The 219,396-nt window shown below is 40.7% G+C and overlaps 11 protein-coding genes, 4 long non-coding RNA genes and 1 other non-coding gene across 26 annotated transcripts; 7 read left to right on the top strand and 9 right to left on the bottom strand.

The window, feature by feature from the left end:
• Nucleotides 1-34,577: 34,577 nt before the first annotated feature.
• On the top strand, nt 34,578-34,650 carry trnah-aug (transfer RNA histidin (anticodon AUG)). Its single transcript has one exon. It is a non-coding gene; the product is annotated as a tRNA-His (tRNA).
• Nucleotides 34,651-57,258: 22,608 nt separating this feature from the next.
• arl8bb (ADP-ribosylation factor-like 8Bb) lies at nt 57,259-64,024 on the bottom strand. Its single transcript, XM_085273119.1, has 7 exons — nt 63,779-64,024; nt 61,430-61,510; nt 61,229-61,302; nt 61,003-61,096; nt 60,520-60,587; nt 59,806-59,876; nt 57,259-59,182 (listed from the first exon to the last, which is right to left on the bottom strand). Exons 1-7 carry the CDS (start codon nt 63,899-63,901, stop codon nt 59,133-59,135), a joined length of 561 nt encoding a protein of 186 aa, XP_085129245.1. The 5' UTR covers nt 63,902-64,024; the 3' UTR covers nt 57,259-59,132.
• A 1,558-nt stretch (nt 64,025-65,582) lies between these two features.
• Nucleotides 65,583-72,017, bottom strand: LOC146573756 (N-acylethanolamine-hydrolyzing acid amidase-like). Its single transcript, XM_085273118.1, has 11 exons — nt 71,791-72,017; nt 68,301-68,465; nt 68,095-68,218; nt 67,902-67,992; nt 67,740-67,825; nt 67,482-67,654; nt 67,326-67,388; nt 67,179-67,245; nt 67,058-67,086; nt 65,933-66,002; nt 65,583-65,825 (listed from the first exon to the last, which is right to left on the bottom strand). The coding sequence occupies exons 1-11, from the start codon at nt 71,967-71,969 to the stop codon at nt 65,805-65,807; spliced, it is 1,068 nt and encodes a 355-aa protein (XP_085129244.1). The 5' UTR covers nt 71,970-72,017; the 3' UTR covers nt 65,583-65,804.
• Nucleotides 72,018-74,257: 2,240 nt separating this feature from the next.
• LOC146573755 (uncharacterized) lies at nt 74,258-77,742 on the bottom strand. Its single transcript, XR_014892428.1, has 3 exons — nt 77,465-77,742; nt 76,054-76,169; nt 74,258-75,056 (listed from the first exon to the last, which is right to left on the bottom strand). It is a non-coding gene; the product is annotated as an uncharacterized LOC146573755 (long non-coding RNA).
• Nucleotides 77,743-77,891: 149 nt separating this feature from the next.
• LOC146573754 (uncharacterized) lies at nt 77,892-79,591 on the top strand. Its single transcript, XM_085273112.1, has one exon. It carries the CDS (start codon nt 77,920-77,922, stop codon nt 79,312-79,314), a length of 1,395 nt encoding a protein of 464 aa, XP_085129238.1. The 5' UTR covers nt 77,892-77,919; the 3' UTR covers nt 79,315-79,591.
• On the bottom strand, nt 79,592-83,343 carry LOC146573753 (uncharacterized). Its single transcript, XR_014892427.1, has 3 exons — nt 83,067-83,343; nt 81,657-81,772; nt 79,592-80,659 (listed from the first exon to the last, which is right to left on the bottom strand). It is a non-coding gene; the product is annotated as an uncharacterized LOC146573753 (long non-coding RNA).
• A 149-nt stretch (nt 83,344-83,492) lies between these two features.
• On the top strand, nt 83,493-85,198 carry LOC146573752 (uncharacterized). The gene has a single exon (XM_085273111.1). The coding sequence runs from the start codon at nt 83,522-83,524 to the stop codon at nt 84,914-84,916; it is 1,395 nt and encodes a 464-aa protein (XP_085129237.1). The 5' UTR covers nt 83,493-83,521; the 3' UTR covers nt 84,917-85,198.
• On the bottom strand, nt 85,199-88,951 carry LOC146573751 (uncharacterized). Its single transcript, XR_014892426.1, has 3 exons — nt 88,675-88,951; nt 87,264-87,379; nt 85,199-86,266 (listed from the first exon to the last, which is right to left on the bottom strand). It is a non-coding gene; the product is annotated as an uncharacterized LOC146573751 (long non-coding RNA).
• Nucleotides 88,952-89,100: 149 nt separating this feature from the next.
• Nucleotides 89,101-90,800, top strand: LOC146573750 (uncharacterized). The gene has a single exon (XM_085273113.1). It carries the CDS (start codon nt 89,130-89,132, stop codon nt 90,522-90,524), a length of 1,395 nt encoding a protein of 464 aa, XP_085129239.1. The 5' UTR covers nt 89,101-89,129; the 3' UTR covers nt 90,525-90,800.
• LOC146573749 (uncharacterized) lies at nt 90,801-94,548 on the bottom strand. The gene is made up of 3 exons (XR_014892429.1): nt 94,273-94,548; nt 92,867-92,982; nt 90,801-91,868 (listed from the first exon to the last, which is right to left on the bottom strand). It is a non-coding gene; the product is annotated as an uncharacterized LOC146573749 (long non-coding RNA).
• A 150-nt stretch (nt 94,549-94,698) lies between these two features.
• On the top strand, nt 94,699-96,412 carry LOC146573748 (uncharacterized). Its single transcript, XM_085273114.1, has one exon. The coding sequence runs from the start codon at nt 94,728-94,730 to the stop codon at nt 96,120-96,122; it is 1,395 nt and encodes a 464-aa protein (XP_085129240.1). The 5' UTR covers nt 94,699-94,727; the 3' UTR covers nt 96,123-96,412.
• A 3,892-nt stretch (nt 96,413-100,304) lies between these two features.
• Nucleotides 100,305-102,017, top strand: LOC146573747 (uncharacterized). Its single transcript, XM_085273115.1, has one exon. The coding sequence runs from the start codon at nt 100,334-100,336 to the stop codon at nt 101,726-101,728; it is 1,395 nt and encodes a 464-aa protein (XP_085129241.1). The 5' UTR covers nt 100,305-100,333; the 3' UTR covers nt 101,729-102,017.
• A 3,892-nt stretch (nt 102,018-105,909) lies between these two features.
• Nucleotides 105,910-107,625, top strand: LOC146573746 (uncharacterized). The gene has a single exon (XM_085273117.1). The coding sequence runs from the start codon at nt 105,939-105,941 to the stop codon at nt 107,331-107,333; it is 1,395 nt and encodes a 464-aa protein (XP_085129243.1). The 5' UTR covers nt 105,910-105,938; the 3' UTR covers nt 107,334-107,625.
• A 4,674-nt stretch (nt 107,626-112,299) lies between these two features.
• bhlhe40 (basic helix-loop-helix family, member e40) lies at nt 112,300-115,839 on the bottom strand. The gene is made up of 5 exons (XM_085273110.1): nt 115,433-115,839; nt 115,275-115,338; nt 115,080-115,187; nt 114,553-114,676; nt 112,300-114,388 (listed from the first exon to the last, which is right to left on the bottom strand). Exons 1-5 carry the CDS (start codon nt 115,507-115,509, stop codon nt 113,523-113,525), a joined length of 1,239 nt encoding a protein of 412 aa, XP_085129236.1. The 5' UTR covers nt 115,510-115,839; the 3' UTR covers nt 112,300-113,522.
• Nucleotides 115,558-198,267, bottom strand: itpr1b (inositol 1,4,5-trisphosphate receptor, type 1b). 11 transcript variants are annotated; one of them, XM_085273098.1, is made up of 64 exons: nt 198,083-198,267; nt 196,936-197,049; nt 190,791-190,861; nt 183,295-183,410; nt 183,084-183,170; nt 182,450-182,608; nt 180,179-180,277; nt 179,980-180,063; nt 179,578-179,724; nt 179,306-179,410; nt 179,044-179,088; nt 178,900-178,929; nt 178,251-178,405; nt 176,089-176,188; nt 175,851-176,011; nt 175,564-175,705; nt 175,318-175,476; nt 175,057-175,229; nt 173,962-174,081; nt 173,688-173,879; nt 173,353-173,604; nt 173,116-173,257; nt 172,869-173,022; nt 172,471-172,664; nt 172,253-172,391; nt 172,100-172,154; nt 171,824-171,989; nt 171,530-171,697; nt 171,382-171,444; nt 171,153-171,290; nt 170,897-171,022; nt 170,587-170,787; nt 170,242-170,493; nt 169,967-170,092; nt 169,688-169,816; nt 169,498-169,515; nt 168,979-169,005; nt 168,525-168,645; nt 168,255-168,439; nt 166,450-166,598; nt 165,687-165,798; nt 163,903-163,938; nt 158,129-158,164; nt 157,164-157,211; nt 156,275-156,404; nt 152,096-152,280; nt 146,102-146,285; nt 145,496-145,758; nt 144,195-144,395; nt 142,637-142,747; nt 142,181-142,276; nt 141,976-142,110; nt 141,502-141,609; nt 140,355-140,586; nt 136,865-136,987; nt 130,205-130,380; nt 129,756-129,920; nt 129,463-129,652; nt 129,064-129,156; nt 128,111-128,259; nt 126,955-127,120; nt 125,023-125,183; nt 120,595-120,756; nt 115,558-119,231 (listed from the first exon to the last, which is right to left on the bottom strand). In XM_085273098.1, the coding sequence occupies exons 2-64, from the start codon at nt 197,025-197,027 to the stop codon at nt 119,145-119,147; spliced, it is 8,391 nt and encodes a 2,796-aa protein (XP_085129224.1). In that variant the 5' UTR covers nt 197,028-197,049; nt 198,083-198,267; the 3' UTR covers nt 115,558-119,144. The 11 variants fall into 11 exon arrangements, with proteins under 11 accessions (XP_085129224.1, XP_085129228.1, XP_085129227.1 ...); XM_085273102.1 differs by having other exon boundaries at nt 140,394-140,586; XM_085273101.1 differs by lacking the exon at nt 158,129-158,164.
• Nucleotides 198,268-205,988: 7,721 nt separating this feature from the next.
• On the bottom strand, nt 205,989-212,396 carry setmar (SET domain and mariner transposase fusion gene). Its single transcript, XM_085273096.1, has 2 exons — nt 212,261-212,396; nt 205,989-209,026 (listed from the first exon to the last, which is right to left on the bottom strand). Exons 1-2 carry the CDS (start codon nt 212,351-212,353, stop codon nt 208,229-208,231), a joined length of 891 nt encoding a protein of 296 aa, XP_085129222.1. The 5' UTR covers nt 212,354-212,396; the 3' UTR covers nt 205,989-208,228.
• Between the last annotated feature and the right edge of the window lie 7,000 nt (nt 212,397-219,396).

The raw sequence follows: 219,396 nt of genomic DNA, 5'->3' as shown, positions 1-219,396 counted from the left end.
AAACTGAGGGAGAACACACAGACTAAATATAAACGTCGAGCAAAGGGAAAATAAAGCTCGGGTAAACTCGAAGCATCTAGAGCTTCAGTAACTAGAGCGTCAGTAAAGAACGCACAATACCAGACTAACCATGAAAAAATAAAGCTGAAACAGATGAAATTGAAACAGGAACCAAGAAAAATGTTGCGGAGCCAACAGTGGGATGCAGAAAAGGGAAATACATGAGTCGCAGGAAGGATAAGGAAGACACTTGGAGAATATATGTATAAAAGAAGGCTTATATATAAAAAAATAAAGATGAAAAAAAAGACCATGACATTTCTAGCTTATAGCAAGGTTAATGTGCAACTGAAGATTGGGTTTATAGGTGGAGGAGGTCTCATGAGGCTCCGATAACTATTTACCACCTGTTCCCCAGAGCCGCAGATCTTGGCATTTGATAGCAGCTCAATCAACATGGTACTGCTGGTATTTGGCAGCATTATCAAATGACAGATAATCACCTCATTGTCCTGCAACCATGTCTTGCCACCACTCAATGCCAGAGCTGGGCTGGAATCAGCCAACCGGCAGTGACCCTTAATGAAATACTGTATTCCAGCATCTCTGCTAATACAGACAGGTATCTCATTAGCTGTTGAGTTGTGTGGTATTTGGAGCAGGTGGGTAGCCTTGCTGCAGATGCTGAGTGACATCCCCTTTTATCTTGGCGTCATTGGGTCTCAGTCTCACACAGAGAGAGTTGCAGAAAAAGGGAGACAGAGAGTCACTCATATCTCAGCGACACCGGTGGCAGATGTCATCTTGGCGACCAACGGCTTTCTCCCCGTCAACATATAAAAGCCAGACATTTATGCATGTATGTCATTTTTGCTGAAACAGAGATATGCATGGTGTGTTTTTGGTTGGAAGAGATCAACTCTACACACACGTAAGAAAACATTGATGTAACTGATTTATGGATGTGCTAAAATGCTGCTTGTCAGGGTCATTGCCTCTGCACACATTCACTCACGGATAGACATGTTTTCCCACACACTGACCTCGTTGCTGGCTCACATGTTACATGCTACAGTGTTTTTGTCTACAATGTGTTTGTGAAGACAGCAGCAGCTCCATTATGACATACAGCAAGACAAGAGCATGGAGGAGTGACAAAGAGACCCACACAGTTACATTTTTTTATTTAGGAAAATAATGTATGGACATTTGTACTAGTCGGACAGCACGGTGCCACGGAGGTTAGCACTGTCCCTTCACAGCAAGAAAGGCCTGAGTTCAAATCCACCATCAGGCCGGGGTCTTTCTGTGTGGAGTTCGGATGTTCTCCTCGTGTTTGCGTGGGTACCTCGGCTTCCTCCCAAAGATGTCCAGTTAGTGGGGATAGGTTAATTGGAAGCTCTAAATTACCCATAGGTGTGAATGTGAATAGTTGTCTGTGTCTATGTGTTAGACTGATGACCTGTCCAGAGTGTCTCATGCCTCTTGCCCTAAGACAGCTGGGGTTGTAATATCAGTATTTGTTTTTATGAATCTCCTTAAATTAAGAAAAGTATGCTTTTTGAAATGTCTTTAAATGTGATATTGTAAATTTAACGTTCTGTGTTGCCCTTTAAAGCAGCTAGCAGGGCTGAGAGGAATGTTTTATGATATGTAAATGAGTGGAAAGAACCATTAAATACAGGGATGAATTTAATAAAAGACAATTCTTGAAATGCTGTCTGGAAAAGATTGTTCTGGTGGACAGCAAGTGTGATTTTGATCACCAACACAAAGAAAGGTGGGTAGTCTAAAAAACACACAGCTCACACACAGAGTCCTGTATTAAGGTTACTATGTTATAAAAAAAAAAAAAGGTAACCCTGGAATTTCTTAAGACAGTCTTCCCCTTTTTACAAAAGCCTTTTTCATGATTTTCAAGCTATAGTGTGTTATAAATATATTTCTCAATATAAAATCTGTGGTGTTAACAATAAGATTTGAGGGGTGGTGGGTCATAGCAGGTAATCTGAGGCCAGACCAGATACCTCTTTCTGACCTCTCTGGCCTTTCTCTTCAGGTTGCTCTGTAATTACTTTGACCTGCAAAGACTGCCTGGCTCTATCCTTCATACTTCAAAAGACAGCATCTCTCACACATTTACTCTGGAGATGAGTACAGCTGTTACAATATCATCTGGAGAGAACAAATTCCTAGTGTAGCTAGCTACATCAATACACGGGTGTGGATGAACACTGTCCTAAAGCAAGGATGTTGATTTAAATTACAACCATTGTGTTGTTTGTGTTATTGTTATGTTACAACTTTCTTCATGCGCATGTTCTTTAGTCCTACTGATGATTTGCTTTGGTCTTCATTATAACAATATAGTGAAATGAAACATTTCAGCCTGGGGTTTGTTTGAGTGTTATGTCAATAAATATAGAGCTTCTGTGTCTTTTCTCTGTATTTCAGACTCTCAAAGCATATTTTTGGCCCGTGGTGATTTTTGAAGTGAAAGCATTAACTTTAACGCATCCAACATGTCAATTAAATAGAAACCATAGTACATCCAGCTACAGAATAAACCAGTGAAGAGCAATCTATTGTTTCTCATCCAGGTCGTGCCGTTTCAATTTGCTTTTTCTGGCCATAATGTTAGTAGAGAGACCATCCTTGTCTTAAAGTACCAAAAAAGCATGTATTTATCTTATATTTATTATCTGCATAAACATGAGTATATATGAAAAATGATCTTGTTTAGACATGAAGAAACTCAAAAGGCAGATTGCTGAATGTGCTGAATTTGGTCAGAGCTTTTTCCTTCTTCACTTTCCCGTCTTCCTCAGCTGGTTGTTTATCTGCACAAGCTCAGTCCTTGTCTACTTTCACTTATGGCAGCCTATTATCACCAGGCTTAGTGTGAGCCTTGTCCAAAGGAGAAAGGATTATAAAATAATTTATTCAAAGGAGCAAGCTGATGTCATCTAAAATTACTTGTTATGGAGACTGTACGAACTAATGCTACTGTATTGACATCATTTATCCCCCCCATTCCTGGATGCAATTAAAATCCACACTTGTTCCACAAAGTTAGATGCGCAGGATACTGTGGTGACAGCTGTAAGCATTTTTCAGCAATGCGTCCCATGCACTGAAATAATGTGGACTATTAGCCTATCAAAGATGGTATCTTCCTGAAAGAAAACCGCTTTTCTTTGTTGTTGTAACTCTTCAGCTTAAATGCCAGGTGTCATTCTTCAGAAAAGCATTGTGGTGACCTTCCTTGTAATTTGTAGTGACCTTACTTTGAACTCAGCTTGAAAACATCATCAAATACAGATGTGCAGGTCAACAAAAACTACTAGGCAAAGTGTAAAGCGAGTTATAGTGTGTTGAAGAGATATGACATAATGGGATAGGAGAGGGACCAGTGTGGCTGGGTTGATAGGATCTCGGTTTATAATTCACCAGTGGACAATATCGCTATGACCTCTGACTAAATAAATAAATAAGAAAGAATAAGGCCATGGTTCCTGTCAACTTAAAGGTCAGTTGACTCAAGAGAATTTGAAACAGGTAAAGGGAGGTGTCTTGTTTTTAGCTTGTGACAACATTTCCCCAGTGCTTTGGATGACACACAGTGAAGTCTGTGTTCCTTCATCACAATGAGGGATGAAACAGTTTATTTTGCTTAAGTCACACATAAAATGTTCCTGTTGAAGGAACAGTACTATAAATATCCCCTAACAAATGCCTCGCTTTGTCCTGTTTGAGTTGTGTTTGCAGCTTTCTAAAGATAATTTAATTTTGCATTTTTAAGATTTACATCTTATTTATAAAAGCAGTGGCAGTGACAGTAAGGAGGGTCAGTTTGAATCAAAAGTTTGAGGTCACAGATAGAGTTATTAAAGTTTTATAAACTGTAATTAGTTTTTATTTTTAGTTCATTTTGATTATTTGCTTTTAATTCGTTTTCATTTCAATAAGTTTCCAGAGTGAGTTTGCTTGTTTCAATTTAGTTTTTATTAGTTTTACTCTTAATTTTAGTTTAGTTATTATTGGATGTAGGGCATATGCCAGAGTCAAGATTTAGGAAAATCAGTTTTACAATAAAAACACAAACTTTTCGAAAGCACTTGACTCACACTCTCGTTGATCAGCGGTCTCCAACCTTTTTTGCGCCACTGACCGGTTTCTGTCCGACAATATTTTCACGGATCCGCCTTTAAGGTGTCGCGGATTAATACAACAAAATAAAACCAAGTCCCCCCCCCCAAAAAAAATCATTCATAACACACGGGAAAGGACCCAGGGAAACCAAGTTAGCGATAAAAACGCTAAAAAAATTATGCTAAAAATGACAAAAACCCTGAAAACCATGAATTTCACACCCGAGCCTCAACTTTTGCGGCCCGGTACCAAATTACTAACGGACCGGCCCGGGGGTTGGGGACCGCTGTCGTAGATATCCAAAATCTCTATAAATCTATCAAAGCCTGTTACAGAAAGTTTTGATTTTTTTTTTTTTTGTTAGTTTTAGTTAATTATAATAACCTTGATCAAAGGTGCACAAGTAAAAGGAGTCAGAGCAGGATTTTACAGAGCAATCTGAAAATAGCAGCAGTGCAGAGGTGCACAAGAGGATGACCTTGAAGGGGTGGACAGCCAAACTGAAATCAGGTATGTTGCTTGATTTTCATTAATTGAGTCTTTTATGCCCACGTACCTATGGATCAAACAGTTTATGAGTTGTTGTTGACTGAATACTGGACAATTTTATTAACATGCTCAATATCTTGACTCACACTATACAGTGGAGCTCACACTGTATTGAACTGAACTTTAATTGAAAAAATCAGCTTCTGTATCTGATCGATAAAACCATATTTGTTTGTGAGTGCTCAGCATATTGTAATGCAAAGAAAAGCATAGGAATTTTGGGGAACAGCAGTTCCAGCAAGGCTAAAACCCAAACAACATAATTTAAACACCATACATAGATCAAAATTAGAACTAAAGTACTTGAAGTGAACCATTATTCTTTCTTGAAATAAAGGCTTTTAGCGAAGTAATCTGATGCCCATATCCACATATCTCAATTAACCCTTCTCTCTAAATCTTTACTGATAGAGGTGGATTTATTATCCCGCTTTCCCCCCAAGGAATTAGAAACAGATGTAGGGAAGCATAACTGTTGGCGAAACAGCACGGCTTGATTAAGGAAAAGGGATGAATGACAAATCTATAAATAGATACTTTGCATTCAGAGTCACTCACGAATGAAATAAAAGGTGGAGGATAGGCATCGCTGGGTGATTTGGAGTAGAGGTCCAACTATTCTACGCCAGCAGGGGCTTAATGGGGGATTTTTAAAGAAGTGAACTTTGAGAAAGGTGCCAGGTCACAATGAGGGAACGAGCAGAAAAACAGCCTTGACAGTGAAGGCCTGACCTAGCATTTAGATGAGTTAGCCTCCACGTCCTTTCATCAGGGTGCGAGCGTGAATTCCACACTGTGTGACTGGAAAGAAAGAAGAGCCAAAGCAGGTCTCGGTGTTTAATGTTGACAGAAAAGGTGACCACTTTTTTTTTTTAGTTCATCATATTACAGTGCAGCGGATATCTGCCTTTTTAGACACTGACCTTTGGCTGCAGCCTGTAGAGTTAAACTCAGTAGATGTAGAGCAGAGCGGAGCTGATTTTAGTGTAAGCTGGTGGCAGCTGAATGTGCCGTGACGACAGGCCTTGGTTCCTGTTCCTTCTAAAGACTTGTCAGACCCATGGGTCTGGGTCTGGCTAATGCATTCTCACCCACTCACACAAATGCACAAACAGAGAAAACACACATGTACACAAAGACCTTTTCACTCTCTCTGTGGAAATAAAATGATTCACCATACTCTTCAAATTAAAAAATCTCCATGTCTCCTATGCAACCTCAGAGATATTTACCAAAGAATTACATATATGGTGCTGTGCTAAATAATGCATATTTCAATCACAGATAAAGTAATGACATTCCCAGCGCAAACAGAAAATAAGGTGTCTGAGTTTGCTCACAAGTGTGTGAAGGTTATTCCCGGAACAGAACTGACTGAAAAGTGAGTAAATGCTCCTAGTTTGCCGAGATGAGTCTCTATGACTCAGGTGAAGTTGCAAAACTCCAAACTGGGAGTACAGGGTTTTAGCTATCACAACCGCCATCTCTCCAACAATCTTATCAGTCAGGCGTGCTCTGAAAGCAAAACAACTCAAGACTAAATCCAACTCACGCTACTATATTTATGATGCTTGGCATGCAAAGTTCAATTACCTCCACTGGAGCACATTCCTAATGATCTGGATGGATTCTTATTCTAAAAATATTGTAAGTTTTGTACTCTCTGATCATAGATAATTTTGCTATAATCTGAGGTGGGTGGTCTTTGCAGGTGTACAAATGTCCATCTGTTGTGAGTTAATTTGAGCTAATTTATCCAATTTAACATTATTAAATAATAGAACTCACGGGGATGAAAACCAATCCACATGCCCCAACCTGCAAAAACAACACAAATATGTTCAGTGATGCAGGTTTTTGAGTACCTGCATCCTCCAACATATCTTTAATGGTGACAAAGTGACAAACGCAGTGAAAAGAAGGTAGAAAATGGCTTAATAAATGCAGCTTAGGCTGCGGCATGCAGTTTTTTACAGTGTCATGAGGCTGATGATTTCAGTATCAAATTTTGCCAATGTGTTCTTCTTTTGCTCTTGATACCCAAAGGCTGCTCAGACAGAAATTGTGAACACTACTCAAATGGTAAGTGGACTACAAAAAGAAGCACAGGGCTTTTGTCTCGCTGCTTTCTTGCATGATGTAATTCGCAGGCAGGTAGAATCTAGACAAACAAAGCTGCGTGTGTGTTACTGGCTGGTCTTGTGTTACCACCGTTCACAATTCCAGCTACCTGTAGTGGCGACATCATTCCCTATTACCTTAGCCATGTCTACAGTTGTACACAGCCAAGCCATAGAAGAAAACTCAGTGGCTGGCAGGATGCTCTGTGCTCACATTGCTCAACTTACCAGTGTAAGACAGTCAAAACAATTCAAACATGCTAGGCATCATCACTGATTCAGTGTGGGTTTTTGTGCCTCACGAGATACACAATTAACTCTTGCGCACAACGCCACTCACTCATTCACTCACCCGTTTTCACTCTAGTACACAACTTTAAAATTAATCATTAATTATTATTAATTTCTTGCTCCACGGGGGACGAGACTTTTTTTTTGTATACTTCATACTTATTCAAGTGCAAATGAATACTGCCCTAGCGTACATTATAAACCATAGATGTCCAAAAATGGACATTATCCCAAGGTTTTTACCTTTCATCTGTATGGTGGGCTGCACCAGCAAAGAATCTAACTACTGTTATGCACTGTAAGTTGCCACTGCTTCATTGCACAGTAAACTGAAGACAGGCTTCTGCAAAAGCAGACTTTCCTGGCACTTGAGCATCACCAAATGTGAATGTTTGTACAACGTCTGCTTAAAGCAAATAAGCAACCTACTCCATGTCTGAGGTCTGCACGATATCAAAACACTGCGATTTGAGCTTGTGTGAGTAAATGAACAAAGCACAGCTCCATCTGAGCAGGCCTCCCGCGTGACCACTTGGTGTTTACACCCTTCATGCCCCGTTAATTACCTGCATGTCTCCAGAGTCGCCAGTTATATCCCTCGTGATAACTGGCATTAAACAACCATATTTCATAAATTGATCTTATCATTTAATCACCTTAATTGCCTGTATTGCTTTGAGGATTACCTGCCTTGTTCACAGCAAGCCTTAATCTCTGGACTTCAAAACAAAAAACAGACATATGTAAAACAATGCCTGACATAAAAGAGGGGAGGCTTCTCCCCCACTGTGGGTCGAGGCATCTTTACACAAGTCCTCCGCACGGAATACCAAGTGGCTGCTGGGAAAACCTTTGTTGTGCCATGATAGGGAATAGGGGTATTTGACTTAGATCTCCATGATTGCTTGTGGGCTGTGGCTACACACCATTTGCAGCAGCTCTCAATCGCTTTCTGCTGTGGAATGCATGGATCAGCATTGCTTTCAGCACAAGCGTTATTAATTTCCTAGCCGAGCATACAGTATACCACCAGTGTTGTTATATACTCTAAAATTAAACTTCGTTATACTGAAAATAGTGCTGTATCTTTACATCTCTTTTAGATCATCCTTAATTGTTATGTCAGACTGCCTGTGTATTCTTCAATGAGTTCCTAGGCTTATGTACTACGACTGATCCCAACTTTTTAGTCACACAAGGAACCAGTGCTCATCATTACTGTTAGAATGTCGAGGTGCCCACAGATAGATATGTCTCATATTCTTTTTGTTTAGACGGTTTTACACTTATCACTTGCACATGCAGCCCTGTTTGACTAAAGCACTCTTACACAGGTTTCAGGCCTCACATATCCACAGAGCTTCTCCGTTATCTGGCTCAGAAGCTAACTGTATGTCAGTCAGATGGGGTCATGTGACCGCAAGGGTTTTTGCCACATAGTACATCATCTTCACAGCACACTTTTTTGTTTTGTTTCAGTACATCTGCTTTTCATCAGACAGCTGTTCAAGCTTGATTTTTTCACAGAGTTTCACAGTATCAGGTCACCATTCAACATTTGCAAACGGTGCTTAACAGATTATCAGGTGAAAATAAAAGTCGTATGCGGATGATTGAAAAAGTGTGGTTCATGGCAAACTGCTGATGAAGTAGTGTTTTTGAACATGAAAAAAATAGGAAAATATCCATGCTGAACATTTCCAGTACAACATGTAATGGAAGCTGGGGATGTTACATGTCTGCTTCTTATTTCCTACTAATACTGTGCATATAGTATTTATAGCTTTAGTGCCATGCATCAATCATTGTAAGCTCAGAACATTTTATGACAGGAAAAACACTGAATGTTTGAAGCGCGCAGACTCATTTTTGTAGGGTCTTTACCATTCAACATAAAGCAACTTGAAGAAAGTGTTGTTGTGATTTGGCGCTATCTAATAAAACAGAATTGAATTTAATTGGATTTGAATCTATAGCAATTATCACACTCTATAAATACAGGGCTATCCCAGGCCACCCAGGTTTATTGAGTTGCATGTAAGTAACACCACGCAATTTACACAAATGTGCATGTTTTTATTTTTGTCTGTTTTCTTTTGAGAACTTTTGTCTTTGTAAAACATGAAGTAGTTTATTTCTGGGGGGTAGGATGGGTGGGGGGTGATAACAACTCCATGCATTATTGGGGTCGTTACTCAAAAAAATATGAATTACGCATTACTCATTACTGTAGCGGACGACCGACGCCTTCAGGTGGGTGCTATGTAGTGGGCCAAGGGGAGGGGCCACTAGCCGAAAGAATCATGGGACTGTTCGTGCTGAAGTTCATGTGTTAAGTTACAGTATTATAACAGCTATTCCAGTTATCTCATGTTGATTTCTCCTTGTTATTGTTAATTTATAAGAAAATTGTAGCTGTTTGTTCTGTATTGCTAGCAATGGTCACCACGAATGAGACTGCTGTACCACTGTTTGTATTTTGGAGTGTTATGCTAATAAAGCTGCATTCCTGTAGCCGAACAGTGTATGGAACACAGGAACTGAAGTCAGAATAGAGATCTCTGTCTCCTTCTTATGCTTAAGCTTGCCACATTACTTTTTTTAAAGTACTTAATTAGTCCCCAAAAATAGTAATTTGTTACACTACTCATTGGTTTTGCATTACATTGTAACACGACCTGAAATGCACATGATTACAAGTTAATAATATAAACATTAGGATCAAATTCCTGTACTAATGGCACACATGTTTAAATTTGAACACAAAGCTGACAACACAAAGTAAAGCTTAAAACCAGCCTGAAGATACTTCAAAGTGATTTAAATTCTAGTGTAGAAATATGTGTATGTACAAATGGAGGCTACAATGCTATGAACATTACTGTTCATCATTGCCTTTGTTACCTGTTGAAGATTCGACTCTGGCTTTTGGGTTTAGGTTGGGATATGCTCACTCTAGGTCATAGGTGTCAAACTCTGGCCCGCGGGCCAAATTTGGCCCGCAGCCTAATTACATTTGGCCCGCGAAGCCATACCAAATTACTATTAGAGCTAGCCTACTGGTATTATACAGCTAATATATACAGTATATTGTTTAGTATTAAGCTTTGCTTGTTCCATATTCAGTTTTTCAGCAAAACGTGTTTGAGTCCATTAGAAAAGATTCATTCTTATATCTGGAGGAAGATTTTTTTTTCAATAAATATTAATGTTAGCCCACGACTTTGTTCCAGTTTTGAAATTTGGCCCACTGTGTATTTGAGTTTGACACCCCTGCTCTAGGTTCTTTGCTAGCTTTGTGTTAGCATGAGTCAGTGTTTTGTTAGCAGTGCAGATGTTTCTTTCCTAGACGATGTTTGAACACCACTATCGTTCTCTTGTCCATTCATACAATAAAAGTAGTGCCTTTATTAGAAATCCTCAACAGTTGTTACAGTTATAGTAATACTTTGGAATGTGTTATACTTACATCATCTTTGAGTAACCAGTTCCCCAAAAGCTATTGTTCTAGCAACAGATACCCACATAACAGACAAGTCTGGCCCGGATCTGGTGTCAAGCCAGTACTCCTGGCTGACTTCTGGCATGGTAAGTGGTATGTCATCCAGATATAGGCCAGGCCTGGCATAGATGGCACCGTTTATGTGATGGCATGCCACAACTGGCCCGATTGTGGTTTGGTTTATGTGGCCCAGGCATAGAAAAAAGGTCTGGCCCAGATCCGGCATCAAGCTGGCAATTCAGACTGACTGGTGTCATGGTACAGTGTATGTCAACCAGATGTGGGCCAGGTTTGGCAATGATGGCACTCTTTATGTTCCTATTTTCCTATTTTAATTAGAAGACCCAAATGTTGTGTTGCAATACTGTGCAGGTTTGCCAGGTTTGTGTGTGTACACTTTATCCAAAACCTGGTGAGGGTTTACTCGTCTTTGCCAGTGGGAGGCTGTAGCTCCGGCGGTAGAGCAGGTCACCTACTGATCGGAAGGTTAGTGGTTTGATCCCTGGCTCCTCCAATCTGCATGTCAAGAGTGTGAATGTGTATGAATGTAGTTAGGAAGCACTTAGTTTAGAGAAAGTGTGTGATTGGGTAAATTTGGCATGTTGTATAGAGTAATCTGGGATAGTAGAAAAGCGCTATATAAGAATCAGTCCATTCACTGTCTGAACAGAGTTGCTTTTGCACTATCATGTTCCGGCACATATTGTTATTACATAGCTTGATGAAGGTACACATTAGGCTGACATCTGGGGCCAGAGCTAAAACTGTTCTGGGCCAGCACAAGGCCAGCAGTGTGTCTGCAACTGGCCCGTGGCTGCACACAACTTACACATGGCCCACATACAGCAAAGAATGACGGCCCTTTGGTGACCCAGATTAGGTTTGCCAGAGGTAGTCCACACATGGGCCAGCACAGGACCACCAGTATGTCTGCAACTGCCCTTGTGCAGTATATCAGTATCCTGGCACATGTAATGCATAGTTTCAATTCTCAAAGCAGATAGTAACTAATCTCTCAGGCCATTTTTGACTAAGACCAAAATAGTGACGTTTCTTTTCCAATAACAGCAGAGTGTAATACATCACATACTATCTAGACGTGATAGTCTTAAAACAATAGGTCAGCCCATCCAAGTTTCATTCTGATCATCCAATTTCATGTCACAAGTCTATTTAGGGGCACCAGCTGTAGCCACATCATTGGCCCTTACAACAGACAGCAGTGATAGCGTAGTACTGATAAATCCACCAGTGATAGCAAACAGTGAACCCTACACCCTTAATTGTTGTCTGGATGTGGAAAGCCAGGGAACATGTTTGACTGACCTTTCCCATCATTAATCACGCTGTCCAGCCATGACCATGCGTGTGTTCTCATTGCATGCTAATGAGATATGAGTAATCCAAACGGTCATTCCTGTCCAGTCCTTGCTGGTTAACACTACTGCTTTTGACTCAGTTATGTCGTCCTGGATAAATGTTGGCTATGTGCTTGTTTTTATTTTGGATATATATTAAAGAGGTCAGCTACGAACCTCTAAATAACTTCAAAATATTTATATTATTATGGTCAAAAGTACACAGTCTGGTATGTTTAACCTGGTCCAGAAGCCCATAGACCAGCAAGGTCTACCACCAGGTCCCATTTCTTTTGGAGTATTTTCAAACTACCATACTTGGAAACCAACAGATGAACCCTCCCTCCTTACAACGTTGCATCTGCCCTTGGGCCATCATTGACAGGATACCCACCATCCAGTGTAATATGAGAGGTTTCAACTTGGCCACGGGAGAAAAAGCTTGAGCGGTGGGCTATAAGAGGCTTCAGACGTCACCTAATGGGGGACTTCATGCAGGGAAAGACAGACAAGTGAGAGAGAAGACGCCACGAAGATCAGGGCGGCCCTTTCTGAAGACGGAGCAGCCGCTTGCCGGCAAGGAGATTGGGTTTCCCCACAACTTGTTGCCTGGTGCTAAATAAACCACTGGCATGTAGTTTGGAGACACCCTACACCATGGCTGAAAGGGTTCCTTACCAAGAGTTGTTCCCGGTACCCACTTTCTGACCATCCTTGTGCCCTTTTAACCCCTTGGTTCCCTTTTCTCTGTGAGACCTATCATTCTGTCTTGCCCAGTGCCGCTGACATGTTTGACCTGCCAACAATGACTTGCTAACTGCAATGTCATGGTCATTAACAAGGATGCAGATAAGTAATAGGGAAAATATGAAAGAATGAACTTTGCAGATTTGCTGAGAAAACACATCAGCCATTGCAATCCAGTACTCATAAGCAAAATTAAAGCAAATGTTCTGCCTGTTGCATATGAGGAAACTACTGACCCTCCTCCCTTTTATGTCACTCTGCTTCAGGACTCAAGGCCAGCTGAAGACAACACATTGAAAGGTGCCTTGGATTTTCCTTATTCTGAACACCAAAGATATTTTTCTCATTCTTTACCGAAACCATTTTACAGGGAAAAGGTCTGGCCAGTCCTACAGACCTCACTAACTGGCTTCCGTAGCACAAAGGGAATTTATCATTAAAGAAGCGATCAATATCTCTCACCCCCTCCAATAGCAAAGCCCGGTGTCGAGCTCCAAGAGGCGAATGTGGGGTGCCAGAGGAGCTAATTAGAGAGTGAACGTCGGCTATCTTGTTAGCCCACATCCAGCTGTGGGAATGGTGCTAATGAGACGAGCTGTACCAACATAGACAGGCTGTTATTGCAACATGGAAGATCACTGCACTTCCTAATCTCATATGCTTGTATAATCATTCAAATAATGCATAATTAATGCTTTTATTCCCTTCTGGAGATACACGTTGGGAAGCAGAGGAGTGGTTTTTTTTGCCGGCTACATGGACACAACACGCAAATCATGTCTAACACCATGTAGGCATGTCAGAAACACTCCAAACATTCATAAGGCATGCAGAAGAATCATCTCAGAAACATTCACGGAAGCCTATGTTTGCATATATAAATGCTCACAGTACACATTTACATGTGATAAAACCAGCGTCGCTGGCTTGTTTTATCTTGTCTTATCATTAACTTTGCAATGCGTTTATGCTGGCAACTAGCAGAAACACAGCAAGCGCTCAATTCAAAACTTCCACATGTTGAAAGGTACCTCTTTTGCTGATTAATCTAGTAATTACCAATTAGCTTTGGTAATGACTTGCATCCAGGCAGACTTCAGTGCAGCGTGCCTGTTTTATCTTCATTAGAAAGAAGGAGGCTGAGAGCAGTGAGGCACATTTTTACACCCCCCCTCTCCTGGGATATTACTTGGCAGCAGGTCAGGTTTCATATCATACTAAAAGTAAATCTTCTTTTTTTTCCCTTTTCTTGTATGTATTGCACATATTTCTTAAAAACTCTCCTGGGAGATATTAAATAAAGCGCTTTTTTTAAACTTTCCAAAGCCTTTTCCTTTCATTCATTAAAAAATCCTTGTAAGCATGACATTAGCTGTTCAAATCAGCCTAATCAGCTCAAAGATTTATATCATAAAGAGTTTATCACTACATCTCACCCCACTCAGCACTCAGCAGGGACCTCTGTAATGTGAAATCACTATAGGGGGCACTATGAAAGTACTTATCAGAAGCATAATGCTCTCTTCACTTAGTCTCCTCCGGCTCTGGGCTTCAGCTCAGAGCATGTTCTGCCAGTTCTGAAATCAGCCCTAATGGCTGCCTCCCATAGTTTGGGTTTAGACTTCCTCCGAGCCTTTTCTACAAAATTGGACTGTGCTGCATAACAACAGTGCGTTTTCAACACGACCTCTGAGACTGAAAACACCGGGCTAATTCAGAGGCCAGAATCTGCTGCTCTGTCAGCGTCGCCATCGACTGTGCACCTCCCTCAGTTTCATAGGCTCCTCACCAGGGTAAATATTTACTAATGTGCACTCAGTAACATCTGTTGTGGTTTGGGCTGAAGCAGCACAGCAGAGCAGTGGAGATGAAGCTCATCCTGAACTCATGGGAACGTACACAGTCTCAGGTTCCATCCGCTCATCGTGAGGCTTCAAATGCCACAAACAACTGGTCCCAGATGTATGTCATGATGAAACACAGATGAATTAAAAGCTCAGGGGATATCTTAGATTGTTTAGCCTAAGAAGTAGATAAGTGGCAGTTGGCAGGATTATTATAATGTAATATAGATCACCAGATGGGACTCGTGAAACATCTGTGGAAACAAGGCATAATCCATGTGTGAGTCAAATTTATGCAAATTTTAATTAATAAAATAATATTATTCAAAAAATAATTCCTTTTGTCAACAAATACTTCCAAATACAACAATTTGGATAAATTACAAAGAATTGCCATATTAAATATTTCCCAACTTTTATAGAAAGTATGTCAAGTACATCAAAATAAAAGCCCCACTGAACAATACCTACAGACATTTTAATATGTTTTTAAGGCAACAGGGTTGCTCGATTACCTGCTAAAAATTATGAGACTTTATAACAAAATATTCAAAAATATCAAATATTTATATTTTAATCTGATTCTATAAAAATAGAAAAAATGCTGGAGGTTCCTCTTTCTACTGCAATTACAAGACAGTTGTAACACAAGTAATGTCTATAGCAGGTGAAAAAAACATCTAAATCCTGAAACAAATGTCTTCCAACATCAGTCTTCAGCCTGTCTTGAACTGGCATATTTAGCAGATTCTTTCAATGACCACATACATACACTTCACAGACACAAACACACGCAAACAGTCCAGCATACCCCTCAACAGGTGCATGCACACATCTTGCTAAAGGCTTTTTCATGCTCTACCCTGGGAACCTAATTCTATATATGTACATTCATGAGAACAGGGAGGTCCATTCAAATGTTAAGCTTTGATGGAGTGGACACATGGGACATAAGAGACTGCTGGAAGAAGAGACACCTGCTAGGATACACGCTAAGCTGTGTCCTCTTAACTCACACCAGTAAAATGTCCTGTTTCCACATAAATCACTACATAAAATAATGTGCCATAACTGCATGTGTGGGTAAAGATGAGATTTACGGTGCGAATAACAAACTAAATGGTGACAAATTCCTTAACAATGTGGTTGCAGTTACTTCTATTGCAATGCTGGATTTAATTGTTATTGGATCCCAGTGTAAAACACCTTGTTTTGCTCTGTATTTCACAGATGCACAGAATCTCGCAGTAGAGTCGTTTCAGCTGTGTGGTGGCTGAAAATACCTACTTGTCACCTTAGTAAAATAATATGTATTAGCATGGCAGGCGGGAGGCGGGGCAAAGCCAACACATATTTTAATGCTTTCTTTGTTTTTTTATTTTATCATTAATTCTGCAGTGCAGTTCTTAAATCCTGGTCAACTTTGAAACTGAAATCATGTTTAAGCTAACATCTAAGTTAGCATATAAGCTAACCTTTTAGCTAATATACTTATATGATGAGTTAGTATATTATCTAAAAGCTCTTTGTCTGTAACTGAGAAACAGCCTCACAGCAGTTTCTTACTTCCTTTGGTCTGTAACCTCCCACTTCATTTATGTAACAAATATTAAAAGCTGAACCATGTGCAACTTTTAAAAATGAAACCCTAGATAATCCAGGGATTCACTTGTCTTGCTCTTATAATGAGCAAAAACAAAATAACATTCTTTGCTTATGATGTTTAATGACTCTTAAATTGAAAATGTGGACAACATAATAAAAGGCATGTCTGGGTTTTGGTCAAAGCTGATTCATTAACCAAAGACCAATGATTCAGTGGTGGACCAGAGCAAATACAACTAAAACTCTAAGATGTGGATTTGTCAAGCCCACTGACGCATTGCTCACATACATCCTGGCTGAATACATCCATTACAGGGCAGAGATGAGCAAGAAAAACTATGGCTTACCATCAAGACAACTAACATGCATATAAATCATCGTCTCTGTTTATGTTTTAATTAACACAAAGACCAGGAAAGTTTGAGTTTCGGGTTGTGAGCAATTTTGTATGGCTATATGGATGTTATAAAGGTCATGGTCTCTGAGGCACCCTCCTCCAACTCCTTTGGACAATACACTGTAAAAACTTCCACATAACCTAGGCGTCGTTCCCACGCTGATGTGAGCAGGGGCCCCTGGCACCAAGGACTTATAAAATGAAGCCCAGGTTGGACCCCTCCAGCAGCATGACAGACAGTGTACCAAAATGCTCTTACCACCCCCCAAACACACCAAACACAAATAAAGCCTGTGTAAGTGAGCTGTGTAGCCCCCACAGCTGCTGTGGCCATGTTTTTTTATGAGTCGTGCTATGACACTGTGCCCCGTGTGAGCCGTAATGAGCCCTCCTACCACTTCTTGCTTATTGGATCAGGTAAGGGTGGGAATGTTTTGCCTTTATTGGGTATTCTGCTTAGTGTCGAGTTACTCCACTGTTAAAGTGAACGATGTTAATTAGGTGTGGATAGTGCAGGCCGACTGCTGAACAAACCTAAAGTCAAATAAAAGACTGAAAATTGTTTTCAAGGTATACAACAGGATGATAGCTGGATTAGGAGGATTAATTATTGAAGAAAATCATAAAAATGTGGTCTCCACACTCATTCTTCTGGTATTGTATGTCACTTACAGATCTCAAGATTTAATACTATCATAACGTGTGGTTGTTGAGGGGGTTACTTACTCAAGTTGATATAACTAGAGTAGACCCATATACTATCGCTGACATGCTTATAGTAAACGGTAAACTTTAACCACATCCCTCCATACTGCATGACAGGCTTTAAAGAATGAAAAATGAGGCAGCACAATATAGAAACCAATGTGCTGGCTGACATCTATAATCTATAAAAGTCATTGTTAGCAGACACTAACGGGAATTGTATACATCTTTTGTGAGAAAGGAAGGAAAATGTTTGAACAAACTTGTTAGTCTGTGCACTGGAAGAGTTGAGGTAGGAAGCCGGAGCCTCTGTTCTCCCTTGGTTCCATTAAAATCACACAAGCACAGCAAATGCCCTCCAACTTGTGGTGTAACGTTACAGTGAAGCCCATGAAACAAACCTGGCTCCACATTAACCGATGTCATATGTTTGTCGGGCGATGGGCTATTCTGTCCTGAAACATCTTAAAACCTCTACATGACTCAAAGGAAGTGCGTGAAGCCTTATAGACTGATTTGATGAGGCACTGGGAGTTAGGTCATGTGAGTTTGAGAAGTTATTGTTTGTCTCTGTCAATATGAGGTGAGCCAACAGTAAATGTGTCCTACAGGGTGAAAGTTTAAACTTTTTTAGCTTTCACTGCATTCATATGAGTAAGGATCTCTAGACACGCTGTTAATCACTTTTATGAGGGTCAAGTAGCTGTGGCTGTGCAAAGGAGACACAGGAGGAAGTGGCTAATGACTCCATGTTTACTCATGGACACACACACACGCTCCATTCAGACCCTCTTTGCACCCCACTAACCCTGTGACATAGGACAGGAACAGTTTATAGTATATTAACCTGACTTGCTGTAGACCTTTTCAGACATGGCACAGTGGTACTGCTAGCCTCTTCAAGCTAGCAAAGTGATAGCATTCTTTCAGACACTGGTCACTTTTGTTTTAATGTTCATCACGGTTTCATTTAAACGCACAAGAGTGACAGAAAAACTCACACTATGCACAAAATTTTTAAATGGATTCTAGCAAAATCGAACCAGACCTCTGAATGTTTCATTGTCTCCTCTGTCACTAATACTGGGGTAAACATTCATGTGAAACTTAATACACACCATGATTCAAAGGCTTGTATAACCACCTTTAGCAGCACTAACTTAGCTTTTTGACTTCATCGAGTCTCTCACATTGTTGTGGAGGAACTCTGGCCCACTCTTCTTATGCTGCTTCAGTTCATCGAGGTTTGCTGGCTTTCATTTATGCCCAGGTCTTTGTCAAGGTCCCACCACAGCAGTGGGTCTGGACCATTGCAACGCCTTCTTCCCCCTTTCTGCTGCTTTTAGGATCATTATTCTGTTGCATGACTTTAGGCCAAACTTTATGCCTCATGTATGACTATGGACTATTTTGGTATACAGAGGAGTTCAAGGTCAGCTCAACAACTAAAAGATGCCCTGGTCCTGTGCTGCAAAACAAACCCAAATCATCACCCCTCCAAAACCGTGTTTGACAGTTGGTGTGAGGTGTTTGTGCTGATGTGCTGTGGTTGGTTATCTCCAAACGCAGCACTCTGCATTATGGCCAATCATCTCTGCTTTTGTCTCATCTTTCTAAAGGACATTGTTCAAGAAATCTTGGTTGTTTTGTTTTTGCCATGTTGCCATGTTCTTTTCTGAGATAAGTTTTTTTCACACATTGATGCTCTGTAGTGCTACAGCTCTATTTCAGTGTCTTCTTTACGGATCTACAACTTGTGAAAATGCCAACATCTACCTTGTGATGGGGTGAAAGGGTTTTAAAGTCATATAACGTGGTAGACCAACACACTGCCTCACTTCTGTTTTGCAGCAGGAAATTGTCAATTATTTGAGAGTGGTTTTGTGTGTGTTTCCCAATTGCTGTGGGCAATGGATGTGCTTGGGTTAGGTTAATCAAAGGCAGGTGTATTTGATTGCACTCATACTCAACACTGTGGCTTAAGACGTAGAGCAGGGCATATTCTAATCAGAAGGTTGATGGTCTAATCCCCGGCTGCTCCAGTCTGCACGTCATTGTAAAACTGAGTGAGATATAGGGCGCTGAGTTGACCTGAGTCATCAGGGTGTGAATGTATGAGAATATCAGATAGAAAGCACTTAGATGTAGAAAAAAAGGTGCTTGTACAGATGTGTGGGTTAATGAGACATGTCGTATAAAGCATTTTGAGTCCTATACAAGAACCAGTCTATTTACCATTTCAAACTGCAAACACTGATGCCACATTTTCCTGTTCCTCTGTGCAGGTATGTTGTATTGATTTAAGATGATTTAGGTTTTTAAAAATTTCATAGTAGACATTCATTCATGTTTCTGTAAAGGAGCATCATTAAGTTCCAGCTGACTACTTGGACATGTTTCTGTTTTTCTGTGCAGGCCACATACAGGGTGGTCCATCAGGGAGGACAGCAACTGAAGTTTTCAGGATACTGAAGAGTTTAGCCAACCTGGGGCAAAAGCTTGCACTGACCTTAGACTTTGTGTTTTCTCACTTAAGTTTATGCATCAAATACTATACCTGGGACTATTTTGATTAGTGAGATTTGTATAATAAATTATATTTCAAAAATGTAAAATAACATATAATATATATATATATATATATATATATATACATATATATATATATATATATATATATATATATATATATATATATATATATATATATTTTTTTTTTTTTTTTTTTTTTTTTTTTTTTTAATAACTATCACTAGACATCATCTTTGACAGCTGAGGCTGTTGGTCAGACCTAAAATCTGTATGTTAAACTTAGAAAAAGGATGATGTCAAAGATCAAATGAAAACTGATTTTCATTCAATTTCAATTTGCTAATACAGTAAAAGCTCCCTGGACCAGTTATTATTTTTGTAAGCCTTCTCTCTGATATCAGGGACTTCCAGTTTCTAGGACCACAAATTCAGAGTGGCAAATATGGTGCCACTGTCATGGTAAACTGAGTTGTGCTTTTGGCTAGACTGGACACGTGCAGTTTTAATGTCATGGTGCGTGCACATGTGGCACAGAAAGGTGCTTTTTATATATGAGTCGGAAATGCAACCAACCCAAATGCCTGATGGTTTGAAAAGGCGGCTATGGGGTTTGTTTTGTGTCACATAGCTGTTATTTTTTTCATCTGTCAAATCAAGAGAGGAAACGCTCATTTTGACAGACATCAGGCTCATTCCTCCCATTGAAATCACTGGGAGGCACCACAGTATGCATTTTAAATCAGCAGCATTTAAAACAGGGCAAGCTGTTGGCAGGTTCTATGAGGTCACTATGAGTGACAATGTAAAGGGTAAGAGGTCAGCAGGGACTGGGTACCTTTGGCTCTTTCATTTCCTCTGGAGTGAAGTGCCAGTCCCCTCCTGCCTCCTCGTCTCAGGCCGAGAGACCCCTGAAGAGACCCAGAGAGAGGTCAAGCCACAGCACTGACACAGAAACTTTCAGACAAATTCTGCACATACCAGACTCTGTGCAACCACAAATAGGGCCAGTGCACTTGGTCCTCTTTATCCCGTCGTGTCACAGGACCCATCAGTAAGAAAGCAACACTGTATATAATGTGTGGTCAGGCGTTGTTATTCTTTCCTGGCTTAATCTACAAGATGACAATGTGTGTACCAGTGCATATAGATAATGCCAGGAAGTGCTCTGAAGCACGAAGACTTAAGGATTTTGTGCAACATAAATGTTCCATATCTGACACGAGGTCTTTATGCTGCACTCCCTCGCTTTGTCTCAGTAAGACTCAAGGATTTCCTTCCATGTTTTTCCCTAAACAGTATCAGTTCCAGATCAAGCGATCAGAATGTCCTGCCTGCGAGACCCAGACTAGTCCTCGGGACTGCTGAAATGAAAGATTTGTTGTGATTTTCATCATCCTTCCTCCAGATAATAACCTTCTTCTGGTGTCTGTGTTTTGCAAAGCGGGTAGAGGAGCAGAAGGACAAATAGATGAGTGAAGATGAATAAAGGTGGTTGTTCCTTGGGCACTGGTTCATACAGTGCATGCTTTGTATGTAATGAGAGGAGAGCAGTGGAGAGGGAGGAACACTGACAGACGTACAGGTGTGGCTGCTGTTGATGAGCGGTGCTGCAAAGTATGAAAAGACAGATAACGGTTCACTAACAGATGACAGGGAGAAGGAAAGGCATTCATACGGCTGATAGGAACTGTTCGTTGGGGTTGTTTTTATTATTTTGAGGCAAATTGTGAGATAAATATGTGTTTATAACTTATATGAAAACTGTTTCGTACATTTTCAAGAGAAAACTTGAAGCATACAGCATGTTTGCACCTTTTCCCACACAAAAACTAACATTTATAAAATAATCACAGTAAGAATGAGTCACTTAGACCTCGGACCAGGCATGCATAGTGATAAATTAGTGGTGCAAACCACAACCACATCTACCAGGTGATGTGAAGACACAATGTGGTTGACTCTACCTCATTTGTTGTTTTTCCTGCTGACAGGTCTGAGTGGTAGAGCTGCCACAACGCTGTTTACATGTTCATTTGTGGCTGATTGTGTGAGTGCAAGCAAGGGTAGTGAATCCACTGACATACATAAAACCCCACACAGATTTATGCATCTGGACCCTGATGTAAACATGTACATGGAGATCAGTTTTTTGATAACCTGCTAAATTTGTAAATTTGCTCACAAAGAAATAAACAGTCTCTCATTTTTATGATACTTTAATTTTAATAGAGACAGACAGAATATCAAACAAAAATCCACAAAAACACACATTACAAAAAACTTAAGTGAAATAAGTACTTGGTTTCCTTGAACTCAGCCACAATTCTGGCACGCGATTGTGGCTGTACCTTCTTAAGCATCTAAATGATTCAGAGAAGGCTTGGTTTGAAATGCTGTGGTCAAGTGAAATCAGAATCAAGTTCTTTGGTGGAAAGAACATCATCCCCTCAGGTGCAAACATTATGCTTTGGGGGTGTTTTTCTGATAACAGCTAAGGACCAATGGATGGGGCCATGTACTGTGAAGTCTTGGACAATAACCTCCTTCCCTCAGCCAGGACACTGAAGATGGGTCCTGAAAACATACAAAGGAATGGTTAAAGAAGAAGCACATTAAGGTCACTGAGTGGCTCAGTCAGTTTCCGGATCTCAATCCTGGAGAAAATCTGTGGAGGGAGCTGGAGCTTTGAGTTTCCACTTGAGAAAGTTTCTTTTATAGCAAAGTGATTCTTTAATATAGAGCAAAAACTCTACAAGTACAAAAAATCCCACTTTAAAGGATCAAGCGTGTACAAAGGGTAACGAATGCACATTTAATTATGAGTTTTCGTTTACAAAACATGTCAGCTCAGTGTTATGAATTTCCAGCCTGTGACACACATTAAACTTCTGCTTGCACCTATTTTCACTGGAAAACCTGTAAAATCTAAATGTTAATTGCCCGTCCAACTCCAAACAGAAGACAGTTGATGTTTCCAACTTGCTGCTCAAAATAATTGGAACATTTAGTAGGTTGAAGCAAAACAGAGCTGACCAAAGAGTGAAATATGAGACAAAAATTCAACAGACCTCCAGAAACAAGGGAGGGGGGGATTCATAATGCGGTTATTTCCAAGAGACTTCATCTATTTAATTCATTGTATTTAATTACAATTTTATTTTATTTAATGATTCAAATTATTTTGTTTTCCTTGTCAGTACAGAAATCCAAACTGAATGACTACAACTTTCAGTAAATGTTACAGGTCTGCATCCATCAATCCAGCATTTAGCCCTCAACAGGCAGGTATGTTAAGATCTTTGATCTGTTCCTTTGAAGGAGAACTTGTGACGATCGAAAAAGACGACTACTTCTTCTCACGTGGAAGTTCCAGCCAATTAAAACAGCTACAGCTGCAGGCAAACCTTTACAATCTCTCGTTGAGCGAGACCTTCAACCTGTCAAGACCTGCTTGGTTTTCAGTGGCCACAGTGTGTCCTCTACTGCCACATTCCCACAGCTCCACACAGAAAAGCCAGCATTGCGTGGCCAGAGTTTCAGCGGAGAAACAAAACCTCCCCTTGCCAGCTTCATATGAGAATGCTCTAACATCCTCATGTGATATTGATGAAAGGCTCCGCCCAGACGGGTTATAGATTTTCTCAGCCCGCTTTGAAGAACATCAGAATCTCTTGTTTTTGTTCAGAGATTTATCAAGAATAGAGATGAAAACCTGCTCTCTGGGGATTTTGGTCGAGATCAGAGATATGTGCACTCTTTTCTCTCAAACTGTGATGGAGCCACATGGTGAGGATGTCTCTAAGACTTGCTAGGGTTAGCAAAAACTCAAAAAATGATCAAACAGAACTGCAAACTCTTGAACTGAGAGAGCTGTCCAGTTGTCCAAACTAAAAAGTCTGAATTTGAGGAAGGAGTATTAGTTCTTTAATGCGTTCGTCCCAGAGATAACAGCTATGATTTCTGTGCCTGGAGCATCCTTCATCTAAGGCCTCAAGAAAAGCACTCTTTTTGCTTTTGACCACTCTGGTAAGATGTAACCTTAAGTATTTCCTGTCACCCTCAGTCCACAAACGCTCATGGTGGCAGGCTACAAGCTGAGGTTATATTGTCTTAGATGTTTCCCTCTGAAAATGAAGTTTTTGAGGGATTTTCAGCATAGCATTTCTAAACAAACTAGTTTTCTTTACAAAGCATAAATTATTATTTGCACACAGTAACAAAATAATTTCAGAAAAGAAACAACGAATTATCAGGGCACTTGATGAACTGGAGTGAGACATAACATCCAAAAATTCAAAGAGTGCCACACAGCACTGAACAAGCCTCTACACAGGAATGGACTATGAGGTTGCATGCTGAGAAAACTCCCCGTCTGCAGAAGAGACCCTTTTAGGCCAGACTAAAGTATCCTAAGGAAAACCTGGAGAAAGATATTGCATACTAGAAGTGTGTCCTTTGGCCAGATTAGACAAAATTAGAGCTCTTTGGTCACAGAAACCCTGCTTATGTTTAGAAGAGAGAGCCATACAACGAGCACGGTCCCCACTGTGAAACATGGTGGTGGGAGTATTATGCTGTGGTGATGGTTCAGTACATTTGCAACCAGGAACCTTGTCAAAGTTGAATTAATCATGAAGAAAGAAGGATGTGTGAAGACTTCTAAAGAAAACTTCAAGCAGTCAGCAGCAAAACTCCTTTTGTAGCCCAACATGACAACGGCCCAAAACATACATCATTCTTAGTGGAAAACTACCTCCAGAAGACCAGAGTGAACATTACTGGCTGGACTGCACAAAGCCCTGACTTGTATCCCTTTGAAAATCTGTGGGGTGAACTAAAGACAAGGTCCATGTCAGATAACCATCAAATCTGGAGGAGCTTGAAAGATTTGCCAAAGAAGAATGGGCTGGGATTGCTCAGGAGGTGTGTTGAAAACTATAACAAATCACTGCAGGCTGTTATCCAGTAAAAAAATGAAAAACAACTTACTATTAGCACCAGGCGAGTTAATAATTTTAAACCTGGTAGTTTTTGTTTTTCTGTGTAAAACAATGTTAGCATCCTTTTGAAAACCAGTGTTCTCTTTAAGCTCTGTTTAAAAGAACCTCAAAACTTTAAAAAAAAAAAATGAAATTTTGAATGGGTGGGACACGGGACTGTAATCATTTTGTCCTCATCTGTATAAAATCACCAGTTAATCAAATACAAACCACGTCAAAAGTTTGGCAACGTTTCTCCAAAGTGATGTTTGAGGTTTCACTGCATTTTTTTTACATTTCCAGAGGTTGTCCTGGACAACGTGTACAGTGTGTATTATAGTGATGAAATCTGTTCACTATGCCAGAGTGATATATAAAGCATGAAAGAAAGAAAAAGCCATATAAATGTACGTGGTTTATCTATGAGATAAGGATGTTGGTCAAACAAAAAACTAAAATAGGACTAGAGAATTGGGGGAAATTAAACTTCTGGACCCAGCTATCCCTTAACTGTTGATGTCCTCTTCAAACCCCCCAAGGGAGATGTTTACCTCTGTATGCTCTCCTAGTTTAACCACCTAGTGACTGACAGTGAGTGGGTAGTGTTACAGTGGTGTTTCACAGATATTTAAACTGCCCAAAAACAACTTTATGACAGATTTGGTTACTTAGTCTCTCAGTGAAGCTCTATAAAGCCTGGGGGGGGAGCTTTTACCAAAATATCAATTATAAGAGCTGCAGCTCCCCTTAAACCACTGTGTCTTGGCAGGAGGATCCTCCCTTGAGGGACACACATGAGGGATGTAAATGTGTGAGTGTTTTAACCACTGAGTCTCTCCTTAGTGCTTCTCTACAGAGAGTCATCCACGTGCCTGACTGCATCCATCCCAGGAGCCACATCTGGAAACCACATGTGTTCAGGACCTGGGTGGAACCAAGCCAGGACCCAAAACAGCTCTGGGGGAGGTTTTCTTTTTTTCTTTTTTTTTGCAAAGGCTGGATTGAAGGATTAACCTGGCTGTCTGTCAATCATTTTTAATTACCAAGACTGCCTAGTAAAGTGAGTTCCTTCCCCATATTTTTATATTTTTCCTCATCCAGATGAAGTCATTCTGGCTGAACAAAAATGTGGAAATTTAGCTGGTAGCAGGGGGTACAACACACTACCTCTGCCATGGCTTGACTGAGCTCTGCTTTGATAAATTACACTCTAATTGCAGCTACAGTATGCAGCCAGTTTCTGAGCAACAAATGCATTTTCCCAAATCCTAACATGCTTGTTCGCAAAGCACAAATGATAAATCACAAAGAAGTTTCCCAGTGTGCTTAGCAATTTGTATTTGCACGATGAGCAGAGAAAAACATAGATACTCTAGTGACAAACAACTTTTTCTTTCTGCATAAACCAGTGCTCCTGCATGTTTAAACAACACATCAAAAATTCTTTATATTCCCATTTATTCTCCGAAACTTGTAATATATTTACAAACTTGTGTTTGTGTTTTTTGTGTTTTTTTAGCCTCAAAAGCAGTCGTTGGTTTCTGTTTTATTTGATTACTCTGAGGAAATGAACTTGCAGAGGCCTGCTGCAAATTGCTCAAACCAGGTAAATTATTACAGTTAATCCATTTTGCGCCACGTTTGTTTGACTCGTGGTACATTTATGTGCCAAGAGAAGCCTTGGAATCAGAGAGAAAATGCAGGCCCAGCAGATACACCTAATAATGTATGTAATAAAAGAGCCCAGTGAGAGTGTTAAAATGGTTTGGGGCAAGTGTTATAATACTTTTATGCCTGAATTACAATAAATAAGCACGTGCAAGTACCAACAGCGATAATTCTGGTATTCCCTGCTCAAAAGATAATTTTAGTGTAGTCGTTTACTCCCATAAAGCAAGCACCCATTATCCAAATCTGTTGACTATTTATATATAAATGCACTTTACCATTCAGACTGCAATGTAGAAAGCAGTAGCCTCTATTACTGTTGTAGCACTTCACTGTATTTATTTTGGGTATTTTTTTAATCCAAAAAAACCCCACTGGCAATAAGCTGTGTGGTGAAAATATAGTTATTGTAAAAAGAAAGTAAATCTCTTTAAATTCTATGGTTTTATGTATAAGAACATAATGAAAATAATCCGATCCTTAAAATTAGGTGGTAAAAATAGGTGCATCCTGAGGTGAAGCACAACACATGGCATATTACACAGTGTCATTATTTGTTCACCAAGAATTCAGACAAAGTGCAGAAGCGGTGTGTGCAAAAACTAAGAACAGCCTTACTGCTTCCATAGAAATTACAAGGATAAGTAGCAGCCAGGTGCTGCTAATCAAATGCACTGATGATCAGAAAGTGTGAGCACCGCATATAAAAGCAGGGGTTATGGCAGTTTTTCTATTCTGGAGCACATGTGTTAGTAAAATAAAGTGAAAAAGATCATTTTTAAGTGCAAAACATTCACTGCAGTTGTCAATCAGCCCAGGAGTGGGTGTCCCAGGAAAATCACCCCATGGTCAGACCGAGTAATGCTCATAGAAACTGTAAAAAACCCAAGAGTTACATTGCAGACTCTAAAAGCTTCGGTTAGCAAGTTAAAAATTAAAGTTCATGACAGTACAAGTAGAAATAGACTGAAGTATGCCTTACTTGAAAGAGTTGCCAGGAGAAAAACATCTTCTCTTAAAAAAGAAAAAGACTTCCCTTTGAAAAGCAACATCTGAACGAACTGTAAGATCAGGACCAATGTCATTTGAACAGATGAGATCAAAGCGGCCATGCTTGACCATAACATATCAGCACCTGCACCTCACAGCGTCTGTCAAGCACGGTGGTGGAGGGATGATGATTTGGGCTTGTATTGCAGTCACAGTACCTGGGCGTCTTGCAGTGATTGAGTCGGATAGGAACTCCTCTGAATACCAAAGTATTCCAGAGCCAAACGTGAAGCCATCTGTCTGACACATAAAGCTTGGCTCAAACTGGTTCATGCAAAAGGCCAATGATCCCAAGAACAGTAGCAAATCTACAACACAATGGCTGAAATAGAAAAAGTAATGAGTAGCCACCTATATGTTAAAGAAAACACAACTAGAAATGTCCCCACTGCAGATAATATCATACATTAAAAAAAATACTCAGGTACTCTGGTAATCATTTATATTTTCATATTTGACTATATCAAAATCACACTGAGTGAATTTTGTGGAGAAGCTGATAAATCTATATCTACGTCACCTCACACGATAAAACACTTTATCACACACACACACACACACACACACCTTTGTTTCCTCACTCTAAGCTCTTCCCATAGTATTTCCCATTGTCCTCAAGGTACAGTCTATGAAATTGGAAATTCTCCATGATGGTGGAGGGAAACAACTTCTGGGCCATGGAAGGATGTGTGAAAGCACAACTTAGTCTAATGAATAGCACAAAGAGACTGTGTTTAAAATATCAGATGTAGTCACCGAGTCTAAAAAGTGAAGCCGGTGGCAAAATACCTTAAAGTGAAATACTACTGATTGTTTCTAGGTGCTCACCCAAAATATTTTCTGCCTCAAATAGTATCCCATTCAAAAAAGTCAGCATCATTTTCCACAAGTCATTAGGCCTGAAAGAGTTGCGTTTGTGTCCATTCAGCTGACAGCTTCCAGCTTTAGCATGTGCCCATAAAGCAAATGTTACAGTGATTATACCCAAGAGGATGGCTTCACTGTATGGCTTATCACTCAATCTACATGCTGGGCAATGTTTCCCTGTGCGCTATTTCTGTAATCTTTCAAGGCAAAAAATGTGGGTATTTTTGGTTGGCTGATGAAAGCTAATGTTGAAAAAACATTCTAGCTGACGTCGTGTCTGCCATGTTTGTCGCCCGTCGTCACATCATTTCCTCGTCAGGCTTCGAATCAGAGAATGTTTAGTGAACTTTTGGCTACGAATTAATTCAGTATAACTAAAACGTGATGATTTTTTTGGGCCTTTGTTGACAAAAGGACATTTTTTCCATGCCAGCTCTAACAAATTGCACATGATTATGATGCAGAATTTGCAAACAGAGCTTGAAAACACGTCCAAACTGTGATGACGTAACATCACTGTGATGCACGAGCTCTCCTGTTTCACAGCAACGCTTTCTCCTCATCGATCAGTATCGGGTCTCCTGATGCCTGTACACACAACTTGTGCGTGCTGACATATTTATAACAGTCATGGTAAAAAAAACAAACTTTTTAGAAGTTTGGGACTTTTAAGAGACACGGTGAAGTCTTCTCAAGGCTGATTGTGAGCTGTCACACAAGGCCGCACAAATCAAGACACTAAAATTTGCTCAGCACTTGTGAAACAGCATTTAAAGGTGTTTGTGTCATGTTGTCAGGTCACTTCCATCAGTCCATTTTCTTAACCACTTAATGGGGTCACTGAGGGGGCTGAAAGCCTATCCCGGGACAGAATCTGGCAGTGTTGCCAGTCCAGAGGTAGCACAAGGCTTTCATCAGGAAAATTACACATGTACGGTGCATTCAACAAATGTTAGAAAAACTTAAAAAAAAGATTTGTTGTTTTATTGACGGACACATCCTCTAAAGACCACAGACTGCAGGGAAATGCACACTCATGCATGTCACCAGCGGGTCCACCAATGTCAAGGACATATTTGCAGACATACAAGCCACATTACAACTCAGCTGAAAGGAAGTGGATGTACAGAGGGACCTGAAAAGCTTTTTGCAGCTAGATGTTGGGCCTTGTAGCAGCTGGAGACTTTCAATGTAGATTAGTGTCAGCAGGTAACAGAGTACGGAGCTCATAAACCTTCTGGGAATTAAATCTTGAAGCAGGATAATAATGAAACAACAGGAAATGTGGGATCAGAAGCATGCTACACAGGAAGCAAAGAAAAGCCGATGAGAGGTAAAACAGCGTGAAGATAGTTGTTAACGCTTTGGGGAATCTAGATCATATCTTTTCATGGCTATTTAGTGGCTGGAATTCAGATTAAAGCTCTGAGATTCAAAGGTTGGTAGCCAAAAGATAAACTGAATTGTGCATCTCAGAGAAAGAGCCGGTCACATCCCAGTGCTTTCCTAATTTTAAGCTGAAATGTGCAGAAAGCCATGGATCCTAACAAGCAGACGCATGAGAGGCAGGAGGCGTGAATCTCTCCTGTCAATCACTCCTAACCTATTAGTTAACCAGCAGGGGGCTAGAAGGAGTGGGGAGTATATCACTTTGTGTGTTGGTTTGAATTTCTGGAAATTAAAATTCCTTTCTTCCCAAATATTCCTCAACTGGCTTTGAAAATGAAAAAAAAAAAAGACTCTCCAAAAGGATCAAAAGCGTAAATCCAACCTGAAATCCTCCTTTCTCCATGTTAATAATGCATCATGTTCCATTGCATCTCATGTAAAGACGGATAAATTAGCACATGTCAGATGAATATCAAAAATGTGGTTTCCTTTCAGAGTAATAGGTGCAGCTGAAACAGCTTGTCAGCTTGAAAAGGTTAAGGTGATATTTGTTTTGCATCACAGAGTCTAAAAGTCTTCTTTAACTTACAGTGCCTGTTTTTTTCTTTGTTTTTTCTTTTGGGGGGGGGGGGGGTTGGTTTTTTTGACAACCCTAATTTGATTTTCAAAGAGAACAGAAGTGCTTTGGGCGTGCGTGCGAAGTGTGTGAAAGGAAAATAAATGCTGCCACTTGTGTATATGCATTTAAATATGTTCCGCTGCACATACACACGCACAGTATGTGCAAGATTGTGCATGCCTACATGCTGTGTGTACACACTGGGGGAACCCTTAAAATGACTTCAAGTTAGTCATGCCTGGCACTCGTTCCCCAGTATGAAGGAAACACAATCCATCTTCATCTCTAACTTTAAAGCTTAATAAAGGAAAATTGCAGTTCCCTTCAGGAAAAGCTCTAATGAAAACAGGTCCTGTTCTGCGCCTCACTCAGTTATGTAGTCCTGTTGGATACTGGACACAAACAAAGTGGCATATCATGCGCCAAATGTGACCACAGCTGCTGAACTGTTCTTTGTTATTGCTGTGTGACTCCAGTGGTGCATGGAGAGAAATGTCTTTTCCGTATGATTAACTATATTCTCTAAAACCCAAATGTCACCCAGCCGTATGTCTCAACCAAATTTTCTTTTCTTTTTTCCCTTTTTCTCTGTCTTTGCAAGTGTAAATGACTCTCAATGATCTCTCACATAAGTAAAGTAACAACAACTACCGGCTCAGCGCCCATGAAATTTAGCTGAGATGTTCACGGTTCCCAGACGCTGAACCTTATTGACGTGGTTATTGCTTTGTGTTGATGTCACACTGCACAATATGGTGAAAACAACCAGAGTCTTGAGAAGTCTTTGCGATGTGAAGCAGGAGAGCAAACGAGTATCCGGCAGTAACATAGACTGTATACAAAGGTGTACAAAGCCTGCAAAAGGAAGTTTAGTTGCATAAAAGAGAAAGTGATTTACTGATTCAATGAGTAACGACTCATTGAATCAGTTTCTAGTTTTCACTGGGACATTTCACTTGATGATTTATGAGCTGCTATTGTATGAATGTGCTGTGCCGGGTAAGTCAGATCCTCCTCTTGCTACGGTGATATCTAGTTTAAAAAGGTGGCAGTCACACTAGTGGGTGACATCATGTTCACTGAATCCATCTTTTATATATAGTCTGTTGGTACAACAACAGACTTGGTGTATCGGACAACGGCCCCTGTGGGCAGAGATGGGCAGTAAAGTAATCAGATTACAGTAACGCGTTACTTGTAATGCGTTACTGTAATCTGATTACTTTTTTCAAGTAACTAGTAAAATAAGGGATTACTATTGCAAAAACGGTAATTAGATTACGTTACTTTCCGTAGTAACGCTGCGTTACTGCGTTACTAAAACCGTGATTTTTTTTGCGAGAATGTCTCATGACAGTGACGTAAGCGAGTGCAACGTTCATGACAACAGCTGTGTGCAGATCAACAGTGGATCACATATCGATTGTGGGAGAGAGTATGAGTGTGCAGCGTTTAAAGCGTGGAAGTACTGACCTTATTTTGAGTTTGATTCCATAAAAAGTGGCAAAAACATTAGCGTCCATTGTGCGTGGGAAGAAAACTTCTTTTCACAGCGAAAAAAAAAACCCTAAACAAGCACCGAGTGCGCAACGAGGTAATGGGAAACTCACAGAGAAACTCGCGGATTCTTCCACTGACCGCGGCACACCTGCACCAGGGTAAACCTCCGCCTACCCCACTCCTGCTTTACAGGTGAAAATAGAGCAAAAGGACCGCTAGTCTTTGATTTTATTTATTTTCTGCTGTGTTTTACTTGCATCTATTTGAAAGACTGAGTGTAAACACAAAAAATATTTTATTTTATGTGCTGGAATGTGCAGAAAATAGGTTTAAATGTTAAACAAATTTATTCAAGACAGAGAATGGTGCATATAATTTTATTTTTGCTTCATGCATACAATTAAAAGATTAAAACTAATAAAACAAGTTTTATAGAGACTTTTCCATTTGATTACATTTTGTATGATGGATTATGCAGAAAAAGTAGAATTGGGCTGAAAGATCTATCGCTTTATCACCTCCTCAGGTTGTAAATCGTGTTTTAAAAAAGTAACTAAGTAACTGAGTAACTAAGTAATTAATTACTTTTGAAAATAAGTAATCAGTAAAGTAACGGGATTACTTTTTGGGGGAAGTAATCAGTAATTAGTTACTGATTACTTTTTTCAAGTAACTTGACCAACACTGCCTGTGGGACCCCCCAAAACTTCCAGAAAGAAGGACTGGCATGCCAGAAGGTTTTGAAACTTTCATTTTGATCCAAAACAAAATTAAACAGTATGACTCAAAGATGCTTAAAGGCAAATAACCTTTTACGGTCCTTTTTACTCATGCATATGTCCCTAATCAGACTTTCTTTTTTTTCTGGTTTTTATAAAACAAATCTAGCTGGTTTCACTGATTCTAATGCTCACTAAGTTGTTATTTGTAACTGGCTTTTGGCACTTCCTATGTAGAGAACAGCAAGCTATACTTGATTGTATGAGTCTTATTTCATCTAATCTGACACAGTTACAGAGTTTTATCTAAGAAGGGACTCACTCAAGCCCAGTGTTGAAGTTTAAATAGTTTGCTTCTTGACAACTATTGTATATATAGCTATGATGCTTCCTGAGCTTTTCTGTTGCTATGGTGTGGGTGTAGCTCAGATGGTAGAACAGGTCACCTACTAACTGGAAGCTTGGTGGTTTGATCCCAGTCTGCATGCTAAACATCCTTGCGCCAGATATTAACCCCATGTTGCTCTACGATGCATGTAGGAAAAAGGGGGGAAGAAGTCATTGGGTGAATGTACAATTTATGTAAAGCACTTTAAGTACTCAGAGTAGAAAGCGCTTAAGAATTAAGAATCGGTCCATGTAACAGCTACATGACAGATTGGCACAGAAATCCTTCTCACATGACTTTCCTATCATTCCATTATGAAGTTAACCTTTGTGTTCATTACAACTTTCATGTTTCTCTCAGGATGTATTTCAATAACTTTGGTAATCCAGACTTTAGCTCCATAACCAAGAACCAAATATTGGACAGAATTGCTGTTATATTTAGTTTAGTTTAGTTTTTTATATTTAGAGAAAGCAGTTCACCATGCAGACATGAACACACTGTTTTTAAAAATATTTTATTTCCATATTACCTTGTTTTTCCATCAAGCAGCTGTACATACTTGTTTTCCCCGTAAGCGCCCTGGATGTTTTTGCGTATGTACACAGATAGTTTTTCAAAAACATGCCGCTTTTTATCTCCATCCTCCCCTAAGTGGCGACACATTTAATGAGAAGTGGCAAAACACATAACGTTGTCTTGTAACGCAGTGATCCAGAATGATGGTACGAGACAGGGAGATAAAGCTTCAGCTAAACAGGGTGAATCCGTCCGACCGCTACAGAGGCCCGACTGATATCAGCTGACACGACACACAATAGCGTCTGCTTCGCGTCATTCAAACAGATGAAAGACTGGATTCTTCCTCTTCGTAATCAAGATGACACTGATTTAAAATACATAACTTTCCTGTCTGCAGGGGGAAAATGGATAAAGTGGGGACAGGCCTAATCAGCTTGAACTGTGATGAGATCATGTGAAAAAGATACACATCTTTTGTTTTGTCTTATCGTCATGCAAACATACATTTTGAATGAACACGACAGACAGAGGTAGATTGATGAGGTGCAGGATTCTATTTAGGTGAACAAAAAAAAGAGAAACTAAAACTAAAACGAGCCGCGCACGAGCCGCTCTTTGTTCCAGCCTGATAATGTATCCCAAATATAAGCGGTTACAGTGAAGGGATGAATGATGTAAAACAATAATTGTGGTCAGTGACATAATGTGCATGACATGTAGTCTTGCGGAGGGATATAGTAACAACACAGCTCAAACCACAATCTGATTACAAAGACACAGACTGATGTACTGAAGCAAAACTTCAAAAGCTCCTCATATGGAGCTCATGGAGTGGGTGGCCTTTTGAATAAGCCAAAAAAACAAAAACAAAACAAAACCAAAAAAAAAAAAAAGACGTCTCATACTGACATTGCAGAAACATGAACGAGGTGTCTGTTGACGTTTTGATGCACTGGCTGCGGCGATATTGGATGATATCATTTTATAACTACAGACAAAGTTCTTCTAAATGTCAGGATAGCCTGTGTTCAGGATGTAGATGCTAATTGAGCGATGCGTTGCTCCTCATCTCATGGGCCAGTGGTGCAATGGATAACACGTCTGACTATGGCTCAGAAGTTTCCAGGTTCGACTCCTGGCTGGCTCAAGTTGTTTCCCAAATGATTAATATCTCTTTGTGTACCACATGTGGCTTAACCCTTTACTGCTGTAATCCTACATCTAAACGCAGTGATACAGCTTTGAAGTTGCAGTGTTTGATGCCCTGCGAATGAGAATGGTCTGACTGGACCACAGAGTATCAACTTTAGGGCCCCACATGAAGAAAGTAACAAAGAAAAAGGTACTGCCAGCGTGTAATCCAACTCTCAAATCATAACAATGATCCTGGGCAAGATGACAGATGTACAGTGAGCTCTCACATGCCGGTAAGAAGGTAAAATTAGTGGCCCAAGGTCAGATCACCCACTTCCTTTCATCAGCAGCTCCAGCTTTTCAGCCATGGTTGCTGTTCTTACAATTATTGTCTCATGTTTCATAGAAAGTGCACTGATAAAAACTCTGTGCTTAAAATAAATGTGCATAGATTAATCTAAATATAAACTTTGTGTTTTTTCTTTTCTTTTTTTTGTAACTCAAAAATAAATAAAACGTAAGAGGTTGTGTTAGGGATTGGTATTGAGAAGATTTTCACGATTCCGATTCCATTTTCGATTCTGTTTAACGATTCGATTCTCTTATCGATTCTTTTTTTTTAAAAAGGGGAACACTAAGGTTGATTAGCTTAGAACTTTGTTTTATATCTTCTCTTTGAACAAGATAGAAATTTAGGAGTAACATGGCCTTACAAACCCAACAGTGAGATCTTAAGAGCTCCACAGCCTATGGCTCTTCAATGGGTGTCACAGGGTCCCCAGGAAAAAAAATTGTAAATGTAAAATAATAAAATAAATCTTCTTCTGTAGCAATAACAAAGTATAACATAAATTATTCTGTAGAAATTACACAAGAATATCCAGTAATGTCCCTGCCTACAATTAAACACATTCACTTACTGAAAATCGGGGGCATCTGCTGTAGCAAATGGGTTCAAGCCTTTGACCACAAACTTAGTCACTGCTCGTTGACATTCGTCTATCCTGGCCTGAAAGGAGACGCAGTGAGAACTGCCAGCATCTGAGCCAACCAGACTCTGTCTGTCTCATCATGGTCGCCTAAATGCACAGTAATGGCAGGTTTTGAAATAAGGCAGATCACGCTAACATAATATGTAGGGCTGCTCAATTAATCGAATTTTAATCACGATTACGATCTGGGCTTTCAACGATCATTAAAAATGACTGAGCCGATTATTAGCCCCTCCCTCATGCTTTACTCTCGCGCTGCTCCGTCTGGCAAATCCAGCGCACCTCTCTGCATTTCGAACACGCGTCACAACAATTAAGAGCAGCGGTCCCCAACCCCCGGGCCTTGGACCGGTACCGGTCCGTGAGTCGTTTGGTACCAGGCCACGAGAGTTGAGGCTCAGGTGTGAAATGTATGGTTTTCAGGGTAACACTTCCCACAGTGAAACAGACTCAGCGCGAACTGTCGCATGTCCGCCATTTCCTGCCCGAAACCGGAAGTGACGTCATTTTCGCGGAAAATGTAGTTTTTTACTTGTAGGCCTTTTTCCTGCAGTATATAAAAATTGGTGTATCTCCAAATTAAAACTATGAAAACACTCAAAATAAATTTCCTGTTGTTGTAAAATATTTTTTGCAACTTTTTGTATTTAAAGTTTTGAGGGATAAACCTCTTAAATTTCTCCAAGTAGAAATATATTTTTTAAAAAAACAAAAACGATTTTCAATTTTTTTGTAGTTTATTGCACTTTTTTGCAATTAATGCAGTTACTATGGACTTAATGCATACATATTATTAAAATATGGGCTATAACAGTTGTATAGCAACTTGAAATGCTCCCACAAATGGCACTACAGCATGTAAAAATATAATATAAGCTCTGGCGGACTTGGTTCTATAGTAGGTCTTAAAGGGTTAAATAAATATCGTCAAATAATCGAGATCTCAATTTCAGTGAAAATAATCGTGATTATCATTTTTGCCATAATTGAGCAGCCCTAATAACATGCACTGTTAGTTGATTATTTACCTACCTACCGCATTAACGGGAGAGGACGTGCAAACGTTACCGCTGCTGCTGGGTTGAGATTCACGAGTCCGGAGCGGAATTAAAAACACGACATTCATTTAAGGTCATCGTGTGTTTTGTGAGCAAATGCTTTTGCATATTCATAGTGTTTCCTCCCTTAAATGAAATATCTACTTTTCAAGTATTGCAAGTTGCCCTGCTGTCATCTGTTCTCGTAAAGTATAACCAAACTTTTGAGCGTTTGAGCCGCTTAGTTACCATGTTTCCTGCCAGGTAAATGACGCTCCGCAACGTGGTGACGTCATTCGGGGCGACTGGAATCGATAAGGGAATCGTTTGCAAAAATGGCAAACAATTCCAAGGAATTGAAACAGTGGGAACCGGTTCTCAACAAGAACCGGTTTTCGATACCCATCCCTAGGTTGTGTTACAGTAAGGCTCACTGCAGGTGACTCACAAAGTTATTTGTCAGTACATGCGTTCCTTTCTCTGTTTCACTACATAGCAAGTGGACTTTACACATGAGTCATAACTTGAGTTTCACTGTATATGTATGAGAACATCCAGTGTAATATCCAAAGGGACATCATTCTGTTCAGGGAATTTGTTAATATGATCATTTTTCAGCAAATTTCAATGTTATTGGAAATACTGCAGTTACCAGAGATAAAACAACTATTTCACTGGGTCTGAAAATCACTCCCAAGTGCTAAATGAGCTACTTATTTACAGACTGCTACATAACTTTCCCCAAAAAGTACGCATGGGGAATGTGTTCTGGGTCAAATCCAGTTGTTTTACATTTAAATTAGTTTGAAAGGTGAGAAATCACAAATTTATGAATGTTTTTTTTAAGGAATACATTTCATATTTTTTTGGTTGTGACCAAATAAAAGAACTGCATTACCAGACTACACTGGGAATTACTTTGAAATATAAAAGCCATATTTATCAGTTTTTTTATTGTCTGTTTTGTTTTGTTTTGTCCTGTTTTGCATGGTTAGCCTCCAGAAAGTAGCAACTCTCCTCCTACATGCTAGTGTGTCAGGGATTAACGCTGCCTCATAATAGCAAAAAGGTTCTGGGTTTTAATTTGCTGGTCATCTGCAGAGACATCTTTTCACCAACCCATTTTTCATTTTTAACTCTTTCTTTCTTTCTTTCTTTCTTTCTTTCTTTCTTTCTTTCTTTCTTTCTTTCTTTCTTTTACTAGGAAAGAGATCTTCTCCTTTCATACCCATTTACTTTTTGGTAGACAGGCAGGCAGAAGGTCGAGTCGGTCATCTACAAGTCAGATGGTTGGTGGTTATATCCCTGATTGCTCCACTCTGCATGCCAGCATACTTTTTGGCAACATACGGAGTCCCAAGTTGCTCTCTGATGTGTTCATCAGAGTGTGAATGTTAGAAAGTACTTAGGAGTAGACACAAAGCTGTAGTATGACTCTGCGAATGAGGCTTGATGTATAAAGTGCTCTGAATGTTAAAGTACAGTAGAGCAGCAATATCTAAGAACCAGTCCTTTTACTTCCCTTTATTCAAGGTAGTAGCTGCATAGAAAGACAGAGAATGTGGTGAGATGGGGCACTCAAGAGTCAAACTGGAGACTCAACTGCTAAGGTCAATTTAGCCCAGTGCACCCCGAGCACTCATCCAGCCGGTCTCACTGGTAATTAAAACTGACTGGATGAGATCTATGACTGCAACAGCTAACAGAAAATCCTCATCTTAACAATACTATAAAAAAAATTTCCCTTGCAATTACAAAACTGACTTTTTTGTATCAGTTTTGTAATGAACCTATTAGACAGACGTATGGATGGTGATTGTGATAAAAACTGGAGTTGGATAAATGAGGAAGAAATCCTTCAGGTCATAAGAAAAACTAATGAAATAGGAAAATGTCCAGAGGGAATCAACTTTAGATCTGGGTGGAGCAATGAGAAGAAGTATTACGTTTTTGTGGTACATGCAGTTCCATATTGATAATGAGTTCTGACTGCATAGTGTCTCAATAGTGTCCCGAATACTTGTGGAACAGCAGGACTTGTTCATTTGCATTTACATTTGCAGATTTCCTCTATGTGTATTTTTAATCCCTGTGTCAAATCTGAGTGAAAACATGAAAAGATCATTTTCTGTTTTTACCAGATTCTTTCACATTTTCTGCATTTTCATCCTTCTGTTCACTGAAAACAGACAAAAAGAAAAACTAAAAGACTGAAAGATGTGGTTGATTTCTTGCTATGGAAATACTTCTTACTTTTCTTAGTTGTAATGCTTTCTCCAACAAAAAAGAGATTATGCACCATAATCTAATTTTGGTTCATAATCAGATTTTACACATTATAATGAGATTGCGCATGTTTTTCCCAACTTTTTTCTCCCGCACAGCTGTTGTATTAGTCTATTTAAAGTGTTGTGCACTTTAATGTTAGCCATTACAATAAATAGAGAAGCCTCTGTGCTCCTCACACAGGATGTCTCATAACCAACCTGAATGGAACCCACACACACACAAGCACACACACACAGTTTAGCAGCTTACCTAACCTAACCTCAAATCAGCTCTTCACCTGAAAATTTGTCCTTAACTCACAACATGCGCTTACAGTACTAAATAGAATGTGTGAGCCAAGGCAAGTTCTGGTGTCCACGTTCTCGCTGTTCTGCCGGTTCTGACCTCTCCTGTCTCCGTCTGCCTCTAAACAATCTATTGCTCACCTCTTCACCCGAACACGCACTCACCTCCACCGTCTGACAAGCGTTGGGGCCCCAGATCATAACCTCTGTCTAATTTATGCTCAACTTTGTTGCGAGGCCACGCGCCCGTTCATGTTGTTTATGAGGAAGCAGCCGGCAGGGACCTCTACGCTTTGAGTTCCCGCATGGTGCGAGCTCAGTTCTCTAGAAGCAATAAAAGTAGTTTTAAATCTTTACCAGGAGGACAGAAAAGGACGCTGATCCATTAACGCTGAGATTCAGGATGGTCGCATGCTGCACACATGAGTCAAATTTGTTGATATGAATGAATAAGGAAGGATCTTAAAGACTCATTCAGGAGAAAGGTGAGGAGAACAGGTGTGTAAAAAGGCAAACAGGCACTGGGTAAAACTACTGGATACTGTTTCACGAGGAACTTATCATCTGTTCTGCGCCTCTCTGTTTTATGTCTAAATATGTCTCCTGGGCCCTTTTCTTTCTCTCCTTTTTTCTTTTTTCCCCTCCTCATCTTTTCAAGAGCAAAAATTGCCCGTGACAGCTGCTGGCAAACTTGGAAGATAATTTAGGTGGAAAAGAAAAACAAAAAAAAAAAGAGTCCTCTGTTTTGACATAATTACCTCTGTACAAAAAGAAACTCAGACCCCCTTTGAGCCGCTCTCGCTGCACTTTCTGCTCCAGTAAACAAGCTTTTTCTGAAAGTGTGGAAGGTTTTGACAACAAGTTTTAGAAAAGAAAACGAGAGCGTGAAAAGAAAATTGGAGTGACATCAGCTTTTCAGTGAGGGATGTCAAAGTGGAGGATGGAAACTTCAGGGAAGAGAAATAGATGTGGCTTGAAATAGGCATAAGTCAGGTCTTTCTTACACAGCGATGGGTTTACCGCCTATAAAAAAAAGAAAAGAGGTTAAATGAATTCATTTGAAATGCAACGATTTAAAAGACAACAAGCACAGAAACGTTCAAATCACAGCTGGATATTAGAGATTCCTTGGAAGCTTTCTACCTCTTGTAAGTGACACACAATCATTGCTGACCATTCTCGATTTAGCAGCGAGGGAAGTGCCACGCTATGTCCTTACGCACAAGTATAACGAGTGATGATATTTTCATAACCCGGTTATGGTGAGGTAATCAGCTATAAAGGAAGGCCTCCACCAACAGCTGCAGTGAGGATGACATTGGCTGCAGATCCTGGAATCTAAAAGGGACTGCACCCTTTTCCTTACACCTAGGGTTTTTTTTCTTTTTGCACAGAATCCACAATGGACTGACCGAATGGAAAAACTGTCATTCTGACCCAAGCCACTAGTCAGCATTGGGCTTTAAAAGTGTGGAGTTCTACATGCAAACTGAACAGCACCTCCTTTATTCTGAGTAGCTGCCCCAGATGTAGAAGTGCAGAAAGTTGCGGGTGTAAAAAGAAGGAACAAAGGCATGGTGGGTTTGAAAATGTGCCTTCATTTCCTCCCTTACAATACTTTCCAAAAGGCCCACAGAAAAGAGCACTGATGACAGAATGATTAAATATGTGCCTTCACTGAAAAAAAAGACGATGAATTAATTATTGCACTTGTAAGCGACTTTGAGCTGGAAAAGCGGTCATATAATTAGCCATTAATACTCTAAACTGACTCTGACAAACAGCTTAATGATGCCCTTACGAGACTGAGATAATAAATTGTGAAAAAAAACAGCTCAGGAAATCTCGCTTTGGTCTGCAGCCATCTAAATATACATTACTTATATGTAATCAGCCATCATGCATAAAATAAACACAGTGCAAGATCTTTATTTTGAAAGGTAAATGGAAACAGTGCCCAGAGGTTTTGTCTCCATCTGTGTGCCGTTTAGCTGAACACCTGAAACACGTGCGTGCGTGCGTGTGTGTGGTGAACGAGGAGGAGGGGAGCAAATGACAAGGCAATCGCAGCCTGTTTCTATTAAATGAGTGCTACACTGTCAGCCTCAGGAATCAAAAGTAATGTAGCAGAACTAGAAATACCATAGTCCTTATTTCATGAAATGTTTTTCATCAGTTGACATAAATGACCCACAATAACCTTGTAGTGGGCGATCGTGGCTCAAGAGTTGGGAGTTCGCCTTGTAAACGGAAGGTTACCGGTTCGAGCCCCGGCTTGGACAGTCTCGGTCGTTGTGTCCTTGGGCAAGACACTTCACCCGTTGCCTACTGGTGGTGGTCAGAGGGCCCGGTGGCGCCAGTGTCCGGCAGCCTCGCCTCTGTCAGTGCGCCCCAGGGTGGCTGTGGCTACAATGTAGCTTGCCATCGTGAGTGAATGGGTGGATGACTGGATATGTAAAGTGCTTTGGGGTCCTTAAGGACTGGTAAAGCGCTATATAAATACAGGCCATTTACCATTTGTAGTCTTGACTTCGCAGCCAACAGAGATAAGGCAACTTAACCTGTACATACGCACCTTGTTGGATCCTGCCCATCCCTGAACTGTCAGTTTTATTAGTTGTTATTTCTGAAGTGCTTTATAGATTTGTTTTGTTTTTTTGTGTCCTGTCTGGCACTGTAGCAATCAGAATTATTGTCTGAAGGCCAAGAAAAATGTCCAACAGATTTACTTTCCCAAGTGGGCTTTTTGCTATACTGGTCCACTTGATTGTCATAGTTTATTTGATCTTTATTAGTTATTTTCATTCTAAGTTGTGACAAGTTGACAGCTGTTTAAAATATTCTTGGCCATTTTGCTGAGTGCTCAGACTACCAGTGAAAAAGCTGGCTACGTGTCAATTTCAATAGTCATGCTAGAAATCTCTGATCATTTTAAAACAAGGTTTTAAAGTTATGAATAGCTAATTAGGCTTTAGATTACATTAAATGTTCCTGTGTGATGCCTTAAAAATACAAATAAAAATTATATTAAATATCCTACACATATACAGTACATTTGTGAATATAGAGTGGAAGTCAGCAGCTGGTACAACTGTGTGTTTGAGGGAAAATCAAGTACTGTAGTAGGAATTCACATTTAGGTTGTAGTGTGTAAAGGTTCACCACTAGGTGTTGGTAGACTGCAGAGTGCAGTCATCGTGATTTTGTTTTCTTACCTTTCCCAATTTATGTGCATGATCCTAGCTATAGTGGCCACAATGTAGGACAAACAACTCTGGCAACCATTCTTCTGTAGAGTAGGCTGTCAGTCCGCTATTAGCTTCAATTGACCAGCTATTTCATCTCGAGGAGGCTATAAAACTTTGTAAAATGAGTCCAATATGAGTTGAGGAGTCAGTGAATATCACTTCTGTCCAATTACAGTGATAATGAGGTGAGTTGTTGATGATATCCCCAACTTTTCTGTTGGTAAGCGCTGTTGTGTTTGTCGCTGTTAGCTGCTGTTAGCTGGCATTAGTGAAACTTTCTTTGAAGTGGATCTAGAATTGTTGGACTCAAACACTTAGCATATAAACTCTCACATGACGTGAGTCAAACTGTTTATCAGAGAGAACATGTGATCTTTAGGACACTCTAGCCTAGTATTAGCTAACAAAATGTTAGCTTACAACCAGCAGCTGTTTTTTAGCTGGCTTGTTGTTAGCTTTCCAGAGTCAGGACGGTTGCCTGTCTAATCTGCTGACAGTAATTGCAACAATATTGGAAATAAATAAGCATTTGTATGCACATTTTCAGGAACGAGATCCTTGACTTCAGTTTAGGGGATGATGCTTGAGGTAATGAGGAAGAGAGAGGAGAGAAAGCTGTGGTGGAGGACATGAAAGACATAATGAGGAAGAGATGATGTACAAATGTTAAATGGTCATATATATTTGGAAAAAGCTATTAATTGTTCTTTATAAGTAACATATATCTGTGGCCACTGTCTAGTTGCATAAATAAAACATGTTCAGGCTGAACAGCGATGCCCATCTCAGCCACTGTATTAAGGATGTTGGGGAAACTTGGTGACTTCTATTTTTAATGCAATAATATACGTTTACAAAAACTCATCGCTATATTGGAATACGTAATTACAAACTAATCAGTGTATAGTTATGACTACAAAATTGTGTTGTTTTTTTTAAGTAGCCTAAACAAATAATAGCATTGAACAGAAGAATCAGTTTGGATAATAGGATTTCAGCTATCGTAGATATTCTGTCAGAGGCCTTGCAAATTGCAGTGCAATACTACTTTGAGTGACAGTCCACAAACTGAGTTCCACAATGAGCCACAGTGGTGTGTTTGTTTTGCTTTGCCTCTCCTGTCAGTGTGTCTGTGGAAGCTGTGGTTGGAATGGGGTCCTTGGGGACAGTCGGGGCAGTCATCCCAGACCAGATGAGAACAGGTGGCTATTCTTGTAACCAGGCCTTTCATTAATACCAGTGCTCCAAGTGAGCATGGTGTTAACACTTTTACAGCTCCCCTGGGCAATGCAAGGCCCATGGCAGACTGGTATAAAAGCCTGTGGTGACAGGTCACCTTGGCAGAGGGTGGCACTGTCTACCTGGGCACTCTGCCAGGTCACATGGGTCAGTTCTGCGTACAGACATGTAACCTCAGCGACAGGGCATTGCTGGAGTGAAAGACAAAACAGCTGGTAAGCATCTAAGACTTTGAACTCAGAATGTCTTAGTGTCTTTGCTGCAGTACTGTTCACAGAAGGAAGTTTGGCTTCTTTTAAAAATGGGACCGTGAGTAGGCATAAATGCAGCTGAGTACAAGAAATGGGCTCAACCAATCAGCATTTATCTAAAACAAATACAAGTAATTCTTGAAGCATCTGTTGCCACAGCTGCTATGCTTTCAGCTGAAAAGTTTCTTCTTCAGGTCATTAAATCCCTGCGGCAGATATGTAGATAAATCAGCAGGACATGATACTTGAAGTAATCCTTCACCAGCACCATATGAATACATTCACAATTATTTCTTTGATGCAAACAATGCATAAATCATTGAAAATAATGGCAAAGTTTCATCTGAAAGGACCTGCATCTACTTCAAAGTCTGACCTCAGCACAGAGAGTGAGGTAAGGCCACTGAATCTTACTTGGCTTCTATATTTCAGCCAAACAAACTCATCAGTCTGTGATGATAGATGTATGTCCTTCATCCATGAGGCTTGCATTAAGAGAGACATCAAAGGTACTGCAGCCTTGTAAATGCTGCTGCCGGTACCATTAATCCAATAACCTTTTCGCTCATCGAGACTGTGTTGCTTTCACAAGATAAAGTCATCCTTGATTTATGCATCAGCTATAATCAAGAAAGGCTAGAATTTCACAAGCTGGACAAGCTAATGCGTAGAAAAGCCCAGTTAATGTTACATGTTACACATCCAGAAATGTGCTTGTCATGATGTATGTGGGCTGTGAGCTGCCATTGCAAGAAATATTCTCCTGGTTAACTTCAACAGGCTGGCTTAGATTAGTATGTTAAGTGGCTCATTTGTTCTTCTGACAAATGCAACACGAGCTTGATCAAAGAAAGATACTGAAGTCTGTAAAACGGCTACATAGTGGCAACAGGGACCGGACAGATTAACCTGATATATTAAAACACGTTAAAAAAAAAGTTATGGCATTGTGCTGACAGCATGCTTTTCTCTTGAAAGGCCTCAGCATCTATTGGATATTCATTGAGGCAATTTGCACAAGCATGATTAGTTTTTTTTTACACAGCTCACCAACTTTGTCCCAAACATTGCTCAGTGACCTGCAACTGTTGGAGCCTACAGTTGTAATTTGTGTTTATGGCCAAACAGAAAATGCTAACACCCTAAATTATAACAGTAATGGTAAAATAGCTCTCTGAGTTGACCCCTGTAAACATTTCCTGTTGAGTTGATGGCTCTTTCACTCATTTTTGATCATAAATGACCAAAAATAAGTGAGATAAATGAATAAAAGTGAATAAAAACGCAAGGGTATTTTCTAAATCTTGGTCAAACCATGTTTCAGATTGTGGTATTATCTGTGGTATGAAACTGTGCAGTCATTGGCTAAAGGATTATCAATCACAAGTCATTAGCCAGTGAGCGTGTGGTTTCACAGTCAGACGCGCCGCCACATTGCATCCAGATTTTTGGGACCGCAACAGTGGAAACGTTCACCTCAAGGCTCCAGGAAGGGACACCACAAATCAGTGAGTGTCATGGTAGTTACATGCATCGTTTATACCGTCTATGGGCTTAGTACAGGCAGATAAATACAGAGCTGATAACCTTTAGTCATATTAAAGTGAAGGTTTGAGCATTTAATTTGACAAGAACTGAAATTTCAATTTTGGAAGCGCACTTTTTGACTGAGCATTTAATTCTGATCTGAGATTTTCCCAGAGTTAATATGTTCCATACACACTGAAGCTGGAGTAGCAGAGCAGCTTATCGAGGAACTAGCCAGTATATCAAAACTATGAGCAACTTCAGCCCACCAAAGAGAGTTGCCATAAATCAGCAAAGGCATTGTTCTTTTATAAGCTCAACAAATGTGCATTGTTTCTGCATGAATTCCATCATCTAACACAATACTAAGTTTCACAGAACCATCACAGCAACAGTTTCAGGAAATAAACTGGCACAATACAGCTATTGAGGTTATATAAGCTGCAAGCTGATGGCCAAGCTGTCCACATATTTGTTACCTGCTCTGTATAATGTGGAATCTCGACCAGTGCGTTAAAAGTGAGAAAGGTACATGAAAAATGTGTCCAGCTTAAGCTCGTTCTTAAATACTATAGATGCTTTGCTTGAAATTTTTCCCACACAAATTTACAGAAGGTTGATCGTTTCTTCCCACAGGAGCATTCGCTCACTCTTCCTAAAAGATTGCAGACCCCTACTAGAGGAGGAGGACATAAATCTCACCCTTTAAGAGATTACACGCTATTAAAGGCATATGATCCAGATTGGATGGAAAGCAGAGCAATGGAGGGGGCTACAGGAAAGACTCCAGCTTGCCTGGAATGACTCTGGCTGACACACTGGCCCCATTCTCCACTCTCAAGGTTTATTACCATAGGGATGCTGGTGCTTTTGATTTCAGATGGTCAAAATCCAGTCTAGTGCTATACATCACATTTAAGTGAAGGATCACAGTGTATCTATAAATGCATGATAATGTAACAGCCCATTCACCCACGTAGTGAAATAGGACTCGACGTGAAAAGCCAAGTTTGTATCTGCGCTCTCAGGCGTCCCACAGAAGTTAGATATATGATACGCCATTATGCCAGATGATAAAGCAGCAACACACTGACAGATTAACACACCTGTAGCCATGGCTACGAATAGGATAAACACAGTTTGTGGGGGGGGGGAAGGTTTTGTTTTTGCCATTACTGTTCAGAAAGCCACTCTCAGTGAAACCGCAGTCATTTACACTCTCAGTCTCTTGGGGAAATTAGTGTGAATGCACTCAAACGGCCTCACATCTGGAGTCAAAATGCCGAGTGGTCCTAACGAGTCCCTGGTGTCTCAGTTTTGATGGTCACAATATGCATTACAGCAAAGTACTGATGAGCAGTGAGCTGAATGGCATGTGCCTTATTTACAGTTTATACAGTTTGTACAAGTAAAGTCTACGATGAGCAAAGTAACCAAAAGACCCTGCCATAGGTAGCCTCCAAGTGACAAACCATGCTGAAAAGAATTTAATGGTCATTTTTATATTTTATTTATGGATTTGCTCAAAGGACATCGGGTTTTGTCAACAGAAGTCAAAGGACAGATCTGAAGACGAAACTCTGTAACTGATCTTTTACCCTCTGGAATATCCTTGAGCCCATTTATCTGTTAGAGATGAGCGTACACACACGCACGCAAACACGGGCACGATTCCTCACATTCTTAATTGATGATGCTCATGGTGGCGGTATGAAACACGTGTAACTGCGTCTTTATTACCTTGGTAAAAAAAAATTAAAAAGAAAAATAAACACACGCAGTGTGTTTGTGGTTGCTAAACACACTCCGACGTGCTGCCAATCCCTCCCTTTCCGACAGCTGAACAAAAGCTGCTCTGTTTGAAACAAAACATCAGAATGTGCAAGAGGGCCCCAGACTTCGCCTGGCTTCCTGCCAAGCTCTCCAATGGCTCATCAAAGTGAGAATAAGGAAGGAACTCCGCTGTGGTTTCATAGCAAGCTCGAGCTTGGACTGAGCTTTTAAGAATATGTTTGAAAAATTGCCATCTTTTTTCTCTCTCTCTTCTTTTTTTTTTACACTCGGGCTTTGTAGTGTGAAGAGCAGAAAAAGAGGCATATCCACCATGGTACTGAAAGTGTTTGAAAGTCATATCTTTTGAGCACATAAGACAAGGAAGATGTAACAGGAACGGGCATCTTATGAAATTGCTCAGGAAACATCTTTTACTTACACTCAGTCTATCTGCTGTATATCTAAAATGTGAACATCTAAACCACTTGGCAATAGAGTGGCTCTTACAACAAGTAAGGGTGGGGCTGATGGATCAAGACAAGTTTTTTTGTTTTTTTTTAATGAATGAGTCCCTGGGTGGGTAGGATGCAGGCATCCAGTCAAGCATGAAGCCATACAGGCCAAGGTCCCTGGGTGGCACTGTGACAGACAGAAGGAGGGAATGGCTGGACGAGGTGCCTGGGAACCTTGCTCTAAGAGGATGACAGCTCTATAAGTCAGGCCTTGATAAAGCAGTCAGAAGTGACAATCTCTGGGTCACAGCCAACGCAGCGTCCGTCCTGCTCAGATAAAGTCAGACAGGCCATCCATCAGTCCGGAGACGCACAGCTCTCCCATGCTCTCCAGCCACAATGGAAACGACTCAGTGACCAACGGCTGCAGGAATGCACAGAGCCTCTCGAGAGCGAGAGGCAGCGCTAAGGACACAAAGATAGTTGTCAACCCTCTCCAGAGAAATCATGCATGGCGATTATTAGGAGTTTGTGACGTTTCGCATGTTGAGAGGCAGAGGTGACGTGTCTCTGAGTGAAAGGGTGGAGACGGTAGTTCACAATGACGTGGGACATGACACGTCTTTCGCTGAGAAGACCACCGTAGCTGCAGAAAACAGGCCAGCTCCAGAGAACCTTTATAGCTTAATGAGAATGCAATAAGCCAGAGAAAGCTACACATGCATTCCACACGCCAGGCCTGTAAACAAGGCACACAATGCAAGTGTCACAGGAAAATGAAAGCCCTCCTTTTTTACAACTATAGGCCACATTTCAGACATAAAAATAGGATATGCTTGGAGACTGAAAAAAAAATCCACAAAAACATTTCTTTTAAAGTGAGAAATAGCCAAGACTGTAAACTATTCAGTGCAAACATATAAACTGGAAAACCTGTTCTGCAGCTTGTCAGTATGGACAACCTCTCTCTGTGTCCATATCCTCTCAGGCTCATACTGTGGGCTCAAGCCAGGAACTTGTCTGTGTGGCTCCAAAGAAAATATAACCAATTTCACAAGAACAAATAATAATTTCCCTCTCATGTTTACTCAGAATTAGCCTCTTGCAGGTGCACATGATGGGAGGAGAACAGGAAGTCTGCAAACATGATTTAATTCTCTTTTCTATTGACATAAAAAGATAGTGCTTTTAATTGTTTCCAAGCATTAGATTTGTTTGCATGCTTAAAATAAGTTACCTCAGCATGTGTAGTGTCTGGACAATGTTAATGCTAAGTTGATGGAAGCTGGAAATGACCCGACTTAGGGCTGCTGGTGAAAAAAAATCTCATCACTCCATTTTTTCTTTTGTTTTTTTGTTTATTGTTTTATTTGTATTCTGTGCAACAGTTAGAATAGAAGATTTGTGCCGCTCGCTTATTAGCTAGCAAGCCAAGTGCAAAGCTACAGCTAGTGCCTGAAAGAGTGGAAACTGAAAGAGACAGCTAGCCTGCTGTCGACATGGCAACCTGAAATTTTACTGTATGTTCTCTAAGTGAAGGAAAAAAGTGTTTTATGACAAATAATAACGCATCAATTTCTGTTTATAACAGAGTTCATTATTATGTTTAAGTCAGAATTCATTGCACTCATTTTCTTAACAGCCTAAAATATGATGCATGCGAGAGACTAGACTACCATGTTAAATGTCAGTTTTTTACTTTTATATGATACCTAAAATTTCAAAACTTCTAGATTAACATGCAGAAAACAGATTTTACTTACTTGTTAAATTTCTCTGCTTTTGGGGTGGCTGCAGCTCAGGAAATAGAGCAGGTCATCTACTATCTGGAAGGTTAGTGGTTCGATTCCGGCTGCTCCAGTTTGTGTGGAATGTGTCCTCGGGCAAGATACTAACTGCACTTTGCTCTGTGTGTGTGTGTATGTTAGACAGAAAGCATTTATATAGGGAAAAAAGTGCTTTGTGTTCTCAGACAGACTATGTAAGAACCAGTCAGTTTAACTTGAAGGTGTCAAACGGTGTCTGATCTTTAAATTTTTGTAGTTTAGTAACCAAGCAAATACCTAAATACCACATACTTTAAAGTAGCTCATTTACAAATAATTAAACGTCTGATTTTAAAAAATAAATTTTTCCAACAGTTCAAACTCCTTTAAGAATAATATGAGGAGGTATAAATGGAGTGTAAGGTACAGGGCTTTTTTATTGCCTCTGAGTTCTCATCTGAACTGGCATTTAGTTTTGAGCTCCCAGGCATTGGATCCCTGGCCCGGGTTATTGTTTACCACCAACCAACCTTTATGAAGTGTCACCTTCAGAGGGCATTGTCCTCATTGTGGTCTGACACAATGAGACATTCTGCACCAGAAATAGTAACATGTTCTCATTTCGGAGGCGAATGCCAGCAGCAAGGAAACAACATTCCTGAAAAAACAATAGCGTTCCAGTCCTGCTTCATCATGCTTTTTTATTGAAGGACTCTGCTCTCAAAGACCTGCATATGCTGTGCTCCAGTGCTGTTCTGTATGCAACCTTTAATCAGGCTCCCAGAAATGCTTTTAACTTGGCAACGGAGTGAGTGTGAAGGACATGCTAACTATGTCAAAGAATGTAATTCTTTCTTCGGCTGTGATTGCCATGCCTCATCTCCTTTTCTGTGTAGCCAAACACTTTTCTTCATCAGATCATGTTCAAACACTTCTTTAATTACACCATAACACATAGAAGTGGTTGTATAGGCGAGCGAATTAATGACTGGAAAGTTTGCTTTGGAAAAATCTCAACAACAACACTGCTAAAGCAAAACTACCATTTGCAAACCAGTGCAAGCAAGTCAGCATAATTAAAACGGACAATCCATTAAAGTCACACACTTAGAATACAGTGTGGAAAACATGAACATGTTACAGGAAGGAAAAAAGGATGTCATAGCGAAACTCAGTATCTAGTATGCATTTGAGAGACGTTGCTGTCCCATAGCACGCTTTTCTCTGTTTCCCTCTGCAGGCTGCTTGTAGCTGAAAAGTGTGCATGTCCAGGTAGCTGGCTAAAAGTTGCCAAGTTGCTATTTTTTCCTATGTCTTCATGCGACTGAGGTAACTTGTGCTGCAGCTGTTTCTCATCAGCAAAACTTCAGCCTCTTCATAGTTTATAATGGAGCCCAAACCCAGGGGGACAAATGTTACTTGTACTGTATGAGCAAGAATAAATCATGGTGCTCGAGAGACAGTGCTGTAGATATTTCCCTAAGGTAATCTGAAAAAAATAGAATTCAAACAAATGTAGCCAAGAAGACTGAGTCAGAAGAAGAGCAACAGATCGCCATCTCACAAAACACTGGAGGCTTCTTCATAAATCACTTTTTATCTGGAGCTATGCTAACTCCATCATTGCTGCCGATGCAACTTGACACGCAGTAAGGATGAATATGCACACCGTGTCAGCTTGGAGGTGTAGGGTGTGCCCTGGCAGGGGATCAAACCAAGGTAAGGCTGTACTTACATCTGATTGGCCTCATGTTCTCTGCCAAGGCTACCTGCAGTGCTGATATCAAAGGCAGGCTACCTGGTCTAAATCCAGCTGTCGCTTGGTTTCCAATTCGTTTGAGAACATCTGTCCCTCTCACTGAACTGAGTCCAAAGTCTCATCAAGGCCTTATTTAGAGGAATAAAGGTGGCCTATGATATTTAACTCTTTCTGGCAGCCAGGCTTAGTGCTTGGAGCAATGGAAGTGAAACAACGCTCCATGTTTTTGAAAGGGGAAAAAAATCAGCACGGCTGACCCTTTGCTCATTTGCTACATTGTCTGCACCACATTATTTTGCCCCTATTGTTAATCTTTTTTTTCCCCCTCAACATTCCAGCCTACAGTGCACCATTTGTCCTGTCAGTGCTATCTATTCATGATCCATGGGGGTTTACAGCCATTGTCAACCTGAAGTTACGGTGACTGGAGGATAAAGGAGTCACACGGCCCCTGCAAAGTCCTCTAACACACTCATACCTGGTGCTAAGGCAAACAAAGAGGAGCGGATTCTTCAAGCCTTCAGCTATGAACGCTGGAAGCGCACAGTGAAGACTTCCTTTGTAGGGATTTGGACAACATTTATCAGAAAAGACACATTTTATGGCGACATGCTCTTTTATTCCACTCTTCACAATTGTGTTTGTCATGGTTTAAAGACCTCCCAGGGCATGTTAATGAATAAACCCGCCTAATTACGGTGAGATAGAGAACAGTGTTGTGTTTGCACTACTGGAAACTAATTGTATGCATTGTGTGGGTAGCAATTACCCAATATCTACCCTTGGTTTTCAACTAAAAAAAAGCCTTTTTTTTTTTCACCTCTCCTGTGTGCTATGTAACAGTTAGCATATTACCTCTTGCTTTCTACTATTGCTGTGCTGCTAGCTACTTAATTTAGCTTAGCTACAGACCGGAAGGAGATGAAAGGAGCCAGATTGGCCCAAACACAGCAAAATTAGATGTCAGCACCTCAAATTATTAGATGTTATAAATCTATATATGTAACACATGCCTAAAAAAACAGTAGTGAATTATGTGTGGGACTATGTCTTAGCCAGGTGCAATGACTTCCTGGAGTCCAGACAACCAATAAAGATTTTTGCGCTCGGAGGAAGATTTTGATGTATTGTTTTGCATTATTAATCACATGTTGAAGGTTGCACATGTGTGGAGCTCCTGAGAGAAGAGGTTCAGGCTTGTGCTCAGTCCCTGCATTACTATTCACCCCACATAGCAAATACACTCCCTTGTTCAAAGAATTACACTCCCTACACCAACTTTTCATTAAATATACATAAATCCAACATGGTTTAATAAAGTGGACTACAGTGAATCTGCCTTAAAACGCAGACTGATAAATACTCAATCTATATGTAAATATGAGGTACACAGGAAAAAAAAAATCAAAACGCAGTAAAAATGCATTAGCCGCCCTGTTTGATCAGAGTCCCAGGAGCTGAAGTTATGATTTTTAATGGAATCAGAGGAGGGGAGAGTGTCAGAGCCGAGGCAGGGAGGTGAGAGTATGAAAGCATTTACAGGGGAGCTGGCTATCTGAGAGGACACCGGATAACAGAATGGACCTGAAAGATTACTCTCACTGAGTGGAAATGGAATTATTGCATTTGAAGGTCTCAGCAGCTTTTTCGGACTCCTACAATCACGCAAAAAAAAGGTTTATGTCAAATCAAAAACAAGTTTCTCACTTGCAGCTCGAGTACACTCTTAACTACGTGACTAATGAAAATCTCTGTTTCAAGTATAAAGCATGTGTGTTGGTTGAAGCAGTTTTTGTCATATATTTTTACGTTTTACCTGATTAATTGGTTGAAAAAATAGTAATGAAAGAAAACTTGGTTGTTTCACAAAAATTACAAAAAAAAAGAGCCTTGAACAGATAAGTATTAATATAAAATAATATGCCTATTATTAACAATGCCTGCGTACAACCATGCTTGCAGTACCTCGCCCGACGCTAGTAATAGCTTGCTAACATGGTTATGGTGTAAAAGATTGGCATAGCTTCCAGAGCTCAAAAGTCAAGCTATTCTAGTTAATGGCCACCAGTAGGCAATAAGTGGGGTTGCAAAAAGACTTTAGGTCCTATAGAAGTCTATAGGAAATTGCCAGGACCTCCATAAACACTTTGCAGCTCGGTTCGTGTTTTCAGTTGCTAATTTCGGTTTATATTATATATAACAATGAGCTATTTTTAAAATTTTAGTCAGTCTAAGTTTGAGAAAAGAGGATTATCCAAGATATACTCACTGAATGCCAACTTGTAACTGACAAGTTGGCAGCTAATGAGCATATAGCTTCAGTCAGACCCACCCTCATCACCACATTTGATTTAAAAAACACCAAGAGGACACACTCACTCGCTTAAACAAGGTTTTCTCCACAGACTTCTATACAACCAGAATTCTTTTGCAACCAGAGGGATCGCCCCCTGCTGGCCATGAAATAGAATGCAGGTCCACACAGGGAAATGAACTAATAAATGAATCATAGTAGCTACATCTATCATTTAGTGTCATCTATGGCGTAAACGAGAAACCAGGCATGATGAATGAGTGGTGGTTCTGACTGTGAAACGTTCACTGGTTATTACTGTAAAGTTATTATTTATTGAGCACACACTGGGAAATCTCCCTTCTGATTCTAATAATAACCATAATTTCCTAAATGAATTTCATATTTCATAGTCAATATAACAAATTCAGTCAACAATATAAAATAGAGAATAAAGACAATAAATAAAAACAGGAAACATTAACTTAGCTTACAGAATGAGGGAGCGCAATGCCTTTTTTTCACAGACAATACGACCAAATTCTTTTGCATCCCAGGAGTCGCCCCCTTCTGGATATTAAAAAGAAAGCAAGGTGGGTCACTTCTACATACAATAAATTCTTTTGGTGTGAAAATTTAATTTTGTATTTAATTTAACCAAGTAATCAGTGGCTTCATAGTGTAGTACTTTACATATTTAACAAACAAGTGAGGGATCCCATACTCAGTCCCTGGAGGAGACTCAAATCCCCTGGAGGTTATATCAGGATGTAAAGATCTGCCAAATCAAATATATGGCTCTACCTGCTGTGGTGCCTGCTTGTGAATAAGTATCTCCTGAGAGGAGCTTTCATTTATCTAACAAAGTTTCATTAAAGAGAAAAAAAGTCTAATGAGATTGCTTAACCACAGCTAATTTGACTCAAACACTCACTCATGTATCCACACTAATAAACATTCATAAAAGGCTGGGGTAAAACAGCTAAGTGCAGGAATGCCGTTGTCTATGGAGCCCCATTAAGCTGGGTTACTACAGGGTGTGTGTGTGCACGTCACCATCTGTCTTTTACAGGGTGCCGAGCACTAAGGATGGTGATATGTACCATGCAGCTCTGTATGAATCATGTGACATTCCACACATAGTGATTAGTGCCAAATTACGGTCCGCACAGGGAACTGAATGAAGTGCTTGCAGATGCCTGTCAATGCTGAGCTCCAAACCTCTAATCCCAACACTATAGTTTTAACAACTTTGGAACACATTATTTATGTATCATAAAACAAGCTTTTCAGATCCCTGGACAAATTGCCCCACACTTAGCTCAGCTAAACACAGTGATACTCTGCCCTCGCTGCTGTCACATGAACAAAGCAGTCTGACAAAGACCTGGAAAAAAAATCTGAAATATGAAAGTCAGGAGTCCAGGAGTTGGTTGACTTACATACGTACTCAGCGTGTGGTGGTTTGAATTTGAGTTTTCTATCATTTTCATGCCATACATCTTTGTAACTGAGCTGAAGTTTAGATTTAATAGCTTGTTGTTTAAAACTCATATCAACACAGATGCTGTAAATCAGACACGAAACAACCGTGACCTCCTTGAACTACATGTTCTCAGCTCCAGGATTTAGTGAGATGCTCCATGGGTGCGCTGCAAATGCTGTATATTATAAACAGCATGACCTAAAAGTCTAAATGCTGGAAGTGAACTAAATATTATTACAGCCCTGTCTGGAAGACATAAAAACAGTTTATAATGACACCAAGGTAGAGGAAGAAGGAAGGAAGGAAGGAAGGAAATGGGAACGCTCTTGCTTTTATAGGGATAGTTCAGTCGTCACTAATGCTTCAGTGGAACCAGCTAAATAAACTCAGCGTGCTTATGACTGTACGTCAGGAGGAAGTTATCCTGTAACTGGGCAGATATTTAATATTTCCCCTTTTTAAAACGGATAAAAGTGCAACACTGTCTCCATGTTTGGAAAGGAAAGCGCAGGATTCCATACACATGCAGTGCTGAGCAGAGGTTTACTTGGCATCATATCAAAAACAAAAATTGAAGTATTATACAGCACCAGCGCTGAGTGAGAATGTCCAACGTATGAGTGACAGCAGCTTCAAAGTGAACCTGTTATTCACATTTATACATGGAGTATTTTATAGACAAGACGCTGAATGGATGTCAGATAGCTGTAGAGCAGCCCAGTTGCATTGTCATTAATTAGGAAAGTTTAAGCTCATTAAGCTCAGAGTTGTAGCTGTGAAGTAGAGAGAAAGCAAATCATATTTGCAGGAACACTGAGGAATTCTTCTCATTAGAGCTCCTGTAATTTGGCTGACGATCATTCACAGGGCAAGCTCACAAGTTTGTACACACAAGAAATGCCAACAATGCTGCAGTGGCGGGTGGTGTATTACAGCATGGGTGAACTAGTAACAGGATGCAGCTACGCTAAGAGTTTGCCACGCCTTTAGGTCGTCTGTGTGACCTTCCCTCTGTGGTTTGTAAGCACTGCACAATCCCAACAGCAACTGTAAACCGCAGACGCACATACCTAAAGACCCCATGTGGACACGCACACCCTGCGTTTCTCCGCCGGAAAACACCTGGATCTCTCCGCACCTTCTGACTGCAGTAAATGCCAGATGGTGTTCATTAAACGCTGCATTTAAGAAATGAGATTAATTAAGGTGTTCCAGCTTGAACGGCACAGGCCCGCGATCACCGTTCGCTTTATTGCCCCCTAGTTTGCAACGCCCTCCCGGCGTTTGCCTTAACGTTATGGGTGTTACATTTCTTTGCATAATAGTTAATTTGCTGCCAAGAAATACAGAGGTGCTAATCTTCTATTACACAATAGCGGTAAAACAATATATCCACAAACGTAGCACCAAGTTTTTCTTTTGTACATTAGGGGGATCGAGTTTTATTTTGTTTTTATATAGGAGCCTCTCTTCTGTGAAACCAGTTCCCAAATCTTCTCTACTTTTAAGATTACGCTTAAAACTTTGTTTTGATAAAACTTATATTTAGTGCATCATGGGAAGCCACCAGCCCAGAGTGTTTCTTCTAAACTCACTGTATGTTTATACACCACTCTAGATTTAATCATTAGTCATTATTAATGTCTTGCTCTCTTCCACAGGGTCTCCTCTCCTTCAGCCAGATGGCAGATGGTCACTCCTCCCTGAGCCTGGTTCTGCTGGAGGTTTCTTCCTATTAAAAGGGAGTTTTTCCTTCTCACCATCACCAAGTGCTTGCTCATTGGGGACAGCTGATTGTTGGGGTTTCCTCTCTATTACTGTAGGGTCTCTACCTTAATATATAAAGATCTTTGAGGTGACTGTTGTTGTGATTTAGTGCTATGTAAATAAAATCAAATTTAACTGAATGAAAGATGAAAAATATGGCATGATTATTGTGATCACATACACTTTGTCTCATTCTAAATGTCTGCCAATAATAAATATATATTTCCAGTGCTATGGACGACTCAAAGAAATAACCTTTGAGTTAAGAGTTTACTCCAGAGTCCCAGGGCAGAGGAAAGCCGCAGCACAATGCAGCAGAACAAACCCTCTGACAAACCTAGGAGTGTTTAAGAAACACTAAACCTCCAGCTTTGCAAAGTCCTCTGCTTCCATCTAGTGGCAAAACATTTATAGACAATCCACACACACGCACAAAATAAGTGATGCCACACTTGAAATCCTTAAAAATAAAAACAAATTTATTAGCAATCACAGGGAAAGAATGCATGACATCTACAGAGCATTTGTTGGAATAAAAACGCCAACTTCTTATTTACAAAGTCTGCAGTTGAATGTGAATAAGTTGAGCACATGCACATACAAATTGCAAATAGGCTAGATTATTACACAGTTAACAAAAGCTTTCCCCAAATTTCCCATACAGTCACCAGATTATACAGCCCCTCACCGCTGCTGTGGTCCCAACAATCGACATCTATGATTACGACGATTTCCAACAGACGCTGAAAAACAATGTGAGACGACGGAGCGTGATGGACTTGTCGACGGTATTGCAGTGAAATACACGAGCCGAGCAGGCCTACATACAAATATGGGAGCAGAAGGAATAGGTCACTTTAAACTGGGGGGAGGGGGGCATAGAAAACCAGAAGAAAAAGACATTTCATAGTGATGTACTGGCCAAGCAGGGGGTGGATTAATAGTATACAGTGCTCATACTTTTTGTTTTCTTTAACCGGGGGGTGGGGGGTCATTGTCTTTTCGCTGCAAGGACACTGCTCGTCAATCAATATGTTGTTTTCTGAGGACACAGTACTGTCCTTGGACTGCTAAGGCTTTCACAAGAGCAAGAAAAAAGAAAATCAGACATCAGGACTCGGATAAGAGTATCGCAAAGAATGGACGACATCAAGCATTCAACACTCTGAACTCATAGACTGCCCTCTGTTCTCAGTGTGCTCCATCATCACAGCTAACACTGCCTTCCACTTATCCAACTCAAACAAGAAGATTATGGACACACAGACTCGGGCACGCCCACGCTGCGCTCAGACTGAGAACGACCTGAGAACTGCAAGCAAAAGTTACGCTTCAAAAAGCTACATAAGAATTCACAGCCTGCAGGCTTCAAAGTACCCAGCAACCAAACATGTAACATTGTCTCACTCGCTCGTCACTCATTCATTACTTCATCCTCAGCGTTAGCCCGCCACTGCCTATTTCTCAGACGTCGTAATGCGTTTGTGTGATTACAAAACAGAATGAGATTGTCGAGAGGCGGCGTTAAGTGTAATCAAGGGATTTCTGCTGTGTCTGTACTGAGTGTTTGTTTATAATAGAGGCTTCAAAAAGTGCGTTGGGCAATAACTGTCTGATCGGGAACGCTCTCAGCTGAAGGCACTTAAAACTTTGCTCAGGATTGTTGCCCCAGACGCAGCCGCCACTTAAAGTCTTACCTTCTATTGATCGTTATGTTACGTGTAAACTTTGATTCAAGTCATTTATTAGAACAGTGCTTCCATACACCAGCAAATAAAAACGCAGGCTACATTGCTAAAGAGATTATCAGGAATTGAAGGCATTTAGCACAAGTGACCATCATCATCATCACCATTTGGCAAATAACTGTTTAAAAACTACAATCGCACAATGTCACGTAAACACCAAATGTTGACAGGCAACAGAGCACATGTTTGATTGTGGGATTAGAGGAGCTCCATCCTAATGTAGCTGGGGAACAGTATACTGCAACATTTAAAAGAAAAACTCCATGATGTACACAGACCCACATCATGTCTGTAATGATGAGCGATAAGGCATGATGGGTATGAACAATCCACCTGCTAGCACAGTAGTGAGACAACTTTTCAAGACTCCAGGTGGTTTTGGGGTGGTGGTAGTGCTGTACAGGGGGAGGCTACACATCTATGGTAGTGTAGTGGATGGTGCGCGTGGCGACAGTAGTGAGCGGAGAGAGCTGGAATACGTCACAGAGGCAGTGGAAGGGGTTGACTGTCAAGGACCCATGACCGTAAAGTGGGGCTGAGGCCAGAGCTGCGACCGGGAGGGAGAGGAGGGCGGGGCTTTACTTTCAGCTTCTCCGTGACTTTGAATGCTGGATGAGCCACTGCAGTGTGATATCTGCAGGTGGAGGAGGAACAGTCAACAGATCTTTAACACCCAAGCAAACACTATCTGTGAAGGATTAGGCAGTACACTTAAACTGATGAGGGCCACAATGGATTTCTTGGTCTGCTCACTTTATTAATTTCTTTGTATCATAAATGCTATTCCTTTATGCATGTGTTCATCCCTTCTACATCAGATTGTTTTGCTGTTTAAGCTGTCTTCTGCACAGCACTTTAATCAGCATGACAGACAAAAGGAAACCACAAGATATCAACCAAATCCACCCTGAAGGCTGAAAGAGGACCTAACTGACAACTATAAAGAGTAGTTCTGCATGCTATGCCTCTCTATCATCTAGAATAATACCTGGTTAGAATATGAGAACAAATCATAATCCATATCAACAGACTAAATACTTTATGTAACTGCCTACATCCCGTGTATACCGAGCTTCATTTCAGTTATGCTGCATTAAAGATAATGCCAAGATAACGTCATTTTCAACAGAATAGTCACAGCACTGCCAACAATGCCTGACATTAACCTGAGACTGAAAATGAAGGTTAAGTTGATTCAAGTTCTTTTAAACCCCTGAATGATCATTTCATGACTTCCACAAATCCTCAGATACTTACCTATGTTGTCTTTCTCTTTGCAGGACACAGAGTAGCAGCAGATCTCTCGGTCCTGAATGGCAGATAGATTCCTGTAATGAGGAAAGTGAGAAATGTGAAATTCAAATGGTAGTAGTCCATGGACACGTGACCACCGCATCAGTCACTAGCTTATCTTACAGATTGACATTCGCAAAAAATCCCATAGACTGTATAAACTGCAATGTTACCCATCAACTTCTCAAGTCCAGTTTTCAAGAATTGACCTGGTTTGGTTTCTTGAACCATGATGAGCAAGAGGTAGATCTGACTGAGAAACCAAGCACACTGTACGCATGTACAGTGTGAAGCCCCGCCCTAAAGCACACCCTACTTTATCATACAAATTAATAATTGTGACCGTAAATTACAAATTTTACATGAAAGTGGATTGAATTATTTTAATGAAACTAGTGAGGGGATCATAAACTCATAAGAAAATTGTTTACTCAGGTCACAGCAATTGAGGAGTATGGAAATGTTCTCATGGACCTCTGTACATGATATATTTTTGCAAACAAGGACCCCTGCTGGCTATCAGAAAGAATGCAGTGGCCTCAATTTTCAAACTTGTACTTCATGTTCATCTTAGAAAAAGTCTATGGGGTTATTAGGAATCATCAAACACTGGTCAAGTAGACACTTATTATGTAACAACACCACTAACAGAACATTTGGCAGGAGTTCATTTCTTACATTTTTTCAATAAGCTGCTTCTCATCAAGTGCATTGGGTAGGTCTCGTTTGTTACCAAGGACTAGCACCTGGAAAAGAAAGACAGGGCTGATCAATACCTAATGCAGCAATGTATCAGCATCTCTCTCTTCAGATGCCTCAACCATCACACAATCTTTACTGTTAAGGCAAAATAAACTGCCTGCGTGAAGTGCTGAGTCGAGGAAGCAGGAAATCTTATGGATTCATCAAATCGCACTCCGTCAACTCAATGAAAAAAAAATAAAAAATACATCCATAATTCAAGCTCTGTTTCATATTACCAACAAGTGTAACATCATCAAGCCTGAGTCACTACATCTAATGGCTTTCTGCAATTGCTAACTATGACTTTAATGACTGCTTGTGACTGTCACTGGATCCTGATCATCGAGTGCTTGCTGTAACACCACAAGCTTCTGGTGTTTTTAAAAAAAAAAAAAAAATTAACAAGAGGTCTCTTACTGGAATTCCTTGTAGCTGTGGTTTGTCTAAAAGGTTGTGCAGTTCATTTCTGGAAGCTTCTATCTTCTCTCGGTCTGCTGCGTCCACCATGTAACTAAGGATGGGGAGAGATAATCAAATTAGAGCTCACTGAAACAAGGCATTTCTGAATATTAATGTGCAATTTGCTACATTTTTCATGCAGCCACAAAGGGAACATGTTGTACCTTTTTGGCAACACACTTACACAATAGCATTGACTCCTCTACAGTAGCGCTCCCACATGCTTCTGAAGCGGGGCTGTCCACCTATGTCCCATATCTGACGCAAGAAAGCACAAAATTGAGTCAGAAACGACACACACACCATTTTATCTGTAAACATTGTAAATAGTCCCATTTACATTTTTACTTAGCAACCAGCTGCATACCCATTTTTGCTAGCTTACCTTTATTGTCACGTTGCCTTTAGTAACCTTCCGCATGTTGAAACCAACTGTGGGGATCATGTCTTCACTGAACTGTCCTGACTGCACGAGACAAATAGCAGACAAAGGACAATCTCATATTAGTCAAGACTGCATGCTTCCTTTTTGAAGTCAGCATGCTTTAATCTGATCTAAAAGCCACATGAAAAACACTGTGCACACTAGTCACTTCTGTGCACGATTAAATTAGGAAATAATTGAATTACAAGGGTTATTTTCTTCTAGCTGAATTTGAGCATTTGCCATTTTAACTACATGAATCATAAGATGGTGCCATCTATGTGTCAGCACAAAGTTCACATCACAAGTAATCGGACTGCTTCGTGTTTTGTTTCAGCTCAATCAATATGAAATACAATAATGGCGAAAGAATAAAGTCATGAGGTTTCAGCTGTAATTGGAGTGGGTTTGCATCACTGGAAAACGAAATTGGATGGAAATGGTCTAAAGGTTAAATAAAAAAAAAATAAAAAAATTGGACACATTTACATGAAGACAAACTTTACTGCAGCCAGTATCTGAACCCACAGACACAAGCACACTGCTTGCATCTTCCCTGGTGATTCTCCCAGGCCTTCACTGCAGCTAACAGCTTTGGGTTGCTACAAGGTCTTTCTCTCTTTACTCTGCTCTTTGGCCAGTCATCGAGATCAGGTGTGACTCAGCCAGGCATGGATATTGCACCTCTTTACATTTAATTATGAATAGAGGTCCAGTGAAACTGGTGGGATCTAAAAAACACAAAAATCCTCCTATAAGCTTCTACATTAACACTGCTGCTTCTGACAGCAGAGAAATCATCAATAAATGTCAGTGTGCCAGTTCCCCAGGCAACCATAACAGCACCATCAGGCTTTCCAAATGAGGGGTGGTATGCTTTGGCTCTCAAGGTCTCCCACTTTCTTCACACTTGCCTTTCAATGTACTTTGTTTCACAGCTTTACCCAATCTGTGTGTTTTTGAATGCTTAGCATGAGGTTGCATTCTGTACTGAGTCCCATGAGGTTCTGATCTCAAAGATTTGTTTCACCCACTGACAAAGAAAAAAAAACATTTATGTAGTCTACATCCTGAAGAGCATTCTTGTCCCGTGCAGCCACAAGATGTGATCACCTGACCTGGTGATTATGCCCAACAACCAACCTTTGACAGACTTTTGATTATCCTTTGTTTATGTATATTCACATCTTTAGCCTGGCCACTTTTAACTTAATATCCAAGAATCCAAATACTTTTGAAGACGTGGCACTTGGATGTACGTTATTATTTCAAACTAAACATGCAGGAACAGAGAACCAAAACAACAAAAATGTGTAAACTGCTCACATACCTCCTGTAATAACCACGCTTTCTGATACCAACCTTTGCACCGTGATCACACATTCCACAGGTTTAAAGCACCAAATACCTTAATTCTAAATGGGAAACTGTTTTGGTCAGTACAACACAGTCTTACATCGACTGAGGTCATGACTCAGCAGTGAGAACTTTGTACGTTTAGAAAGAAGCGAGGAAAATGTATAAGAGGTCAACAGATTTACATATGCAAAAAGGTCTAAACTGTCATGTATGCAATCAATGTGTGAGGGAAAATGGCTCGAGACCTTAAAATGACACAATCAAACGTGGAATCATCACTAACCTCACATCCGCCCACAGCTGTCACTGTGACTGTCAGACACAACAACAAAGTGAGGGGTTAACTTTTATAGCGTCCACGCTGCCTGCTGCATGACAACAAGCCATAAAAATACAACTCAAACAAAAGTGGGAGGACTGCTGTTGTTAGCTTAGAGGATGTCACTTTGAAAGATTAGGAAATATTTTGATGACAGACTATGCAAGTATTCGCAGCTGGCAGCCTGCAGCCATGATTACTCAAGTGTCGTCGTCCCCGGTACACCCTGCTAGCAACATGACGAGGCAGACTGTGTTCAAAACCAAATAACAGCCCGTGTTGTCGACATACCGCTTGTGTTGACACATTGGCAGCAACGAAAGCACTGACGGCTCCGTTCACATGACCGTTTCACACGTAAGCGCATATCATACCAACCAAGTTCGTCACCGCAGCTAGCAAAACAACGACAGGGAGTACCGCAGCTAATGCTGCAGCTACTGCGGTACACTTGTAGCTTTGCGACCCGGCTAAGCAGCCATGTCGCATTGTCTTTAGAAGTTACGGTGTAGAAATGCAGACAAGTTAAAGTTATACACAGCACGTACTGAAACCTCCTTCTGCGACCTATATAAGGTAACAGCCTGGGCCCGCACTGTGACTGTGCGACTTCGCAATCGTCAGCTGCTTACCGCTATCACATTGACGAATGTGGTTTTTCCGGAGTACTGAAGTCCCACTAAAGTAAGCTCCATCTCTTCTTTCCAAAAGAGGGACCTGAACCAGTCCAAGAGCCTGTTTATAAGGGCCAGCATCTCGTACGAAACTGTAGTCGCAAGTCTATGCGGCCGTCAGGATGGAAATTGGGAAGCGGCGTTCACAGGAAGCAGCTAGCTGCTTTGTCATATCATGTGATCCTGGCGACAGGAGAAGTGATTCTCTTCTTCTTCTGAGGGGTTTTAATGGCACCTTATGTGGTGCACTACTGCCATCTCCTGGAGAAACCCTGTCCAGGCTGTCAGGTCTGGTGCACAGTGATGCCCTTCCTGCTCCGGTATGATCTTTACTCCTGCTACTCTTTCCTTGTATCATGTCACAGTCAAAGTTCCTGTGACTAACATGCGCGTGCTCTGTTGTTTATGACACCTGACAGTAGTTACGAAAACATTACTTTCCCCAGTGTTCAGCCTTACTGATTATGACTGTATCATACAACAGAGGGCCCAGGGGGCAAAATCAGCCCAGCAAAGACTCAAATAACATCATCATGAAGGAGGACATAATTTTTTTTTAAATTTTAACTGTACTTTCACAGGGCTTACAGCTTTTCCTATCAATAAAGACCTCCCCGTGAGCATTCATACTAAACCAAAATAATTAATTTCTGTATTTTAAAATTTACTTCTTACATTTAAGCTCAAAGAACCACGCTGACAGATTTCTTTCATCTACTACAGAGGCACATCTTTATCGTGCAATAAAAAGTAAGACGTACTGCTGAAATTACACTTTTTATATTATAAAAAAAAAAGACGATATCCCATCAATTAAATGAGTAGTTAAACTTCTTTACACTGACAGAAAGGGGGGTTTCAAAGTGGGCTGTATGTGGCCGGTGACATAAAATGAGCTTGGCATCCCTCGTATCCTCTTTTCTCTCCTACCTCATCGTTGAATGCAGTTGTCTCACTATAATCTAGCAAGCCCAGTTCTGTTCCCAGCCTTTCCACAGTCTCCTCTCCGTCTGATTTTAATAAACAAATGTGTGTGCCTGTGATCGCACTCTTTCATCCTCCACTCATGCGTGTGTTTCCTCACACGTTTAAGCCTGCTGGGCTCACCTTTTTTAACTTAGAAATATGTGAATTTGCTTGTTGTGTGCCAGATGACTCACTATTGCGCTATTTGGAAATGCAGAAGTTATCATTTTTCGCGTGTCTTATCTCAGGATTTAGCAGATCTTGATCAACTCTCTGGAATAAAGGTTAGAGCATAGGCGTCTTTCCTCCAGCTGGCACCAGGGTTTTAGTATGTTTTGGGTCACCAAAACATGAAAGCTGACTCTGATTTTTCCACCCGCAACCTCTCGCTAGCGCGGTAAAGTTAATTTTAGTAACGAACATGAACATGTGCACTTCAAAGTGCGCCCTGCAGGTACATTTTACACATTATGCGGTGATAGATCAGCACAAAAAACAAGACTAGAAAAGCATTTCTCTTCACCTTCCATTCTTTGATCTGGTTATAATAGAGGACCAAACGTTCTGGACACCAATAAACTGATAGCTAAAACTGTACACCGCCACCTTCTGAATAGACACATTAGAAACACAAACTAATAGGGTTTGAGTGTGCGTGCATGGTTTTCATTTAAATAACAAACAACATGCAAACAACATGAGCGCACTGCATCGCATAATCTGTTGCACTTGGCAGTTAACGACGTGAAACCGGCAGGGCGTCCTTCTCGTCATGCTTATAAAGTAAGGACAATAATTAAAATAAAGCCACGTTTTATTGGAAGATAAGGTGCATAAAATGGCAAAAACAATCACAGCAAATGTTATTTTATTAAAGGCACTAGCACAGTGTCATTGAATATTTCAGGTGCATTCCCTTGTCATCTCATTGATCGCGCAGCCTCCAAGTAGTCGTGAAGATCGCCGCCTGCCGCAAGAAAAAGGAGTCTGCGTCCTTTACTGCTCCACCTCTGTCAGCTCAGTCTGTCTTGTTGCAGTCCTTGAAAAAGATTTGAAGAGACAATTGAGTAAATGTTATATATTTTTTTTCATTGAAATTATCACCGCCTCATTGAGCATAAATGTTTAAGGTGTAAACTGAATTACCTGCAGCCTAAGGAGTGTGATGTACTTCTCAGGGGCTGCTGCGCTCATCACTGTCGTGTAAATAGTAATTCTGGGAGGATATTAAGACAGACGACGGTCACTATTTAATGCGATTCATTGCGTGAGGTTTTATTTTTTAAAAAGCAGAAAAATAGACATCGAGATATTCATTCAGCTATTGTTTCTCTGTAATCTACTCGCTACACTATACCGTCAAAAGTATTCACTCTTCTGCTTTAACACACATATGAATTTGAGTGACATCCCATTCTTAATCCATAGGGTTTAATGTGATGTCAGTGAAGTCAGACATTGATGTTGGATGAGAAGGCCTGGCTCGCACTCTCCACTCTCATTCAACCCAAAGGTGTCCTATCAGATTTGGTCGGGACTCTGTGCAGGCCAGTTAAGATCTCCCACACAAAACTCGCTCATCCGTGTCTTCATGGACATTGTTTTGTGTGCTGGTGCACAGTCATGTTGTAACAGGAAGGAGCTATCCCCAAACTGTCCCCTCAAAGTTGGGCGTATGGAATCATCCAAAATCTCTTGGTATGTTGGAGCATGAAGAGTTCCTTTCACTGGAAGTAAAGAGTTGAGCCCAACTTCTAAACAACGATCCCACAATCCCAACAGTGCGTGGCCTATCACTTCATGGCTGAGCTGCCGTCGTTCCCAATCATTTACACACTGTTAATAATACCACTAACAGTTGACTGTGGAATTTTGAATTCTGAGGAAATTTCACGTCTGGACTTGTTGCACAGCTGGCATCCTATCACAGTACCACACTGGGATTCACTGAGCTCCTGAGAGGGAGCCATTCTTTCACAAATGTTTGTAGAAGCGGCCTCCATGTCTAGGTGTTTGATTTTATACACCTGTGGCCATGGACGTGATTGGAACACCTGAACTCAATCATTTGGATGGGTGATCGAATTCGTTTGGCAATACAGTGTATGTGCTACATGTCAACGAAGGGCCCACTGACATAACTGCTGAAACGGAAAAGGGGAAGTATGTGATGAACACACTAAGTGAACTATCCCATCTAAGCAACACCAGCATTTATAGAGTTGCTGGAGGAAAAATAAGGGCATCAAACAGGAATAACGTCCTTCTTACCCATTACACACTGGATTCAGGGACAAAACCTGGAGGAAGAGACAGAGTTATAAGCCCATACATCGTCTCCGATTACCAGAAGTGTGACTTCGTGAACCAAGGTTGAGGTTAATTGACTTACCTGATAGAGTGTATTCATATTGATGTGCGCCTGGCCAGTAGCATTTAGAGCTTTGTTAGCCGCTTCTCTAAGAAATGAGCACACAGCAGCGGTGTAATAACAGCAGCAGCAACACAGCAAGCCTGCTCATCATGAGACATGACTCACCTCCGATGATCTTTAGCAGGAGGAGGAAGCCAGTGGTCAAAGTTTGTCTCCACTCTGAACCATCTGAAAGCAATCCCCAAAACACACATTGAAATGCTTACTGAGCGATACAATCATTTTCCATCCTCCTCCTCAGATCTTTTTTTTTTCACCTACCCTCCCTTTGCAGTTTCCAGAGGCCAGATATCAGCAGGGCCCTCTCGATCTCTGGTGATCACGACCCCTTCCCCGGCTCGCACCCCGCCGACTATGTAATACACCCCAGTGATGATGGGGACTTTTGAAAGACGCATGACTGCATCCTGAAAGTCCTCTGCTTCCTCCAGTGTCTGTCAGGCCACACAAAGAATACTTTCACTTCCGCATATTGTCAACTTTTTCTTTTTTCTTTTTCCCTACACTAATTTTTCTCACCTCCCTCACCAGCCAACTAACGGGGGATCTCTTATACAGGAAAGCAGAGACGATGTTCTTCCACCAGTTATACCAGTGTTCAGTTCCTTAGGAAAAAAACAAGCTTGGAGACAAGAAGAAAAATGAAGATGCTACCTTTTCCACAGCCATGTGTGGTCTTACCTCGCTGGTCACCTGAGACAGTAAACTTGTTAGGGCTTTGTCCCGTCCATAGCCCGACATAGCCCGCAAACGAAGTTCCACGGTATACCTCCTGAAATGGTGTGTCAATAAAACACAAACTGGATTTAATGTCTGAAAAATTAAAGTTGCTACGTAATTACTTTAGCTGTGCACCTGCTAATGCATGATGTACCTTTCCATTCTTGAGGAAGACTGCGTTAAAAGTCAGATTTTTCAGAACAGGATGCGGGTAATCGAGGTTCCTGCCGTGGTACACGTGCCCCTTTGTGTCCTGAGCCACGATGCTTGTGCAGAATCTGGAAGTGGATGAAGTTGTTTAGTGTGCTCACTGTGGGGCTTCACTACAAATGTCTAGGTGGATTTAAAAATCACACATACGCAGATACTTCATAGGCAAAGTTGAGCAGGATGACATCGGACAGCGTTCCTCCCAAGTGTGAGGCCAGGCCACGGATCTCCCCCGCATATGGCTGAGGAACGTACTTTTCCAGGGCCATCACAATAGGTTTGACTGCATGATGCAACCATTTTGGAATCGTGGAACTGGAGCAAACAAAGCAACTTTAGCATGTTGGTCTGCAATCCCTGTCAGCAGAGATGTAGTGGAAGATAAACATGACAACACAGCAAAGGCAGAAATAAGATAAAGCAATGAGAGAGGAGGTTAAGTTTAATCTGTGCTGTGAGGGTTTCAGTGAGTTGTCCTTTGCAACTACTCAAACAATGGATGGGGAAAAAGCAACAAAAACACAATAAAAAAACACTGTACATAAAATAATCCTTTGTGAGGCTCAATGCTCTTTGTGTTTTGGTGTCTCAAAGCAACATAGTGCGAGTTTGATGGTGTCAATCTCTGAAGATACTCTGCTTTTCTGCTGTAGAGCTAGTTGTGTGTAGTGCCTGCAATGCTTCCCCTGGACTGACTGCCTTGGCGTTTTTCAGGCAGCCTGTGTTTAAGTGGCTAACAGTGGTTCCCTACATACATGCACTACAGTGCATTGCTTAGCTTAGGCACTGCTCGCATCAGTATCTTCCACTTTCTAATACACCGACTACATGTAGCTTAAAGTGGTGTGGCGTAAGGAAATCAAAAGCCATTATGATTACATTTTGTCCGTCCTCCCCTTCAAGTTATTTTTCTCATACGCCTGTGGAACGCAGGGCTGCTGCTATTTTTAGATCACAGGCAAATGAAGGAGACACGAGTCCGATAAAGTCAATAAAGTCAACGAATCAATAAAGTTTTCGATTTTCACTGGAAACCGTTATATGTTAGAGCTAAGTATTAAGAATCCAACCCCCCCCAAAAACAGGTAGTAAGCAGACTACAAAATTCAATTTTACAGTTTACTCTATTAAAGTCTGTATTATGTATGAAAATCACGATTAAGTTAAAATGCCCAAATGCTGGGGTACACTTGGGTACAGTGGTCCTAAGGGGTCAAACATACTGTAAATTAAAGAAACACCAGGCAACAGAAAAATGCTGCAAAAGCAAAAAAACACAGTGAAAGCTGAATAAAATGCAATAGAGGTTTATGGAGACAAAACAGAACACAACAAAAGTGAAATAAATACAACAGAAGAAAACAAACGCACAAAAAGTTACATTTTTTTGTGAACTTTTCTTTTTGTATTCATTTATTTTTGTGAGCTTTTGAGACATTTTTGTGTCTTATTCAACTTCCACTGTGTTTTGTTCTTCTACAGCCTTTTTCTATTTGCTGGTGTTTTCTTAAGCTGCAGTACATTTGATCTCTCAGGACCACTGTAGATAATAGCTGATAATAGAGTCCACAAAGGACACAACAAAATGTTTTCAAAACCAGAGGGCTGACCGGGGCTGATAAACACAAGCTGAAGGAGACACAGGCAAAAGTAACAACCACAACTGGACAAACGGGAAATAACACCGAAACATGGCTCGAGAGAAAGCCAAAGTCAAAGCAGAACAGGAAACAGCCCACAAAACGAGAGGGTTCACACTGAACATGTTAATATATCACTAACAGAAAGATCAGACAGAAGGAGGAACAAAAAAACGTGACAGAAACCAAAACTTAAATAAGACATAAAGCAAAACACACACCCAGGAAGATAGTAATGTCACCAGACCAGAGCCGTAAAATTCTAATCTTGTTACATTACCAAGAATCTGACTTAAACATTAACTAGACCTCTAAATGCAACAAGAAGCAAAATCCAAATGAACAGAATGATGATGAAAACAAAACATAAACCAAAAAACTCCTGACAACTATCAGAAGCTAAGAGCACTAAAGCAGCAGTGAAACCAAAAAGAATCAACACAAATCCAAGAACATTCAAAGGACCATGATACTAAAATTGAAAAGCAGTTTCTAGTTTAACTGGATTCTTGCTGCTCGAATTTCCAACTATCAGGAAAACAGAGGTGCTGCAGGCGCTGACAGTTGATGGGTGACAAGTATACTAGCAGATCTTTACTTGTAAGTGTGAACGTGTTTGTGAGAGCAATCACAACCTTGAAGACACCTCATGTAAAAGGGACTCCCACTTCCCCCCTTTGAATAAAACTGCCTTTCACAACATCCAGTCATAAATTTACAGGTGTGTGCTCGATAAAGTAATAAAACAGTAACAACTAGCTGCTCTGCCCTTTTACTCTGGTAACACTCTATAACATCAGTGTTACCGGCCACCCAGTCATTCATGTTAAACAGATCCCAGGTTTAATTAAAACATAATGTGGCAACTTTTAATACTGACATGCATTCTTAACATTTCACAGAATTGAAACGTTGGTAAAAACCGCGTGTAGAAACCCAGTTTTCCTTGTAAGCCTGGTTCTCCTGCCAATGAGGTTGATGTCAGTTAAAACAATAACTGCTTGGAGGCATAGGCAGTTATTGTTTTGACTGCCTACGCCTCCCGGTGTTGTGCCAAAAAGTGATTGTCTGCCAAAAACTGATTTCCAGTGTTTCTGTGTATTTTTTATGTGTAATATCTTTACGTATGTTCGTAAATAGACTTCGGTGAACAGGGGATACAAAGGGGTTACATAAAGAATTAAAACATTATCTGTTTTTTAAGTATCTTTACAACTTGTACTTACATTATAACCAATCCGGTCCTTTATCCCCACTTAAAATATTTTTACAGAACTATTGTAATATTTGCTGCCATTTCTGCTGTCCTGTTGGGCAACTTACTCTTACAAAATACATTTTTAATGTTAATGAGATTTTTTTTACTGCATAAATAAAGGTTATATAAAAGTCGCTGCCAAAAACTGATTGCGGCTTGTATCTTGCTACACGAATGTTGTTTGTGGCTCAAGATGACTTTATGTCATCCATAAGGGATGCATTTGACATATGTTTAACATATTATAGCCCAACAAGTTACTTATAGCACTTTAAATATGAGCAATCGCTTTTTGGCAAATACCGGAAATCAGTTTTTGGCAGACAATCACTTTTTGGCACAACACCGGCAACCACTTTTTGATTGCACAACCTAAATAAAAAAAATAGTACTGTCGCAAACAAAAGGTCAAGAAAAACTTCAGAAAATCTGCCAGGCGGACCTCATGAGAGCGACCCCTGCTTTCTTCCGGTAGCAATATTATGTGAAGATCGCTTTTAAATCGCATCGTTACACAAGATCAAGCAAACAATGATGTAGAATTACCGAGTACTTTAAACATGTTAATCGCTTTGAGCAACCTAACGCAATACGTCACCAACCACATTTAAAACCACGGATTTTGTAATCTGCGCTGAAACAGAGGCATGTTTGAAGTAACCCTTCAAACCCCCCGAAACCCACTTCGAAGATAAAGTTCGCAAGTGGCACTTTTTTGTTGCATACTTTCTGGCAAACTTACTCAATGACCTCTACAGCAGCTTTATTCACGTAGTCTATGTCGAAGACTTTCGCAAGAGGCATCCATCGCACTGCTGGATCTTCATCCAGACTGATGTTCACCGTGGGTGGAGCAAACTGTGCACGGCACGACACAGCGAGTCCGAGCAGCAGCAGCAGCAGCAGCGTTGTCCGCTCCATCTTTCGATCGTCTGCACCGGAGACAGCCGACTCCTCTGCCTCTGGCGGGCAACGATAACGACGACATTTCCGCTTCAAGCTTTTCACAACAAAAGAAAGAAACGGCGAACTTACTCATGCAAACTGAGCAGCGCTTCCGCAAAACGAAGGCGTTGAACTTGATCACAATATTGGAACATCAATGGACAACTAGCATACATTAAGTACTGCTCCTTCTCCTCCAACTACTTCTACTACTAATAATAATAATGTTCTCTCACCCGCAGTTACCATTCTTCCCAGCTAGAAACAGGAAGACAGTAAAAGTAAACCCAGTGGTGATTTGGTTGATTTTCAGTAAGCTGACCTCTGACCTTGACGTGGATGTCAGCAGGATTCAAACTCCATCTGTGGTATCATTTTGTGAATCCTAAGTGATCCCCTTCTGGAGTAATCACATTCACAAGATCTTCAGAAAATTTGACCTCTGCCCTGACCTTAATGTCAAGGTCACTGAGATTCCAGCTTGTCCCCGATTTTGAGTGGATAAACCAATTTAAACTCCTACATAGCCATTTCATTCAGCACTAAATGTCATCTATATATAGTCTCATAAGCAAAAACAGGAACAGAAACACTCCTTTTAGCTTTTTGTGTATTTCGAAACTCTGTTGTTGTTTTTTGGAGACCTGGAATTTAAATGTGCCTGTCACTAACACACTTTCATTCAGCTTCTGTTGTTTAAATGTGATATAGGCTGTAAATAATAATAAATTAAAAAAAACACTGCAGTCAAGACAAAAAGGCTTTTTTCATAGTAGATGTTTGAGGTAGTCTTTTTTATGTATTTGACCCTGTTCAGTGGTACACATACTAACTTAGAGGATACAAACAAAGTATATCAGTCTACTAATACCAACACTGGTACTGATAATATCAATATCTGGATCGACAGTGGTTATACACATCATACAAATGTTGTCAAACAACTCAAGGATATTATACAAAGATCATATTATTATTATAAGTTGAAACGGTTTATTATGCCACAGCAGTGTACTCATTGCCCTTGCATATCAGGACCTCTCCAACACTTGAGACTTTCAAAACATGTCAAAAGACTCACTTTTATTCTCTGGCTTTTAAATCAAGATGGCTCTGTTTCTATTGTTCATTCCATGATTCAATTTTCTCTTAATCTATATTCTATTTTATTTGGTATGTCTTCTGCTTTGACTATTTTACTGTACAGTACTTTGGTCAACAACTGTTGTTTTTAAAAGTACTATATAAATAAATAAACTTGAAACTACTATCAAACTATAGCAACCCTACATGGGTCAGTTGCCACTAATCAAAAAGTGGCAGAGATCTGGAAGAGAATATGTGATCTAAAATATGACTTTTGGGCTTCAGTCTTCTCTGTTTAAACACATCACTGCGTGATCTTCATATCACAGATGTGCCCAAAGCAGCAGGATATGTTGGCATGTTAGATAATCACTCACAAAAGGGGTTATGAGTCCACAGCTGGTGCAATCTTTCTGCCAATTATTGATCCAATACCAAGTAAATGCAGGATCAATATTGCCGATAACACTATTGAAACTGGTTGGTATCAATCGATTGATCCGCCCGCCTCTAGCAGACTGTGGTAAAGCCAGACTATATTGTACAGAAATGAATGTTGTCAAACAACTTAAGGATATTATATCAAGATTATATTATTCTTATAGGTTGGGATCAACCTCAGATCAATCCGCCCACCTTTATTAACTGATTTTCATTCATGTAAAATGACTGTAGGCTTGACTGGTTTTGGACATGTTTACGCTGTTCATGGAATTGTAAATTTTGATTTTAATGCCTGCTTAATGAGAGGAATGTGGATGCATGCAGGTCCAGGTTTTACTAGTCTACTGTTACCAGGCAAAAAATTTTTGGCCGCATGAAAAAAAAAATGCATTAGCCGCACGTCAGTATAAGTGTTCACGGTGTGGGAAAAAAAATATCGGCTTATGACCCGAAAACTACGGTACTTTTCAAAGCACTATGAAGACATTTACTTACATTGGCAGTGAGCAATGCCAAAATAACAAACCCCTAAACATCCCTAAACTTCCCTATAAAAAAAAAAAAAAACACCAACCAAAAGACTTACCTGACCTAAGTGAAAAACAGGAGAAAACCGAGTCAACAGAAATGGCTTCTCACCCCTACCAGGCTGCTGCAGTGGACAATATACACACAGTGAAAAGGGATCGAAAATGCTAATTTACAAAAAAAAATGCTCTAACGCCAGACAAACATAGGTTTTACATACTAATACCAATTTATTACGTTTTCATACAAAGTAAGAAAGTCCAGCATCCTGTTGAAGGTGGAGTTGCTTAGTCTGAGCAGGTCCAGCTTGCCGATCAGCTGCTGGGCAATGATGGTGTTGAATGCTAAGATGAAATCAGTGAACAGCATTCTTAGGTGGGTGTTGCGTTGATCCAGTTGTGATAGGGCTATGTGGAGTGCCAATGAGATCGAATCATCCATTGTCTTAAAACTCCGAGACTCCGGTTTTAGTAAATGTTTAACTTTATTGTGATTTCTATTTTTAGAATCAATAGCACACATTTTGATTTCGTTTTGCAAGCTGCTGATTTCACACAGATCCACTGCCCAAACGTGCCTTTGAGTTTTTCATCATTTAACAAGAATAGGCTCAGGCAATCATTGTGGAATTAGGCTTTGGGAAGGTCTGGGGACAGGTATGATGGTGGTGGTTTTAAAGCACTGTGGCACAACAGCTTGACTCAGGGAGATGTTAAAGATGCCCGCTAGGACATCAGTCAGCTGGTCAGCACGGGCTCCGAGCACGCGTCCAGGTATATTGTCTGGTCCAGCAGCTTTGTGTGGGTTGACTTTAGTGAGAGTCCTTCTCACACTGGCCGTGGACAGGGACAGCACTTGGTTGTCTGGCAAGCGGGTGGCCCTCTATAGTCCGTCTTGCGTCCCATTTAAGCAAGTGCGTGTTCACACTGCCCCTGGATGTCCTGGCCTCTGAGGTTAAGGTGTACGGCTCCTGGTTGTCAACTGACCAATTTATCATGGCAAAGTCTGTGGTGGACAAAAGACAAGAGGCTGATTATAAAAATGATCCATGCACGCCTTATGACCTACAGCATGTACAGTTAACACAGCTAAATGGCTGTGAAATTGTAAAATTACTTTTGAAATAAAGCTATTCAAAGTCAATTAACTGTGACTATAATAATAGCAATGTTAGCCAGCAAACAAAACGTTAGCACTAATTAAAATAAGCTGCTAGGTGATGTTACTGTTTCAAGTTCTCTCATTGTTTGACATGTAGGGCAGATATTTTGGTGACACTGAGATCAGCCAGACACTAAACAGCAGTGTAATATCAACGCTAGATTAGATGTTTTCTAATCCGATAAAATGACATTATTCCTGTTTATAGAAGATGTTTGTCGTCTGTTTGTTTGACTGACAGGAACAGGAAATAGTGGTTGGAAATTACTGTTGGTGTTACATGAGGGTAAAGAAGGGCTTTAAGCACCTGGGTAAAAACTGGACCCATGATGAAACACTACAACAAGTACAACATATTCTTCAGTTTTAATATGTGACCATACTGTGCAGACTGCTGATGAGTTACACGGTTACATTTCATTAATCATTGTTAAACTAAAGTGGTAAGCAGTTACTTTATCCTTTCACTTAAAATTTCCAGGAAAAACACTACCTTGGCTACTTTTGTGCTTACATTTGATCTATGCTGGGTCACTACTTTTGCACTATAATGCTGCTGCTGACACCTTGGTTCACACTGACAACTAGAAAAAAGCTGATAGGAAAAGAAGGATGGAAAATGCCTGGAATTTAGTTACACTTGCAAATACTGCTTCCTCCAAACTGCAAGCATCAATAAAATGTTACAGTATTGTTTTCTATATCTGTGCATATATCCTTATTGGTAGTTTTCTCGAAATAGAAGCTCTTCATTTAAAAAAAAAAACCTCTGATAACATTGCTGAAGCTAGCGCCCACCCCTACTGCGCATACTGCAAATATAAAACTGATATATACTTACATCATGGAGCAGTTGATGTCTGGTTTCCGACAAATACAGTAAAGAGGTGCGTTCTCCCCCTCCATACCAGTGTTCTCAGGCACTGCTACATGGTCAGTGTCAGACACTTCACTGTCCTACAACATACCACATAGGACCACATTAGAAATGACATGTATGTAGACATGCTAATTATACCTGGCTAAATGGATGCAGTAACAAAATGTTACTAACTACTCTAGTTATTAGTTTCCAGATGTGTGCAGTTGCTCCAGTCTTACTGACAGTATACTGTTTCAAACACCAGTGCCAACATTTTATTTTTTAAATCTTAGTATGATTCTGCACCAAGACTTGTGGCCTGTTGCTCGGTAACTTATTGTCTGACTACATTAACTACAGTTCATAAACATCATTCATTTTCTCCTACTTATTTTATTCAGGTTGTATTTCAGCTGTCATAGGGCAAAAGTACACCCTGGACAGGTCGCCAGTCTGTTGGAGGGTTATTAGAGAGACTCAGACAACCACTCACACCAACAGCCAACTAACCTAACCCCGCGCATGTCTTTGGAGTTCAACACCAGTCTGGCCGAATCACAGATAAGCAGGGTGTCTGTGCTGCAGAGCACAGCTGTGTCAGAGACTCTCGACATCAATGTAGCGTTAAGGATGCGGAGCGATGGGTGCACTAACACAATGTAAATATTAAAGTTCTCGCCATTGTCAATATGCTGTTGCGCTCTTGTTCGTATTATTGCAACCATATCTCGAGTCTAGCTTACCCTAAAAGTTTGGAGAGAATTGGTCTGTTAAGAAACGCAATCGATTGTTTGGGACTGCTCTAGCCATCACGTCGCATAAACAACTCTACTTCCGGTGGGAAAACTAATTAAGGGTAAAGTCGCACTAATAACACCTACCACTCACGTTCATAAGCATACACTATGATCACTTCCACGCAGTAACGTTGTAATAAATATAATCCCCGGTAAAGTCAATTAGCGAACACTACTGGCATGTAATGCCAATGGCGACCATTTCACAAACTGTAGAAAATGCTCAAAATGTTGTCGGCACCAAAAGTGAAGGGCTGACAGTTGTGTTTATATACGAACCGTAAGCGCTAATGTTGGTTAGCATCAGCTAAAGCGAGGAAGTTTGACACTTGCAGAGGCAGTGAACGCAGAGAGAGCTTAAAAACGCATTGTGTTTTTGTTTTTTTGTTTGTTTTTTTGCATTAAGACGTTGCACACAAAATTACAGATATAACGGTGACTTAGCTGCTCGTTGGATAAACCCATGGACCTTAGAAAAGATCAACACTACTCGGATGTAAGCACCCGTGTATAACACAATAGGCAAAATTACGCTTGCTAACCTTTCCACATCACAGGCTTCACATTAAATAAACATTTTTTCAAATACTCACCATGATCTGAGACCGTTTAAATATTTTGTTACTCTGAAAATATGGCAGTATGAAGCTAAACCTTTAGCTTGACGGCTAAAGCAATGCTAAGATTTACACGGAAACGATCAGCGGACATCGTTAAAGTACTATTGGTCTACATTCTTCTTCTATGGTAGCAGCCTGGGCAGAGTAACAGCCAACTTTAAACTGCGCCATCTGTTGGCACCAATTACAGTAGAAAACATGATTGCGACAACACGTTTTTTGGGGAAAATAACAGAGATTGAAACTTTACTGATAATTTGTCCAAGTTGAAAAATGCCCTCCTCCAAAAATATCACGTGACAACCTCATTGCCTTACAGAATTATGACGTCACACACGTAGAATCTTACCACCATTCTTTCCTTTGATCCAAAAACCTATAAATAGGGGTGAAGCGCAACGACTTTTAGTCCGTTTCTCGCAGCCTTGATGTGTGCAGCATTGAACCGTTCGCCAGAAAAGCCTTTTGAAATATTTGGATCCTTTGCAGTTGTAACTGTATCCCGACCCAACATGTCTCAAAAAAATCCAAAGGGACAAGAAGTTGACCCATACGCTCTTCCTTGGGATGAGCCACTAGACTCTTCCCTTTCCTCTCTTCCCTGGTGTGACCAAGTGGAACTAGAGGAAAAGCGTTTGGAAGAACTGGAGGATGAAGCGCTCAGAAACGCAGAGAAGATTAAGTTCTTGATGGAGGAAAATGAGCAAAAGAGCGCTCAACTAAAAAAGTTGTCATTCCAGCTTCAAGAAAAGGAAGCTATTATTGAGGGGAAACAACAGGATCTCCATGACATGGACAAAAAGAACCAGGAGCTCCAAGGAAAACTTGATGAAGCCCTGCAACAAAATGAAAAACTTGTCCAAGAGAAGAAACAAGACGGCATGAAGAAGAGAGGGCTGCACAGCAATCTCAGAGACATGGAGCTAATGTACAATGTTGAGAAAAAAAGGCTTGATCGCACAGAGCAAGCAAATGAGAAGCTCCTCCAAGAGAAAAGGCAACAGGAGTTAAAAGAAAAAGAAATGCTTTCCAAGCTTCAGAGCATCAAGCAACACAACGAAAGCTTGCAAGGAAAGCTTGATCAAGCTCTGCGGCAAAATAGAAAACTCCTCCAGGAGAAGATGAAAGACAGCACGAAGAAGAGAGGGCTGCACTCCAATCTCCGAGACATGGAGCTAATGTACAATGTTGACAAAAAAAGGCTTGATCGCACAGAGCAAGCAAATGAGAAGCTTCTCCAAGAGAAAAGGGAACAAGAAATCAAACAAAAAGAAATGGATTCCAATCTGCAGAGCATCAAGCAACAAAATGAAAGCTTGCAACGAAAGCTTGATGAAGCTCTGCGACAGAATAAAGAAATCCTTCAAGAGAAAGAGCAGCTGGACAGAAAGCAGGGAGACATGGAGTGCCAACTCCAGCTCATGGAGGGAAACAACAGGATGCTGCAGGTAAAGTTCGAAGAGACACTGCACAAATATCAAGACCTGCTTCAAGAGAGAGAACAGCTGGTCAGTAAGCAGAGAGAAGAAAAACTTCTTCTCCAGGAGTTTGAGAAACAGGAGGCAACATCTAAAGTGCTGAAAGAAAGGTTGGAAGAAAAACAAGCTGAAATAGAAGAAGTGGAGAAAAAATGCAACAAGCTGCAGAAGCAAAACACCGAAACAATCGAGGAGCTGAAAATCCTCATCCTCGAGAAAAAGGTGCTCGTGGAAGAGCAGCTGAAGAAAAAGAAAAAACGCTTCTGCTTCTTCTGGAGGAGGAACACTCCTTCTTTCAGTACTGCCAATGTCACCTCTTCCTCTCCCACCTCTGTTCCAGCTTAATCCCCCCCCCCTTAACTACTAACACCTCTCCCATCTCCCTCCCCTCTTTTCACAATCACCCCCCAACCAGTCCCGACAGTTGACTGCCCCCTCTAGAGCCTGGTTCTGTCATAGGTTTCTTCCTTTAAAGGGAGTTTTTCCTATCCACTGTCGCCTAGTGCTTGCTCAGAGGGGATTGTTGGGGTTTTCTCTCCTCTCTCCCTTTACTTTCCATCCCACCCACCCCCACCTTTTCTTTTTTCTTAATAATTGAACAATAAAAACAATTGGTCACTAATTAAATGTGTCAAATCAATGTCTTTATTCAAGAATACAAGAAATGGGTAATAGCTGCATGTGTGTTTGTGTGTGTGCATAATATGCATACTTTACGTGTTGGATCCAAATCCCACAAGGAATTAAATAAAACAAGAAGACAAACAAAAACAAATATTTCTCTCCCTTCCCAGGTCAGGAATCAGGATGAGGAAGAAATGAGGTCAGATCAGTGCAGGTTTTTGCACTACTGACATAAAGTTTCTGCTGATTAAAAAAAGTATGTCGATATTTCTGAAATACATTTGCAAACAAATAACTTTGACAACTTGTGTTTTTTCATAAAAGAAAAAAGAAAAATCAGAGAGCAGAGCTGGTAAAACAGCTTAGCTCCGCAGGTTACAGGAGATCAGATGCCAAATACTTTTCATGACAGTCTTCGTTATTGCATAAATCTCCCCTTTTATCATTGATCAGTAAATCACTGCATATACATTCATCTAACCGTTATAATTTCATGAGTAAAGACTCTCAGATGACTGAATGGCGGTTTTAGTAAATGTTGAACTTTATTGTGATTTCTATTTTTAGAATCAATAGCACACATTTTGATTTCGTTTTGCAAGCTGCTGATTTCACACAGATCCACTGCCCAAACGTGCCTTTGAGTTTTTCATCATTTAACAAGAATAGGCTCAGGCAATCATTGTGGAATTAGGCTTTGGGAAGGTCTGGGGACAGGTATGATGGTGGTGGTTTTAAAGCACTGTGGCACAACAGCTTGACTCAGGGAGATGTTAAAGATGCCCGCTAGGACATCAGTCAGCTGGTCAGCACGGGCTCCGAGCACGCGTCCAGGTATATTGTCTGGTCCAGCAGCTTTGTGTGGGTTGACTTTAGTGAGAGTCCTTCTCACACTGGCCGTGGACAGGGACAGCACTTGGTTGTCTGGCAAGCGGGTGGCCCTCTATAGTCCGTCTTGCGTCCCATTTAAGCAAGTGCGTGTTCACACTGCCCCTGGATGTCCTGGCCTCTGAGGTTAAGGTGTACGGCTCCTGGTTGTCAACTGACCAATTTATCATGGCAAAGTCTGTGGTGGACAAAAGACAAGAGGCTGATTATAAAAATGATCCATGCACGCCTTATGACCTACAGCATGTACAGTTAACACAGCTAAATGGCTGTGAAATTGTAAAATTACTTTTGAAATAAAGCTATTCAAAGTCAATTAACTGTGACTATAATAATAGCAATGTTAGCCAGCAAACAAAACGTTAGCACTAATTAAAATAAGCTGCTAGGTGATGTTACTGTTTCAAGTTCTCTCATTGTTTGACATGTAGGGCAGATATTTTGGTGACACTGAGATCAGCCAGACACTAAACAGCAGTGTAATATCAACGCTAGATTAGATGTTTTCTAATCCGATAAAATGACATTATTCCTGTTTATAGAAGATGTTTGTCGTCTGTTTGTTTGACTGACAGGAACAGGAAATAGTGGTTGGAAATTACTGTTGGTGTTACATGAGGGTAAAGAAGGGCTTTAAGCACCTGGGTAAAAACTGGACCCATGATGAAACACTACAACAAGTACAACATATTCTTCAGTTTTAATATGTGACCATACTGTGCAGACTGCTGATGAGTTACACGGTTACATTTCATTAATCATTGTTAAACTAAAGTGGTAAGCAGTTACTTTATCCTTTCACTTAAAATTTCCAGGAAAAACACTACCTTGGCTACTTTTGTGCTTACATTTGATCTATGCTGGGTCACTACTTTTGCACTATAATGCTGCTGCTGACACCTTGGTTCACACTGACAACTAGAAAAAAGCTGATAGGAAAAGAAGGATGGAAAATGCCTGGAATTTAGTTACACTTGCAAATACTGCTTCCTCCAAACTGCAAGCATCAATAAAATGTTACAGTATTGTTTTCTATATCTGTGCATATATCCTTATTGGTAGTTTTCTCGAAATAGAAGCTCTTCATTTAAAAAAAAAAACCTCTGATAACATTGCTGAAGCTAGCGCCCACCCCTACTGCACGTACTGCAAATATAAAACTGATATATACTTACATCATGGAGCAGTTGATGTCTGGTTTCCGACAAATACAGTAAAGAGGTGCGTTCTCCCCCTCCATACCAGTGTTCTCAGGCACTGCTACATGGTCAGTGTCAGACACTTCACTGTCCTACAACATACCACATAGGACCACATTAGAAATGACATGTATGTAGACATGCTAATTATACCTGGCTAAATGGATGCAGTAACAAAATGTTACTAACTACTCTAGTTATTAGTTTCCAGATGTGTGCAGTTGCTCCAGTCTTACTGACAGTATACTGTTTCAAACACCAGTGCCAACATTTTATTTTTTAAATCTTAGTATGATTCTGCACCAAGACTTGTGGCCTGTTGCTCGGTAACTTATTGTCTGACTACATTAACTACAGTTCATAAACATCATTCATTTTCTCCTACTTATTTTATTCAGGTTGTATTTCAGCTGTCATAGGGCAAAAGTACACCCTGGACAGGTCGCCAGTCTGTTGGAGGGTTATTAGAGAGACTCAGACAACCACTCACACCAACAGCAACTAACCTAACCCCGCGCATGTCTTTGGAGTTCAACACCAGTCTGGCCGAATCACAGATAAGCAGGGTGTCTGTGCTGCAGAGCACAGCTGTGTCAGAGACTCTCGACATCAATGTAGCGTTAAGGATGCGGAGCGATGGGTGCACTAACACAATGTAAATATTAAAGTTCTCGCCATTGTCAATATGCTGTTGCGCTCTTGTTCGTATTATTGCAACCATATCTCGAGTCTAGCTTACCCTAAAAGTTTGGAGAGAATTGGTCTGTTAAGAAACGCAATCGATTGTTTGGGACTGCTCTAGCCATCACGTCGCATAAACAACTCTACTTCCGGTGGGAAAACTAATTAAGGGTAAAGTCGCACTAATAACACCTACCACTCACGTTCATAAGCATACACTATGATCACTTCCACGCAGTAACGTTGTAATAAATATAATCCCCGGTAAAGTCAATTAGCGAACACTACTGGCATGTAATGCCAATGGCGACCATTTCACAAACTGTAGAAAATGCTCAAAATGTGGTCGGCACCAAAAGTGAAGGGCTGACAGTTGTGTTTATATACGAACCGTAAGCGCTAATGTTGGTTAGCATCAGCTAAAGCGAGGAAGTTTGACACTTGCAGAGGCAGTGAACGCAGAGAGAGCTTAAAAACGCATTGTGTTTTTGTTTTTTTGTTTGTTTTTTTGCATTAAGACGTTGCACACAAAATTACAGATATAACGGTGACTTAGCTGCTCGTTGGATAAACCCATGGACCTTAGAAAAGATCAACACTACTCGGATGTAAGCACCCGTGTATAACACAATAGGCAAAATTACGCTTGCTAACCTTTCCACATCACAGGCTTCACATTAAATAAACATTTTTTCAAATACTCACCATGATCTGAGACCGTTTAAATATTTTGTTACTCTGAAAATATGGCAGTATGAAGCTAAACCTTTAGCTTGACGGCTAAAGCAATGCTAAGATTTACACGGAAACGATCAGCGGACATCGTTAAAGTACTATTGGTCTACATTCTTCTTCTATGGTAGCAGCCTGGGCAGAGTAACAGCCAACTTTAAACTGCGCCATCTGTTGGCACCAATTACAGTAGAAAACATGATTGCGACAACACGTTTTTTGGGGAAAATAACAGAGATTGAAACTTTACTGATAATTTGTCCAAGTTGAAAAATGCCCTCCTCCAAAAATATCACGTGACAACCTCATTGCCTTACAGAATTATGACGTCACACACGTAGAATCTTACCACCATTCTTTCCTTTGATCCAAAAACCTATAAATAGGGGTGAAGCGCAACGACTTTTAGTCCGTTTCTCGCAGCCTTGATGTGTGCAGCATTGAACCGTTCGCCAGAAAAGCCTTTTGAAATATTTGGATCCTTTGCAGTTGTAACTGTATCCCGACCCAACATGTCTCAAAAAAATCCAAAGGGACAAGAAGTTGACCCATACGCTCTTCCTTGGGATGAGCCACTAGACTCTTCCCTTTCCTCTCTTCCCTGGTGTGACCAAGTGGAACTAGAGGAAAAGCGTTTGGAAGAACTGGAGGATGAAGCGCTCAGAAACGCAGAGAAGATTAAGTTCTTGATGGAGGAAAATGAGCAAAAGAGCGCTCAACTAAAAAAGTTGTCATTCCAGCTTCAAGAAAAGGAAGCTATTATTGAGGGGAAACAACAGGATCTCCATGACATGGACAAAAAGAACCAGGAGCTCCAAGGAAAACTTGATGAAGCCCTGCAACAAAATGAAAAACTTGTCCAAGAGAAGAAACAAGACGGCATGAAGAAGAGAGGGCTGCACAGCAATCTCAGAGACATGGAGCTAATGTACAATGTTGAGAAAAAAAGGCTTGATCGCACAGAGCAAGCAAATGAGAAGCTCCTCCAAGAGAAAAGGCAACAGGAGTTAAAAGAAAAAGAAATGCTTTCCAAGCTTCAGAGCATCAAGCAACACAACGAAAGCTTGCAAGGAAAGCTTGATCAAGCTCTGCGGCAAAATAGAAAACTCCTCCAGGAGAAGATGAAAGACAGCACGAAGAAGAGAGGGCTGCACTCCAATCTCCGAGACATGGAGCTAATGTACAATGTTGACAAAAAAAGGCTTGATCGCACAGAGCAAGCAAATGAGAAGCTTCTCCAAGAGAAAAGGGAACAAGAAATCAAACAAAAAGAAATGGATTCCAATCTGCAGAGCATCAAGCAACAAAATGAAAGCTTGCAACGAAAGCTTGATGAAGCTCTGCGACAGAATAAAGAAATCCTTCAAGAGAAAGAGCAGCTGGACAGAAAGCAGGGAGACATGGAGTGCCAACTCCAGCTCATGGAGGGAAACAACAGGATGCTGCAGGTAAAGTTCGAAGAGACACTGCACAAATATCAAGACCTGCTTCAAGAGAGAGAACAGCTGGTCAGTAAGCAGAGAGAAGAAAAACTTCTTCTCCAGGAGTTTGAGAAACAGGAGGCAACATCTAAAGTGCTGAAAGAAAGGTTGGAAGAAAAACAAGCTGAAATAGAAGAAGTGGAGAAAAAATGCAACAAGCTGCAGAAGCAAAACACCGAAACAATCGAGGAGCTGAAAATCCTCATCCTCGAGAAAAAGGTGCTCGTGGAAAAGCAGCTGAAGAAACAGAAAAAACGCTTCTGCTTCTTCTGGAGGAGGAACACTCCTTCTTTCAGTACTGCCAATGTCACCTCTTCCTCTCCCACCTCTGTTCCAGCTTAATCCCCCCCCCCCCCCCTTAACTACTAACACCTCTCCCATCTCCCTCCCCTCTTTTCACAATCACCCCCCAACCAGTCCCGACAGTTGACTGCCCCCTCTAGAGCCTGGTTCTGTCATAGGTTTCTTCCTTTAAAGGGAGTTTTTCCTATCCACTGTCGCCTAGTGCTTGCTCAGAGGGGATTGTTGGGGTTTTCTCTCCTCTCTCCCTTTACTTTCCATCCCACCCACCCCCACCTTTTCTTTTTTCTTAATAATTGAACAATAAAAACAATTGGTCACTAATTAAATGTGTCAAATCAATGTCTTTATTCAAGAATACAAGAAATGGGTAATAGCTGCATGTGTGTTTGTGTGTGTGCATAATATGCATACTTTACGTGTTGGATCCAAATCCCACAAGGAATTAAATAAAACAAGAAGACAAACAAAAACAAATATTTCTCTCCCTTCCCAGGTCAGGAATCAGGATGAGGAAGAAATGAGGTCAGATCAGTGCAGGTTTTTGCACTACTGACATAAAGTTTCTGCTGATTAAAAAAAGTATGTCGATATTTCTGAAATACATTTGCAAACAAATAACTTTGACAACTTGTGTTTTTTCATAAAAGAAAAAAGAAAAATCAGAGAGCAGAGCTGGTAAAACAGCTTAGCTCCGCAGGTTACAGGAGATCAGATGCCAAATACTTTTCATGACAGTCTTCGTTATTGCATAAATCTCCCCTTTTATCATTGATCAGTAAATCACTGCATATACATTCATCTAACCGTTATAATTTCATGAGTAAAGATTCTCAGATGACTGAATGGCGGTTTTAGTAAATGTTGAACTTTATTGTGATTTCTATTTTTAGAATCAATAGCACACATTTTGATTTCGTTTTGCAAGCTGCTGATTTCACACAGATCCACTGCCCAAACGTGCCTTTGAGTTTTTCATCATTTAACAAGAATAGGCTCAGGCAATCATTGTGGAATTAGGCTTTGGGAAGGTCTGGGGACAGGTATGATGGTGGTGGTTTTAAAGCACTGTGGCACAACAGCTTGACTCAGGGAGATGTTAAAGATGCCCGCTAGGACATCAGTCAGCTGGTCAGCACGGGCTCCGAGCACGCGTCCAGGTATATTGTCTGGTCCAGCAGCTTTGTGTGGGTTGACTTTAGTGAGAGTCCTTCTCACACTGGCCGTGGACAGGGACAGCACTTGGTTGTCTGGCAAGCGGGTGGCCCTCTATAGTCCGTCTTGCGTCCCATTTAAGCAAGTGCGTGTTCACACTGCCCCTGGATGTCCTGGCCTCTGAGGTTAAGGTGTACGGCTCCTGGTTGTCAACTGACCAATTTATCATGGCAAAGTCTGTGGTGGACAAAAGACAAGAGGCTGATTATAAAAATGATCCATGCACGCCTTATGACCTACAGCATGTACAGTTAACACAGCTAAATGGCTGTGAAATTGTAAAATTACTTTTGAAATAAAGCTATTCAAAGTCAATTAACTGTGACTATAATAATAGCAATGTTAGCCAGCAAACAAAACGTTAGCACTAATTAAAATAAGCTGCTAGGTGATGTTACTGTTTCAAGTTCTCTCATTGTTTGACATGTAGGGCAGATATTTTGGTGACACTGAGATCAGCCAGACACTAAACAGCAGTGTAATATCAACGCTAGATTAGATGTTTTCTAATCCGATAAAATGACATTATTCCTGTTTATAGAAGATGTTTGTCGTCTGTTTGTTTGACTGACAGGAACAGGAAATAGTGGTTGGAAATTACTGTTGGTGTTACATGAGGGTAAAGAAGGGCTTTAAGCACCTGGGTAAAAACTGGACCCATGATGAAACACTACAACAAGTACAACATATTCTTCAGTTTTAATATGTGACCATACTGTGCAGACTGCTGATGAGTTACACGGTTACATTTCATTAATCATTGTTAAACTAAAGTGGTAAGCAGTTACTTTATCCTTTCACTTAAAATTTCCAGGAAAAACACTACCTTGGCTACTTTTGTGCTTACATTTGATCTATGCTGGGTCACTACTTTTGCACTATAATGCTGCTGCTGACACCTTGGTTCACACTGACAACTAGAAAAAAGCTGATAGGAAAAGAAGGATGGAAAATGCCTGGAATTTAGTTACACTTGCAAATACTGCTGCCGCCAAACTGCAAGCATCAATAAAATGTTACAGTATTGTTTTCTATATCTGTGCATATATCCTTATTGGTAGTTTTCTCGAAATAGAAGCTCTTCATTTAAAAAAAAAAACCTCTGATAACATTGCTGAAGCTAGCGCCCACCCCTACTGCGCATACTGCAAATATAAAACTGATATATACTTACATCATGGAGCAGTTGATGTCTGGTTTCCGACAAATACAGTAAAGAGGTGCGTTCTCCCCCTCCATACCAGTGTTCTCAGGCACTGCTACATGGTCAGTGTCAGACACTTCACTGTCCTACAACATACCACATAGGACCACATTAGAAATGACATGTATGTAGACATGCTAATTATACCTGGCTAAATGGATGCAGTAACAAAATGTTACTAACTACTCTAGTTATTAGTTTCCAGATGTGTGCAGTTGCTCCAGTCTTACTGACAGTATACTGTTTCAAACACCAGTGCCAACATTTTATTTTTTAAATCTTAGTATGATTCTGCACCAAGACTTGTGGCCTGTTGCTCGGTAACTTATTGTCTGACTACATTAACTACAGTTCATAAACATCATTCATTTTCTCCTACTTATTTTATTCAGGTTGTATTTCAGCTGTCATAGGGCAAAAGTACACCCTGGACAGGTCGCCAGTCTGTTGGAGGGTTATTAGAGAGACTCAGACAACCACTCACACCAACAGCCAACTAACCTAACCCCGCGCATGTCTTTGGAGTTCAACACCAGTCTGGCCGAATCACAGATAAGCAGGGTGTCTGTGCTGCAGAGCACAGCTGTGTCAGAGACTCTCGACATCAATGTAGCGTTAAGGATGCGGAGCGATGGGTGCACTAACACAATGTAAATATTAAAGTTCTCGCCATTGTCAATATGCTGTTGCGCTCTTGTTCGTATTATTGCAACCATATCTCGAGTCTAGCTTACCCTAAAAGTTTGGAGAGAATTGGTCTGTTAAGAAACGCAATCGATTGTTTGGGACTGCTCTAGCCATCACGTCGCATAAACAACTCTACTTCCGGTGGGAAAACTAATTAAGGGTAAAGTCGCACTAATAACACCTACCACTCACGTTCATAAGCATACACTATGATCACTTCCACGCAGTAACGTTGTAATAAATATAATCCCCGGTAAAGTCAATTAGCGAACACTACTGGCATGTAATGCCAATGGCGACCATTTCACAAACTGTAGAAAATGCTCAAAATGTTGTCGGCACCAAAAGTGAAGGGCTGACAGTTGTGTTTATATACGAACCGTAAGCGCTAATGTTGGTTAGCATCAGCTAAAGCGAGGAAGTTTGACACTTGCAGAGGCAGTGAACGCAGAGAGAGCTTAAAAACGCATTGTGTTTTTGTTTTTTTGTTTGTTTTTTTGCATTAAGACGTTGCACACAAAATTACAGATATAACGGTGACTTAGCTGCTCGTTGGATAAACCCATGGACCTTAGAAAAGATCAACACTACTCGGATGTAAGCACCCGTGTATAACACAATAGGCAAAATTACGCTTGCTAACCTTTCCACATCACAGGCTTCACATTAAATAAACATTTTTTCAAATACTCACCATGATCTGAGACCGTTTAAATATTTTGTTACTCTGAAAATATGGCAGTATGAAGCTAAACCTTTAGCTTGACGGCTAAAGCAATGCTAAGATTTACACGGAAACGATCAGCGGACATCGTTAAAGTACTATTGGTCTACATTCTTCTTCTATGGTAGCAGCCTGGGCAGAGTAACAGCCAACTTTAAACTGCGCCATCTGTTGGCACCAATTACAGTAGAAAACATGATTGCGACAACACGTTTTTTGGGGAAAATAACAGAGATTGAAACTTTACTGATAATTTGTCCAAGTTGAAAAATGCCCTCCTCCAAAAATATCACGTGACAACCTCATTGCCTTACAGAATTATGACGTCACACACGTAGAATCTTACCACCATTCTTTCCTTTGATCCAAAAACCTATAAATAGGGGTGAAGCGCAACGACTTTTAGTCCGTTTCTCGCAGCCTTGATGTGTGCAGCATTGAACCGTTCGCCAGAAAAGCCTTTTGAAATATTTGGATCCTTTGCAGTTGTAACTGTATCCCGACCCAACATGTCTCAAAAAAATCCAAAGGGACAAGAAGTTGACCCATACGCTCTTCCTTGGGATGAGCCACTAGACTCTTCCCTTTCCTCTCTTCCCTGGTGTGACCAAGTGGAACTAGAGGAAAAGCGTTTGGAAGAACTGGAGGATGAAGCGCTCAGAAACGCAGAGAAGATTAAGTTCTTGATGGAGGAAAATGAGCAAAAGAGCGCTCAACTAAAAAAGTTGTCATTCCAGCTTCAAGAAAAGGAAGCTATTATTGAGGGGAAACAACAGGATCTCCATGACATGGACAAAAAGAACCAGGAGCTCCAAGGAAAACTTGATGAAGCCCTGCAACAAAATGAAAAACTTGTCCAAGAGAAGAAACAAGACGGCATGAAGAAGAGAGGGCTGCACAGCAATCTCAGAGACATGGAGCTAATGTACAATGTTGAGAAAAAAAGGCTTGATCGCACAGAGCAAGCAAATGAGAAGCTCCTCCAAGAGAAAAGGCAACAGGAGTTAAAAGAAAAAGAAATGCTTTCCAAGCTTCAGAGCATCAAGCAACACAACGAAAGCTTGCAAGGAAAGCTTGATCAAGCTCTGCGGCAAAATAGAAAACTCCTCCAGGAGAAGATGAAAGACAGCACGAAGAAGAGAGGGCTGCACTCCAATCTCCGAGACATGGAGCTAATGTACAATGTTGACAAAAAAAGGCTTGATCGCACAGAGCAAGCAAATGAGAAGCTTCTCCAAGAGAAAAGGGAACAAGAAATCAAACAAAAAGAAATGGATTCCAATCTGCAGAGCATCAAGCAACAAAATGAAAGCTTGCAACGAAAGCTTGATGAAGCTCTGCGACAGAATAAAGAAATCCTTCAAGAGAAAGAGCAGCTGGACAGAAAGCAGGGAGACATGGAGTGCCAACTCCAGCTCATGGAGAGAAACAACAGGATGCTGCAGGTAAAGTTTGAAGAGACACTGCACAAATATCAAGACCTGCTTCAAGAGAGAGAACAGCTGGTCAGTAAGCAGAGAGAAGAAAAACTTCTTCTCCAGGAGTTTGAGAAACAGGAGGCAACATCTAAAGTGCTGAAAGAAAGGTTGGAAGAAAAACAAGCTGAAATAGAAGAAGTGGAGAAAAAATGCAACAAGCTGCAGAAGCAAAACACCGAAACAATCGAGGAGCTGAAAATCCTCATCCTCGAGAAAAAGGTGCTCGTGGAAAAGCAGCTGAAGAAAAAGAAAAAACGCTTCTGCTTCTTCTGGAGGAGGAACACTCCTTCTTTCAGTACTGCCAATGTCACCTCTTCCTCTCCCACCTCTGTTCCAGCTTAATCCCCCCCCCTTAACTACTAACACCTCTCCCATCTCCCTCCCCTCTTTTCACAATCACCCCCCAACCAGTCCCGACAGTTGACTGCCCCCTCTAGAGCCTGGTTCTGTCATAGGTTTCTTCCTTTAAAGGGAGTTTTTCCTATCCACTGTCGCCTAGTGCTTGCTCAGAGGGGATTGTTGGGGTTTTCTCTCCTCTCTCCCTTTACTTTCCATCCCACCCACCCCCACCTTTTCTTTTTTCTTAATAATTGAACAATAAAAACAATTGGTCACTAATTAAATGTGTCAAATCAATGTCTTTATTCAAGAATACAAGAAATGGGTAATAGCTGCATGTGTGTTTGTGTGTGTGCATAATATGCATACTTTACGTGTTGGATCCAAATCCCACAAGGAATTAAATAAAACAAGAAGACAAACAAAAACAAATATTTCTCTCCCTTCCCAGGTCAGGAATCAGGATGAGGAAGAAATGAGGTCAGATCAGTGCAGGTTTTTGCACTACTGACATAAAGTTTCTGCTGATTAAAAAAAGTATGTCGATATTTCTGAAATACATTTGCAAACAAATAACTTTGACAACTTGTGTTTTTTCATAAAAGAAAAAAGAAAAATCAGAGAGCAGAGCTGGTAAAACAGCTTAGCTCCGCAGGTTACAGGAGATCAGATGCCAAATACTTTTCATGACAGTCTTCGTTATTGCATAAATCTCCCCTTTTATCATTGATCAGTAAATCACTGCATATACATTCATCTAACCGTTATAATTTCATGAGTAAAGATTCTCAGATGACTGAATGGCGGTTTTAGTAAATGTTGAACTTTATTGTGATTTCTATTTTTAGAATCAATAGCACACATTTTGATTTCGTTTTGCAAGCTGCTGATTTCACACAGATCCACTGCCCAAACGTGCCTTTGAGTTTTTCATCATTTAACAAGAATAGGCTCAGGCAATCATTGTGGAATTAGGCTTTGGGAAGGTCTGGGGACAGGTATGATGGTGGTGGTTTTAAAGCACTGTGGCACAACAGCTTGACTCAGGGAGATGTTAAAGATGCCCGCTAGGACATCAGTCAGCTGGTCAGCACGGGCTCCGAGCACGCGTCCAGGTATATTGTCTGGTCCAGCAGCTTTGTGTGGGTTGACTTTAGTGAGAGTCCTTCTCACACTGGCCGTGGACAGGGACAGCACTTGGTTGTCTGGCAAGCGGGTGGCCCTCTATAGTCCGTCTTGCGTCCCATTTAAGCAAGTGCGTGTTCACACTGCCCCTGGATGTCCTGGCCTCTGAGGTTAAGGTGTACGGCTCCTGGTTGTCAACTGACCAATTTATCATGGCAAAGTCTGTGGTGGACAAAAGACAAGAGGCTGATTATAAAAATGATCCATGCACGCCTTATGACCTACAGCATGTACAGTTAACACAGCTAAATGGCTGTGAAATTGTAAAATTACTTTTGAAATAAAGCTATTCAAAGTCAATTAACTGTGACTATAATAATAGCAATGTTAGCCAGCAAACAAAACGTTAGCACTAATTAAAATAAGCTGCTAGGTGATGTTACTGTTTCAAGTTCTCTCATTGTTTGACATGTAGGGCAGATATTTTGGTGACACTGAGATCAGCCAGACACTAAACAGCAGTGTAATATCAACGCTAGATTAGATGTTTTCTAATCCGATAAAATGACATTATTCCTGTTTATAGAAGATGTTTGTCGTCTGTTTGTTTGACTGACAGGAACAGGAAATAGTGGTTGGAAATTACTGTTGGTGTTACATGAGGGTAAAGAAGGGCTTTAAGCACCTGGGTAAAAACTGGACCCATGATGAAACACTACAACAAGTACAACATATTCTTCAGTTTTAATATGTGACCATACTGTGCAGACTGCTGATGAGTTACACGGTTACATTTCATTAATCATTGTTAAACTAAAGTGGTAAGCAGTTACTTTATCCTTTCACTTAAAATTTCCAGGAAAAACACTACCTTGGCTACTTTTGTGCTTACATTTGATCTATGCTGGGTCACTACTTTTGCACTATAATGCTGCTGCTGACACCTTGGTTCACACTGACAACTAGAAAAAAGCTGATAGGAAAAGAAGGATGGAAAATGCCTGGAATTTAGTTACACTTGCAAATACTGCTTCCTCCAAACTGCAAGCATCAATAAAATGTTACAGTATTGTTTTCTATATCTGTGCATATATCCTTATTGGTAGTTTTCTCGAAATAGAAGCTCTTCATTTTAAAAAAAAAAACCTCTGATAACATTGCTGAAGCTAGCGCCCACCCCTACTGCGCATACTGCAAATATAAAACTGATATATACTTACATCATGGAGCAGTTGATGTCTGGTTTCCGACAAATACAGTAAAGAGGTGCGTTCTCCCCCTCCATACCAGTGTTCTCAGGCACTGCTACATGGTCAGTGTCAGACACTTCACTGTCCTACAACATACCACATAGGACCACATTAGAAATGACATGTATGTAGACATGCTAATTATACCTGGCTAAATGGATGCAGTAACAAAATGTTACTAACTACTCTAGTTATTAGTTTCCAGATGTGTGCAGTTGCTCCAGTCTTACTGACAGTATACTGTTTCAAACACCAGTGCCAACATTTTATTTTTTAAATCTTAGTATGATTCTGCACCAAGACTTGTGGCCTGTTGCTCGGTAACTTATTGTCTGACTACATTAACTACAGTTCATAAACATCATTCATTTTCTCCTACTTATTTTATTCAGGTTGTATTTCAGCTGTCATAGGGCAAAAGTACACCCTGGACAGGTCGCCAGTCTGTTGGAGGGTTATTAGAGAGACTCAGACAACCACTCACACCAACAGCCAACTAACCTAACCCCGCGCATGTCTTTGGAGTTCAACACCAGTCTGGCCGAATCACAGATAAGCAGGGTGTCTGTGCTGCAGAGCACAGCTGTGTCAGAGACTCTCGACATCAATGTAGCGTTAAGGATGCGGAGCGATGGGTGCACTAACACAATGTAAATATTAAAGTTCTCGCCATTGTCAATATGCTGTTGCGCTCTTGTTCGTATTATTGCAACCATATCTCGAGTCTAGCTTACCCTAAAAGTTTGGAGAGAATTGGTCTGTTAAGAAACGCAATCGATTGTTTGGGACTGCTCTAGCCATCACGTCGCATAAACAACTCTACTTCCGGTGGGAAAACTAATTAAGGGTAAAGTCGCACTAATAACACCTACCACTCACGTTCATAAGCATACACTATGATCACTTCCACGCAGTAACGTTGTAATAAATATAATCCCCGGTAAAGTCAATTAGCGAACACTACTGGCATGTAATGCCAATGGCGACCATTTCACAAACTGTAGAAAATGCTCAAAATGTGGTCGGCACCAAAAGTGAAGGGCTGACAGTTGTGTTTATATACGAACCGTAAGCGCTAACGTTGGTTAGCATCAGCTAAAGCGAGGAAGTTTGACACTTGCAGAGGCAGTGAACGCAGAGAGAGCTTAAAAACGCATTGTGTTTTTGTTTTTGTTTTTTTTGCATTAAGACGTTGCACACAAAATTACAGATATAACGGTGACTTAGCTGCTCGTTGGATAAACCCATGGACCTTAGAAAAGATCAACACTACTCGGATGTAAGCACCCGTGTATAACACAATAGGCAAAATTACGCTTGCTAACCTTTCCACATCACAGGCTTCACATTAAATAAACATTTTTTCAAATACTCACCATGATCTGAGACCGTTTAAATATTTTGTTGCTCTGAAAATATGGCAGTATGAAGCTAAACCTTTAGCTTGACGGCTAAAGCAATGCTAAGATTTACACGGAAACGATCAGCGGACATCGTTAAAGTACTATTGGTCTACATTCTTCTTCTATGGTAGCAGCCTGGGCAGAGTAACAGCCAACTTTAAACTGCGCCATCTGTTGGCACCAATTACAGTAGAAAACATGATTGCGACAACACGTTTTTTGGGGAAAATAACAGAGATTGAAACTTTACTGATAATTTGTCCAAGTTGAAAAATGCCCTCCTCCAAAAATATCACGTGACAACCTCATTGCCTTACAGAATTATGACGTCACACACGTAGAATCTTACCACCATTCTTTCCTTTGATCCAAAAACCTATAAATAGGGGTGAAGCGCAACGACTTTTAGTCCGTTTCTCGCAGCCTTGATGTGTGCAGCATTGAACCGTTCGCCAGAAAAGCCTTTTGAAATATTTGGATCCTTTGCAGTTGTAACTGTATCCAGACCCAACATGTCTCAAAAAAATCCAAAGGGACAAGAAGTTGACCCATACGCTCTTCCTTGGGATGAGCCACTAGACTCTTCCCTTTCCTCTCTTCCCTGGTGTGACCAAGTGGAACTAGAGGAAAAGCGTTTGGAAGAACTGGAGGATGAAGCGCTCAGAAACGCAGAGAAGATTAAGTTCTTGATGGAGGAAAATGAGCAAAAGAGCGCTCAACTAAAAAAGTTGTCATTCCAGCTTCAAGAAAAGGAAGCTATTATTGAGGGGAAACAACAGGATCTCCATGACATGGACAAAAAGAACCAGGAGCTCCAAGGAAAACTTGATGAAGCCCTGCAACAAAATGAAAAACTTGTCCAAGAGAAGAAACAAGACGGCATGAAGAAGAGAGGGCTGCACAGCAATCTCAGAGACATGGAGCTAATGTACAATGTTGACAAAAAAAGGCTTGATCGCACAGAGCAAGCAAATGAGAAGCTCCTCCAAGAGAAAAGGCAACAGGAGTTAAAAGAAAAAGAAATGCTTTCCAAGCTTCAGAGCATCAAGCAACACAACGAAAGCTTGCAAGGAAAGCTTGATCAAGCTCTGCGGCAAAATAGAAAACTCCTCCAGGAGAAGATGAAAGACAGCACGAAGAAGAGAGGGCTGCACTCCAATCTCCGAGACATGGAGCTAATGTACAATGTTGACAAAAAAAGGCTTGATCGCACAGAGCAAGCAAATGAAAAGCTTCTCCAAGAGAAAAGGGAACAAGAAATCAAACAAAAAGAAATGGATTCCAATCTGCAGAGCATCAAGCAACAAAATGAAAGCTTGCAACGAAAGCTTGATGAAGCTCTGCGACAAAATAAAGAAATCCTGCAAGAGAAAGAGCAGCTGGACAGAAAGCAGGGAGACATGGAGTGCCAACTCCAGCTCATGGAGGGAAACAACAGGATGCTGCAGATAAAGTTCGAAGAGACACTGCACAAATATCAAGACCTGCTTCAAGAGAGAGAACAGCTGGTCAGTAAGCAGAGAGAAGAAAAACTTCTTCTCCAGGAGTTTGAGAAACAGGAGGCAACATCTAAAGTGCTGAAAGAAAGGTTGGAAGAAAAACAAGCTGAAATAGAAGAAGTGGAGAAAAAATGCAACAAGCTGCAGAAGCAAAACACCGAAACAATCGAGGAGCTGAAAATCCTCATCCTCGAGAAAAAGGTGCTCGTGGAAAAGCAGCTGAAGAAACAGAAAAAACGCTTCTGCTTCTTCTGGAGGAGGAACACTCCTTCTTTCAGTACTGCCAATGTCGCCTCTTCCTCTCCCACCTCTGTTCCAGCTTAATCCCCCCCCCCCCCCCCCCTTAACTACTAACACCTCTCCCATCTCCCTCCCCTCTTTTCACAGTCACCCCCCAACCAGTCCCGACAGTTGACTGCCCCCTCTAGAGCCTGGTTCTGTCATAGGTTTCTTCCTTTAAAGGGAGTTTTTCCTATCCACTGTCGCCTAGTGCTTGCTCAGAGGGGATTGTTGGGGTTTTCTCTCCTCTCTCCCTTTACTTTCCATCCCACCCACCCCCACCTTTTCTTTTTTCTTAATAATTGAACAATAAAAACAATTGGTCACTAATTAAATGTGTCAAATCAATGTCTTTATTCAAGAATACAAGAAATGGGTAATAGCTGCATGTGTGTTTGTGTGTGTGCATAATATGCATACTTTACGTGTTGGATCCAAATCCCACAAGGAATTAAATAAAACAAGAAGACAAACAAAAACAAATATTTCTCTCCCTTCCCAGGTCAGGAATCAGGATGAGGAAGAAATGAGGTCAGATCAGTGCAGGTTTTTGCACTACTGACATAAAGTTTCTGCTGATTAAAAAAAGTATGTCGATATTTCTGAAATACATTTGCAAACAAATAACTTTGACAACTTGTGTTTTTTCATAAAAGAAAAAAGAAAAATCAGAGAGCAGAGCTGGTAAAACAGCTTAGCTCCGCAGGTTACAGGAGATCAGATGCCAAATACTTTTCATGACAGTCTTCGTTATTGCATAAATCTCCCCTTTTATCATTGATCAGTAAATCACTGCATATACATTCATCTAACCGTTATAATTTCATGAGTAAAGATTCTCAGATGACTGAATGGCGGTTTTAGTAAATGTTGAACTTTATTGTGATTTCTATTTTTAGAATCAATAGCACACATTTTGATTTCGTTTTGCAAGCTGCTGATTTCACACAGATCCACTGCCCAAACGTGCCTTTGAGTTTTTCATCATTTAACAAGAATAGGCTCAGGCAATCATTGTGGAATTAGGCTTTGGGAAGGTCTGGGGACAGGTATGATGGTGGTGGTTTTAAAGCACTGTGGCACAACAGCTTGACTCAGGGAGATGTTAAAGATGCCCGCTAGGACATCAGTCAGCTGGTCAGCACGGGCTCCGAGCACGCGTCCAGGTATATTGTCTGGTCCAGCAGCTTTGTGTGGGTTGACTTTAGTGAGAGTCCTTCTCACACTGGCCGTGGACAGGGACAGCACTTGGTTGTCTGGCAAGCGGGTGGCCCTCTATAGTCCGTCTTGCGTCCCATTTAAGCAAGTGCGTGTTCACACTGCCCCTGGATGTCCTGGCCTCTGAGGTTAAGGTGTACGGCTCCTGGTTGTCAACTGACCAATTTATCATGGCAAAGTCTGTGGTGGACAAAAGACAAGAGGCTGATTATAAAAATGATCCATGCACGCCTTATGACCTACAGCATGTACAGTTAACACAGCTAAATGGCTGTGAAATTGTAAAATTACTTTTGAAATAAAGCTATTCAAAGTCAATTAACTGTGACTATAATAATAGCAATGTTAGCCAGCAAACAAAACGTTAGCACTAATTAAAATAAGCTGCTAGGTGATGTTACTGTTTCAAGTTCTCTCATTGTTTGACATGTAGGGCAGATATTTTGGTGACACTGAGATCAGCCAGACACTAAACAGCAGTGTAATATCAACGCTAGATTAGATGTTTTCTAATCCGATAAAATGACATTATTCCTGTTTATAGAAGATGTTTGTCGTCTGTTTGTTTGACTGACAGGAACAGGAAATAGTGGTTGGAAATTACTGTTGGTGTTACATGAGGGTAAAGAAGGGCTTTAAGCACCTGGGTAAAAACTGGACCCATGATGAAACACTACAACAAGTACAACATATTCTTCAGTTTTAATATGTGACCATACTGTGCAGACTGCTGATGAGTTACACGGTTACATTTCATTAATCATTGTTAAACTAAAGTGGTAAGCAGTTACTTTATCCTTTCACTTAAAATTTCCAGGAAAAACACTACCTTGGCTACTTTTGTGCTTACATTTGATCTATGCTGGGTCACTACTTTTGCACTATAATGCTGCTGCTGACACCTTGGTTCACACTGACAACTAGAAAAAAGCTGATAGGAAAAGAAGGATGGAAAATGCCTGGAATTTAGTTACACTTGCAAATACTGCTTCCTCCAAACTGCAAGCATCAATAAAATGTTACAGTATTGTTTTCTATATCTGTGCATATATCCTTATTGGTAGTTTTCTCGAAATAGAAGCTCTTCATTTAAAAAAAAAAACCTCTGATAACATTGCTGAAGCTAGCGCCCACCCCTACTGCGCATACTGCAAATATAAAACTGATATATACTTACATCATGGAGCAGTTGATGTCTGGTTTCCGACAAATACAGTAAAGAGGTGCGTTCTCCCCCTCCATACCAGTGTTCTCAGGCACTGCTACATGGTCAGTGTCAGACACTTCACTGTCCTACAACATACCACATAGGACCACATTAGAAATGACATGTATGTAGACATGCTAATTATACCTGGCTAAATGGATGCAGTAACAAAATGTTACTAACTACTCTAGTTATTAGTTTCCAGATGTGTGCAGTTGCTCCAGTCTTACTGACAGTATACTGTTTCAAACACCAGTGCCAACATTTTATTTTTTAAATCTTAGTATGATTCTGCACCAAGACTTGTGGCCTGTTGCTCGGTAACTTATTGTCTGACTACATTAACTACAGTTCATAAACATCATTCATTTTCTCCTACTTATTTTATTCAGGTTGTATTTCAGCTGTCATAGGGCAAAAGTACACCCTGGACAGGTCGCCAGTCTGTTGGAGGGTTATTAGAGAGACTCAGACAACCACTCACACCAACAGCCAACTAACCTAACCCCGCGCATGTCTTTGGAGTTCAACACCAGTCTGGCCGAATCACAGATAAGCAGGGTGTCTGTGCTGCAGAGCACAGCTGTGTCAGAGACTCTCGACATCAATGTAGCGTTAAGGATGCGGAGCGATGGGTGCACTAACACAATGTAAATATTAAAGTTCTCGCCATTGTCAATATGCTGTTGCGCTCTTGTTCGTATTATTGCAACCATATCTCGAGTCTAGCTTACCCTAAAAGTTTGGAGAGAATTGGTCTGTTAAGAAACGCAATCGATTGTTTGGGACTGCTCTAGCCATCACGTCGCATAAACAACTCTACTTCCGGTGGGAAAACTAATTAAGGGTAAAGTCGCACTAATAACACCTACCACTCACGTTCATAAGCATACACTATGATCACTTCCACGCAGTAACGTTGTAATAAATATAATCCCCGGTAAAGTCAATTAGCGAACACTACTGGCATGTAATGCCAATGGCGACCATTTCACAAACTGTAGAAAATGCTCAAAATGTGGTCGGCACCAAAAGTGAAGGGCTGACAGTTGTGTTTATATACGAACCGTAAGCGCTAATGTTGGTTAGCATCAGCTAAAGCGAGGAAGTTTGACACTTGCAGAGGCAGTGAACGCAGAGAGAGCTTAAAAACGCATTGTGTTTTTGTTTTTGTTTTTTTTGCATTAAGACGTTGCACACAAAATTACAGATATAACGGTGACTTAGCTGCTCGTTGGATAAACCCATGGACCTTAGAAAAGATCAACACTACTCGGATGTAAGCACCCGTGTATAACACAATAGGCAAAATTACGCTTGCTAACCTTTCCACATCACAGGCTTCACATTAAATAAACATTTTTTCAAATACTCACCATGATCTGAGACCGTTTAAATATTTTGTTGCTCTGAAAATATGGCAGTATGAAGCTAAACCTTTAGCTTGACGGCTAAAGCAATGCTAAGATTTACACGGAAACGATCAGCGGACATCGTTAAAGTACTATTGGTCTACATTCTTCTTCTATGGTAGCAGCCTGGGCAGAGTAACAGCCAACTTTAAACTGCGCCATCTGTTGGCACCAATTACAGTAGAAAACATGATTGCGACAACACGTTTTTTGGGGAAAATAACAGAGATTGAAACTTTACTGATAATTTGTCCAAGTTGAAAAATGCCCTCCTCCAAAAATATCACGTGACAACCTCATTGCCTTACAGAATTATGACGTCACACACGTAGAATCTTACCACCATTCTTTCCTTTGATCCAAAAACCTATAAATAGGGGTGAAGCGCAACGACTTTTAGTCCGTTTCTCGCAGCCTTGATGTGTGCAGCATTGAACCGTTCGCCAGAAAAGCCTTTTGAAATATTTGGATCCTTTGCAGTTGTAACTGTATCCAGACCCAACATGTCTCAAAAAAATCCAAAGGGACAAGAAGTTGACCCATACGCTCTTCCTTGGGATGAGCCACTAGACTCTTCCCTTTCCTCTCTTCCCTGGTGTGACCAAGTGGAACTAGAGGAAAAGCGTTTGGAAGAACTGGAGGATGAAGCGCTCAGAAACGCAGAGAAGATTAAGTTCTTGATGGAGGAAAATGAGCAAAAGAGCGCTCAACTAAAAAAGTTGTCATTCCAGCTTCAAGAAAAGGAAGCTATTATTGAGGGGAAACAACAGGATCTCCATGACATGGACAAAAAGAACCAGGAGCTCCAAGGAAAACTTGATGAAGCCCTGCAACAAAATGAAAAACTTGTCCAAGAGAAGAAACAAGACGGCATGAAGAAGAGAGGGCTGCACAGCAATCTCAGAGACATGGAGCTAATGTACAATGTTGAGAAAAAAAGGCTTGATCGCACAGAGCAAGCAAATGAGAAGCTCCTCCAAGAGAAAAGGCAACAGGAGTTAAAAGAAAAAGAAATGCTTTCCAAGCTTCAGAGCATCAAGCAACACAACGAAAGCTTGCAAGGAAAGCTTGATCAAGCTCTGCGGCAAAATAGAAAACTCCTCCAGGAGAAGATGAAAGACAGCACGAAGAAGAGAGGGCTGCACTCCAATCTCCGAGACATGGAGCTAATGTACAATGTTGACAAAAAAAGGCTTGATCGCACAGAGCAAGCAAATGAAAAGCTTCTCCAAGAGAAAAGGGAACAAGAAATCAAACAAAAAGAAATGGATTCCAATCTGCAGAGCATCAAGCAACAAAATGAAAGCTTGCAACGAAAGCTTGATGAAGCTCTGCGACAAAATAAAGAAATCCTGCAAGAGAAAGAGCAGCTGGACAGAAAGCAGGGAGACATGGAGTGCCAACTCCAGCTCATGGAGGGAAACAACAGGATGCTGCAGATAAAGTTCGAAGAGACACTGCACAAATATCAAGACCTGCTTCAAGAGAGAGAACAGCTGGTCAGTAAGCAGAGAGAAGAAAAACTTCTTCTCCAGGAGTTTGAGAAACAGGAGGCAACATCTAAAGTGCTGAAAGAAAGGTTGGAAGAAAAACAAGCCGTAATAGAAGAAGTGGAGAAAAAATGCAACAAGCTGCAGAAGCAAAACACCGAAACAATCGAGGAGCTGAAAATCCTCATCCTCGAGAAAAAGGTGCTCGTGGAAAAGCAGCTGAAGAAACAGAAAAAACGCTTCTGCTTCTTCTGGAGGAGGAACACTCCTTCTTTCAGTACTGCCAATGTCGCCTCTTCCTCTCCCACCTCTGTTCCAGCTTAATCCCCCCCCCCCCCCCCCTTAACTACTAACACCTCTCCCATCTCCCTCCCCTCTTTTCACAGTCACCCCCCAACCAGTCCCGACAGTTGACTGCCCCCTCTAGAGCCTGGTTCTGTCATAGGTTTCTTCCTTTAAAGGGAGTTTTTCCTATCCACTGTCGCCTAGTGCTTGCTCAGAGGGGATTGTTGGGGTTTTCTCTCCTCTCTCCCTTTACTTTCCATCCCACCCACCCCCACCTTTTCTTTTTTCTTAATAATTGAACAATAAAAACAATTGGTCACTAATTAAATGTGTCAAATCAATGTCTTTATTCAAGAATACAAGAAATGGGTAATAGCTGCATGTGTGTTTGTGTGTGTGCATAATATGCATACTTTACGTGTTGGATCCAAATCCCACAAGGAATTAAATAAAACAAGAAGACAAACAAAAACAAATATTTCTCTCCCTTCCCAGGTCAGGAATCAGGATGAGGAAGAAATGAGGTCAGATCAGTGCAGGTTTTTGCACTACTGACATAAAGTTTCTGCTGATTAAAAAAAGTATGTCGATATTTCTGAAATACATTTGCAAACAAATAACTTTGACAACTTGTGTTTTTTCATAAAAGAAAAAAGAAAAATCAGAGAGCAGAGCTGGTAAAACAGCTTAGCTCCGCAGGTTACAGGAGATCAGATGCCAAATACTTTTCATGACAGTCTTCGTTATTGCATAAATCTCCCCTTTTATCATTGATCAGTAAATCACTGCATATACATTCATCTAACCGTTATAATTTCATGAGTAAAGATTCTCAGATGACTGAATGGCGGTTTTAGTAAATGTTGAACTTTATTGTGATTTCTATTTTTAGAATCAATAGCACACATTTTGATTTCGTTTTGCAAGCTGCTGATTTCACATAGATCCACTGCCCAAACGTGCCTTTGAGTTTTTCATCATTTAACAAGAATAGGCTCAGGCAATCATTGTGGAATTAGGCTTTGGGAAGGTCTGGGGACAGGTATGATGGTGGTGGTTTTAAAGCACTGTGGCACAACAGCTTGACTCAGGGAGATGTTAAAGATGCCCGCTAGGACATCAGTCAGCTGGTCAGCACGGGCTCCGAGCACGCGTCCAGGTATATTGTCTGGTCCAGCAGCTTTGTGTGGGTTGACTTTAGTGAGAGTCCTTCTCACACTGGCCGTGGACAGGGACAGCACTTGGTTGTCTGGCAAGCGGGTGGCCCTCTATAGTCCGTCTTGCGTCCCATTTAAGCAAGTGCGTGTTCACACTGCCCCTGGATGTCCTGGCCTCTGAGGTTAAGGTGTACGGCTCCTGGTTGTCAACTGACCAATTTATCATGGCAAAGTCTGTGGTGGACAAAAGACAAGAGGCTGATTATAAAAATGATCCATGCACGCCTTATGACCTACAGCATGTACAGTTAACACAGCTAAATGGCTGTGAAATTGTAAAATTACTTTTGAAATAAAGCTATTCAAAGTCAATTAACTGTGACTATAATAATAGCAATGTTAGCCAGCAAACAAAACGTTAGCACTAATTAAAATAAGCTGCTAGGTGATGTTACTGTTTCAAGTTCTCTCATTGTTTGACATGTAGGGCAGATATTTTGGTGACACTGAGATCAGCCAGACACTAAACAGCAGTGTAATATCAACGCTAGATTAGATGTTTTCTAATCCGATAAAATGACATTATTCCTGTTTATAGAAGATGTTTGTCGTCTGTTTGTTTGACTGACAGGAACAGGAAATAGTGGTTGGAAATTACTGTTGGTGTTACATGAGGGTAAAGAAGGGCTTTAAGCACCTGGGTAAAAACTGGACCCATGATGAAACACTACAACAAGTACAACATATTCTTCAGTTTTAATATGTGACCATACTGTGCAGACTGCTGATGAGTTACACGGTTACATTTCATTAATCATTGTTAAACTAAAGTGGTAAGCAGTTACTTTATCCTTTCACTTAAAATTTCCAGGAAAAACACTACCTTGGCTACTTTTGTGCTTACATTTGATCTATGCTGGGTCACTACTTTTGCACTATAATGCTGCTGCTGACACCTTGGTTCACACTGACAACTAGAAAAAAGCTGATAGGAAAAGAAGGATGGAAAATGCCTGGAATTTAGTTACACTTGCAAATACTGCTTCCTCCAAACTGCAAGCATCAATAAAATGTTACAGTATTGTTTTCTATATCTGTGCATATATCCTTATTGGTAGTTTTCTCGAAATAGAAGCTCTTCATTTTAAAAAAAAAAACCTCTGATAACATTGCTGAAGCTAGCGCCCACCCCTACTGCGCATACTGCAAATATAAAACTGATATATACTTACATCATGGAGCAGTTGATGTCTGGTTTCCGACAAATACAGTAAAGAGGTGCGTTCTCCCCCTCCATACCAGTGTTCTCAGGCACTGCTACATGGTCAGTGTCAGACACTTCACTGTCCTACAACATACCACATAGGACCACATTAGAAATGACATGTATGTAGACATGCTAATTATACCTGGCTAAATGGATGCAGTAACAAAATGTTACTAACTACTCTAGTTATTAGTTTCCAGATGTGTGCAGTTGCTCCAGTCTTACTGACAGTATACTGTTTCAAACACCAGTGCCAACATTTTATTTTTTAAATCTTAGTATGATTCTGCACCAAGACTTGTGGCCTGTTGCTCGGTAACTTATTGTCTGACTACATTAACTACAGTTCATAAACATCATTCATTTTCTCCTACTTATTTTATTCAGGTTGTATTTCAGCTGTCATAGGGCAAAAGTACACCCTGGACAGGTCGCCAGTCTGTTGGAGGGTTATTAGAGAGACTCAGACAACCACTCACACCAACAGCAACTAACCTAACCCCGCGCATGTCTTTGGAGTTCAACACCAGTCTGGCCGAATCACAGATAAGCAGGGTGTCTGTGCTGCAGAGCACAGCTGTGTCAGAGACTCTCGACATCAATGTAGCGTTAAGGATGCGGAGCGATGGGTGCACTAACACAATGTAAATATTAAAGTTCTCGCCATTGTCAATATGCTGTTGCGCTCTTGTTCGTATTATTGCAACCATATCTCGAGTCTAGCTTACCCTATAAGTTTGGAGAGAATTGGTCTGTTAAGAAACGCAATCGATTGTTTGGGACTGCTCTAGCCATCACGTCGCATAAACAACTCTACTTCCGGTGGGAAAACTAATTAAGGGTAAAGTCGCACTAATAACACCTACCACTCACGTTCATAAGCATACACTATGATCACTTCCACGCAGTAACGTTGTAATAAATATAATCCCCGGTAAAGTCAATTAGCGAACACTACTGGCATGTAATGCCAATGGCGACCATTTCACAAACTGTAGAAAATGCTCAAAATGTGGTCGGCACCAAAAGTGAAGGGCTGACAGTTGTGTTTATATACGAACCGTAAGCGCTAATGTTGGTTAGCATCAGCTAAAGCGAGGAAGTTTGACACTTGCAGAGGCAGTGAACGCAGAGAGAGCTTAAAAACGCATTGTGTTTTTGTTTTTGTTTTTTTTGCATTAAGACGTTGCACACAAAATTACAGATATAACGGTGACTTAGCTGCTCGTTGGATAAACCCATGGACCTTAGAAAAGATCAACACTACTCGGATGTAAGCACCCGTGTATAACACAATAGGCAAAATTACGCTTGCTAACCTTTCCACATCACAGGCTTCACATTAAATAAACATTTTTTCAAATACTCACCATGATCTGAGACCGTTTAAATATTTTGTTGCTCTGAAAATATGGCAGTATGAAGCTAAACCTTTAGCTTGACGGCTAAAGCAATGCTAAGATTTACACGGAAACGATCAGCGGACATCGTTAAAGTACTATTGGTCTACATTCTTCTTCTATGGTAGCAGCCTGGGCAGAGTAACAGCCAACTTTAAACTGCGCCATCTGTTGGCACCAATTACAGTAGAAAACATGATTGCGACAACACGTTTTTTGGGGAAAATAACAGAGATTGAAACTTTACTGATAATTTGTCCAAGTTGAAAAATGCCCTCCTCCAAAAATATCACGTGACAACCTCATTGCCTTACAGAATTATGACGTCACACACGTAGAATCTTACCACCATTCTTTCCTTTGATCCAAAAACCTATAAATAGGGGTGAAGCGCAACGACTTTTAGTCCGTTTCTCGCAGCCTTGATGTGTGCAGCATTGAACCGTTCGCCAGAAAAGCCTTTTGAAATATTTGGATCCTTTGCAGTTGTAACTGTATCCAGACCCAACATGTCTCAAAAAAATCCAAAGGGACAAGAAGTTGACCCATACGCTCTTCCTTGGGATGAGCCACTAGACTCTTCCCTTTCCTCTCTTCCCTGGTGTGACCAAGTGGAACTAGAGGAAAAGCGTTTGGAAGAACTGGAGGATGAAGCGCTCAGAAACGCAGAGAAGATTAAGTTCTTGATGGAGGAAAATGAGCAAAAGAGCGCTCAACTAAAAAAGTTGTCATTCCAGCTTCAAGAAAAGGAAGCTATTATTGAGGGGAAACAACAGGATCTCCATGACATGGACAAAAAGAACCAGGAGCTCCAAGGAAAACTTGATGAAGCCCTGCAACAAAATGAAAAACTTGTCCAAGAGAAGAAACAAGACGGCATGAAGAAGAGAGGGCTGCACAGCAATCTCAGAGACATGGAGCTAATGTACAATGTTGACAAAAAAAGGCTTGATCGCACAGAGCAAGCAAATGAGAAGCTCCTCCAAGAGAAAAGGCAACAGGAGTTAAAAGAAAAAGAAATGCTTTCCAAGCTTCAGAGCATCAAGCAACACAACGAAAGCTTGCAAGGAAAGCTTGATCAAGCTCTGCGGCAAAATAGAAAACTCCTCCAGGAGAAGATGAAAGACAGCACGAAGAAGAGAGGGCTGCACTCCAATCTCCGAGACATGGAGCTAATGTACAATGTTGACAAAAAAAGGCTTGATCGCACAGAGCAAGCAAATGAAAAGCTTCTCCAAGAGAAAAGGGAACAAGAAATCAAACAAAAAGAAATGGATTCCAATCTGCAGAGCATCAAGCAACAAAATGAAAGCTTGCAAGGAAAGCTTGATGAAGCTCTGCGACAAAATAAAGAAATCCTGCAAGAGAAAGAGCAGCTGGACAGAAAGCAGGGAGACATGGAGTGCCAACTCCAGCTCATGGAGGGAAACAACAGGATGCTGCAGATAAAGTTCGAAGAGACACTGCACAAATATCAAGACCTGCTTCAAGAGAGAGAACAGCTGGTCAGTAAGCAGAGAGAAGAAAAACTTCTTCTCCAGGAGTTTGAGAAACAGGAGGCAACATCTAAAGTGCTGAAAGAAAGGTTGGAAGAAAAACAAGCTGAAATAGAAGAAGTGGAGAAAAAATGCAACAAGCTGCAGAAGCAAAACACCGAAACAATCGAGGAGCTGAAAATCCTCATCCTCGAGAAAAAGGTGCTCGTGGAAAAGCAGCTGAAGAAACAGAAAAAACGCTTCTGCTTCTTCTGGAGGAGGAACACTCCTTCTTTCAGTACTGCCAATGTCGCCTCTTCCTCTCCCACCTCTGTTCCAGCTTAATCCCCCCCCCCCCCCCCCCCCTTAACTACTAACACCTCTCCCATCTCCCTCCCCTCTTTTCACAGTCACCCCCCAACCAGTCCCGACAGTTGACTGCCCCCTCTAGAGCCTGGTTCTGTCATAGGTTTCTTCCTTTAAAGGGAGTTTTTCCTATCCACTGTCGCCTAGTGCTTGCTCAGAGGGGATTGTTGGGGTTTTCTCTCCTCTCTCCCTTTACTTTCCATCCCACCCACCCCCACCTTTTCTTTTTTCTTAATAATTGAACAATAAAAACAATTGGTCACTAATTAAATGTGTCAAATCAATGTCTTTATTCAAGAATACAAGAAATGGGTAATAGCTGCATGTGTGTTTGTGTGTGTGCATAATATGCATACTTTACGTGTTGGATCCAAATCCCACAAGGAATTAAATAAAACAAGAAGACAAACAAAAACAAATATTTCTCTCCCTTCCCAGGTCAGGAATCAGGATGAGGAAGAAATGAGGTCAGATCAGTGCAGGTTTTTGCACTACTGACATAAAGTTTCTGCTGATTAAAAAAAGTATGTCGATATTTCTGAAATACATTTGCAAACAAATAACTTTGACAACTTGTGTTTTTTCATAAAAGAAAAAAGAAAAATCAGAGAGCAGAGCTGGTAAAACAGCTTAGCTCCGCAGGTTACAGGAGATCAGATGCCAAATACTTTTCATGACAGTCTTCGTTAGGCGTTTTATTAGTTCAATATAGCAATCATTCTATGTTTGAGTAGTTTACAGAACCAGCAGTTAGCAGCTACAACTCTGCTGCTTCAATTCAAGCATGCAAGCATTCCTTTATACACAACATTTCAGTCAGGTTGAGGTCTGGGCTTCCATGCTGCAGATTTGCTTCTGTACCTGGGGTCATTATCCTGTTGCATGGCCTAATTTAGGAGAAGCTTTAGCTGTCGGACAAATGGCCTCATATTTGACTCTAGAAAACTTTGTCATGTAGAGGAGTTTGTCACCTGCAAGCTTACTATCTCTTGTGGCTGCAGAACAAGCTCTTTTTGAAAAAATCACCACCCTTGAACCAGCATAGTTGACAGTTGGTTTGAGGTGTTTGATTCTTGCTGAAGGTCCTGCTGTGCATTATGGCCAAACCTCCACTTTGGTCTCAGATGCAGCTCTTGGGTAAAGAGTATGTGTGGGGAGTTTGAGTGTGTGTACAGTGTCCATTTCGTTTTGTCTCTATGTTGGGCGAGTGTCGAGTATTTATATATGTGTGCATGAGGGTGGGAATGCATGTTTGTGTATGTGTGTGTCTGTGTCAGGTCGGGTCTTAGACAATCTGGGAACATCTCAGGTACCCTCAGACGTCGGTGCATTGGTGGTTCTTGCTGTCCAGGACTGGGCGCTCAGGTATGTACCGGTTCACTACCGGTACCTGCTTTGCAGGGTCTGGCGCCTGTGGCTCAGTTGGGTCCCCTCTGGGGGGTGGGGGGGTTCTCGGACCCCAGGCCTCAGTCTGCTCTGGCAGCTGGCGGAGCCCACGGACACGTCACTGCAGCTCCCTGTGGCTTCTGCACCGTCCCTGCTGCGTGACCCCACATCTCGGGCTCTCCTCAGCTCCTTCCGGGAGGGTGGCGCGGCTGCCCCGCCGATGGTCCTCCTTGGGCTCTCGCGCTCTGGGGGCTTCTGGATGTCTGGGGCCTGGATCTCCTGCATGCCTGCTTCATGCCCTGGGGGGCAGGGCTATGGCTCCCCACAACCTCTAGCAGAAATTCACATGGAGAAACCTTTTGAATACAAGCGCACTCATCTACACAGGTGTGCACACGGGTGATCACGGACACAAACTATATCTATCTTGGCTGCTATCGTGCGCTGTCGGTCTTGTGTGCTGCAAAATAACATTCACTATTTAGTATTTATTGTTACTTACACTTGTCTAGGTTATTGCTGTGGTCTTCATATTGTTTTGCTCTCTTTTTGCTTGTTTTCTTCTTTTTTTTCTCTTCTCTCACTGTCCCTCTTCCTCTCTGTTTTTCTTTCCCTCCCTTTCTTTCTCCCTTTCCCATCCCCCAGTCATGTCTGTCCAGTCTGTAGTAAATAAAATAACAACAACAACAACAACAATAATAATAACAACAACAACAATAATAATAATAATAATTCGCTTTGGTGGCCTCAGAATCTCATCTCTGATTTTTGCAGATGATGTGGTTCTGTTGGCTTCATCGGGTGAGGGCCTTCAGCTCGCACTGGAACGGTTCGCAGCCGAGTGTGAAGCAGCGGGAATGAGGATCAGCACCTCCAAATCTGAGGCCATGGTTCTCAGCCGGAAAAGGGTGGAGTGCCCACTCCGGGTCGGGGATGAGTTCCTGCCCCAAGTGGAGGAGTTCAAGTATCTCGGGGTCTTGTTCGCGAGTGATGGGAGAAGGGAGCCGGAGATCGACAGACGGATTGGGGCTGCACCGGTCCGTCGTGGTGAAGAGGGAGCTGAGTGTAAAAGCGAAGCTCTCAATTTACCGGTCGATCTACGTCCCTACCCTCACCTATGGCCACGAGCTGTGGGTAGTGACCGAAAGAACGAGATCGCGGATACAAGCGGCAGAAATGAGCTTCCTCCGAAGGGTGGCTGGCCTCTCCCTTAGAGATAGGGTGAGAAGTTCGGCCATCCGGGAGGGGCTCAGAGTAGAGCAGCTGCTGCTCCACATCGAAAGGAGCCAGCTGAGGTGGTTCGGGCATCTGACAAGGATGCCCCCTGGGCGCCTCCTGGGTGAGGTGTTCCAGGCATGTCCCACCGGGAGGAGGCCCCGGGGCAGACCCAGGACATGCTGGAGAGATTATATCTCTCGGCTGGCCTGGGAACGCCTTGGTATTCCCCCGGACAAGCTGGAGGAGGTGGCTGGGGAGAGGGAGGTCTGGGCCTCCTTGCTTAGGCTGCTGCCCCCGCGACCCGGCCCCGGACAAAGCGGATGAAGATGGATGGATGGATGGATGGATGGATGGATGGATAATAATAATAATAATAATAATAATAATAATAATAATAATAATAATAACAATAACAAAGGTCAATCAAGTTACCATAATGATCCACTTGGTAAAATTAATTCATTGGGCATCTTTCTTGGCCTTCAGACAATAATTCTGATTGCTAAAGTACCAAACGGGACAGGCAGAATAAAAGAGAAAAGAAAAGAAAAGAAAAGAAAAGAAAAGAAAAGAAAAGAAAAGAAAAGAAAAGAAAAGAAAAGAAAACATCATTTTAGGGGCAGCCTGCTCGTCCCTTGTGAGTACACAGCATCTGTGTTAGTCTTTCATTTCAGGCTTGTCCTCTTCACCCCAAGTCAGCATCCTGTCCCAGGATAGACACGGGCCACGTACCCGTCCTCTTTCTTTTAAAGTCCATCGCCATCTCTTTTTTTTTAAAGTTTTATTCACATTAAGAAGCACACGATTCCTTTCAGACAACCTCCTCTGCCCATCATTAATATGTTCAACCACTACAGAATTATCAGAGTACTTCTGTAAGTAGGATGACCTGGATTTGTACTGAAAGTCTGAGGTGTACAAGGTGAACGGAAATAGAGACAACACAGTCCCTTGTGGATCTTCTGTACAGCACACCAACAAAAATCAGACAGAGCTCCACATTCTTCCGCCTGTTTTGTCAGGTATTCATCCTATTTTAATTTAAGAATGCGCTGAGTAAATAAACCAATTAAAAACACACTGGCACAATTAAATGTTGTTTTTGATTATATCCAAGGCTTATTAGACTCTGGTCTGGTTCCACCAAATCATGAGAAAAATATCTGAAGTATAGTAACGGCTAAATCGGTCAGCTGTTGTCATTTTATTTGCTCGTTGTTTGGTGCTGGTGAACAGCTGTTAGCTACAGGTGGAAAAAATTGACCTCACCAATGAGTTGGGTAAAAGAAAAATATTTGAATTTCATTACTAATGGAAACCCATTTCACACCCCATGAAGTAATCTGAGAGACTTACTATTCATTGATTAGTGCAGTTTTCTGCAAATTCTGCAAACACACGCTGACCAAGGCAACAGTGAGAATGTATTTTATTTTGATGAGTGCTTTCAGCAAACTTCTATAAAATGTAATCGTTACTGAAACGTTCCCTGAAATATTTTGCTCTTATTAAAATTTATCACACGAAATGAAGCTCTAATTCCATAAGGTGGCGCTTGTGTCGCATGGTTGGATTAGTCAGGCGCATTTGCAACCTTAACAGTCTTTGTAGACTAAATTTAAAAAAAAAATCAACATACTGTTTACAAGAAAAGAAAAACTGTCATTTCCACGCGCCTCATGGAGACGTAGTCTGTGGTAAGCGGCTCATGATATCGGCCTTGTTATTTTCACTATTACTACAGCTACAGCTGCATTACCACGCAGGAAACAGCCCCCAAACGAGCGGCAGAAGGTCGGCGGAGACACGTATTCCATATTAAACACGAAAGTAAATCAAAGGCTTAAAAGTCCTTTCCCTCATAACCTCAAATACCATTTTCAGTGTGGTCTTCTAAAGCTGCCAGACACATCTTATCTCCAGACATAGGTATGGCCCACTTGAGAATTAAACCACAAAAGGTAAACTTCTCGTAATTCGGTGAACACGAAGTTCATGCCCACTTTATTCTTTTTTAGGAACAGTATCTCCAGGTTTCAGACTCACACTATGGATCGTCATACTAGTGGGTTATAATGGCAAGTTCTTCCTTTCCACTGTTACTCATCTGTAATAGCCGACGGTTAAATAAATATGAACGATTCCTTTGCACATTTCTGTAGATATCCTTCGAAATTGAAAATGTTCACAACCTTTACAGTAGTCTAAGACACGCTATTGATTTACAGAGACTGTGCTGCTTTATGGGTTATGTAAGTGTTATGTAAGTATGCCTTGTTATGAGAAACTGTCAGGGTGGCTGGCTACAACACGTTTAAGCCAACAGGCAGTCCAACACAAATTCCACAGGGAGGGGAAAAAGCTTTATTAATACTTTAATATATATCAATAATACTTTATATACAAAATATGTACATCCTTTGCATTACATTTCAAAATAAAAATCCCAAGTACCTCTTTCTATACAAAACTATTATATTTGTTTTACTTTACATTCACTCTCTTTGCCACAGACACATTTAAAGCAAATATGTTTGAATCACCTGCCACTGTTTGTGTCTGTGTTAAAACGAGTAAAGGCAACAGCGTGAGCTAAAAACAGGCCTGGACTCGACTGGAAAGCAGTGGGCAATATGCAAATCAGGCTGACGCCATATGTATACTGTACACGATGTCGCAACGTACAGCCAATCGCTCCCTCAGCCTTTCCCTACAAAATACACTCAGTGGGTCACGTATCAAAAATAGAGATGTACGAGTAGTATAAGCAAAAGAAATAATTACAAGACACTGCTTCACAGGAACTCCACCTAAAAAAATGCAGAAACAGTCATGAGCAACAAATGAAATCATAAAAGCGTGTATGGCCACATCATTCATTGACAGACATGAGTGACACACCTCGTACGGCGACAACGCCCTGAATTCTTTGAACTCTAAACTCTGCGTTCATTTAGCTTTGCCATAACTGAAGGAGTTAAAGGGGCAATATTTTTTTTTTGTTTTGTTTTTTGTGGTAGGTCTAAAACAATAGTTTGTTGCATTTACAGGAGCAACAAACACTGAAAGTAGATCATCCTTAAAAGTCATTCAAGCAGCATCTACGACGGAGCTTTTGTTCAATCTTTACATTCATTACAGACTGGCGTGTGTGTTTGTGTGCGCGCGCAAAGAAAATAGCTCCAAAATGTTTTTAAATGGGGTGTGTGTTTGTGTGTGGAAGGGTTAGTCTACACCTTACATTCTAGGTTAACCTTTGACATTCAACAATAAGTGCTGAGATGACAGGTATTGCAGAAAAACACTTGCGCGCTCCCTCGTGCACTCTAAACTGACCGTATTAAAACTCACAGTATTTCAGAGCCATGCAAAAGGTCTAACATGAGCCTTCTCGTGGCCATGCCAGAATCCCCACAGAAAGTCTCATTTCACTTCAGGAGCTCATGATAGATGGAGGTGGGACACAATGGGTCAAACTACAGCTGCTGTTTAATGGGATACCAGTGCTTTCGTGTTCGTTTATCCCATTCGACATTCAGAGGACACGATTTGTGACACATCTGCTCAGTCTTTGGTTTCCAGATTCAAGGGAGCGACCTGCTTTAAAGCTTTGTGAAACGTGGGGGAGTCCATGCGACTCTGGTGGTGTACTGGAGATCCTGCCCTCGGGGACATGGACATCATCAGAGACGAGGGAAGTGCCTCTGGGGGTAGGCCTGCTGCAGAACCGCTCATGCCTGGGTACATGACAGGCAAGCCCCCAGGGTACCAGCATTTCTCCAGCATGGGCAGATACGCTGCTGCTGCCGCTGCTGCGGGGGGGATGAGGTAGAAGGGAAGGCAAAACGGGTTCTGGTTAGGGGAGAAGCTCAGGTAACTACCAGGAACTCCTGTCGTGTGACTGGAGAGAATTTCATCTTCCGGGGAGTCCGATCTCAGCTTCTTGGCCCGAGGCTCATCATCCTCCTGCTTGATGGCACTGGCCATGCGCTCAGATCCCGAATGGTTGAGCTCCCCCTCCATCGAGTGGCTTTCTGACCACTGGGCTTTGGGGTCCCGCTTGTCATGTTCTCCCCCATAGCCACTGTCAGTGTCTGTGTCACTACCGCTCAGCTCCCCTGTCCCGTGGGGATAAGTCCTTTGAATGACTGGGACGCAGTTCTTAGCAGGGCCTTCAGAGGCCCTTTGTGGCTGTCCGGCGGATTTCTTCACTTTTTCAGAAGAGCCCACATCCTCATCCGGCCGAAGGCTGCTTTGATGCTGCAGGACTTCCGCTGCTACCTTTTGGATGTGAGTGATTACGTGCGAAGGAGTCAAGTCCCTGCTGCTTTCTTGGGTGGCCATATAGTGCAGAACCTCTTTGGCGCATAAGTGAAAGCCAGAGCGGAACATCTCCTCACTGCTCTCAGCGCTGTCAACTCCATGATCACCTAGGTGATTAAAAAAAAAAAAGTTTAAATCCTCTTTACAGCAAGTTTTACCTCAATAAAAAACACAACAGACCACACAGTGCCAGCCCCAGTGATGCCTCTGTACCATTTCCACTTCACAGCCTAAACAAATAAGAAAAATAAAAATGAAAACTCAAACTTACCAAGCTGCAGGTCCTTCTGTAGAGCGATAATTTTCTGCTGCTGCTGCTCCAGGAGAGAACTCAGGGCTTTCACATGCTTGAGAGTGAGTTCCAGCACCACAGCTTTCTCCAAATGACCCAGCGTCTAAAACAGGAAGACCTTCAATAAGCATGTTGATCTTTCTTATGTAACACATTCTGCAGCTGAACAGAGAACAAGTCTGGAACACCCGGGAAGTCATGCAGTCCATGTACACACGTACAAAAACTTCTAGTAACAAATTTTAAAATAACAGCAATTAAATGAATTTTTTTTTAAGTAAGATTGCAATTAAAATTTAAAAAATAAAACTTTTTAAAAATTATTATTATTCGGTTCTTCTCTTAATAAAAAATAAATATAGATATATGTATATAAATATATATATTTTTTAAGGCTTCAAAGCTGAACTGAAAATATGGCGCAAACAAACTGCTCAGCAGAACCATGTGGCGTCTCAGATTCTCTGGCTGTTAGCAAACCTGCCATATGCTGAAATAATACTCACTGTAAGCTTAAGATGTTCTGGCAATAAATCTTTCAGTTGGGCAATGCATTCGTTTATTCTGTCGCGTCTCTTCTTCTCGATAAGTCGGTGGGGCAACTTGTAGGTCTCCTGGAGAGGGTTGTGAAAGGTGGTCAGTGAAATTCTGCTCAGATTTAACTGTTTAAATATATTACACTTGTAAAAACTAGAACTTACCTTGCTCTCATTATCTCGCTTCATGCCCCTCCTGGGTTTATACACATAAATTGGAAAATCCACTCTTTGGAGAGAAGATTAAATTAGTTGATTTCACAGAGCTTCAGTATAAAGTGCAGAATGACATTTTTTTATGTAATAGAAATTGCTTCGTTTACCCTTGCATGTCAGCTATATCCAGAGAGGGGTGTTTTGGCATACAGGGAGGTGGTTGCGCGCTGGTAATCCTCTCCATGTCGATTAAATGTAAAACCTGAAGAAAATGCTTTTTTTTTTTAAAAAAAAAAAACTCCAAAATTTGTCCCAGCAGCCGCAATTCAAAATGAAAAAAAAAAAAACTTTCCAAGATAAAAGAAATAAATGAGAAAAAATTATTTCCTCTTATCCAGTGTGAGTGTGTTTTCCTGTTGTGAGCTGCAGTCGAGCGCAGCTGGAGTTTTGTCGCCCTTAGGTCCGGGACTCAGTAGTATGTCTAGGGAGGCTCCACGCCCGGCGCAATGTGTGAGAGCTGGGTGGATTTCTGACTACGTGTTAAATAAACCCTGTGACTGCAGGCACGTCTCTCAGCTACAGACACAGACTCCGCTCCGTCACATGAGCCTCACGTGTTGGACGGTGCTTTCAACTCCTCACCTCCCCGCTCGCTCCGCCCCCTCTCTCTGCTGCTGGAGCAAACCCATTTGTGTAGTACTCCTCCACCGGGGCCGAGTCCCGTGTACCACCACGCTTCGGATCTCGGGGGTTGAGTCGTGTTTGCAGAGCAGAGCGTGTTTATGGAGGCAGAAAGTAGAGCAACAGATTTCCCCTGGACAGTTAGGAAGTGTGGAGCCGTTTTCCCCATGTTAACTGGCATAGTAAGCTTCATAGTAAGCTGCACTATAGAAACACTAGCATAAAATACTATAGCCTCGACGCTGAAATACAACTTTTTTTATTTTTTATTATTGGGTATTAGCAAAAGGCCTACATTTTGAGATGAAACAAAAAGTGTGGTAAAATTAAGCGAAACTAGTTAACATGTAGAAATTATAACGCAGAAGAAGCTTTTATCATTAAGTTGCAACACTTGTTTACAAAAACTCTTCCAAGACTGCTCATTTTAGACGCTTTATTTTCTCACGCTAACATACTTACACTGGGCTCAATGCGGGCGAGACAAACAGTTGCGACACGATGAGTCACGCGATAATTATCTATGGGGTCTCAACGTTTCAGTGCGGCCAGCGGGCCACTCATTTTAGCTCTCCGCATTTTCAGAGCCTGCCAAGTGTCACGCGCTCAATGTGGCGTGGACACCCGTGTAATTTCATTCTGTACGGGTCTGGTGTGCGGCACGTGCACGTGCACCTGCGGCAGGATGACAGAGTCCCTGTGGTGGAGCGTTTTCTTTCTACATACCCGCACCGTGCTGGTACTTATTAGACCTGCTTGTACCCAGCGCGCTGTCACGTTGAGCTCCTCATGGCCGGGAGAGAGCCGAAGAGCGGATCCCTGTCGGTGACGTCAGTCCAGCAGACGACCGAGAATGCCCGACTGGTCGGTCGGTTCCACCCGCCGACGTCCCGAAGCAGACAGACTAAATATAGAAACAGCTTCAAAACAACGGAGAGGAGGGAACGGGAAGGGGTTGCAGATAAGATTTTGCACTTAATTCCGATAAGGGGGGGAGGGGGTGCCAACTACTGTTTTCAACTCATCTTTCCGTTTTCACTGTTCTGTGGAGATGCAACTGTCTGCATTTCTTATCATTTCACACAGTTAGGTGCCAAACTGTGTGGTTTTAAAATAATATTAACAGTATCTGATTACCCCGAACTGTGTGCATATAGCCTACTCCCATTAGTGTAGAAAATTTGCACTCGTTCTCCGTGCCCTAAAATATTAGTTGATATAAGTCAATATAAGTTGTTTAAGAATCATTGTAACCACGCTGCACCCTTAAAGTTTGCATTTACAGATGCAGAAAGTCTGCACCTACTACCACCTTCTTTATGCAAGAATCGGCATTATGAAGCATGAGCTTCTCTGACCACAGTTTATCTGCTGAAAAACACTCAAGCAAGAATGCTGATTTTGCACCGAGGGACTCGTTTAAGGGTTTTGGAGGGATAATTTTGTAGAAAATTGTTTACATTTTTCTGGAAATGACTGACAAATGAATGGCTCTTGTATGCAGACATTTCATTAAAAAATGAATTTAAAAAAAATCTAAATATCAGGACACCAACTGATTGAACCTGGACAGTTACACATTAAGTAGAGCTTGGTGAACATATACTTGGCTGTCAGAGAATCAGGAAAGTCCCTGATCAATGAGGATATATTCTACTCAGATGTTCCTCGTTTCCAGTCAGCATATACAGATTCTCTGAAAGCCAGAAGAATAATTCGGGACGTGGCCCAGTTTAATTTTTAAACCAAACTTTCCGTGTGAACCCATATAGAACATTTTGCTTATTGCCAGTGAGCGGCATTTGTATTTCAGTATCCATTTGTGTGATCAGATGAAGACAAATTCGTACATTTTTCTGCTTTATAAGTCTGCAGTTACTGAAATAAAGATACAAAGGCAGTATTAAAAGAAATGAGTCATGTGGTAATGTACGAATGTGTGCATTTGTAAACAAAAACACATTATAAATCCTGTAAAAGCACATCAATAACAAACACAGCAAAGGGAGTAAAGGATAATTACATCAATTTTAATAAATAATTCTACTCCAGTATACAAATTGATAGCGCCTAAATTTTTTTAAGTAATTATAATATTCATAAGTAACCGTTTTTTCCCCCCTCTTGTCATTTTTCTATACAAAAGCGAAGGTAAGCAACAAATTGTATATACACATAGGTAGTCCAAAAATGAGAGAAGTCTAACAGTAGCAACTAATGAGTTTTGGTGGAAATAAAAGTGACTCAGCACAAGCAGCAAACATGTCTCAGACTTAACTCGAGGACCAAAAACGGGCACAAATGGAAGAAGTCTGCTGCAAAAACTGGACAAATTTATTATTGTAAAAATGACACAACTCCTGAGCAAATATTAGCATGAGTGGCACTAAATGTCCTTTACGACCCAGTTAAATAAGAAAGCAAATATATCATAAAATTAGTTAGCGCTGAGATATGACACTGTTGGCTTTACACAGGTGAAAGTAAACTATCCGTATATATTGCTCTCAAACAATATGCTATCTATACTGAGTGCCGTTGCCCCTCAACAAGTACGCACATTTTCAAGAAATAAAAGAAGAAAGTAAAACTGAGAAGGCCAGCTTATTAAGTATTATCCCTATCTGTGTGTAAGTACAGGCAACCAACAGCTCTCTATTTTATCCAGAGACAAAACATCGGGCTGTGCTTTTAAATAAGACAAAAATGATGGAATTTCAACCCACACACCAATGAGGTTGCATATTTAAGTTAATATATTGCACAACATACAAAAATAAGACGTGTAATACTGCTCATTATTCTAGAAATATAAATAGAGAACAATAACATAAAAAAAAGAACAACAAATGGGACTATTCCCTCTTGTCCAGTCAGCTTTTTCCCCCCATTTCAAGTTCAACCAGTGAAGGCCTTGTGGTCAGAAATCCAAATGATTTCTACCTAGGAAACATTTGGCACCAGTTCTGACAGGCCTGAACAGAATGAGGTGGGTGAGTGTCACGTTCTAGAGTAACACATGCGTGGTGGGTAGAGCTACACATCGCCTTATGACTACCTATGTTACAGTGTTTCCCTACCGTTATAAGTTACACTCAGTGCAGTATACATTATGTGCAACCTCGGCGTGAGGAGTGCGCGCTCCACCTGGGCGCAAAGCCGACGCGGAGCTCCTTCAGGGCTGTGTGCCGGTCGACCTCACGCAGGCTGCTGAGGGTTGACGTTCATGTGCTGAGGGTGTCCCAAAAGGCCGATCCGCTGCTTCTGCTTCCTCTGCTCTGTCATCTGAGGGGAACAGAGAGGGCTCGTTTTGTTAAAAGAAGAAAAAAGAAAAAATTATTCCACCTTCTCTGCTCTGCAGTCTTAATCGATTCAGTCTTTCGTAGCACCTTATAGAAACTGACAAAATGCAGCAGCAAACTCTGCATGCAGCTCAACTGAAACACATTCTTCTGAAATCCTGCCAGCCTTGTCATCCACTTTGCTGTGTCTTCTGACGAAAGCAGCCGAATACAAACTACTAATCCTGAAACTCAGTCAAGAGAAATTTCAGAGATCAAGAGAAGCGCATGAGTCAAAACGCAGGTGCTAACCTTTATACGAGCAGGAACAAGAGAGGGTTTTCTGCTAAGAATTTACTTTAATTGACATAAAGTGGTGATTTGCACCTCGGCAGTGAAACACAACAATATTAAAAGTGAGAAGACAAAGTGGTCCTGTAATGAGTGTTCCAGCAGAAATAATTCTGCGCAGAGGGACGTGTTAGACAAAAATATCATTTAAAGTCAGACAGCAATAGCATGCTGTCCTTTTTGCGCTATAATTTGCTAATTATGGCAATCTTTTGAGTGACTCAACATGGAGAGCGCTCATGGCATAATTTTCACTCTCCGGTGAATAAACGTTGGTTTGTTCCTGAGAAAGTAAAGAGTTTAAATTCATCAAGCGAAGGAAAAGAAATCAAAGCAGGCTGTGCGAGCATTTGTGCGTTGCAGCGCGATGTGACAGATGTTCCTGTGCCCGTCATCGCTCTTGGAGGCACAATAATCATTTCCCCCACTGTCTGGGTCAAAATGTCTCTGAAACATTCACTTCCTCACAAATAGTTCTCATTTCGAGGGTAAAAGGCTTTTTACAATTCTGTTTACTAGAAACAGCAGATTGTGCAACAATCGTCTTGTTTTCCTGGATATGCAATACCAGCAGAACTGTATCCTTACACAACTTCTAGTGTGTCTGCTGAATGCAAAAAGTAAAATCTTTTACAGAATAACCAAACTGAACTGAAGTTTGGTTTAATAATGCACCGAAATAAGACAGATACAAAGAAAAAAGCTTAGCTAACGGGTCTATAATCCAGAGAAACAAAAATGTGCTTATAACTCAGTGATGAAAATAAAATCAGATTGAGAATCTCATGAGCGGTGCTGTGAACTATGACTCACCACCTTTTGCATTTAGAAAGCTTTGCATCTAAAGGGCAATGAGGAGCAAACAAACAAACAAAACTGAAAAAACGTCAGCTTTGCTCTTTACAAAAAGAAAAAGAAAAAAACCCCTCTAATGCTTCATGTTTTCTCCCCCTGACAAAGTGTCAGACATCAAAATCAGATTCTCGGTCTTTTGATCAACTTTAGCTCAAACCGACCTGTTCCTTGAGCTCGGTCAGCTGGCCTGAGAGGTTGGACACCAGTTTCATTGTGGACTCCAGTTTCTCCTGCAGATTTCTGATCTCATTTTGCTCCCCATCTGCGTCACTGCTGACCAAAGACATGGCCCGCATTCGTGGAAACCAGTCCAAGTTGTGCTCCTGGTAAACAGAAATTTGATTTGTTAGGAGAGGTATGAAGACACAATGAAATGTATTTATCACGTTCCCCGTGACTGCCTTCAGGGTGCTGGAACCTTTGCAATTTTCTAGGAAGTTTTTCACTTCTCATTCTAATTTTAACTCACCAGAACAAGCTTAAATGGCAAAAGGCCATATGAAATTTGTACTCCCCCCCCCCCATCTAATGCCCAGTTTTAGTGTCTGGCTTGTGTGCAGTGATTTAAAGCTGACTCTAAAAGTGGAATCAAACTAATTAGAATGGGACTTTCCATATTAGAATCACATGGGATACGCAGGCATTCTTGAAATCACTCACACGAGGCAGCTCACTTGTTTGATCGGTTTCTATCACGCCTAATCTTAAAGAACAGACGATCACACTGGCAGGCGTACAGAAATTTTCTCATATGACTCCACATTCTTTGCATCATATACACAGATAAACACCGAGATCTCGAATGTTCTCATCACTACTTCAAAATGCTCTCTGAGATATATATATATATATATAGGTATATATATAGATATATAGATAGATATATAGATAGATATATAGATAGATATATAGATAGATAGATATATAGATAGATATATAGATAGATAGCAATACTAATATATAAAAAAAATAAAATGTTAATAATGTTATTTAGATGAAGCAGCATACAGAAAGGCATGTCATGTTCCTTAAATCAGCACAACGATCTGCCCTAATGCTGCATGAATGAAATGCAAGTGTGCGGCACTGCAGGCACTGTCCAGAAATCGTGCAGTGCCAAAGAACTGGGCTGAAAAAGTCCCCGCGTTTCAGTGGTCGATTTGGAGACATCGACGCAAGTGAGGTGGCCGTGCATACCGCAAACCAGCCCTGGGTCAGACGGTAGCCCGAGGGGGAATCACACAACACTAAAATAATGAGCAGCAAACAGTCATTCTGAAAGGAGGAGAGGACGGCTGTGAGCAAGTTCCACTTCCTGAATGCAAAGAGACAGAGGCTGTGTTTACTAGTTTACCTGCCTCCTCCCACTCTAACACGCACTTCTATATCTGAGGACAGCTACTGCAATATTTGGTACGTGTAAGAAATTAAATTAAATAAAAAGATACAAATGTGCCATTTTGATTATTGGAACGCTCCAGTTTCTCTAAGAAAGATTGTCATCTCTCGCTGACTGTCACAGATATAATAATTTGAAAACACCTTCCTGTTCCCAGACTCGGCTCTGCTTAAAAAAAACAAAAGCAAAACAAAACAAAAAAATCACCTAAACACGACAGAGGTCATTTCCCCCATTTGGATGTAGCCCGCAGGTTGCAGCCACACGTGTGTTTGTTTGACGACTTTATCACTTAACGGCCTAGCCTTCTTTCCATCCCCAGTGTTTACATATGAAAGCACTTCCAGTAAACTGAGAAGTGCAGGCATGACTTAAGAGTCTACAACGTGCTGGTTCAATGGAAATGACGGAAGTACATTTTTCATTATTAAAACCGCACGGGCCATGACAGAGAAACAGGATGCTGTGTGGTTAAAATAGCAACACAAAACGTCACAGTCATGCCACAAGCCACCTGATGAGCTGACGACCCACTCACTTTACAAATATGCAAATAAAGGCCCCCCCTTCTCCCCCCTCCCAGAATTATCACAGTCTTGAACGTTTACGGCAGCGGATGATTGGAAATAGAGCAAATAGAGCATGGGTGTCATTTTTTTTTAAGCGTCGGACATAATTAGAAGTAGGACAATGGGTGCAAACTGAGCATCGTCTTTTTTTACTGTTTTCTTTTTAACACCTTAGATATGACATTTCACCCAGAGCCCTCCACCATTGACGTCAGTCCCAGTCATTGTCAGAGTAGTCTGACTTCTACACCCCCTTATGTCCCGCTGCTTCTTCCACGTTAGTGCAGCATCAAAAAAATCGAAACACAGTGGGAGAGAGGCAGCTCAGATTGAAACACAAGAGCCTGAAAATATACCATCTGCTAATCAAATCACTGGTAAATACAGTGGAATATGTCTGTAATAAAAGAAAAGAAAAAACAAGAGCTAACAACTGAAAAAGCTATAACAAAATAATTCATTAATAACTCCTATTACTGTTGGCAGAAATTATATTCATTATTATTATTATTATTATTATCGTCATGCAACTTTTGTGCATTCAAATAAAGTTTAACACAGCAAGTATCCAAAAATTGGAGAAAAATCAGAAACCAGCACAGTTGAAATTAGCTGTATGTTGTATAAAAAAATAGATGTATGTATGACTGTACGATAATTTATTGGCACTACTGCACTCTACATTATTATGGTTTAAAAAATATGAATATTATTGTGAAGTTTTATTTAATATAGATAACATTACATGTTTACTTACATTTTTTCATGCAGGATTTTTTTAATATCTAAAAAATAAGTTAAATAAGTTGTATGGTTTTCCGTCTGCCACCCAACCAAAAAATAAAACCAAAAAACTCCAATAAACCTCATCCCATTTTAAAAGCTGATAAAACGATATCCTTGCACACAACGTGACTCAATTTAACCTCTGTGAATGATTTACTGAATGCGTTTTATGACAGACGCTCTATGAATGATATACTCTTTGTAACGAGACACAAGGACACTTGCTGAGAGTTGATGTTAAGGATGACTGGGCACGCCAGCATCTTTCAAACAATGTGCAACTTCTTCTGTTTGGCTAAGACCCTTAACCCAGTCGGAATGAACCCTTGACAAACGTATTTTGGCTCAGTGGGAGTACACCGCTAATGAGCGAGAGGACAGGGAGTTAATCCCAAATCAGGTGGTTCCTCACAAGACTAAGGGTAGCAGATCAAGGCAAAAAGCAGGAAAGTGGGCTAAATGGCATCGAATGAGAAACTGGGTCAAAAACTGACAGCAGCACAAGTGCGTCAGGGGAGCAACCACTTCAGAAACAGGGGCTTTCCTGTGGCAGTTAAAATGCTTTCTAATTGCTCACAGACTACAGGTATGATGCAGCAATCAAAACAATCACTTTTCAGACCCTTTTATTTTTCTGAAAGGCACAATTCTACAGATATCCACTTGAATCACTTTCTCCGCTGGCTGTACATTTATCTGATTGGCATAAACACGAGCACTTGGCATTTGCTATCTTATAGTATTTTATGATAGCAAAGCCTTTGTTGGAACTAATAACAGTGATGACGTACTTTCTATACAACACATAGAAATATGCATTATGTCAGGATAGAAAAAAGTAAAATAAATAACCCAAGGTTTCAGTGTGTTTGCATGCCAAAGTGGCTGTCATGTGGTGATGTAAAGGGTGCATGCATGTGTGTTTAATGATTAAAACAATGCATGCCTCCTTCGGAGGATTAAAACCTTTTATGCCAATGGCAGACTGTGCCTGAATGTTAATTGTCCATTCATAAAATGGACTGATGTGATAATGCTTTGGAAGGATTCAAGGTCACAGAGGTAGGGATTACATAAAAGCAGAGCTGGTACACTAGAGCACACGAGGTGAAAAAAAATAAATATTACTGCCTGTCACAGTGCAGGAAGCGAAAAAGACTGCAGTAATCACTTCTGTCCGAACCCATATAAACCTTTACGCCTAGTCGAAGCGCCTACAGTGTTCTTCACGAGTGAAGGTTAACCTCAGTTAAGACCACAGCGGTAGCAGATACAGTGTTGCACCGTACGTTTTGCTAATGTAGGCTTTGAGGCACACCTGTAGCACTGAAGAAGATGAGCGAGAGCTCTATTTTGAGAGGAAGGCAGCTAGAAGAAAGTGAAAAACAAGTCGATTACAGAATTTCCGGAGTGTCTGTGAATTTGAAGGATATAAAAAAAAAGAAAAAAAGATTGACGATCAGGTAGATGTATCAGTCTGTAATATAAGTACCTAGTAGCTCAGTTCTTAATTAGTATCAACCCCAACAAAGCAGAAAGCAAATAGATGGAAATATACACTGTTGAAAAACAAATTTAAGTAAATTCATATTATTAGGAACTGGGACTCGCATACTACCTTACTGAAGTAGCTTTAGCAATAATTAAATTAACGTCTAAAGCAAAGAAAGAAAATATCCACAACGTACCTAATTAAAATAAAGGTCTTTCAACATCTTCTTTGGGGCTTTTTTTAACGCAACTGAAATCAAGACTCGGAAGACTTGCAGCTACACTAGTATTTACTCCAATAAGACCCTCATTAAACTAGTGCATGTCAGTGACAACATCCTTACCCGGATCATTTCAGCCACATAGCTCTCTGGGCCAGTGTACTCTGTTGAGTCCTTGACCTTCACCAGGACAATGAAGAACAAGTAGTGCCACATGTTGTGCTCAACTTTGATGTGCTCTTCAAAGGTGACCGTCTTGTTGTCAAACTTATCTCTTTCCAAACCTAAAAATAAATAAATAAATAAATAAATAAATAAATGACATAATTTCTTTCACACACACACACACACACACACACACACACACACACACACACACACACACACACACACACACACACACACACACACACACACACACACACACACACACACACACACACACACACACACACACACACACCAAATAATCTGTCCTCTTTACTTCTTAGGAAAAGTGAGGAAATAAATTTTCTTATGCAAGCCTGCATCATCATTTTTGTGACCTAAATAATGACAGATGATGATCTTTTTTTTTTTTTTAAAGACAGGAAATGGGGGTATGAGGGAATGGGCAGACAAAACAAGCGAGCACAATTTCAACTTACTACTGATTATTTAGTTGAAATTACCCTCCTGACATAAAAAAAGAAGAAAAGAAGAAAAAAAAGTGGCGGTGCAGTGACAGATGAGGCCAGTGTCTGAGTATGTGTACTGTCTAACATGGTCAAGACCCATATGGTAACAGGAAGAAACACTCCTCCTCCACATCAGCACCTGCCATGACTAACCATTCATTCTGGGAAGAGGAGGCGTTTGGTTGTTTACCCAGAAGAAAAAAAAGAAGAAAGAAAAAAAGCCCCCATTTGAAAACAGACCTGATGTGAAGTTGCATCATAGCAGGAGCATGCTCATATGAGAGCTGAGAACAGGGCACTCGTTTGATTTCCCTTAATTTCATCATCATCATCCATTTGCATCGTTCACACCCGCAAAATTACCGAGTCTGTAGCGAAACGTGTTGCGTATTGACTGTAGCTTCGACTCGAATGGAACTAAAAAAGCATTTCCGCTTTTTCTTTTAAACTTGAAGAATGGAGTGCTACTAGTACATAGAAATGAGGGTTAAAAAGACAGGAAAAGAAGTGTCAAAGGTCATGAGTCATATTCCCATAATGCTGACATATTACAGCGTTTGCCGAGTAGGCAGAATGGCTCTAAAAGTAAAACTAGAATTACCACCTAGCTGTTGTAGGCCTCCTCCAACTAAACAAGTTTCCCTTCCCACCTTTGTTTGAATGTGTTTGAATTCTCACCAACTTCATCGACTCATTCCATTAGATATCAGTGTTTGTCATGGCAAGCCTCACCTTTGACACTAATTTCTAATTATTTCATTCAAAAGAGGTCCTAGATGTCAAGAAATTCAGTCCAAGCCTTCCTGATATACTAAATTGGGGATGCACATACATAAATTTCCTTGCCTTCATCATTTCAGCACTATTGGATGTGTAACTTTATTTATAAACTGAAGATAGCATGATGGACAAAGACAAAGACCCACAGTTTGGGCAGAACCTTCAGAATAAAAATATCACATCCAAAATAATGGCCCGTATTTATATAGCGCTTTACTAGTCCCTAAGGACCCCAAAGCGCCTTACATATCCAGTCACATCCACACACTGGATGAAAGAAAATGTTAAGCTGTGCGTTTAACTTTGTGTGAAAGAAGTGTGCTTTGAGTCCAGGTAACCATATGTTTGAAACTAACACAAGAGCAGGACTGATGTGAGGTCATGTAATGTTTCATAACCCAAATCTAATCAGTTCACACTGAAGTCTGTGAGAACACCAGCGAAACGTATAAATACCTCCCAAATTAAACAATTCTCACTTTCATGAGAATAGGACAGTAACCTTGAGCACAAATTAAAATGGGGCCATTGAAAGCATAAATAGCAGCACTTAAACAGTCTTAACTATTTTAAAAAGTTATTTTGCTTCTTTCCTCACCGCAAATAAAACATGTTGTCTTCAGAATTTCCTCTTTCTTCTGCTTCTCACTTCTCAGGTCAGCAAATGTGTCAATAATGACACCAAAGATGAGGTTAAGGACAATAATGATGACCATGAAGAAGAAGAGCAGGTCGTAGATAACCCTTGCTGCAAAAAGTGGTTCCTGTTGAAGCCAAAGAAATTGGGGGGGGGGGGGGGGGGGGGGGGGATTGAGACAGGCAATGAAAGCTCGCACGTTATGTCAGCCAATGAGAGCATTTTTCAGTTTAGAAGGTCAGTGAGGAGCAGAGAGAAAAAACAAACACACATGTTACTAAATCATTACTCACAGATGAAGCTGAACAAGTTTTCAAAGCAGTCTTACAAGTACAAGCACTGACCTGTGATTCTGAAAACTTCTAAGAGAATGCATAAAAATATTATGTCCTTTGAGAGGAGTGTATATACATATATAAGAACTAAGTTAACATATTGGTATGACTCAGTGCCCTTTTGCATGGGTACAATCCAGCTGTAAGGTTGTGTTTGGCAGGCTTCTGAACAACTGAAAACAGTTGTGACATCAATGCAAATGAGCAATAAGTTATATGAAGTTAATAAAAGTGTGAATGATTCATAATTCTTTGTGCCATCTTGTGGGTTGAGTTGCAGGTCTAATGCGTGGTCGTTACAAACTTGTCTTCATCCTGTGTGTTTTTGCTATGTTTGGAGCTTTGAAAACATCCTCCTTGTAAAGGACAACTTTCAATCACAGACTTTCAGACATACTGGACTCCTGATAAATGGACTGGTTCTTATATAGCGCTTTTCTACTCTACTGGAGCACTCAAAGTGCTTCGTATCCTCTACTACACTTATTACCTCATCCAACACATATTAAATTGACAGCATGTCTACTTTTACTTATAATGTTTAATATTAAATTCCTTATTACAAGACTAAATACACCTTTAAATATCTGTTATCTTCTCAATTTAGCTGAACTCGAGTTAGACTTATTGTGCATGGTAGGGGGATGTGCCAGTACGTCTCATCTGTGTTGCTAGACTTTAAAGTAAAAAACAGGAAAACCGATATTTGGTCATTTTATGACTCTTCTTCACACCCTCAAAGGTGTGATCTCTCCTCATTGTTGGGTTCCTGTTTTTTATACCTCTTTGGATGGTTTCCGTAGGACGTCCCCGACACCTCCCCCACTCCTGAGGCCGTGGCTCAGTACTGTGACAATGCACATGAGCAAGGAATCGCACGTCCGCTCCTTGTCCTCAATCACTACCGCTGACGGCTGGATAGCAAGGGAAGCTACAAAGACACAGCGAAGTGTTACTGTAGGATCCTTTAAAGTTTACTCTGCATTTCTATCATCCAGCAAAAATACCTTTATATATGGTTTCAATAAAATAAGTGGCTACCTTACTTAAAGATTCAATTATATTACCAAAATAAATTAGGAGGTTTTAATGTGACTGAGGACATTCTTCAACTTCCCACACAAAGGCTAGTCACCAGACTACCCTAATTAGCCCGCCTGGTGATGACGGATGGGAAGCTCAGACAAGGTCAAGCTCCAGCAGTTTGAGGATTCGACATGGTTGGCCGATCAATTTAAAGGTGCTACGTGTTCACCTTTGAACGATGGCTTTATCCCAACAAGGTCGGATGGTTTGCAAAAACTCATTGTTTGCAGTTAGAGAGTCCCCGCACCATCCCTGGGTGGACCCATCGACCTGCTCTAATCTCTGACCTTTCAGCTATGGGCCCCTACATCAAGTCTTAGGCTTGGTACTGTGAGACCACAAAGTCTAAAGAGTCTAAACCCCTGGTGTATGACCCAGCTCCCTGAAAGCCCCCAGTTGGCCCAGTCAGTTTTAATCCCATGACCACCCAGTCGCCTAGATTTGTAGCTCGGTGGGACGAATCTCTTCTGGGCAAGTCAGAAATGTGTGAGAACATAAAGCCCTTCACACAAACACGTGCACCCAGCCTCGTGGAAAAATTCAAGAGATTCACAAACAAACATGGATTTACACTTAAAAAGAAACCTTCGACCCAAGCCTCCACCCCATGTACACGCACTCACATTTACCTTTCACTTTGTCAACCTACCATCCATCGTGGCCTCTGCTGAGCAGTTTTCTCCATTTTCTTTCTGACAAACTCCACCAGAGAGGAACTCTCCCACCATGCTGGCTCCATGCTCTGTTCAGTTGGGAACGGAAGAAATTATGCAAGTATCCAAACTATACAAGGTTCACATTTGAGAGTCAAACACTCATTTTTATGCAATGCATTTTTGTGGCGACGAATAGTGATAGTGTAGCTGGATGCTAAGAGCAAGTGAATGTACAAAGATCCTCCACACTTAATATTTTTCATCTTTGTTTTTTTTTTAGTGATTCAGAATGAATGAGGAAAAACATTCCATGCGTTCTGGCATCTGGGTAAGGCATGACATGCATTTTGGTTCCAGCAAGGAAATGGCAAGAAGCCTGTATTTCAACTTACCGAGAGTTTTGTTGGGTATCCGGTCCACAGCCAAAATAAAGTCGTCCTTGAAGAAGATGTATCCCACAATAGAGAAGAGGTAGACGAGGATAAGCGCCAACACAGCTGTCAGAACAATTGAGCGGCCATTGCGGGTTACGCTCTTTATTACGTTCAGCAGGGTTTCTTCTCGGTAAACCAGGTCAAAGAGCTGGAAAGAACAAGGGTTTAGAGATGTGTGTGGAACATCTGGAACTGGGTTAAATCTCATATATGAAATGTGTATAGGATGAAGTATGTGTGAGCTCACATACTAGTAGACTGTAAAAGAAGACATGGACAAAGACCCCCAAGCTGCAGATAATCAAATAGAGCAGGTGGTACAAGAACTCGACATCCATAATCATGGCTGTGTATCCACGTGTAAAGGTTCCTCTGTTTCCAACGAAGCTCATCAGGAAGATGACCTTATTACATAACTGAAGAACAATGGAAAACACACAGCATGTATAATCAGTATGGTAAGGTTTGTTCAAAGGCAGTGCAAGAAGAATTTCAAACAGTCATTGTTCAGACTACTAAATATATAGTGCAAGTGCTGCATTGTCAGCGTAGTGTGGAATCTCCCTGACCTGATATACAAGATTTAAGATTTAATGAGTGACATTTGTATTAGCGGCTGTTTGAAGGCAAAATCTTGCTTGAACAGAGTCCGTGTTTCTGTACTGCATGAAAATTAAATGTCAGGTTCATGCCCACTTACATTAAAGCCTCCTAGTAGGAGCAATGTGGGCTCGAGGCCCACCGAGAAGATCAGGCGCAGGATGGTGGAGGCAATGAGTGCCCTGATACCGTGAGGCTGAGGCAGCACTATGACAATAGCCAGTGAAACCAGCATAGCCATCCACAGCAGGGCAGACAGATGGGGCTCCAGAGTGCCTGAGGATGAAGGAGACGTCATTAGGGCGAGATGAGAAAGCTTTCACTCAATCTTTTCCATCACAGCCAACTATTTTAAGTAGTTATTAATTCTTTTATCGAGTCAAATGATAATCCAGTCAGTCGGGAGTGAGGCAAGTCACACTCGCCAACATCGGTGCGCCATGACATAAATGCATCAGTTTATCTGTTTAAACATGAAAGCAGCTGTGTGATCGTTGCAGTGAAGCAAACACACAAGCCCTTTTCAACAAGGCCATCTTTCAGATGTATTCATTCATAAAAAAGCTTCAGGAAACAGAATAGTAAGCCTTTCATTTTTAGAGAAGGAACAAGAGTTGTTTGTGCTAACTGTGGTATCAGAACAATTGCTACATTGAACAAAACATTTGTGCCACTACATCAAAAAGTAAATGACACAAAGTGGACATCAGGTGAAAAGTTGAAGCTCACTTATTTTTAGTTGTGAATGTTGATGCCTTACAGAAATCTAACTCACATTTATTATTTGTTCTATATCAGTTAATGTGGTTCAGGAAAGCAGTATTATGAGCTCATGGTGCACTGGCATCACCCCATAATCTGATTTCTTCATGAAAACAAAAAACGAAAAACAACTTTTGTGTCAGGTTTGCTTTTCTCTGAGCAAGGACGAAGAGCACTTTCGATGTCTCCCTCCATTCCCGTCTTTCTGAAGCCTCCTTCTCGTCTCTCCGTGTATACCAATCACATGGTGGGTTGTTACATAACCTCCCACTGGCTAAAAATATACTTTGTTCCCGCCAAATATATCAGCGATGCATCCCAGGTACTGCATCGTAACAGGCAGCCTGGGCGCTCAGACTTGGCAGCCATCCCAGACACAGCAGCTTTGACGTCACACACCTACTGTCTAAGGCCATTCATCTCTCTTACTTGCTTACTCTGCAGTTATAAGAAGAGAAGCGAGACTGACCTTCACATTGAACTACTTGCACTACACTTCACATATCCACATGGCTTGCATTGTTGACAGACAAAAACAATCCGTTTCTCCTCATATTATAGCAGCCACCTGTGACAGGGTGGAGGCTCTGGCAGTTTGACCACCTGACTCGGACCTCGTCATCGAGCTCCTCCACTTGTAGTTATTCCGGGTGTTTATTTTTAAGGCTTACACACTTCTGCTTGCTACTAGAAGTTCGCAACCACAGTTTCTCTCCAAACAAACCGCTTACAGCGAACCATCCACGGTCACTGTAAGTGAGGTTTTCAATAGTATTTAAGGGGATTCCATGTAGCTTAAGACAGTATGAAAGTGAGGCCTGCTATGTCTCAATGGCAAACTTGCAATAAACAACATTTCTGACCAATTTAGCTTCACTGGTAAAATTTGATATTTCTTTGCAAGAAGCTGGTTTTAATATTTAAATGAAGCATCTCAGCTGGTAAGAAAATAGGGCATGTTATGTTTTCATGCACGCATCTGTGTGGCGGTAAGCATTCACCATTTCACACTCATCCAGGCTGGAGAAACTGATCAGGAAGGCTAGCTCTGTGGTCGGCATGAAGCTGGACACTCTGGTGACAGTGGCAGAGAAAAGGACACTAAAAAACTGCTGGACATTATGAACAATGCTGGGCATCCTCTGCACACGGCCATTAACAACCAGAAGAGTCTGTTCAGTGACAGGTTGCTTCTCCCCAAGACAAGAACTAACAGACGTAAAAACTCCTTTGTCCCACACGCCATCAGACTGTTTAACTCCTCTCTGCAGGGGAGAGGGAGGGGAAACAGGAGGACAAAGGAGGGGGGAACAACTAAGCTGTAGTGCCTCTTCACCTCACTGTACAATACCTTTTGTGCAATACTTTTGTTAATAGTCAATGGTGCAATAGACCTCAATACTTTAAATGTGCAATTCACTTGTATTTTTATTTCTATTTATTCTATTTATCCCCTTCGTATATTTTATCTGTATATGTCTCTGTGTATATATATATATATATATATATATATATATATTTAATATATATATAATTTTCTGTAACTCTGTAACTTCTGTCGGTGCTGTGCTTTTGGAGACCGAATTTCCCAGAGGAACCCACCCGGGGGATAAATAAAGTTTTATCTTATCTTATCTCTTAAATGCCTAAATCACCTAATTTTGCAGTGAGTGGTGTATCCTGGAATGAACCTCTAAGCTCTCAGAAGGCCTTTAACACTGAAAACCACATCAGGTTTCTGAAGCTAAGCTAACAACCTCTTTTTTTGTCTGCTCTACACCACTGCAAGGAAGTTCAAACAAAAGGGACCTCGCCGTTTGACCCCAGGCAGAACAATTGAAAGTTTATGCGAAAAACAATGTGCGTCTTCTCTTTGCACTGGAACAATGGAGGCCTTAACGGCTGAGGCTTTTCGCGTCCCCACAAATATTGCCCTGAAGCAGAACTGAGAAAAAAAACGGAAGGGAATAAGAGACGGCAAATCAAAAAGAAAACTGAAACTTCACACAAAAACATGCTCAGGTCTGCTTATTCCTTTGGCTTGTGAAGAATCTCCTGTAATCACTCAGAATCTCTGTTTGAATGAATATTCAGTCTTTGAAGTTACAACTTGTGACCAAACACCAGACAGAGTTTTCCCTACCCCTAAATTTAGAAATGAAAGCCTCGTGACAGCCCAGACTGATCTGGGATTATAATCATTTGGGGAAGAAGGTCAAATCTGGAGATCTCAGGGATAATAACTTTTTATGTCCACATCCTTGTTGGTTAAAAGAAAAGGAGTGTATTTAATGTATTTTAAATGAAGATCAATATTCATTACGCTGGTTTGTTTTGGGTTTTTTTCCCACTTTTTTGTCCTTTTTACTCAATACATTCAATTGTTTGTAGGCATTAAACTGACATATATTCTTCAGGGTGATTACTTCATACTTTGTAGTGCCAAAATCTACACTTTAGGCACAAGAGACACGACAGCTTTAGAGCAAATCAATTAAATCAGCAGAGCACTGAATTTCTGTAGGTGCTTATATGCTTACATAATTTCCATAGTTGTGAACACGGGGTTAAGTAAATGCATGATGGATGATGGACTTTGGTTGACATAACAAAACCTAACCATAACCCATGTCAGAAACTGATAGGGCATGAATGGAGCATCACTCTGAAGACACTTTTTGCTAAAAACAAAAGAGAAGAAAAAAAAACTGTTTGGAAACACGTTTAAATCTAATCAGCGTCGGCAAACGGTGACTCTAAAAGAAGGATGGCACACAGAAAATACCGATGTTAAGGAATGAATAACACCATCTGTAGTTTCAGTATCAAAATGAATGGCCTCAGTTTTTAAATTCTGGCTAAGATTGGATCTCAGTTTGGTTTTGTAAAAACATAAATGCTTCTAGATGCCTTGTAGCATTTGTTGTGTAGTTCTGGTTTTGTGGGGTGGGGGTGTGTGTATCAATCACAAAGTCCGCTCTCGTCTTAACCCTCTCCAGGCAGACGTTGCAGATTTGCAACAGTTAAAACAACAACCTGATTACCCCACATACATATTTTATGAGGTTTTTTTACTCAGAAGTACCACTGCAGGACTTGGTTGTGCATTAGCAACAAAAAACTTAATTTGAGCCTGAGAGGGTTAAAGTTGTGACCACTGCTGTCTGGCTGTATCAAAATGCAGAGGTCCGTTTCAGAAAATGGGTTTAGTGAAACTGAGAGATGACGATCCACTGGGTTTTTTGTTTCAGACAGAGCTAAATAAAACTCTGGGTTACTCATCAGTTATTAATGGAGTCTGAATCCACCTGTTCCTTGGCAGGTTTTCTTCAACAAACACAGAGTTTCTTTGCGATGTCTTCCCTTTTCCTAGTCTGAAGCAGCTGTGTGAAACTTGATTGGTTTCCTCATTGATACAAAAACTTTAACACCAAGTGCATGTCTTTATAAACATCAAGCTGTTACCACAGAATTGCTTTAAAATGACAGCTTTTATGAAGAATCGGCCACCAATGTGATGACAAATGCTGCTGACCAATTTTTAGCTGTGAATACAACCTTTAAATCTTCCTTCTTTATAGCTCTGCAGATATCACTGAATCATACACCAGAGCTTACTTTACTGATAACCGTTTAGATAAAACATGTCTGTGAGAAGACAATGATCAGTCATCAGTGTCATTTGTCATGTGAGCACATGTGAAACAGCTTTATCACAGTTAGCAAGTCATGTTGTGTGTGAGTGAAGGACACCGTGGTGCAGTCTTCCACTTTAATAGGGAAACTTTATGATTTCTGTCATAATGTGTTCTGATAGCATTTCATGCTCAACTACGTTCACACTTATACATACAGTCATTTTGATCAATAAATAATAGCATAATAGCGCTTGGTGTTGAACTAAACACTAAATACTAAAATTCACTATGACTGGCATTGATGCAGTAGTTTGCACTTTCTCTGCGCAAGAAGCAGCAAGAAGGCTCCTGGGTGAAATCTCGTGTCATGTTTTCCCTGTGCTGCGTAGGACCTCTCTGGGTACTGCCTCCCACAGTCTACAGACATTCATGTTCAGTTCATTTGTGATTGTAAATTGACCTTAAAAAATGGTTTGTACTGTAAAGCATTATGAGTTCGCTTTTACATTTAAAACTTCATTTAAAACAGATCACTGCTTGGACAAATATTTATCAGTTGTAAAGCAAGACATCTGCCATTTGAAATCTTGCTGTATGTGTCCCTGACGTGATTCTGGCTTTTTAAGGTGGTCACAGTATTAATAGTCTGGGTGAATCTATCACATACCATAATTACCAGAAGTCACGCAAAGAGAGAAAAAAAAAAAAGACCTCAGAGGAAAAGAAGTGCAAAATCAATATTTTATGACACCACTGCAGTTCAAGATCCAGCTCTTCAACCGGGATTGCATTCTCTTCACAGCTGTAGCGATGCTCACACCTCCCCAACTTTGGTTAGGGAGGTGTGAGGCTACACCCAAACCACAAGCACGGGAACATACAGCATTCTGTAAGGTCCTTTAAAGCTATGCACTCACAATTCCTTTAATCTGATCAAGTACTGGCTGCAACTGTGGAAATGAATATTAAAAAGGTCTAAACATAGAGCATTTCATAAAGGATGTGAAAATTGGGACGCAAATCAACAAGCCAGACACCCCTCATACATCTCTGAACAGCAGCCAGATCTCAAATAGATTTTAGTTTTTTTGTGTTTACTTCAGATTAAAAGACAGAAAATAAGCAAATGTGACATTATGTAATTTTTTGAGACATTGGACAGCTAAAGGTATTTAATTGTTGCTGCAGATATCCACATTCCTTGGTAGATGCTAATATAACCAAGAGTTGCTAACATTAATCAGATTTCTGATAACACTAGTTTTTCCACTTCTAACATCTGTGACTCCAGCACACACAACACCTTTTTTAATTGCTCTGTGCCAGTAACAGAAACTTGGTGAAGGAAAAAATAAACTATTGCATTTCTCTGCATATATCAAAAAGATTCCTGCCATAACTTTACAGGCTAATCTACACTTTTTAGATCACAGTTTGCCTCGAGTGGTCGAGGACTACTTTCTGTGAGCTGGAAGGTCTAAATATGCTGAGGTGTTGCGATACACCTGATCATAAAATGAAGAAATTGAAGAGTAAACACTCAGTTTCTTTCCTGTTCTTTTTAACCAGGTCTCTGATAACACACATGTTGCACTCTCTGCATCCCGCCCCACCCCTGATCTCAGCAGTAATGCTTGTGTCACTCACTCCCATTTCCTGTGTTGTAGTAGTCACACTCATTGTGTTAACCACAGTGCACACACACACACACACACACGCACACACACGTACACACACACGCACGTACACACACACGCACACACGTACACACACACACACACACACACACACACGCAGATAACAATCAGGGCATAAGCAATCTGTTATTCTCAAGTGTTAAAGTTGTAAGTTGTAAGACGAAGGGTCTGTCATGGTGTCCACATGTGTAATCTTCAGCTCAGGCACGAGAATATAAGCAGCCATGAACTGAGACATGCTAACAGGATGTTCACATAAAACAAAACTCTGTTTATCTGTCTACAAGCTGTAGATTTCTCATAATGCTGCTTCAAATTGACCTACACAGCAAAGCTTATCTCACATTTCACCTCGGACACTTCTGCTACAGCACACCACCTCTACTGCTGGGTGTTCGACCATAAGCAGCTCCGAGGATCGAGTCGATGAATCGTTTCTACTGTTAGTAGCCATACACTATGAACCAGATGGCAGTACCTACACAGAATATTTACAATATTTGTTCTGTGTTTAAGAATATTATAGCATGATCTCAGCTGCAGAAAGACTTTTTGTTTGTGTGTTTTAAACTCTGATCCAAAAGAAAACTGACAGAAGTCATCTTAACAGGGCAATGGCAATGACTGGGTATCATACACAGAGAAAGACTGAGAGTGACTGACCTCCACGGATGCCTTCCAGAGGGTAGAAGAAGGCCACGAGGAGGTTCATGAGCACAGCCAGGTTGAAGGAGATGCTGCTCCAGAATGACATGTTCCTGGAGCACCAGTACAGGATGGGCTGGGCTAGAGGACAGCATAGTGAAGCACATTAACACAGATGGCTATGCTAAAGCACTCAGATGTAGTGCGTACATGTTTGTACTCCAAAAACTGTCCAGTGTTTCAGACCAACCAAGTTTCACATTCAATACCTTTGAGTCAAAGCTGAAAAAAAAGATTTATACAGATAACCAACTTTGCACCAACCCTAAATTACATGAACTGCTTGAACTCTCTCTGTCGCTGTCGACAAACACTGAGCATGGCAACTATAAAACTGGTGCCATTAATAGTTTCTTTCGTAAAGCCAATTCCAGCTACTCCCTTGTCACAAGTGGCAACCACAGCGAGCAGCTCTGCTTCTTTGGTTTAGAAGAACCAAAACTCGCTGAGTGAATACTCTGGATATTTGATTTGGTTAGTAAATTTGGTGTGAAACACAGTCAAACAAGTCAGAATGCGAGTGTGTACATTTACTGCTAACATAACCACCTAAACAGAATAATCTGGGACACCTCAAATCCATTTAAGTACTCAAAAATCACACACATTTCACATTTGAAAAAGGAAAAAAATACCCTCAAAAAAGCCCAAACAAACTTGGGACTCTGTGGAAAATGTAAACAAAAGAATGCAACAATCTGCATCTGAATAGAATTTCAAATTATGATTCATCAGACCACAGGACATTTTTCACTTCTGCTCAGACCATCCCGAATTACCTAAGGCACACAGCAGATACTAGTGTTTTGCTCAGTTTATTTTATTTGATGTTGTTGCACGGTAGTATGAACATTTGGAATTTTTGGATGCTGAATGTTTTCTGAAGTATCGCCGAGGCTTTCAAGTGATTTACACCTGTAGGTTTTCACACTGTCCCTTGTTTTCAGGGATTTCTCTGGATTCTCAACATTTTTATGATTTATCATAGATGATGAAATCTGGAAATTCTCCTCAGTTTTCCAAATCATTATAACCTCTGTGCACTGCTGCATTTAGTGACCCAGTAATTTACTGACAATCTGCTCATCAACCAAACTACTTCCACACATAGACATACTATTTCAAAGTTGGTGAATCCTTTTAAATTTGCCGTATTTCTGCTTTATATGTCCTAAAGCCTCACTGAAGTTTAGGATCGGAGTTATTTTGAAGGTGAAATCAGAGTCACATGTTTCAGTCAGGTGTGGGTGGGGGCTCGGTTTTATTCAACGAATGGGGATTTATCAAAGTCTGACTTTCATACATTTAGGGAAGTGATTCACAGCACGAAAAGGAAAAGAAGTGTGTTTGCAAAACCTAACTTAAAAGTCTGAGCACCAGACTTTGTGTAAAAAGAAGAAAAGGTCATATGCAAGGTCACAACTGAACTGCAAGTAACATCCGAGCAATTAAAGGCGACGCATCGGCTTATGTTCATGTTAATGAATGCACCAAAAACAATAGTGTGAGTGTGTGTGTGTGTGTGTGTGTGTGTGTGTGTGTGTGTGTGTGTGTGTGTGTGTGTGTGTGTGTGTGTGTGTGTGTGTGTGTGTGTGTGAGCGTAAACAGATCAAGGGGAAAGCCACTGATCTTCAAAAACAACACTGCTACTGGTTTGACAAATAAGACCTTGCACAGAACCTTTGTTATAAACGAGAATCTTTGCATTTGGAAAAAGGACAGCACGACATCTCAGCAGCCGAACTTTATATGTGAAGCATGGTGATGTCAGCGTCCTGTTTTGGGCCGGGTTTTGCTCAATCGAAGCACAGGTTAACAAATAGCTTCTTAGTCTTAACACTTAATATGCGGTTTGTGCTAAAGCGTTGAAGTTTAAATAATAATGCAAATTATTTTGCTGTTGATTCTTTTTGTTTATTTTCCATTTTAGACAGCGACAGAGTTTTTTTTGGAAACAGGGTTTCGCACTAAACGCTTTTCCTCTTTTGAGTAAAAACAACTTGCACGCACATATTTGCCCGCACACTCACACAGACACAGCATATTAGACCTTGGTCAGGAGATCAGTATCGTGGCTAATGCTATTTTGAGGTCGGCTATTCATTAGAAAAGAAGAACTGCGGGTGGGGACTTTTGGCAACAGAAGTCACTATATTGATGACAAGCGGTTAGCACCAGTGGAACAGCACAGTCTCCAGCTGTGCTGATTCATTCACATAGGAAAGAGGCTGGTCTCTTCATATTTTTTTTTCCACATTATAGGCTAACGCTGTCTCTTCTGGCCTGACCGTATGACGAACCACAACCTTTTCTTTAACCAGCAAAGACAAACAAAAGCAAAAACTGGCAGAGTCAGGTAGGCAGTCGTCAGGAACCGGACCTGACCTTAAAGGGAAAGTCAAAGTAGTGCTATTGAGTGCATAACTAAAATAACTTAAGATTAATGAACAACAAAAGATTAAAGTGAAAATGACATCAGGGCTGAGTTTTTAATGCTTTGCCTTTGTGTCCTGTTCCTGCTTTCTTTTAGCCCAGCTTTGATTGATGTCAATGTGAGAATAACCTTACAGCTGGTATGCAGGTAAAGTACATCAAACCATTAATCCCATTATGTTGGGAAGTTGAGGCTTTTAGTTTCCAGAAAAACAAAATACAGGAACCTGAACATTGTAATATCACAGCAGTATACTTTTGTTTTTATCGAGATTAGAAGATGTGATAATATCACAACATTGGGAGCTATATGCTGTATGCTTTGCTACTAATATTTATTATTAACAAACCAACTCAGTGATTACAGTGCAATTTAAATATAAGCAGCTTATAAAAGTTTACATGCTCTCTCGACTTTCATCTCTCCAGGGTTCAGCATTTTGGCAGCCTCTTTCAGACGTGGACCCTCATCACAACATGTCTCTATGGGTCAACTTTATTCTGCTACCAAGAAAGAACCGTTCTTGCAAAACTTTGAACCAAACTCATTTTTGAGTTTTTGTGTTTTCTTCGTGTTTGTGCGAAGTAGGTCCAATTTACTCTGATGCAACAGATCTTGTAATGCTGCTGCAGCTAATCTCTGACAGATCAGTGGTTAGCACAATTCAAAGTTGAAGCTATGAGTGAGACCTGTCTGAGGGTACAATATAGCTGTGAGGTTCTGTCTGCTGATAAAACATTTGAAAAACCCCATAAATGCTGTGGTAGTTAAGGCCTTTATATTCTTTATTGGGATATGCGTTTTTGTAATAATGTTATATGTGGAGGACACATTTGGAGTAATCCTACTAGAGTGAGAGGGAGGGAAACTTTGTGCTTATCCCTCATGCCAATATGTAAAACATAACCTGTATGCAGTGTATGTGTCAGAAAGGGGCTTGGGGCCTGGAGGGATGCAAGAAGAAAGAGCGTAAACCAGGCACTAGTTCATAAAGAGTTGAGGAGAAAGACGCACAGGGAACGGTGTTTGTGTTACCAGTAGCCTCTTGAGTACCTCGCAGCTTCTTCTGCCAATTCATCTCATTGAAGAGATCCTCAGAGCGCAGGAAGAAGTCATTGATCTTGCTACCTTGCTCATCTCGCTCTGTGGTGTAGTATACACGCAGCTTGGACTCTTGAGTGAGGAACTCGCAGATGTTGGGCACAGGGAAGACGATCTGCTCCATTGTGCGATCCAGCCGCACAATCTGGACACCAAACAGAGCAACAGTCACCGATCAAAACATCTGTGACTGCAGCAGGTAAATAATTCCTTATTCTTTTCTTATATGAAAACAGTTTGTATCCTTAAAGAAGTCAAGATTATTGTAGTTATAGTAAAAAGAAACTGAAAACTAAAACAATACTGTGGAAAAAAAAAAGATTTTATGAGCTAAACAAAATAAATAAAAAAACAGATTTATTTATTAGTTTGGCAAAATCTATCATAACTTGACTGACGAGGCTTTGATGGATAAGTTTATTGAGACTAAAACCAAAAAATAAATAAATCTAAAACACTGAAGCTAATAAAAACTAAAGTAAATCTAAACATTTTCAAACAATATGAACTAAACTGAAACAAGCAAACCCACTCTGGAAACTCGCTGAAGCTGAACTGAACTAAAAGCAAAAAGTAAAAATAGTGGTTATATTTTTTAAAATGAAAAATATAACCACCATGACACCTCTGATTCAAATGGACTGCCTGGCATAAACTGCTCTTTAGAGGAAAAAAACAAAAACAGGGTTGTTTTCTTTCCAAAAGCAGCTCATGAACTGAACCAACAACTTGAGCTTGGAATACTGCCAGCAATCTGCATTCCTCTTACTCATCAAGTGCACCAAACATGCCAAAGGTACTCGTCATTCTGTCACACGACACAAAGAAACACAAAAACAAGCCAAGAAAAAAAAGTATCACATGCTCCAAGTCAATAGTTAGGCCAAAACATGTCACAGTCCCCTTAAACCAACACTGGCATCTTGCAACAGAGATGTTAGATAGAGTTCATCCAGAAATAAAACTGTGGGAAAATGATGAATTGAAAATAAAATACAAGACAGACGGCAGCAGGTGAACATTAGCGGAGTTTATTTACGACATGGAGCCAGACACAGACCTCAATCTGAGCGGTGTGTTTAGCATAGAACTCCAGGGCCTCGTCGCCCTCGCCATATGTCCCTCCTGGCTTTAACATAGCTTGCAGCTCCTTGTTGTGGCGGGCTAACTGAAAACAGATGATTGACAGACACTCGTCACAAGTGTTACTTCCAGCATGTCAAAAAGGTTGGGCAACACTGCTTGCATTTAGGTTAACTCTACATGATACTTTTCCTTTTTTTGAATGTGTCAGCTTTCATTCCCCAGCAAGGTTGCAGGGTGGGGCTGTTTAGCCCCATGATTACCGTCATTCCACTAATTGATTGTATAAACAGGCCCTCTGTTACCGAGCAGCCCACAGCCTGAAAGCTTTCAAAGAGGAAATGATTATAAAATGAAAAGTATCATGTGTTTTCAGGAGTTACTTGAAATCCACTGGTCTTATTTGCTCATGGTGTGTTCCCCTTTCCACACCTATTTTATAGCGGCTTACTTGATGTGCCAAGATGTAGATGTTATGACCAACATTGCGTGGAGACGCGGAGTGCTCCTCCTCTCCATCCTCACCCTCCTGCGGCTCCTCAACCTCTATCTCTCCCTGCATGTAGGCCTTTTTGATCACCTCCACCTGCAGAAAAAGTTGACTGTCATAACAGCACCTGCTTGTTACTATGCAACTGTTTGCACTGCACACATACCAGCTCTTTAGGTCTCATGTTATACAGTATCCTCTCGGCATTCTCGCTGTCATGGCGACTCTCCATAATTGCAAGAAGCAGCTTGGAGGCATTATTCTGGGCAAAAGATGACAAGAGACAGATTGGCTTTTTTACCTGCTTGTCAGCATTCCAGACTTCCAGAGACAGTAAATCAAATGCAAGTGTTCTTTCACGCTTTACTTATGCAATTTGTGATGGAGCACAGGAAAAACCCGTGCTGGCCAGCCCTGATTTTGGGTAGCTGATTCTACTTTCAGCTACTGTCAGTGAAACTGCAATTCCATGAATTTGAATGTTGTATCTAAAGCTTTTGACACTGTAATGACACAACTACCACATTACTTCTCCTACAGACATGTAACACCTGCATAATCAAATCAAATAACACCTTTTAGACGGATTACTAAAAGTATCACACCACTTCAGAACACTCACTTTGAGTTCCAACACCAGATCCATCCTCTTCTTGCCAAGGGGGTTGATGTCATTCAGGATGAGAGCAATGATGATGTCAATGCCATTGCACTCATGTGTGGCAATGCAGTTCTAAGGAGCAAAGAAAAAGAAATGGCAAAACACAAGCTTGACAGTAGTTCTGGGTTAAAAGAATGTTTAATCTCTGCTGTTGGTGTTTTTCATGATATAATCAGTAAAACCAGCAGGACAGCAGACCAATTGTTTGTTCTTTAGCAGTAATAAGATAAGAGTCTGATCCATTTTCCTGTAAGTCAAGCTCTTCTCTTATTTCTGCATCTATTATTTGTACTCATGCACACTTACAAATAAAGATTTTAATAAGTGCGAGATGGACGAATTGGAGGGTTTTATGTCTGAAATGGCAAATTTGATAGTGCATCACAAATTCATGCAATGTGACAGCTGTCACAAACCTACAGCCAGTTATAAGGTGCCAACTTCAAAGACAACATTAACCGGGTCTCTCAACAGATTACGTATTCACTAAGAAAGTGGAATTACAAGAAGAGGAAACAACAGTAAGTTATCCAAGAAATCTGGAACCATCTATCAGGTGGTATCTAGAAAACAACCAGCACCATTCTGAAGGCGGGAGTGGCAACATTATTTACATCTCATATGTTCTTTGAAGGAATTCTCACTCTAATTTCAGGGACTGTAAATTTCACGCAGTGTTATAAAACACTCAATTAAGTTTCTTAATCTTTATTTAACCAGGAAGTGAAACTACTGAGATTAAGAATCACTTTTCTGAGAGCGTCATGGGCAGAGGGTACGATCAACATCCTGGAGAAAACAGGTGGGATGACAAAAAAAAGGGCATAAAAAACAAACAAACAAAAACAAAACAACTTTGTTCCAGATTTCCTTTGAAGCCAGATTGCCCTCAGGTTTTTATTCCTGGCACGGTAAGGTAGTGACGAGGCAGGTCACATATCATAAATACTGGCCAAGTTTCGGAGGCTTCACACTCATAAATCACACGAGCTGTCAAACATGTACCACACCTCAGAACTGAACAATAAGTGTGGAAGCCAAATGGTTTGGAGTGACTTGATACAATTTTACAAACAGGACATGCAAAGCACAAATAAAAAGAATTCCAGCACTTGTTCCCGTTTATTCTCTCTTTGTGAACAAAACGCTGTATTTAGTCTGGCAATGCCCCTCTGGCACTGTGTAAAGGAACTGGAATCAATTCAAACAGAGACTGTATTTAGCCAGTTGCTTGTTTAGTCATGCCAGTTTCACACTTGTTATAAAAATGACCTCACAGCGGCAGGAACAGAGGATGCCGCCATCATGTGAGAAGACTACTAACCTATGCCAAAGAACAAACAGAGGCGTCCTACCCGGAGTAGGCTGGTGTTAGCGTGCTTAGGAAAGACAAGAGCCTGACACATTCCTGACTACAGAGAACTCAAACAAAACTAGCATCACGATCACAGCCGGTCATCGATTTGATAGCTACAGAATATAAAAAGCTCATCTTGCACACAGGTGTACAGTGTGTTACCTGGTTCTCGTGGCAGGGGCCTTGGCAGTATTCAGTAAGGCTCTCCACAGTCTGGTTGATAAGTCCTACATTCTTCTCATTGATGTAAAGTCCCAGAAGCCCCAGTCCTCCTGTGGTGCTGCCACAGATGCAGTCCAAGAACTGAAGAGTCTCACACACCAGATTATAGTTGTTCTTGTTATTCTGGTTGCGTAGAAAATTCTACAGAAGGACAACATGAAAATAAACACTCAACATGGAATCTTTCTTTACTTGGACTCATCTCATCAAAAACTTTAAAAGCCCCTGTAGGGAAACATAAACACTTTGTTAACAGTTAGTCACAAAATTAAAATATATGTGATGTGGCATGAGGTAAAACCAAGAGATTTAATATGAGATGATTCACGAGAGTGTTGGAATCTGCAGAGATGGTTGGCAAAAGAGAAATTCCTCTACTTAGGTAATCTAAACCATTTTCTCTTTCTCGCTGACGTAAGAACTAAATATAAAAAGTCGTGATGGCTTTTCCAAACCTACTGTATACGGCAGCAAGACAATTACTGCAGTGACGTCTTTGGAAAGAACACAAACATCTCAGTGAACTGATCATCTGTGCAGCGAGGCTAGCGGTAAATCAATATCTGGCTCCTACACAGGTTCAGAATGGGAGAGACAGCTCAGAGCCAACCAGCATTTAATGAAGGCCTGTCCCAGTTTGGAGTGCAAGAATCAGTGCAAGCAGGAAGTTTTCTGTCTGGGCTGCCGGAGCTAGCCACTACCAAACACGAGCACACTCATCATAGTGAAACCAGACCAGCACATACAAGACTGTGTCAGGAAGTTCTGCAACTGGTGCCTATTTTCAACAGTTTCATTTCTGTATAAGATGGTGTGATGACTGAAATTCAGAACACGGGACAGAAAAAGTTAACCCTGCTCCCATCAGCCCATGGCAGCCTATATATTATATGTATATATATTCAAGGATTCAAGGAGCTTTATTGTCATTCGCATCATGTTAAGATGAGGTGGAACAAAATTATGTACACACGGTCGAGCGAAAAGAACCAAAATAATGAAGAAACAGCTTTTTTTTTTAAGTAATAAATATATATATATTTTTAAACAAACAGAATAGCAAGTAATAAAATAATATAATAAGTAGGAGTGAAACAACCTGAGTACCAGTATCGAGAATGGTATAAATACTTTAGCAGCAAAGGGCATGATGACCAGCACTGATAAAGTGACAGTGTCAGTAAGTGTCGTATATATAAATAAAGGACTTATAATCACAAGCTCGTCTGATGATGGCTGACCTGCAGCTCTCTGTTGTGGTTCTCACACAGCAGCTGCATGAGGCGCAAGATGGGCTGCATGATAGTGATGGTAACGCTCATCTCGCCCTCTTCCTGGCTCTTATCAGCAGTTGGAACAGGAGAGCCATCAGCTGCAGCTTGGTGCTCTTCGGCTTCGGCCTCACGACGATAAGTTGTGTAAGCCTTCTTGGTGACCGCAGAGGCCTCAACTAGCTGCTCCTTCACTTCCTCAGTCACCATCGCCACTACAGGCATATCTTTCACTAACCACAGGTAAAGAAGAGGCAGTCAAACACCACAGACCATTGGACAAGACAACGGTTACAATGACTGTTCACTTGACAAGTTAAGAATTTATGTACTGATCCTTGCTGTCATTTACACATACAGAGACATGTAGAAATGATACATGTGATAAATAATAATTTTGTACACGGCTATAATTAATAATGAAGAAACGGATCTACTGCCTCGTACGAAGAGTGCAGCAGAGGTTTGCTTTTCCAGTTTTTCATAGTGTCATATGTGACTTATTTGACAATGCAGTCAAACACTTCCTTCTCTAGCCTATTGTTATGTTGGTAACGCCAACACTTGTCCGCTGACCTTTCTTGCGTGCCGGTGTGTCTTTGTCTGGTGGTTCCTCGTCCTTTTTCTTGCTGCCCAGGTCACTGGTATTGACAGTCACAGTGGCTTTGATCTCCTGCTGGGCCAGCTTCATCCGCTCATAAAACACTTTAAAGAATTTCTCAGACTTGTTGTCTCCCGTTAAACGATGGAAAAATGACCTCTGGGGTGGAGACACAAAAGAAAGAAATTAAATAATACGAGTCGCTCAGACAATATCCTTATAGGTTTTTAATTACCTTATAGTGTTTACATAAAAATCGGCATTTACACCAATATTTTAAACGCATTTTAATCTCTTATTGGCATTTCTTATCATTGTCTCTGCTAATTGTTCTGCAGCGCTTTTAGCCAGAGGTTTAGTGAGAATTAGTTATATAATCCTGCTCTCACAGTGCCAGGAAAACATGCTCTAAAGGCTCACCTGATTTTACACTATCTGCTCTCTGCTCCTTATCAGAACTTGCTTCTGGCACCCAGAGTACTCAGATGGGTCTTAACATGCACAAGTACATGACCAAGGGCAGAAACGAAGACGAGCTCTGGGATTAGCATGCAGCCACATTTAAAAACATGCACACACCAAAAGAAGCAACTACACAACCTGTCGTGCAACCTGTACTTCACACGAGCGTACATGTAAGCAGGAAAATGCACACAGCTGTATAAACGTGTTCATAGAGTAGGGCTCACTCGTGCTGAGTGCATTTGTTTAACGGCAAAAAAGCAATTACTTTTTGCTTTTATAAGCATTCAAACATGAAACACGAGACGTTTTCCTCAAAAACTTCTTACTCATACTGGAGCAAAGGAAATATTCTGCAACCTACAGCTACGCAAAGGCCAATCTGGCTTGAAAGCCCTGTTACATGGAGCTGTTGTTTTTCTGCAACAGGCTCATATGTTATGTCCCATTTTCCTCTCAACAATCCCTCCTTACATAAGACCTGTAATCAGCTGAGTGGTTACAGTGAGGGCACAGAGCGCCAACACTGTTACATCAGCCGCAGAGGGCGAGCAGTGAGGGAGAAAGAAAATGGGAGCGGGAGAGGAAGAGAGGAAAACCCTGCCCTACTTTTCACTGCCAGAGCGGCACGAAGTGAGCGTGTGGTGTGAGAGGGAGGTGGAGAAAGGGTCCGAAAGTGGGAGGTGGGGTTGATGCAAGCAGGAGTTATCACGTACTGAGATTCTGGGGCAGCTTTCAAAGTCTGTTACATAAGACTCTCTCCAGGTTTAGCTAAACTCAGTTAAGTTTGAGGAAAAAGGAGCAAAGCATAGAAACAGTACAACATCAGCAGTGCATTACGCTGCATGAGATAAGCAACATATGCGCAGGAAATCAAGACAACTGTTGAGACATCTTTCTGCAAAAATCACCTGACTCAAATCCCAAGAGGAGCAGAGCACTCAGTGTATTAAGTTGTTTCCGTCCCTTCCTTTATGCAACAGTTTCTTTTTCAAGCCGTTAACATCGTGTTGTTGACGAGGGTCATTCACTGATAGTGATCTGATTAAAAGTCAGACTTATGCAAGCAGGCAGACTTCTCCCAACAACAGCTCCAGGACAGCAGCTTTACAAGAGAACTATATTAAACAGAACTCATGACTGCGGCCATAAAAACTCAATTTCTCCACTAATGTGAAGAAAAGTATTTTGTCAACACTTGCTTGTTATTTTTACTGAACAGCAAGCAGCAGCTGTTTTCCTGTCTGCACACAGTCAGGGTTGGACACCTGTGACATGTTAAAAACATTAAAAACTGTCAAAAGACAGCACAAGTTGCTTACTCACACTCCTTTGTTAGATATTTCCAATTTTTTAGAAGTTAAAGGCTGTTTTGCTAAGCAACTCTACAGCTCTGTAGCTGACAGGAAGATGTACTTATTAAATCAGCATTGTTAGATGGCAATTCACTCAATAAGTGAGTCCAATTTCCTTCAATATGACAGGATCTCAAGCCTAACTCAGATAATCATTTATACACATGTTGCAGGCTAAATTAGCAACACTAATAAGGATACACCTAGACAATGAAATGGGTTTGTATAAAGACTTAAATCCTTTCTTGCACTTGTACTGCAACACTTTGGCATGGATCGCATCTTTATTGCTGGATTGTAGGACCTCATAAACAATAAGGCTTTAGATCTGGTTATCGGTGCTGAGTAGCTACAGCTTGTTGGAGGTGGAGCAAACAGTAAATTAGGTGGGTGTGAACTCAAGTTTTGTCTTATCTGTGTACTTGGGAAGCAGTCAGAGAGTAAGAGTACAGGTCCAACCACATGCTAACTGCCACATTGTGGCTTACTTCCTAGCAGAGAGAGAGCAGAGCTAGCTATCGTGTGCCACGATGAGATAGAATTGAAAGATTTTAACTTTTAAAAAAAGTCCCGGTTACAACTTTTATAACCCTTTGAAGAATGTGCCTAGCTGCAGCTTCTTTGCTAACTGCTGAGTCATTCTGTAGAGAAAACTGCCATCACCTAGTGAGTCTCTGTTTGCCATCTGAGGCAGTTTAAACGTCTCCCACTAAAGAGCCAATAAGCCTCCTGGAAGCAGTTTTGATTCTGCTGCTTTAGGTTGACTTGAAATCTTCCTCCTATCTTACAGAATCAATAGGACAGCACAGCAGGCCCTCCTGTCTGATTATTCTGCACTTCTACTTTTCCCTCCATTTCCCGTCAGCTGCTACCCCAGCTTCTGGCATCAACACGAGCCGGTTATGTAAGGCCTGTTTATACCACCAGCTCTCCCTTTCTTTTTATCCATCTCCCGCCTTTGCAGCCTGACACCTTGGTGAGTGACAAAGCCATCTCTGTGCTTATTGGAGGGCTTCAGTTGCGTACTCTGCCACCGCCCAGCTGGTATCCACAGAGATCTGCTCTTTGAAGCTATAACAAGACTTCCAGATAGCAGGTTTAAATCAAAGCAATCTACACGTGATTGCGTTTTCTCAGAAATCTGCACGGGCAACCATCCACACAGTCTAAAAATGTATGCAGTGACTTCAGCAAGTAATGATTGAAAGAAAAAGGTACACATGGCAGGACTGAAATAATTGGACCTCCATAAACTATAAACTGGGATCTAAACAGTAATTTCCTTGCCCACGCCGCAGTTAAACGAGAGCTGGTATGCTGAGGGCACCGATGCCTGGAAACTCACTTTGCAGAATCTTTTTAAAGCTTTCCAAGAGGTAGCTGTGAAGTGAAACTGAACCGAGAAGAGGCGGGAGGGGGTAAAATCACACTTGGAGGGGGCTGAGGGCAGCGGTGTGCCACAACAAGCCTATTGAGTAAGAGCAGTCGCACCTGTTCGTGCCTGTGACAGTTAGGGATCTGAGGTCCTGATGACAGCGATCACAAGATGGATGGGGGGCTCGGAGAAGCAGAGACTTTACACTTCGTCTCTTACATAACACATAGGCACACACTCCCACAAACTCTAAGGCTGTTTATCAAATAAGCTTTATAGTCTCTAAGTATAACCTGCAGTATGGCTGCGTACATGTGTTCATGAAGTGTGCATTTGAGTATGCACGAGTGAGGTTTTATGATCGCTCTAGTTTTGCTGTGTGCAAGCTGAAAATTACTCAGGGGCTGTCACAGTGTTTTACTGCTCATCTCTGAACCACCTGGAGGGCACGAGCATACGTGTCAGGCAACATGTTATCCTGTCCAGGGTGAGCTGTGCAGGTTTTGGTCATAATATGAGAGTTATGTAGGTCAAAAAGTAATGTTAGACCTACAGCATGTATGCTGCACAAGACAGGCAGTGCGTCATTTTATTGTCAGACAAAATTGACAGAAGTAAAGTTGGCAGATTTTGTTTACTTAAAATAAATGTTGTTACTTTATGTATTTGAAAGTGAAGATCTTATTCTCACTTAGACCAACATAGTGAGACGCCTGCTACGTGACTGCTGAACATGAGTATGAACACATGCGGGGTTGACTTACTTACTGGTGACAGCTCTGCCCTTTGGGTAGATATGTAGATAAGTAGATACAAAAAGGCTTAAAAATGTACTGACAATGCATCAAAAACATCTTTTGTTCGTCTACCAATAGTTGCGTGTTTGATGAGGTGCATCGGTGACATCAGTGAGTCCTAGGTGTTACTAAACAAAGTTGGCATATCTTGACAGGCCTAGATTGGATTCCCATGACTCGGTGAAAGCATGATGTTTCAGATCTCCAGTTTCTAAAGCTCTATTTTCATCAGACAGACACGCCTGGGTAGAAGAAAAGACAGGTAGGACTGTGCTATGACCCATTTCTTTCTGTCTTTACTAAGACATTGACTCCTTCTCTCAGGGCTGTGATATTAAGTCCAGCTAGCACAGAGCTCTGGGCCCTGTGTGAACCCTTTCTGAAGCAAAGGAAGCGTGCGCTCTCTCTGTGTCTCTCTCCCTCTTTCATTTATTTATTTTCTAGAAATTCCATTGGCTAGGCTACAAACCTGGATTACCTAGAAAACAAACAAGCAGCCTTCTTGGAGAAATCTGGGGCCATGTTGTTGTCCTGCTTTTCATTTAGACAACAAGAACCCTTCTGTCCTAAAAGAAGGGCAGGCAACCAATCGTTGTGTAAGACAGGAAAATGTGATGCATCTGCTGATATGCTGTAAATTAACTTTGGATCATACATGACTCCTCAACAAAGCTTACTTGTCCCAGCATCATTCCAAGGAAGCAGAAAAACACATTAACTCAAAACAGGACCTTACTTGATAAAAATGTTCTTATTTAAGATCATGAACTGCTTTGCTTATCAGGTTCACTTTGAGGTGCTTCTGTACCAGCAAGTGTAGGCCTCGTCACAGTAGGTGTCACAGGTAGAAATGTATACATTTACTAACGGCTCAAAACTGCTTCTACACTTGTAATGTGCACAAGAGACTCACTGAAAGCTGCAGTTAAAGCAACAAAAGTAAGCTACAGACTGCTTTCAGTAGTGGACATCAAGCTTTTTAATTATGCCCAGAATTTAAAAAGTTACAAAAGCAATCCTAAAGAAGGCTACAGGTCTTTCCAAAGGTAGCAGCAAAGACTGTATGAAATTTAACGGCTCTCTTTCAAGGCCTTTAAGGATCACACCTTTCATTGCCCTCTTAAAAGGAGCAAAACATGACCCAGATAGGAGTCTGTTAGAAGGACTGGGGCTCTGTGTATTATTCACCTAGACACAGAGAGAGGCAGCAGCTTTTGTAACAGGAGTCATGTGAGAGCCTTTGCATACAAAGTCAGGCCTTGTCAGGTAACGATACTATGCAAATAGGAGGCTATTATGCAACAGCCTTGTTTATGCAACACAAATACTAGAGCACACATGCATAAACCACAAAACCAGAATATTCTGATAGACAGCTTATGAGCAGCATGCACATACAAACACACACACACACATGCACAGACACACAGACATACAGACACACCGCAAGGCTGAAATAATGCAATAGTACACAGTGGTTTTCTCCACTCTCATCCTGCTTTCTGTGAGGTTTGCAAAGAGTTAGTGTTGCCGTAGCAACCCCTGCCTGACAGTAGAGAGGTGATGACGTGCTTGGCTGCACAGCTCGGACATCTCCCAGCAGGCTACTGTTCATCTTCCTTTCTGGTTCTTGGCCTGAGCTTTTTTTTTTTTTTTTAAACATAGAAAATGTGACAACAACATGCTTTCTGTATTGTTGTGAAGTCGAGCTTTTAAAATACAGTCAGGCGGATACTCTGACAACAAATATGCGCCCTTTTCCTGAAGGCATCTTTAGCCTGTGTTGTTTTATGTTGACAGCAGCAGAGCAGCACCGACTTAAATTCTTGACATTGCGGGTGAACACATGAGATAGCATCTTATTGAGATTCTGCTCATGCCTCTGTGTAGGGAAAGGCTTCAGTGCATTTAATTGCTGGTTAGACTTGTAAGTGGTGAACTTTTACTTGTGAACCCTGTGACCCACTCCCCCCCACTTACCTGAATGACTGTGTTTCCACCCTCCAGGAGTGCAATGGCTAACAATATGCTCTCTTGGAAAATCCGATCGCTGGTGGCGTTCATGATGAGGTCAATGACCAGATCAGAAGCCCCTTCTTTGTCCAGGTGACACTGGACCTCCGCTAAGCTCAGCTCCCCTCGACCTCCGACCCCAGAGCTGACAACTAAGGGCAAAGAAGTCAGAAGCCCGATCATTCCCCTTCACTGTTTCCATCAAAGTACAAAGAGCAGCAGTTTTATCTAGACCAGGGGTGTCAAACTCAAATACACAGTGGGCCAAAATTCAAAACTGGAACAAAGTCGTGGGCGAACATTAATATTTATTGAAAAAAAAATCTTCCTCCAGATATAAGAATGAATCTTTTCTTATGGACTCAAATAAGTTTTGCTGGAAAACTGAATATGGAACAAGCAAAGCTTAATACTAAACAATATATATATATATATTATCTGTATAATACCAGTAGGCCAGCTCTAATAGTAATTTGGTATGGCTTTGGTATGGCCAAATTTGGCCCGCAGCCTAATTACATTTGGCCCGCGGGCCAGAGTTTGACACCTATGATCTAGACACTGAGTGAAAGGGAACATTTAGTGCAGAATTTATTTAGGAACTCTGTAAACTAGCTCAACTAACAAAGAGAGTGGGATATCAAACATGAATACAGGTGGATTACTGTGACTGTTAGTATCAGGTATTTAGTGCATACGCAAAACAGTTTACTGCTGGCCTTCAGACCAACCTGAATAACCAGAGAGATACTATAAACACTGGGTTATACCCTTATTACCTCTACCAAGGACATTATGTTTTAGTGTGAACATCATTCTGACATTATGTCTGTAAACATGACAGCTTAAAAAGTTTTGACTGAAGTCTGCTAAAACTTTGTAGGGATGTAAAGTTTTTAGCCCCACCAAGGTATTCAAGGGCAACTGAATGACCGACAATGACCGGCAAAAACAAAAAAAGCCTTATAGCTTACTTCTTCTTGTGTATTGTCAATATATGTGTATGTGTATGTACACACACACACACACACACACACACACACACACACACACACACACACACACACACACACAAATTAATTAATTATTCCCTTAAAAGTAAATACTGCAGAGACAGTGAGCTACTGTGGCGGAGGTTTGTGTTCTTTGAGTCCTTGTTTGGATATTAGTTGGTTGCACAGGTATTTGTTTTTTTAATTTCAGGATTTGTATCTTTTTGTGTGTTTTTAAAAGGTGGACACGGCGGACAGTGCTGTGCATTTAGCTTATAAATATAGCTAAAATCACAATGACATTTGGGAAATTCCTAATAATTATATTTTTAAAAATCTACATGTGGTTGATTCAATCACGAGCGATTGTTTCAGTTCGGTTTATTTTATTTAAGATGCTATTGGGTAAGGAGGAAGTAAGGCGATTTTGAGTCATGTAATAAGCCACAGGTGTCTTTTCAGCCACCACACACTCAAAGAAAAGAAAAGAAAAAAAAAAGCACGTTAGATGTGTCTCTAATCCACTGAGGTACTTTAACTCCTACTGCTGCCAATCATAGCCAGTAAGAGAAGAACTGGTGAGATAACAGCACCCATCAGAGCCGTCTCTGGCTGGGCGAGTCACTGAATCAACAACACATCCCATTCTAGATGGAGCTTGGCTCTTTGGTCGCCTGGCAACAACACGACCTGCGTTATGCGGGAGACAGAGCCAGTACGCTCAATAGCAGAGCCCCTCAGGTCCAAGGGCTTAAAGCAGTGCAAGGCCACAGCTGTGAATAAGATCTTTTTTTTTTTTTTTCATGCCTTCTAAAGCATTATAGACCAAATATGAGTCATCGCTGATGAGAGACACGGCGTGACTCACTGGAATAGGTAAATGTCACTTACTAATAATCTATAAAATTTATGAATGTCAATCTCATGTAAGCAAAAAGAGTGAGGGGGGATAAAAATACCACTTTAACCGTTTCCTGTACAAATTCCTGATTTGGTGAGACCCTTGGTAAATAACTAAGGACACATTTGCAAATCCTTTATACTTTACTGTATATTTCTTTGCAAATATTAAAATGGCAAAATATTAAATGTTGATAAAGGGACATTTTATTCAGTTTCATTGAGGCAAACTGAGGCATTTTCAAATCGGATGCCAGCAGTATATATTACAATAAATTATATGTACTTTTTTTTTTTTCTTTTTTTTTTTTTTTAAATGGACCATAAAAAAAAATACAAAGGTTATTTACTTATTTATTTATTTATTGTTACGGTAAGTTAAAAAAAAAAATGTATACACATATGACAGTTCCGGAAGTACTGCTGCTTTTTCTCTGTCATTTAGGCCTAACTAAGGTGAAGTGAATAACTATATTTTTACTAATTAGGCCCACTGGTCAGAAGCTTAACCAGAAGCAGAAATTCAGACAGCCAAGAAGAGTTTTACTGCAACTTCCTTGGCCCAAATGTCGTTCACCACTTGCCTTACTCACCAGATTTGCCTCCCTGTAACTATGTCCATTTTCCAGAAATGAAATTCAAGTTTAAGGCTCACTATTTAGCCACAGTGGAGAAGAAACAGGCATGGCAGTGGTACAAGTGCAAGCAGACAGATGCAATGGGAAAATAAGCAAAGCTCAGAGTCCAGAGTGGCAGCAGAAGATGACCTTGATGGCTTTAATTTGACCTAATAAACAGGTTTTTTTTGTTTTTTTTTTAAATATGCTAACATTCAGATGATGGCTTTTTCAGTTAAGCGCTTGCTTTTTTTGGCAACACAACGCCAACCCACATTCTCAACCTCTAAAATGTATCCAAAGTTAAAGAGCCACAGTTCAGCCTACCCGTTTCCACTGCTTCACAAAAAATCCGAAGCAGTATGACAACGGAGGACCAAGACAGCCTGAGCACCTGAAATCACTTTCAGTACTACAGCAATGAGTCTCTTCAGTTCCTAAACACTGAAGACTTAAGACAGTGGTAAATGTCAATTTCAAAATTCATTACAGATTCAACATTTGCCGTGTTGTCCTTTACTATTTTCAAGCAAATGCACAGCGTCTATCAGGTAAATGACTGTGAATGTGGGCGCTGAGTTTAAAATACAACATTTACAAAGTATGTTCCAACACAATGCTCGGAGCACGCTCTGTTGACTGCTACCCACTGGAAACTGTCACTCACTCACTTTTCCTTGTAATCTGTGCAACTAACAGAAATATTTCCAGCATTATAAGGAATGTAAAATAATCAGTAAATACTTTGTTGCGAATTTGTAAATAATTTAGACTGTTGACAAAAACCAATTACTCTGTAAAGAGTTAAATGACACAAACTCTTTTATTATTGTCAAAGTTAAAAGTTTTCCTCCTTAAGAAGGTACATTTGATAACATTTCATTTATGTACATGAGCATCTGGTTGTAATAAGTAGCAATTAACCTATTTAAAAAAATACTGAATAATAAAAAAAAGGAGGGGGAGAGAGAAAGTCTTTCTGGGTAAAGTTATTTTGAATACTGACAAACAAAATGTGGTCAGATTAGTCTATGATCAATTTACTTATTTATTTTTAATTAGGTTAAAACTCTGTGTGAGCATTGTTACTGTATTTTCCCATGTAATTCATCAAAACAGTAATTTTTAAGCAGCTTGTTTAGTTTAAAAAAAATATCTGAATAAAAAATAAATAAAATTACTTTTACAGAAGCTTCAGCACACATGCTTTGACTTGGATATAAATAATTATTTCCTAATGAAACTGTAATGACTGCAGCTATCAAAACAAACGGTTTAATAGAACTAGATGGCGCTATGCAGCGATAGATGGAGATAAATAGCTGAAGCAGACTGCAATGGTTGAAAGATTTCATTACAGGAGCTGAAAACCTAATTATTTCATAGCTCTACCCAATTATTGAACTTTATTTTAAAACCACATTTCCATAATTGCACAACTGAAGCTGAAATTTTTCACGTGTTTCTAGCTAGCAGTCATATATTATAGCTGGCAGGCTAAAAACTATTAGGGATCTAATTTTTATGTTGGGTGTGCAGCGCTGTCCCACCTTCCCCAAGTAAATCATTTCATTTCATCTTATCTTTACAGCATAACCATGTAGACACACAGACACGTAGAGCATCGTTACACAAACCTGTAGGTGATTTCCCTTGCGCTCCAGGCGTGAGTGGGCCGTTACTGAAGGTTGTAAGGCTATCTCTCCTCTGGCCAGCTTTGATATTACCATAGTATCGATTGACCAAAATCTGCCGCAGAGCCTCTCCCTACCAGGAAAATGAATGTTAGGAGATGAAGATCTATTTCTGCTATAGAAATGGAAGTTGAACCCAGAGTTACCATGCTGACACAAGACTATCAAATTGATACAGAATTGCACTCATAGTAGTATGTCCTACATACACAAAGCCACAACATAAAGCCATAAAGGGTTACAAGATTCCACATAAACCAAAAATGAAACTTCATTTTGTAAAATGAATTTCTGAAATCTCCTCGCTTCACTTGAAAGGTTTCCTTTTGGTTTTTCATGTCATCTTGGTGTTTTATGGCATTTTATGGCCATACACGTGCCTTGAACTTTTGTGCAAGTAAAACAAAACTTAGAAAGAAAGAGAAAATTTTTTTTAATAAAGATAAATCTTATCAAGATGTCCACCTGGGAAAAAATAGAGCACACACACACACACATTTTTTATTTGATCCTTGCACTCTGACCTCAGTGATGTTCAGAGTTGACATTGTGCTCTTTCTCGGTCTCAACATATGCATTAACCCTCGGCCTTGTATGTAAATCACAGCAGTGTGTCACCTCTGTGTCAGTCTGTAGCAAACACAAAGCGCAGACTGAGAACCCACATTAGTGTTTCCTGGCTGATCTCTGTCACATGTTTCGTGTCACAACTGGGAGGGGAGTGAGTGAGTGCCATGCTGTAGCAGCAGTGCAACAGTGAGGGCATCACAATCAGTCAGTCAGTAAGATGCAGGCCTGTGCCAGACCACAGCAAACCAAACTCTTTACCTACCCTCCTTTGATCCTCCAGTTGCTTCAGCGGCTGGTTGGGATCAAGCTCCTTAAAGGTGAGGTGAGTTAGCAGAAAGCATTAAAATAAGAAAGAAACAAAAAGGTTGGAAAGGAAAGTTGGGGAAAACAAAAGTAGGGTGTCAATACAGTGCAAATTAGTTACTTTACAAGCATGCAGGAAACTGGGTGCAAAATTGATCATGCAGTTAAGAGGGAAGTGGTTGTGTCAGGGAAGATGTGAGGTCGAGTCAAAGGCGTGCAGGGCTTCATGCAGAGGAGGACTGACATGCTTTTTTTTTTAACACCTTCAAGAAGTTTTTGAAGTAAAAATCGTACATTTTTAAAATCTAAAATTATAACCATTTGTCAGACTACCTCCCTCATTACTTTACACTCACAGTGGAAAAAGTGCCTAAATTATTTACATAAAAGAATGATAGACTGCTGGAGGGAAAGAAACAAGCCATGAGCCATGAGAAAAGAAACACTTCAGGTTACATAACAGAGCAGTGAGCTACTGACACACACTGTAAGCACCAATCTGGCATGGAAAAACACCTCACCCATGACTCCAACCCCCACCCCACCCTTACAGCAACCCCAATGAAAGGAGGTCAGTGAATTGGACTTTCATCAAAGAGCTAGAAGGACAGATGAGCGGATGGGAGAAATGACGGAGGCAGAGAGGAAAGGATGAGTAGAGAAGCGGAAGACTGTATGCAAACAAGGGCACATATGTAGCAAGTTCCACAGAAGCAGCAGCGGCAGAGGGGTGATGCAGGAAGGGCGGGGGGTGGAGATAAAAGTGGAAATGCATAAGGAAAGGTTGTGACTTTTCTTTGTTTAAATAAGGATCTGGAAAACGCACAGCACAAATAATACAGGATGGTGGCCAATCATGAGTATGAGTGATGATCAGTACTGACGCATGTTAGTGGGCAATGGGCCAATATGAGTAAAACACACCTCGGCCGGGATTTCGGGCTCAGGTGGCGGTGCCAGCTGATTGGAAATAAAAGGACGCAGTTAGTTGGGGTTAGAAGTAGTCGGATTAGTTAGGTCACTCCATCTCCAAGAGCAGCTTCCAAAACCAAAACTTTCTATTACCAGTAACGTCAACGATTCATCATCAATGTGCAAAGAGCCAGGAGCAGAGAAAGCAGACACAAAATGATGTTTGTTTTTTGTTTTTTTTAAGTGTTTCTCAGGGTTTGCTTGATGACAGAGCATGAGTGATAAGCAGCATTACCACATCGCAGCAAAACAGCAAAAGCTCAGTTGCCCCCACCTCACCACAGACTGCTGGTTATTAAAGCAACACTGGTGTGTTTGGTATTCTGTGGTTCCCTCTTAATAAAATGATAATAACATTACAAACCAAAGATGGCAGAAGCAAATATGCACACTTTGATTCTTCTAAGGATAAAAAGAAATAACAAGAGATATTTATGACTGAGCGTGTTTTCAAACCATAGTCATGATATGCTTGGTTTGACTACAATCATATTGTTACAATCATATTGTTACAATTGGAAAATTGCCTAAAAATAAATTAATAAATTAAAAAAGTAATTAAAAAAGTAAAAAATTACAAAACCTTTCCCATGCTAGCTGTTTGAACAGTAAATGTATGTATTGCATGGTCAGAGATGCAAAAAGTACAACATATTTTCAATACATATCTTAAAGTAATGAAACCAACTCAAACCAACAGATACATAATAAATTCAGAGAGAGAGAAAGAGTAAAAAAGAATAAATAAAAAAAATAACAGAAATGCTAATAATTTCCTACCACATAGTAAAACAATGAATACTTTGATGGCATAATTGTACAGAGACGCTTTGTAGACATTTACCTTAAATGAGTTAAAACAAAATAAAGTGCTAATGCTAGCCTACCCAGTAGATGATTATTTTCTGTGAACGGCTATTTAAAAAAATAAAAGTCTATACACACACACACACACACACACACACACACACACACACACACACACACACACACACACACACACACACACACACACACACACACACACACACACACACACACACACACCTCACTGCAGATAATGCAAGAAAAAAAAAGACTAAATAACAAATACACAACCAAACATGGGTTGTTTCTGTCTCTCTCGGTCATGACTGGGTTACCAGTCATGCTGCTTTATGCTGATTAATTGTGCAACTGGACAGGAATTTCCCTGCATCAAGTCTCCTTTAATGTCAACACACTGACTTCCACAGAAGAACGGTGATGCATCACACATCATGCAACTTAAGTTATATTCAGCAGCTAGTTAGTAGCAAAACTAACTTCTCTTAATATACTTCAAAAACTAACACGTGCATCGAAATCTGACCGTGAGGACAGCCCGACCCTATAATTGCCAGCATTTTTAACGTTTCCAGAATGTGTGATTAAAATGACTACAGAGGCGAGGCCTGGCAAATAAACACAATGGCACTGTGAACACTTGCAGTAAATAGTGGCAGCAAGGGTCACATGGTCTCAGTGACCAGGAAAATCTGTTGCACTTTCTCTCGAGAGTCAGTTTTCAAACCATCTCTCTATTAAGAATATTAGAACTAAAAGCCTAAACCTACATAGGATTAGATGGAGCTATATTATCTATTTTTTCTATATTTTTATAAGTTTACCGGGAGTAGAAAGCTGGCCCTGTACCATGTGCTCATTACTACCCAAGTTAAGGCCTCAATTTTCTCATGGCAGTCCGTCTAACCTAACTTGAGCTCCAGCAATCCTACTGTCTCCTGGAAGACGTGTCTGAAGTGCTTTTATTTCCAATTACCACTGGAGATCACACATCAGTGGAGAGTTTGAAATTCCAGGAAAACAGAGAGGGGGAAAAAAAATGCTTTTGGCTCTTATGTAACTGCTGCTTGATAGCTGGCTTGAGCCCAAGAATCGTGCAACTTAAGTTAAGGAAACTGGGACAGCGCAGCCTGTTGCTGAGAAACGTCCGCAGCTCCCCCTGTTGAGAAGAAAAAGCAGAGCAGCTCGGAGTCTCCAGAATTCAGTCACTGTAGTGGGCAGAAGGATAAATGAGGACAGGAGCAGGCTATCTGAGGCAGCTTGGCAGAGAGAATGATGGGAGTGGCAACTGGTAAATACAGAGAAGGCTAAAAGAGGAAGTAGGTAAAGGCAAAGAGACAAAACAATGTTTGTGTGGGGATTGGAAACAATGTGGTGACAAAAAAAAATGCACAAGAAAAATAGAGGAAATAGTAAACTCAAAACCTCCCAAAAACAAGCTCTGATTGGCTGAGATAATGAAGAGACTGTTATGGGTTGACGGTGGACAAAAAGAATTTGGCGAACTGGAAAAAGACATTTGCACCCACACAGAGAGACCGCAAAGAAATAGTTCCCTTATATAACCTTCGTGTCCGGTTACACGCTCGGCCTCAGCTAATCTCTCTGTATCACCTGAATTAGAAGGAGAAATGATCTCCATCTCGCCCCCTTATGCTCGTGCAGCCTCTCAAACGAAAGCCGTGCACACGAAGCGAGAACAAACGCGCAGCGATTGATGCGATAAGGCCTGACAATGAGTCCGCCTAGCTGGTCAGGTCTTGTTTTCTCCCGGCTTGCATTTGATCACGTTGCTATTTCTGGAAGAATGAGATAAGCTATTCCTAATGGGTGAAAAGTCATTCCACTTGATCCTGCTCCCTCATCAGCCTGACTGGATATGCAAAATCCAGTACAGCGTCTGGGCGTGCAGCAACAAGAAGCACGATGGAGTCTGTCAGACAGTAGTGAACTAACAGCTGCACTCATTCCTAGAGGTCTCTGGGTGGGTGATTCTGAAAGAGAGGGGGTGTGTTGTAAAAGGTCAGGGAGCAGCAGCAGGCTACACACTTGAGTTACGTAACTGCTATAATGGCAGTTTATCTTGCTGCTGATGAGGGGAAGTTGGGGTTTTGGCCCGTCTGCCTTCCTGCCATCAATCTGAGTACCCAGAGACGTGCTGCCAGCCATCAGCCACGCCGCTTCATGCTGTTGTTAACGCGAATGAGTGGCAGAGAACATGTGCCGAGTGTGTGGACATTCTTAGGATGCTGCACGTGGGAGGAGTTGATGAAACAAAGTGGTGCTCTGTGAGAACAGCCCTGTTTTTGTGGAAGCTGGGGATTTCCATCACTTGAGCAGTATATACAGGGAGAGAGGGAAGGAGGGAAAGCAAGACAGAGACATAACAGAGAAACTGAGAGCATGCTGCTTCCTGCAACTCTGGAAAGACCCTTTCCGACAATTTCTCCATTTCCTTACTTAACAGCATTGTTCACTTCTCTTACACACAGACGCACGCCCTGCACCACACTCTGGATTAAGTGGCTATTGTGATGTTGGCGTGCTTTTAACTTCAGTGTTTCCTGCTGCCACAGAAACGCTTCCTCCCGTGCAATACTTTCAGTTTTAATCAATTTAGTGATTACAATACAAGCTCCCAACTAGGCTAAACATATAGATATATAAGCTTTCTATTATTCAGAACATTAAGGTTTCAGTACATTTTAAATCAAACCGTGAATCACAAGGTCAAGAATTAACTTTGATGCTTTGATGAAAGCCAGCAGAAGTCCCGATAAAAACCCAGTGAAGCAGAGAAATGGGTTCAGGTCTTTTTATCCAATTAGAGCAGAATTGGAAAAAAATACAAAGTGCTTTACAATAAAACACTTTAAATCTGGTTCCAGTTCTTTTAAATATTTAAAGAAATTCCAATGCTGGGAGGCACATGTTGAAACGCTCAATAACCCTGGCCAGAAACCGAAGAAGACTGTACCAATTTAAAGCAACAATACAGTCATTAAAGCAATACTATAGCCCTAAAACTGAGTCTAGAACCCACAGTTCTATACTTAAAATGGCTAAACTATAGCAGCTAGCCTGAGAAAGCTGAAGGCTGGTGAACAGACATCTAGTATGAGTAAAGATCTGGCAATAGGTCAGTAGGAGAGAGAGCAAAGTGTGAATAACTCCTACAAAATGAGCTTAAAAGATTTGTAAGTTTAGCTGTAAACATCAAATAAAACGAAACTCCTCACAAAACATCTACATTCGTGTAAAATAGTAATCTTTTCGCAATACTGGTCTGAAGTAACATTTCAGATATGTTGTGGTTGTGGCGGCACCCATAATCTTCAGAGAGCAGAAACATGTTTCATCAGCTATTTTAAAAGGCCACACGGCCCGATGGCCTGTTTTACAAAGCTAATAGATGGAGTATCCCCAGCTAAATATACACTCACACCTGCTCTTGTAATTGTGGCAAAGGGCTTAGAAGAAAAAATATGCCATCTTATCACCATCCATCATCAGGGGGCTGTGCGACATTTAGAGTGACTCGTGCCACAAATAGAAACAGCTCTACGATGTAATGCAGTGTAACAAAATGGCCTTACAAATGTTACTGCTAAGCCGCCTGTGTGCTGACAGTGACGCACTGAATGAATACATTTATCGAGGAGCCTGTATTAGCTATCTTTAAAAAAATACGAGTACAGAGTTAAACAAAAAATTTAACCTGCACAAAAATATAATCGTTGTTTGATGGATGGATAACTTTTGTATACATGCTATATCCAAACATTAGTAACTATTGATTATAAAATGTCTCTCGAATTTCTCAACTACTTCAAGAAAGTTTGAACCAAGTTATGCTTTACATCCATGTCTCTGCAGACTTCTACTGGATATGCAGTTCTGACAGTCCACAAACTTGTAGCAATGACAGCAGACAGTGCTTTAAAAAGGGCACAATGCAACGAGGAAGAAGATTCAAATTCTAGCAGGTGGATGCTTCACACCCAGCTTTAAACCACATGCACAAAAGATCTATTCAATAAGCACAGTCTCGTCTTGAGACCCCAAAATTAACACGACCAATCCAGGGTCTAACCAAAATATGTTAACTTATGTTATTTAAAAATAACAGTAACAGTAAGATCCTGTAGGATATATTCTACAAATGTAACACGTCTTTACCTAAACAGTTCACTCAAAAAAAATATAGAACAAAGTACAGCATGGCACAAAAGCACATACAGTATACTGACAAAAGCACTGGGCCACACCTCAGTCCCATTACCACAGCTGAATAAAATGCAGTCTGCCTTTACAAATATTTATATATATTACAAGCTTACTGAATTCACGTGTGGTACTGTAATAGGAAGCCACCATTGCAAAAAGCAGTTGCAACAAGTGAAATTTTTCCCCTGCTGTATATTCCAGCATTAACTGCACATGGTATCACTGCAAAGTGGAAGTGTTTAGGAACCACAAAAACTCAGCCATGAAGTTGCTGAGCTGCAGTACTTGGTAGCTGCACTCTGTAACTTCACCAAGTGCTGACGTGCATAAAAGATACATGACTCACTAACTTCAGAGATCAATGCACCTCTGGCATTAACATCAGCACAAAAACTGTGCACCGTGAGCTTCGTGGGTTTCCATGGCCCGGCAGCTGTGTTGGTGGCCCAGTACTATTGGCCATATAGAGTTTGTGAGGCAGACATTTTAGCATTATGCTACTTATTTCCATGAAATTCAGGAGCAACTCTTAACAGGCACACGGCGGGGAAATGGACTAAGCTGCTGACACAGATGGGGGATTGAAACGCTAGAAAGCCTACGTGAAACACAAGCACATCTATGCTGTTAGTGGGAGACAAATGAACATCGCAATAGTAAGTAAAGTGATCAACCTCAGCCACATCCATTTCATCATCAAAGGCAATCAGCTGCAAGAGAAGAAGTATAGGAGGCACAGAGTTAGTAGAGCTAGATTAGTGAGTTAGAGCTCTGTAACAAGTGTGCAAATGTAAAGCCTCTGAAACCCACACACAGACACACACGCAGCATGTCAGGTTAGTAAAAAAGGGCGAAGAAAGGGCTGTCAAGGCTCAAAAACAGAACAAGTTAATTGCAGTAAAGACACCTTTTTTACATCATCATTGCATCAAATATTTTCATGTTAAGAGAACTGACTATAAAAGTGCAAGTCTTTGTTTTTAAACACAGTTTGGTTGAGAAGGTGAAATATTTAGTATCTTTCCCCCAACCAGTTGTTTTCTTTCCCTCCCCGTTTATCAACACAAAAGTAATGTCTTCATTTTATCAGTTATGGTTGAGTTTTGTTAAACAATAAAACATGAAATAGTCCATCCAGATTTTGAAGTTGAAATTGAAGATCTAATTAAAAAAGTTTAACCATTTTCAAACACCACAAACCCCCCCCCAAAAAAACTAACTAACAAAAAAAAAAAAATAAAGCCCTTTCTGAAGGGCTTTCATCACAAAGAAAGCAAGCAGATTTCTTTCCAGAATGAGCTCAGTCTGTAATGGACCAAACAGGTTCAGTATGCAAACCAATAAAATGAGACTGTTGTGATTAAAGTACGCTCTCCTGTTAATCTTACTTGGCCTGATTAAAATGTTCTTGAAGCTTCATAGATTCTTACACCAAACTCAAAGGGACGTTAGCCATCATTCCCTGTTAAATATCAGATTTAACAATTTTTTTAATCTCTATTAATCTCTAAAAAAGGCAAAGAGGAGCCCCGATTTGAAATAACCATATGTTGATGTTCAATTATCCATCTGTTGAGGAACCATTCCCATGCAACAATTAGGACCTGATCCCTTACAAGCTTCTTACTTTTTCTGCTTGCCCCACACACACACACACACACACACACACACACACACACACACACACACACACACACACACACACACACACACACACACACACACACACAATCCAGTCATTACTAAGCACTCAAAAAAACTAATTAAAAAAAGTGAATAAATCACAGGGTAACGTACAACAAATTCCCTGGCAGCAAATCTAGATAAAAATAGTTTTATTTTAGCAGTTAAAAACAGCAAAAAGATTTTTGAAAGTTGTTTTAATGTTTTCATCTGATATTAAAGCGCTTTTACTCCTTTTACTGGAAAACAAGTTGGCACAGTTGAGACAATTTATTTAGGATTAGTATAAGTGATCATTAGTAGCCAATGAATGGTGCGTAAAATGGTTGAGAGACAATGTTGGATCATGCACATTGTTAATAGAGTTAATAAAGCTGATACACATAACACTGTTTTTTTTGTTTGTTTTTTTAATTTAAGGAGAAAAGCAACATGGGAATCTTTTTATCATTACTTTTTGCAGACTCTTAAAAGCACTAAAACTAGAAAAGAAAAATCACAAACTGCCCTGGCTGCAGGAATATCAAATGAAAGACTTGATGACGTTCGCTGTGTATGAGTCATTTACTTTTTTGTGTTCTACAGAGGCTCCAGAGGTAAGCAGAGAACACTCAGTTTTGTTTTTTGCTCTGTGATGTCGTGTCTTACCCTAGGTTTTGACGCAGAACATCCTGACATGTCAGAAAAGTGTTGTAACATTTTAACTTGTGTGTGGGAGAATCTTGTGCAACACTAGAACCAGAGAATGAGAAACAGGAATGAAGGAGGAACATACCTTCTCCCCATAGCCCCGGTCTTTTGACATCATTTCCCTCAGTGTCTGCAGTACTTTGATGCACAGGCGCTCCTCGTTCTCTTCTAGCAACTGTTTGGTGTGTTTGATCAGTCTGATCAAAGAGAACAGGGGCGGGGGGGCAGAATCAGCACAAACAATAGAAATAGACTGATGAACTCATCACCTTCCTCCAAAACTCTATATACTTCAAGTCTCACAGTGACAGAAATCATTTCTATGACACAGTGATTATCCTCGTTCTAAACAAGAGACTTGGAAGTTATGGGTCTAAAGCATATTTAGGTGCCTTGGGCATAACTGAAAACGGTGATTTAAGAAAATGACTTCAGCTGACTACAGCAGATGCTTCATGTTCACAGAAAACTTAAAGACTAAGTGATTCCCCAAAGCCAGTGCAGGCTGATGCCAGCAGCCACAGTTGAGATAGTTTTCTCTGCTTTTTCACCTTCAGACGTTTCAGAATGTTACAGTAGAACTGATTATGAGGAACAAATTTACTGTGCAGAACCACATGAATATCTAGGAAATAAAACAACAACAAGCACGCTCCTGGCCCTGCTACAGACCCTCCTCTGCTGAAAAACTAGTCTCATCAGGTTGACAAAGATGCTTGTCTCCATTCACGTTTGAGGTACACGACAAAACTACAAATGCACACATGCGAGTGGTTACAAGGGGACTTCCAAAAGCGTTCCAAAAATAGCAACAGCACTGGAAGTGGTTCAGACAACTTTAGACTCACTTTGATATGAATCCTCCACTTTCACATTTCTTGCGAGCATCCGTGTTTTCAGGGAAGAGCAGTTCCGGACGATGCAGGACATCCACCAGCACCGAGAGCTCAGCCTGGACCAGAGGTCTCAAACGGTCCTCTAGGGCAGACACGATGTCCTATTGAGCAGAACCAAAGGTTAGAAATAACCCAGAACTGTGTTTTATGGCAAACAGCTACACTGTTATAATTAAAACAGTCTTCCTATTCCTGCATTTCGTTCAAAGACATCCAGCTACAGTCAGCCTCACATTATTTTGCTTTAATATTAATTTAATATAGAAACAGGAAGGGACACATCCAGTGCATTACACATCAAATCACACCATAATAAACACCACCGTGCCACCTTTTGCAGTGCACTTCCTGTCACGCCTGGTGATGATTACTGTGAAAATGAGTGATTCCGTGTTGGGTGCTGATTAAAGAAGTTTGAGAACATCAAGAGGTGGGAAAAACCACTAAAGCTGTGAAACTCCAGCAGTCTTTGCAAAGACAACAGGAATTTGGGAAGTACACAGTTGTGGGAACCACATAAAACCCCGTCTAGAAATGGGTGGATTAGGAACGAAACATCTAAAACATCACTGAAAATGTATTTCCATAACAAAACAGCTTTGCTTTATCGTTGGAATTACAGGATAAAAAAGTCCTAAGGTTTCATAAGTAGTATCAGCAGAGTGCAGACTGATCCTTGGCTTGATTTTTCAGTCTTCCAGTGAATACTGAGTCATGTCTTACTAGAGAATAAGGTGGAGCAACATGGTCTGCTGCTAAAACCACATATTTTTCTAGGATGTAATTGGACACATCTTTTATGGTTTTTGATTGCCACACAGTTACCAAAAACATTATATCACCCTGTGCATACTGGCAACAATTAACAGCAATGGTGAGGGGGCTTAATTAACCCATTGTACTTTCACATTGGAGTTTTCAGTTATGATAAAAAGGCAGACCGAGCTGTCTTCATATAGTGTTAACTTTCTTCCACAAAAAAACCCAAAGAGGAAGTGGAGATTCACTGCACTCATTCTACTGCCTGATAGGTAGAAACCTGTGGTAAATATCAGACAGTCATGTTGCTTTAAGAGACTTTTATAGATTTTAATCACTTCTTCTTCAGAGAAATACCAAATACCCTAAAAGATAAGACATCAATATTAGAGCAAAACTTTCATTTTTGAAAATTTGAATTTTACTGCAAAACACAAATACTATAAACAATGAATCAGTACAGATCCATTTATGTAATCAGTCTGGAGAGAAAAGCAAAAAAGCTGCATGTTTATGCTGTGCATTTGGAAATGTAGGACATCTACACCCTGTTTAAGAGAGCTCCTGTGTGCCAGACTGACAATGGCACAAATGGTCATATTACCACAACTAACAGAACTGGATGTCCCGTACCACCATGCCATCTGATGTGTCGATAATGGGCTTCATAAAAGCACTTACTGCTTTCTGTGCCCCCTGATATATTGGCCTTCTTTATGAACACACAGGTACACAATCTAAAAATAACGTTTTCAAAAGATTGGTTAAAAAAAAAAAAAAAAAGGCAATGCATTTACTTTAGCAATGTTTAATGCAGTTAGTGTTTTTTTCTGTCTATGTTTGCATTATTTTTTTATAGCTTTTATTGCTTTCATTGATGTTTATGTTTCATTTTACAGGATTTTTGGCTTACGATTAAATAAAGCAGACAAAAAATTTAAATGGATGAAAATGGATTAAGTTTATTACACTGAAACAGCAACAGACCGTCTACTGACCTGTAGCCTCTCAATGATGTTTCTGTAGTCTTTTGAGGTGGTCAGGCCGGAGTCTCGCCTGGATGTGTTCTTAGCAGACAGTCTCCAGTTGAGGATGCTCTTCTGCACGACATTGTTGGACTTGACAAACAAGTTGTTCACCTGACTGTCCAGGTCCACTGGGATAGCAATGGCTCTGCTCTTAGCTAGGCAGAAGCAGAAAGTACATATAATATGCGCCACTTTTTAACACTGAGAGGTTCATAGTCTGTGTTAGTCTTAATATCTTACCCACGTCTGACAGTACTTTAATGCAAGCCTCAACTGAGGCCTTCTGGACAGGGTTAAGCCAGTTACAGTGGTAAACCCTAAACACTCCTTGAAGAAGCTGAACAAAAACGGGCTGACGGGTCTGTAAGACAGGGGGAAAACTAATTACATCTTGCCTTTCAACAAAAGAAGGAAGGAGGAATCGTGGTGTAAAGGAGGGAAACTGTTAACAAATATTTAATAACACACAGAGTGACTATTGTGCTCTCTGAATAGCTTGAATTCATAACCCAGTTTGTGGTAGATGTGACAACGTGTGCATATAAGGGCATCAAAGGCAGACGGGTTAACAGCTTAAGATCCATTGGGCAAGCTTCCTAATCACATGCATTCCCCTTAAAACAAACCAAACCGGTGTTTAACAGAGAGTACAACAGATTTCTACCTGGCCACAGCCCTAAAGTACAATAAGTACCTCAGTCATCTTTCCAACAATGGCTGCCTGTTGCAAGAGAAAAAGGAAAAGGGTTGCGGAATTATCACGTAATGGTACACTTTAGCGAGCGTAGTTCCCAGGAAGTGCAGTTGCATAAAGGATAATCGCCATTTTCTAGTGGAACCAAATAGCAACAAAAAAGCTCCATACACAGATAACAGGAAACAAGTGTCTAACACAAAAAACCTCAAAGTTACTGTACCAAGGATTTGGAAATTGAAGGAGGTTATTGGTCATGACTTATTGGAAAGTCGTGGGGGAGAAGAAACAGGGCTAGAACAAGGTCTAAGAAACACAGTAACCACATTGCATCAGTACATCATCTGCACCAGCAAAGTCCCAGCAAAACCTTGTGCAACACACCCACAGATCTGGGAAGAACAGAGTCTGTGTGCTGACTAAACTATGACCATATAAAAACCCACACACTGAATACTTCTTCACATTCACAGCCAAAAGTTGGGAAATCAAATTTGGGGAAGTGCTAGCATTACTTACATATATATGACAAGCCAGCTATGTAAAGGGAAAAACGTTACATTTCATGGTATGTACGGTACATGCATGAGTACAGTTCCTTTTTTCCCCCCAAACAGTGCTGAGAAGGTGTCTGATTTCTAGTCTGCACAAAGGACTCGCAGTAGCAAAACTGCTTGGAAAATACATTAAAAAGACATGCCCATTTTACCTGAAGGCTTGTGCTCTGGTCAGAAAAAGGAGAGCTGAAGAAACATGTGACAATGCTCATGACTGTTTCGGTTACATAACGCTCCAGCATGGTGTCCGCGTGCTTCCTGTCACTGGTGTTGTTGCACACCTAAGCAAGGATAGAAGAGACGTTAGCATGACACACGGCCACTGGATCGGACTTCCTGCATGTGGCCGACGGGTAACTTGCTGTGTGTTCACTTCACGATGTGCTGACTGGATTCTCTGTCTATTTATTGTCAAATATTTTGTGGCTTACCCTACAAATGTCCACCAGGAAGTTCTCAAACAGCTTCCACATGTGGTTGGATGTATAAATCTCCTTCATCTCCACCTCTGTATCCACATAGCAGTGGTTCAGGAAGTTGATATAGGCAATCTTCACCTGTTGGATTGTTGGAAACTAAATGAGTGCACTGGTAATCAAGGTAGTTTTTAAAAACATGTATTCCCAATGCTCTTCTCGATCAGAATAAACTAGAATAAAGTGTATTCACTCAACTTTAAAGTGAGTGAAGAAAAAGTCTTCCATACCTCAGGAATGCAATCTTCATGGGTGACAACCCGCACAATATCATCCAGGGGCAGCAGAGAGTTGCACTTGATCTCGGTGTAGACGTTCTTGCCCTCAGTGCAAACAGCCAGCAGTTCGACCAGGTGTATGTGGTACATCAGGGGACTGTTTTCATCCATGCGATCCCGCTCTGAACGCATCATCTGGACAAGGGTCTGAAATGAGGCACGGTCGTTGTAGAACACCAGGACATCCTCGCCGGAGTTTACCAGCTGAGTGGGAGAGAGTCACAGCCGAGTGGACAGTGTTATTCCCAAACTGTCGCCCCTGTATTAGACACCACAAGCATTACTCAAACAACAGACCTCTGCCATGACAATGTCCTGACACTTCTTGATGAATTTGTTCTCGGCCTTGACAATGGTTTGCAGAAACTTGAGATACTGGACATGCCGACCATGCGACTCAGTACAGTGGACAAAGTGCTGAACCACACGCTCGTTAATCTCGCTGCAGAGCTGGAAGTTATTCATGAAGATGTGCTGCATGGTGACAGCCTCCAGGATCTGGGAATGAAACAGAAGAGAACATACATTTTCCCAATATGTGGTATTTTGGGATATTTAAGTCTTCGACTCGCCCAAGGAGTAGCTGTGAGATGCTTGTGATGCTTACCCCCGGGTTGAGAAATAAGTTTATATGCTTGTGGAGAAGAGCCTGGTTCTGCTGATTTCCTGCACAGAAATTCTGCAGGAACTCGTGGGCCAATTTCATGATTTCCTGCATCCGTACATCCTCACCCTGGTGCAGATAATACAGAGCTTCTTTTCAGTTATGTAACATTAATGGACAATTGCAAGCAAAGGAAAGCAATGAGGATCTTTAAAGCTTTTTAACGATTCTGCATTTGTATTCTGTTTCAGTGTCTGACCTTCTCATAGGGGATCTGTAGGAGTTCTAGCACCACACTGTGAGCTCCCATGTTCCTCAGCAGCCTCTGCTGCTGTTTCCTGCTCTTTTTCCCTGAGCTTCCCTCCTGGACACACAGCTTACTGAGGCGCAGCAGGATCTAAAAAACACAGACACACACAGAAGCAACATTTTAATAATCAGCAGTAAATCTAAAATGAAAATATAACTTAAAAGGCAAACAATTATACCTCTTTTACAACTCTGTAGTTGTAACTGCTGGTACTTTCAGTCTTCTTCTTGTCTGAATCTCCCTGTAAATCAAGAATCAATTATGAGTCCTTTCAATAATAACTCTACATTCAGGAAAACCTTTCCACATTCAAATTTTCAGCGTACCTTCTTTTTGTTGTCAGATTCTGAGGGGCCATCTCCGTCCATCCCATCTTCTCCTTGCCTTTTGTAAACCCACAGTTCAGACTTCTCCACAATAGAACGTAGCTGGTCCAGATCTGACTTGATCTGCTTGTAGTTCTCAACATCCTGACTGGTCACCAGGAGCTGGACCTTTTAAGGTTTAACAAAAAAAAATTTTTTTAATGTTTTCATCAAATTTAACTTCATCTGTAAAAAGTCAAGTTATTAGAATTATTTCAGAGGACTTGCTATTAAAATCAGGTGTGGATGACTTACTTGTTTGAAGGCCATGAGGACCTCTTGTCTCTGGCTGAAGTGTCTGAAGAGCAGGTGAAGCGCTCCAGACACGAGGGGCGGGTAGTCATGCATGGTCAGGTGCAGAAGGACCCGCAGGAAAGTGCGACCACCATGGTCATCCAGGTCTAGTGGGGTGTTTTCTTCACTAAACAAAAAAAATGACAAACACTACCTCAATTTTACTTTATTAAAAAAAAACTTACTACAGGCAATTAAAGCCCATTAAAAAACTTAAGAATCCAATTTAAGAATCACCTTCCTCCAAAGATCCCTTCTGCTTGTTCCTCAATGTTTTCAAAGTCAAAATTTCCTTAAAAAAAAGAAAAGAAAAAATACTTCAAATAAGTTCTTTATAATTATATACATATATGTTAAATAATGTAATTAACAAGGTTAAGAGTTTCACACCTGGCATCGGACCTGTGACATTATTGGATCCATTCTGAATAGCAGTGTTGTCTCCTTGTGGGTTGTTCTCATCAAATTCTCGTTTGAAAATACAGAGCAGGCAGGAGATCCTGTAGTCTAGCCGAACGTTCAAAATGAACTGAATAAAACAGATAAAAGTTACAATATAGTCGAAGGATTTTTAAAAAATAATAATGATAATGATCCTGATGTCGTGCCTGCAGAATCTCAATGATCTTGAGCTTTGTGTCCATGACCATGATATCTTCTCTCTCCGGTTCAGTCTGAGTTTTAACCACATCGCCCTCAGGCTGATGAGTTGGTGTGGTGGGCAGCAAACCGCCTCCTCGCAGCACCACCTGGGTCATCAGCTCCCCAACTCCGTGAATGGACTTCATCACATTACTGCCACCTATAATACAGACAGAGCAAGAAAACATTCAAATCTGCATGAAGGAAAAAAAATAGTGAAATGAAACTCTATTTAATTTTAGGTCAGATGTTATTTGTTGATACTATTTCTCCTTAAAACTCTACACACCTGGAAAAGTGAGAGCTTGATAAAATCGTTGCTGCAAGAAAGTATTCAGGCTAAGGGAAAACATTCACTCTTTACCTTTGTTTTCTTCTTCCTTCTCTATCTTGTTAATGGGGTAGATGGTGTTGACATGTACACAGTCTAAAATGTTCAGTAAGATCTTTGTCAGTCGAAGCAGGTCACTGAAGTTGTAAAAACCAAAGTATATGAGGTTCCTTGCCAGGTTCACGACCTACAAGCAGGAAAAGAACCAACAAATGATTTACAACTTTAATAAACGGATGTCACTTCTCATCTGTTCATACCACAAACAAAGAAGCGTTACCTCGAAAGTAAGCTTGTTTTTCTCCTTGTCAGAGAAGGGAATATTCTGCGACACCACCTCTCTCAGGTAGTTCTCCACAAAATCCATGGTGAGGCTGAAGCGCTCTTTGATCTCATCCCGTGTGGTCCCATCGTTGTCATAGCTGGATAATTAGAGGAGAATCGCTTTTAAAAGACACTGCGTCGTTTCTGAAATGGCGATACACGCCCCTTTAAAGGGTTTATGATATGAACTCACTCATCAATAGCGATTTTAGATGGAATCTCAGACCACAGACGAGCATATTTGACAGGCGTGACCTGCTCCTGAGGGTCACGGTCGACATGCATGTGCAGCATCAGACGGCAGAAAGATGCTCTCAAGTCGTACGGCAGGTCTTCATCGGACATACAGCGCAGGATCAAATCCACGTCCAGCTGACCGGAGATCTTGTTGATGGCGAGATATTGACGGTCCAGACACATCCGGGCAAAAAGGTTCAGCTGGCACCTGGGAAGAAAATGGATTCTTAGTCCTTTCTAAATCTGAGCTGTAATCTTTTTATTAAAATTATCATCATAAAGACACGACACCTGTAGTAGCTGACCACCTCCTGATCCTCCTTCTGGCCTTCCTTTGCATCCTGGGCCAACTCCCGGATGCTCTTACTCCGGATCTCCTTAGAGTTATCTTTCCAGAAGAGCCACACCTCCTCTTCATCTTCCGCCTCCACTGGATTGTCCTCGTTTGTCGCCACCTCAATCTCAAACCTCGACAGAACCAATCTGGTACACAACACCAACATTTTTTGTAAGCTCTCATTTCAGTTTACCACATTAAAGCACCTGATGAAAATGAGCATCTCACTTGGTTTCAATGAGGATGTCAGCATTGCTAGAGTCCAGCACAGCATTGCAGATGAGCTCCTGTGTCACAGGGATGGATTTGTTCATGGACACACAGAGATCTGACAGGTAGTCCAGAAACCTGGTGACAGATGACAATATATTAAATTAAAAAATAAAGAAACAAATTTCAGACTACAGTGGAACCCCGACTTACGAAATTAATTCGTTCCAGAGGGTCTTTCGTAAGTCAAAGGTTTCGTAAGTCGAAGCACCTTTTGAGTGAGGCGATGCGGCTGAAGACGAAGGTCTTGGTGGAGGCTGAAGAAAGCATATGTATGCATGCATGCATACGTACGTGCATATGTACATAACATTAGGGAATTTAATTCTAAACATCAAAACTAAAACTTACATTTACGTTAATTAATGTACGTACGTACACTGTGCAATGACATTTTTTTTACATTTTTTTAAACTCGCTCATATTTATGCCTTATGCCGGCCCCATTATGAATGAACGATAGGCTAATTGCAAACGAAAAGCACACAAAATAGCGCACTGCAAACAACAATACGTCTTTCACGTGGAACAGCGAAACGCATTTCGCAAACTGATTTCGTTACACGGGCATTTTGTCGTACCACGGGCAAAAATATTGCCGTTAAGTGCCTTCGTAACTTGAATTTTTCGTTAAATGGGGTCTTCGTAAGCCGGGGTGCCACTGTACATACTATCCTATGTGAGGAAGAATAAATAAACTACTGTATATTAAAATGTTCTTGGCCGTTCCCCCTGCCTCAGTACTCTAACATTTCAAACAGTCCTCTCTGTTTGAACCACTGGATCCACCTCATTCACACATCATTAACAGCAATTTACATGACATAAACAAAATACATTTACGCACTAGCTGTCAGCATATTCCCTCTAGTACCGAGGTCCTGCACAAGCAATTCCACTCATATTCGTACTTCACTCATTTGAACACGTTTACATAGATTTGCATTCCTTCAGAGCTGCTAAATAAGCAAATCTGACCCAGTCTAGCCACAGGGGCTCCTTGTGTTACAGTTTGAAGAGAGCAGCCAGGGCGTGTCTTTCTGTAAGCCTTACCTTGGTTCCCGGTTCTTCCTCACTAGTGTGACGAATGTGTCTATCTCAGCAGCAGTTATGTGTTTTTCCAGCAGCTTCCGGTTGTTGTGAAGTAAAGCAGTTATTGTGTCTTCTGCCAACACATCATATCCTATCTGTTTCTGCATGAAGCGAAATTGTTTGGCTATATATTCCTGCAAATCAGACAAAGGAGGGGGTAATCAATGCAGAGAAAATGTCACACTACCCAAGCTCTGAGTGAAGCTGTGGTGTTGAACCTACTTGGTTCTTCCTGTAATCTTGCTGGGAATGGCGGAGCACTCTGTAGCAAAGCCTGCAAATATGTCTAAACGGTGCGTGGCGCTGGTCTCCCAGCTCTTCCAGTCGCAGCATGGGACCATCACCACTGTCAGTGAAAGGGGCTTGAAGAAGTTTGAAAATCTGTAAAAGGCAACAGGGATTTGTTTTAGTGCCTAAAGTGAACATTTTAAACCAGTACATAAACTGTCTCATAGGTTTAAGGCCTACCTGTTTAAGAATATTCTGCTCTCTCATGAGTTTCTGTCTTTCCCTGTTAGGTTTGTTGACCATGATCTCCAAGACATCCTGCCCACTGTTGGGGATGTCTACCACGAAAAAAACTAAATCTTCCAGGAGCTTTGTCACAAACCTGGAGAGGGTACAAGTTCCAACTCAACAGTTTAGTCTTAATTTCAGTGAAAAATGTCCTTCTATACTTATACTATCCAAATAAACAACTTACAAATAAAATATAAAGCCCAATAAGAAAGTTAGCAGTCTGGTGTCATACATACCTCCTTTCATTTTGTGTAATGGTACCCTTTTCCAGCTTTCCAGCAATGGACGCCAACACTTTACTTGCATCGTTAGCAAAGTCTAAATCACGCACTTCTGCTGGTGGCACTGGGACAATGGCAAACGCTTCTTTGTCTTCCTTTACTGCTGATGTTCCAATCTGGAAAAAACATCAAATCAATCACTGTAACTGTTAATAAAGACTCATTCGCATGTTGATCCACAGCAACTACTCACCCGTAGCATAACAGGCTTCTCCTCCTCTTTGTCAATGGGGAGGTTGGTGCTATGAACCCATGTGTTGGTGCACAGATGTCGTAGCCTCACATAGGAGCTCCTGTAAATAAGAGAGGAAGCTGATGTGATGAAATAAAACAAAAGACAAACAGAAGCTGCGAATCAGCTACAGAGCACAGTGGAGTGTGATGGGGACAAGTTAGCATAGCGCTTCAATAATCAGACTAATCATGGAGTAAAATCATTGTTAGCCCATGTATAAGCCTTTGGTGCTATCAACAGCTACAAACGCAACCTTGTTTTAATGTTGTGGGCATTCTGTGATCAAGAATAGATACGAAGGCACATTATATTTTCTTTCTTTAATAACTTTCTAAATCTTCTGTTTTAAATCCCGTTGTGTTTTATGAATATTAGACAGATTTAAGGAGGCTTTGAGCGTTCAATAAGTCAGACAGCTCCATTCAACAAGCTTTTATTCCACTCTCAGGCCAAGACCTCCATTTTCAGCTCACAACATGGCTCACAATTAAGACCTACAAAAGACCATAAATCAACTCCTGTCTGAAAAAACACAGAAGACCATAAGCACTCTGATTAGATTTATTATTGGACGCTGTTATGTGACAAACGTGCAGCTGATAATTGTAAACAAGCTTCCTGGTTCTGGAAAAGGCTGCTTACAGTGGCTTCCTCAGGAAAGTGTGTTGTTTGTACAGATTAGCCAGCAGTGACCTGTACAGTATTATCTCTCTTACATTAAGCACTCAACCTTTACACATAGTAAAGTTTGAGCCAACTACGTCCTTCATTCTCAAAGCATCCAGCCAGCTCCACGTGTGTGAGTGAGTAAGCGTGTGTGTGTGTGTGTGTGTGTGTGCGTGAGAGAGAGAGGTCTTCAGCACAGACAGCAGCCATATTCTTGGCAGGCATTACATAACCGCCTACTGAGGCTAACAGGCTTACCTTTGTGTACTGGTTCTGCCAGGCATTAGTTAGTCCCCTGGCTGAAGTTTGAGGGACAAGGTTATTTTAGGTTGGAGTGGGAGGCGTAGTAGTAGCCTGCATCATGCAGACACACACCTGACTATGCCACACAATAGAGGCTTTGATAGAAGGTGGGGAGAATCTAAGCTCACCTTATGTGCAGTGACAATGACGATTACACAATTGTAATGTTAGAACGACACATTCTCTCTTTAACACAGTGATGTCAGCTGGAATTGAGAAACCAAACTGAGGCTCATTACGAATAAGCCAGAGGCTTATCACCAACCTTAGGACAGAAACTACATGATATATTGCATCGTGCGACTGCTTTTGTATCATCAAATTTTAATCTAAGAAAATAAATCCAAAAAACATTTCTGCCAGATGTTTTTGTTTTTTTTTAAAGTGTGTTTTTAAGTGATAGTGCATCTTAGAAAACTGAAAGTTTTTCCCTTATTGTGAACACTATCCAAACCTCAGCGGTTTCCTGTTTCATGCCATACTGGGACTTTCCTAACTCTCCTTGGTAAGTTTCACACAATCTCAAGCTTACCAGTGTGACACACACACACGCACACACACGCACACACACAGGCTCCATGATTTCTGAAAGTAAATAAAACAAAAAAAACAACAACAAAAATTTACCCAAACAACACAACTACGTCTTTGTCTCTGGTTTGAAAGATGTGTCAGACCACTCATAACAAAACTGGCCCTTGTCCAGCCTTGCAAAACGCAGTCATCACCTCAGAAACTCCCTTTCCACTGCCGTTCCAAATTCCCCCCACAATGCACATGAGTCAAAAGTTTACTATTGTCACTGTTTGAACTGCTGAAGTCTTGACATCATTGCGGTCTTTTTGATTAGCCAAGGTGTTGTTGAGATATTTGTCATCTGCATATTTCCCCCATATTTTACAACATTCCTGATGCTTTTTCCCCCCACTGAAATAACAAACAAAAAAAACTCTACTGAGGCATCTATGAAACCACTTATTGGTCTGATTGGACGTGTCTGAACACTAATCTTAACATCTTTTATGATTGTACACTAGGAACATTTTACTTTTGATTTCTGCATACTGTGAACTTGCATAAATTCAGTGGCTTCAGAAGCAGTATTTGTGGCATGCTTATGTGAATAAAAAAGTTTGTGTTAAATGCCAAACCTGGGCACCATGGAGTCCCCGCCTCTCAGAGTGGTAGGGTCCAGCTCAAAGATGGAGGAAATATCCATACCATCAGGAACAGGCACCAAAGTGTACATGATTTTCTCCTGTGGACCCCGCAGGCGACCACGTAAAGCTTCATTATCTCCATCCAGCTAAAGGAAGAAAGCATGCAGTGAGGAGGCGCAAACCACTAAAACACAAAATGATTGCAGCTTACGGAAAAAATATGGCTACACTATTCAACTATACTGAGGCAAAGGCATATCCAGGTTGTCTTCTTACGTCAACCCACTAATCACCAGCTAATCTGATTTTACAAATTAGATTTAATATCTGATGGAAGTTGAAAAAAAAACAAACAATTGATCATACAGCTGGACTTTGCTGGACCAACAGCATGATCAAACCATAGATAACAACACTGACACCTAATGGCAATTTCACTTAAGACATGCATCAGGTAGGATGCTAGAATGGTGACACCATGTGGTTATCAAGTGCAACTAAACACACACAAAAAAAATGAACAGGGTGCCACAAAAACTGCAGCGAACAAAAAGGCAACAAGCATGCATGATCAACATTGAGACAACAAGAAATGTTTGAAATACGTTGCTGCAACTATGTAAAGACTGTGTGACAGTACCTGGAAATTAAAGGGTGTAAAGTCCACCACCTAGAGCAGGAAGCACAGACCCAGCAGAGATTTTAACAAGCAAGATTAATAACGGTGAGGCAACCAGCAGGGCATTGCAGAGCACTCAGGGGGGAAGCGATCAGGCTTACTTACAGAGGGCCGCTGCTCGGCATTCTCCTCCTCAAAGTCGGGATTAACCTGGCAAACATACATTAAAACAGCCTCCTCAGCATCATTACTTTTCATATTGCTGTCCCTTTGCTGTGCTTTCAACATCCCAGCATGTGTATATACAGTAACAAAGCTTTGAACCAAACATTTCACAGTATTGTTCTGGAAGCTCATGACAAAGTAGCATGGGTACAAAGTGATAACTGCAAATCAAAAATACGAAAGTAAACATGGTGACACACACCTCACCCATCTCAGCAGCCAAATAGCACCCTGTGGCCAAATGTTTAAACCTGAAAAGGCTGTTCCAGTAGCCTGCACCTCCCCTGCATGGGTCATGGTGAACCACCTGGCAACGGCAAAACACGCAAACACAAATTACAATAAACCCGCATTATTTATTTGAGCAACATCACTTTTACTGTGCTCAAAGATAGTGGTGAACATTAAGTTTTAAGTACTCAATTATCAGAAAACTGAGCTTCAAAGGCATTGTGCATTTACATAATTACTGACCTCAACTTCCCACAGTGCTTTGCTGCTTGTGGCAGAAGTCGCAGACTGCCGGCCGGTTGTCCTAAGAAAAACATATTGCTTCTTCCTATAGTCGTCACAAGTGAGAAACTTCTCCTGCTCCGCATGGAACAACCGGACTACATCGCCCTGCAGTTACATTGATAAACACACGTGGACAGTTACCATGGTTTTTATTCTCTTTCGACTGTTTTATTTTCAAACCTAAATGGTGTTTTTAGGTTATTGTTGTTCCTATTAAACTGCGTTTCATGTGTTCTAATACGCCTGCTTTGTAGCCAGTAAGGATGTTATATGTACATTTGGGGAAAAAATGCTTAATGTAAAAAAAAAAAAACAACCCCACAAAAAAACAACCACATGCAGAAATCTGAGCTCACTGACCCCCTTGAGTATCGTTTCCTTGTTGTCGCTCCATTTCATGAAGAGAACAACTTTCCAACTTGTGTTGCAATTCACAGAATTAACCTGAAAGATAGGAGTATTTTATTTTACTTCATATATATATAAAATAAAGTGTATGTGCATTCACCCAGAATTGGATGGACAGAAATGAAGTTTAACAAAACTGTGTGTTTTGTACCTCATTGCACCCTGGGTTGTCAACTAGCTGGTGGCTGCTTGCATGCAGAGGTTGTCCAGCATTGACGGGGTTAAGGACTACTTTATCTCCAATCACCACCTGCAGGAGCAACAAGAGAAACAAAGAAAATGGTGCATTAAATGGAGGATGGTTGGGATAACTACTGTATATTATTTTGCAATACTGAAACAAGCTTCCAGTCAACCACTAGGTGGTGCTGTAGACCATACTGTGTGGGAAAGAGCCTGAGGAAAATAATGAAATTGTAGCCCTTGTCTCTAACATTACATATTCACCACATATGACATATGAGAGCAGGTATTAGAAAATAATAAAAAGAAACTTCAGTCTAACAAACATCTTTTGATCAACAGCTGATTCGTTTTTGCTGCACACAATCTGAACATTAAAAGAAATTTGAATTAGGTGAAGTAATTTAAAAAACAGTCTCACAACAAGTTTGAAATCTCTGCCTTTCAGGCAAGGAACCAGATCAACTTTAATAGACAAACTTCTACTTTCTGCAACCAGTCCAGCTGACAAGTATGAGACATTTGTCCCTCAAAGAAAAACCTTCATATTCAAACAGAATAGTTAAAGCCTTTAGCCTCTCCTGTCATTTCCACTGGTGGCGCTGGTGGAATGTATAAGTTCTGCACTGGAGCAGCCCCTGTTCCTGTGTAGGGAGGATGAATCATGCAGAAGAAAAACTGGTCCAAGAGGATTAATAAAATGCAACTTAATTAGCTGATCAGTCGTCTTAACTCTATTAGCTTCCATCCACCAGGAGTAGAAAAAGGAGCCGGAGGATTAGAGGTTATGTCAGTGTAGTGTGTGCTCTTTCCATATCACCGCATCTTACTTTCCAGGTCAAAACCTGGCACCAACAATATCCACAACATAACTACACTACTAATAGTTAAAGTGTGTTAAACCAGTAGCCTCCAATGTAGCTGCTAGAGGCAAGTGTACCACAGGTAAGGCCAGGTAAGGTAAATCCACTTCTATTTAACTGCACACACCTAAACCTGCAGACTTCTTAAGAGGTTGAGTGCAGTTACATGAATATTTTTTATTTTAATATTTCAGATTTCTTGCACCTAAAACTCCCAAACACAAATACAAAAACAATAAAATCTATAGTTTTCCATTAAATCCACTTAAAGAAGGACATTAACTGATATGCACTCACTGGTCACTTTATTAGGTATACCACTTTAACTGTAATACTAATCACTAATACAATGCTAACCAGCCAATCAAATGTTAGTAACTCAAGTCAATGGACATAGACAGCACAGCCTGCTGATGTTCAAACCATTCAACTTCGAGCTGACAGGAAGACAACAGGACATCGCTGAATACGCAGCACGCAGATGGGCTACAGCAGTAAAAGACCAAATTCTAGTCAGCCTAGAACAGGAAACTGACGCTACATTTAACGAGCGCTCATCAGGATTGGACTGCAGAATATTGGAAAAATGTTGCTTGATCTGAGTCTTAATATCTGCTGCAACATTTGCACAGTGGGGTCAGAATTTGGCATAAACATTGTCACATCTAACCTGAGTATTGCTGCTGACCATGAGCTTTAGGAGCACAGTGCACCAATCTTGGCTTAAATCATTAAAGCACCTTTAAGATGTGGCGGAAGGAGACAAATCTTCAGCAACTTTGTGATGCCATCATGTCAATAAGGACCAAAATCTCTAAGAAATGTCCCTCACCAGGCTGAATATCTGCCACAATTAATTACGGTAGGTCAAAGGGGAACAGGGTTCAGCCTGATACCTAATAAAATGTCCAGTGAGTGGATATAATAATTTATTACTATGTAGTTATATATTTAATAAGAACTGGCTTTTAAGTATTTAACATTATCATTGTAAACTAGTAAAACTGAAGCAAATGTTTACAGTACTGACATAATTTGGGGCTATACATTAAAAATAAATAAATAAGTAAATAAATAAACCTGAGCCGTCTAAAGCAGGTTGCTGATTGTTTGTTTGTTTTTTTGGATACTGCGAAAACAACTGCAAGAACCCAGAAACAAACTGGGAGGACTTGAAAAAGTTTATCAGTAGTTTAGTAGTCAGCAGGTGAGTGTACAATTGCTAAATGTAAACCTATTCTGGCGTTCCAATTTTCTGCGCTACACATCAGTCTACGTAACTCCTGTTTTCAAACCTCTTTAAAAGTCTAAAAATATATCCTTGATTTCTCTTGCTGAGCATAATTAACTTGACTCCCACACCCTGCTCTACCCACACTGTCTCCCAGGGATCTGAGCTTGTAGAAAGGCTGGATGTAGAACCAGGATCCCTCGTTTCCTGCAGAGTCCAGCGTCACTCTCATGGCATTCTTCTCCAACAGTGCAGGTAAGCGCTTGTTCACTGTCAGGTATTTATTGCTTTTCAAGTGCAGCAACTGTTGGCAACAAGAAAAAACAGAATCACACGGTCACAACCCCCACAGCTACTATCATAATGAGACAGTGGAAAGAATTACAGAGCATGGATCATATAAGCTGACTGATACAAAAGCCTTTTATTTATTAATATTTTTAAAATGATCTCCCCTGAAACCAGTTAACCAACAAGTCACTGATATACTAACATATACACTGTATAGCTATTTATCCATGACCTACTGTATATACTGTAGTCCTTGTGGGTGTCATAGACTACATTTCTAGTTGCCGATGACCTCATACTCGAGTGCAAAACATTCCTTTGTAATGTGTAAAGATAATAGAGCCTGCAACAGATAACTTTACAGCACATCTTTGTGCTGTAGCAGTTATTTAAAACGCCTCTTTCATTAAATAGAGTTATCTTCAATCTTAAATACTGCAGCTTTTCTGTTAAGCAAAGAACCTTATCTCACTGGGCCTTAAACGCACCTGAATGACATTTCCATACTGGATAACTGTCCCCAGCAGCTTTCGGTTTTCAGACTCATTCTGCTTCTTCTCAAGATCAGCAGCATGCTAATGCACAGAACAGAGGTACAGAGATGGAAACATGCAGCATTTTTGTCTGTGCACATTTTCTACACAACAGCACAAAGTTACACAGCACTGCAAGATGTTGGAATGGTGATGTCAGACTTACATGAAGTTTAGTGAGGAGGACTGTGTCAGTAGTGCTGTTGCCTCCAGGTTTTGCTGCCTTCCAGAACTGTTTCTGTGCCGAGTATCTGTTCATAGGACACAGTTTGAAAAGGCAATCTAGGGGGGAAATAAGAAGAGGAAGGTGAAAAGTTACACTTCATCTTTTCATATCAGCAGTGGTCTGCTTGACCTCAGCAAACAGAGGAATGTGTCAGTAGAACAAAGCAAGGTTTTGGCACACTGTGGAACTGAAAATGATGACCTGTGTGCAATTTAGTTTGATAGTTTTAAATGTTGAAAGACTAGAAGTCTTACAGAGTCGCACCAAACACTGTACGCTCCTGAGTTTAATTTTGAAAAAAAAAAAATATATATATATATACACAAGTTATTTTGTCAACACAAATGGCACAGGACACTCCTCTCCAGAGTTTGTGCAAGATGTTCAATACAATATAGTACTTTACCCTGCATTCGTTTTACAAGATATAACCTTAATACAATATCATACTAGAAAAAGTTGCATTTCCTGCTAAAATGCCGTGTAGCAGAAATCATGTCCCGAAAACAGCTGAAGAAGCTGAACTGCCTGCTGAAGATGGCTTTATTTGAAAGGGTACACTGAAGAGTGTCAAGAAAGCAGAGGGAGCAAGAGCGGGGAAAACATGCAGGTAGGACTCGAACCTGCACCGCCCGCTCTCTGGGTGCCTGCTTGTCCCAATGAGGCAAACCCGCACTCATCCCAGAGAGAAATATGACGAAAGAAAAAACTGCTTCAAATCCAGAGTTTGAAATCTGAGAGAAGGACAGGTTTCCTATCCTGAAACAAACGTAATTCATGGAAAAACGGTAAACGGTATCAAAAAAGTTCTTTCAGTGTCAGTAGTGTCTGAAGCTATACTGGCACATGGCTCATGTCTCTGGAGTTTAAGAGATATGACGAGTTGAAATGTTATAAAGCTTAATATTTTAAAAACTATAAAAGTTATGAGCAACAAAAGATGTACCTGGCATTAGCAGAAATAACAGAACAGTTTAAATTTGAATGGTTAAAAGGGAGCAAAGAATAAAGAAACAGGAACTCAATAGGTTGATGTAAGATACGAGTATGAACATAAATTTCCCCCACTGTCACAATGAATGCTGGTCAGCTGATTGGCTCGATTGCCAAAACAGTTTGGCTCCATAACAGAGTTAATCCCTACAGACGCACACACTAAAGTGCCCTCAAAGTTTACAACATTAAACATGTTTAAAGCTTTAGGTATAAAAAGCTTTGAATTTTATGGACACCTACTTCCTAAAGAATGTGAGAGTTAGGAATATGGGCAGATTCAGCTGGCATAAACAAATATTTTAGAGTGTTACATAGCAATAATAATCAGCTATGTGTGACTGTGCGGTACATGGACAGGCTGCTAGTATTGGCTGATGACTTATCCAACATTTCATCCAAACATGGTAAATTGTGGCTCCAAGTAACACAGTGATGGACAAAATGCTAACACAGAAGCTTGAAAATTGCTAAATCTAAGAACCAGTGGTTGATTTCACTGTGACACCGACAACCTGAGCATCTTCACATTTAGCTGTTCATGTCAAGATTAAGGATAAATTGCCAGTCTCTCAAAAACAACACCTCAAAACAGTGAACTACTAAATCCACAAATAGTAATGATTATAACAGTAGAACAAAATAAAATTTACTTGTGTTGCAGGTATTTATAGACAATGTTTGCAACATGAAGTAAATTAATCGTCTTTTATCTGGTCAGACTGAATTACCCACTAGAAGCAAACATGCTCAATTCTTTATAGTATACTGTAGACACTGTACTGTATATGCTAAGTGGAACAGGAGACCCAGTGAGCTATAAATGTGGTACAGTTTTTTTAAAGCCCGAGTGGATGCTGCTGTTGGAAATGCAGCCACTGCAGGAGCGTCCCAGAGTTATCTATCATGTGGCATGGGTAGAAGAGGGAGGACAGGATGACAGGAGGCCAAGGACCAACAGAGAAAAGTGGGCTGTGGCAAAAACATCTGTCTGATGGGGTAGGCAGCCAGGAAAAGACAAAAATAGACTGGGAAGAACCTAAATATTACGGGCAGAGAAGTATTTGCTTGAAGGAACGATAATAACATGAGAAAATAGTGTAATTTACCTAAAAGACTACATTTTTTACAGCATTTACCACAATTAGGCTCAACCAAAAGCGAAAGAAAAACAAAAAGAGATGGAAGTAAGAAACTAACACATTACAATCGCTAACGAGCAACGAAATTGAGTCCTTTCTTTTAGAGCAGTTAAAAATTTGAATTTTTAACTGCTCCAAATCCAATCTTTGACCAATAAAACTCTAAAGCACACCTTTTGCACACTTAACCAATTATTATGCAAAGAGTAATAAGTATGTAGGTTTTTAAGGGAAAATCACTGAAATAACAAAATAAAGACATTTATATACACTTTCCTGTCATCATTGGCATTTTAGAGAGCATCACGAGTTGTCATAGCAGAAAACTACAAGTGGATCCATTTTACTGAATGGTAGCGTCATTCTACTCTGTAACATCAGTGAATAATGAAAGAAAAAAAATAGGTAAAGCAGTATTTCCTGTTTTAGAAATACTGCTTTGTAGAAAATGAATTTCACATTTGGCCTCTGATTTAAAGCTCGCAATTTGCTCCAACAGAGTGAAGTGAGGCAACCCTGATCCCTGATTCATAGTAATAACTGTGAATTTTATCTGGGTTTAGGAAGTAAGACGAAGCTACAGAGACTTCTACAGAGAATCATATTTTCAAAAAATGAAGGCCTTACACAGTGCATCCAGTACAATACCCATGCATTACCCTTTTACGCTAACATGAGGGCAAGTGAGTAATTTTTCCACTCATAAAGACCACTGCTTCTTTCTCTTTTATTGGTCCCTGTCTCTCTGCCTTAGCTCTGTTAAGCCTACCAGTGTAGTTCCCCCAGGCATCCTAATGTAACAGAGCAAAACAAAACCCTCAGAGTAGGTGTTTTCCCAACTGATTACTTAACATTTCCTGTTTCTTTAACAAGCTAATCATGACAAACTTCAAAAGGAGATGTCAGTGCCTGAGTGATGGTTCTTAAACATCTCTAATTCAATCTCTTGCTTGATTTCATGACTTTGGTTTCCTAATTCCCAACTGAAAGCTGTCATAAATAACAACCTTTTTCATTCATTTAAATGGTTTAAATTCACATTTTTCATTCCTCATGCGCACTCAAGCCCTACTGAAAATACTTGTGAAGAAATAATATGTTTACTCTGAGCCTGGAAAAAAAGAACAAGATTGGTATACATACATTCTTGAAAAAAATTAAAGGGAAAATTTTCAAAACATCTCAATAGGGGGAAAAAACTCCCTTATCCTGATAGGGACTGAGTAATGTGTTAGGAATTAAAAGATACCACATTTTTTGATAGAAATGTAGCAGCGACACCGACCCTAGCCAAATGCAAACTAGCAAAAACAGTCAAAGATGATGAGGAGGAAACATGTCAGCTCTAAATCATTTTGGGTGTTGTTTCAGTGTTGCCCCTCTAGTGCACCTGTTAATTTCATTAACACCAAAGCAGCTGAAACTGATTAAAACCCCCTCTCCTACTTAACTGTACCGTTAAATAGCTCAAAAGTTAACTGACTTGATGGTAAATTAATTAAAAAAAAAAAAAAAAGCAGTAAAGTGAAAGAAGTCAGGGTAATAAATGAAATTCTAAAAGGCCAAAAGCTCTTTGTGGGTTTTCTTACACATTAGTTAATATTTGGCTGTATTTAAAACAGCAGGTAGAACAGAAATGGGGACATTTATTTCAAATATTTTACTTGCACATTTGGTGCATGACGTACATTTTGGGCACCAAAACAGCTCTGATCCACTGCATTGTAGACTTCTCAACGAGCTCTGAAGGTGTCCGGTGGTTAAGAAGAAGATGAGGCCTCCAGGGATTTGACTTGCTTGTCCAGCACATGCCACAGACAGCTGATGCTACATCACATCAATTCCCAAAGCAGTCATGAACAGTTTCTTACAGTGTGGCAGGGCAGGTAAATTTACATTTTTAAAACATCCCAGTCAGCATGCGGTCTGAAGCATAGAATTCACATAAATGCCAAAACCAAACGTTTCCCCTGCTAACCATGGCTTTTTGCTCTTGCCTTTTTTCCTCTTAGAGCATCTTGCTACCTGTTCTTTCTCAGGTAAATAACAAATGAGTCCAACAACACATTCCAGTTTTTACTAATTATATGCAAAGTGCAGCTTGGATGGCATCTCAAATTATATAATATTTATCAGTTTTCTGGATTTTGTGTTTCTAACAACAAAAACAGTCATAATATTGTGCACGAGAGGACGACTGAGCAGAGCTGAGCGCCAAGCTTTCCTGTACCCACAAAGTTTTATATGCACAGGTAAAATGACATGCAATCATGGAGTTAACCTGTATGTGAACATAGACTGACATACACGTAGATTTAAAATAAAACTGGTTCCCTACATACATCCTTGAGATAAAGACTTTTTAAACAGCTTACAGGTTCTATTATTACCAAACCAAGACGTCAGGATTTAGCTCTGGTTTCACTCTGTTTCTATTGGACACTCGCCTTAATAGAAGAGGTGATACTACTGTCTGTGGCTGGATTATGTATTACTTCACAATACCACTCCCCCCCCCCCAAAAAAAAAAAATCTCTTTATTGCTTCCTTGACTCATAAAAATGATCTGTAATCTAAATATACCATTTTATTTAGGATAATATATGTAAGTTTATGTCATAAAAGGAACCCTAGCATGATACCAGAAGTACATTTATACAGTTCCCCTGTGCAGTTACTGCAGTGTATTCATTAACCACATCTCTGAATATGATTTGAATAGGTCAGTCAGACATGAACACATTTCTTTGCATCCTCAGCTGGAAAAGCAGGCCTTGTTTAAACTCATAAAAGACTGCTGCCTATCTGCTATTCATCCAAATTTTCCCTGGTACAGAAAAGCAGCATATAAGGCTTTAAATGTGCAAGACTCATAAGGGTAGTGTGTCTGAACTGTGTGCTGACGACAAAAGTAATTCAGACTGTGAGAAGAAGACAGCGTCTCTGGATATTTTTTTCTGTGTACTAGTTTTAACTTCCAACTTCACAGAAACAAAATGTGTTCCCGAACCTAAGCTGTCATTTCCACCACAGAACTGGGGCCACTTTTACTGCAGTAGCCTGAGGGCAATGTTGTCGTAAAGAAATCAAAAGATCTGCATGATTCCTGAAGTGTTAAAAACATGAATAGGACCCGCTAAGGACAATTTACTTTATATTGTGGCTGGAGCAGTTCCTGGTTGACTGCTCCCACTAAGTGGTTATGAAAATTACACCATTTTATTAAACCTAAAATGCTCCACTCCCCCAATAGTGACTCAATCAGATCCCCATGTCATCACACACAGCTGCAAATGTTCTATTTTGAATCTGATGCTTCAGTAAATCAGGTCAGTCTATGGTTAGCATGCTATGTGGAAAGCAATTATAGCTAAACTATGAATATAACTGAACAAAGAAATGGTTCACGCATGTGGTGTGTGGTGTTTTCCTACACAGTGCCAAACAGACAATACAGCTACACTGATGAAAAGCACAATGCATTTTCAAAAGAATACCATGATTTAAAGAACTAAATTAGTTTGAATCAGGTATTCACAGGTTTTAGAAGGAAGAACAGGACGAGTTCTAAGCACTAAAGTGAAAATATTCTGTGCTTTTTAAAAAAATCTTAGTTATGTATTAAGACTAATTTCAGGAAACACAGAAATAAAGTCAGCGATTAAAGAATGTGTATGAAAACTGAAAGAGAAGCTAGAAGAAGCTAAACTCAGTGATTCAGAGCATGTGACACAAATTATCTACATCCGAGAGGTACACTGAACACCATCTGCATAAAAAAAAGAAATATGATAAGACTGAAAGTCTTTTGTTGTACCTAACAATAGGTTGGCCCATGAATGCCCATCATAAAGGCTTTGGTTATATTTTGTAAACACTGTTGGAGCTCACGCAGCTCTTAACAAAGCCAGTCTGATCTCAATGAATGAGGAAGGTGATGTATAAATCCTCTTTGATAGCGTTGGCATACAATCAAAAGCAGAACTATACTTGGTGTTCAAAAGCAAAACACAGTCTTATTGTATTTTTAGACACATGCCTCCTAGTTAATCTGTGCATGTGTTCACGCTGTCAGTTTAGACCCTGCTATTTAGCAGGGACGGCAAGTTCCTGTGACAAGCTTTTTGTTTACAGCTGCCTGGCATTCTGCCTGAAAGAAACTACATATAAGAACAATAACACAACCACACGTGATAGAGACAAAGCTATTATGTCCACACAACAACACTTGCTAGACTAGAAGACTTGAATCTGAAACCATCAGCGTACTAGTCGGGAAACTGCTTACCCTAGGCCAGTAGATATAAAGGATCAGCCATTTCTGGCTGCCTGGTACTGACACTATATGAAGATAACCATCAAAATGACACTTCTTTTTATTCATTCTTGATTTTTCTTTTGGTCAAATAATGTGCAGGTTTATCTTTGGCTTTTTGGCTCTGGGCACAGACTATTCTCCTCCTGGATATCATCACTCAGGGATGACCTGACATAAGAGATCATCAATTGAGACATGACAGGGACACTTGAAGTCCTGCTAGGCTTCTCATGTCTAATGAGACCAATTTAATCTGTTTGGAAGGAGCACTGCTACAAGTCAGTGGATGTGTCCTTGGCAGCTGTGCCATTTCACTTGCAAAACAACTCAAAATAGGGTCAGAATTTGTAATATGAACAGCAAAATTCATGAATCCATCACAGCTAAAAAGGGTTTGCTGTACAATGATATGTCAAATGTATTCTTACTCCCTTTGCTGCCAAGAGAGTATATCTGAACAGTACTCAACTGCTTCAGGTAATTATGGCAACGCAGTCCTTCTAGGTTTTCCCTACTCGACATCCTAGTATAACCATTGCCCTTTCCATCTCGAAATTATTTCACAAGCACAAAAAAAGTTGTGCACACAACTTCCAAGTTAGTCACCTTTAATTGTGAGGGTTAATATCCAAAAAAAAGAGTAAAGACTATTTAAAACCATTTAAAATATATTGTTAGTTGTTCTGAAAACAAACAGGGCTTATATAACTTATTGGGGTTGTATTATACTCTGCATTTTCTAAATAGTTAAATAAAAGATCCAAGCAGAAAATGTATGCATATAATCCATCCTGAGCATGGGCACAAATGACCACAAAACAATTTGCTCATGAGTAACAGGTGAGACTGATGCGTTCTCCTGCATGTTTCTACGGCATCTTTCAGTTTGAATGTAAGGCAGCAGTGAGCATAAAATGGCAGCAACACAGACTCATTTCATGAAATGTTCATCAAGAGAGAAGCGAGTGATTTTTAGACCTTACCTCTGAATTTCTTAGGGGGGTTGTTGAGGTCACCTGTATCTGGTTGTACCACACAGCGATCATCCACAAGCCTGCACAGACAGCCATCATTATGAGTGAGTCAATAAGGACATATGCAAATGAAATTTGCTTTAATCCTCAGAAGGGTTTAATAACTTTTTGAATAACAGCATTCCTAATGATATTACGATATTATGAGAGAGTCATATTAAATTAGGGCGATAATTCAGGTAAAACCCATCACTATCTGGATTATTCTAATTCATGCAGCTCATGTACCCAAAATATGACTGAATACAAAAACAAACAAAAAAAAACTTTTCTTAAATAAGCAAAGTATTGTGTTTCCAACACTTTTTACTGTAGCATATTCTATGGAGCCCTGTAGAGACAAAAATGGTTATTGTGTGGCCTTGAACTAGTAACATATAGCTACCAACTCAATAACTTCTGGCCACAAGTTGGCGTTTCATGGGAATGAGGTATGCAAATCTTGTGGCTGTATCTTAACTGTTTATAGTCAAAATTAGGGATGCTGCTTGGGACAGGCATTTTGAACAGCCACATTCTCTGCAGAGCCCAAAACATTATCAAAGACCGTCTCACCCAGGTCACCATCTGTTTGAACTGCTGCCTTCTGTAGGCGTTACTGATCCATGAAATCCAGAGGTACCAGATTCACTCACAGCTTCCAAATCCAGTAATCGCTCCCAACAAATAAAGATAGCTCCATAACGGTTTTATACTGTGCCCTTAAACATATGTCATTTTATGTATTTTAAATATATTTTATGTATGTGTTTATTTTAAAGCACCACATTAGAGCAGAACACCTAAATTCACTGTAATGCCAAGTACAATGACAATTAAAGGCTTTCTGATATCTTAACAATTCAAAAATCGTTTAAACAAGCCAAAAATGGAGAAGAAGTCTAACAGCAAATCACTCAAAATACCGAAAAGCATAATCTACCGGAAAAGGTTAAATACTGACCATGCAAACAGTGCATGAGTATTCAAGAGACATACTTTAATAATCAAATTTAATGCTTTAAATGTATGGAATATAGGCCACACATGTTTCTGTTTATGCCATCACAGAATTATGCAGGCACGCACACACACAAACACACACACAGGAACAAACACCCCAAGTGTGCAAATGTAAGGAATGCTAGCAGCAGTATCCCGCTTTTCTTGCATGCTAGCATCAACATAGCTGTATCAAAGGTGGTTACGAATTGCTTTAGTTGACTGGTCATATTGCTGCTTTACCCTGACACAGCCTATATAGATGCTCTCATTTTCTTCATTTAAAGTACTGCAGAGCTGTGCTGGTTTACACAAGTGTCATGCACTTACTCTTCACCTAGCTTGTTTAAAGCCTTCACACAAAGAGTAGGGGGCATAGCCTTCAGTCAGGGCTGCAACCCCTTATAGAGACAGTGGCATCATAAAATCTTAAAACCAATGCTCTAATGCTTTTATGCATTTATAGAATAATTTGTTTATATTTGTAGTATTTCTGGTGCCAACTCCCAAAGGTAGCAACTTTTAAACATGGACTTAACTACTAGTGTACATCCCTCGACCAAATATCCAGAATCTATGAGTGCTGTGAATGTTGACTCACTGGCCTGGATTTGTGGGACACTTAAGCATGTGCTGACCAACTTTAATCACCTCAGTGCGAATGCGCAGAACATCAAAAAGAAAAAAAAGAAAAAAGAAAAATAGACACACAAACAAAACCCTGAAATTGACTTAACTTAGGGGTACTGCACTGACCGGTCAAAGTTCACCGTACACTGTTTTAGACTCCACTGTACCCTTAATGATGAGTTTTAACACTTTTGTATTTATCAATAAAGATTGTTTGATGACCATTAGAATAGATTCCAGATGGTAGCTCCAGTAATCTACACTATATTGCCAAAAATATTCGCTCATCTGCCTTCACAGCCATATGAACTTGAGTGACATCCCATTCTTAATCCATAGGGCTTAATATGTTGTCAGTCCGACCTTTGCAGCTATATCAGCCTTAGCTGTTCCACAAGGTTCAGGAGTGGGTTGCTGGGAATTTTTGACCACTCTTCCAGAAATACATTTGTGAGGTTAGACACTGATGTTGGACAAGAAGGCCTGAGTCCGCTCTAATTCATCCCAAATGTGTTCTAAGGTTGAGGTCAGGACTCTGTGCAGGCCAGTGAAGTCTTTTACACCAATCTCACCCATCCATGTCTTCATGGACCTTGCTTTGTGCACTAGTGAATAGTGTTGTGGTAAAAAGAAGGGGCCATCCCCAAACTGATCCCACAAAGTTGGGAGAATGAAATTGTACAAAATGTCTCTAAATGACAAAGGATTAAGAGTTTCTTTTACAGAAGGGGCTGAGGCTAACTCCTGAAAAACCCACCCTCCACCAAACTTTATACTTGGCACAATGCAGTCTGAAATTATTCTTATACCAATCCTCGTACCAGCAAACCCAGACTCGGCCATCAGATTGCCAGTTGAAGAATTGTGATTCATTACTGCAGAGAACATCTCTCCACTGCTCTAGAGTCCAGCGGCAACATGCTTTACACCACTGCATTCAACACTTTGCATTGCAATGGTGATGTAAGGCTTGGATGCAGCTGCTCAGCCATGGAAACCAATTCCATAAAGTTCTCTACACACTGTTCTTGAAGTAATCTGAAGGCCACATGAAGTTTGCAGGTCTATAGCAACTCACTCTGCAGAAAATTGGTGACCTCTACACATGATGTTCCTCAACATCTTCTGATCCTAGTCTGTGATTTTACGTGGTCTACAAGTTGGTGGCTGGGTTGTTGTTGTTCCCAATCACTCCCACTACCACTAACAGCTGACTGTAGAATATTTAGTAGCAAGGAAATGTCATGAATGGACATGTTGCGCAGGTGACGTCCTATCACGGTACCACGCTGGAATTCACTGAGCTGATGCCTAGGTACTAGGTTGATGTAATGCACCTGTGACCATGGATGTGATTGGAACACCTGAATTCAATGATTTGGATGGGTGGGAGAATAATTTTGGCAATAATGTGTATATAGGCAGAGGCTGCTCTCACTATGACTTTTGATGCACACCCAATCATTCTGTTCTGAAAGCAGACCTGAAATGTGAAAGCAACTGCTCAGTTCAGAATAGAGAAGCAAGGTTAACTCTAGTAGACGTCCAAGGTGTAAACACTTAATGTCTTGCCAGCTCAAATATAACAGAGGAGCCCCATCCCAGCATTAGTAGCTTGTAATAATACAAATTTTTTTAACTTATTCAAGGTATTGTTTTTTGGTGTGTCAAGTGTACAGCACTTTGTTTTCAGCTGGGAGTTGTCTGAAAGTGCTATATAAATAAATTGGTTGCTTGAAACTAATTACTAACTGCTACTTTCCTCCGTATTTTACATGCTTCTACAATCATAGATGAATTAATCTGACACAACAGTATATGCAATATTAATTCTGCTCTGTCACAGCTCTGTCAGTCAGAAGAAATACAAGTTTCATTGTCATGACAAATCTTTTTTATGATGTCCCCAAAATGTTCCCAAGCAAGCAAAGACACACAATCTCTCCAGCATGTCTTGGGTCTGCCCCAGAGTCTCCTTCCAGTGGGACTCACTTTAATGACCTCATCTAGATGATGTCCCTGGAGGCATCCTAGCTACCTCAAATTTCTTCTGATGCAGAGGAGAAGCAAATCTATTCTTACCCACTCACAAATAACTAAGCTCCTCAACCTAAGGCTGAGCCCAGGTAATCTTTGCAGATATTTTTGCTGCTTTGTATCTATTTATCGTATCATTTGGGGTACCATCCACAATTTATCACCATAGGCGAAGGTGGGAACACAGACTGACCAGTACATTGACAGTTTCAGCCTTACTGTCAGCACTCCCTTTGCTGCAAAAGAGAAATCTGTCCAAGTTCAGATGTGACACCTGAGTTCAAAGAACTGGACAGATATTAGGTGTCTGAAAGCCTTTTTTTAGAATCCAAACAGTGTAAACCACCACATTTCAAAGGGGTTTGAGAAGTTGCTGAAATCATTCCTGTATCTTAAAATTATAAGCTGTAAGCAATTCTCCTGTCTTTCAGGGCCTCTATTTTGGGAACATTATTCCTCTTTGAATCATAGTTTTCTAAATCATCAACCTCCAGTGAAAGCACAAATTTAAAGTCAGTAGTACGATAATTACAATTCAGGGGAAGCCCCTGGGATAACTATAAGACAGTATATCGGCACAAAGAGGACACTTGTGTAGGATGCACGAGCAGGTTGATTCAGGTGCATCTTTTTATAGGTCATTCTGTACACACTTGCACTTCTGCATCGTCACAGGAGCCCTGTGACGATGCAGAAGTCACATGTCATGAGAAACTTCGCTGCAGAAATGAAAAGCTGATCACCTCGATCACACTGATGCACCGATGGGCCGAGCTCCAAAAGAAACATGAAACTCAGGAGTCAGTGAAATCCAAGGGCAGAAAGTGGCCTTCAGGGCTACACTATCATTGATTGTCAGCCTTCCCGCACCAGTCGTGATCCAGGTAAATGCACCTGTCTCTCAGGAGTGCAACACTTAATACAATAAATCTATTTATAGGTACGTCCTCTAAGCTATTCCCTTTAACAGAGAGCGCTCACAGAAGCGGATGGGCTGGGAGGGGGGATTACTTGGCATAACAACACAAGATAGGAAAATTGACAAGCTCCGTCATGGTGGTAGCCTTCAAAGCTGTGCTCACATTTGTTGCTATGGTAGGTGACGCATAACACTAAAATTGTTTAAGAGCATAGCGTCTGAAGGCAAGGAGAAGGGCTCGACTCATCCTCTGGTAAACGGCAAACTGAAATAGTGACAAGGCAAGAGCAGAAAAACTGCAGCTCTTAAAAGGGAGAGGGAGGACAGGACAATACAGATGCTGTGCCCATTTTCACCTCAGGAGAAGAAAAACAAACTCCCCAGGACAGCAAACAGAAAGAAGCAGGAGGGAGAGAAACAGGCTAATTCTGGGTGCTGAAGCCTAAGATGCCAGACGCTGGACAGGAACATTCACATCAATGATCGCCCGCTGTTCCTCTTTTAGCCTTCTGTTTTTCCTCTGTGTGCCAGTTGTGTGTCAAGACTTTCTCAATTTCCACATAATGAGATGCACTTTTAACTCACTGCCTACAATTAGGAAGGAGTGGAGATGTCAACTAGTTGAAAACATGGTACTCAGCATGTACCGGGAGAGTAATTTCAGGCACAGAACAGCAAGCAAACACAAAATAAATAAATAAAGCTACAACTACAGGACCTAGCACTTCTCAGAGAGAACACTGGACTGACACAGTTATCCAGAGTGACATGGTATGTTGCTGTGTATTCATAGATAAGAAAAGCTACACATTTGACTGAAATAAGTTGCAACACATCAGGTACACACAGCATAGATGTCCTTAAATTTGAAGATTACAAGCACGGTGTATCAGCGTCTTCTGTAAAAGCTGCTAGAGCTGGTAGATACTGTGTTCTATTTTAAATAATTTACTAAGAGACAGCATTTACCAGCCACTGCTGGTAAAACCAAGCAACAAAACTGCAGCATAACGAACAAGTTCTACCCATTACTGTACTAATATTTGAGCTAAAATATTGATGCCTGGCCATCTGCAAGACAGGCTAAACAGTGTGCAAAATAAAGCCTCCAAAGGACCAAACCCTGTTACGTTTTCCTGCCTAGTCCAAATATTTTTCTATCCCAGTCTCTGCAATACATCAACTGAACTGGAAACACCTGAAAAAACCTCATCTTTCTTTTTCATTAATTTTGGTTAAATCAGTTATTCACTATCACCTTTTTTATGTTGACTAAAGACTGGCCAATCTGATATTTGTTAGAGGCCAATATATACATTGGTATCGCCATTCATGTTGTACATTATAAGTGAAGCTTATGAAAGAAAATTGGGTGAGATACTTAAAGAAAAACAACACTTGGGTCTTTTGGCCTTGGCTCGAAACAACTCATTCATTACATGGGTTAGTTTGTTCGTTTTGCAGTGTGTTGGAATAGGGAGATGGTGGAGGAGTCATGAAAATTAAGATAAACACAGGAAGGCTTACCCTAAAGTGCTGATAAATCCACTGGTGGAGCCTTCTGCATACAGGGAACAGATGTCCCCGATATGGAGGAAACTGGACATTTTGTCTGACATGGTTTCTCTGTGGTGATAACACCTGCAAAAAGTTGACAACATGAGAATTTAAAGAATCATGACAGACAGCAAATACAAGCAAGCCATACTTATTTAAGACATTTAAATCATTTCATGCAGTAATACAATTCAGGTGTACCTATACTGTAAGCTGCAGTGGTTATGATCACCTATTTAAACTATTATTACCTTTATGATTTTGCTACCCATTGTTTGTCTACTTGATTTTTTAGGCCATTCTCAGAGCACCACCTACTGCAAAATCACCAATGGCTATAACAAAAACTACTATTATAAACATTAACCACAAATAACTGAACTACAAAGCCGTCCATTCCCCTTGCATGGCTTTATTTTGTTGCCAGTTCTGCCTAACAGTACAGCTTGTACATATTTATGCAATATTCGTTCATAGATTTGTTAGAAATGAAACAGTAAAAAGCTTCATGTGTATTGTGCTGTTATAGCTGGGTGAAAGCAATAGGTCTGGTATTTAGGTGACCTGTTTGTTTTCAGGCTACGAGACCTCAGCTCGAATGAAAGACCACCAGCTATACCTTCTGTGGTCTATATAATCTGTGATTTTTGCAGTTACTAAGAACCACCCAAAACCTATGTCACCATCATTTCAGACTGAGAAGCTCATTGTCTGTAACACTGTAGCATCAAACATCACTAAGGGGCAAACATATTTATAGTCCTGGATGTGATTGTGAAGGAACAGAGACATTTAACAAAAATAATAAAAGATTAAAATTAAAAAAATGAAATCAGAAGTCTCAATCCACGCTAGACATGTAAACTTTCTATTCCCTTCTCTACTGCCCTGTGTCAAAGCACGTAAACTAATTTAAACGTCTCGTGGCACATTTGAACCGAGTTGCACGAGCATTCTAGCTACATTACATGTCAGGTCGCACGAGCTGCAGCAAGACAACAGAAACAAACGAGCGCGTGGGCTACTTCCTTGACAGGGATGCTTGCATCTCAGTGACAAAATGAACAAAGCCCGAGCCTGGAAAAAAAAAACTAGCGCGCACAGGCAAGGACTTTACCTGACAGAACTAAAATGAAGGCGTCAAAGGATAGAGGCAGAGAGAACCGCGGGAAGAAGTGGGTCAGCACGGGATAATTTCCACAGTCCTATCCTCGGTTAAGTCCATGGCAGTGAAACTCCAGGTAAGAGCAGCCTGAGCGACGTTATCTCTGACAGCTGAATGCGTCCTCGGCAACAATCCTCTTCTTACCTCCTCCACATGTCACCGCAGGAACGCCCCTTTCGTTACTATTTATAATACGGCAGTGCTTCTTGGGTAATGTAGTTCTTTAGGCATTTAACTCAAAAACAGAAACAATTTTCAACCTGGAGCGGAAATACGTGACCTTAATTATTGTAAATAAATACAATGTATTCATGCCCAGTGGCATAATAATAAAAAAGTAAAATATGTATATATTTTAAAAATGTATAATTAGCCATAAGAATGAAGAAACTATGGTGTCTTTTAAATACTCTGTAGATAAATGGTACTCTATCCGAGCACTCAAAGTACATTATGTAACTTGCCTAACACAAACACTCTTTCTATCTAACATTGATATTCCAAGAGATGCATCAGAGAGCAACTCAGGGTTAGCATCCTGCCCATTTGGCATGTAGACTGGAGCAGTCAGGATATCGAACTTACAACCTTCCGATAAGCAAACGACCTGCTCTACCGCCTGAGCTACAGCCACCCCATAACTAACACTGATAAAACGTCTGTAATATCACATGCCGTAAGCCTTTTGAATACAAATAAAACCCATAGACACGTGTTCTGGACTAGTAAACATATCTCTGGGGGGGGGGGGGGGTCACATCCATGTGACTTGTTTTTTTGTTTGTTTGATTTTTTAGTGTCTACATTATTTTACGTATATGATGTCAAAAACAGAGGCAACCACACTGCCTTGTAAAGAGGGGGTCATGCTGTGCATGCCAAAGTGAAAGGACACGAGATAAAGACATCCATTGTGTGGGCAGCCTCCTGTCAGGAACACTGATTCAGTCGCAAGCAGTCAGATTCCTGGGTTTGTAATGTATTTATTTGCTTTGCTTCCATTAAATTAAATGGTCTATGCATCCTAGAAACAGAGATGGACCTGCCTACTTGCCAACAAGTTTTTAAATTTGTAAGGTAAGCTTTGGCAACCTCACAACCTCAGTCTCTCTCAGTCAATTTTGAGTGATCTATTTTTTTTATTTTTTTTTTGCAGCGACCCAGTAAAACCACAGTGTGTCATTTTAGGCTACTGAACTGGAACAAACTCTTCTGTGCACTGAAATAGTTGTAAGCACTGCCAGATGCCAAATTTACAAAGATTAATAAAAAAAATAGGAAGGAGAAAGTCCTTAAAGTGATCCTAGCAATTCTTCCAAAACACGAATATCTGAAAATCCTTAAAAGCTTGATTAATTCATAATGAGTCATAAGTGCAATTTCAATGAGGAAGCAAGAGATGTACGAGGAGAAAGAGCACTTTCATCCCAAAAATGGGCCCAGTGGTATTAACCAAGCCCATCAATTAGCTCTTGATTTGGTTTCTTAGCTACCGGATGTGGAGAGATTGTAAGAGGACTAAATGGGGTTGGATAAGTGTCCATTACCATAAAAGTGCTTCTTTTCACTTTCTACATTCCACATTTGCTTTTTACACACACAGTGGGGTCTTTCAGATGTAAATGGCTGCATGTTGTTATGTAGTAGAGCTATCTAAGGCCAAAACCCCTCTGATATTCATGCTCTTATGCTCTGTATTCTTTGTGTTGACCACATCTCGCAGTCTACTTGTACAAAACCACTTATTATTACTGCGTGTGTTACGTCACTTTCTGTACAGTGAATTGCTCTTCCAGCTTAACGGCTGTCCAATCCATCATCGTTACCCAACTATGAAACAATCTCGATCAAAAGAGCATTAAAAACCACAATGTAAAAACAGACTGCCCGAATCATTGGGGGACAGATGGGAGGTGGGTGACTTGTCTCTCAGCATCACTGTCAGGACTTCACGACATCAGACACTAACCTTTCTTTACTCTAAAATATTTAGAAGCTTTGGTTGAATTTGACATTAAGTGAAGTTGAACACAAATCACTGAGTACTCAGTTGTCATGGATACACTGTACAGACGACTGGCTAGGGAGGAAGTTTATAAATATAAAACTGGACACAACTGCTGCTGTGTTTTGTGAATTGCAGAAAACGATGTCAGAAATGGCTTGATTTGTAGCTTGGTTAACACAGTGCCCTCTTTATTCTCTGGGTTCCTTTGGTCAGCGTTTTAATTCTAGTAGCCTCCTTTAACGTGAAGAAGTCACGTGCTCCAGGAAGACACACACACACTCACACATAGGATGTATGAACACAACAGACTCCGCGGTATAGATAGATATGAGGCAGGATAGGTGTGGAGACAGCTTGATCTCTCGTGTAATTTAAGGGTCGTGGACAAGAACCCAAGATTGGTTGGAAGGACGGGTGATTCATCTCGTAGCTGACGGAGATGCACTAAATTTACAAATGACTATCAAATTAGCAAATACAACATCTGCATGCTGGGAGTGCAAAGGAGACAGTGGGATGACAAAATGCAGCGACCATCTGTGTGGGAGCAGAGATTGTGAGACTCATCATTGTGCATGTGTTACAGCGAGTATTCTCATGCAGATTCCAGGCCTTCCCTTTGCAGCAATGTGTAGGCACAATGGCTGGTAGTATTCTCTTCTGAGCCTCTGATAGGCCCTGTGTGGGCCACGCTTGCGAAACCAAGCCCCGCATTCATCAGAAATGATGGTATACAAGCAAAATAGGGGAAATTGAGGAAAAGATATATTAAAAGGCAACAGCTCAGTTTAGATCATTTCTTGGTGACAGAGTGTTCACTGTTATAACGTTAAGTTCCCAAGTCCACATCAGCTCTACAGTGTTGAAAAAAGGAGGAAAGGAGGGCTCTGTAACCCTATCACTCTCTTATTGGTGTTGTGGATCTGGGACAGGAAACCACTCAAGGCATGAAGCCACTGGGAGCAAGAACCACAGATAATGACTTATTAGCAATTTCAAGCTAAATGTAGAATACTGGTAGAACTTCACTGTCATGGTTCCTGTTATACTTCTTTGTTTGGTTTTGTTTCGAGATTCTCTTGCAGTGGTATTTTCTAACACTAAGAAGTGAAGTTAGTTATTTCCTGTTTTTACTTTGACGGCATGTTTTATTATGTGTCCTGTTGTGATACTATTTCTTCCTTTCCATCCTCCATGACTGCCTGTCCCACTGTCTTAGCTTCACGTATTTATTTCCCACCTATGCCTAATCACCAGTCACCCAGTGTGTATGTGTGTGCATGTACTAGTCCCTTCTTTACCCTGTTTTGTGTAGCCTCTCCAGTGTTCCTGTACCAGGTTCTTGCTTTGTGTTTCTCAGTTTGTTGCATCAGCTTATAAAGGCTCATTTCTGTTTTAGGTTGGCTGACTCCTGGTGCTTTTTTAATACTACTTCTGAATCCCAACGGAAATTATTTTTATTGGACTTCCTAAACCAATAGCTTAGTCAATATCAGCATGCAACATGCACAACTGTGCGGCAGATGGCGTAAACAAATGTGCCGTAAACAAATGTGGTGTAAAAACACACTAACTGAGCACAGGATCTTCTTGCAAAGTCTGAAAAGAGACAACAATCTGCTTTCCTCTCCTGGTCTCCCAGCCTTTTTCAGTACGTGACGTATGCAGGCTGTGAATGACATCACACCCCCGTGGAGTCGAGTCCACACATGGTACTTCAGTTTTAGTCAGATTGCACACACAGAACCACATGCAGACAAGTGGTAAGCAGGGTAGTTGGCAGCCCCAACGATGCATGAAAGCAAGCTGCTCGGAGGAAGCTTCCTGTACGTGCTTAGTGGTTGACCAATGACAGCAAAAGAAGTGAAATAGGAGAACATAATTAACCAGAAGGAGATAAGATAAGAGATTTTTTTTCATCTCAAAGCTGTAAAGAAATACAGATCCTAGCTATTTTATAGCCTGTAAGACAACAGGTATTAGTAAGACACTGGGGCATAAAGTAGAGATCTACCTCCCTAAAAATACCAGATAATTATGCTGGTATAATGGCCTGCATATCCCCAATGGAAATAGTCTGATTAGACCAGCTGCAGAGATTTTCTAATTAGGCCTTGTGATTTTTTTTTCATATAAGAAAAATCATTTTGTGCTGGATCTATATTCAATTTATAGCAAATGTAACCCACTCACTCTAAAAAAAAAAATGTAACAGTGAGTCTGATAGCATCTAGATAGAAGTGTGCTTTGGATATTTCATGGCCGATGAGTCTCCTCTTCAAAAGCAATGTGCACAGACCAGAGGATCACTTCACCACGTCACCTTGGTTACGGCATAATCAATATGACACTCCGTATCCATATGTCTCCCAGGCGTCTGATGTGCACAGGTGGACGTTAGCAGAGTTTCCTGTGTGACCCAGTCCCACTGAGGGAAACAATATCTGGAGGAGGAGACAGTGGTCTGAAGTCACTTATTTAACCTGGAGAACATGTTCCATAAGCTGTTTTAAAGACGGGTAATCATTAGGATCAGGAGGATGGGAGGACTCCAGCTTCACTTTCACTGCATGCTATAAAGTAGCAGCTTACTAAACTTAGTCTCTGTTATATGGTGGAAAGATATGACAAGACCAATAATGGAACTGGGGCTTATATTTTTCAGTGAACTGCTGCACATGATTTAAATATCCTTAAGTGTAATAGCCTGCAGATGAGTCGTCTTATGCCGACACGCACTCTTGCTCAACCAAGCGTTTAAACCTGTGAAACAGCGGGTCATTAAGCAAAGCTTGTGATTGCAGTGGAAAATAATGACAGTGATTATATCAGTGGAAATCCTTGGCATAAGTGAGGTTGTGATTAAACCGGTTATTTTCAGGTTCTCTAAAACTGATATCCATCCTTTCAAGAGTCGCCCTTCAATTTAAGTCACACTAATAATGGTGTGACGTTTCGCTGAAGCATTTCCTAAAGTAATAATACACTCCAAAGGACAGGTCTGGTTAACAACTTGTTGTATGTAAGAGTAGAAAAAATGCACATATGTGGTGTTCTGATCAGTACTGAGTGCAGCTGTGGAGGCGGGTGCTTCTTGGGCTCCAGAACTTCCTGCTGAGCTTGCTGCAGGTGCCCTGGGCCAAATTTAACTTCACATCTGTGAAGGGAGGAGCCACGTTGAAAACCCTCTTTAACGCTACCTTCCTTTAACACTGAAGTGAAACTGCAAATTGCAATTTACTCCGCTAGATCAGAGCACGACAGGGGGAGGGAAGGAAAAAAACTACTGTGACTCCTTAGAAGAGCAGCCAGCAGTCCTATTGAACGTTGAGATACTTTGCTCTGATGGCTTCAATGAGAACAAAAAACAACTTATTTCACACATTCGACAATTATGTCAGCACAAAGGCCAATGTTTTATGTGTTCTGCTACAACCTGAGAGAGCACAGCTAGTCAGGTGTTGTCAAGTTCTTTAAAACACATTAGAATTAATGACGTGTTGTTGAAAGAGACTGCAGATTAAAATATGTCTTATCTTAACACTGAAACAACAAAGTCAAGAGTTTTAAAATGTGTCCCAAACTGGAATTTGAAATGCCTTTGACATATGAGGCCCCGCAGATATCTGTCATTTTTTCTTTTCCCCTTGATTTGGCTGCGGGATTCAAGACAAGGACATCTGCTCCCTCATCAGAGAGGTGCCCCACTTCTGAACAAATGGACTGCCAGTTGTAATTTCTCCACTGTTCATTCACCCTTAAATAGTGTCTCGCTCCTTTATCAATGTGATGCATTGCTCACATAAGGATCAAGGTGTACCTTATCTTTTGTCCTTTCGAGCTACACCAGGCAAGACATTTAGGTAAAGCCTATCAGGCCAAATCAAAGTGGGGGCAGTGAAGCAGAGGTGTCATGATGAAAACAGACATATTATATAGAAGAATGAAGAATTGTTCTTAAAGGAAGACTGAGTGCTCTGACAGCACTGTACTCTTCTATTCATCTCTGAGTTCAATTCTAGTCTATTTATATAGCGCCAAATCGCAGCATGAGTCACCTCAAGCTGCTTTATTCTGTAAGGTGGAGACCCTACAATAACAGAGAGAAAACCCCAACTTATGGGCAAGCACTTGGCAGCAGTGGGAAGGAAAAACTCACTTTTAACAGGAAGAAACCTCCAGCAGAACCAGGCTCAGGGAGGGGCATCAGCTGGGAATGGTTGGGGGTGAGGGGAGAGAGACAGGACAAAAGACTCGTGGAAGAAGGGAGCGAAGAATTAAACATAACTAATGATTCTCCCTTCTCCCTGTACACCAACTGCTGCACCTCCACCCACCAGTCTGTCAAGCTAATCAAGTTTGCAGATGACACCACCGTTATTGGACTCATCTCGGACGGGGATGAGTCTGCCTACAGGAGGGAGGTTGAATGTCTGGTGTCTTGGTGCAGCCACAACAACCTGGTGCTGAATGCCCAGAAGACAGTGGAGATTATTGTGGACTTCAGGAAGCACACAGCCCCACTCCCCCCCATCATCCTGACTGACACCCTCATCACCTCTGTGGACTCATTCCGCTTCCTGGATACCACCATCACCCAGGACCTGAAGTGTGAGCCCACCATCACCTCCGTGATTAAGAAAGCCCAGCAGAGGATGTACTTCCTGAGGCAGCTGAAGAAATTCAACCTGCCAACACGGACGATGATGCAATTCTACACTGCAATCATCGAGTCCATCCTCACCTCCTCCATCACCGTGTGGTACGCTGGAGCCACTATCAGGGACAAACAGAGACTGCAGCGTGTTGTGCGCTCTGCTGAGAAGGTGATTGGCTGCAGACTCCCATCTCTGCAGGACCTGTACACCTCCAGGACACTGGGGCGTGCAGCTCGGATCTCAGCTGACCCTTCTCACCCTGGACACAGTCTGTTTGACCTGCTCCCCTCAGGCAGGAGGCTCCGGTCCATTTGCACCAGAACCTCTCGCCATAAGAACAGTTTCTTCCCCTCTGCTGTTGGACTCATGAACAATAACCATATGACTGTTCCCACCCCTAACACATGACCCTACACTGTGTTCACTGCATCATTCCATGTTTGGCACTGATCACCACCTGCACTCATGTATATATATCTATCTAGTTAGCACTTTTAATTCTTATTTTTATGTTTATTTAAGCGTTATATGACAGTATGTTTGCACTAAGTACCGCAGAAATTTCCTAATGTTGTAAACCTGCTCAACATTTGGCAATAAAACCCTTTCTGATTCTGAGCAGAGTTTTGTATAAACACAGAGTGACAAAGAGATGAGTGAAGAAGAAATAGTGCATTGCGGGAAGCCATTTTCTGTCCTAATGCTAAGTATGGTGACTAACTGCTTGTTTACCCTTTGCAAAAGAGACAGTGTTAAAATTGTCACTGAACTTTCTACAGAAAAGACATGAAACTTATTTCTATGATGAATTAACCGTTACTAAATCCATCATCATGAGGCACTCTGAGATAACAAAGATCATAAACAGGAAGGTACAAACATGCCATCTACCCAGCTACAGTGTTTGCTTTTTGTTTTACTTCAGCGATAACCCATGACATGTTTATCTGCGCCATTCTAACGCAGCAATAAATTCTTGGAGTCGGTTAACTAATTTCAGTTACACAGCAATAACTTGAATGCTGTATTTTGACATGTTCTTAAATTTCCCAATTTAGGATTCTGACACCACATAGAAACCCAATATAGAGCTGTAGTGCATGTTTTTAGTATTCAGAGCTATTTAATTTATGAATGACCCGCTACAAAAAAGAATGTGTACTGTCAAAGGTTGCACAGTCTCACTTTGAAGTTATGTTAGCAGAAGTTCTTTATGCAGATATCCAAGTAACATTTCATAAAATAAATACCAAAAATTCTCGAAAAGATCCAAAAGAGTACATTTTAGTCACACTGGTATGAAACAGCACGTCATCCTATTGTGGAATTTTTTGGACATTCCAGTTTCTTGATTTGTCCTGAACACTGATTCAAGCCGCTACCACACACATGCAGAAACAATGACCGCAGTCTACGGTCAAAATCCAGTCCCACAGTGACATGGCACTGTAAAGCATGTTTGGCTTATTTTTTTCCCCCGACTGGTGGAGGGAGCTGGGAGGGTGTCTGGTAGGGAAGTTCACCTCATGTGATTAACTGCTGGTTGCTAGGTGACAACCCTGGAAAGGAGCCATACATGTAGCAGCCAGGATTTGAGCTCATCCATCGTGCACCTCCGAACCAACCGCTGCTGTCCAAACCACCGCGTGTACACACAGCCGGTTGCCATGGGGATTCCAGGGACATTGACTCAAAATAAAATGACATGAGTCATGATTTTGAAGACCGATTGTTTTTCTTCTTACACTCTGTTCTTTTTTTTGTTTTTTGTCTTTTTTTTGTTTGCACTGACAGTGGAATCTAATTTTTCACAAAGGCAAAACAAAGAAAAGACCAGAAGAATTCTAAGGACTTGACCTTAAACTAAAGACATAGCAGATGCTGCACACACGAGTTATACAAATGATATATAATATGATGTATAACTTTGTACACTCTTCTCTTTTATGTTACATATGCACAATTACTCCTGTTCTGCATTTCTCTGTTAATGTTGAGTCCAAGGCCACAGGCTCAGCAGCATCCAGACACTTTGCCTGGCTATTTCTGACTACATGCTACATGTTAGCATCTGCTGTATAACACTGGACATTTGTACTGTGTTACTGGAGTCAGACAGGGGAGGTGTCAGACATGTTGTGTATTTTTTTTTTATAATACCCAAAGTTTAATTTAGCACATTTTAAAAATGCTTTAAAGCTGGGGTGTTTTTCAAATGTCCAGACTGATGCAAGGGATCTTCTCATCCAACTCTTTGGAAGAAAAATATTAGAAATCCAAATGACTCCTTTAAGTTTGAACGTGGATCAGATTAGGCTCAACGAACAGAAAGAATTCCAGGTAACCCTAAGAGAGGAAGGAATATAGGTTGATACGGCACTTTGCTTCTCCACTGGGTGACACGAAAACCAATCAACTTGACAGCGGTCTCCAATTAACAGAAGACTGCCACTCCTTCCACCACCACCACCACTGCCGCTAGTCTTTCTCAGCCCCACTGTGGCTGGAGTACTGGTCCCATTTCTGGATGAAACATGGTCTCCATCCTAATTAACCCAGATGTGGATATTAATAAGATGAAAGCAGGTCTAGACTAGAAATGGGGCAGATTGAGAGAAGGTTCTGATTTCAGAATGGTCACACTTAAGTGGGACACCTTGCCCCCCCTCCGACAGGGGAATAAGGTCTGTTTCTATATAAACTATACCCCGCGGCTCTTTTTAATTGGTCCCACTTCTCTTGAGGTTTGAGTGCGATGAGAAGCTGAGGATATCTATGAAAGGTGGCTGTGTAGCACAACGACAACAGAGACATGTCAAGCAGATGGAGACAAATGACAATTATCACCTTTTATGTGAGTTTTCCTTTTTGGAATAAAACATCTCACGTCTTTACTTGCACTGAGCTCTACCAGAGGTTCCAATCTCGATCCTATGTGACTATAAAAGGAAACCTATTAAACATCATTCTTTCACACCTGCCAGTGCAAATGACTTCACTACTTCTTCCAGAATCATGTATGGTGTGAGAAATGGGCCAGGACAGGACAATAACTATAAGACTGTAAATCACCTGGGAACAAGCCTGTCCTAATACATGAAATAGATTATACAAGTGAAAGAACAGATAAGAATGTCAGCAAGAATCTAATTGTTCTTGTTTTCATTGCATCATCTCGCAGTTAGTGGGAGACGGCATTAAGACAGTGGCAGGTCAGCAGACACTCAGGGGACCAAACAGGAAGGAAGCAGAGATGGGCACAGACATGACTCATCCAGCTCATTGTGTTCATGGAGCCACCAACATGCTGCGTTGTCTTGTGCTAACAAGCAGCTGAATTAATGAAGATTTTAAGAACACAAAGACATGAATTAATAAGCATCAGAACAAAAGAAAAGAAAAGCTGAAGGTCTCTTGTTTTACAGTAATCTTTCAGCTGAGAATGGATAAATCCAGAGGAAGGAATTGTGTGCAGTTGTTGGAACCACAGCGACACACTTTCTTCTGGAGTCCATCTGTCCTCCTGGCCTGTGCGGCGCCATCGCTTTGCATGGGCAGCAGCTCTGCAGGACGCTGGTTACTGTATCCTCCTGAGTAGTCGAATGTCAGCTCCTCCTGAGCTTCAATGTCCCGTCCAGCAAACAGCGCCAATCTGGGAATTACAGAGTGCACACGCACTGGCACCATGACCAGATTGGGCATGCAGGAGTGGTTGAGAAAGCGACCCACGTTTCCCACCTGGGCGGGGTCCACAAACGTCTCAGTGACGGAGCCCGTGCCCGCGTGCTCCCTTACAGCGATAATGTAATTATTTTCTTCAGACCTCTGGGCAAGCTGTCGGCGCCTGGCCTCCTCAAAACTGATCACCTCCCCTGCATACTCACATACAAATGCCCCGTGTGAGATTTTCTCTAGTGTCCGGGCTCCCCAGCCCCTGTCCCGGGTTTTGTACACTTGCAACCTAAACTGCAGCCCTCTCTGCACCACCCGGTTAGAGCAATCGTCACTGCAGGTGCAAAGGGCATTACACTCAAATACAGGTGAGCAGAAACCCAAGTCTGTTCTGTTGAGGTTGAGCAGCGTGCCTGTGCCGTCATACGTCTGGCCATGGGTCTGCAGGCAGGAACAGCTGTCAATGCAGCACGAGTGGGAAAGGCAGGAGCATCCAGGAAGGGTAACTTCACTGGGGTCTTCAGTGGATCCTGGCCCCTGAACGTTATCTGGAGAGTACTGAAAGACAACATAAAGATACAATGAGCGTTGCAATTTAAAAAACAAAACAAAAAAAACAACAACTTGTGGAAATTGTGTAAAACAATACAGATGAAGAAGACAATCCACAGATAGTAATCAAATTCTTTTGTTTTTTTGGACAGTTTGTTTAAGCATACAAGACTTTTAAGTATCTGAAAACTGTCAACCTCCATTAACAACCACATCCACACACACAATCATAATATGTCCTCTGGAGCATCACGAGTAAGGAGTTGAAGTTTAGGAGGCAGTTATTTCTTGTACTGCGTGTTGGTAATGTGGCTGTGATGCTTTGCTGCCATCTGTTGGTAAAACAATGTGTTGCATTTAAAAGTGCTAAAAACCACCAGGATTTTAGGAGGTTTTTGACACTGAGGGTTTTCTAGATCACTCGGTTACTTTTATACTCATCTTTTAAATGGCATAAATGAATTACAGCATTGTTTCTGTTTGTTTGGCTGATCCGTTTACACAGTATTAGTCTTTTTTGAAACTCTAAAATAACATAACATTGGTATCAACACTCAAAATCATATAAATGAGAGTTACACTGGTGACCTGGAGCAGCACCACCATACATCTCTTTGGCATGCATCTACTTTATGTCCATGTTTGCACAGGGCATGAACAGAAGGTAGAGAGAGGAGCTGTGATTCAAAGTCCACTCTCACTGCACGTCAGTTTTAATTTGTGATCTCAGTTTGAGCTGTCATCGAGGCCACGGCCACAAAGTCAATATTAGGGGAGGGGAATTGTAGAAGTAATTCCAGTGTAATACAAATGTATTCAAATTCCATCTAATAAGCATGTACACTATATAAATGTGTAATGTAACAACCTACACATACGGTGATTGGCACTTCACTCGGACATCTTGTGAGCTTTCTGATGATTAGAACATAATAAAAACACTCATGTTGGCTGAATACAACTGTTCGTATGATGCGTGGTGAATATGAAGCTTGAACTCAACTTTGAAAGCTAATGTTAACTAGGGCTGCCACAAACGATTATTTTGATAGTCGACTAGTCACCGAATATTTTTGTGATTAGTTGACTAATCAGATCATCATCCACTGGACGTACAGCGTACAGCTTATTGCACCAGCAGCATCTGGTCTTATATAACTATCATTAGCTTACAGCTTGAAGTGTTTGTGCTAACTAAAAATAAAGACAAGATGGTAGTTTATTAATTTTTAATGAAATTTGCAGATTGTTTCGGTGAAGTTTAATAAACTCCTTGCTTTCTAAAATATAACAGGACACCGGAGTATATTATCCAGCGTCTCAAACTTCTGATGATCAGCTGTCTGCTTGAAGTTTATTTAGCTGTGCAAAAACTATAACTTTAATCTTAGCCAAACCGATTTACTCAGGAACAAATAAAATACTAAAGAAAGCCAAACAATAACATTTTAAGTTATCTAAGTGACTTATATATCATGTTTAACCTGAGTAGCGAAAGACAGTGGTGGGTTTGAAAACTATTTGCCGGGAGTCCGGTGTTCTCACGGCTCTAGTTAGCCTTGCCCCCGCCTAGCTAACGAGCTAGTGGGTAACAGACGTCTCCGAAAACGTCAGAGAGCTTTTGAAAATATGTGGTGTCTTGATAAACTGAGCAGATATTTGAGGTTTACACAGCTACATTCTCGCCTGAAAATATGTTAAACGTTTATTTTGTGACCCAGAAAGAATAATAAGAGTAAAGTTAAAACTAACTAGCTGCCGCCATTGTTGACAACTGCGCTGGGCTGCGCTATGAATTCTGGGACACAGCTTCTTCTTCTTCGGGGTTTAACGGCAGCTGGCATCCTTGTACATGCAGTGCTGCCATCTTCTGTTTCAGTCCGTTATTACACTCTTAAATCCTACTACTCATTCCTGCGTCCTTTGTGATCTTACAAAGCTTCAAACGATGCGTCGACTATTAAATTAGTCGTCGACGATTTTAATACTCGACATAATCGTGACTAGTCGACTAATCGTGGCAGCCCTAATGTTAACGATGGCTTAATCATTACATTTTGACCAAAACACTTTCCTTCCACTCCTGGTAATTACTGGCCCTTTATTTATTATTAAAAAATATGTAGTTCCAGCAGTTTCGGTTTAAACAAGACACACAGACAGTAACATTAGTTTTTCATTTGTGTCAAGACTGAAATGAAGTGTTATAATTGCAAGGTGTTAAAATATTAACCACCCAGTAAACAGCTGATGGCAGCATTAGCGATTAGAATTGCTAATGACTACTTTTGGATAATGGTGTGTGGCTACCTGTTACAGCAAACTAAAAACACTATTTTATGCGTTCATGTTGTACCTGTGCCTTTATGACAGCTGGCACAGGCTCGAGCATTGACGTAAAACTAAAAGGACGAGTTTCTGAGAAATGGAGGGAATATTAGTGCTCACATTTTGATTATATTTGCATATTTTTGTGTGTGTCTCATCCAAAATACGTTATACGGACCAAAGTATTGGACACTACCTCTTAATATCTGAATCTCATGACCACAGGTGTATAAAAATCATGCTTCTAGCCATGCTGTCTGCTGTTAAAAACATTTGTGAATGAATGGGTCTTTGTAAAGACCTCAATAAATTCCGGTGTGGTATTGCAACAGGATACCATCATTGCAACACGTCAGTTCTTGAAATTTCTTCTTTTAAAGATATTCCATGATCAACTGTAAGTAGTGTTGATGCTGCAAAGTGCAAGGGTTTAGGAACTTACTAACGCCATTAAGTGACAGGCCACGTCACTAAGTGCTGAGGATCATAGTGTATAAAAGTTGCCCAGGCGGTTTTGGCCCAGTGGTTTTGTCCATATATTGTACAGCTACGTACTACTTATTTATAGTTACATATCCACAGGACAGTTAATCTGAGATGTTTTAAAAAGCTTTTTATGTTATGTTTTTTGTGTTCCCACCAAGTTTAATTAAAAATTCCGATGTCCCATGATTAATCTAAACACCACTAGGAAAAATAGTAATTGGCCTGTATCGTTGCTGTTTGTCTTAACTTACAACACGTTTAATTAAAGTTTTAGTGTCACCACATTAATAAAAAGGCAAGAACTACTTCTATTTTAACCACCCTTACACTAAGCTAGCTAAACATAGCGGCTAAAATATCGGTGCAGTGTTTTGAAATGCTCAAACGTGTTCAAATAGAGAGAAAAGCGAGTTAAAGTATCGTTACCTGAAAAGTATGAAATGCCAGTCCTTCAAATAAAACGGGAACCTCCTCCAGACCTCGACTCAGATCACCGCCGTGCGTGTCAGTCACATTCATTCCTGTAGCTGCCTGAAACAGCGAATCTGCTACAGATGTCAACAAACCAACTTCCGGTGGCTTCATTAGCAACTTTCGCCCTCTAGTGGTGGCATTACACCACAGCAATTAAAGCCTGATGGCCATTATTGACCAGCTGGACAAGGACACTTATTTTTCCACGTGAAAATGAAGAGTTCAAGCACAAAATCAATCAGTTTTATGACATTATTTTTTTTTCTTATTACTGAGAAATAAAAAAACTTCTTTCCGTCTTTGGTCTTCAGTTGTTCTTGCATCCTTTGCACTTCATCCTACAGTTGCTTCCAGTATTGCCTGCAGATGGCAGTATTTCACCAGGAAAGCACTAGTATGACTCTTTTGAGTCCTCATCTCCAACACATTTGCAAGAGAGGAAAGCACTTGTTTTAACAGAAGCCAAACATTTTAAAGTGCATTTAAAGTGCTGAACAACCTTATGTGCTTAATGTGCTATACCTTCTGTTTTCTGCGATGGGACTTTTCATCTGCATCCTCATCTTCCATCTCTTCAACCATGCAGAGATTCCATGTTTAACCTTTCTGTGGTGTTACACTGGCATGTGTAATTGATATGCAGTGCTTTATTCTGTGGTGGTTATCAGAAGCAGATGGAGGGAGGTCACATTGTCAGCTGGCATTTCCATGGTGCACACAAGTGACCGAGGATTTTCCTTTGAGAACCAGCCTTCATCTTTGTCCTTGGGCGAAATTAGTGCTGTCAGTAAGCCTGCATCAAGAGTTGGGACTGCATATTCAATCAACTGAAGTGAAATGCAAGCTTTTGACAATAAACTAATTGACAAATTGACTAAGTGGACAACATGAGGGACTGACAAATATAAAAGCTTTTGAAACATGTACCACGAGATCTCCTTTATCTGTTTATTTGTGCAAATTGTAAAATCTGTCAATTTGATCAGTTCTATTGAACAGATTTAGAATTCCCCTTAATTATCCAAAATATATGAGTTTTCATCCATTTGATCTCTATGAGGTCATGCAATGGCAAGTGCTATTTTGGTCCAGTGTGCAGAATTTAGAAGAATATATTGGCAGAAAATTAATTTAATATTCAGTTAAATTTTTATTAGTTTGTAATCACCTGAGAATGAGAATCACTGTGTTACTCTTACCTCTGAATGAGTCCTTTCTTTCTAAGGAGGGAACAGGTTCTCTTCTTTTAGTCGACTGTGTTGCACTGCCGTGTTTCTCAAGTACCCAAGAACAGACAAACCAAACCAAAGAGGCCCTTTTGCTTTTTCAGTGGTGGGCAAGCATACATTGTGGAGTATAAATGAATGGTTGTGGTTAAAAAAACCTCACTGATAGATGCTGTAATATAACACTTATTTTGGTATGATGTACCAAATGCGGTCCAAGGAAAGCCAAGCCTGTGGAAAGGTTGTAAAAACAGAGCAGAGCATTTGGGACTGCAGACAAATACTAGTCAAGTGTCCACACTGACTGTATTTCAAGAATAAGGCTCAGTGCAATATTCTGCTGGGAGATTTTTGTATATTACCTTGATACCTACTGTCTACATGACCATGAATACTGTCTTATGGAAGGGGTGTCTTGCTGCAGGATAATCTGCTAGGCTGCACTGCAGATGCTGTTCTGGGATAGTCTGAAGAACATGACTAAGAGCTCTAAGAGTGTTTATTATCCTCCATATTCCCCACTGCTTGGATACGCTGGAAAAGCAAGTTTGATCCACAAAGACCCCACTTCGCAACTTACAGGACTTATAGGATTTGCTACAAACACCTTTGTGTTTGACACTAAAAGAGATGCTGAAAAGGCCACAGTGCAGTGGATCAGAGCAGTGCTCTTACAATTAATTTTAAGTGGCACAATTGTTAGCTTGTTGCTGTTTAAATAATGCAAAGGCCAAGAAAAAACGTTTGACTAAATGGTGAAAATCAGGGAATTACAAACTCATAATTCATCCTCTGAGGAACTTTTTGACTGTATTCCACCACTTTTTCATTTGGCTGCTGTCAGCATCAATGATGGTCGAATTATGTGATCACTTTTGTTTTTTTTTCACTTTGTAGGCTGATAGTTTTCAACTCTGCTTACACACTGTGGCATTCATTCATTCCTAAAGCACTACCCAGTCCTAACCAGTACAGATATCAGCATGATTTTTTTTCTTCTGTTCTCAAAATGTCCCTTTTAATTTTTTTTTGAGCAGTGTATATAGGGTGCATAGTCTGATGCCCTAATTAAACAACAAGCTGTATATCTCCAAGCTTACATTTGAAAAATGTTGCTTTTAAATAATTAAATATGAATGTGGTATTTTTTTTCTCTCTCACATCCAGAGGAGGACATAATATGACTTGGCATTGTGGTTGTACTTGTGCTGGTTTATAAAGGAGTGAAACAGCTTCACTTGTTCCAGATGAGGCAGGTTGATGGGGGTCCGTGGTAGGCGCCATTGTTCGGGATCCTTTGATTTTAATGAGAACACACACGCGTCCCAACACAAAGGAGCCGAGGCTGGACCGCAACTGGTTCGAGAGTTAATGAACCAAAGGCTTGAAAAGAGCATGTTCTCCGGGGAGATTATCAACCACGGTGAGGCACTCCCTCTGATACTGTGCTGATTGACTTGGCCTCAAATTGGCTGCGATACTTCTTCCAGATTGCGAGGAAAGCTGTGCCGTGGCCTGGCCTGCTGGATGCCCTGTTGTCGACTCTGACAGTGGAGAACAAAGAAATTTTCAAAGGTTTTCCTCATCTGTCTGTGTCAGCGCGAGAAGGCGTGATTATGACAAGCTGACCCGAGAGGTTTCAAAGGGGCTTCTTCCAACTGCTCCTCCAAGTTACTCAGAGGCCATCAAAGGCGGTGAAGCAAACAGGGAAAGCGGCGTGTTTGGATCAGTCGCAGAGGCAGTTGGGAGAGTCGTGTTTGTGTTTTTTCGGATTTGGGTGGTTGAAAACAGGTAACTTCGGGTCGCATTCACGCACCCTTTAGCTGTAATCCCACGAGACTTCGATGTGCCTTCCTCTGCTGCCAGGCAACAGCAGTTACAATGTGTTTCACTCAAATGGCAAGATTTTGCAAAACCAATTAAGCAAGGAGTCAGAGGAGTTCATCAGCCTCCTGAGGCAAGCTTCATATTTAGCTCTTCACTCTGAGTTTGAAGAATGAATAAAGTTAGTGAGAAGTTTACAAGAAGACAATAAGTTAGACAGAGCTCCAGGTTTTGATTGAAACTTTTTTGTTTTTGCAGGCATCTGAAAGACGCACAAACAAGATGCTCCTGTCACCCTAAATTACAGTCAAGACCTGCTATATTAAGAATGTCGCAGGCCAAAATGATTAAAACTAGTTAATAAATAAATAAAATTGGCCTTTACTAAAACCCTCAATACTGTCAGCATTAAATAAGAGAAAATCTTGGTCTAAGTTAAATACTGAATACTTTCTCTGTTTACAGAATACTGGACCTGTTAATGAGGCAGTGGTGTCAAACTTGTTTTAGTTCATTCACATAAAAGTCAAAGTGATCCCAGATGTGTCGGCCTAGTAAAGTAATGAAAAAGTGAAAAAGTAATGTCCTAAAATCTCATGCCAACCCTCATTTCTTTATATTTTGTTAGAACGATTAGAAATTGATGCCGTGAATTATTGAAACGTGCAAACATACCTGGAAATAAAATATATAGGGTAAAACAGAGTTTTTAAGAGTGAATATTTGGTATGACCGCCTTTATTCATCATCACAGCCCGGACTTTCTTGTTGTTTCTATAGGTAGTCTTCAAGAATAGTTCCCCAGGTTTCATGAAGAGCATTTGAGATTTCAAGATGATCCTACTCTTCTTGAATAAGTTTGAGTGAGGTGTCTTTTTTTTATAATTGAATGATTGATAGGTCAGTGTTAGATGACTTTGGCTCAGGTACAAAGATTGGACTAAAATGAGTGAAAAAGCAGCCAAAGAATAGCTTTAAGACTTTCAGATAGGGAACTATAAAGAAACTAGGGTTGACTCAAGACTTTTGCACCAGTCTGTATCAGTATATTGACATAAAAGTTTTATTTTATTTTAATTCTTTATGATTCTTCTTCATTTTCTAATCCTGTGCAATGTTGGTTTGAGCAGACCAGCAAAAGTATCACGTAAGATATGATTACAAAGGTAACAGGAGGCAATAATAACAATAATTACACCAGAAAAAGAAATGGAAAAATAATACATTGCTAAGATGGTAAAAGAGTGAAATCTGACTTTTATGTATGATTATAACGAACTCAGATCTGTATTGTAGTCACATTTAGTTACTATAATTAAATTCCTGTCACTCTCAAGAATAACACGCAGTAGCAAAAGTGTTTCGGTGTTTTACAGAGTAAAAATGGGAATAAGAGCACTGCAATCAATGCACAGCTTTCACAAATGAACTCAGCCAAGCAGGATCCCTGTAAAGATGCTGAATCTCTCAAGAGGTTCCATTCTTCTAAATCAAATCGATACCCTTTGTCAATTTCCACTTAGCCTGCTACGGGGTCAGTCCCTGTGTTTTAAATGGGTGTAATAACCAGTGGACACTTTCTCAGCAGGACCTCTTCCACTCTGGAGAGAAAAGAAAGAATTTCTCACTGAAGACGATTTGTTTGCATTCAGCCTTCTTTGACAGACAGGTCAAAAGTTTAGGTAGGTACCTACATTAATAAGGGTCTAAAAGCATGTTCCCTTAAACGTAGCCGTTCACTTCACGTCCATGGAATTAGAACGTGTCAGTGTTAAGTTCAAAGAAATCATTAGAACAATACCATGGCGCAGATTTCACATTAGCTCGTGTCTATGCACATGTTGCGTTTCTTCAGCTTCTGCCTTGTAAATTGTAACTGTCAGAGTATAAAACAGTGGGTGTGCTCACTGTTCACTGCTGATGTTCAGTCCTTGATCAGTAACTATCATGCAGCCAAACGGGCTCCATATTTCTGAAAGCCATATGCATGCTGTCTTTGCATGCACACGGCCATGAAATGGGCTGTCTGTGAGATGTCAGCTTGCAGAGAATGAATCCAATACTCAGCAGTGAATATTTTTTAATGGTGTGTTATTATCACAGCAAGTGAAAAAAACAGTTGCAAACTAGCCTTGTTTCCTTGAATAAAAAAGAAGCTAGGTTATATGATTCTCGGCAAATATTTGCTGGTAAAATTGAATTTGATGTTAAAACTTAAAGTGCCGAATGACTGCACGCCTCTCTCGAGCCATGCGAGTCTGCAAAGCTGTTCTTAAGTGGAATGATGATGTAAGCTAAATGCTAACTGTGAGCGTTGGCCACTACGAAAAGGCTCTCTTTTTATGTGTTCAGCACCAAAGTAATCCATATGGATAAGAAACAGTAAAAACTTATATGATTTACTCATGAAAGTGGCCACTTTCTCATTACTTTCATATATTGTTTTAGTAAGTATCCAAAACATACAAGTTTCATTATATAATTTTTCAAGGGATCTTATATCTGTTTTCACTCTTGTATGCTTTTCATACAAGTTTCACACAAGACAGATACAAACTTTATAAGATTTATATATATCTTTTCCATATACTGCAGATATTACCTGATCTTAAGCAGGCTATGCTCAGAGTTTAAATCAGCTGGAAGTGACAGGTTTATTAATATAGAGCAATGTAGATTCTCTGTTGAAGAAATGTATTGTAGGTGCAACCTGTTGAGGTTAAAAACTACAAAACTAAAAACTACTACTGCAAAACTACTACAGCATAAACTGTGTTTCACTTTGTCACTGGAATTTGCATTTATTCACATTCAGATTGTGATGCAGAAAATGTATTTTTTTTAAAATAAAAAATGTAAATTTTTTTGGTTCAAATCTGCTGCCAACACTTTTCTTGTTACACTGCTGGAATTTCAGCTATTAGAACCCAGATTACTAAACTGATAAATTACATTTGTAGGCCAATAAGAATACCTATTCAATCAATAAAATTCATTCAACTTTGAGCTGGCGACAGACTAAAGTGATTTTCGTGTCTCCTTTAGAGACAGCGGGGTGGTATCAGAGCTGAACACACAGACTAACCTTTACCTTTCAACTATATGCCTTTTAAAGTTTCACAGCTTTAATGTGCAGCTTTCATCTTAGAAATAAAAAGCAGCACTAAAAGCACAGTGAGCACTACTATAAAGATATCAATATATTTATTTTACCTCTGTGCACACTTTTGATGGTCAAATCGCCAATGAAGCTGAGTTTCTGCAATATTAGGTCTGCGCTCCTGTTTTATTTATAGTGTTGTATTTGACAGTTGCATTTTTTATAGATCTCTATCAGCTGTTCCTCTGGTAATGTCTCTGACTGGAGTAAGGAGTGCTCAATCAATCCATTTTGTACAGCAGAACTGTCAAATGACACGTCAAGTGCCCCCTTTTATGTGAGAGTGCACATAACCTGGAGCAGAAAGCGTGTGTCCGAAATGAAAGCTGGCAAACACCATCGTGATAACTGTTAATCCAAAGCTCAAGTTTTAAGCTTGTCTATGTCAAACATGCTTCATTGTATATCTCCCAGGTGTATTATTTACTGTGTATATAAACATGCTGGTATGAGAGCATTTCCAACTGATTCTCGACCTGGAGGAAAGTTCTTAATTTTAATTTGAGTGAAAACCATGGCTGCCAACCTCTTATATACAATGAAAATAAATAAATAAGAAATCAGTGAATCATGAGGCCATCATGCTGTGTCACTTGGAAACTGTGACTATACAAAGATTTTTGATATATTCATAATAGTCAGACACTTTCACCTGCTGATGGCCATTGCTAAAAAAAAAAGGTTAATCTTTTTTATAACAGCAGTACATTATTTAATTACTTACTCTGAGAAAGTCATTTATCACACTGATTGTTACAATAATTTTTCGTTATTCACTGAAACGATCCAAAATGCACTACAACAGGATATAAAAGCGACAGTTATTGTGATTTGGCACTATATGGCAAGTAAAATTGAGTTGAACTAAACTGTCCTAT

Source organism: Mchenga conophoros, linkage group LG5 (assembly GCF_057382185.1).
Source record: "Mchenga conophoros isolate Kocher_MC1m ecotype Shallow Benthic linkage group LG5, M_conophoros_male_GT1.1, whole genome shotgun sequence".
NCBI lineage: Eukaryota > Metazoa > Chordata > Actinopteri > Cichliformes > Cichlidae > Mchenga > Mchenga conophoros.
The sequence above is the reverse complement of the archived record's forward strand: the minus strand, read 5'-3'. Positions and strand labels throughout refer to the sequence as shown.

Excerpts from the sequence above, each read along its gene's own strand:
- arl8bb (XM_085273119.1), bottom strand. The coding sequence starts at position 63,901 with ATGCTGGCCCTTATAAACAGGCTCTTGGACTGGTTCAGGTCCCTCTTT. Across the intron at positions 61,097-61,228 it reads AGAGGAGTCAATGCTATTGT|TTACATGGTGGACGCAGCAG; the intron begins GTAAGTGTGTTG and ends CCCCATCCTTAG. Across the intron at positions 60,588-61,002 it reads CACAGCTACAAGGAATTCCA|GTGCTAGTCCTTGGTAACAA; the intron begins GTAAGAGACCTC and ends TTTCTTTTCCAG.
- LOC146573756 (XM_085273118.1), bottom strand. The coding sequence starts at position 71,969 with ATGGAGCGGACAACGCTGCTGCTGCTGCTGCTGCTCGGACTCGCTGTG. Across the intron at positions 67,246-67,325 it reads CCTGCTAAAGATCATCGGAG|AGAAGCGGCTAACAAAGCTC; the intron begins GTGAGTCATGTC and ends CTCATTTCTTAG. Across the intron at positions 66,003-67,057 it reads CTGAATCCAGTGTGTAATGG|AATTACTATTTACACGACAG; the intron begins GTAAGAAGGACG and ends ATATCCTCCCAG.
- LOC146573754 (XM_085273112.1), top strand. The coding sequence starts at position 77,920 with ATGTGTGCAGCATTGAACCGTTCGCCAGAAAAGCCTTTTGAAATATTT.
- LOC146573752 (XM_085273111.1), top strand. The coding sequence starts at position 83,522 with ATGTGTGCAGCATTGAACCGTTCGCCAGAAAAGCCTTTTGAAATATTT.
- LOC146573750 (XM_085273113.1), top strand. The coding sequence starts at position 89,130 with ATGTGTGCAGCATTGAACCGTTCGCCAGAAAAGCCTTTTGAAATATTT.
- LOC146573748 (XM_085273114.1), top strand. The coding sequence starts at position 94,728 with ATGTGTGCAGCATTGAACCGTTCGCCAGAAAAGCCTTTTGAAATATTT.
- LOC146573747 (XM_085273115.1), top strand. The coding sequence starts at position 100,334 with ATGTGTGCAGCATTGAACCGTTCGCCAGAAAAGCCTTTTGAAATATTT.
- LOC146573746 (XM_085273117.1), top strand. The coding sequence starts at position 105,939 with ATGTGTGCAGCATTGAACCGTTCGCCAGAAAAGCCTTTTGAAATATTT.
- bhlhe40 (XM_085273110.1), bottom strand. The coding sequence starts at position 115,509 with ATGGAGAGGATTACCAGCGCGCAACCACCTCCCTGTATGCCAAAACAC. Across the intron at positions 115,188-115,274 it reads AGCGAGATAATGAGAGCAAG|GAGACCTACAAGTTGCCCCA; the intron begins GTAAGTTCTAGT and ends AACCCTCTCCAG. Across the intron at positions 114,677-115,079 it reads CAGAACATCTTAAGCTTACA|ACGCTGGGTCATTTGGAGAA; the intron begins GTGAGTATTATT and ends TTCCTGTTTTAG.
- itpr1b (XM_085273098.1), bottom strand. The coding sequence starts at position 197,027 with ATGTCAGACAAAATGTCCAGTTTCCTCCATATCGGGGACATCTGTTCC. Across the intron at positions 178,406-178,899 it reads TTACACCCTTTAATTTCCAG|CTGGATGGAGATAATGAAGC; the intron begins GTACTGTCACAC and ends TTCTTCCTTTAG. Across the intron at positions 173,023-173,115 it reads AAAACAAGCTTACTTTCGAG|GTCGTGAACCTGGCAAGGAA; the intron begins GTAACGCTTCTT and ends TCCTGCTTGTAG.
- setmar (XM_085273096.1), bottom strand. The coding sequence starts at position 212,353 with ATGAATGTGACTGACACGCACGGCGGTGATCTGAGTCGAGGTCTGGAG. Across the intron at positions 209,027-212,260 it reads TGGCATTTCATACTTTTCAG|TACTCTCCAGATAACGTTCA; the intron begins GTAACGATACTT and ends GTTGTCTTTCAG.